Raw genomic sequence first — 275,198 nt, 5'->3', positions numbered from 1 at the left:
TGCTCGAAAATGGACGAATGGTTAGAAAAAGTAAGGCCCGCGTCCATAGAGACAGATACCAGCTCTACTACCAGCAGTACTACACCTGCACCTGTTGACGACACAAGTTGTTCTGCTTCCACGAGCACATCCAATGCTAGCATCAGTAAATCTACATTTGTTGTTAGCTTAGCTAGCATGGACACTGACAGTTGTGAATCTGATGCAGCCGAAGAGCTACTGCCGCACTGCTCAAAAAAATAAAGGGAACACTTAAACAACACAATGTAACTCCAAGTCAATCACACTTCTGTGAAATCAAACTGTCCACTTAGGAAGCAACACTGATTGACAATACATTTCACATGCTGTTGTGCAAATGGAATAGAGAACAGGTGGAAATTATAGGCAATTATAGCAAGACACCCCCAATAAAGGAGTGGTTCTGCAGGTGATGTCTACAGACCACTTCTCAGTTCCTATGCTTCCTGGCTGATGTTTTGGTCACTTTTGAATGCTGGCGGTGCTTTCACTCTAGTGGTAGCATGAGACAGAGACTTACAACCCACACAAGTGGCTCAGGTAGTGCAGCTCATCCAGGATGGCACATCAATGCGAGCTGTGGCAAGAAGGTTTGCTGTGTCTGTCAGCGTAGTGTCCAGAACATGAAGGCGCTACCAGGAGACAGGCCAGTACATCAGGAGACGTGGAGGAGGCCGTAGGAGGGCAACAACCCAGCAGCAGGACCGCTACCTCCGCCTTTGTGCAAGGAGGAGCAGGAGGATCACTGCCAGGGCCCTGCAAAATGACCTCCAGCAGGCCACAAATGTGCATGTGTCTGCTCAAACGGTCAGAAACAGACTCCATGAGGGTGGTATGAGGGCCCGACATCCACAGGTGGGGGTTGTGCTTACAGCCCAACACCGTGCAGGACGTTTGGCATTTGCCAGAGAACACCAAGATTGGCAAATTCGCCCCTGGCGCCCTGTGCTCTTCACTGATGAAAGCAGGTTCACACTGAGCACATGTGACAGACGTGACATGTCTGGAGACGCCGTGGAGAACGTTCTGCTGCCTGCAACATCCTCCAGCATGGCCGGTTTGGCGGTGGGTCAGTCATGGTGTGGGGTGGCATTTCTTTGGGGGAGGCGCACAGCCCTCCATGTGCTCGCCAGAGGTAGCCTGACTGCCATTAGGTACCGAGATGAGATCCTCAGACCCCTTGTGAGACCATATGCTGGTGCGGTTGGCCGTGGGTTCCTCCTAATGCAAGACAATGCTAGACCTCATTTGGCTGGAGTGTGTCAGCAGTTCCTGCAAGAGGAAGGCATTGATGCTATGGACTGGCCCGTTCTCCAGACCTGAATCATATTGAGCACATCTGGGACATCATGTCTCGCTCCATCCACCAACGTTGCACCACAGACTGTCCAGGAGTTGGCGGATGCTTTAGTCCAGGTCTGGGAGGAGATCCCTCAGGAGACCATCCGCCACCTCATCAGGAGCATGGCCAGGTGTTGTAGGGAGGTCATACAGGCACGTGGAGGCCACACACACTACTGAGCCTCATTTGACTTGTTTTAAGGACATTACATCAAAGTTGGATCAGCCTGTAGTGTGGTTTTCCACTTTAATTTTGAGTGTGACTCCAAATCCAGACCTCCATGGGATGATACATTTGATTTCCATTGATAATTTTTGTGTGATTTTGTTGTCAGCATATTCAACTATGTAAAGAAAAAAGTTTAAAAAAATATTTCATTCATTCAGATCTAGGATGTGTTATTTTAGTGTTCCCTTAATTGTTTTGAGCAGTGTATATTGAGAGTAGTGCCTTTCCTCAGCCACAGTTATATGTGCAAAATGACTATCTCACAACTTGATGAAACCTTCACTCTTGCGCAGACATTTTAAAACAAAACAGGCCAATTTGGAAAATAAGCAAGAATTAAGACAACTTTCGTGTAGTAAAACATGCATAATAGCAACAGATACCATTAATAAGAAGGGGCTAGAAGAGTCTTATATGGTGAACTACTGAGTGGCTAGGACAGACAAGCACAATACTATTGTGGAGGACTTAATCCTTCCTGCTGCCGTGGATATGGCCGGGACAATTCTGGGGGAAAAGGCCCAAAAAACTATACAGACAATGAAGAAGTAGGTCTTATATGCAAGTCGGTTAGTGAGTATGCCTCCCCTTTAGTCATGGTATGGAAGAAAGACTGGAGTTTGAGGTTATGCACTGACTTCAGGCGGATGAATGCATGAACGGTGAAGGACGCTCTTCCCCTTCCTCATCAAGCAGATTGCCTCGCAGCCCTTGGTGGCAGTGCATTTTTCAGCACCATGGACTTGACCGCAGGATTTTATAGCATTCCAGTTCATGAAGAGGACAAGAAGTACACAGCCTTTACCACACCGATGGGACTTTATGAGTACAATTGCATGCCACAAGGTCTGTGTAACAGCCCGGCCTCTTTCATGAGAATGATGTTAAGTATATTTGGGGACCTAAACTTCTCAAATCTCCTTTGTTACCTAGATGACTTGTTGGTCTTTGCACCCACCGAGGAAAAGGCTCTACAGCGACTTGAAGTTGTGTTTAGCCGTCTAAGAGCCAACAATCTCAAACTAGCACCCAAAAAATGCCACTTCCTACGAAGAACAGTGAAATTCCTCGGACATATCATTAAAGAGGACGGTGTGTCAGTGGATCCTGAGAAGGTGGAGGCCATTGCCAAGATGAGCCAAGCTCAGCTGATGGAGGCAGACGGATGCACTCCCTCTGTTCGGAGGCTGAAATCCTTCTTGGGTTTGGTATTATATTACCAGCACTTCATTCTTGACTGTTCTGCTATAGCCAGACCTTTGTTTGCACTCACTGGGGGTCAAAAGAGAAGAGGAAGAGATGGGAAGAAGGGCAACAGTGGGATTTTCCGGAAGCTGACGCTATCGGATTGGACTGAGGAGTGTGTCGTTGCATTCCAGAAGCTGAAGGATGCTCTTTTGAATTGTGTCGTGCTAGCTCACCCTGATTTCGAGAGGCCGTTCATTCTCTTCACTGACGCTTCCTTGGATGGTCTTGGGGCTGTGCTTTGCCAAGTACCTGAAGGTGAAGATAAGGCAAGGCCCGTAGCATTTGCGAGCAAGACCCTGAGTAAGTCGCAGAGAAGGTATCCGGCACACAGACTTGAATTTCTAGCACTGAAATGGAGTGTGTGTGAGAAATTCAGTCACTGGCTTAATTAAGGGGCACGAGTTCACTGTCTGGACAGATGGTAACCCGTTAACGTACATCATGACAAAACCCAAGCTGGACGCTTGCGAGCAAAGATGGGTTGCCAAGCTGGCACCGTACAACTTTGATTTGAAGCGTATATCACGCAGCAAGAATACAGTAGCAGATGCACTGAGCCGCGACCCCAGACGAGATCGATACAATGTTTCATCTAAAGTGTTGTTGCTGATGAAACAGTGGGATCGCTTGATCCTAAGAGAGGGAGTTCTGTCATTAAGGAGAGTCACACAAACCGGAGAAAGTTCCAGTATGTCTTGCCAGAGGTGTTGAGACTCAAAGCGATGACTGGCATTCACGACCTTGCAGGACAGCTCGGGCCAGACAGAGATTTTTCTGACCTGCAATGGAGAGAGACATCAAGGAGTATGTGCGCTGCTGCCAGAGATGCGTTCTAGCAAAGACTCCAGAGCCAGTGGCTAGAGCCCTGTTAGAGAGCATCAAAACTTGCTCTCCCATGGAGTTGGTGTGTTTGGATTTTTGGACAGCGGAAGACAGTAAGAAGAACTCAGTTGATGTTCTGGTGGGAACTGACCACTTCTCTAAACTTGCCTATGCATGGCCATGCAGAAACCAGACAGCCAAGCAAGTAGCTTGTAAACCGTGGGATCATGTCTTCTGTGTCTACGGATTTGCATCAAGGATCCATACTGATCAGGGCGCAAATTTTGAAGGTGAGCTAATAGCAGAACTGCTTAAGCTCTCCGGTGTCCAAAAGTCAAGAACCACAGCATATCACCCAATGGGGAATGGAGAAACTGAACGCTTCAACAGGACTTTAGGTAGCATGCTCAGGAGTCTGCCCTTGAAAACCAAAGAACATTGGCCTGAACAAATCCAGTCATTAATATTTGCCTACAATGCCACTGTTCACGAGACTATGGGCTATGCTCCATTCTTTCTCATGTTTGGTAGAGTCCCTCGGCTACCAGTGGATGTTATGTTCCGCAATGTTTTGGACGACTCCAGTGTTGTGGATTGCAACAAGTATGTCGAGAATCTGATCACTGGGCTGAAGGAAGCTATGAGTGTTGCCCAAAGGCACACTGACAAGCAACAGAGACGACAAGGTCGGGAGTATGACAAGCGGGTTAAAGGCATCAGTTTGTCCATGGGGGATCGTGTCCTCATCGCCAACAAGGGTGAAAGGGGCCGGCGCAAGTTGACTGACAAGTGGAACCCCGAGATTTTCACAGTGACTTCAGTCAATCCACAAACTCACACGTACATAATCCAATACCGTTACGGCAGAGAGAAAGTGGTTCACAGGAATCTACTGCTGCAGGTGAATTTCCTGCCATTTGAAATTGATGATTCAGTGCACTTCAATGACAGTGATGCTGCAGGGCCTTCAATCAATGTAGATGCAGGAGAGGTCACCCACTCCGGCGATGGACTGGACAGGGAAGACATGGAGGACTCTGGGGAGGAAAGTGCATCCTGGCTGGCGGAGGATTCAAGCGATTACTCCGAGCTCTGAACATCGGATGGGAAGTCAGAGCCAGAAGAACCTTGTTGGCTTGAGGAAAATGACCTGGGAAGCACCTCTGAGATTCTGGAGCTGATTCCTTCAAACCCACCTCTGATCAATGATCTAAGGCCAGAGCCACTGTTAGTCACCATGGCCCCTAGCCCAGTGGCAGGTCGCACAAGGGCGGGGAGGGTACTTAAACCAGTCAAGAGACTAATAGAGTCAATCCACCAGAAGGTGTAAGTTAACATAGTACAGAGAGATGATTTAGTACAGAATTACTTTTTTAAGGCTAAGAAGGTAGGTATAGTGTAAGAGGCACTATGCATCTAGGGGCAGTTGAAGGCCTGACCAACTTTCACTTGCCCTGAACCCTATGGGTAGCTTTGAGCTGAATTCAGAATTAAGCCTTGAGCTTGGTAGGTTATTTTGTTGTTTTACAAGGTTGGTGAAATTCGGGAGGGGTGAATGTAACAGTTGTTAAAGTACTATGTGAATTTCACCAGGTTCATATATTAATATGTCGTGTTGATTTGTTATTATGCATGCCTGGATCCTGGGAGAAGGGGAGTGTGTACTTACGTTTTGCCCTGCGTGCTCGTGCTAAAATCATTTTGATGCACTGAGAGAGGTAGGCACGCTTTTTCTGTCTTCAGAAAAGTTTGATTATTTTAAGTGCAGTCATACACACCGTGTTTTGTTCATAGAGGTTACTCATAAGTGGATGGTATTGTTAAGATGCACTTGTAATTGTACTTTTTAGGATGATATCAACATTCTGAATTCAACATGTTGTTAATAGCTAGCTAAGGTATTAGCAAGTTATTGTATGTGTGAACGATGGCTAGCTCCTCGAATGATCCCAGTCCTTCCTATTGTGCATCTGTTGTAGAAAGAGGTGACGATTCTCGGAACATATGTGCTCTACAAATGTTTTATTTCCTTTTGGATGCAGGTACTGTATGTGGTTTTATCTATGTAAAATATGTCATGTATAATAAGGTGAGAGTGTATTCATTTTTGTATTCGAAAATCATTTTGATGCACTGAGAGAGAAAGAGGCGACGATTCTCAGAACATATGTGCTCTACAAATGTTTTATTTCCTTTTGGATGCAGATGCAGGATGCAGAGAGTGAGTTCTGCTTGATTTAAAACTACCTGATCTCCAAAGTCCATGTCTAGTCTTAATCAACCACACACAACGCAGAGTTACAGCGGTGCAGTATAGCACCGGTTACACCTTCATCAAACAACACTGTTTCACGACACATCAGTGACATGGCAAGAGATGTTTGAAACAATTACTGCTTCGCATACAAGCCAGTGAATTCTATGCGTTACGGTTGGATGAGTCAACAGACGTGGCGGGCCTGGCACAGCTCCTGGTATATGTCTGTTATGTTTATGGGGCGTCAATTAAGGAAGACATCCTCTTCTGCAAACCACTGGAAACCAGGACTACAGTACTGGACAGCTTTGTGACATCAAGTGGACTTAGGTGGTCAAGATGTGTTGGTATCTGTACTGATGGCGCAAAAGCCATGACAGGGAGACATAGTGAAGTGGTAACGTGTGTGCAAGTGTAACAGTATAACTTTAGTCCGTCCCCTAGCCCCTACCCGGTCTCGAACCAGGGACCCTCTGCACACATCAACAACAGTCACCCAAGAAGCATCATTACCCATCGCTCCACAAAAGCCACGGCCCTTGCAGAGCAAGGGGAAACACTACTTCAAGGTCTCAAAGTGAGCGACATCACCGATTGAAATGCTATTAGCGCGCACCACCGTTAACCATTTCACATCGGTTACACTCACCCCCCTTTTGACCTCCTCCTTTTCCGCAGCAACCAGTGATCCGGGTCAACAAGATCAATGTAACAGTATAACTTTAGTCCATCCCCTCACCGGGCTCAAACCAGGGACCCTCTGCACACATCAACAACAGTCACCCACGAAGCATCGTTACCCATCGCTCCACAAAAGCCGCGGCCCTTACAGAGCAAGGGGAACCACTACTTCAAGGTCTCAAAGCGAGCGACTTCACCGATTGAAACGCTATTAGCGCACACCACCGCTAACTAGCTAGCCATTTCACATCGGTTACACAAGCAGTTGCTCCCGACGCCACTTGAGTACACTGCAGCATCCACCGAGAGGCTCTTACTGCCAAGGGAATGCCTGATAGCTTGAAAGACGTTTTGGACTCTACAGTAAAAATGGTTAACTTTGTTAAAGCAAGGCCTTGTGTATTTTCTGCACAATGCAATGATATGGGCAGCGACCATGTGATGCCTTTACAAGGGGCAAAGTATTGACATGTTTTTTTTTTTTGCTTGCATGATGACAAGTTTCTCACACGACTGGCTGATCTGGGTGATGTTTTTTCTCACCTGAATGATCTTAATCTAGGAATTCAGGGACTCCGCAACTATATTCAATGTGCGGGACAAAATTGAGGCTATGATTAAGAAGTTGGAGCTCTTCTCTGTCTGCATTAACAAGGACAACACACAGGTCTTTCCATCATTGTATGATTTTTTTGTGTGCAAATGAATTTAAGCTTACAATGTTAAATGTGATATAGCGAAGCACATGAGTGAGTTGGGTGCGCAATTACGAAGGTACTTTCCCGAAACGGATGACACAAACAACTGGATTCGTTATTCCTTTCATGCCCTGCCTCCAGTCCACTTACCGATATCTGAACAAGAGAGCCTCATCAAAATTGCAACAAGCGGTTCTGTGAAAATTACATTTAATCAAAAGCCACTGCCAGATTTCTGGATTGGGCTGCAGTCAGAGTATCCTGCCTTTGCAAATCGTGCTGTTAAGACACTGATGCCCTTTGCAACCACGTACCTATGTGAGAGTGGATTCTCAGCTCTCACTAGCAGGAACACTAAATACAGGCACAGACTGTGTGTGGAAAATTATTTAAGACTGGGACTCTCCCATACAACCCAACATTGCAGTTATGTGCATCCTTTCAAGCACACCCTTCTCATTAACATGTGGTGAGTTATTCACCATTTTTGATGAACAAATAAGGTTTTATATGAAATATGGCTAAATAAAGAGCAAAATGATTGATTATTATTATATTGTTATTTGTGCCCTGGTCCTATAAGAGCTCTTTGTCACTTCCCACGAGCCGGGTTGTGACAAAAATGTCTCATTTAGTGTGTGTGTGGCAGGCTTACAATGATGGCAAAAAACAACATTTGAGAGTTCGCTGACCCTGGTGTTATAGGGGGTACGCAGCTGGAGGTTGAATGTTTGAAGGGTTACGGGACTATAAAAAGTTTGGGAACCACTGTTAGAGTGTTCAAATTTAAATCTGGACCATGAAGCCAGTTCTGCCTTTTTTCATGCTTTTTCAGGGATTGATTTGTACACAGTAGTCTACTGATAAAGTTCTGATGCCATCATGGCATCAAAGATCCACATTGTAATACCCCATTTACTCTAGTTTATTTTCACTTGATCTACCAGACATTGGTTGCAACATATACAATTTTACTTCTTTACAATACAGTGTGTTCTTTTGGTCATTGTAGGTTGGTGATCTACTGTAAGTTTCCTCTCCTGATACAAGTCACATGTCTCAAATGTTTGGACAGTGAGGAAGAAACTCTTCTTCTTCGTCTTCTTTTTCTTCTATGGTATTATGCCAGTCTGCAATAAAACTAGGAAGAAACTCTGAAGTGCCTAGCAACTAGGACCACAGAAGCCATGTGTGTTGTTGTGATGGTAGCAACACTGTGTCAATGGCGGATAGAAATTCCCACAGAGCAAAGTAAAGGCCTGTTCCCTGTGAACTAAGGAAATTGCAAGTTTCACTGTTTCACAGCAGTCTTGTGTCAAAGAAAGCCACCACTTTTAGAAGAAACATTTATCTGCCACTTCACTACAGTTCTAATAGTTTACATTTATGCAACAAATTGGTGCTGTAGCGTAGCATTTCCCATGTTGTCTGTTTCATGGTAGGCTAAGACGCTATGCAGTGATCATATTCTATGACAATATTTCAGTCACCAAAATTGAGTAAAGCATCATCAGTGTTTCTGCAAAGTAAGCCTGCTCCACAACTTCATCAGCAGGGTCGGGCAGCGCATATTTTTAAATGTTTTATGCCAGATGGAGTATGATGGCATTTAGTCACATTACAATTATAATTACCTCCAGCTGCCCACTTCAAACCTATTTACAATTTCTTTGTCCCACATCAAATCAACCCCTCCCAACTGTGAAATTCTGCATCGACTTAATATTAAGACCCCTTCTCCTTTCCAACTGCGGTCTGGGATTCCAAATGTACTATTAGTTCACCCAGTACCAGATGTCTCAGAGGGAACAGAGGGAATATTAGGCAGCTACATGGACTCAGATTGTTCACTGATTGTTCACTGATTTCCATATGACATGCTTGGGCCAGTCAGGAATGAACGCAGTGTACGAGAGGAGAAATTCAATTTCCTCAATGTGCAACGTCAACTATAAATAGTCTTTATAGCGTAAAAGTAAAATTTGTTTTTACTACTAGCTAAAAAAAAAGGTACTAGCTCAGGTCAACGTGCATGAGTTGGATCTGCAATATGAGGCATGTGCCTGGACAAAAGGCAGTCTGGCCGTAAAAAGTTGTTTATTTCCTATTTTGGAGAAATTACACCCTGCTCCTACCGAGAAGAGAAATTCAGCACCCTTGAAACATATTTACAGACTCTACACTGATTTCCATATGACATGCTTGGGCCAGTCAGGAATGAACGCAGTATACGAAAGAAGAAATTCAATTTCCTCAATGTGCAACATCAACTATAAATAGTCTGCTGAATGTAAAAGAGTAAATATGCTTTTGTGAATATTCTGTTTAAAGTGCTTAGTAATGAGGCAGACATAACTTTAACAAAAATATGTATTTATTTTAAAACCATATAAAGATTGAGAATTCCAGAGAATACTCTTGGTTGGAGAAACTCCAAAGGCACAACCTCCATCCTCCATGCATTTTATCAAGTATGGGCCTCCTCAATCCACTCCAGGGGGAACAATCAAGGTCTACTGTTAAGGAATGCAGTTGGGAGCATGTAGCATTCCTGTAGTATATGGCCCCTGTGTTTGTATCGGTGTGTGTGTGTCTAAAGGGGAGGAGTGGTAGGGGGTTGAGCACTGGAGGGGAATACTTCCTTACATCTCAGCAGGCAGAGATATGGTCCCTGTTGAACCCTTCTCCCTTCCTCAACACTCCCTGTCACTCAAAAGGCGGCAGCACTGACAGAAAAGCCCCTTGGAGCCTACAGCTCCTATAGTAAGTACATTTCACTCCTCACCCTCATAGACTAGGTGTGAAAGCTAGCATGCACTCTCTGACCTACATACAGACAAATCTTTTGTCTGGTTGGTAGGCAGCTAGACACCCAGGATTTGAGGTCAGAGACTCGGTACTAAAGCAGATGCATTCCCACTTTCCAATCATCTGGTTTACAGACCATGACTAATGCATGATGCCACTGAATGGGAGTTAGAAGACTAAACAGGTTTGACTCATATCCATTCCATTAGCTACAAGGAGATGAGCAATAGAGAACACACCAAATGTCATCAAGCCCCTCAGTGGGAGAGACGACGACCTCATCTCCTTTGATTTCCTGAACTGACTGAGCATGAATGGGAAACAGTTACAATAACCCTTTTCCTCTGAATAACAGCACTGCTCTTAAATACATTCTTAAGGTGTGAGATGGTTCCAGAAATATTATTCTAAAACTAAATATTCTGATAAAGATCAGTGCTGTGCTAATGAGATCAGTCCGTGTGAAGAGTATCCTGACAGATTCAGTGCATCACTTTTCAAAAGGATGCATTATACGGTTTTTCCCCCCAAACAAACTGACACCGGAGGCAAACAGCCTAGCAGAGTTAACTGAAACCAGCCCAGTGTGTGAGGGTAGAGGCCTCTCTCTCTCTCTGCTCCAGCAGGGACTGACTGGGGAGTTGGAGCAAGAGGCCGCTCTGCCTTTGGGGCTGATTGCCAAATGCCCCCTCCACACCCACCACCCCCTTCCCAAAACCAACTCAGCCCCCCTGCCATTCCAGCCCCCTCCAGCAGTATCTGTGCTCCTTATTCCCTTGGGCCTGAAGCTCCAATCACAGATGCAGGCTGCTCCTTGGTTGCCTTCCCCTCCCCCAGCCGCTAGCACTCTCTCATGCCCTCTCTCATTCCCTCCCTCTCTCGCTCTGCCTGCGTGGTGCGCGCGGCTCCATTGTGGAGACTGGCTCTTGTACTCCAAGCGGTCCCAGCAGCTGCTTTCTCTCTTCTCACTCCTCAGGATTGGGGCTACAGCGTCTCTGGAACTCCTGGCCATACTCATGGATCCATTTGTTAGCCACTGGAACAGGGCATGGACAACAGAGAGTGTGTGTTAGTGGTGTATGTCACACAGTAGTCAAACAAACATAAAATATAATATACAGGTCTGTAAAAAGGAGTCGTTAAATACTCACTGATCCCCTAAAAGTGTTGACAAACATTTGTATAGTCAAATGGGTCCCTTGTATATAGAGCCATCAATAATGGCAAATGGGGCCCGATTTCCTTGTTATAATCTTAGTTCAAATACATAAACATACAGTAAAAAGGTATATACTGTACTTGCTCCTGTAAATGTCTCTTAGATGCAGCCTCTCACAGTAATGACTAATACCCCTCTCTGTGCGTTTCCTTTAGCCTTGTCACTGACTGTGGGATCCAGGATGGAGTTAAATTACGTGGAATGGAGGCCCACATGTTTAGCATCCCAGAGCAGTGCTCAGTACCTGACCTCCTCTCTATATCATCCCTAACTATCTGTCTAATGCAGTGCAGATGTGGCCCCGGGCTCCTGCTGTGACTTCAGTATGACAGACAGGGGCTACTGGAATAGACGTAGGGTTCTTAACTTTCCACATCTGACACTGCTCACTGTGCCTGTATGCTTTTCTATAGGAACTATGTGGTGTTCCCGGTTGTCTCATTAAAGCCTCTTACCCCATTTGTCCCCAACAAGGACAGGGCAGCCAGCATGCAGAGTGTCCCCATCTCCTTGACCGTTCCGATGGAGGTTCCACCAGAAAAGGGCAGCATTCTGGAACACGAGAGACAATGGAACAATGTTTCACTAAAAAACATAGGAAAGAAACATTTTAAATCGTGCCTGGATTTTGTGTGGGCCACTATCATGCCTGGATTTTGTGTGGGCCACTATCATGCCTGGAATTGGTTTGGTCTTCTCCTCTACTTGACAATCCTAAGACATTATTCCTCCATAAAAATATATATTTTGTATACTTGTAAGTTAAAATCCCATGTGCATAGCTGTGCTCCAAGTACAACATCTTTGACATGGATATGGGGCAGGAAGTGAAACCTTAATAAAATCCAGGTTGAGAGGTTAAAACCTGGTGAGGTCCTGTGTCTTTTCAACAGCAGCTCATTTATTAAACCAAACACTACACTGTCGTGCGTCCCAAATGGCATCAGATTCCCTATATAATGTACTACTTTTGACCAGGGCCCTGATCAAAAGTAGTACACTATAAAGGGAATTGGGTGCCATTTGGCTCCTCTTTTCTCAACAGGCCTACTGTCATAAGAACAGTACTACTTAACAGTACTACTCAAAACATCTTAAGAAATGATGTGACCTTTCTGAGGAAGGAATTTCTTATTATTCTTGATGCCATTTTAACAGAGTGAAGGCTTATGAGCGTACGTGTTCTGGCTTGAAGCAATTTCAATGGGTAAACAGAAGAAGATTAAGTATATGTCCCAAATAGCACCCTATTCCCTATATAGTGCATTACTTTTGACAAACAGCCTGGTAAAAACGAAAGAAAGAGTAGTGCACTATGTAGGGAATAGGGTGCCATTTGGGACACATCCTAAGTTTAGCCAGCAGCTGACGTGTGCAGTTCATTTACCTCCAGAACAGGAACGCTGAAGTTAGCATGGATGAAGGCTGTGGACCCACCTGCGTCCACCGAGCTGAGCTGTGGAGGATGACAACATTCTCACTGAGTTGTGTCTAGTCTAGCCACTGTGTGCACATGTCATAAAAAAGCCATCCGTGCCAGAATACGGAGTGTGGAGTTTGTCCAAAACTCACAAGCAGACAGTCTTTTCCATACCGCCTTAACTGGAAGTTTGACATTGGACTAAAATATCATTGCAATTTTCAACAAGATAATACTGAATTCTTATGCTGATAAATGCAATCTAGCAGACACTATCTCCAAAGATGCTTTTACTGGATTTCCACAAATGAGACAATCATGCACATATAATAAGATAACAAGATAAAACAAATGATTAACTTACGTATATCATGAACGTTGCCACTCGATTCCCAGTGTTGAGCCTAAAAAGGGGGCTTGATGCTGACTGGTTATATGTAGGAAATAGTCATCATAAATATATCATGTCCTTCCTTACTTTCCCGCCATAGACTATGGCTATGTCTCAAAAAAAAGCAATAATTTCGACCAGAGAACTATGGGCCCTGGTCAAAAGTAGTGTACTAGGGCAGTGGTTCCCAAACTGTGGGGCGTGCTCGGCAGGGGGGGCGGGTACCCCTCCCTCAAATAAGTTGTAATAGTAGAATGCACAAGGTGCAATTTCAAAATTGGGTAGTGCATCATCAGTTTTCCTCTTGTCTTGTCAGTGTGTTTGAGTGAAAAAGTTTAGGAACCCTTGTACTAGCGAATAGGATGACGTTTGGGACACCACCCATCACTCAACACTAACACACAAAATGAGGGTACACTATTGCATCAAGTGTTGATTAATGTAGTAAATGTTAGGTTTATTCAAGATCTACTGTTCTAAATATAGAGAAACCCACTCACCGTTGCATGGTCAAAATGGGGTTCATAGTGTCCTCCAATCCCATAGTTTACCACTTGGAGGTACTCTGCATACGGAGGCTGCACATTGAGACTTGTGAGCAAGGTGATTCTCTGGTCCAGCCTCCCAATGATAGGGTGGGCTGTCTCCTTTAACCATGCACTGAAAAACAAACCACAAACTCTCATAGTACAGATCATGTTACTGTCTTGGTTTGAGCTCGACCAGATGCTCTTCTGACAGGTGACGTCATTCCTACGTGATGTGCAGTCCTAAACCGATCAGTGCAGATACTCGTCTTGCTACCTGACGTAAGACAACGACGTACACTTCCTCTTCCACTGACACTGTAGGTTCCAGAGGTGTTCAGCCAATTTCCATTCAAAGGTTAAAGTTTATCCCACATTTAACTATCATACATTACATATAGCTAATAGGCCTGCAAATCCTGTGTGCACCATAAAATTAGCCCAAACATTTTATAGTGTTATACAGTATATTCACTGGTTGTTGTTCGGGTGCATTGTTCTGCTTGGTGCTTTATTACTGCTGTAAGTGTTATGAGGAGGAACAGTAAACTGTACATTTAATAGTGGCATGTTTCTGATAGTAGTACCTCTTGCTGATGCGATACTCTGCAGTAGCCTGTTCCTCTCCAGATGCCACCACAGATCTCCTTAACTTATGGCACAAAAATAAAGAAAACTATCAATACTCAATTTTATACAGCAGTAACATTTTAAGATCAAACTGCAGGGATCTGTCTGACAAGAGACAAATTAATGATGTGAGGATAGAGAACAGAACATCCAAAAGAGCTCAGTAAATAAACATAATTTTTTGAATATGTTAAAACTGGCAACCGCAGTAATTTTCCAATGAAGCCATGCCTGACGAAAATACTTGACTGGCATTTCTATCTACGCTCTCTCTAAATACTTTGGACTAGACAGCTAATACTAAACCATTGGAGCCAAGCATGAACACACAAATGCCATGCTCAGACAATGATGTATGTGCCTATGTGCTCAGGGCAAGGAGTGCTGCATGTGCTCCAGGCTCCAAATGACTAATACTCCAGATGTGACTCCCAAATGGCAGCCTATTCCCTATATAGTGCACTACTTTTGTAGTGCACTATATAGGGAATAAGGTACTATTTGAGATGCAGGCCAGGCCTGGTTTTAATCACCCCACCAGAGTGCCATCAAATGTTGACATAATAATGAAATAAGTAGAGGGATTTCCATTTGAAGAAGGGGTGGAAAACCTGTTGAACAGTGCCAAAACCTCACACAATCTAGGAGATCATTTGGGTTACAGCATCTCGCCAGAAAAACTGAGTTAGCATAAACACTATTAGGACGATAGATCTTTCTATGCTGCTGGCACAGGACAGACACAGTATTATTTTCCATTAGCTATTGAGATGAGAAGTCAGTTTTTACCCATAGCCCTCAACAATTTGGACCGTCTGAGGCACTCCGCCAAGGATCGGAAGTAATGTATCCTTTATTACTTTAACCTTTGCTTAATGGTTGGAACAATATCAACTATTCCTCCAATGGGTTTTTGAGAGATCCCTAAACCTCTCACTATTGTTCAACTTTTCCTAGATTGGGATCCTTACAAAGTAAAGTCAATTGAGTCAGACGTTCTTCTTGCAAACCAGCTTGATGGACATATTTGCGCTCTTTTTGGCATGTATGATCAGATTGTAAATATTTGTTAATATTCTCAAAATTGCAACCAGGTCACAGAACTGAGACTGAGATCACAAACATGCAAGAATAGAAAGATTACTATATGATAAAAATCGTATCATAGCCTGCCAATGTAATCTAAGGTGTAACTATTACTCGAGTCAAAAACTAGCACCTCAGTTCAGTGGCAGTCTAAGCGGCCAGACCACAAGGAAAAAAAGATGGCCGATGGGAAATTTCCAGAAATAACCGCTATCCCAGCAGAGCCAAAAGGAACACTGTTCGGTGTGTAGAGTCACTCTCCTGCACAATCTTTAATGGAGTCATAAAATAGGCCATTGACATGTAATGCATTTAATAATCCTTCAGATGTGCAAAAACGAATCATGACACAGGGGGTCTCTTTTATCAGTTATGTGATTTAAAAGACATTCCTCATTTTCAATTGACTTGGAATGTGGTAATCTCAATCAATGTTATGACAATGAGATCTGAGGCCATATGTATCAAGGGTCTCAGAGTTGGATGGCTGATTTAGGATCAGTTTTGCCTTATAGATCACAATCAACAAGACTGGATCGGGAGGACTGGATCTTAGATCAGCATTTCTTATCCGAGGCGTTTGATACATACTGCACATGATAGGCCTTTTCTGAGTAAAAGGGTTGATACCATGGCAGTAGATAGACACTCACCCCTGTCTGGGCGAGTTCCCTGATGCTCTCTGCCTCTGAGTCAGTGATGAAGCTGTGGTAGAGGACCACGTAAGGCTGCAGGCTCAGCACCTCACGTCTGATTGGCTGCAGTAGCAACCCAGGACTGTCATTGTTGAAATAGTCACAGAAGAGCCGGGGGTTTTCATAATGCGTTGGCTGTGAGGAGAGAATGGAATCTGAAGTCCATTATTGGAGCCGAAACATGGAAAGAAAGCGGCAGTATTTTCTTTTCATCCTCAAAACTTGTATTTTAAAACTCTTTTCTCTCTCTGTGAGCTCCAGACTGTAGCCAAGTCTCTGCACATTATTTGAAAACCACAACTGTTTTCCTCATATGGTGGCTCATATGGTGTCATACATTTAAAAGGACAGTATGATTTCTGTTGCTGTTTGGAACATTTCTAAAAGTTAGCAAATGTATCACTCAATTGCTACCCCATATAGCCAGGTGGGTGGACAATATTATAATATCATAGATGAGTATACCTGGGTGCCCTGTGTCCGACATAGTCTCTCATAGGTGTTCCTTGTCCGTAGATAGGTGGTGTTGGGCCTCTTCAACCCAGTGTCAGTGCTCAGTAAGGGTGGACTGTCAACTAGCAGTCGCTCATACTTCTGTACATTCTTTAAAACTCTCCCGTTCATGGGATCTTCAGGAAGGGAATCATGTAAATACCATCAATGTGATACCATGAGTTTGGAGAAACAAATCACAGCGTACAGTTGGTCAAATATGAACAAGCAAGCATGTTTCCTGGTCATTTTACAGGAAATGTATGTACTTTTATTAAAAGAGGCCTGAATTGTTAGGTCCAGGCACACGTCTGCATTATGCACAGTAAGTATACAGTACTTCAGGGCTCAGCTACCATATGGGGAAGTAGGCTGACATACAAAGCAGGCTACCTCTATATAGTGTGGGAGAGTAGTGGGATGTTTTTATATGGAGTGGGGCAGTCCCACTCATTTAATATTTTTATGTTTATTGAACAGAATAAAGAGAAAGGAAGGAGTAGTGGATCGGAGTAAAACCCATGCTCGCATAGTATGTGTGATCCAGAGACAGCTGTTTAGACCGCTGGACCACCCCAGGCCACAGTATAGTGGAATGTTTTAATTGAACAGGCTTACCATGGTTCAACAACTCCTGAGAGAGACTCAGTGCATAGGAAATGTTTCCTGTCTGAAACAAAACAAAAAAGTAAAATTTGGTCAACAAAATGCTAAAAGAATCACATCTTCTCTAATTCTTTAAATTTTTCAACCAATTTCTATGTGAAAAATAGACACCTTGAAGTGCGAGAAGGCCAGGTGATCCAGAGCATCTTCCAGAGTTCCCTCATTCTCTGGACTCCATTCCCTCCCTGCCCCTCGGAACAGACGCACTGACTCCTCCAGCCACTGCACTGAGTGGTAGTAGTCCTCCAGCTCATAGGCAACCTGCAATACAACAACAGGATGTTAGCATTAGAAAACAACAAAAAGATTTTATAATGACAAATTGAGACACATTATTTTCCTGAACTTGGAAATGTTTATCTGTAATCAAAACCTCTGTTGGAAGGAAAGAGTAAACACCTTTTAAAGCATTGTATATATCATTCTCTCGCATCTAGAGCTGAAGAAAAGAGAGCCACATAAAGTACATGTAGCACTATGATTGTTGATGGTGGCTGCGGCTTTGTACACGCCCCAGAAATGTGAGAAATAAAGCTAACCCTTAGCTTACCCTGCTGGTTTTAATGACTGGGCTTTAGCTACCATAAAAGCGCAGTTGTAGAACTGTTACTGTATGCTGACTCACAACACCCCAAACGGAGCATCTGTTTACACATGATCACAGTCAGATAATCTTGGTGTTAACAAAAGTGAAGCAAATGCCAATACTCCACATTCTTATACTTCCATAAACAGAGATTATGATTTTCCACACTGTCTCTCCCACACAGTGCCCCTTGTGCACTGCCACTGTACATAAACAATAGGATCCATTGTGAAGTGACTCATCATGAGGAAGACTTTTCCGTGTCCCAAATGCTACCCTATTCTCTTTATTTGCACTACTCTTGACCAGGACATATAGAAATCTGGTCAAATGTCGTGCAGTAAATAGGGAATAGGCTGCCATATTGGATGCACATCATGCACCCTTTTCAAATTTGTCTGAGAGGGCACTCCGGTCTTGTCATTCTATATGAACCCCCCTGACACACAGGAAGAGGACTTTACTCCATCTCTAACCACAGAGTATGACAGGCTCAGAACAAAACTGTGTTTTATGGTCTTCTGCTAATGTTAATTAGGGAAGCCAGATCTCACAGCACCATCTGCCCAGCAGGCTAGCACTCCTCCTGTTACATGCTCTCCTCCTCTCCATGACTCCAACAGCACATCTCCAGTTGACACTTTACAGAGTGCAATGTGAGCAGAGATGACCTTTTGGTCACATCCCATAGTGAGCGGATGCCAAAAGGAAATGAAGTAAAATGAACCCATAAAGCCTACGTCCCTTTTCTTCACCCTTTTCCAGAAGTGTGTACTTGCGCAATACCCATTATGGATTTAAAAACATGGTATAGGATGAACTTTATTGTCCCCAACAGGAAAATGGTCTTGAACACACAATACTGCTGTATACAAAATACACTGTACATGACACAATAACATAATACATACATTGTACATTACCCTTATCATACACACTTCTCATATAGCCACATACTGTACATAATACATATAGAACATTCCCTTATTCAGTCAGTGGAGTACTATTGCCGTTCAGGTATGATGGACATGGGAATGAATGAGCGCTTATACCAGTTCATTTTACAAGTGGGATTTGTGTAATCTTTGGCTGGAGGGAGATTCCATCATTGTTAGATCCACGTGAGACAGTGTGCAAGTGCACACTTCAGGAGAAGAGTGGTGAATCAGGCACCACCAGTGATTAAATGGGTGAGTTATTGGTGGCTTACCTTCCCAACCAGGAAGCAATCATCCCCAGAAAGAGGGACAGATACTGTGGGACTGTAGATGTCAATTGGGTTGCCGTCAGTGATCCTCTGGAAGTGACCTCTCACAAGTCCCCCCACTTGAAGGGCATACACATCCTGCAGCCTCATCAGCCCCTTGGCAGCCCCCTGAAGGTCCTCCAGTTTGGGCAAGCTGCCCTCCTTCTCCACCTCCTCGTAACCAGACCTGAAGTCTGAAACATAACAAGGGGGAATGAGTGGGAGTGAGGTAATGACAGGACACAAGATGCGGGGGATGGAGCTTTGACAAACTTAGGTCCCAGGTGATGTCAGTTGTAAGGACCAGATGTGTTTTTAAAGAGAGTCGTAAAGGGAAACAACCTTGGGTGTTCTCTTGTGCTTCATCACTGTAGATCAGATTCAGCCACTCAGACTGCAAGCGCTTGATAAGAGTGAACGCCACCAAGGGGTTTGCCATAGCAGCTGATGGTCCACTGTACACCTCACTGTGCAAGTCTGACACCTTTGCATAAAACCTGCAGAAAGAGTCTACAAGTATTATACATTTAGAGAGAATATATCCCCTTAAGGTGATATCATGATAGGGGAGACAACCATGCAATGATATATGTATGAGGCTTTCCATGGACATTCTTCTCCTAAACTAGTATAGAACTCATCTTGAGTTTATGATAGGCTTTAGAACGAACTTAACATTAGTAAATGAGTCATTATAAATGTTAAGTTTCTTCTAAAGTTACCTACACGGATGGAGGCGATTCATCGATGGCATATGTTCCGCAAGGAATACAACGCCTTAAGTAAGACGGTAACAGTAGCCTATCATGAAATTGTATGGAATATAATAAAGGACACATAGCCCAAACTTAGAAACAATTATTTACCTCTATTTGTTCTCTGTCTCCCTCTAAAACCACCCACTCCGAAGCCTTAATAATTAAGCCTACAATATAAATGGTAGTCTATCAAGCGTGCATCATGACAACATTCCCTGTCTGTTACTCACCTTTTTATGTCTTCAAGTCTCTCCGATTCGTGTTCGATGTAAGTTTCTAAATGATCAATAAGTTGTCTTTCAACATTGATGGCTTGTTTTACGTTCAATAATGACGTATACATCTCACCAAAAGATAACGGCATCAAAATTACACGGATTATAACACAGGCTGAGTAAATGGATTTGAAATCATATAGCATTTTGCGCGCGTATGATCCCCTCGATTATGTTTAAAATGGTGTCTATGCTTGTGCTAGATTTTTTGTAAACTCTAATCTACAATGGTTCTTGCTGTCAATGTATAAAGTGTAGCGCAGTTTCTTGTTTGAAACCACTCAAGCCTGCCCTACGGGAAAGCTGCGCTCGGTCCTGCGGTTCTGTGTAAATCTCTGCAATGTTCTTTCTCAACAGCGCGCGCCGGTCACACCTAAAACATCAGCTTTCACCGCTTCACATGGTCTGTCATCGGGAGGAATAGTTCAACAATACCTATCTCATATATGAAGTTGCATGATTAATGAACAATAATATTACATTAGGTAGTTTAGGAAAACTGTATTTGCTTAAATGTATTGCAACAGTTTGCACTTTGGAATTGTGATGCATGAATGTGCCCAGTCCCTTTCTTCCACTTATATAATAGTCTCGTTAAATTGCTTTATAATAACTCTGAATATCAAATAATCGAACCCTTATTGCTTTACCTATCAATGTTTTAATTTCGCCAAAGGAACTGAACGTCTTCCTGTGGGCGCACATTGATCCAGTGCGGTGACCCAAATTGGACCACTTGATAAATATGGAATTATAGTGACATCTAGCGTAGCGTATATCTCAAAGTATTTTAAAGCCATCTTTTCTATTCCAAACAAGCCTCTGTGTTTGAAGAAAAATGTACAGTTTTGTTAGATAGTAACCAACAAATCTAAGTTTTTAAAAGACACCAGCTTAATAATGACATAATGGCTGTCATCCAGCCAAGGTTATACTCTTTTAATTAACTAACATATACAGGCTACTAGTCTGTACATTGATTTGACAAGTGGCTCCGCTTCAGGACCAGTTTATTTGACCCTGGGCTTGGTGGCCAGGGCTCTGGGGCTGATCCTGTGTCTGTGTGAGCAGCACAAGACAGCTCTCCTCATGTAGCCCTTTAGGGACTCATCTCTCAGGCCGTAGATGAGCGGGCTGAGGAAGCGCGGCAGTAGGATGAAGCAGAAGTAGTTGAAGAAGGAGATGTGCTCTTGCAGCCAGCCGGCCTGCATACTGATGCGGCTCTCTGTGACCGGGTGGGTGAAGGCAATCATGCACAGCAGCAGCTGAAAACCGTGGAGCAGCACTGTGTGCATGGCCTTGCCCACCGATGCCCGGTCCTGACGCATCTTCCTGGTCTCCAGCAGGATCCTCATGTAGGTGAACATGATGATGGCTGCCACCACAGCGAAGAACAGACCGTTGAGCGACACCTTGAACAGTGTCTGGACGGGGGATGAGTTAAGGACCACGGTTTTGCATAGCACCGGGGTGGAGAGGATGTTCATGCCAGGCTGAGGCTCTCCCAGAGAGAAGTCCACAATGGGCAGGATGCAGCTGACCAGCCACAGGCTCAGGATGATGATCCAGATACGGTCAGCGCGCCAGGCAGCCGGGCGCTGCAGAGGGTAGAAGATGGCCACATAGCGCTCCAGGGACATAGCTGCCAGGATCAGAGGGGTGTTCTGGAAGGTGGAGGTGGAGAAGAAGAGTAGAGGTGCACAGTAGACGATGGCAAACTTCACATTGCCCATGACGAAGAGGAAGAGCAGGACAGAGGAGAGGAGCTGGAGAGTGTCGTTGATCAGCATGTAGGCAAACAGGATGTAGCGGGAGTTGTCCAGGAAATGTCTGTGGGAGGCGAACGTGTGCAGCATGACCACGATGCAGTAGAGGAAGATGCAGAAGAAGGGGATCACCACACACACCTTGATTATCACAGATAGGCTCTTCTGTGGGTTGGTGGCATTGCCTGGAAGGTCGGTCAGATTCTGCATTTTTCAATGTAGCCTGCTTGAGGAATGGTCGATGTCTGCAAATCTGAAATGTTGTGGGAAAACAAAGACCTGATATGCACACAGAAACATTTATGACAAGATACATGATCCCAAAGATGAATAAGATACCATGGACTAACCTCAACTTGTCCTCTGATGGAGAAAGTAAAGGCTTGGGAGGGATGGATTGTGGATTTTTATACATTTTTGTCCATTAACATCACCATGATACAAAACATCTCTGGGAAGAGGCATTTCCTTATTCTAAATGTTTTGACAGTATCTTGATTTCTCAAGGGATAAATTAATTTCATTCCATTCTCAAAGTGCATTATGTTCATAATTATTGCTCAAGTTCCTCAACAGGGAAAAGGTCTAATAGGTGCTTAACTTTTACTTAAGGAACTCTTCAAAATACCTAATTAGAACAACTAATTAGAAGTAATGATAGTATGGTCTGACGATTTGAGCCATTATGTGGACCATACAAGAATCAAACCTACAACACTTGCAAGCACCTTGTCCAACCATTAGCTATTAGAGCCATCTTTACTCAGATTAACTGATAAAAAAAACAGCTTTCACAATAGTGCAAAATCATATAGGCCATTTTGTCACTTTAAAATGGTGATCACATTTGATGAACTATGGGCTCTATTTAATCAACACCAGTTCAAATTTTCCTGGATAAGTCAAGCACATGATCTCTGTGCAGGGACAAAAGGATGTCTGAATTCACAGGCAGACCAGTTTCTTTTTATTTGAATTTGGAAAATGGTTACATTTTGAAACAGCCCTATGTTTTGAAATTAAGGCTCAACAGGAGGCCTGCTATTTATGAAATGTAACTTAGACCAGTCAATGTTTCTTCAAATGTGTTTATTTACCTCAGTACTGTTATGCCAGTATTCGTAATACAGTATAAAATATTTGAGCGATCCTTGCTTTATGAGCATGTTACAATTCACACCAAGTGGGTTAACCCTATTGGTGCAATGCATCGGGTGTTTGCCTTTCACACCAGCCACCCGGGTTCTCCTCCCTGTCCCGTCATTCACTAAATTGGTGTCAGAAGTGGGATGGTGGCCATGAGGCCAAAGGAACGCACAGATGTGTAAGGGGGCTGAGAAGTCAAAGCACTGGGACGTGCCTTTCCGTTCTGTGTGGGCCGTGTAGCGATCCTCTCTATATGAGCCACATTACAATTCCCACCAAGTGGATTTACCATATTGGTGCGATGTGTAGGGTGTTTACTTTTCACGCCAGTGACTCGGTTTTGCTACTCTGGTCCGCTGTTCGCTACAATATCTATAAAACCTTGTTCTATTTTTAAATGCTGTTCTATCAACCTTTGGTGAAATGCATGCAGACCAGGGCAAAGAGTAAAAGGCATGTCTGTCTAACAGCGTTTGTTATTCTTTTCAGAGAGAATGGTGAAACCGTAAACATTGGCATAAGTTGTTTGTGAGGGGACTGCATTTGATGAACAGGGAGGCCTGTTTACTGTGTTGCCGGATGGATATCTCCAGAGTACAGTTAGAGAGAGAGCGTGTCCCCTGTTCCCTGATTAGTAATTAACAGACTGGTTGATTATTAACGGAGTTGAGCCTAATTGTGCAACCTTATGTTTTCTTTTGTTTGGCAAACAAGATGACTCTGTTGAGAGCAGCACACCAGGGCTTGGTCTGCTCTTGACGTAAGTCATGCGTCAGTAGTGAAGACAGCTGGAGCCAGGTCCAAACAGTGTGTTCTCCCTGGGACTCTGGGCCCCAGACAAACCTGATGTTCATTGGACTCCTGTACTGTAAACGCCAGCTCAGCATGCCCCCAAAATGAAAACTACATGTATTGTTCCAGTCAAACTATCATAGAAAAATGGCCACTAACATCAACTTCTGAAACAACAGAGATAGGGTTTAAAACATTATAGATTTAATAGATTTAGTTTCTGTCCGTCCTGTCTCCCTATAGTGCTGTCTTAGGCATCTCACAGTACGGACACATCTGCAGTCCTCATGCTTCCTTGCAGCATGCCTAAGGCACGTTCACGCAGATGAGCAGGTACCCTGGGCATCTTTCTTTTGGTGTTTTTCAGAGTCAGTAGAAAGGCCTCTTAGTGTCCTAAGTTTTCATAACTGTGACATTAATTGCCTACCGTCTTTAAGCTGTTAGTGTCTTAACGACCGTTCCACAGGTGCATGTTCATTAATTGTTTGTGGTTCATTGAACAAGCATGGAAAACAGTGTTTAAACACTTTACAATTAAGATCTGTGAATTTGTTTGGATTTTTACCAATTATCTTTGAAAGACAGGGTCCAGAAAAAGGGCTGTTTCTTTTTTTTAATGCGTTTAGTAGTTTGTCAGTACCAACATTGACCATCATAAAACACACATCTTTTTACTACTACATAAAGAATGTCAGCAGAATCTGAAATAAATGTGAGAAGGTGGTCTGTAATCCTTTAATAACAATAACTATTGTAAAATAACTATAACCTATTATGGTATCAATATGTTTGTCTCTAAAAGGTTCATTGATGTCAAACACAACCCTTGCCCAGTCTCTGTCCCTAGCTAGGACAACATAGTGCCAAAACTTTATAGTAAAAATCAATCCTGGCCCGAGTTCTCCAGCGATGTGGGTTGAAGTTAAGTCATCTGGCAACTATTGTGTTGATAAACAAGAGCTATGGTGACAGATTTTTCTGGTAGTTGTAAACAGTCTTATATCAAGTGTCATGAGGGATAAAGACTGCTTTTTTCAGAGCAAATCTTGTCATATTGTCTAGAATACAAAGACGGATGGACTGCAATATGATGTTTATTAAAATCATTTTATGGTATCTATTGTATTCTGAAAGGCATCTCACCTTCACCTGTCTTATGATCATTTCACACATAGTATTGCTTGAATGACACACGATTTCTGTGTGAATCAACAGGATTTAGAATCGGTTTGTCTCCCTGTTAACCTGTAGCAAGTGTAGTTCTAGACTGTTGATTTGACCTTTCTCCATCAGCAGAGGGCCCAGTGTCATGAAAATTTAGATGTAGTGTGTACTACTACACAGGTGTGTGCTTGAATTACTAATGACCTAGGTGTATCTACTGACAAAAAAATACATGTCAAATTTGCAGTTTAAAAATTGTATTTTCACATGTGAAATAGCTGTTTTCACACGTTGAACTTAAATTTTACACATGGAACCATATTACATTTTTCACATGTATTACATTTAGAGTTCACATGTTAAACACCACCTTTTCACATGTGAGGAGAATAACATGTTTTCACCTCACATGTGAATTGTAGTTTATGCAGTGAAAATCGGATACACAATTTCACATGTGAAAAACATTCATGTGAATATCACATTTGCTGTTTCATATGTGAAAATGTGATTGTTTTTCACTGCGAATAAGTTTTTTACATGTTATTGTTTTTTTTAAATATGTGAACTTGTAGTTCTACATGTGAAAGTAAATATCTAATTTGAAGTATCACATGTAAGAAAACTCCAACTGTGAAAATCTCAGTCTGGAACATGTGGGGATGATATAATGTTATTCTTCTGTGACGACCTTCCTACTCTCTGCCGAATTCTTTCTCTTTGCTTTTATTACTCTTTTTATTCACTTAGCAGCTTACTTTACCCATTTTTGTTGCATTGTTGAGAGATTAACTGGAAAGTAAGCATTTTATTGCACTGTGTACTCCATGTATATCATATGTACTCCATGTACATTATGTCTATATCACAAATAAACCATCTGGAACTTAGAAGGGAAGGGGGAGGGCAGCCAGAAAAGGGGGGCAGCTTTGTGGTTAGATTATGAAAATTATTGAACATGTAGAGGCCCTTAAATTTTGTGTCCTCAAATGTTATGTAATCTAAAACTCAAATATTAGCTGGTAGGACTGATGAAATGAATCATAGAGGTTTTATAACTTATTCTATTCCACAGTTTTTTTGGGGGGGCTGTCTCTTTATGTTCATATAGCCTAGGGGGTATGTAGCTTTTTATCTGTCATGTTTGGAGTTGTGTTGCTCTGTAATGCGAACACTTACATTTTTCTTTACATTTCAAATGCAAGAAAATGCAAGAAAATACTAATCCAGAGGCGGCGCTCCTAGTGGCCGGGGACTTTAATGCACTTTAATTTCATCAGTTCTACCAGCTAAGTCTATTTTACCTAATTTCTACCAGCATGTCACATGTGCAACCAGAGGGGGAAAAAAACTCAAGACCACCTTTACTCCACACACAGAAATGTGTTCAAAGCTCTCCCTCGCCCTCCATTTGGCAAATCTGACCATAATTATATCCTCCTGATTCCTACTTACAAGCCAAAACTAAAGCAGGAAGTACCAGTGACTTGCACGACACGGAAGTTGTCAGATGACGCAGATGCTTAGCTACAGGACTGTTTTGCTAGCACAGACTGGAATATGTTCCGGGATTCATCCGATGGCAATGAGGAGTATACCACATCAATCACCAGCTTCATCAATAAGTGCATCGGTGGCGTTGTCCCCACAGTGACAGTACGTACAGTACATACCCCAACCAGAAGCCATGGATTACAGGCAACATCTGCACTGAGCTAAAGACTAGAGCTGCCGTTTTCAAGGAGCGGGACTCGAACCCAGACGCTTGGCAGTGTGGTGCCATGGCAACAACCTCTTTCTCAACGTGAGCAAGACAAGTAGCTGATTGTGGACTACAGGAAAAGGAGGGCTGAACACATCCCCATTCACATCGACGGGGCTGTAGTGGAGAAGGTCGAAAGCTTCAAGTTCCTTGCTGTCCACATCACAAACAAACTATCATGGTCCAAACACACCAAGACAGTTGTGAAGAGGGCATGACAACACCTATTCCCCTCTCAGGAGACTGAAAATATTTGGCATAGCCATCAGATACTCAAAAAGTTCTACTGCTGCACCATTGAAAGCGTCCTGACTGGTTGCATCACTGCCTGAAATAGCAACTGCTTGACAACCGACCGTAAGGCGCTACAGAGGGTTGTGCGTACGGCCCAGTACATCACCGGGGTCAAGCTTCCTGCCATCTAGGACCTCTATACTAGACTGTGTCAGAGGAAGGCCCCAAAAATTGTCAAGGACTCCAGCCAAGACATAGACTGTTTTCTCTGCTACAGCACGGCAAGTGGTACCGTAGCACAAAGTCTAGGTCCAAAAGGCTCCTTAACAGCTTCTACCCCCAAGCCATAAGACTATTGAAAAAGTAATCAATAGGCTACACAGACTATTTGAATTATCCCTCCCACCCTGCTTTTTTTTACACTGCTGCTACTCCCTGTTTATTAACTATGCATAGTAATTTTACCCCTACCTACATGTACATATTACCTCAATTACCTCGACTAACCTGTAACCCCACACATTGACTCGGTACCGGTAACCCCTGTATATGGCCTCGTTATTTTATTGTGTTACTTTTTTAACCTAAATGTTTTTGGGGAATATTGTCTTAACTCTTATATTCTTAAAACTGTGTTATTTGTTAAGGGCTTGTAAGTAAGCATTTCACTGTAAGGTCTACAACTGTTGTATTCGGTACATGTGACAAATAAAATTGTGTTTGATTTGACATTTAAGTCTGTGTTAAGTCAACTTGTTTCAAGTCTGAATAGGAATTCTACCTTTTCCTGTGTGGAATTCCACCTTTATTTTTTCAATGCTTTGTTCAGACAGATAGAGAAACTGAAGGATACAGTGAAGGAGTGAAAGTGGGACAGGAATTGAACCCCTGACTTGTAGGGCAGTAACATGTCAATCTTCTTTGGCATGTGACCCACTCAACCACATCTGGACCCTTTCTTTCTAAAAAATGACCTGCCGAAATTGTTGCCACCCCTATTACTAGCCTGTTCAACCTTTCTTTCGTGTCGTCTGAGATTCCCAAAGATTGGAAAGCAGCTGCCGTCATCCCCCTCTTCAAAGGGGGGGACACTCTTGACCCAAACTGCTACAGACCTATATCTATCCTACCCTGCCTTTCTAAGGTCTTCGAAAGCCAAGTCAACAAACAGATTACGACCATTTCAAATCTCACCATACCTTCTCTGCTATGCAATCTGGTTTCAGAGCTGGTCATGGGTGCACTTCAGCCACGCTCAAGGTCCTAAACGATATCTTAACCGCCATCGATAAGAAACATTACTGTGCAGCCATATTCATTGATCTGGCCAAAGCCTTCGACTCTGTCAATCACCACATCCTCATCGGCAGACTCGACAGCCTTGGTTTCTCAAATGATTGCCTCGCCTGGTTCACCAACTACTTCTCTGATAGAGTTCAGTGTGTCAAATCGGAGGGTCTGCTGTCCGGACCTCTGGCAGTCTCTATGGGGGTGCCACAGGGTTCAATTCTTGGACCGACTCTCTTCTCTGCATACATCAATGATGTCGCTCTTGCTGCTGCTGAGTCTCTGATCCACCTGTACGCAGACGACACCATTCTGTATACTTCTGGTCCTTCTTTGGACACTGTGGTAACAACCCTCCAGGCAAGTTTCAATGCCGTACAACTCTCCTTCCGTGGCCTCCAATTGCTCTTAAATACAAGTAAAACTAAATGCATGCTCTTCAACCGATCGCTGCCTGCACTTGCCCACCTGTCCAACATCACTACTCTGGACGGCTCTGACTTAGAATACGTGGACAACTACAAATACCTAGGTGTCTGGTAAGACTGTAAACTCTCCTTCCAGACCCACATCAAACATCTCCAATCCAAAATTAAATCTAGAATTGGCTTCCTATTTCGCAACAAAGCATCCTTCACTCATGCTGCCAAACATACCCTTGTAAAACTGACCATCCTACCAATCCTCGACTTCAGCGATGTCATTTACAAAATAGCCTCCAATAACCTACTCAACAAATTGGATGCAGTCTATCACAGTGCAATCCGTTTTGTCACCAAAGCCCCATATACTACCCACCATTGCCACCTGTACGCTCTCGTTGGCTGGCCCTCGTTTCATACTCGTTGCCAAACCCACTGGCTCCATGTCATCTACAAGACCCTGCTAGGTAAAGTCCCCCCTTATCTCAGCTCGCTGGTCACCATAGCATCACCCACCTGTAGCACGCGCTCCAGCAGGTATATCTCTCGGGTCACCCCCAAAACCAATTCTTTCTTTGGCCGCCTGTCCTTCCAGTTCTCTGCTGCCAATGACTGGAACGAACAACAAAAATCTCTGAAACTGGAAACACTTATCTTCCTCACCAGCTTTAAGCACCAGCTGTCAGAGCAGCTCACAGATTACTGCACCTGTTCATAGCCCACCTATAATTTAGCCCAAACAACTACCTCTTTCCCTACTCTATTTATTTTATTTATTTATTTATTTTGCTCCTTTGCACCCCATTATTTTTATTTCTACTTTGCACTTTCTTCCACTACAAATCTACCATTCCAGTGTTTTACTTGCTATATTGTATTTACTTTGCCACCATGGCCTTTTTTTGCCTTTACCTCCCTTATCTCACCTCATTTGCTCACATCGTATATAGACTTGTTTATACTGTATTATTGACTGTGTGTTTGTTTTACTCCATGTGTAACTCTGTGTCGTTGTATGTGTCAAACTACTTTGCTTTATCTTGGCCAGGTCGCAATTGTAAATGAGAACTTGTTCTCAACTTGCCTACCTGGTTAAATAAAGGTGAAATAAAATAAATAAATAAATCTCCATGTGCCATGTGAGAAGTTTGTAAATCCCATTGAGTTCAAGCCTGGGCCCCCATGTCAGAAGACAAATGTTTAGATTAAAGGCAAAATGTGAACTTCAAACATTGTGCTGCTGCACTGTTCAGAAGGTGGTGGAGAGAGGGCATTCATGTTAGGAGTGCCCTCTAGATTACTCTATGGTCAAATGTAAACACCAACCTGGTTCCAGAGAAAAATGTATTATATCTTACAAAATTCTGTACCACTCCATTTAGTATAATATGTTAATTTACATGTCGTACTAAATGTAATAGCGGTCATGCAATTTAATAATAATTACAGGACGTATAGTATCCTATGATCGCATTTGACCCATTTAGCACGATATATTACGTTGACATGCTACGTTAGGTTAAGGGTTAAGGTTAGGGTTAGGAGTTTAGGTTAAAGGGTTAGCGAACATGCTAAGTAGTAAGTAGTTGCAAATTAGCTAAAGTTGTCCATGGTGAGATTTGAACACGCGACTTTTGGGTTGTTAGACGTTCGTGTTATACACCCTACTGTTTGAATAAATGTGGTTATTAGGCCTAGTGACGGTTGATACTGATAGCAGCTAATATTTAGCATGATAGAAATAGGAAAGAGAGAATGTTGGGGTAACTTATACTTATTCGAGAGTGCCTATCCCTGCAATTTAAAGGACTGTTCAATAAAAATGTGGCTTAATGGCACAGCATTTCATAAACTTTACTGTATGAAAGTTGATATGTTTCAGTTTGCTGCCACTGGTTTCACATTTGTCTCCAGCAATTATAAGGTAAAATAGATCTAAAACAAGTGTAATTTGTACTTATCATTTCCTTTTCCAATCGGATTACTCATCTCAAACTATTATCAATAGCTCTTATAAAATTGTAAATTACAGTGCATGGAGAATGGTGTTATTTCTATCCGAAAAAAACGAAGTAGATGCTTTTCCCACTTTATTCATGATTTCCTTGCGCGTAAAGGTGGTGGAATTATTAGGGAATTAAGTCAAGGTCAGAATATTGCGTATCAGACACACTTGGCCACACCTTTATTTATTCAATCTCTATCCCAAACTAATAGCAGGTGAATAGCTTGCTATTCTCATGCTTAAGTTCAAGGTCAGAATACACATATAGGGAAACGTGCATAAAAACTGAATTACATTCCATTTAAGTGTGTTTACATCGGGTCAGAATTGGGCCCAAAGTGATTTAATTCCTCTGTGACCAAGAGAAATTGGTCTTGTTTAAATTCTATGAAATTGTTTAGTACTTCTTTCCTGTTGAGAGTTCTAAATCCGGCTGAGAATATCTCAGCGAGATGAAACTACAACAGTTGGATTCGCTAAACGTTTGCCTTTCATATGCCATCTACCAGGATGGTGTCCATCACTCAAAGGGAGAGCAAGTCGATTATTTGTCTGGATAGGCCAGAAAATATGACACGTCATTCCCTATACAAATGTGAGATCTGAACCATGACACTTTAAGTCAGCTCCACTGAGAGAGTGGTAGTGGAGAGCTGACAAATGGGTCTTTATGACACTATAATTCACTGAACACTATGACTTTCACAGAACACTTTGTACACCAGAATGTCAGTCGGAAACAGTCCAGAACCGCTCAAAGTCGGCCATAAAGGAGACTTAACATCTAAGAATTAAAAGACACGCTTTAAACTGGCATAATGGCTGTCATCCAGCCAGGGTTTTACTCTTTTGATATATTTTAATTGATTAACATACAAAATGTTGAAGTTGTGCATTAGATAGCTTATCTAGGCTACTAGTCTGTACAGACTCAAATAAAGTAATTGATTTGACCAGTGGCTCTGCTTGAGGAACAATTAATTTGACCTTGGGCTTGGTGGTCGGGGCTTTAGGGCTGATCATGACCCTGTGTCTGTGTGAGCAGTGCAGGACAGCTCCCCTCATTTAGCCCCTCCGACATCAAGTGGGAATGTCAGCTATAAGGATCAGATGTGTTTTTAAAGAGAGTCGTAAAAGGACATTACCTTGGGTGTTCACTTGTGCTTCATCACTGTAGACTAGAAGCCGCAATTCGTCGGGGCATGGACAAGGTGTCAAAAACGTTCCACAGGGATGCTGGCCCATGTTGACTCTAATGCTTCCCACAGTTGTGTCAAGTTGGCTGGATGTCCTTTGGGTGGTGAACCATTCTTGATACACACAGGGAACTGCTGAGCATGAAAAACCCAGCAGTGTTTCAGTACTTGACACAAACCGGTGTGCCTGGCACTTAAATCTTTTGTCTTGCCTATTCACCCTCTGAATGGCACTCAGACACAAGTCATGTCTCAATTGTCTCAAGGCTTAAAACTACTTCTTTAACCTGTCTCCTCCTCTTCATCTACACTGATTGAAGTGGATTTAACAAGTGACATCAATAAGGGATCATAGCTTTCACCTGGATTCACATGGTCAGTCTATGTCATGGAATATTTTGTACACTTGGTGTACACTGAAGTTGCTTACCAAAATGACATTGAATGTTCCAGAGGGGCCTAGTTACAGTTTTGACATACATCGTCTTGAAAAAATATGGCAAGACTTGAAAATGGCTGTCTAGTAATGATCAACAACCAACATGAGAGAGCTTGAAGAATTTTGAAAAGAATAATGTGCAAATATTGTACAATCCAGGTGTGCAAAGCTCTTAGACTTACTCAGGAAGACTCACAGCTGTAATCACTGCCAAAGGTGATTCTAACATGTATTGAGTCAGGGGTGTGAATACTTATGTAAATGAGATATTGCTGTATTTCATTTTCAATACATTTGCAAATATTTCTAACAACATGTTTTCACTTTGTCATTATGGGTTATTGTGTATATATGGGTGAGAAAAACAATCAATTGAATCCATGTTAAATTCAGGCTGTAACACAACAAAATAGGAATACATTCTGAAGGTAATGTAGACCATTTTGTGATATTTAATCACTATAAAATGATAATCACATCAGAGAAACTATGCTCTCTATTCAATCAACACCCGTTCTAAGTTTTCCTGAATAAGTCAACAGAATTATTCCTGGGCAGGGATAAAGCATACTGAATCCTCATGCAGTTTATTTTCATTTGGATTTGGAAAATGGTTACCTATGTTTTGAAAGGGCCCTACACATGTTTAGGTTCCACCTCCGAAGAATGACAGAGGCTAATTAAAAGATATCACAAATTGGGTGTGGGAATATCCACGTGGATAGTTTAGTTTAGTTTATTAATTCGACCATTTTAAAAAACAAGCACACATAAAACTTAAAAGTCATACATGCATATGAATAAAACCATTGAGTATAACACATAATAATGGCTGGGACTTATTTCCATTGTGGTCCTCTTGAGACAAGATGGCTAGACAAGATCAAACACAGTATGGCAGTGATAAACATCAACAAATAGGGCACTAACCTTAGCTAGGGCTCCTGAGTGGTGCCACACTGCCTCTCATTGCCAAAGGTGTCCTTGCAGTCCCTGGTTTGAATCCAGGCTGCATTGCATCTGGCTGTGATTGGGCAGTGCACAATTGGCCCAGTGTTGTCTGGGTTTGGCAGGGGTAGGCCGTCATAGTAAATAAGAATTTGTTCTTAACTGACTTGCCTGGTTATAAAAATGATCTAACTAGCGAGTGTTTTTGTTATATAAATAATAATATCAAGCATTACTAGCAGACCAAAGCTCTGGTTAAACCGGATGCCCTCAGATAACTCTGGGCCCAGTGTCCTCAGTCAAGTTTAGAGCCTACATGCAATAACATGATTATCCGAAGGACACACAGCTGCCATCACGCAAATATACTTCCCTGTAACTACAAAGAACAGCCTGCAACACTAACGAGCTTAGAGTGCCAAGCTATCTCACTGTCATTGAACCTTGCATGCACTCCTGCAAAGACAGGAAACACCTGAGCCTAAAGCAGACATTACCAATATCCACGCTTCCTTGACACACATACATTTCATGAGCACTGTACACTCACACTCTACCCCCCTTACTGGTCGGGTGCCAAGAGCAAAGGACTTTGCTGTGCACCAATGGGGCTCCTGCTCTGGCTAAGAGCAGGCCCGCCTCCAACTCTTCAGGACCAGTCAGAAGATCAACACGACGAGACTCCACCTACATTATTCTGTGTATACATTCTGCTGTAAACTCTGGCTGGGCAGCCTAATTATTCTGACTCCTCACAGATTCATATTGCTTAGGTCCGTGCATGATAAACGGCAGGACAAGATATCTTTGACTCAATAAATTGCCTTTTTGATACATCTGATTCCACTCTGTCCAGCGTTGTTGTTTTGCATTCCCTCTCCAGTATGTTAAACACTAACATTATCTGTTGTTAAAGGTTTTTTATTTACACCTTATTCAAAAGATTAGCCACGGATATACGATCCGGGCCATTCTGGACTCAAGACGCCGGGTGAGGGTCCTGCAGTACCTCGTGGACTGGGAGGGGTACGGTCCGGAGGAGAGGTGCTGGGTACCGGTGGGGGACATCTTGGATCCATCCATGTTGAGGGATTTCCATCGCCTCCATCCGGATCGCCCTGCACCTCGTCCTCCGGGGCGACCTCGAGGCCGAAGTCGGTGCGCGCGGAAGCCGCGCGTCAGGAGGGGGTACTGTCACGAGTCCGGCCGAGGGTGGCTTCCCTTCCCGGTCGGGTGGCTCGGCGGTCGTCGTCACCGGCCTATTAGCTGCCACTGATTGTCTTTCCTCCCCCTCTTTGTATGTTTATTGGTAGCACCTGTTTGTGATGATTAGTTGGGCTTCTTTAGACAGCCGGCCCGCCTGTTTGTTGTGCGGAATTAATCATTGTAACCTTCGGCTCTGTAGTAGAGGAACGTGTTAGTTCCTGGTCGTGCATTTTTCAGTTGTACATTTTTCATTTCCCGTGTTTGGGGCCGTTATTATTGTGAGCACCCTGTGGTGCGTTGGTGCAATTAAAGAGCACAGCATTGCGCTCTCTGTCTCATGCGTTTGACTCCACACCCACGACACCCGGAGCATTACAGTAACGGTGTACTTTAGGACCTTGCGGACGCCTACGAGCAGTTGGGTAGGCTGTTTGGAGTGTTTATCTGACAGATAAAAAATATATAATAATAATAATAAAGTATGTCCCCCCCCACTTCTAAAAACAAAGTTGCGCCCCCGGTCAAAACCATCAATCTTGGAGCAACAGGTTTGCTAAATGTTATCATATCACACAATTATACCATTTATAAAATGGTCATTTAAAAACTGGGTGGTTCGAGCCCTGAATGCTGTTTGGCTGACAGATGAGGTATATCAGAACGTATACCACGGGTATGACAAAACATTCATTTTTACTGCTCTAATTACATTGGTAATCAGTTTATAGTAGCAATAAGGCACCTCGGGGGTTTGTGTTATATGGACAATATACCATGGCTAAGCGCTGTATCCAGGCACTCTGCGTTGCGTCATGCTTAAGAACAGCCCTTAGCCGTGGTGTATTGGCCATATACCCTACCCCCTCATGCCTTATTGCTTAATAAATGTTGTATATAGACTAACTGAGAAGATGGTATCACTGCTCTTTAATAAGCTTCACGTATCGGCCTTGAGGCCTTTGTCAGAGCTTTTGTGAGTTTTAGACTAGCTAAAAAATAAGTGAAAATTGACAAATTATCCAATAGATTATGATAATAACCCCCCTCCCCCAGCCCCAAAAAAGTGGAGGTGAAAAACACCAGTTTGCACCCCCTATTTTAATTTACTCAGGTGGCCAACTGGACATAAGGCTGTTTGGCTCATCCCAGTCGCTAAGAGGAATAACTGTTTCTAATTGATTAACAAAGTCATGCTGGTATAATATGTTGTACAGTTAAAATAAAACCCAGCCCATGAAACAAAATGTTGGCTGAAAATTAATTGTATGTCATATCGCATTCACATGGATTTGCATGATGTGGGCAGTTCTGATTTGTCACTTCATGGCCAAATATACAGCTGAAGTCGGAAGTTTACGTACACTTAGGTTGGAGTCATTAAAACTGTTTTTTTCAACCACTCCACAAATTTCTTCTTAGGAAACTGTTGTTTGGTCAAGTCAGTTAGGACATCGTCTTTGTGCATGACACAAGTCATTTTTATTTCAGATTATTTCACTTATAATTCACTGTATCACAATTCCAGTGGGTCAGAAGTTTACATACATTAAGTTGACTGTGCCTTTAAACAGCTTGGAAAATTCCAGAAAATTATGTAATGGCTTTAGAAGCTTCTGATAGGCTAATTGACATCATTTTAGTTCATTGTAGGTGTACCTGTGAATGTATTTCAAGGCCTACCTTCAAACTCAGTGCCTCTTTGCTTGACATCATGGGAAAATCAAAATAAATCAGCCAAGACCTCAGAAAAATAATTGTAGACCTCCACAAACCTGGTTCATCCTTGGAAGCAATTTCCAAACGCCTGAAGGTACCACATTCACATGTACAAACAATAGTACGCAAGTATGAACCCCATTGGACCACACAGCCGTCATACCGCTCAGGAAGTAGATGCGTTCTGTCTCCAAGAGATGAACGCTCTTTGGTGCGAAAAGTGCAAATCAATCCCAGAACAACAGCAAAGGACCTTGTGAAGGTGCTGGAGGAAACAGGTACAAACGTATCTGTATCCACAGTAAAACAAGTTCTATATCAACATAACCTGAAAGACCGCTCAGCAAGGAAGAAGCCAGTGCTCCTAAACCTCCATAAAAAAAGCCATGGTTTGCAACTGCACATGGGGACAAAGATTATACTTTTTGGAGAAAAAAGGTCTGGTCTGATGAAACAAAAATAGAACTGTTTGGCCATTATGAACATCATTATGTTTGGAGGAAAAAGGGGGAGGCTTTCAAGATGAAGAACACCATCCCAACCGTAAAGCACGGGGGTGGCAGCATCATGTTGTGGGGGTGCTTTGCTGCAGGAGGGACTGGTGCACTTCACAAAATAGATGGCTTCATGAGGGAGGAAAATTATGTGGATATATCGAAGCAACATCTCAAGACATCAGTCAGGAAGTTAAAGCTTGGTCACAAATGGGTCTTCCAAATGGACAATGACCTTAACTTCCAAAGGACAACAAAGTCTAGGTATTGGAATGGCCATCACAAAGCCCTGACCACAATCCTATAGAATTGTTTTGGCAGAACTGAAAAAGCATGTGCGAGCAAGGAGGCCGACAAACCTGACTCAGTTACACCAGCTCTGTCAAGAGGAATGGGCCAAAATTCACCCAACTTATTGAGGGAAGCTTCTGGAAGGCTACCCAAAACTTTTGACCCAAGTTAAACAATTTAAAGGCAATGCTACCAAATACTAATTGAGTAAATGTAAACGTCTGACCCATTGGGAATGTGATGAAAGAAATAAAAGCTGAAATAAATCATTCTCTCTACTATTATTCTGACATTTGACATTCTTAAAATGAAGTGGTGATCCTAACTGACTTAAAAAAGGGATTTTTTACTCTGATTAAATGTCAGGGATTCTGAAAAACTAAGTTTAAATGTATTTGGTTAAGGTGTATGTAAACTTCCGACTTCAACTGTATCATACTTTGACTAAAATTATGACTTAAATCGATGTGCAACATCATGGGTAAGCTCTGGCCATCTTCTTTCATCTCGAAAAGTGGATTTCTACTGATGTGGGTGTTTAAAACTGAACAGGAGGCCTGTTATTTATGAATTTGAATAAATATTTCTTCAAATGTGTTTATTGTCCTCAGTACTGTGATGTCAGAATTTGTAATAAAGTATCAACTAGATGTTTAAAACCTTGTTCTATTTTTAAACAGTGTTCTATCAACCTTGGGTGAAATGCATGCAGACCAGGGCCTAGAGAAAAAGAGATGTCCGTCTACCAGCGTTGTTTTTGTTTTCAGAGAGAATGATGAAACCGTAAAGGAAACATAGTTTGGGGTTGTTTGTGAGGGGACTTGCATGGACTGCATTTGATGAACAGGGAGGCGTGTTTACTGTGTTGCCAGATGGATATCTCCAGAGTACAGTTAGAGAGAGAGCGTGTCCCCTGTTCCCTGATTAGTAATTAACAGATTGGTTTATTATTAACGGAGTCGAGCCTAATTGTGCAACCTTATGTTTTCTTTTGTTTGGCAAACAAGATGACTCTGTTGAGAGCAGCACACCAGGGCTTGGTCTGCTCTTGACGTAAGTCATGCATCAGTAATGAAGATAGCTGGAGCCAAGTTCAAACTGTGTCTTCTCCCTGGGTCTCAATCATTAAAAAATGGCCACTAACATCAACTTCATAGAAAACATATATGGTTTGAAACATTATTCATTTTATTGACATTTTACAGTTTATATTTTATAGAATCAAAGAACATTGACAAATGTAGTACAGAAATTACTGAAGTTTAATAGAAATGTCTAACTGTCACTCAGCAAAGGGGCGTCAAATAGAGGTGCCAAATACCATTTCTGTTACTGCAGAGATCAGGACGGCCAAAAATCAGTTAAAAAAAACTAAATTAACACAAAGTTACTTTGATTTTACACGTGTGAAATCAATCTGCAGGCCGTAAATGTTTGACACCCCTAAAATAACATAAGATAACCATAACAAAACTGGGTCATAAACACCTGAAATATATGATACCTTTTGATCCTCTCATTTACATCCTCTCATTTGCAGATGACAGAAAATTGATTCAATAAACCAAATTCAGTATTACACATGGCCCGCATTTACCTTACAAGTGTGCATGGGAGTTTTTTTCCCCTTTACATCATTAGACTTGTCCATATTAAATATAAATACTTTTTTAGAATATCCAAACAGGGCATAATATTTCATAACCACCACAAAATCCTTATCCCTTAATCCATACACAAGTGGAATCAGACATCGAGGGGTAAGAATAAAAAGAATATAGTCAATATACCTAACCTCAATAAACACATTCAAATTGATCTTCATTATAGCCGATTCTATCACAGGACACCAGAACTGAATCAAACTAAGGAGTAACTGGAAGCCATGGAGAATAACTGTCCTCAGGCCCTTATTGGTGGACTTCCTACTGTCTGATGAGGCACCTCGGGCAGCCACCATGATCTTCACATAGGTGAAAGTTATGACTACGGACATGACCAGGAAGTAGAACTGACACAGAGCCGAGTTGAGGTAGCCCTGCCAGGAGAACACAATCATCTGCTCAAAACTGCAGACTAGAAGAGAGGTGTAGAAGCTCAGAGGTACAGCCGAGAAAAGGATGGAGATCACAATGATCCATTTAACAGAGCTGAGAGCCTGGATGAGTAGGATGCAGCGCATGGCCCTCACCGGGGTGGAGAGTTCACTGTGGTGCAGGGGCATGCAGATTGCTATATAGCGCTCCAGGCTCATGGCTGTCAGTGTCAGCGGTGTGGCAATGGTCAGCGTTTCTAAGATCACAATCAGAAATATACATAGCCCACCTGGCATTGGTACCCTGGAGTAGCTCATCAGCAGCAATACATCAGTCAGAGCCAGAAACATACTGTCACAAATCAGTGAGTGAGCAAAGAATATGTATCGTGTGTTGGTGAAGAAGGCCTCTTTTTTAAAGAAGGTCACTATCATGAGGGAGTTGATGCAGAGGAAGATGCCAATAAACACTTGGACTATCACCACTTTGTCATTCAGAGGTCTTTGGTATTGCACAGTCGGTAGAACAAGACTGCCCTCACTGCCCTGGCTTGTATTCGGCATTGTATTTCCTGTTTAGAAAGAGGATAAAAATGTAAACAATGTCAATAACAATGTAACCATGTCAGCAAAGTTGTCAACACAAACATTTAAAAAAGCCATATAGTAATTTGTCAGTACCAACATTGACCATCATAAGACACAAATCTTTTTACTAGAACATAAAGAACGTCAGCAGAATCTGAAATAAACGTGAGAAGGTGGTTTTACTGTAATCCTTTAATAACAATTACTCAGCAATAACTATTGTAAAATAACTATAACCTATTATGGTATCAATATGTCTGTCTCCAAAAGGTTCATTGATGTCGAACACGATCCTTTCCCAGTCTCCTCCTCCTGTTCCTAGCTAGGACAACAGCACTGAGTGCCAAACCTTTATTGTAAAAATCCACACTGGCCCGAGTTCTCCAGGGATGTGGGTTGAAGTTAAGTCATCTAGCAACTATTGTGTTGATAAACAAGAGCTATGGTAACAGATTTTTCTGGTAGTTGTAAACAGTCATATATCAAGTGTGAAGGATGAATGGACTGCTTTTGTGAAGAATAAAGACTGCTTTTGTCAGAGAAAATGTTGTCATGTTGTCTGGAATACAAAAACAAAATCTAAGATGGACTGTAATATGATGTTTATTAAAATAATGATATGCTATTCACTGTGTTTTAAAGGCAGTTCACCTTCAACTGTTTTATGATTATTTTACACACAGTATTGCTTGATTGTGTCACACTCGTGATTAAAGACAGACCAAGGCGCAGCGTGATTGAAGTTCCACATCTTTATTACGGTGAAACTTTAAACAAAACCAATAAAGAACCGTGAAAGTAATGGTGCACATGCAGAAACACAAAACAATATCCCACAAACACAGGTGGAAATAGCTGTTTTCACATTGTGATCTTAAATTTCACACAGAAACCATATTTTCACATGTAATACATTGAGTCCACCTGTTAACACCACATCTTCACATGAGGAGAATAACATATTTTCACCTCACATGTGAATTGCTACATCCATTTTTGGAAGCATAAATTAATGATATGTACCCATTGATTTTTAAGAATATAACGTATAAAAGCCTCATGAGCTTAGTTCAACTGTCGTACCCCATCAAAACCCAAAATATAAGCTTGTTTTACGCCAAAGTAAATGTAGACAACCACTGTATAGCCTAAAAACATTGTAAAACAAAAATGTTTTAATCAAGGATGATCAGTCCTTGCATCCATATTGTAGTCTATGGATTTGAAAGCATTTCTCCAGCCCCATCCCTCAGCTTTTTACTGAAACTGTTGTAGGAAAAACACTTTGTTAATGTTTAAATTAAGGGTTGCTGCTTTAAACACCTTTAATGGAGTAATAGTGTTATTATATGGTGCAATCCTTCAGTGAGTGAGTTACTTTTGTGCCATTAATATAAAGCAACATTTCTGAAGTCAAGAATAACATTCTTAATATTGTTAACAAGAATAGTTAAATTTAAAACAAAACATAAATCCGATTGCAAGGAAATAGTTTTTTAAATGTGAGAATAAATGAATGACGTCCGTGATTTTTCCGTGATTTTTTTTAACGCAATTAAATAAAACGTGTCCCTCTTTCCTGCAGTTTTCCCTATCTTTGGTTATGTTACCCTGGCCTTTGCTTTTGCAGCCTTTTTCTCAGTTGCAGGTCTTGGCACATTCATTCCAGCCACATAACAACCTGCATCCATCCCACTGCTGGTTTTCCTCTGAAGCTAAGCAGGGTCAGTTCTGGACAGTCCCTGGATGGGATAGCAGATGTAGCTGGACATGGAGAAAAATAAACATGTCAAATATCTATATCTATATATAATCTAACATTTTCCCTGATGTGATTATATACATTTTGATATTGATAATTTTTATATGTATACAGTGCCTTGCGAAAGTATTCGGCCCCCTTGAACTTTGCGACCTTTTGCCACATTTCAGGCTTCAAACATAAAGATATAACATAAAGATACTGTATTTTTTTGTGAAGAATCAACAACAAGTGGGACACAATCATGAAGTGGAACGACATTTATTGGATATTTCAAACTTTTTTAACAAATCAAAAACTGAAAAATTGGGCGTGCAAAATTATTCAGCCCCTTTACTTTCAGTGCAGCAAACTCTCTCCAGAAGTTCAGTGAGGATCTCTGAATGATCCAATGTTGACCTAAATGACTAATGATGATAAATACAATCCACCTGTGTGTAATCAAGTCTCCGTATAAATGCACCTGCACTGTGATAGTCTCAGAGGTCCGTTAAAAGCGCAGAGAGCATCATGAAGAACAAGGAACACACCAGGCAGGTCCGAGATACTGTTGTGAAGAAGTTTAAAGCCGGATTTGGATACAAAAAGATTTCCCAAGCTTTAAACATCCCAAGGAGCACTGTGCAAGCGATAATATTGAAATGGAAGGAGTATCAGACCACTGCAAATCTACCAAGACCTGGCCGTCCCTCTAAACTTTCAGCTCATACAAGGAGAAGACTGATCAGAGATGCAGCCAAGAGGCCCATGATCACTCTGGATGAACTGCAGAGATCTACAGCTGAGGTGGGAGACTCTGTCCATAGGACAACAATCAGTCGTATATTGCACAAATCTGGCCTTTATGGAAGTGTGGCAAGAAGAAAGCCATTTCTTAAAGATATCCATAAAAAGTGTTGTTTAAAGTTTGCCACAAGCCACCTGGGAGACACACCAAACATGTGGAAGAAGGTGCTCTGGTCAGATGAAACCAAAATTGAACTTTTTGGCAACAATGCAAAACGTTATGTTTGGCGTAAAAGCAACACAGCTCATCACCCTGAACACACCATCCCCACTGTCAAACATGGTGGAGGCAGCATCATGGTTTGGGCCTGCTTTTCTTCAGCAGGGACAGGGAAGAGGGTTCAAATTGATGGGAAGATGGATGGAGCCAAATTACAGGACCATTCTGGAAGAAAACCTGATGGAGTCTGCAAAAGACCTGAGACTGGGACGGAGATTTGTCTTCCAACAAGACAATGATCCAAAACATAAAGCAAAATCTACAATGGAATGGTTCAAAAATAAACATATCCAGGTGTTAGAATGGCCAAGTCAAAGTCCAGACCTGAATCCAATCGAGAATCTGTGGAAAGAACTGATAACTGCTGTTCACAAATGCTCTCCATCCAACCTCACTGAGCTCGAGCTGTTTTGCAAGGAGGAATGGGAAAAAATTTCAGTCTCTCGATGTGCAAAACTGATAGAGACATACCCCAAGCGAGTTACAACTGTAATCGCAGCAAAAGGTGGCGCTACAAAGTATGAACTTCAGGGGGCTGAATAATTTTGCACACCCAATTTTTCAGTTTTTGATTTGTTAAAAAAGTTTGAAATATCCAATAAATGTCGTTCCACTTCATGATTGTGTCCCACTTGTTGTTGATTCTTCACAAAAAAATACAGTTTTATATCTTTATGTTTGAAGCCTGTAAATAGCCTAAGCCTATAAATATATATATATGTGAAAAATTTGAAAATTTGAATATTACAAAAATTCACATATGCTTTTTGGTGAAGAACCATATCTGAAAAATGTTGGGCCTGCCTTGTTAATCAATAAAAAAGTATCAATATCAAAATAAACACACCTCAAGTGATTAAAGAATGAGGAAATGATATGCTTCGTAACATTGTAGTACAATAGACATGAAAACATTCCAATAACAGTTACACCACTGGTTCATGTTTGTGTGATACTCTTCACTTATTACACAGTTGTGCCGCATTGGGCCACTAACCGGGAAGCAGGTTAATAAAGACATGTTAGTGTAACCCCTTCCACTGTAGAGGCCTGTTGGGGTTACTGGCCTAAAGATCAAATCAAGTGCACTTTATCAGACGCCACTACAGTAAATAATTGATTTCCTTGCTAGTTTTCTTTATGAGGACCTGGGCTGCTTTATTATTCTCCTGATCAATTTCAATCTTTGAAATTACATACGTGGTTTATGTTATGACATTTTGTTTCTGAAATTAGAAGACAATGCACACAATGATTGATGCTGTAGGCCTAAACACATACATGAGCACATGTAACAGAGTTGTGCAAATATACCAAGACATTAACACAGTACATAATTGTCTGAGGTCTTGGCAAAGAAAAGTGCATTCCAATACCACAAGATCACGTGATAATGATAAATAATACCCTGTTACATGCTGTAGTAAACCTTGTTTTATATATCTAAATATGAAACAGTAAAGCCACTATTTGTGAGTGCATGATGCAATTTAAAGTTATTTCTCTGTAATCAGCAATTTAAATATCAACACATTTTGGGAAATTCTCTTATTCAACCCACAAAGTGCATAATATCTCAATGCAAAAAAAAAAAATTCATCCCTTAGGCCATAGACAAGTGGCTTTTATTTTGGTCCCGTGATGTCTATGTAATCAAAGTACCTCACATCAATAAATAATCTCAAATGAATCTGCAAGACAGCAGCCTCTATCAACTGGATCCTGGACTTCCTGACTGGCTGACCCCATGTGGTGAGGGTAGGCAACATCACCTCTGCCACAATGACCCTCAACACAGGGGCGTGTGCTTAGTCCTCTCCTGTACGCACTACTCCAACACCATCATCAAGTTTGCTGATGACAGGACGGTGGTAGGCCTGATCACTGGCGGGGGGACAGCAAGAAACAAGTAACAAAGTGAAAACAGGTTAGATTTGTTGTGCAAATGTATTACAAATAAAAAACTGAAATACCTTATTTAGATAAGTATTCAGACCCTTTGCAATGAGACTCGAAATTGAGCTCATGTGCCTCCTGTTTCCATTGATCAACCTTGAGATGTTTCTACAACTTGTTTGGAGTCCACCTGTGGTAAATTCAATTGATTGGACATGATTTGGAAAGGCACACACCTGTGGGTCCCACAGTCGACAGTGCATGTCAGAGCAAAAACCAAGCCATGAGGTCGAATGGAATTGACCGTAGAGCTCCGAGACAGGATTGTGTCGAGGCACAGATCTGGGTAAGGGTAGCAAAACATTTCTGCAGCATTGAAGGTCCCCAAGAACACAGTGGCCTCCATCATTCTTAAGGTGTGATTTATGGTTAATGAGAAAAGTTCTAACTATAGCTATTATTCTATCAAATGTTTTATAGGTTATTCAAACATGCTGTTATGTTTCTCGCTGTGGAAGACGACCCAGTGAGTAAGAGAACCCCAAGAATTTGTCACAATAATTGCTGAGTGAATTTGAGAATCAGCAGAGTTGAGAATCAACTCATACTTTGTTACTGTACTCTTTCAAGTCGGTCTATAGCTCCTCACTGCTGGTTTTCACAGGTCTGTTTAGATGTATCTACTGGCACACAGCAGTCATGTAACGGCTGTTGGAAGGAGAGGACCAAGGTGCAGCGTGGTATGTGTCCATAATTATTTAATGAACACTGAAATAACAAAGAGAATGACCGAAACAGTTCTGGCTGGTGCAGACACACAACAGAAAACAACTACCCACAAATCATAGTGGGAAAACAGGCTGCCTAAGTATGGTTCTCAATCAGAGACAACGATAAACAGCTGCCTCTGATTGGGAACCATACCAGGCCAAACACAGAAATACAAAAACATAGAACAACACATAGAATGCCCACCCCAACTCACGCCCTGACCAAACTAAAATAGAGACATAAAAAAGGAACTAAGGTCAGGACGTGACAAGTCAAGATTTATGTTATTGATACAGTTAATCTAATACATTCACATTGCTTGGGAGGAGGAAGTCAAGTTTTATTTCTCTCAATCAAGTCATTTTTGAAATTACACACATGGTTAATGTTGTTTAAGACATTTGCATTTTTTTCTAATTAGAAGACACTTTGCAATGCATATAATTAATCAAAATACATTCAAGCAAATGTAACATAGCTGTTCATTCAAATATGGTATACCTTAAGATTAACACAATATATAATTGTCTGAGGTCTTTGAAAACCAGAGGTCATTTCAATACCGCAAAATCATGTGATAAATAATAGCAATACCAATGGCCTTGTCTGTTAAGCAAGTGATATGTTTTCATATGACCAGCAATTCAGTTATAAACAAGTATTGGGGAAATGTTCTTATTCAACCCAAAAAATACAATGCAAGGAAAAACGTTTAATCTCTTATGCCATAGACAAGTGGACTCGCGGGGCCAGAATGAAAACAATGTAATCAAAGAATCTCACATTATTGTACAATTTCAAATGAATTGACAGGATGGGAGCCTCCATGAACAGGCACCATCGCTGGATAAGACACAGGAACAACTGGATAGCGTGGAGAATCACCATTTTATGAAGATTTTACTGTCTGATGATGCATCTTTGGCCACTGCAATTATTCTAACATGAGTGAACACAATGGTAATGGATATGACCAGAAAGTAGAACTGAACAGCTTATGCTACGTGTAGAAGTCCAGAGAGGCTGAGGCAAAGAAGATGGAGACAATTATGATGGGCTGCATGGCGCTGATGCTGTGGATTAAGAAGATGCAGTGAATGGCTCTGTGTACAGAGCTCTCCATGGCGCAGAGGCATGCAGATGGAAACATAGCTCTCCAGGCTCATGGCTGTCAGTGTTAGCGAGGTGGCAAAGGTCAACTCACTCAGCAACACACAAAAGACAACACACACAGCAGCTGGAATGGTGACTCTAAAGTAAGTCAGGAGGAGCAAGTTATTAGTCATGATTAGGTACAGACAGTTAGACAGCAGTGTGTGAGCAAAGAAAATGTAACGTGTGTTTGAACGAAAGGTGTCCTTTTTGAAGAAGGTGAAGATGAGCAGGCAGATGATGTAAATGAAGATTGCATTCATCAGCTGGACTATTACAATCCTGTCAATAACATGTTGCAGAGAGAAGCTGCTACCACCATCTGCAGCTGTTGTATTGTTGTCAGCCATATCACGGAAACATGGCTCACTGGAGAGACGCTATCGGAGGCGGTGCAGCCAGCGGGTTTCTCCACGCATCGCGCCGACAGAAACAAACATCTTTCTGGTAAGAAGAGGGGCGGGGGCGTATGCCTTATGGCTAACGAGACATGGTGTGATGAAAGAAACATACAGGAACTCAAATCCTTCTGTTCACCTGATTTAGAATTCCTCACAATCAAATGTAGACCGCATTATCTACCAAGAGAATTCTCTTCGATTATAATCACAGCCGTATATATCCCCCCCAAGCAGACACATCGATGGCTCTGAACGAACTTTATTTGACTCTTTGCAAACTGGAATCCATTTATCCGGAGGCTGCATTCATTGTAGCTGGGGATTTTAACAAGGCTAATCTGAAAACAAGACTCCCTAAATTTTATCAGCATATCGATTGCGCAACCAGGGGTGGAAAAACCTTGGATCATTGTTACTCTAACTTCCGCGATGCATATAAGGCCCTGCCCCGCCCTCCTTTCGGAAAAGCTGACCACGACTCCATTTTGTTGATCCCTGCCTACAGACAGAAACTAAAACAAGAGGCTCCCACGCTGAGGTCTGTCCAACGCTGGTCCGACCAAGCTGACTCCACACTCCAAGACTGCTTCCATCACGTGGACTGGGATATGTTTCGTATTGCATCAGATAACAATATTGACGAATACGCTGATTCGGTGTGTGAGTTCATTAGAACGTGCGTTGAAGATGTCGTTCCCATAGCAACAATTAAAACATTCCCTAACCAGAAACCGTGGATTGATGGCAGCATTCGCGTGAAACTGAAAGTGCGAACCACTGCTTTTAATCAGGGCAAGGTGACTGGTAACATGACCGAATACAAACAGTGCAGCTATTCCCTCCGCAAGGCTATCAAACAAGCTAAGCGTCAGTACAGAGACAAAGTAGAATCTCAATTCAACGGCTCAGACACAAGAGGCATGTGGCAGGGTCTACAGTCAATCACGGACTACAAGAAGAAATCCAGCCCAGTCACGGACCAGGATGTCTTGCTCCCAGGCAGACTAAATAACTTTTTGCCCGCTTTGAGGACAATACAGTGCCACTGACACGGCCTGCAACGAAAACATGCGGACTCTCCTTCACTGCAGCCGAGGTGAGTAACACATTTAAACGTGTTAACCCTCGCAAGGCTGCAGGCCCAGACGGCATCCCCAGCCGCGCCCTCAGAGCATGCGCAGACCAGCTGGCCGGTGTGTTTACGGACATATTCAATCAATCCCTATACCAGTCTGCTGTTCCCACATGCTTCAAGAGGGCCACCATTGTTCCTGTTCCCAAGAAAGCTAAGGTAACTGAGCTAAACGACTACCGCCCGTAGCACTCACTTCCGTCATCATGAAGTGCTTTGAGAGACTAGTCAAGGACCATATCACCTCCACCCTACCTGACACCCTAGACCCACTCCAATTTGCTTACCGCCCAAATAGGTCCACAGACGATGCAATCTCAACCACACTGCACACTGCCCTAACCCATCTGGACAAGAGGAATACCTATGTGAGAATGCTGTTCATCGACTACAGCTCGGCATTCAACATCATAGTACCCTCCAAGCTCGTCATCAAGCTCGAGACCCTGGGTCTCGACCCCGCCCTGTGCAACTGGGTACTGGACTTCCTGACGGGCCGCCCCCAGGTGGTGAGGGTAGGCAACAACATCTCCACCCCGCTGATCCTCAACACTGGGGCCCCACAAGGGTGCGTTCTGAGCCCTCTCCTGTACTCCCTGTTCAACCATGACTGCGTGGCCATGCACGCCTCCAACTCAATCATCAAGTTTGCGTACGACACAACAGTGGTAGGCTTGATTACCAACAACGACGAGACGGCCTACAGGGAGGAGGTGAGGGCCCTCGGAGTGTGGTGTCAGGAAAATAACCTCACACTCAACGTCAACAAAACTAAGGAGATGATTGTGGACTTCAGGAAACAGCAGAGGGAACACCCCCCTATCCACATCGATGGAACAGTAGTGGAGAGGGTAGCAAGTTTTAAGTTCCTCGGCATACACATCACAGACAAACTGAATTGGCCCACTCACACAGACAGCATCGTGAAGAAGGCGCAGCAGCGCCTCTTCAACCTCAGGAGGCTGAAGAAATTCGGCTTGTCACCAAAAGCACTCACAAACTTCTACAGATGCACAATCGAGAGCATCCTTGCGGGCTGTATCACCGCCTGGTACGGCAACTGCTCCGCCCACAACCGTAAGGCTCTCCAGAGGGTAGTGAGGTCTGCACAACGCATCACCGGGGGCAAACTACCTGCCCTCCAGGACACCTACACCACCCGATGTTACAGGAAGGCCATAAAGATCATCAAGGACATCAACCACCCGAGCCACTGCCTGTTCACCCCGCTATCATCCAGAAGGCGAGGTCAGTACAGGTGCATCAAAGCTGGGACCGAGAGACTGAAAAACAGCTTCTATCTCAAGGCCATCAGACTGTTAAACAGCCACCACTAACATTGAGTGGCTGCTGCCAACACACTGACACTGACTCAACTCCAGCCACTTTAATAATGGGAATTGATGGGAAATGATGTAAATATATCACTAGCCACTTTAAACAATGCTACCTTATATAATGTTACTTACCCTACATTATTCATCTCATATGCATACGTATATACTGTACTCTATATCATCGACTGCATCCTTATGTAATACATGTATCACTAGCCACTTTAACTATGCCACTTTGTTTACATACTCATCTCATATGTATATACTGTACTCGATACCATCTACTGTATCTTGCCTATGCTGCTCTGAACCATCACTCATTCATATATCCTTATGTACATATACTTTATCCCCTTACACTGTGTATAAGACAGTAGTTTTGGAATTGTTAGTTAGATTACTTGTTGGTTATTACTGCATTGTCGGAACTAGAAGCACAAGCATTTCGCTACACTCGCATTAACATCTGCTAACCATGTGTATGTGACAAATAAAATTTGATTTGATTTGATTTGAAATAGCCAATAACAAGAAGTTATGTACAGTAGGCCTTATGTATTTCATAAACATGTTACAAAGGATGACATTGAAACATGAAATCATGTTAACTTTCTTGCATTAGATAACATATTTAAATATATTTAAATGCTTAGATACAATCAAAAACCTTTGTTCCAGTAGAAAAAAAGCATAAGCACATTTCCAATCAGGATATAGGTTCAAATATGGCAGAAAGGAAACATATCATAGCAGCAGCACAGTACAAAGTGATATTCTCTCAGTCTCCTCTTGAGCCCTCAGGCAAAGATCAACTGAGTGCTCTGCATTTTTCAAAGGAATGTTGTCATGAATCTTCAGATGCACCTCATTCCTATGTTTAGACTAACCATAGAGGGAAAGGGAAGGGAAAGGGGGATACCTAGTCAGTTGTACAACTGAATGCCTTCAACTGAAATGTGTCTTCCACATTTTACCCAACCCCTTTGAATCAGAGAGGTGCAGGGGTCTGCCTTAATCGACATCCACGTCTTTGGCACCCAGGGAACAGGGGCAGAATGACATATGTTTACCTTGTCAGCTTGGGGACTCGATCCAGCAACCTTTCGGTTCCTGGCCCAACACTCTAACCACTAGGCTACCTGCCCCTCCATAGTTACATATAACTATGTAATGCACAGTAATCTCATTGGATTATAACATTTCAACATGTTTTCAGGATACATGGCATTCACTAGGAGTAACACACAGATTACAGTAAATATTCTATAAATGTTCCATCAAATATAGTGATATTTCTGACTGAGATGTGTAAATAGGCCTACATGTGAGTGTGAGCATTGTTTGTTGTGTAGCAGTACGAGTGCAGTTGTATTGTAGATAGTAGTGATAGTAGTGATAGTAGTGATGCGTGCAGTCCCCGCAATTATATCCACAGGTCAGGCCGGTTTAGGGTCATGAAATATTGTGTGGATGAAGGGCAGGTGGCTGGCTTGTTGAATAAAGAGAAAGCAATGCATTAAAATTCCATAAATGTATCATTCTTGCGCAATTCATATCTATAGGCTACATTGAGGCTTTTTTTCCATAATTTTTTATTTCGTATTAGTGTGTAGCCTAAATCAAAACTTTAGGCACTAACTGTAGGTAAACTACGCTCGCCAAATACACGCCAACTGCCAAATGCTTTTGGGATCTTGGGCAGAAAAAGTTAACGTTGATTCACTGAGGATCCAAAAATGACAATGTCGGAGTTTAATTCAATCAGAGAAAATATGAGAGGGTTGAAAATAAATATAAGGCAGGCCCAGAACAGTAGCCTAATGTTTGCTAAATATTTGGTGAAATGGTAAAACAGGATGATATTAGTGCAGAGGCTATGTTATATGTGATGAGTGTGAGGCGCTACACAAATTTGTCAGTCACAAGATAGCGACTTCAAAATGGCACATCAAGAGAACTGTAGGCTACTGTTGCTACTGTTCAGATGGGTTAAATGGAATAGTAGCCTGAAATCTGTACACTGACTGTAGGTCTATAACCGCTCACATAGCCTAATATAACGTTAACTCCTGCAGAATTAAGCATTTCTTGCAGTAATATGACCAAATGTAAATTTGTTCTTTTTTTTAGCATCTTGAGAGAATGAATGCACGGTTAGTGACATCTGTAAAGGTGCTATCTTTATCAGCATCATAAAAGCTGACAATATTTCAACCACATAAAATATGCATACAAGCTGAACTGAAATATTATCAGAAACATGTTGAGTCGTTTTAACAGGTTTTAATTTCCTTAAAACCGGTCAAACTGATGTCATTTGGAGTTATTTCATTTTCTACCCAGTCCCTAAATGTCTTTGCTGCATGAGAGATGAAAAATAACTTTACTGATGTCAACTAGATTAAAGCCTTAATTCTATCGATTCATAAGATTATTCTGGTGAGCAAGAGTTTATTTAGTATTTTAGGGCAACAAGTAATGACAGAAGACAAGCTGCATTTATATAATTATAGACAGAGAGGAAGAGGCAAAGCGGGAGGTTTTACTCGTTGTATGTTGTATGAGAGTGCCGATTTTGGTTAACAAAAATATGTGGACTGATATAGACTGAGTATACCAAACATTAGGAACAACTTCCTAATATTGAGTTTGCACCCTTTTTACCACATATAACTGGGCAGTTGCGGATAGGTTATTAAAAATTGCAGGCGGGTGCGGGTGAACAAACAGCTGACCCGGGCATCACTAGTAGATAGCCCTTTGGGCCTATAGCCCTTTGAGGTTCTTATTCCTCAAACACATACAAACACAGAGGCAAGTTCTCTTCACTCACATGCAGTATGTTCTGGATTTATGGTGCCAGTGGGAGAAAAAGTACCCAATTGTCATACTTGAGTAAAAGTAAATATACCTTATTAAAAACTGACCTATTAGTAAAAGTGAATGTCACCCAGTAAAAAATGTTGTGGAAATTCAGTACTGAGAGAGACTTTGACATTTCTTCAAACAATCATCTTTATGATTGTTGATTAATTATTGCAATAATAAGGCGGGTCGAACCCGCACCCTTGAGTGTTGGACCAAGAAACCTAATCTTTATACAAATGCAGAGTACTATATATAGCTGACACTAAAAATGCTTACCGGTAGTCATGATTGGTTCCACCCATCCCATGCAGATTGAGGCATCATAAGCCACTCTGGGTTCATCCTGTCATTATCTGCACGGGGTTGTTGTGTAAACCCTGCCCTGGATAAGTTTGCCAGACGCAAGGATGATTTTGAGACAATGAGGGATTGTTCTTCTCCTAAGCTATCCCTAGTAAAACACATTCTTGTCTATGTAATGCAGTCTTTAACTCATTTGTCAGCTCAAGCCATCCCTGGCGACCATACGCCCAGATTAGCTGCAGGGAACTAGAGTGGAGACCATAAAAACACAGACACTAGTAGGACAGAAATGTCTTACTATTAGTTTAATTAATTGTTAACCATTAATATTAAATAAATCAGGTAAATATGTAATTTTTCTCTCACAAATACTGCTTGAGTTCAAACCTAAAAGTATTTGGTTTTAAATATACTTAAGTATCAAAAGTAAAAGTATAAATAATTTCAAATTCCTTATATTAAATCAATCCAGACGGTACCATTTTCTTGTTTTTTAAATTTATGGATAGCCATGGGACACACCCCAACACTCAGAAATAATTTACAAATGGAGCATTTGTGTTTAGTGAGTCCGCCAGATCAGATGCAATAGGGATGACCCTCTTGATAAGGGCGTGAATAGGACAATTTTCCTGTTCTGCTAAGCATTCAAAATATAACAAGTACTTTTGGGTGTCAGGGACAATGTATGGAGTAATAACTACATTATTTTCTTTAGGAATGTAGTGGAGTAATAGTAAAAGTTGTAAAAAAAAACATAAATAGTAAAGTAAAGTACAGATACCGAAAAAAAAACAACTTAGGTAATATTTTAAAGTATTTTTTACTTAAATACTTTACACCACTGCATGGTGCAAACTATCATGCTATGTAATAGTCAAACATATGAAAATAAACACTACATTCTGAATGCTACTCAAACTTAGTTTTGTTTTTTGCTGTGAGGCCTACTCTACTTTTCAATGGACTGCTATATGACAGCCTTGAGGGAATGCTATTTGGAGGTGTATGATGTCATCCTCAGGAACTGAACCTGCACAGTTTGTTGAGGTCAAAACGAGTATAGCTGTGTGATGACCTGCAGTACAGATTCAAAAGGCAGAGGACTCTTGACTTGTGTTCACTTCCCCAGAAAAACTGTTTCAATTGTACACAACAGAAGTCACCAAACCTAGTCCTGGATAGCAACAGGGTGTGCATGTTTTTTTCCAACCCAGCAATAAAACACCTTAGGCTGGTCATATAGCTTTGACCATGGGTTTATTATTTGTTTTGGTCTTTGGCTGCTGCAACACAATGTCTGTACCATGCTGCTCTGCGGGACCAAGTTTGGTGACCACTACTATGCATATGCTGTAGAGGATCATTTCTAATACACAACTAGAAGGCTTCCCATCCATCTACCTATCAGCCAGCTGAGAAGAATACCGTCAAAACTACAGTACCAGTCAAAAGTTTGGACACACCTACTCATTCAAGAGTTTCTTTATTTTTTCCTATTTTCTACGTTGTAGAATAATAGTGAAGACATCAAAACTATGAAATAACACATATAGAATCATGTAGTAACCAAAAAAGTGTTAAACAAATGTTTGAGATTCTTCAAAGTAGCCACCCTTTGCCTTAATGACAGCTTTGTACACTATTGGCATTCTCTCAACCAGCTTCACGAGGAAGGCTTTTCCAACAGTCTTGAAGGAGTTCCCACACATGCTGAGCACTTGTTGGCTGCTTTTCCTTCACTCTGCGGTCCAACTCATCCCAAACCATCTCAATTGGGTTGAGGTTGGGTGATCGTGGAGGCCAGGTCATCTGATGCAGCACTCCATCCTTTCCTTTGTCAATTAGCCCTTACACAGCATGGAGGTGTGTTTTGAGTCATTGTCCCGGTTGAAAAACAAATGATAGTTCCACTAAGCATAAACCGGATGGGATTGCGTATCGCTGCACAATACTGTGGTAGCCATGCTAGTTAAGTGCGCCTTGCATTTTAAATAAATCCCCGACCTTGTCACAAGCAAAGCATCCCCACACCATCACACCTCCTCCTCCATGCTTCACGGTTGGAATCACACATGCGGAGATCATCTGTTCACCTACTCTGTGTCTCACAAAGACACGGCGGTTGGAACCAAAAATCTCAAATTTGGACTCATCAGACCAAAGGACAGATTTCCACCTATCTAATGGCCATTGCTCGTGTTTATTGGCACAAGAAATTCTCTTCTTATTATTGGTGTTTAGTAAGGTTTCTTTGCAGCAATTCGACCATGAAGGCCAGATTCACGCAGTCTCCTCTGAACAGTTGATTTTGAGATATGTCTGTTACTTGAACCTTTCCTGTGGTGGTCCTCATGAGAGCCAGTTTCATCATCGCGCTTGATGGTTTTTGCAACTGCACTTGAAGAAACTTTCAAAGTTCTTGAAATGTTCCTTATTGACTGACCTTCATGTCTTAAAGTAATGATGGACTGTCATTTCTCTTTGCTTATTTGAGCTGTTCTTGCCATAATATGGACTTGGTCTTTTACCAAATAGGGCTATGTTCTGTATACCACCCCTACCTTGTCACAACACAACTGATTGGCTCAAACGCATTAAGAAGGAAAGAAATTCTCATACTCCAAAGAGAAAACAAGACACTCACGGCCAAGGTAAAAATCCACGATTCCAACATGGATTGTCTACTCAAGGAAAACAGGGGGATGAAGGAGTCGCTACTAGACATACAAAGTCATAGCATGCGTGAAAATCTCATTTTTTTTCTGGGATTCCTGAGGACACATCCAATAATCCAGAGGGTGCGATCAGAGAATTCATGCAATCCGCCTTGAAACTTCCTATAGAGACTGTAAACAAGGTGGCTTTCCACCGAGTACACAGACTTGGAGTTTGGGGCGAAAAAACCAAGGGTCCCTAACCGATCATCGCAAAATTTGTACACTACCAACAAAAGGAGCTGATCAAAAGCAGGGGAAGGGAGCTTAAAGGGACCAAATTCGGTCTCAATGACCAATTTCCAAGGGAGATAAACGAATGCCGTAAGAGACTGTATATGGTTCAAAGACAACAAAGGCAGAATGGTAAGTGTGTCTTTATCATTGTGGACAAACTCTTTATAGATGGACAGCTATTCCGAGACAGCTCCATAACACTGTGGCTGTACTAAATTCTACGGGGACTTCGGGTTACAAAAAAAAGAAGGTATGGGAACTGTAAAAATATCTGAACATTACGAAGTGGATATGAACACACACTTACTCAATTACACACTTACTCAATTACACACACACACACACACACACACACACACACATACCTGACCTCCCTCTCCTCTCACTCTCTTTTCTCCCTCTCTCTCTATTGTCGAGAACTGTTTTATAATTGAAAGTGTTTATTGTTTGTCTATATTTTTTATGTATTCGTCTACAAGTTTATATATGTTTACAACAAGCAATATATCAGAATAGAGGCATTGGGGAATAATAACATATTGTCCGGAATATATTTGTACTGTAGTAAAGCCGTCTCTAGAGTAATGCAAGGTCTCTTTCAGGATCATGTGAAACGTCAATTGCTGTGGAAATGCTGGGATGTGATTTCAATTATGTTAAAGGTAATTGTGATGCACCTATGATGGTGATATGATATGGTTTACAATTATCATCATGAATATTACAGTTTTTTTTCGATTGCTAAACGACAGTGGACACAACTGCAGTCACATGTGCAAAACTCTAACTACAGTCTGCACAGCAGCAGTTTATGTGGACCAAACTCTAGTTCGTTTTTCATTGCTTGAACACAGTTTTCAAAACTCTACATACTTATCCCATGACTTTAACCACAACCTGCACAACACTGTGGATTTACAGCACTTTGTTCAAATGCTAACACACTGCTGTCAAAACTGTGAACCACACATTCAAAACGGAATAGATTTCAGCCTTGTGCCTTTCAAACACTGCTGATTGCAATTTCAGCTGAAAGGCTAAGCAAGTGTCTTGATTTAGACTTGTTAGTGAACACACACACATATTACAGTATATATAGGTAGAGCTCAGAAAGATTCATTTTGGAAATGGAACAAGGAAGATGGGTTCGTGGAGGGAGAAGGGTGGCATGTTCTAAAATGTTTAATAAATCATGTGAAAGAATGTCACTCTTTTCTTTGAAGAAAATATTACTTTGTATGAAGTCACTGAAATTGTTCAAACTGTAAAGATGAAAAGTTTGTATTTTCTGTATTGGTGTTTGATGCTAGTGTTTTTAAGTGTGTTCTGAGTGACAGTGTGTGTTATCTCAGTGAGGGTTGTGCATAGTGTTTGGCTGCACTGAGCGTGTTTTGAGCCATGTGTTAAGAGTTGTGCTGCCTGGAATGAGTTTTGCAGGTGATGTGAACTGTTTAGCTCAGGTGACTGTTGGTAGTGCAGACTGTAGTTAGAGTTTTGCACATGTGACTCCAGTTGTGCCCACTGTCGTTTAGCAATCGAAAAAAACTGTAAGGCTATACGCACTACATGTTACACACATAGAGTTATTATTTATTTGGACATCACACATTATAGTCCTACTCTTATACAGACATTGTACACACTCTCACTATATCACATCCAATATCATACACATCAACCTACTCAGATTTGCTACACACATAATATCTTGTCTCAATTTTCTAACATCTGTGGCATTGGCCCACAGGCAAACACGCAAGGGAATAAAACTAATATTTCTAGAACGTATTTCTTGAATTCTAAATATCAGACATTTGACCATCATAATACCTCTGATGGCAGTAACTTACAAACACTAATTATGGTCAAAGGGATGAAATAAGTATAGCCAGTTATAATTGTAACGGTTTAGCAGATTATAAAAAAAGAGGATCAGTCTTTACATGACTAAAGGAAAAGGAATATAACATATACTTTTTACAGGAAACTCAGTCTACATACTGAGATGAAGTTGGGTGGAAACGGGAATGGGGTGGTGAAATAATGTTCTGTCAAGGACAAAGGAACTCAAAGGGTGTGATGATATTAATTAACAAAAATGTCGATCTGAATGTGCAAATAGTCAGGAATGATTCGTAAGGAAGGTGGATCCTTTTGAATATGAAAGTGGACGAAAAAGAGATTTGGCTCATTAATCTATATGGTCCAAATCAGGATGATCCACACTTCTTCAAAAACATGTATACCTATTTATTGAACTTACAGGCAACAAATGATCTACTCATTATGGTAGGAGACTATAACACAGTGTTAAGTACCTCAATGGACAGTAAAGGTAATCACTCTACAAACTATCATCACCGTGCCCTTAAGGAAATCAAATAAAAAAATCGAATCAAATTTTATTTGTCACATACACATGGTTAGCAGATGTTAATGCGAGTGTAGCGAGTTTTGAATTGTCAAGAGGACTATAAGAACATCCAATAGCCAAAGGTATATGAAATACAAATGGTATGGAGAGAAATGGTCCTATAATAACTACAACCTAAAACTTCTTACCTGGTAATATTGAAGACTCATATGAAAACTGGTGGTCCCTTTTAACATGTTCTGAGCAAGGAACTTAAACGTTAGCACATATTGCACTTTTACTTCTCCAACACTTTGTTTTTGCATTATTTAAACCAAATTGAACATGTTTCATTATGTATTTGAGGCTAAATTGATATTGTTGATGTATTATATTAAGTTAAAATAAAAGTGTTCATTCACTATTGTTGTAATTGTCATTATTACAAATAAATACATAAAAATAAATTGTATTAATTAATTAATTAATCAATTAAATTAATCGGAATCGGCTTTTTTTGGTCCTCCAATAATCGTTATCGGTGTTAAATCCTAATCGGTCGACCTCTAGTTTGTACACATGCATATACACACTCTCATTCAAATAAACACATACATGAACGCACACATGTAATAGTGCCAGACATGCACACAAACATATACAGTTGGCATTGCTGTTATGATTTTAGTTGTCCTTGATGTCCTTTGTTTTAAATTTATTTTGTTTCATTATTTTTTTGCATTGTTTGCTGTTTTCTTCTGTCTTTTCCTTTTCTCTTTAGTTCATTCTCTTGGTTGTTGGTGCATTGGGGGGTGGGGGTTCTTGGGGTTGGGGAATGGAATTATTTTTTATTCCTGGGGGGGACTGTTGGAGGGGTCTCTAATGGTTGAGGGACAGCTATTGGGGAACTGTGGGGGATCTTGGAGGGTTCGGGTTCATGTTTTTTGGCCTGGTGGTAGATCGGTCAACATGCCCTTGAGCCGGACATTGACCCTGGATGCTTCAGTGTGCCACTCTGAATGGGAATCTGTTGGATGACTGGTATGATGTAGTTGTTGAGCGGCTTCACTGCAAGTATATTGTATGTTTAGAATATTCAATAATTAAAAAATGAAATGTAGAAAGAAGTAAAGAAATTCCACTAATTAACTTTTAATAAGGCACACCTGTTAATTGAAATGCATTCCAGGTGACTACCTCATGAAGCTGGTTGAGAAAATGCCAAGAGTGTGCAAAGTTGTCATCAAGGCAAAGGATGGCTACATTGAAGAATCTCAAATATAAAATATCTGTTAATTTGTTTAACACTTTTTTGGTTACTACATGATTCCATGTGTTATTTCATAGTTTTGATGTCTTCACTATTATTCTACAATGTAGAAAATAGTAAAAATAAAGAGAAACCCTTGAATGATTAGCTGTGTCCAAACTTTTGACTGGTACTGTACGTCTGACCAAAACAGCCTGCTGTACCTGACTGTTAGTAGCCAATGGGCAGACATCATACTGTGGGTGGAAGTAGTAGCCAGACATCATACTGCGACTGACCAAAACATATCCTCTCTGGGCCTGACTTAGTTCTCTTCAATGTTCATCTGTTTTTCTCCGTGTTGGTCCCTCATGATGAGAATGGTGATGAAAGACTTGCTAGAACTCCTGTGTGGCTTATTAAGGCTTTTTGAACGTCATAAACGTTTGTCATTAATTATTCATAATTTTGCAGTGCCTAATGTGCATTGTTTGTTTTGAAAAGCAACAACAATTTGTTGCTGTACAGAGAGAGCCCGGTCTCAGTATTTACTCTCTAATATCAAGCTTAATTAGGCTAAAGTAAAAGATCTGAGTTGTCCTAATCAGCCCATCAGCCACCAGCAGCTGGTAGTGATGCTGCTCAATGGCAAAACGTCTGACACTCATTCTCAGACAACCAGTCTCATAATGATATACTGTATATCTCTACAAAACAATGTATCAACAACTACACTAATGTAAGTCCCATAATATGACCTCATACCATAAGAGGTCAAGTTCTTCAATGTTCCCAAAAGACTACATCATCAGAAGATAGACAAGGTAAGAGTAAATATGAACAAACAAGGTGATACCATCATGAAATACTCAATTAAAAACAAATTAATATTTTAATTTCATAACAGGGAACATGCGGCTGAACTTAATTGTCAGTCACCTAAAAATAATGCACCTTTCTGTCATCTAAAGGCTAGTGCTATTTGTTGCCTGATCAAAATGCTAAGAATATTTTTTTGTTGTTATACTAAACAATAAGGTTGTTATAGTCATACCTGGTAATGAATATTGCATTGTTCTTTTATATATCACCCATGTATGGTAAGCAACATGATGTTGAAAAGACGTCTTCTCCAAACATTTAAGTTAGGTTCATTTTAGGTTCTGAATGAGAGGTGAAAAGAAGTCATTTACAGACGTTCAAAATACACTTTTTTTGTAATTTCTTCTGGTCATATGGCCAATTTTCCGGATGTTTAAAATACGTATTTTTTGGACCTTGAAAATACATATTTTCCAAGCATTGAAAATAAATATTTTCCAGACATTAAAATCAGGATCATTTTTGTTTCTGAATGAAAGGTGACAAGACGTCATTCACAGACGTTCAAAATACATATTTCTTTGGTCATTTTTTTTGTCATATAGCCAATTTTAAACTGCATATACATTCTCAATGAAGTAAGCACCATATCACAATAATTATTTTTAAATGGATTTTATATACGAAAGAGGAGCCAACTGAAGATTGCAACAAAGAAAATGGTCAGATTCTCCGTCACCCAAGTTATAGACGGTTTTCTCTGCTACTGCACGGCAAGCAGTACCGGAGCACCAAGTCTAGGACCAAGAGGCTCCTCAACAGCTTCTACCCCCAAACCATTAGACTGCTGAATATTTTTTTTTAAATGCCACCGGACAATTTAAATGGACCCCCCCCCCCCTCTTGTACACTACTACTACTCGCTGTTTGTTTGTTACCTATGCATAGTCACTTCGCCCCCACCTATATGTAGATATTACCTCAACTAGATTGTACCCCTGCACACTGACCCGGTGCCCCCTGTATATAGCCTTGTAATTGTTATTCTTATTGTGTTACTATTTACTATTACTTTTTATTTTAGCCTACTTGCTTTTAGCCTACTTACTTCTTCTTGAACTGCACTGTTGGTTAAGTGCTTGTAAGTAAGCATTTCACGGTAAAGTCTACACTTGTTGTATTTGGCGCATGTGGCCAAATAAATTAATTTGATTTGATTTAGAATATTTACTAGTGTACCCAATGACACAGGCACTTATGTTAGATTTTTCAAAAGCTTTAAAGGGGCAATCTGCATGTTTGAACTATAATAAAGCATTTCCCTGCCACTGATTTGGTAAACAGCTGAGGGATGGGGCTGGAAATGTAACCACTCTCAAACTCACAGACAGAGCTATCGATACAAGGACTAACCATCCGTATAAAAATGAACAAAAGTTGAACCAAGCTCATGGAAATCTATAAGTTATATTCTTCTAGAAAAACCACCTAATATGTATCACTAATTTAAAAGTCTTCAAATGGATGAAGAAACTGAAGATTGTCCCCTTTTAAAACTGACAGTGATGATGTTCAAAACAGTACAATTTACAGAATAAACCAACAGATCAACTACAATAACATTCTCAGTAACAGTTACAGAAATGTTTTTTTCTTGCTGTGACTGTGATATGTTGTTGCTTATCTACCCTAGACTATTAGTTGTTCTGAATAAGAGTGTATGCTACATGACCAAAATGTAAATGTAAAAACAAATACATGCAACGCATGCTGGGTATTATTCTAATGAGATCCGCCCCCAAATAAGTACACATTTGGTCGGTCCAGAACAGACCAAATCTGAACGAGTCATAGATGTCTAGGCTGTTTTACAAGATTGAACAGCACAGTACAGTATGGCACAGTTCAGTACAGTAGAGCACAGTAAAATGTTATTCTGTAGAGTACAGTAGAGTACAATATGTTGAATCTGTTTGAAATTCACTGCTCACCTGAGGGACCTTACAGATAATTGTATGTGTTTGGTACAGAGATGGCGTAGTCATTCCAAAATCATATTTAACACTATTATCGCACACAGAGGGAGACCATGCAACTTATTATGTGACTTGTTAAACAAATGTTTACTCCTGAACTTATTTAGGCTTGCCATAACAAAGAGGTTGAATACTTATTGACTCAAGGCATTTCAGCTTTTCAGTTTTAATTAATTTGTTTAAAAAACTATTTTTTTATGAGGTATTGTGTGTAGGCCAGTGACAGAACATCTCAATTGAATCAATTATAAATTCCGGCTGTAACACAACAACATGTGGAAAAAGTAAAGGGGTGTGAATACTATCTGAATCCACAACATGGCAGATGCTGAAAAGCCATAACACATATGTTTGTTCAACAACAGGTTATGGTAAATAATATCAAAGGCTGCACTGACATCTAAAATAATGTATTTCAACCAATCATAAGTAATTTGTCTCAGTGCAATACATGTTCATTGCCCTTCTCCATAAGCATGCTGAAAGTCAGTTGTTAATTTGTTTACAAAGAAATAGAATTGTATTTGCTCAAACAATTTTTTTTCTAGTTTTGTAAGAGCTAGCAGCAAAGCAAGGTTGGCTGTTAGAACCATTAAAGGCTTCTTTACTAGAATGACTTTAGCTTCCCTCCAGACCTGAGGACAGATACTTTTCTCTATGCTCAGATTAAAGATATGACAGATAGGAGTGGCTATAGAGTCAGATACCATCCTCAGTAGCATTTCATTTAAAGTTGTCAATACCAAGAGGTTTGTCATTATTGATTGATTAAAATAATTGGCAACATCAAATGGTTTTGTGATGAATAGGTCATCTGATTCGATGAAAGATAGAGTTAAGTTTGTCTTTCTGCCCATAACTTCATTTAAAGTACTCCAAAGTTTTTTCCCATCATTCTTTATATCATTGATCTTGGCATCATAATACAATTTCTTACTATTATTGTTGAGTTTAGTCACATCATTTCTCAATAGTTTGGTCTACACACATCATAGATCAAACTATTGGCCAGAATAAGACCAAAGAGGAACTCCGATTTAATTGACCAAATAAGAAAATATCACAAACACAAACAAGATCACTCTCCTTATAGTATTCCAGCCTCTAAGGTTTTCCGTTGTCTCTGGCTTTTGAAAACCAGTATAATATTCATTGTCACTACATACCAAATCCTTTGGCCACACATAATGGTTGAAGTCAAGATCAGCCTGTAGTTGGAAGCACCATCTTGTGGATATGTGTAGCTCAAACTACCATTCAATTATATGGTGCCTATAACTTTACCATTTATTTGGGTCTGACATACTGTATAGCTAAATCTACATGACAGATGTAGTGGGGGAACATGGACTCTTCTCAACATTAGATCACTTTTGATGTGAATGTCTGACTAATTTTGGGGTGAACTGTCTGTCATTAAGTTTAATTGGAGGGACACTGATTCATCAGTAAATTAATCAATAAAGTGACTATTGAAGCTGATATTGAAATATCTGTTTGCCAGAAAAAAAAAACTCTAAGGGGACCGATGAGTTCAATTTACATAACCTTATGCTTACGTAGTATGTGCGTAATAGGTCCCCTCCTGGACCTTCAGGCAATGTCTAGTTGGCACATTTCAGGAATCAATACATCTGTGTGGTGGGAGGCTGCTTGTTCTGTGGCCGTATAAATACCCCTGGGAGTCTACAGGATTCAGAAAGCACAGTTGTGCAAAAGAATACAAGACTACAGCAGGAATACAGCATACGCGGTTGACTATTTTTTTTACCACTAGGTGGCGACATATACCTATTTCTAACGTAAATCATTCTGGTAAAGGAATTTTGGTTGAAAAATAATTTGAGACATTAATACATCACAAAAGTAACCTTATATATCTTATATTTAAGTTGAATAGTAATCAACCACACTACAAGTAAAATGCAAGCTATTAGACAATGCTCTGCTTGTGCTACTGGGGCACTTCTACAAAGTCGGACGGACTTCCTTTTGCTCCGGACCAATATGACGGCGCTCAGAAGAAGCGTTGCTTGTCTCAATTTCTTCAGGTAAATAACTTTATAATAGCAACTGCATCATTCCACCCTAATGAATTATATTCGTATGAAAACAGCAACAGTATCGTCTAAGATAAATATCGATTTGCATTAACTAATGTAGCTTGTTAATGTCAGCGCTGTTGTTTTCTTTCATTACCTTGCAGGAGCACAGCAGCGAGTGTCCTCAACAGTAGGAAGCCCTCGCGTCAGAGGCTTGTGCGTTTCACGGATGTTACCAGAACGAGCTTGGCCTCTTTGAGTGTTGGGAGTGGGCTGAGAGCTGTCCCCTTCATGCTGGTACAGGACCTTTTCTCTTTCTCTGTGCTGAACAACTTGAATAAGGCTGACATCATATACATGCAATCATATGCATGAAACATAAAAATCCCCCCTTTCAGCTCTTGTATTAAACTTTTCTGTTTCTCTCTATCCAGCAAGTGGAGAACCTCTCTCATGAATCCCTGATCCGAAGAGCATCCTCTATGGTTACAGACAGTGCAAACACTTACCTCTCCCAGACCACTCAGGCTCTCGTAGACTCCATCACACAATATGCCAAAGTAAGTACCTGAAGCAATCATAGTGGATTTTTGTTATCATTCATGCTAAGTTGTACAGTGTGATAATTTTAGCCATTTGAAATATCAAATACTAATTTAACCAGTAAGCCAATGGCATCATGTTACCTAAATGACCCTTCATGTTTTTGACCATGTGTTTGCGTTGTCCTCAGGCTCTCCATACCCTCATCGCCCTCCAGAGGAGATATCTGGCTTCACTGGGGAAACTCTCCTCTGTTGAGCAGGATGCCATTTGGCAAGTGATCGTTGGTCAGCGTGTTGAGGTAGGTGAATGAAATGTGTAATCAAATACACCAAAAATACACTGTTGTCTTGCAAAGTACTCTTTCAGAAAATATGAATATTTGTATCCATTCATCTGGAAAAGCTGTCTTTAGGGTGTCTTGTTTATTTCCAAATAAATGTTGATATACCTTCTCACAATCTCACATAGTAAATGCTTTAGTCACTCTTGTTTGCCTTTCATCAAAGTTGATCATTTATGTTCTAAAAGTAAATACGGTTTGAGCTCTATAAAACTCTCAAGAAAGTAATAAAATGTTCTGATGGGGTTCTCTCTCTCTCTGTGTCTGTTCTGGCAGGTTGGTGGCAGACTAGATGAATGCAACCGCTTTGAGTCAAACTGGATTAATGCTGTCAACCTGTGTGAAATGGCAGCTGAGGAAGCGTACAACACTGGTATGTGAAAAGGTTGTGTTAAAAATGTGTGCGACTGTTGTCTGTCAGTGTTTTGTTACTTGTCGTGTTTTTGTGTGGACCCCAGGAAGAATAGCTGCTGCTTTGGCAAAAGCTAATGGGATCCGAATAAACCAATACAACCTGTTTCACTAAAAAGAACTGAACCACAACCTTGAATTTCACAACAATGATACATGCATACACAAGCTAGTGTTAGTGTAGTACCTGATGCTCCCCATGACTTTCCTCAGTCAGCACTGTGATTCTCATACAGACATTAACCTGTCAGTGCTGTAATAAACCTGCTAGCTCTGAGAAAGGCCCCCATTGTTTGTTTTGTGTATCTCTGTTTCACTACTTTGTAGTTTGCTGTTTGTGCACCCTCTTTCAAGAGCTGTCAGTCTCACACTTTGGTGAATGTATGGATCAGTAGCTGTTAGTCAATAGGGCTTTGATGGTAAAGAACTAGGTCCAGGTCACCATGTACTCTAATTCCCATGATGCAGCACAATTGAGATGATGGACAGGGGTACCTGCTCAATGTCACCCAGTATTACCATGGATTGAAGGTTTCATCTTTGGCCCATTTTCTCTGTAATGGTGAAATGACTAAAATACCACCATCTTGTTTTTTCCCCCAGGAGCTGAGCATGCATCCGTCACAGCCAAGACCAATTTGCAGGTGGCCAAGGTTCAGGTGGAGGAGGTCCGGCAGATATCTGTGGATGCTGAGAGAAAGCTGGCTGAGACCCAGGCCGAGGATATCCAGAGGATGGCGGAGTATGCCTCTTTCATAGAGAGGGGTGGTGATGACGTGCATGAGGCGTACCTTAGAGAAGACTAAGAATAATCCTGAGAGTAAAACAAGTTTGAGTAGTTTATTGTGGTTTAAATCCTCAAGTCCACCATTTGGGAAGTTCAGGAGTTGTTTTATATTAAATTATGATAAACAAAAAAACATGTAGAGAATTTAGTGGTGAATTGAATGACAAGTGATTCTTTTTGTGGATGGAATGTCATGACTTTGACTTACATTTGATTCGATTAGTTTCATGCACTTACTATAATCCACTCTCTAACACAAAAAAAGTAATATTTATTTGGATACAGCTTTGAATGTCAACTTCAAGTCTTTAAACTGAAAATAATAATTGACAATCAGGGTGTCCTAAGTTAAATGTATGGACTATGGTCAACATAGCAGTACAGGTATGGTTGCATTTGTTTATTTGTATTTTATGATATGTAAATGAACTAACTTTATAATAAAAAAGTATATTTTTCATAGCTGTTTGGATTGTATTCTGTTTCTTTTGGGTAATAGGAAATGTTCAGAATTAATATACTTGTCATTATAGATTTGAATAGGTTGTGAAACAATTTAGCTGAAGAATAAAAAATACATTTGTCTAACTTTTAATGAGAAGGCAGTTTATATTTGTGTGCTATGGGGTTGATTGAGTCAGTGTGAGATCTGTAAAAATGTGGTCTTTGGCAGTAAGGATTTTTCTTCTTTACTGTTAATTGTGGGTGAGACTAGATGTCATAGTTGAACTGTGTCTGTGCCAACCTGGAGAGAGAAATACCACTGTGGTCCTCTTGGGGATATTCTGTTTACAAAAAGTGGTCTGTTTGTCCCTCTGTAAACTCTGCATAAAACCAGTGACGCCAGTCTATTACGTCTTGAGACATTCATTGACCAATCTAAATGAGGTGCCAAATGTTTTCAGAGTTTCAAGTACTTTTTAGGCCAAGAAGTTCATTTTGTGTGTTGTAAAAGTTTTTTTTTATATACACATCTAGTAGTTGATGACAAAGTGCAGTTCTTCCTCCCTAATCTCTCAGGTTTACTAAAAGAGAAAATCTAAATTTGTCTTAGAGGGGCAGATCCAAGTACCATGTCTTTGTTATTTATATCTGCCCTTTCACTCTATACTTTCTTTGCTAATAATCTGCACACATTTCCTCCTCACAGCTTTTAGTCTATTTTGTTAACTCCTGTCATCACCCAATCCACCATGTCACCTAAACCAGAGGCTCTGACAACACAAAACAACATTAAGCTACGAGGTCAATGGGTTTAGAAAACAAGTTGATACTTATATTGGCTTCTCTTTTAGGTCCATTTGTTAAGTTGACATGTTAATTTAGTTTTTAATATTACCTTGAAAATAAGGCAAACCGGTGATCATGTGTCTGGTGCTGGTTTTTTTTGGTGAAAGAACAGAAGAGAAAAGAAATGTCTCAATCTATGAGAGGAATTTGTTGTCCATTAGACTCAGAAGGTTTGGGGGGACATGTGAATGAGCTGAAGACAAATGTCATCTGTCAAAGTTCAAGATGTGGGAAGGAGTTCAAAGCAAAACTCACTGGACTTTGAAAGAACTCTTCGGACTTCGTGAAACATTTGAACAGCTTTACGGATTGCTTTGTGAATTTTTATTACATATATTTGTATAGACTGTGTTTTTGTCTCATTGTATGGATTTTTTAATCTGTATGAGGTTTTATGGAATCAAATGGAACTGAAACAGAAAATCCCCAACAATAGATAATTGTACAACATGCTCTGTGTGTTCATTACTGTTTGACCTCCATGTGTAATATTGTGTTGTAAATGTAGATGGCGGTCTAAATCCATTATAAAATACAATAAAAGGCCCAATTCAATCAAACCTGGAATTCCAGTATCACAGTTTTGCTCAATCGGGTAAGAGCATTTTTCAATTTTCAAAACAGAGTCCACAAGACACAGAACTCTGTGGCCTTTTGCAAAACACTAAATATGTTCATCAAAACTATATTATACTGTCAAAATGGCAAATACTTTCATCAAATGAACATGACTGCCTGCAAAAATATTAACGCAACTACAGTATACTTATCTCGAGTCCAAGTAGACAAGACAGAAACTTAGTTTGTCTTTTAAAAATCCTAGTAAGTCAATATATTTTCTTTGCAGCAACTTCACACCAACAGCAAGGTAAAGAAGGTGCAACAGGTGCAAGACCCCTACGACCTCAGATGCACCATCGAGAGCATCCTGTCCGGCTGTATTGCCGCAATGTATGGCAACTGCACCGTCCACAACCTCAGGACTCTCCAGAGGGTAGTACTGTGTCGTGTCTCTGACTGATTAAGTTATATGACATGCTATTTTATCAAATCGATTACCTATAAAGGCACAGGGCGAGACCCAGATGCAGACACGGGAGGTAGATGGTTCGAGTCTCTGATATTTATTATAATCCAAGGGGCAGGCAAGAGAAAGGTCGTGGACAGGCAAAAGATCATAAACCAGGTCAGAGTCAAGGAGGTACAGCGTGGCAGGCAAGTTCAGAGTAAATGCAGTCAAGGGTAAAAAACAGGAGGACTAGAAAAGAGATAAGAATAAACAGGAGCATGGAAAAGCACGCTGGTTGACTTGACAAGACAAGACGAACTGGCAACAGACAAACAGGGAACACAGGAATAAGTACCAAGGGACTAATGGGGAAAGCAGGTGATACCTGGAGGTGTGTGTAGACAATCACAAACACAGGTGAAACAGATCAGGCTGTGACATTATCTAATGTTTAATTGATTACGTGATTGAATTAAACCATGCAATAATTAAACCATTAATAACCTGGGGCACCACGGAAGCATTCATTTATATAGAGCGGTTATCTCCCGAATCCACTCTTAAGGATCTGAAGATCTTTTATATCAATAGCAATCAATTATTAATCGCCACCTCGACCGGTCTCATTCGGATTGTCATAAGTACTTTGTTATCTGCACAAACCCTAGCTCAGCAATACACGAATTGGCTTCATTATTTATTTACTAAATAATCACACAGAATGACATATATATATATACACAGAATAGATCACACATGGATTACTAATCATGTCACGTAAAGCCCCTAGTGGGCTAACCTGATATGACGGCTGGTTACACAAAGGAAGAGGGTTGGGTTTGAATGAAAGAGCGGGAAGACTGAGGGACAAAGGAATTGAATCTCTATCGGACCTTGAGAAGCTATGCTACAGGAAATACAGAATCTTATGCATTCTAATAACCGCATATTCAGGAGAGGAAAATGCAAGATATCTATATTTACTCTGAGCTGCGCTTCGATAGATGGGTCGAAGATGGAAGACTGGTTTACCCAGCAGAGATCGCCATTGTCCTTTGAAAAATCTTTCTGGTCGTAGTGTTGTAGAACGGATATGTTAAAGTACCCTGTCGTTCTTCTGAGATTGTCTGTCCTTTCCTAGGTCATGTACGTTTACAGCTGCAGCTAATAACTCAATGTCTAGGTGGTATCACTTCTTCTTAAGTGAATAATCGTTCAAAGTTCATAGCAATTTGCCATAATCAGCTTGCGCTGTATTCTGTCTGGTCTAGTCCAAATTCACCATTCCAGCATGGTGATCTTCACCTCCACTTTGAAATTTGCCCTTTTAAACGTTAGGACAGCAGTCCTGACATTTCTGGAACTAAATGTTAATTTTGTTAGGTTGTAGTTGAAATTAGCGCTTTTAATGTAACGGTTGTCTTCCTCCTCGTAGTAGGAAGGATCGGAGGACCAATGCACAGCATGGTAAGTGTTCATGATATTTATTATAACTCAGAACACTAAAGAATAAACCAACAAAGAGAACGAAATGAAACAGTTCTGCCTGGTGCAGACACAAAACAGAAAACAATCACCCACAACTCATAGGTGAAACCAGGCTACCTAAGTATGGTTCTCAATCAGGGACAATGATTGACAGCTTCCTCTGATTGAGAACCATACCAGGCCAAACACAGAAATCCCAAATCATAGAAAATCAAGCATAGACAACCCACCCAACTCACACCCTGACCATACTAAAACAAAGACATAACAAAATAACTAAGGTCAGAACGTGCCATTTAAACGTATGGACACCAGTCTTCACGTCATCGGGAACTGAGTTTGACTTCCGTCAACGGGCTTTTGTACTGGGAGAGAAGGGTGTGTTTCATAGTTCTCAACCAATGTCTGTTCACTTGGGTGTGGCCACTGAGTGGGCTGATGTTTTACTATTAAACAATTCTCTTATTTAGGAGGCAAAAATTACATTTAATCTTTTCACAAATAGTTCCATATTTAAACATTTAAATTGCACAACAATTCCATGTGAATCTGATAACCAGAATGTGTAGACTTTCCAAGATACAATTTGTCATCCTATCATCAGATATAATGTCCCAGACAACAACTGATCTGACATCATATTCTTTAAGTACACTTTCAACTGGTTGAGAAAGGAAAATATTGTTTCATTCCCCAACCTTTTGATGTTACCATACTCTCTCTATGTTAACAAAGGGCTTTCCAAGAGTCCATTCTGTAGAGTGGAGAGAAAAGGGTGAAAGGTATTTATGGGGGTCATAAACCTCATCCAACAGGGCAACATCATGACAGTCCCTCTTTGTTGGTTTCAATCCTGCGATTATCCTGCAAGTTGCATACCAACATAAAAATGACAGTGGGTTGTCCTGGTTGTGGACCATCATTGTGGTCCCCCTCTGGTGGTTGACACGGGTAGGGTTTATGCGAATGAAGCAGGCCGCTCCAAGGATGGGAAGAGGATGTCCAGTTACTGATCGCTGTTGCGGTCCCCCTGTGGTGGTCCCCCTTGGTAGGTTTTCTGGAAGCTGCAAAGCATCATAGGAATGGACCTGTTGTCTGGTCATCCAGACTGGAAGATCTGGGCAGTAACTTAGGCAGATGTTAACAACACACACATGCTCATGAAATATATAATTACATTTCCTCCCAAATGAGCGGCTTGTTGAACTAACTGATGGTTGAAAATGTTGAAAATTAATAAAAAAGCATAAACAAAAGATAAATACAAAATATAGTTATCACACCTTAATCATCTAATTGGACTGTATTCTATATACGTCCAAGGTCTTGGAAACATGGCTATTATGGCATTTCTCTAATGTCATGTCTAGGGCGTTCCTAATTTGCAGTGTTTTGCTTAGTGCACTATCCTAAATTGATAACTACAGTACATGATAAGTCTACAGCTGTAAGGCATTCGTTTTGAGCAGTCTACAGGAATGACCTATGAACTTCTGGGGATAAATTGGTGAGTTTAGTGTCAGAGGCCTCAGGGTACATTTAAAATTTTACCCAGGCTGGCGTTTTGCTCGGCTCCTTAAGTGATGCTGGCATAAATCCTAATTGGATATTCAGTTGTACATGTGCGTTTAAGCTTACACAAAGGAAGAAAACCAAGTATCCTGGTAGACTACAACTTGTTCAGAATGAGTCTGACGTAATCAGGAAATTTTCAGGTCAATGCCTGGAAGTCTGTCAGAATTGGTGTCGAGGGAGTCTGCGTCTTCACTGCGTCTTCCACTATTGTAGTGGCGATAGGTATGAAGAAGTCTACTTCATAGCTATGTTATCCACGGAGGAGCTAACCTCACGACGGAAGTGCTCTCTAAGCACTGAACCAGTCGTACGCGGTGTGATCATGGTTCATGACTTCTAATAACGTTCCTCCTGAATGGAGGGTTCTATTTATTAGTGCCATGCGTGTTGACCATCAGAAGAGTGTTCTGGAGATTCCCTTACACGTGTTGCAATCTGAGTGACTACTAACTCCTCTGTCACTATTATCAATAGCAATTTGACTTGTGAGGTCTCTAATCCTCTTACTGATTGTTGCTGGACTGACTGTGGTATTGGTACTGGTACTCAAGGGGACCAGTTGTCCTACCAATTTATTATGAAATGATATCCTACAGGAACATATGATTAGAGCACTTTACTAGTTGCATTGTAGTGGCTACTACATATGGCAAGGAATGATTATTGTTGCCATTTGTTTTGGAGGTGGAAAAGTCCACTGGACTTCCGTTACGACAAGTGTGGTACACCTCAGTGATATCTCAGATGCAGTGCTTGTAGAAGTGTCCGAAGGGCAAGATAAGTTCATCACAGCTACAGTATTGCACAACTTCAAGGAGGGGGGAAGTTGCTCATTCACAGAGACTGCTGGCTCGAAATCATGAAAAGAATGGCCAATCAGGTTTGCTGATGGACTGTGTTGAGATATCGTAATATAGTTTTGGGGCTGCAGGTAGCCCAGTGGTTAGAGTGTTGGGCCTGTAACCAAAAGGTTGCTAGATCAAATCCCCAAACCGACAAGGTAAAAATCTGTTGTTCTGTCCCTGAACAAGGCAGTTAACCCACTGTTCCTAGGCCATCATTGTAAGTAAGAATTTGTTCTTAACGGACTTGCCTAGTTAAATAAAGGTTATATTTAAAAAATATATGTATATATATCTCCTTGGATCAGATTCTGCACCAAGAGGTTTCGAAATATCTTTTTCCCAGGGGGTGCTTTCGACAGATACCCCTCGTGGATGACTGCGTTGCTGCTAGCGTTAGGGGAAGACAGTATAGTCAGTGGAGAAGGCAACGTGACCTGTGACCATACATGGTTGGTTTTCCAATCCATCAGTGGGAGTAACCGATCCATCAAGTCTGCTCCGAGTGGCAGGGGTTCAGATTCGAGGCTGGTAACATACACAGGGTGAACGAGCGATACGTCCTGGAAGTGTAGTTTCAGCATTACTCTCAATGTGAGAGTGAAACCTTCCTCTTTTAACCAATTTTTAGTTGGCTTCACAGACCTTTTGAGATCATCAAACAATGTTTGAGAGATGAGCAATATTGTCACGCCTGAATCAATTAGCACAAGACAAGTTAAGCAGTCCTCCAGGACTGTTTCCAGGTATGGCCGTTTAGATTCGCGTTTAGTGGACATATTCCCCACAAGGTGGAGTGGTCATTTACAGCAACGTGATGTGCCATTTCTGTTCAAGGTGAAAGCAGATCGACTTTTCGGATTTTCTTGGCTTTAACAAAGCTTTTGACCTTTTTCTTTGCAACCTTTGTATCAGAGTCTATAGACAAAGACTGTGGGCTTGTTTTTTGATCAAGCGGGCCCTGGATAGGGTCTCGAGTGAGAAATTAGATTTTTAACGGGTGTTAATTCTTGTGGACCTGGTGGCCGGCAATTCCCCGTCTAAGCCTTGTGACTTATCTTTTACCCTTTTCTCAAAATATTCTCGCTTTAGTTCTTCACGTAGTGGAACTTCTAGAGAACATTGGTCTACATTTTGATCGTCCTTTAACCCTTTGTTACTCTTGTGCTCTGACACTTTGTTTGGGTTGGGTGCAGGAACGAAGCGAACAGGTCGATTGTAGCGGTAGTCGTTTTGATGGCGACGTACAGTTATTTCGACCTCGGTGGTTGTTGGATTCGTGGTTTCATGGTAGAAACCATTGTTGTGCATCATCTTTCAATGCTCCAATACCTAATAATGCACCCTCTAACTGGAGTGAGTGCTCCTGGTCAAACTTCAAAACCGAGTGGTCAGGGCTCTTAGCGTTGCGAGCTTTTGATGCCTCAAAAGCTGTGCTTGCAAGCTCTCTGAGTTGTAAAATAGGCAAGCCAATGTGGGCTGTAGGTAATGAAGGTGGGATACATGTTTGACAGAAACATTTGTTTGAATGGTAACAGCCCTTCCATTCCTGTTTCAGTGAGTAGGCCAAAGTAAGCTGAACGAAGCCTATGACAGTAAGCTTGTGAGTGTTCATTCTAAGCTTGTTTGACAGTGTTAGCCAGTGAGCTATCGTATTTGCAAGTCGCAGAACCACTGAATTCAAAGCTGTGGCAAGTTTAGCGTAGTTGTTTAGCACGTGTTGATGTTGAAGACGAATGAACCTCGTCACGTGTCTATTTGACTTTCGCTTCAACAGGTAAACCCTGTCAGAACCCGTAGCGTTCGGGTAGCCATTCAATGCGGGTAGCCATTCAAGCCATTTGTCAGCTAGGAACGTCTCAGTATCGTTTGGCTGACCTGGAACGGGGTCAAAGGTGGTGAAATTCTTGATGAGTTTGTCAAGGCATTCCGCGCCAAGCGAGTGGAGAGGGTTGGCTTCATACTGTGGGGAAATTGGGGCCGAAAGGCCAAGAGGAGAAGCCAAGCTTTGGCTTTGTTGGCGAACAGGAGCCATATTACTCAGTGCTGAATGGCCAAGAGGAGAAGACTGAGGGACACATGAGGAAGGCAAAGTCTGGAACCTTCTATGTCTTCATTCCTTTGAGTACCGGACTTGGTTGGGTAGTCACTCATTCCACCAGATTGTACCTAAGGGTGGTATTCTGCTGCATTGCAGAGTCCAACTGAGTGCTTAGAGTATTGATTTTGGACACGTGAGTTTCGCACTTACTCCTTTTGGTCTCAAACTTATTTGTTATTGTTTGCAGATACATGTCTTGAGTACAGAGCAAGAGATTCAGTGATGAGATTTTCTCCGCTTGCTTAGAAATCAATATTTCCATCTTCATCACCTGAGTTCTCTCATCATTCATTTGGTCAGCGACTTCAATGAGTTCTGCTGATTTGTCATCCAACTTAGACATTGTGTTCATTAACTGATCGTCTTTGGTCTGCAGCATTTGTAGTAGAACATTGTTACTTTGAGTAACGTTCAACAAAACTGCCTGCATGTTATCAAATTGTGCGCTCCTGTTTGTAGATTTATCTAGTTTGGAATGGACTACATCGTATTTAGTTTTGGTTAAATTGAGTTGTTTCTGGAGACAATGATTTCGTTGAAGAGTTTGCGTTCATTCATCATCATAAGTATTTGCCATTACTTTTAATTGTTCAAATTTCAAATGCAGTTCTTCGGCTAGCAGAATCTTTTCATTTCCTGCTTTTGTCAATAGTTGCTTGGTTCTCTCCACCTGTCCCTTCATGTCAGGCATGTCTTGCATGTGCTTCAGCTGTGCACTGCGGTATTGGACTGATGCCAATCTTTGATGGCAATACATAAGGGCTACAGTGGAGAGAACAGATACAAAACCGTTATACCGTTTTTCCGCTAATGGTTGGTATCGCTGCTGAGGTCAGAGATCAATCCTTTTATAGGTGGAGATTCACTAACTAGCGTAGGAGTAGTGACCACCTCCTCTGATAGCTTGCACATTATTTGAAAAATGTACGAAAAAAACATTTTTCCATTTTTTTTATTTTTTAAAGTTTGGGTTTGGAATTGGTTGGAAGCTGCAAAGACGATTTTTATGTATTTATAGACGTTAAAGAACCATCAGCACTGTATCAGTAATGTGGGAGACTGACGTGGATGAATTTTGCAAAAGCAAATTGATTAATCAATGATAATGATTAATCCTGCCTGCATAGGCTATTTGGGAATTACACTTTAATTAACCTGAGAGTGTTTCTTCATATAGTTTAATACAGAAAAGTTGAAAATAAAATAAAAGCACCATTCTATTTTAGATTCCTCACACAGGGCATCATTATGTCGTGTCTCTCTGACTGATTAAGTTATATGACATGCTATTTTATCAATTTCATTACCTAACATTTAATCGATTACATGATTGAATTAAACCATGCAACAATTAAACCATGAATAACCTGGGGCACCACGGAAGCATTCATTTATATAGAGCGGTTATCTTCCGAATCCACTCTCTTAAAGATCTGAAGATCTTTTATATCAATAGCAGTAAATTATGAATAGTCACCTCGACCGGTCTCATTCTGATTGTCGCAAGAACTTGTGGTTATTTGCACGAACCCTAGCTAATCATTTGAATCGGCACAGGAGAAGATGGCAGACATTTTACGTTCCTCCAGCCAATTGTGTTTTTGTTTGGTTATTTGCGCTGATTGTAACTTGTTTTCTTACTTATTTTGTACATGATGTTGCCGCTACCGTCTTTTATGACCGAAAATAACTTCAAGACATCAGAACTGTGATTACTCACCACGGACTAGTAGAATCCTGTTTTTTCCATTTCACTACTCTGACGAGCCCAGAGGATACACTGTTTCCTCGAGAACAGGCCCCGATCCAGGTGATCTGCGTGAAGAGGAGGCGGAGAAAGAGGGGCCGAAGGTCGAGATGCCTTCTGAGAAGTCGTAGGCGATCGAATAAACCCCCCACTTCCCTCCATTCTGCTAGCAAACGTGCAATCTTTGGACAATAAAATCGACAATCACGAAAGATTAAATTACCAACGGGACATTAAAAACTGTAACATCTTATGCTTCGCGGAGTATTGGCTGAACGACGACAACATCAACATACAGCTGGCTGGTTAAACGATGTACCGGCAGAATAGAGCAGCGGTGTCTGGTAAGACAAGGGGCGGCGGGCAATGTATTTTTGTAAACAACAGCTGGTGCACAATATCTAGGGAAGTCTTGAGCTATTGTTCGCCTGAGGAAGAGTATCTAATGAAAAGCTGTAGACACACTACCCACCAAGAGAGTTTTCATCTGTATTGTTTGTAGCTGTTTACATACCACCACAGTCAGAGGCTGGCACTAAGACAGCATTGAATGAGCTGTATTCCACCATAAGCAAACAAGAAAACGCTCACCCAGAGGTGGCACTCCAAGTAGTCAGGGACTTAAATGCAGGCAAACTTAAATACGTTTTACCAGATTTCTATCAGCATGTTAAACGTGCAACCAGAGGAAAAAGAACTCTGGACCACCTATACTCAACACAGAGAGACACATTCAAATCTCTCCCTCACCCTCCATTAAGCAAATCTGACAATAATTATATCCTCCTGATTCCTGCTTACAAGACAAAATTAAAGAAGGACGCACCAGTGACTAGATCAATAAAAAAGTGGTCAGAGGAAGCAGATGCTAAGCTACAGGACTGTTTTGCTAGCACAGACTGGAATATGTTCCGGGATTCCTCCGATGGCATTGAGGAGTACACCACATCAGTCATTGGCTTCATCAATAAGTGCATCGATGACGTCATCCCCACAATGACCGTACGTACATACCTCAACCAGAAGTCATGGATTTACAGCCAGCATGAGCTAAAGGCTAGAACTGCTGCTTTCAAGGAGCGGGACTCTAACCCGGAAGCTTATAAGAAATCCCGCTATGCCCTCCGACGAACCATCAAACAGGCGAAGCATCAATACAGGACTAAGATCGAATCGTACTACACCGGCTCTAACGCTCGTCGGATGTGGCAGGACTTGCAAACCATTACAGACTACAAAGGGAAGCACAGCCGAGAACTGCCCAGTGACACGAGCCTACCAGACAAGCTAAACTACTTCTATGCTTGCTTCGAGGCAAATAACACTGAAACATGCATGAGAGCACCAGCTGTTCCGGAAAGACTGTGTGATCACACTCTCCGCAGCCGATGTGAGTAAGGTCAATATTCACAAGCCGCAGGGCCAGACGGATTACGAGGACACAATTTAAGTCCCAAAAACCCTAGACCCACTCCAATTTGCATACCACCTCAACAGATCCACAGATGATGCAATCTCTATTGCACTCCACACTGCCCTTTCCCACCTGGACAAAAGGAACACCTATGTGAGAATGCTATTCATTGACTACAGCTCAGCGTTCAACACCATAGTGCCCTCAAAGCTCATCAATAAGTCCACCTGGTTTTGCTGCTGCTCCAGTTTCAACTGTTCTTCCTATGGAAGATGGAACCCTGACCTGTTCACCGGGCTGCTACCTAGTCATAGACTGGTGGTGTAGGTGTCCTGGAGGGCAGGTCCCAGACCTGCTGTTTTCAACTCTCTAGAGACAGCAGGAGCGGTATACTCTGAATGATCGGCTATGAAAAGCCAACTGACATTTACTCCTGAGGTGCTGACCTAATGCACCCTCTACAACCACTGTGATTATTATTATTTGACCCTGCTGGTCATCTATGAACATTTTAACATCTTGGCCATGTTCTGTTATAATCTCCACCCGGCACAGCCAGAAGAAGACTAGCCACCCCTCAGCCTGGTTCCTCTCTCGGTTTCTTCTTAGGTTCTGGCCTTTCTAGGGAGTTTTTCCTAGCCACCGTGCTTCTACACCTGCATTGCTTGCTGTATGGGGTTTTAGGCTGGGTTTCTGTACAGCACTTTGTGACATCAGCTGATGTAAGAAGGGCTTTATAAATACATTTGATTGATTGATCGTGAAGAAGGCACGATAAAACTTATTCCCCCTCAGGAAACTGAAAAGATTTGGCATGGGTCCTCAGATCCTCAAAAGGTTCTACAACTGCACCATCGAGTGCATCCTGACGGGTTGCATCACTGCCTGGTATGGCAACTGCTTGGCCTCCGACTGCAAGGCACTTTAGAGGGTAATTTGAACGGCCCAGTACATCACTGGGGCCAAGCTTCCTGCCATCCAGGACCTCTGTACCAGGCGGTATCAGAGGAAGGCCCTAAAAATTGTCAAAGACTCCAGCCACCCCAGTCATAGTCTGTTCTCTCTGTTATGGCATGGCAAGCGGTACCGGAGCGCCAAGTCTAGGTCCAAGAGGCTTCTAAACAACTTCTACCCCCAAGCCATAAGACTCCTGAACATCTAGTCAAATGGCTACCCAGACTATTTGCAGTGCCCCCCCCCACCCCTTCTTTACACCACTGCTACTCTGTTGTCATCTATGCATAGTGTCGTGTCTTTACTATCATTAACTGAAGACTGATAGTTTTTATCGAAGATTCTCTGTAATTAGTTACTAGCGCAATCAACTGATTAATCATGTAACTAATTAACTAGGAAGTTGGGGCACCAAGGAAAAATATTCAGATTACAAAGTTATAATTTCCTAAAATAACTTTCCAGATATTTTATCTGATCAATTAGTCTTCGAATTAATGACTTATTTACTGTACCTCACGTTAGTCTCATTCCAAACGTCATAAATTGTTGGTTATCTGCACGAACCCAGTCTTCACTATGAGTCATCCATACATCAATTGTCTTAAATAATTTATTTATTACTAACTAAGTAATTCACAGAAATGCATAAACAAACAAACAAACATGGTAAATGTGGTTACATGAAATGATAGGAGAATGTGCCCTAGTGGGCTGAACCGGCATTGCGGCTTGTTATACAAAAAGGGGGAGTGGGGGTCGACTAAGAAGTCACTACAGAGTGATAAATATAACAATTAAAATGCGAATCCTTTACACATGAACGCTCACTCACTCGGGAACAATTGCAATTAATATATATATTTACGCTCAGTGTGTCGTCTTGATCGCTGGTGAAAAGTTAGTGTCTTTCGTAGAATTGTCCATCTCTCTCCCTCTCTCTCTCTCTGTCTTGGTTAGAGGGGATAGTTCAAAGTGACATTCGTTATAGAATGGACGGTTCGGCGGTTGTCGTTCTTCGCATTCAATGATAACGAATTCCTAGCTGCAGACTAGTAATTAATATCAAAGACTTGTTCTCATTCTGTCGGCATCGATAGTCTAAGAGTTTAACCACGTGGTATGGTTAAACTATTTTGCAACCTTTAGCCATCTCGTAATTGAGGTAAGCTCGGTCTGGTGATAATTTCTCAAAGTTGGGTTTTATCCGGAATGGCAGAAAAGGGCTGTCCCAGGATGTCTGACCCTAACTGGGCTCAGGGGCGGTCCTCTGATTTAGTTCAAATCCAATTCCCTTTTTGAGTTTTCCTTCATTAAACAGTCCAAAATCACATTGTAAAATTGTGTAAACAGTATCATACTCACTCATTCATCTTATACAACAATTAGATGTAAACCTTATATCTGGAGCTATTATATAAACAGCGTTATGGTAATGTGGCCACACGGTCTCCCATGAGCTTCCCAAGTTGTGACAAACGGACCAGTTCGTAGCTGGATTCTTCACCGATCTTTTACACTTTCTCCGGAACATGAAATTTGTTCGTACCTCAAGTTCTGTGAGGTGGAAGGATTTATTTTGTCTCCATGAAAAACTACTCTCTATAACTGTGTGTCCATGAGGTCTTCTCAGGAATTTCGACCTCTGACCACAGCAGTCTAGTTGAAGGAGGCAAGGGGGAGGCAGGGAGAGGGGGATGGGCTTGCTATACCCAAAGAGGCCAACGTCATGACAATAGCCACTTGTCACTAATGACTCTACCTACATGTACATACTACCTCAACTAACCGGCACATTGACCCCCGTATATAGTCTCGCTATTGTTATTTTACTGCTTTAAATACTTGATACGTGATACTTTTCTCTTATTCTTATCCATATTTTTTAAAAACTGCATTGTTGGTTAGGGGCTCGTAAGTAATCATTTCACTGTTAGGTCTACACCAGTTGTATTCAGCGCATGTGACTAATACAATTTTGTTTGATTTGAACCAGCAATACCCAAATTAATTCAATTATTTATTTACTAAATACCTAAATAATCACACAGAATTACATATACATACACAGGATAGATCACACATCGAATACTAATCATGTCATGAAAAGCCCTTAGTGGGCTAACCCGATATGACGGCTGGTTACACAAAGAAAGGGGGTTAGGTTTGAATGAAAGAGCGGGAAGACTGAGGGACAAAGGGATAGAATCTCTATTGGACCTTGAGAAGCTATGCTACAGTAAATACAGAATCTTGGTATTCTAAAAAACACCCATTCAGAAGAGGAAAATGCAAGATATAGATATTTACTCTGAGCTGCGCTTCGATAGATGGGTCGAAGATGGAAGACTGGTTTACCCAGCAGAGATCGCCATTGTCCTTTGAAGAATCTTTCTGGTCGTAGTGTTGTAGAGCAGATATGTTAAAGTACCCTGTCGTTCTTCTGAGATTGTCTGTCCTTTCCTAGGCCACGTGCGTTTACAGCTGCAACTGATAACTCGACGTCTAGGTGGTATCACATCTACTTTAGTGAATAATCATTCAAAGTTCCCACCAAGTTGTCATAATCAGCTCATGCTGTATTCTGGCTGGTCTAGTCGGAATTTCACCATTCCAGCGTGGTGATCATTACCTTCACGTTGAAATTCACCCTTTTAAACGTTAGGACAGCAGTCCTGACATTTCTGGAACTAAATGTTAATTTCGTTAGGTTGTAGTTGAAATTAGCCCTTTTAAACATATGGACACCAGTCCTCACGTCATCGGGTACTGAGTTTTCCTTCCGTCAACAGGCTTTTGTACTGTGAGAGAGAAGGGCGTTTCACAGTTCTCAACCAATGTCTGTTCACTTGGACGTGGCCAAGTGAACAAGAATTCCATGTGAATCTGATAACTACAATGTGTAAACTTTCAAAGATACAATTTATGTCATTCTATCATCAGATATAATGTCCCAGACAACAACTGATCTAACAAAATATTATTTAAGTACCAATGAACACTTTCAACTGGCTGAAAAGGGAAGTATTGCTTCATTACCCATCCTTTTGATGTTACCATACTCTCTCTATGTTAACAAAGGGCTTTCCAAGCGTCCATTCTGTAGAGTGGTGTCACGACTTCTGCCGAAGTCGTTGCCTCTCCTTGTTCGGGCGGTGCTCGGCGTTCGACGTCACCGGTCTTCTAGCCATCATTGATCCATTTTTCATTTTCCATTGGTTTTGTCTTGTCTTCCCACACACCTGTTTTCAAACCCATTCATTACTTGTTGTGTATTTAACCCTCTGTTTCCCCTCATGTCTTTGTCAGAGATTGTTTATTGTCAGTGTAGTGTTTTTTGTATAGGTGCGCGACGGGTCTTCGAACCCATATTTGTTATTATTCATTTTTCTATTTAGTGTTATGGAGCATGTTACTTGGACATATATTAAAAGACTCCATTTTACACTCCGTTTGACTCTCCTGCGCCTGACTTCCCTGCCACCTATACACATATCTCTGACAGAATCTCTGACCAATATATATGAAGTCAGCAGGAGAGGACACTACGCTCATGGAGGTGGAGGAACGCGTTCGGGAACAAGCGGAGGAGATTGACTGTTTATGCTCCGTCATGGATCGCATTGTCCAGAATATGGATCGCTGGGAGAGACAGGGAGTTTCTCCAGCGCCACTACCAGCGCCACTACCACCACCACAACCAGAATCTCCCTTGAACGTTTTTTCCCCTCCGGAACCGAAGATCCATTTATCCCTACCCACGGGATACAACGGAGATACTGCCGGCTGCCAGGGTTTCCTCCTTAAGCTGAACTTGTATCCGGCCACGGTCTCCCCAGTACCATCTGACCGTGAGAAGAGTTACGCCCTCGTCTCATGCCTCACCGGGAAAGCCCTGGAATGGGCCAGCGCTGTGTGTAGTAGGGAGGATGCGGCGTTGGACTATTTTGAGGAGTTCACCCGCCAATTCCGGATAGTATTCGACCATACACCCGAAGGAAAAGCAGCGGGTGAGCTCCTCTATCATCTGAGGCAGGAGACGAGGAGTGCTCAGGAGTTTGCTTTGGAGTTTAGGACCTTGGCTGCCGGCGCTGGATGGAGCGACAGGGCCCTGATCGACCATTACCGTTGTAGTCTACGCGAGGACGTCCGTCGGGAGCTGGCCTGTAGAGACACCACCCTCACCTTCGACCAGCTGGTGGACATATCCATCAGGCTGGACAACATGCTGGCTACTCGTGGACGTCTAGATCGGGGTCTGGTTGTTCCATCCTCCCGCACCCTCTCTCCCTAACCTATGGAATTGGGAGGGATGGTGCGCAGGGAGACCGGAGGGGGTTCCCGCTCGAGCACCATTCATGGTCACAGAGGGCACACTGCTGGTCACAGAGGGCACACTGCTGGTCGGTGCCGGGTTGGTTCCTCTGGGAATAGAGAAGGCAGGCAGGGCATTCTGGCATCACCCCAGGTGAGTAGGCACCATTCTCATCCAGAGCCCTCTGTTGTACTAATGTTTGTCTCGGTCTCTTTTCCTGATTTTTTTCCCTGCATTCCCAGTATAAGGCGCTAGTAGATTCAGGTGCGGCTGGGAATTTCAGTAATAAAAGTTTAGCTCATAGTTTAGGGATCCCTATTGTTCCTGTGGATATGCCTTTCCCTATTCATGCCTTAGATAGTCGACCATTAGGGTCAGGGTTTATCAGGGAGGTAACCGCACCTTTATGTATGATAACGCAGGAGGGTCACAAGGAGAAGATTAGTCTTTTCCTTATTGATTCTCCTGCGTATTCTGTGGTGCTAGGCCTACCCTGGTTAGCTTGCCATAACCCCACTGTTTCTTGGCCACAGAGAGCTCTCACAGGGTGGTCGCGAGAGTGCTCAGGTAGGTGTTTAGGGGTTTCCGTTGGTGCTACTACGGTGGAAAGTCCGCACTAGGTCTCCACCGTGCGCATTCCCCCCGAATATGCCGATTTGGCTCTCGCCTTCTGTAAAAAGAAGGCGACTCAATTACCACCCCATCGACGGGGGGATTGTGCGATAGATCTCCTGGTAGACGCTGCATATCCCAAGAGTCACGTGTATCCCCTGTCGCAAGCGGAGATGGAGGCTATGGAGACATATGTCTCTGAATCCCTGCATCAGGGGTTCATTCAGCCATCCATTTCACCCGTCTCTTCGAGTTTCTTTTTTGTGGAAAAAAAAGGATGTCGGTTTACGCCCGTGCATTGATTATCGAGGTCTTAATAAAATCACAGTGAAATATAGTTACCCGCTACCTCTGATCAATACGGTTTAAGTTAATGCACGGGGCACATTTTTTCACAAAATTGGATCTCAGGAGTGCGTACAATCTGGTGCGTATTAGGAAGGGTGATGAGTGGAAGACGGCATTTAGCACCACCTCAGGTCATTATGAGTAGCTTGTCATGCCATATGGGTTGATGAATGCTCCATCAGTTTTCCAATCATTTGTAGATGAGATCTTCAGGGACCTGCACGGGCAGGGTGTAGTGGTGTATATCGATGATATTCTGATATACTCCGCTACACGCGCCGAGCATGTGTCCCTGGTGCGCAGGGTGCTTGGTCGCCTGTTGGAGCATGATCTATATGTCAAGGCTGAGAAATGCTTGTTCTTCCAACAATCCATCTCCTTCCTAGGGCATCGGATTTCCACTTCAGGAGTGGAGATGGAGAGCGACCGCATTACAGCCGTGCGTAATTGGCCGACTCCAACCACGGTAAAGGAGGTGCAGCGTTTTTTGGAGTTTGCCAATTACTACCGGAGGTTTATCCGGGGTTTTGGTCAGGTGGCTGCTCCCATTACCTCACTGCTAAAGGGGGCCCCGGTGCGCTTGCAGTGGTCGGCTGAGGCGAACAGGGCTTTTGGGCACCTGAAGACTCTGTTTACCTCGGTGCCTGTGTTGGCTCATCCGGATCCCTCTTTGCCATTCATAGTGGAGGTATCCGAAGCTGGGATAGGAGCAGTGCTCTCTCAGCGTTCGGGTACGCCACTGAAGCTTCGCCCCTGTGCTTTCTTTTCGAAGAAGCTCAGCCCGGCGGAGCGAAACTATGATGTGGGGAACCGAGAGCTGTTAGCTGTCATAGAAGCCTTGAAGGTGTGGAGGCATTGGCTTGAGGGGGCTAAACACCCTTTTCTCATCTGGACTGACCACCGCAATCTGGAGTACATCCGGCAGGCGAAGAGACTGAATCCTCGCCAGGCAAGGTGGGCCATGTTTTTCACTCGTTTTGTGTTTACTCTTTCTTACAGACCAGGCTCCCAGAACGTTAAGGCAGACGCATTGTCTCGGCTGTATGACACAGAGGAGCGATCCATGGATCCCACTCCCATACTCCCAGCTTCGTGTCTGGTGGCGCCTGTAGTGTGGGAGCTGGACGCGGACATTGAGCGGGCGTCACGTGCAGAGCCCTCTCCCCCTGAGTGTCCAGCTGGTCGTCTGTACGTTCCGTCTGCTGTCCGCGACCGATTGATCTATTGGGCTCACACGTCACCCTCCTCTGGTCATCCTGGGATAGGTCGGACGATGCGCTGTCTTGATGGGAGGTGCTGGTGGCCCACTTCAGCTAAGGACGTGAGGAATTATGCTTCTTCCTGCTCGGTGTGCGCCCAGTGCAAGGCTCCTAGACACCTGCCCAGAGGTAAGCTACAACCTCTACCCGTTCCTCAACGGCCGTGGTTGCACCTGTCGGTGGATTTTTTGACTGATCTTCCACCTTCACAGGGTTACACCACGATCCTGGTCGTTGTGGATCGGTTTTCGAAGTCCTGTCGTCTCCTCCCTTTGCCCGGTCTCCCTACGGCCTTACAAACTGCAGAGGCCCTGTTTACACACATTTTCCGGCACTATGGGGTGCCTAAGGATACAGTGTCTGATCGGGGTCCCCAGTTCACATCAAGGGTCTGGAAGGCGTTCATGGAGCATCTGGGGATCTCGGTTAGTCTTACCTCAGGTTTTCACCCCGAGAGTAATGGGCAGGTGGAGAGAGTTAACCAGGATGTGGGTAGGTTTCTGCGGTCTTATTGCCAGGATCGGCCGGGGGAGTGGGCGAAGTTCGTGCCCTGGGCAGAGATGGCTCAGAACTCGTTACGTCACTCCTCCACTAACCTTACTCCTTTTCAATGTGTATTAGGGTATCAGCCGGTTATGGCTCCTTGGCATCAGAGCCAGACCGAGGCTCCTGCGGTGGACAATTGGTTTCGGCACGCTGAGGAAACCTGGGAGGCAGCCCACGTCCACCTTCAGCGTGCCATAAGGCGCCAGAAAATGGGCGCAGACCGTCACCGCAGTGAGGCCCCAGTGTTCGCACCAGGGGACAGGGTCTGGCTCTCGACCCGAAACCTGCCCCTCCGCCTGCTCTGCCGGAAGCTGGGTCCGCGGTTTGTGGAGCCGTTTAAAGTCCTGAGGAGTGTGAACGAGGTATGTTATAGGTTACAACTCCCCACTAATTACCGTATTAACCCCTCGTTCCATGTGTCTCTCCTCAGGCCGGTGGTGGCTGGCCTGCTCCAGGAGGCTGAAGTGCGTGATGTTCCTCCGCCTCCTCTAGACATCGAGGGGGTCCCGGCGTACTCTGTTCGATCCATTTTGGATTCGAGACGTCGGGCGAGGGGCCTTCAGTACCTCGCGGACTGGGAGGGTTACGGGCCGGAGGAGAGATGCTGGGTTCCGGTGGAGGACGTGTTAGATCCTTCCATGTTATCAGAATTCCACCGTCTCCATCCGGATCGCCCTGCACCTCGCCCTCCGGGTCGTCCCCGAGGCCGGTGTCGACGCGCGGCTGGAGCCGCACGTCAGGGGGGGGGGTACTGTCACGACTTCTGCCAAAGTCGTTGCCTCTCCTTGTTCGGGCGGTGCTCGGCGTTCGACGTCACCGGTCTTCTAGCCATCATTGATCCATTTTTCATTTTCCATTGGTTTTGTCTTGTCTTCCCACACACCTGTTTTCAAACCCATTCATTACCTGTTGTGTATTTAACCCTCTGTTTCCCCTCATGTCTTTGTCAGAGATTGTTTATTGTCAGTGTAGTGTTTTTTGTATAGGTGCGCGACGGGTCTTCGAACCCATATTTGTTATTATTCATTTTTCTATTTAGTGTTATGGAGCATGTTACTTGGACATATATTAAAAGACTCCATTTTACACTCCGTTTGACTCTCCTGCGCCTGACTTCCCTGCCACCTATACACATATCTCTGACAAGTGGAGAGAAAAGGGGGAAAGGTATTTAAGGGGGGGTCATAAACCTCACCCAACAGGGTAACGACATGACAGCTGTCAGCCCAATGCATCATCGGGGGCACACTGCTTGCCAACCAGGACATCTACAGCATCTGATGTTGCAGGAAGGCCAAAAATATCATCAAGGGCATTAGGCACATCCTGTTCACCCCGCTACCATCTAGAACCCTCAAACTCAACTCTGGACATTGAAGCCAGTTTCACTGCTTTTTTTATTCCCATTGTTCCCATCTAATCAGGGACTGATTTTGACCTGGGAAACCAGGTGTGCACAACTAATCATCAGGTAGAACAGAAAACCAGCAGGCTCCTGACCTTGTAGAGTAAGAGTTGAGTACCCCTGATCTAGGAAGTGGAGATGTGACAGGTTAAAGGAAATATTCATAGCCTGTTATACATTAAAAAGTATTAGTAAGTTCATAGTATGTGAGGATCTTAAAACATCTAAGGTTAAAAAGATCATGCATTCAGTATTAGTTGATAGAGATTGATAACATTCATATAATTGTGTTAAAAAGTTCAAATCCGTCAAGCGTACAAAGGGTACGAATTGTGAGAGGAATGTGTAAACCTTATATTGATTACTTTATTTTGTGGTGCCTAATGGAAGGGTAAAAATGTTCATCTGTGATCTACTAAATGCTCTTAATCTATGAGCCTAAGATCGATTGCTCTGGTCTCCACCCAAGTTCCCGGGGAAATCGCAGCCTTCCCTCATTGCACTAAAAGTTCTCATTGAGGAAACAGTACCGTATCACTCTCGTGATTATTTCTCCCCTTTTTCAGGTACGTTAATGATGATAAAAAAAGAGTAATTTAAATATAATAACTCACTAACATGTCAAGAATGTTTAAGGTGTGTCTTAGTAACATCTTGAGGAAGTTAGAGTTAAGTTTGCCTAGAGTAATATGAGCCCTGCTCGGTTGCAGCTATTCTTCGTACTGAGAGTAGCTGCCATTTTATGTCGATTGTGAATGAACATGTGCGTTGTTAATAAGATATTTTGCGGGGTTTATTTGTATAAATGGTTTTTCAAACACTTTATTGCCTGTTGATAAATTGAGTTATGGTTTACTGAGTTAAAGCTTTGTGCTTGACAGTTATATTGAAATTAGTATCTGTTTCAGTGAATTACAGTGTATACTGTTGTGACTTCAATAAGCCTTGTACCCTAAAAACTATCTATTTCCTGTAGATCTGTTGTTCTGTAAAATGTGTTACTTTTGTAAAATGACTGCACTAAAAGTTCTCATTGAGGAAACAATACCGTATCACTCTCGTGATTATTTCTCCCCTTTTTCAGGGGCGTAACAGAGACAGTACAGGTTGTGGCGAAATCTGCTCGGAGCCTTCACCGTGCGCTGCCACTTTAAGAGCGCATGAGCAGTAAGGAAGGAGGAAATAAAGAGAGCTCGTTCAGATCTTTGGGGAGGGGCTTTTGGGTGGCGCAACAGTTTGATTGTGTGTGCTGTGCTGCAGAAGTTTTGTTTGTTTTCAGCGTGTGTAGTTTATAAAGTATTTAACTCAATCATCGGTGTAATCGCTCTAGGTCATGGTTGTTTTAGTTTGGGACCGCGCCCGTTATGGATCGCATGGATTAGTAGCAACATTGTTGCGAAGCTTTAACATACAAACCAACAAACCATCGGACAGTCAGACAGAGATGGCCGCCTCGCTTCGCGTTCCTAGGAAACTATGCAGTTTTTTTTTTTTTTTTACGTGTTATTTCTTACATTAGTACCAGGTCATCTTAGGTTTCATTACATACAATCGAGAAGAACTACTGAATATAAGAGCAGCATCAACTCACCATCAGTACGACCAAGAATATGACTTTCGCGAAGCGGATCCTGTGTTCTGCCTTTCACCCAGGACAACGGAATGGATCCCAGCCAGCGACCCAAAAAAACGACTTCGTAAAAGAGGGAAACGTAGCGGTCTTCTGGTCAGACTCCGGAGACGGGCACATCGTGCACCACTCCCCAGTATACTTCTCGCCAATGTCCAGTGTCTTGACAACAAGGTTGATGAAATCCGAGCAAGGGTAGCATTCCAGAGGGACATCAGAGACTGTAACGTTCTTTGCTTCACGGAAACATGGCTCACTGGAGAGACGCTATCGGAGTCGGTGCAGCCAGCTGGTTTCTCCACGCATCGCGCCGGCAGAAACAAACATCTTTCTGGTAAGAAGAGGGGCGGGGGTGTATGCCTTATGGCTAACGAGATGTGGTGTGGTCACAAAAGCATACAGGAACTCAAGTCCTTCTGTTCACCTGATTTAGAATTCCTCACAATCAAATGTCGACCGCATTATCTACCAAGGGAATTCTCTTCGATTATAATCACAGCCGTATATATTCCCCCCCAAGCAGACACATCGATGGCTCTGAACAAACTTTATTTGACTCTTTGCAAACTGGAATCCATACATCCTGAGGCTGCATTCATTGTAGCTGGGGATTTTAACAAGGCTAATCTGAAAACAAGACTCCCTAAATTATATCAGCATATCGATTGCGCAACCAGGGCTGGCAAAACCTTGGATCACTGCTATTCTAACTTCCGCGATGCATATAAGGCCCTGTCCCGCCCTCCTTTCGGAAAAGCTGACCACGACTCCATTTTGTTGATCCCTGCCTACAGACAGAAACTAAAACAAGAAGCTCCCACGCTGAGGTCTGTTCAACGCTGGTCCGACCAATCTGATTCCACACTCCAAGACTGCTTCCATCACGTGGACTGGGATATGTTTCGTATTGCGTCAGACAACAACATTGACGAATACGCTGATTCGGTGTGCGAGTTCACTAGAACGTGCGTTGAAGATGTCGTTCCCATAGCAACGATTAAAACATTCCCAAACCAGAAACCGTGGATTGATGGCAGCCTTCGCGTGAAACTGAAAGCGCGAACCACTGCTTTTAATCAGGGCAAGGTGACCGGAAACATGACCGAATACAAACAGTGTAGCTATTCCCTCCGCAAGGCAATCAAACAAGTTAAGCGTCAGTATTGAAACAAAGTAGAATCTCAATTCAACGGCTTAGACACAAGAGGTATGTGGCAGGGTCTACAGTCAATCACGGATTACAAAAAGAAAACCAGCCCCGTCAGAGACCAGGATGTCTTGCTCCCAGGCAGACTAAATAACTTTTTTGCCCGCTTTGAGGACAATACAGTGCCACTGACACGGCCTGCAACCAAAACATGCGGCCTCTCCTTCACTGCAGCTGAGGTGAGTAAAACATTTAAACGTGTTAACCCTCGCAAGGCTGCAGGCCCAGACGGCATCCCCAGCCGCGCCCTCAGAGCATGCGCAGACCAGCTGGCTGGTGTGTTTACGGACATATTCAATCAATCCCTATCCCAGTCTGCTGTTCCCACATGCTTCAAGAGGGCCACCATTGTTCCTGTTCCCAAGAAAGCTAAGGTAACTGAGCTAAATGACTACCGCCCCGTAGCACTCACTTCCGTCATCATGAAGTGCTTTGAGAGACTAGTCAAGGACCATATCACCTCCACCCTATCTGACACCCTAGACCCACTGCCCTAACCCATCTGGACAAGAGGAATAACTATGTGAGAATGCTGTTCATCGACTACAGCTCGGCATTTAACACCATAGTACCCTCCAAGCTCGTCATCAAGCTCGAGACCCTGGGTCTCGACCCCGCCCTGTGCAACTGGGTACTGGACTTCCTGACGGGCCGCCCCCAGGTGGTGAGGGTAGGCAACAACATCTCCACCCCGCTGATCCTCAACACTGGGGCCCCATAAGGGTGCGTTCTGAGCCCTCTCCTGTACTCCCTGTTCACCCACGACTGCGTGGCCATGCACGCCTCCAACTCAATCATCAAGTTTGCGGACGACACAACAGTGGTAGGCTTGATTACCAACAATGACGAGACGGCCTACAGGGAGGAGGTGAGGGCCCTCGGAGTGTGGTGTCAGGAAAATAACCTCACACTCAACAAAACTAAGGAGATGATTGTGGACTTCAGGAAACAGCAGAGGGAACACCCCCCTATCCACATCGATGGAACAGTAGTGGAGAGGGTAGCAAGTTTTAAGTTCCTCGGCATACACATCACAGACAAACTGAATTGGTCCACCCACACAGACAGCATCGTGAAGAAGGCGCAGCAGCGCCTCTTCAACCTCAGGAGGCTGAAGAAATTTGTCTTGTCACCCAAAGCACTCACAAACTTCTACAGATGCACAATCGAGAGCATCCTGGCGGGCTGTATCACCGCCTGGTACGGCAACTGCTCCGCCCACAACCGTAAGGCTCTCCAGAGGGTAGTGAGGTCTGCACAACGCATCACCGGGGGCAAACTACCTGCCCTCCAGGACACCTACACCACCCGATGTTACAGGAAGGCCATAAAGATCATCAAGGACAACAACCACCCGAGCCACTGCCTGTTCACCCCGTTATCATCCAGAAGGCGAGGTCAGTACAGGTGCATCAAAGCTGGGACCGAGAGACTGAAAAACAGCTTCTATCTCAAGGCCATCAGACTGTTAAACAGCCACCACTAACATTGAGTGGCTGCTGCCAACACACTGACTCAACTCCAGCCACTATAATAATGGGAATTGATGGGAAATGATGTAAAATATATCACTAGCCACTTTAAACAATGCTACCTAATATAATGTTTACATACCCTACATTATTCATCTCATATGTATACGTATATACTGTACTCTATATCATCTACTGCATCTTTATGTAATACATGTATCACTAGCCACTTTAACTATGCCACTTTGTTTACATACTCATCTCATCTCATACTGTACTCGATACCATCTACTGTATCTTGCCTATGCCGCTCTGTACCATCACTCATTCATATATCTTTATGTACATATTCTTTATCCCCTTACACTTGAGTGTATAAGACAGTAGTTTTGGAATTGTTAGTTAGATTACTTGTTGGTTATTACTGCATTGTCGGAACTAGAAGCACAAGCATTTCGCTTCACTCGCATCAACATCTACTAACCATGTGTATGTGACAAATACATTTTGATTTGATTTGATTTACACCTGCACGCCTGAAGACCACAGCTAAGATTTCTCTTTTTCTCTCTCTCATTCCAGTGCTTTACCCTGAAACAGACTATTTTTCAAATGCATTTCCCATTGAAGTTCATTAGAGCTGGACTATTATTTCCCTGCCAGAAGTATTTGGATGGACATTTTAGTTGAAAGGGAGGTTGCTTGCAAGTTGTGTATTATTATGTGAACTGTATTGAGGTGTACTAATGACATGTGGCCGAGAAGATTGTGGACATTTTTAAGGCCTTTGTTGTGTCTATGAACACCCCCCACATTCATACCCTCTGCACTCCTCCACTGGACGATAATACATATTATTGCAAATCCTGTTGATGACTGGGTTCTTTCTTGTATGAAGTTGCTGTTAAATTGCTCTGCCATTATTAGTATTATTATTATTGTATGAGGTATTCTTGTTGGGGTTACCCCTGTGCTGTGATGTGGGTTTTATATGGTGTGTATTCTTTTTTCTCTCCACTGGCTTTCTGGTAAACAGGCTACACTCTAGGCAGTCTCTTCTGCTGATGTGTGTGGGTCTGGTAGTGGTACTCTCTCTATTCTACTCTTTTCCTTTCGGCATGGTTAATACCTGCCTGGCGCCCGAACAAAATCCTTCTTTACCCCCCTCTAATAAATACCGCTACAAGGTGCATCCACGTTTGCTATCCAAGATAGCTTCTATCTCCAGGCCATTAGACTGTTAAACAGTCACCACTAGCCCAGCATGTACACCCTGGCCCAACTACTTTTGCTAGCCCCAGCTCTGATATCTGCCTCACTGATTTCTGCTCTCGTAAAAGCCTGGGTTTTCTGCACATTAACACGAGAAGCCTATTACCTAAAATGGATTAATTGAAAGTGTGGGTTCACAGCGCCAATCCAAATGTGTTGGTCATTACTGAGACGTGGTTAAGGAAGAGTGTTTTGAATACTGATGTTAACTTTTCTGGTTATAACCTTTTCGGCAAGACAGATCTTCCAAAGGTGGGGGAGTGGCAATCTTTACCAAGGATCACCTTCAATGCTCATTTTTCTCCACCAAGTTTGTCTCCAAACAATTTGATTTTCTGGTTTTAAGCATGACACTTCCAAATAGCTCTTTGTTGACTGTTGCTGGGTGCTATCGTCCTCCATCTGCACCAGCCTGTACCCTACCTGCCCTAAGCTCCCTCCTGGCCCCTTACACTAAGTCTGAATTTGTCCTGCTATGTGACCTAAACTGGGACATGCTTAAACCACCTGACCAAGTCCTAAAGCAATGGGACTCCTTAAATCTTCCTCAAATTATTAACAATCCCACAAGGTATGACTGCAAACACCAAGAAAAGGCTACTCTCCTCGATGTTATTGTCACGTTCTGACCTTAGTTCTTTTGTTATGTCTTTGTTTTAGTATGGTCAGGGCGTGAGTTGGGTGGATTGTCTATGTTTGTTTTTCTATGAGTTGGTATTTCTGTGTTTGGCCTGGTATGGTTCTCAATCCGAGGCAGCTGTCAATCGTTGTCTCTGATTGAGAACCATACTTAGGCAGCCTGTTTTCACGCTTGATTCACGACCATCAAAAGTCGTGCTATAAATTCACAGACAACACAAAGATTCCTTGATGTCCTTCCAGATTCCCTCTGTCTACCCAAGGATGCCAGAGGACAAAAATCAGTTAACCACCTAACTGAGGAACTCAATTTAACCTTGCGCAATACCCTAGATGCAGTTGCACCCCTAAAAACTAAAAACATTTCTCATAAGAAACTAGCTCCCTGGTACACAGAAAATACCCGAGCTCTGAAGCAAGCTTCCAGAAAATTGTAACGGAAATGGCACCACACCAAACTGGAAGTCTTCCGACTAGCTTGGAAAGACAGTACCGTGCAGTACCGAAGAGCCCTTACTGCTGCTCGATCATCCTATTTTTCTAACATAATTGAGGAAAATAAGAACAATCCGAAATTCCTTTTTGATACTGTCGCAAAGCTAACTAAAAAGCAGCATTCCCCAAGAGAGGATGGCTTTCACTTCAGCAGTGATAAATTCATGAACTTCTTTGAGGAAAAGATCATGATTATTAGAAAGCAAATTACGGACGACTCTTTAAATCTGCGTATTCCTTCAAAGCTCAATTGTCCTGAGTCTGCACAACTCTGCCAGGACCTAGGATCAAGAGATACGCTCAAGTGTTTTAGTACTATATCTCTTGACACAATGATGAAAATAATCATGGCCTCTAAACCTTCAAGCTGCATACTGGACCCTATTCCAACTAAACTACTGAAAGAGCTGCTTCCTGTGCTTGGCCCTCCTATGTTGAACATAATAAACAGCTCTCTATCCACCGGATGTGTACCAAACTCACTAAAAGTGGCAGTAATAAAGCCTCTCTTGAAAAAGCCAAACCTTGACCCAGAAAATATTTTAAAAACTATCGGCCTATATCGAATCTTCCATTCCTCTCAAATTTTAGAAAAGGCTGTTGCGCAGCAACTCACTGCCTTCCTGAAAACAAACAATGTATACGAAATGCTTCAGTCTGGTTTTAGACCCCATCATAGCACTGAGACTGCACTTGTGAAGGTGGAAAATGACCTTTTAATGGCATCAGACCGAGGCTCTGCATCTGTCCTCGTGCTCCTAGACCTTAGTGCTGCTTTTGATACCATCGATCACCACATTCTTTTGGAGAAATTGGAAACCCAAATTGGTCTACATGGACAAGTTCTGGCCTGGTTTAGATCTTATCTGTCGGAAAGATATCAGTTTGTCTCTGTGAATGGTTTGTCCTCTGACAAATCAACTGTAAATTTCGATGTTCCTCAAGGTTCCGTTTTAGGACCACTATTGTTTTCACTATATATTTTACCTCTTGGGGATGTCTTTCGAAAACATAATGTTAACTTTCACTGCTATGCGGATGACACACAGCTGTACATTTCAATGAAACATGGTGAAGCCCCAAATTGCCCTCGCTAGAAGCATGTGTTTCAGACATAAGGAAGTGGATGGCTGCAAACGTTCTACTTTTGAACTCGGACAAAACAGAGATGCTTGTTCTAGGTCCCAAGAAACAAAGAGATCTTCTGTTGAATCTGACAATTAATCTTAGTGGTTGTACGGTCGTCTCAAATAAAATTGTGAAGGACCTCGGCGTTACTCTGGACCCTGATCTGTCTTTTGAAGAACATATCAAGACCATTTCAAGGACAGCTTTTTTCCATCTACGTGACATTGCAAAAATCAGAAACTTTCTGTCCAAAAATGATGCAGAAAAATGTATCCATGCTTTTGTCACTTCTAGGTTAGACTACTGCAATGCTCTACTTTCCGGCTACCCGGATAAAGCACTAAATAAACTTCAGTTAGTGCTAAATACGGCTGCTAGAATCCTGACTAGAACCAAAAAATGTGATCATATTACTCCAGTGCTAGCCTCCCTACACTGGCTTCCTGTCAAAGCAAGGGCTGATTTCAAGGTTTTACTGCTAACCTACAAAGCATTACATGGGCTTGCTCCTACCTATCTCTCTGATTTGGTCCTGTCGTACATACCTACACGTACGCTACGGTCACAAGACGCAGACCTCCTAATTGTCCCTAGAATTTCTAAGCAAACAGCTGGAGGCAAGGCTTTCTCCTATAGAGCTCCATTTTTATGGAATGGTCTGCCTACTGATGTAAGAGATGCAAACTCGGTCTCAACCTTTAAGTCTTTACTGAAGATTCATCTCTTCAGTGGGTCATATGATTGAGTGTAGTCTGGCCCAGGAGTGGGAGGGTGAACGGAAAGGCTCTGGAGCAACGAACCGCCCTTGCTGTCTCTGCCTGGCCGGTTCCCCTCTTTCCACTGGGATTCTCTGCCTCTAACCCTATTACAGGGGCTGAGTCACTGGCTTACTGGGGCTCTTTCATACCGTCCCTGGGAGGGGTGCGTCACTTGAGTGGGATGAGTCACTGATGTGATCTTCCTGTCTGGGTTGGCGCCCCCCTTTGGGTTGTGCCGTGGCGTAGATCTTTGTGGACTATACTCGGCCTTGTCTCAGGATGGTAAGTTGGTGGTTGAAGATATCCCTCTAGTGGTGTGGGGGCTGTGCTTTGGCAAAGTGGGTGGGGTTATATCCTTCCTGTTTGGCCCTGTCCGGGGGTGTCCTCGGATGGGGCCACAGTGTCTCCTGACCCCTCCTGTCTCAGCCTCCAGTATTTATGTGTCAGGGGGCTAGGGTCAGTTTGTTATATCTGGAGTACTTCTCCTGTCCTATTCGGTGTCCTGTGTGAATTTAAGTGTGCGCTCTCTAATTATCTCTTTCTCTCTTTCTTTCTCTCTCGGAGGACCTGAGCCCTAGGACCATGCCTCAGGACTACCTGACATGATGACTCCTTGCTGTACCCAGTCCACCTGGCCGTGCTGCTGCTCCAGTTTCAACTGTTCTGCCTTATTATTATTGGACCATGCTGGTCATTTATGAACATTTGAACATCTTGGCCATGTTCTGTTATCTCCACCCGGCACAGCCAGAAGAGGACTGGCCACTCCACATAGCCTGGTTCCTCCCTAGGTTTCTTCCTAGGTTTTGGCCTTTCTAGGGAGTTTTTCCTAGCCACCGTGCTTCTACACCCGCATTGCTTGCTGTTTGGGGTTTTAGGCTGGGTTTCTGTACAGCACTTTGAGATATCAGCTGATGTACGAAGGGCTATATAAATAAATTTGATTTGATTTGTGGGTGATTGTTTTCTGTTGAGTGTTTGTATTCTGCACCAGACAGAACTGTTTTGGTTTCGTTCGTTCACTTTGTTGTTTTTGTTCAGTGTTCATTTACTTTATTAAAAATATGGACACTTACCACGCTGTGCATTGGTCATCCGATCCTTCCTACTACTCCTCGTCAGAGGAGGAAGAAGACCATTACAGTTATCCTCACAAATAATCCTGATAGGTATCAGTCTGGTGTTTTCTGTAATGACCTCAGTGATCACTGTTTTACGGCCTGTGTTCGTAATGGCTGCTCAGTGAAAAGACCTGTCCTGATTTGTCTTAGACGCTTGCTAAAACATTTTTAATCATCAAGCCTTCCTTCATGAACTGGCCTCTGTAAAATGGTATAGAATCAGCTTGATCCCCTCTGTTGGAGATGCTTGGACCTTTCAAGAATTGCAGGCTCATGTCATGACGTTGGCCTGGGGGTAGGTTTATGACAGTCATAAATACCTCTTTCCCCCCTTTTTCCTCTCTCTACCCTACTGATGTGACATTAGAAAACCCCTTGGTTAACATAGAGATTCTGGGAACGTCAGAAGGTGGGGGGAAATTAACTATAGTCTGGTAATCCGATCAATTGAACTTATGCGGTGGTACTTAATGAATATGCTGTCAGTTCGGTTGTCATCTGATACATTCTCATCAATGATAGGATGACAAACTCTACAGCGGAAAGTCTATACATTAGAGTTATCGGATTCACATGGAATTGTTGTTCAATTTAAATGTTTGAATATGAAATTATTCGTGATGGGATGAAATGTGATTTTAGCTTCTAAAATGTGAGAATTGGGTTTTCTTAAGGTTAGGGCTCTGCTCAATCAGTGGCCCGCCCCTGTGAAGAGACATGGGTTATAAAACTTTTCAGACACACCCTTCTCGCTCCACTATATAAAGCCTTGACGAAAATGTAACCTCCTGTTCCGAGGATGTGAGGACGACGGTCCGATGTCAGAATGGTTCAGATAATAACTACAGAACGAAGTAAATATTTATTGCATTTTCCTTTTCCAAATGAGCAGTAATTTAGAATGCATAAAATAATGTATTTACGATAGCACAGCTTCTTCCTTTGGTCCTCAGTCTTCCCGCTCTTTCACTCAAACCCAGCCCTTTTCTTTTGTGTAACCAGCTGTCATATCTGTTCCGCACGCTAGGGACATTTTCCTTCATGACGTAATTTGTAATCAAGGTATAATTCATTCTGTGTATATGTAATTCTGTGTGATTAGTTAGTTAGGTATTTAGTAAATAAATAATTAAACCCAATTTTGTATTGCTGATTCAACTTGTTAGCCAGGGTTCATGAAGATTACCAAGAATTTACAACTTTCAGACTAAATTAAGGTGACGATTAATATTGACTGCTGTTGATGTAAAAATATGACCAGGTCTTTAAGAGTTTATTCGGAAGATAACAGCGCTATAAATATTATTTTGTGGTGCTCCGACTCTCTAGTTAATTACATTTACATGATTAGCTCTATCAGGTAATATTAATTACGGAGAAAGGATTTTATAGAATAGCATGTCATATCATTTAATCTGGCATAGCCAAAGACACGACACTCGGCACACGCATACTCAGGCTGACTGGCTCTCGTTCAAGCAAATGAGAAATAAGTGCACTCAGGCTATCCGGAAGACCAAAGTTAGTTACTTTAAGGAGCAGTTCTCTCTCTGTGGGTCTAACCCCAAGAAGTTCTGTAAAACGGTTAAAGACCTGGAGAATAAACCCTCCTCCTCACAGTTGCCCATGTCCCTTAATGTTGATGATGTGGTTGTTACTGACAAGAAGCACATGGCTGAGCTCTTTATTCACCACTTAAGTCAGGATTCCTATTTGACTCAGCCATGCCTCCTTGTCCGTCCAACATTTCCTCATCTCCCACCCCTCCTAATGCGACTATCCCTGATGCTTCTCCCTCTTTTTCCCCAGCTACAAAGGTTCTCCCTGCAGGCAGTCACTGAGTCCGAGTTGCTAAAGGAGCTCCTTAAACTTGACCTCCCAAAAATATATGGGTCAGATGGTTTAGACCCTTTCTTCTTTAAGGTTGCTAACCCTATCATCGCCAAGCCTATCTCCAACCCTTTAAACCTGTCTCTCCTTTCTGTGTTGGAAAAACTTGTCAATAATCAACTGATTGGATTTCTTGATGTCTATAGTATTCTCTCGGGTATGCAGTCTGGTTTCCGCTCAGGTCATGGATGTGTCACTGCAACCTTAAATGTCCTCAATGATGTCACCATTGCCTTTGATTCTAAACAATATTGTGCTGCTATTTTTATTGACTTGGCCAAAGCTTTTGATACGGTAGACCATTCCATTCTTGTGGGCCAGCTAAGGAGTATTGGTGTCACTGAGGAGTCTTTGGCCTGGTTAGCTAACTACCTCTCTCAAAAGAGTGCAGTGAATAAAGTCAGAAAGTCTGCTGTCTCACTGCCTGTCACCAAGGGAGTACCCCAAGGCTTGATCCTAGGCACCACACTCTTCTCAATTTACATCAACAACATAGCTCAGGCAGTAGGAAGCTCTCTGATCCATTCATATGCAGATAATACGGTCTTATAATCAGCTGGCCCCTCCCCAGATTTTGTGTTAAATGCTCTACAACAAAGATTTCTTAGTGTCCAACAAGCTTTCTCTACCCTTAACCTTGTTCTGAACACCTCCAAAACAAACATCATGTTCTGCCAGTCACATTCTGTTTAAGGTCCCCAAAGCATACACTTCCCAAATCAAATCAAATCAAATTTTATTTGTCACATACACATGGTTAGCAGATGTTATGCGAGTGTAGCGAAATGCTTGTGCTTCTAGTTCCAACAATGCAGTAATAACCAACAAGTAATCTAACTAACAATTTCAAAACTACTGTCTTATACACAGTGTAAGGGGATAAAGAATATGTACATAAAGATATATGAATGAGTGATGGTACAGAGCAGCATAGGCAAGATACAGTAGATGGTATCGAGTACAGTATATACATATGAGATGACTATGTAAACAAAGTGGCATAGTTAAAGTGGCTAGTGATACATGTATTACATAAGGATGCAGTAGATGATATAGAGTACAGTATATACGTATGCATATGAGATGAATAATGTAGGGTATGTAACATTATATTAGGTAGCATTGTTTAAAGTGGCTAGTGATATATTTTACATAATTTCCCATCAATCCCATTATTAAAGTGGCTGGAGTTGAGTCATTGTCAGTGTCAGTGTCAGTGTGTTGGCAGCAGCCACTCAATGTTAGTGGTGGCTGTTTAACAGTCTGATGGCCTTGAGATAGAAACTGTTTTTCAGTCTCTCGGTCCCAGCTTTGATGCACCTGTACTGACCTCGCCTTCTGGATGATAGCGGGGTGAACAGGCAGTGGCTCGGGTGGTTGTTTTCCTTGATGATCTTTATGGCCTTCCTGTAACATCGGGTGGTGTAGGTGTCCTGGAGGGCAGGTAGTTTGCCCCGGTGATGCGTTGTGCAGACCTCACTACCCTCTGGAGAGCCTTACGGTTGTGGGCGGAGCAGTTGCCGTACCAGGCGGTGATGCAGCCCGCCAGGATGCTCTCGATTGTGCATCTGTAGAAGTTTGTGAGTGCTTTTGGTGACAAGCCAAACTTCTTCAGCCTCCTGAGGTTGAAGAGGCGCTGCTGCGCCTTCTTCACGATGCTGTCTGTGTGAGTGGACCAATTCAGTTTGTCTGTGATGTGTATGCCGAGGAACTTAAAACTTGCTACCCTCTCCACTACTGTTCCATCGATGTGGATAGGGGGGTGTTCCCTCTGCTGTTTCCTGAAGTCCACAATCATCTCCTTAGTTTTGTTGACGTTGAGTGTGAGGTTATGTTCCTGACACCACACTCTGAGGGCCCTCACCTCCTCCCTGTAGGCCGTCTCCTCTTTTCAGTTCGCCGCAGCTAGCGACTGGAACGAGCTGCAACAAACACTCAAACTGGACAGTTTTATCTCAATCTCTTCATTCAAATACTCAGTCATGGACACTCTTACTGACAGTTGTGGCTGCTTTGTGTGATGTATTGGTGTCTCTACCTTTTTGTCCTTTGTGCTGTTGTCTGTGTGGGCAAATGTTACCAAACATGATAATAACAGGCCTGCATTGCGGTCGGCAGCTAATAGTTAAATTACACTTAAATTTGGAAGATAGTAGAGCGTAGTAGAACGCCGGGGGCGTGGTTTTGGCTTAACTGCGTTGGGGAAAAGAAACGCGAGTCACAAGCCGGCTACTGTAGCATGATGTACTACAGTACCCATAATGCTCTGTAACGATATCCGGTGTTAACTTACTTAACAGTTTTCTAAAGCTAACACTATGATTCTGTATTCTTTTCTGGTGTCAGAAGTGGAAAGAATTTGATGTTGATCATACTGTGTCTGCTAAAACTAGCTACCGAATGTCATTCTCGGTCATGAAAGTAAACCAGACACATTGTGCAAATGAATGACGTTGTGACGCTGGCTAGCTAAGGTCGGGGAAGCCCAGCAGCAGCGTCTGTCCATCAGCCTACCGTGTGTGTGGAGCAAGGTGTGGGTTCTTAGTTGCTAGGCAACGCAGGGCCCTCACGGAGCAGCACAGAGGGACAGACAGAAATGAAAAAACCTCAAGGAGGAAAAGTTTTTTTGCAAACAATAATACATTTAAAAAAAAAGTAATAAAGCAAAATAATAAAAAAATAAAGCTGTACATATAACTCATCCAAAGCCCTTTGACTTCTCAAACAAAGCAGATTGGACAAGTTTCCTCTGGCATCAGGGCTGAATACAAAACCAGAGGAATGTCAGGTGAAATCTTTTATATGCTATGGGGGATGCTGCTGATTATATTTTGGAAGTATTGCCATTGACTGATGCAGAAAAAAAGGAATAATGCTGTAACAGGAGCATTTGAGCAGCACTGTGTAGGAAAAGATCATGTTATTTTTGAGACAGCACAATTCAACATGAGATGTCAATATGAGGGAGAGAGTGCAGAGGCATTCATCACAGATGTACACAAGCAGCTGAGCATTGTAACTTTGGAGTGCTCAAAGAATAACTTATAAGAGACAAAATTGTGGTTGGAATAAAAGACAGGAGGCTGTCAGAACAGCTTCAGTTGGACTCAGACTTGACACTGGCAAAAGCTACTCAAAGAGTCAGACAAAGTGAAACTGTAAAGAAGTTACAAACATTACTGCACAGCAATGCAATAGGAGGAGAAACCACTAGAAATGTGGACGCCATCAAAGCAAAATGGAATAAAGGGAGAAAATTCCAACAAAGTGCACAAACAACATACAAAAGGTAAATAATGAAACATATGACAATCCAAGTGAAAAGGGATGCAAAAGATGTGGAGGAGGACGAGAACATGGATGGAAGGACTGGTGTACATTGTAGCAGGACTGACAATCATTCTTAGGCCTACCAGCCATAGAGGCCCTACAGTTAGTGCACAGAATCGAAGAATTGACACAGCCAGAGACAGACTTCACAATCGTCTATCCGTCCATCTTTCATGGACTGGGAAAACTCCAAGAGTCATATAAGATAAAGCTCAAAGATGGAACCACACCATGTGCTCTTTCAACACCACAACGTGCTCCGCTCCCCATAAGAGAAAAAGTACAGTCGCGGCCAATTGTTTTGAGAATGACACAAATATTAATTTTCACAAAGTCTGCTGCCTCAGTTTGTATGATGGCAATTTGCGTACACTCCAGAATGTTATGAAGAGTGATCAGATGAATTGCAATTCATTGCAAAGTCCCTCTTTGCCATGCAAATGAACTGAATCCCCAAAAAAACATTTCCACTGCATTTCAGCCCTGCCACAAAAGGACCAGCTGACATCATGTCAATGATTCTCTCGTTAACACAGGTGTGAGTGTTGACGAGGACAGAGCTGGAGATCACCCTGTCATGCAGGGTTAGGGTTAGAATAAGCATAGCTTATCTCTCGTGTGCATTTCTCTCGTGTACTTTCTCTTTTTATCTCTCTTTTAAATCCCCATTTTGGGTAACACGCGCTATAGTGTGTTGGCCCGTTATACTAAGTTCTATTCAATAGCCTAGAATGTGTTTTTGTGTATGTATATCTTTTATCATCATTTTAGCTTTCTAGTAAATAAATACTCAACTAAGATTGGTGTGGTACGAACTCATTGGTGAGACCCGGGTCTGTGCAGATTCCCGGATTATGCAACGTTCAGAACGGGACTGTAGAGGTAACTGATTAATTAGCGGATGTTGTAAAATCAATATTCTGATATTCTTTGAGTTAATTTGGGAAATAGAAACTCAATAAAACTAATTTTCCCATGGTGCCCCAAGTTAATGAGTTAATAATTGCTTGATTAATTTAATCACGCAACTAGAAACCTTAATCATTTGATGAGCAACAGTCGTCACATTAACTAATACAACGTTACGACATTCCTCTGTCAACCATGGTTACCTGCAAGGAAACACATGCCGTCATCATTGCTTTGCACAAAAATGGCTTCACAGGCAAGGATATTGCTATCAGTAAGATTGCACCTAAATCAACCATTTATCGGCTCATCAAGAACTTCAAGGAGAGCGGTTCAATTGCTGTGAAGAAGGCTTCAGGGCGCCAAAGAAAGTCCAGCAAGTGCCAGGACTGTCTCCTAAAGTTGATTCAGCTGCAGGATCGGGGCACCACCAGTACAGAGCCTGCTCAAGAATGGCAGCAGGCAGGTGTGAGTGCATCTGCAGGCACTGTGAGGCAAAGACTTTTGGAGGATGGCCTGGTGTCAAGAATGGCAGGAAAGAAGCCACCTATCTCCAGGAAAAACATCAGGGACAGACTGATATTATGCAAAAGATACAGGGATTGGACTGCTGGGGACTGGGGTAAAGTCATTTTCTCTGATGAATCCCCTTTCAGATTGTTTGGGGCATCTGGATAAAAAGCTTGTCTGGAGAAGACGAGATGAGCGCTAACATCAGTCCTGTGTCATGCCAACAGTAAAACATCCTGAGACCATTCATGTGTGGGGTTGCTTCTCAGCCAAGGGAGTGGGCTCACTTACAATTTTGCCTAAGAAGACAGCCATCAATTAAGAATGGTACCAACACATCCTCCGAAAGCAACTTCTCCCAACCATCCAGGAACAGTTTGGTGACAAACAATGCCTTTTCCAGCATGATGTAGCACCTTGCCATAAGGCAAAAGTGATAACTAAGTGGCTCGGGGAACAAAACATCAATATTTTGGGTCCATGGCCAGGAAACTCCTAAGTCCTTAATCCCATTGAGAACTTGTGGTAAATCCTCAAGAGGCAGGTGGAAAAACAAAAACCCACAAATTCTGACAAACTCCAAGCATTGATTATGAAAGAATGGGCTGACATCAGTCAGGATGTGGCTCAGAAGTTAATTGACAGCATGCCAGGGCGGATTGCAGAGGTCTTGGAAAAAGAAGGGTAAACACAGTAAATATTGACTCTTTGCATCAACTTCATGTAATTGTCAATAAAAGCCTTTGACACTTATGAAATGCTTGTAATTATACTTCAGTATTCAATAGTAACTTCTGACAAAAATATCTAAAGACACTGAAGCAGCAAACTTTGTGGAAATTAATATTTGTGTCATTCTCAAAACTTTTGGCCACGGCTGTATATGGAGAGCTAGTCAGGATGGAGAACATGGATGTCATCAGCAAAGTGACAGAGCCCAAAGAATGGTGCTCAGAATGGTGGTCTTCCCAAAAGCGAATGGAGACAGAGTGTGTGTTGACCTCACACCACTGAATGAAATCAGTGATAAAAGAGTGTCTCATTCTTCCAGCGGTAGACGAGACACTCACTATGTTGACAAATGCAAAAGTCTTCACGAAGCTGGATGCTCATTCTGGATTTTGGCAAATCTCGCTCGCACCAGAGTCTCACCCACTCATTACCTTCATCACACAGTTTGGGAGGTACCACTTCAACAGATTGCTATTTGGCATTTCAAATGTTTGATAACTTCAAGGGTGTTGGGTGCCACGCTGACGACATTCAGGTGTTTGAATGTGACAGACAAGAACACGACAAGAATCTTCACAAAGTACTTCTGGTCTCACACTCAATGAAAAGTGTAAGTTTGGATTGCAGGGTTTCTGCCTCAGGACTGGAGCCAGATCCCAACAAAGTCAAGGCAATCAGGGAAATGCAGGAGCCTACGTGTGCAGCGGATGTTCGCCGACTAATGGGCATGGCAAACTACCTTGCTAATTTTCTGGTTACATACAGCATGCCATTGAATGAGCTGAGGCGAGAGAAGATCGAGCGGTGCTGGGGGCATCCCCAAAAGATTGCTTTTCAAAAGCTCAATGAGGAACTGAGTTCTCCAAAAGCGCTTGCTCAGTACTCGTGCACGGTGTAGACAATGGTTGCAGCAGACTCATCGCCATACGGCATAGGTGCGGTGCTGACTCAGAAACAGACTGACAACACTTGGAGACCTGTTACATACATCTCAAGAGGAATGACTGACACACAGAAACGCTATGCACAGATTGAGAAAGAGGCCTTAGCAGCCACATGAGCGTGTGAAAGACTGACCACTTAACTTCATGGCCTGCAGTTCAAACGAGAAACAGACCACAAACCCCTGGTACTGTTGCTAGGTTCCAGAGCCCTAGATCAACTGCTTCCCAGGGTCCTACGATTTCGACTGCGACTTCTGAGACTCACATACAACATCGTCCATGTACCAGGGAAGAATCTCATCACTGCAGATGTGCTGTCGAGGGCACCGCTGCGTGATGCACCATATACAGAAAAAGAACTGGAAAAAGAAGTCCAAGTGTACGTGGATACCATTGTTTTCTCACTAGCTGCTACAGAGGCTCAAGTGAAACACATCACAGAAGCACAACAAGTCAACAAAACCTGCAAAAAAGTTCAACAATACTGCCTTACCGAATGGCCGGACAAACCCAAGCTGCAAACAGACGTGGCCCATTTCTGGCATGTCAGTGCGGAGCTTCACATGGCAGGTGACCTTTTTCTGAAAGGAAAAAGACTCGTAATACCTCAGAGGTGAAATACTTCAAAAGATCCATGAAGGACATCAAGGAATCTTAAAGTGCCAAGCAAGGGCCAAGCAATCAGTGTGGTGGCCAGATACAGTATATCAGCCCAGATCCGACAAGTGTGAAACCTGTCAAAAACACAGAACACAGTACAGCCGCTCATACTTATCTCAGCTGCTGAACGACCGTGGCAAAAGGAGTGTACCAATTGGTACACTCTGATTTACCACCCCAAGATATTCCTGAACAACGTCTATTTGCGCCCCTACTGGATGGAAATTACAAATGTAATGGCTGTGCTCAATGCAATGGCACTTATAAATGTAGATCCTTCAAACACCCACAAACAGGGAAATCGATCCCAATCAAAGGTGTTATTACGTGCTCCACTAAGGCAGTTATTTATCTTATAACTTGTCCTTGTGGTAAAAATTATGTAGGTAAAACAAAGTGCAAATTAAAAGTACGTATCTCAGAGCATCGTAGCATCATCAGGTGTAAAAACTTTACTTACCCAGTTGCGGCCCACTTCTTGGAGGCAGGCCACTCAATTTCGTCTCTGCGTTATATTGGCATCGAACATGTCACCCTCCCTAAGACACGGGGTGACCTTGATAATTTATTGTTAAAACGAGAGGTTGCCTGGATCTTTAACTTAAAGACCCTTGTGCCCTTCGGTCTCAACATAGACTTTGATCTGAAGCCATTCTTGTGATTATTGTAACTTTGGAATTGGAATTGTTTGTAAGCTTGTGTAGTCGAAATTGAATTTATGATTGTATGCTATCCATTTGTTGTTTGTATGCTGTTCTTTGTATGACATTTTAATATTTGATAATTAACCAATGATATTAGGCCCTTCTTAGCCATGATTACAGACACCTGTGTCTTTTGACACTACATAAACGAGTCATCCCGTAGTGTTTGTGATTATACCCTGATGAAGACAGCTTGGTTGTCAAAACGTTGGACATTACAATTTTGCATCTGAGCTCCTAGAGTGTGCGGCTCTCTTTTATTTTCAAGTTTTCTATTCCGCTAGCCAGCACCTCGTCTTAATAGGTGTGCATTTCTTTTTCTTCTAAAAGGTGGGAATTGACCTGTTTGAGTGGAACAAGAAAATGTACCTGCAGATGGTTGACTACTTTTCCAAATACATTGAGTTAGCTGAAATGAGAGTGACTTCGGTGGAGGCCACCATCAGAGCTGTAAAAGAGGCCTTTGCCCGCAACGGAGTCGCGGAGGCGGTAGTTTGATGGACCGCAGTTCTTAGCAGAGATCTTCCAAGTGTCAAATCAAATCAAATTTTACTGGTCACATACACGTGTTTAGCAGATGTTATTGCTGGTGTAGCGAAATGCTTGTGGTTCTAGCTCCGACAGTGCAGTAATATCTAACAAGTCATCTCTAACAGTTTCACAACATATACCCAAAATACACATACATCTAAGTAAGGAATAGATTGAGAATATATATGTCAGAGCGGCATTAGACAAAGATAGTGGCATAGTATAGAGTACAGTATATAAATATGTTGTGAGATGTGTGATGCAATATTTACACCCAATTAAAGTGACTAAGATACCGTAGAGTACAGTTTACACATACAGTTGAAGTCGGAAGTTTACATACACTTAGGTTGGAGTCATTGAAACTCGTTTTTCAACCACTCCACAAATTTCTTGTTAACAAACTATAGTTTTGGCAAGTCGGTTAGGACATCATCTTTGTGCATGACACAAGTAATTTTTCCAACAATTGTTTACAGACAGATTATTTCACTTATAATTCACTGTATCACAATTCCAGTGGGTCAGAAGTTTAAATACACTAAGTTGACTGTGCCTTTAAACAGCTTGTAAAATTCCAGAAAATGATGTCATGGCTTTAGAAGATTCCGATAAGCTAATTGACATAATTTGAGTCAATTGGAGTTGGACCTGTGGATGTATTTCAAGGCCTACCTTCAAATTCAGTGCCTCTTTGCTTGACATCATGGGAAAATCTAAATAAATCAGCCAAGACCTCAGGAAAGAAATGGTAGACCTCCACAAGTCTGGTTCATCCTTGGGAGCAATTTCCAAACGCCTGAAGGTACCACGTTCATCTGTACAAACAATAGTACGCAAGTATAAACAGCATGGGACCACGCAGCCGTCATACCGCTCAGGAAGGAGACGTGCTCTGTCTCCTAAAGATGAACATACTTTGGTGCAAAAATTGCAAATCAATCCCAGAACAACAGCAAAGGTCCTTGTGAAGATGCTGGAGGAAACAAGTTCAAAAGTATCTGTATCCACAGTAAAACGAGTCCTATATCGACAAAACCTGAAAGTCCGCTCAGCAAGGAAGAAGCCACTGCTCCAAAACCGCCATAAAAAAAGCCTGACTACGGTTTGCAACTACACATGGAGACAAAGATCGTACTTTTTGGAGAAATGTCCTCTGGTCTGATGAAACAAAAATAGAACTGTTTGGCCATAATGACCATCGTTATGTTTGGAGGAAAAAGGGGGAGGCTTGCAAGCCAAAGAACACCATCCCAACTGTGAAGTACGGGGGTGGAAGCATCATGTTGTGGGGGTGCTTTGCCGCAGGGGGGACTGGTGCACTTCACAAAATAGATGGCATCATGAGGAGGAAAATTATGTGGATATATTGAAGCAACATCTCAATACATTAGTCAGGAAGTTAAAGCTTGGTCGCAAATGGGTCTTCCAAATGGACAATGGCAAATGACAATGCCATCACAAAGCTCTGACCTCAATCCCATAGACAATTTGTGGCCAGACCTGAAAAAGTGTGTGCGAGCAAGGAGGCCTACAAACCTGACTCAATTACACCAGTTCTGTCAGGAGGAGTGGGCCAAAATTCACCCAACTTATTGTTGGAAGCTTGTGGAAGGCTACCCGAAATGTTTGACCCAAGTTAAACAATTTAAAGGCAATGCTACCAAATACTAATTGAATTTTTCTCTTCGATTATAATCACAGCCGTATATATCCCCCCCAAGCAGACACATCGATGGCTCTGAACGAACTTTATTTAACTCTCTGCAAACTGGAAACGATTTATCCGGAGGCTGCATTCATTGTAGCTGGGGATTTTAACAAGGCTAATCTGAAAACAAGACTCCCTAAATTTTATCAGCATATCGATTGCGCAACCAGGGGTGGAAAGACCCTGGATCATTGTTACTCTAACTTCCGCGACGCATATAAGGCCCTGCCCCGCCCCCTTTCGGAAAAGCTGACCACGACTCCATTTTGTTGATCCCTGCCTACAGACAGAAACTAAAACAAGAAGCTCCCACGCTGAGGTCTGTCCAACGCTGGTCCGACCAAGCTGACTCCACACTCCAAGACTGCTTCCATCACGTGGACTGGGAGATGTTTCGTATTGCGTCAGACAACAACATTGACGAATACGCTGATTCGGTGTGCGAGTTCATTAGAACGTGCGTTGAAGATGTCGTTCCCATAGCAACGATTAAAACATTCCCTAACCAGAAACCGTGGATTGATGGCAGCATTCGTGTGGAACTGAAGGCGCGAACCACTGCTTTTAATCAGGGCAAGGTGACTGGTAACATGACTGAATACAAACACTGCAGCTATTCCCTCCGCAAGGCTATCAAACAAGCTAAGCGCCAGTACAGAGACAAAGTAGAATCTCAATTCAACGGCTCAGACACAAGAGGCATGTGGCAGGGTCTACAGTCAATCACGGACTACAGGAAGAAACCCAGCCCAGTCACGGACCAGGATGTCTTGCTCCCAGGCAGACTAAATAACTTTTTTGCCCGCTTTGAGGACAATACAGTGCCACTGACACGGCCTGCAACGAAAACATGCGGTCTCTCCTTCACTGCAGCCAAAGTGAGTAAGACATTTAAACGTGTTAACCCTCGCAAGGCTGCAGGCCCAGACGGCATCCCCAGCCGCGCCCTCAGAGCATGCGCAGACCAGCTGGCCGGTGTGTTTACGGACATATTCAACCAATCCCTATACCAGTCTGCTGTTCCCACATGCTTCAAGAGGGCCACCATTGTTCCTGTTCCCAAGAAAGCTAAGGTAACTGAGCTAAACGACTACCGCCCCGTAGCACTCACATCCGTCATCATGAAGTGCTTTGAGAGACTAGTCAAGGACCATATCACCTCCACCCTACCTGACACCCTTGACCCACTCCAATTTGCTTACCGCCCAAATAGGTCCACAGACGATGCAATCTCAACCACACTGCACACTGCCCTAACCCATCTGGACAAGAGGAATACCTATGTGAGAATGCTGTTCATCGACTACAGCTCGGCATTCAACACCATAGTACCCTCCAAGCTCGTCATCAAGCTCGAGACCCTGGGTCTCGACCCCGCCCTGTGCAACTGGGTACTGGACTTCCTGACGGGCCGCCCCCAGGTGGTGAGGGTAGGCAACAACATCTCCTCCCCGCTGATCCTCAACACTGGGGCCCCACAAGGGTGCGTTCTGAGCCCTCTCCTGTACTCCCTGTTCACCCACGACTGCGTGGCCACACACGCCTCCAACTCAATCATCAAGTTTGCGGACGACACAACAGTGGTATGCTTGATTACCAACAACAACGAGACGGCCTACAGGGAGGAGGTGAGGGCCCTCGGAGTGTGGTGTCAGGAAAATAACCTTACACTCAACGTCAACAAAACTAAGGAGATGATTGTGGACTTCAGGAAACAGCAGAGGGAACACCCCCCCATCCACATCGATGGAACAGTAGTGGAGAGGGTAGCAAGTTTTAAGTTCCTCGGCATACACATCACAGACAAACTGAATTGGTCCACTCACACAGACAGCATCGTGAGGAAGGCGCAGCAGCGCCTCTTCAACCTCAGGAGGCTGAAGAAATTCGGCTTGTCACCAAAAGCACTCACAAACTTCTACAGATGCACAATCGAGAGCATCCTGGCGGGCTGTATCACCGCCTGGTATGGCAACTGCACCGCCCTCAACCGGAAGGCTCTCCAGAGGGTAGTGAGGTCTGCACAACGCATCACCGGGGGCAAACTACCTGCCCTCCAGGACACCTACACCACCCGATGCTACAGGAAGGCCATAAAGATCATCAAGGACATCAACCACCCGAGCAACTGCCTGTTCACCCCACTGTCATCCAGAAGGCGAGGTCAGTACAGGTGCATCAAAGCTGGGACCGAGAGACTGAAAAACAGCTTCTATCTCAAGGCCATCAGACTGTTAAACAGCCACCACTAACATTGAGTGGCTACTGCCAACACACTGTCAATGACACTGACTCTACTCCAGCCACTTTAATCATGGGAATTGATGGGAAATGATGTAAATATATCACTAGCCACTTTAAACAATGCTACCTTATATAATGTTACTTACCCTACATTATTCATCTCATATGCATACGTAGATACTGTACTCTATATCATCGACTGCATCCTTATGTAATACATGTATCACTAGCCACTTTAACTATGCCACTTGGTTTACATACTCATCTCATATGTATATACTGTACTCGATATCATCTACTGTATCTTGCCTATGCTGCTCTGTACCATCACTCATTCATATATCCTTATGTACATATTCTTTATCCCCTTACACTGTGTATGACAGTAGTTTTTTTTGGAATTGTTAGTTAGATTACTTGTTCGTTATTACTGCATGGTCGGAACTAGAAGCACAAGCATTTCGCTACACTCGCATTAACATCTGTTAACCATGTGTATGTGACAAATAAAATTTGATTTGATTTGATTTTATGTAAACGTCTGACCCACTGGGAACTTGAAAGGAATAAAAGCTGAAATAAATCCTTCTCTCTGCTATTATTCTGCCATTTCACATTCATAAAATAAAGTGGTGATCCTAACTGACCTAAGACAGGGAATTTTTACTAGGATTAAATGTCAGGAATTGTTAAAAACTGAGTTTAAATGTATTTGGCTAAGGTGTATGTAAACTTCCGACTTCAACTGTACATTAAGAGATGCTTTTAGTGATAATCTGTGAGAATGCACATCCGTAAGTGACTGAGGTATATTAGTCTAATTGTGTTCCCTCACGTCCCCTAAGGTCAAGTTAAGCCGCAGAGAGAGTTCATTATAGGGGAGGCCCCACTCAAGCTGTAAACAGGATTGTGTCACGTCAGCACTGGGATGACCTCCATCCTCCCCAGGCTGCTCTTAGATGGCCAAACCTTGGCAGGAGAAGGGACAACGTGGGGCTGGCTCTCTAGCAGTCTCTAGTGTGACTGACTGGGGAGGAATGTCAAGTTTAACAAAGGCTGTTTTCACAGACTGTAAAACCAAATGCCCCAGACAACAGCCTGTGGATGTGCACCTACTGGTCACAGGGGGAGGTGGTGCCAATACAGCCCTGTCTGCCAGGGAGGAATTGTAATAACACAATCAGACTAAATGTTTAGAGGGTTCTAAAGGTCTCTCAGTGAGTCACCACTGTTACCAAGGTCACACACCATAAAGGCTCAATAAATCTTTTGATTCTAGCACAGGAATTCCTTATTATTATGGTAAGTACTATGCTACCAATGGTCCCATATTCTGACCAGATCTGTGCTAAACCACTACCAGATCCTATAGCCTTAGTATAAAATGAAACAGAAATAAATTATTTGATTAATAATCCCATCAACAAGCTTATTTTTAAGTCTTTCCATTGCACTGAGCAACATTAACACAAGATACAATTCATTTCTGAAGTGGTCTGGCGAGGTGATTGATTAGGGTAAATAGCACCACTTTCACCTGGGGATGTATCACTCTTTGAAGATATAAATAACACAGCCAAGGGTGCATAGAGGGGAGAGACACAGACTTCGTCCCACACAAGCTGCGTCCCCTACATAGTGCACTACTTTTGACCAGGGCCTATAGGGCTCTGGTCAAAGTAGTGCACTGTATCGGGAATAGGTTGCCATTCAAGACGCAGACACAGTGTGGGTCAGGCTTTAATCACAGCTTGGATGGGTTGTGGTGGCACTATGGTGGAGAGATGCTGTGGGACTGGGTTAAATATTGCAGTAGATGAGGGGAACATGCAGGGTTAGAGTCTGTCTCCCTGAGGGAATTAACGAGGATGTTCCTCCACACTGAAATAGAAAAGGTAAATAAGAAAGGAATGAAGTCACCTATTTCATGACACACATATTGGAAAGTTCTGTGTTTTCTGTTTGTTTATCTGTTTAAATATCATATCTTAAGAGAAAATCTAAGAGAGCAGATATGTTTCAGTTACAGCTGTCTGGCTGTATGTCGGTCTGAAATAATTATGTAATTGTTTATAACTGTAGCCCACAGCTAAGAAGCAATGACTTGCTGATGTTGTTCTCTCAATATAAGTATCCAAACTATTTTGCTTATATGACTAGGAATCATTAGGGTTTGCTTGTTCTTTATTAGCCAAACAACTGGTGTTCACTGACAAACATTTGGATTTGCCACTTTCTAGGTATTGGTCTTTTAACAACATAGGAATGCACACAGGAAAATAGACACGGAAATGCCACAGAAACTTTGTTTGCAGCAACACCTCCTGAAATATGGATGTAGTAAATGTGGGTGGTAGCTCAACATTCATTTTCAGGACAAGGCAGAGGTGCTATGTTATTTGGTTGGAGGGAACGTTAAGTCCAAACCTACTGTTTATTCTTCAAAGGGGCTGTAAACCATCCCAACACCGGTGTTTAGACTTAATTAACACTTTTTAAAGGATATTGACTCAGGTCTTGACATCTATTCATGTCTGTCAGACAAGGAATCATTCTCAAAGTGATCACGGACATAGGATCGACTCCATTACACAACTGATAGAAATTAAATGCCCTAGGAATGTATCAACACAGAAATATGCCTAATTGTGAAATAATATGAGGGATATTCCTGAATGGAAAACTGATATAACATAATTTGCAGTGCACCATTTCAATTTAATGTACTCATTGGTCGATAATAGGGGGTTTAAGTCTAATAAGGCCATATAAAGTCTTAACACATGAACTACTTAGCTATACACTGTACAATTAATGCATGTATTTACAAGTTGCATAAAAAAAGGAATTCGTTTACCGATTAAGGTGTGTGAGAGCCCCTGTCAGTCCCAAAAGTGGTACAGCTCATCTGCCGGGGCATTCGCTATAGAGAGGAGTTGCTAGAGAAGCAAGCAAGCAATCTGCGGTAGAACAGACGTAGAAGCGGAGCGAGGCCGAGAGAAAGTACACGGGGAGATCATGGCGAAAAGATTGCTACTCGATTATCACAAGAGTCTGCCGCTCAATGGACTGCAAACTTCTACAGTTTTGCTTCTCATTTATGTGTTTACCTGTAAGTTATCAGTTTCATTTAATTGATCTATTTACGAATGTATTTTAGAATTCTGGATATTGAAGTTGTACTGTAGCTACTGTACGTGGTAAAGTAGCTGGCTATGCTAACGGGAATGCTAATTCTATGGTCCATAGAATGGGAGCGACCTGAGTGCGGTGCTGTGCTGTGCTGTGCATACTCGCGAGTTAGCGGTTTTGTTGGGACGAATAGGTTTTTGGCCTGAATTGTCTCTGGTAAGTTAGCTAATATTCCCTCAGTTAGAGTAACTAACTAAGGCTAGTTAACGTTCTAGTACTCTCTCCATTAGGTACATTATTTCTAGCAAATGCAATGAAGTTCACTTTTCCCCCGGCATCTTTCGAGTCGAGATGTACCATTGAAACTACATAAATGTTGCTTGAGATCTATTATGTGGCTTTGACCGTAACTAACGTTTCTTAGCTTGCTACAACAAAGGGAAACTATCTGATATAGTGTGCTAAAAACTTACTAGGTGTCAGACCATTTATTTTGTTGTGGGCTTTAATGGGTTTTGATGTTTCTATTCTTTCATGAGTGGAATGACAGACCAAGCAGTGATTTGAATAGCAACAAAGTTTTAAGAAAAATGTCAGAGAGAGAGAGGGATATTTCCCACTGAAGATTTAGCCACGGTATCATGTTTCATTGATATCGAGGTTGACAGTGATTTAGCAAATTATTGGAATCATGAAATCCTAAATGACTTTTATCAATTCAACCTCACATTCATCTCCTAATAATACAGACTTTCATTTCCTAAGTCCCATGCCACCTGTCAGTGCATATGCAGCTGCTTGAGGAAAATGAGGTAGTTCCACTACAAAGGTTGCAAAGTTTGAAAAATGTGTAAATAAATGGAATAGAACAGAATGTGTAAGGCAGAAGAGAGGCAAGCAGAGGAGAGGCAAGCAGGGGAGAGAAGGGGAGAGAAGAGGAGCCCCTTAAGGCGGGGTGTGTGTAGTGGCAGGAGAAAGGAAGACATTTCAGTGACAGAGAGGAACGAGGAAAAGCACTGCAGCCGCAGAGTCTGGAAGTATTGACCTGTAGTTGGGCTCCATTCCAGAGCACCTTCCAGTCTCGCTGTCACAAACAGAGCAGCTGGGGAGGGAGGCATACTATACCCCACTCTATGGATATGTCCCAGATTGCACACTATTCAATTTATAGTGCACTTCTTTGACCAGGGCCCATAGAGCTCTGATCAAAGATAATGCACAATATAGGGAATAGGGTGTAATTTGGGACAGAACCTATACTATACCCCATACTCATAGCAGGACACAACACATACTGTACTATTTTATTATAGTAAAAGATGAACCAGGGCAGATCATTAACCAGAGCAAATAACAGTAAATCACTGATCTGTATTATTGTTGTTGTAGTCTGAAGAAATCTGATATGACCCCATTATAGCCGAGATTGGAAATAACTCCCCTTCCCCACACACACACACACACACACACACACACACCTGCATGTATGCCATCTTTCTCACTCTTTACGACCACATTATTTATGGGGTTCATAAATCTTGCCGGTCAGACAGTAGATGCTTAGGAGCTATATTTTTGTTGTAAAACATGATATAGTGTGTAGACTAGTGTTGGACAGTGTGCTAGGGATTCTTCTATGGACTGTGGGGGATTTTAAGAAGGGCAGATTTGATTGAGATGGAGGGTAGGGCGAAATTCCCTGAATGTGTCATTTTCAGTGCACCCAGTGTAGAAAGACTGATGTCGACTGAGGAGGGGAGGGGACAGTCACAGGCGTGGTTCCACCAAACTGTGAGGTCTGTAATTGAAGACCATAGTTTGGTGATTTATTTTTTTCAGGGCTGTGTGGTTCCTTCACAATATAAATAAATAATGTAGTAATGGAGCCACCTAAATTACAGGCTCAAGATGAAAATAGATTTGAAAAAAAGAACAGGTCTAATGTACCATACTACAGCATCAGTTTGGCTTTTAGCTTGTTGTGACTTTGAAGTTGGAGGACATCACACTATCGAGCTCGCCAGTTTGTAGTTCTAAAAACCAGAAATTAGTTAGCATTTTCTAGCTCTGGTTCGTTGGCCATTAATGGGGAAAGAATGAGGTTCTGGGATATATTAAAATAAGGTCTGAGGTTAACACAGGCTTAGGAGATCTTATATGTTTTTGTTCTATGTGATAATATCAGTCAGGTAACATGACCTTTATGAATTATGAAGCCTTTATGTGCTTCATGTGGTTGTTTTGATTACGTAAATGCTTCAAAATTCACAGTGATGTTAGCTGATGAAGATTATTTCATAGAACAACAAGTACTGTATAAGATATCCTAAGCCTGTGTTACCGAATACCTTATTTTAATTTTTTAACCAAAAACCCCACAACAACCCCATTAATTTCCCCATAGGCTTTGGCCAACGAGCCATGGCAGAGTTAGCCTCCGTTAGTGCCTACAAAAAGGCACCATTACTGATGTTCTGTATTAGTCTCTATGGTACTAATAAATGACCATTATTTTTCTTCCTCTTATTGGACAAAGTCTTCAGAGCCACCCAAACTATTTTGAAACAATTTCAATAAGTCTGCACACGACACATCAACTCTGGCCATGCTATATTTTGGAAAAGCAAGACATTATAATTGCTATTGGTAAGCTTAGCTATACAAGGCTTCAAAAGAAGGTGTGTTTGGGGTGCACATCTATGATGAGCAGCTGTTGTATCCCATCTGATCCTCTCTTAATCTCACTTGTGAGGCAGTAGCAAATTCGGTCTGAAATCACCCAGTCACATTAAAAGGCTCTTTTGAAGTAAGGCCCATCAGCAGATGACTGTTGTGCTTTATTGTGGGAAGTGGCGGCTTTCGGCTTGCTGTTTGGAGAGCAGGCTGGCTGTGTGGAGCAGGCTGGCTGTGTGGAGTAGGCTGGCTGTGTGTGGAGTAGGCTGGCTGTGTGGGGAGCAGCAGGCTGGCTGTGGGGGAACAGGCTGGCTGTGGGGGGAGCAGGCTGGCTGTGGGGGAACAGGCTGGCTGTGGGGGGGGAGCAGGCTGGCTGTGTGGGGAGCAGGCTGACTGTGTGGGGAGCAGGCTGGCTGTGTTGGGAGCAGGCTGGCTGTGGCCACTGAGGCTACTGAGCTCCCACCCTCCACCCCTGACAGACTGTCAGAAAAGAGGTAGCCATACTTCCCAAATGGCACCCTATTCCCTATAGTGCACTACCTTAGACCAGCCCTATGAGCACCATTTGGGACACAGTCGTAGCCATGCAGGCTGTACAGCAGCACCCTGGCAAGTACTAGAGTAGTAGTCCATTAGCGAATGTAACAGAGTGACTACCAGCCCTGTCATCATGGGACGTCCGCTCGTGAACATGGCTCTACCGGTAAGCAATGCTGCTGCCTGTTAGGCTGTGACACAGCACTTCTTCCAGAGCTCTATTTTCCTTTTAGAAAGGAATCGGTATCCGTTTCAGTGACATGATGTTTGATTAATTTATTTCATAACATGCTGCTGTTTAATATAGTTTTAGGAAGTAGGCTATACTGTTATACTGTTTCGAAACACTGTTGTTCTGGAATGATCGAAATCAATCTGAATGCTTCAATCACTATAAAGTTGTAAAGATTCCATTAAACTAGTTGACCTACATCTTCATTTTGTGGTGTGCACTAGGCTATTTACATGTAACTACACAGTAACGAGGCTAAGTTTTTAACTTACAATTCAACCATTAGGCTATTTCATGTAGGTCTTATTTACCTGTAGTTTCATGCAAAGTAACTAGGCAACATGATGGCACACGGGCAACCTACGTGTTGACATTTCTTCTTTGAGTCTTCCATAGCTATAAGTGGGTGGCATAAATGGCTTCCAGATATTCGTCACAGTTAATGACCATACTGTGAATGAATAGAGGCAACCTTTAAAAACTATTTTGCCTACCGCTGTCAGGAATTTAGTTTTTCCACCTGGAGAGCAGATCACAGCACGCACCTGATGCAAATGGGGCATTGTGGTATAACAGTGAGGTATTAAAGAGTGGAGCAGGGTAGGCAGGATGTGCACAGTCAGCAGAGTCGTCCCTCTAGGAAAGGAGCTCATGTGTTATGGGAAACTAGTGCGGCTCCTTTTTCACCACTCACTCTACCTTTCACTCACTCAACTACCAGTTGTAATGAACCCACACACATGCAGTTAACTCTGTCACGTATACCTTGGTACCTCCTGCAGACATGATCTGTTGATGTATGTGATTTAAGGAGAAGCTTTTTAAGCTTTTTTTGATTTCCACATGCTAATAACCCTCACACTTATGACAAAGGCTAGCCTAAATGCCAAAAGTAAAAATAATTTTATTCTGGAATAAAAAGCTACACTTTTCAAACATCATAAGCACATCAGCTGGGAGACCGTCAAAGTAAGCTAGCTTCTTCCTGATTTTCGCAAGTAATCAGCTCCTAGAGTGACAGTTAAGCGAATAAATGACAATTTGAATCATACGCTTATTTCCCCTATAGTCCTAGCTAAAACAAATCAAATCACATTTTATTTGTCACATGCGCCAAATACAACATGTAGACGTTACTGTGAATTGCTTAACTACAAGCCCTTTACCAACAATGCAGAATTGAAAAAACAAAGTGAGAAAATATTTTCTAAAATATTCATGAAATAAACTAAAATAAGAAAAATCTAAATAAGTAACACAATAAAATAACAATAACGAGGCTATATACAGGAGGCACTGGTACTGAGTCAATCTGCAGGCATAAAGGTTAGTCGAGGTAAATTGAGGTAATATGTAGATGTAGGTAGGGGTAAAGTGTCTATGTATAGATAATAAACAGTGAATAACAGCATCGTAAAAAAGGGGGTCAATGCAAATAGTCTGGGTAGCCATTAGATGAACTGTTTAGCAGTCTAATGGCTTGAGGTTAGAAGCTGTTAAGGAGCCTTTTGGATCTAGACTTGGTGCTCTGGTACCACTTGCCGTGCGGTAGCAAAGAGAACAGTTTATGACTAGGATGGCTGGAGTCTTTGACAATTTTTAGGGCCTTCCTCTGACATCGCCTGGTATAGAGGTCCTGGATGGCAGGAAGCTTGGCCCCAGTGATGTACTGGGCCATACGCACGACCCTTTGTAGAACCTTACGGTCGGATGCAGAGTAGTTGCCATACCAAGCGGTGATGCAACCAGTCAGGATGCTTTCAGTGGTGCAGCTGTATAACTTTATGAGGATCTGAAGGCCCATAACAAATCATTTCAGTCTCCTGAGGGGGAATAGGTATTGTCGTGCCCTCTTCACGACTGTCTTGGTGTGTTTGGACCATGATATTTGTTAGTGATGTGGACTGCCAAGGAACTTAAAGCTCTCGACCCACTCCACTACAGCCCTGTCGATGTGAATGGGGGTGTGTTCGGACCCCTCTTTCCTGTAGTCCACAATCAGCTCTTTTGAGGGAGAGGTTGTTGTCCTGGCAGTGTCTCTTGCCTCCTCGTGTAGGCTGTCTCATCATTGTCGGTGATCAGGCCTACCACCGTTGTGTCGTTGGCAAACCTAATGATGTTATAGGAGTCGTGCATGGCCACACAGTCGTGGGTGAACAGGGAGTACAGAAGGGGACTAAGCACGTACCCCTGAGGGCCCCCGTGTTGAGAATCAACGTGTGACAGATGTGTTTTTGCCTACCCTTACCACCTGTGGGCGGCCCGCCAGGAAGTCCAGGATCCAGCTGCAGAGGGAGGTGTTTAGTCTCAGGGTCCTTAGCTTAGCAATGCTCTTTGTGGGCACTATGGTTTTGATGTCTGAGCTGCAGTCAATAAACAGCATTCTCACGTAGGTGTTCCTTTTGTCCAGATGGGAAATGGCAGTATGGAGTGCAATGGAGATTGCGTCATCTGTGGTTCTGTTGGGGTGGTATGCAAATTGTAGTGGGTCTAGGGTTTCTGTAAAAGTAATGGGTCAGACTAAGCTCACAAGTAGTCCTAGGATAAAGCACTTAGTAACAGTGCCTCCATGATCAGCCTTAGTCCATGACCAGCCTTTTAAAGCACTTCATGGCTACAGACTTGGGTGCTAGAGGGCGATAATCATTTAGGCAGGTTACCTTGGCGTTCTTGGGCACAGAGACTATGGTGGTCTGCTTGAAACATGTAGTATTGTAAGTATTACAGACTCGGTCAGGGAGAGGTTGAAAATGTCTGAAGCCACTTGCCAGTTGGACTTGCCAGTTGGAGTACGCACCCTGGTAATCCGTCTGGCCCTGCGGCCTTGTGAATGTTGACCTGTTTATAGGTCTTACTCACATCGGCTACGGAGAGCGTGATCACATAGTCGTCAGAGCCAGTGCAGTAGGATTCAATCGTAGCCCCGTATTGACACTTTGCCTGTTTAAGGGTTCGTCGGAGGGCATAGCGGGATTTCTTATAAGCATCCAGATTCGTGTCCTGCTCCTTGAAAGCGGCAGCTCTAGTCTTTAGCTCAGTGCAGATGTTGCATGTAATCATTGGCTTCTGGTTGGGATATGTACATATGGTCACTATGGAGACAAAGTCATCGATACACTTATTGATGAAGCCGGTGACTATGTGGTATACTCCTCAATGCCATTGGATGAATCCCAAAACATATTCCAGTCTGTGCTAGCAAAACAGATCTGTAGCTTAGCATCCGCATCATCAGACCACTTCCATATTGAGCGAGTCACTGGTACTTCCTGTTTTTGCTTGTAAGCAGGAATCAGGAGGATAGAATTATGGTCAGATTTGCCAAATGGTGGGTGAAGGAAAGCTTTGTGTGGAGTGAAGGTGGTCAAAAATGTTTTTGCTTTGGTTGCAAGAGTGACATGCTGATAGAAATGGGGTACAACGGATTTAAGTTTTCCTGCATTAAAATCTCTGGCCACTAGGAGTGCCGCTTCTGGGTGAGTATTCTCTTGTTTGCTTTTGGCCTTATACAGCTCTTTGAGTGCCTGTATCGGTTTGTGGTGGTAAATAGACAGCTACTAAAAATATAGATGAAAACCCTCTTGGTAATGGTGTGGTCTACAGCTTATCACGAGGTACTCTGGTGAGCAAAACCTTAAGACTTCCTTAACCTGTAGTGACGCCCAACCCGTGAACGGGACCGTTATCATCATCTGACACTAATTAGCATAACGCAACGGACATAAATCTTCCTAGAAAATCTTCCTATTCATGAAAATCACAAGTGAAATATATTGGAACACAGCTTAGCCTTTTATTAATCACCCTGTCATCTCAGATTTTCAAAATATGCTTTACAGCCAACGCTAGACAAGCATTTGTGTAAGTTTATCATAGCCTAGCATAGCATTATGCCTTGCTAGCAGCAGGAAAACTTGTCACGGAAATCAGAAAAGCAATCAAATTAAATAGTTTACCTTTGATGAACTTCAGATGTTTTCACTCACGAGACTCCCAGGTAGACAGCCAAAGTTCATTTTTTCCCCAAAATATTATTTTTGTAGGCGAAATAGCTCCATTTGTTCTTCACGTTTGGCTGAGAAATTACCCGGAAATTGCGGACACCACAACGCCGAAAAATATTCCAAATTAGCTCCATAATAAATCGACAGAAACATGGCAAACGTTGTTTAGAATCCATCCTCAAGGTGTTTTTCTAATATCTATTCGATAATATATCAGTCGGGTCAATTCGTTTTTCACTCTGACCGATTGGAGTAATGGCTACCTCTGTATTTTACGCGAGAATCTCTCTCGGAGCCACCATGTGACCACTTACGCAATGTGGCTGCCTACGGCTATTCTTCAACAGAAATGCGTAAAACTACGTCACAATGCTGTAGACACCTTGGGGAATACGTAGAAAGCGTAAGCTCATTGATGGTACATTCACAGCTGAATACGGAGTCATTGGAACGCAGCGCTTTCAAAACCTGGGACACTTCCAGATTGGATTTTTCTCAGGCTTTCGCCTGCAACATCAGTTCTGTTATACTCAGACAATATCTTTACAGTTTTGGAAACAGTAGAGTGTTTTCTATCCAAATCTGTCAATTATATGCATATTCTAGCATCTTTTCCTGTCAAAATATCCCGTTTAAAACAGGAACGTTTTTTTTTCCAAAAAGGAAAATACTGCCCCTAACACCAAGAGGTTAATATTATAGATTGCGCACCAGCTGTTGTTGACAAATAGACACAGACCACCACCCCTCGTCTTACCGGAGGTTGCTGTTCTGTCTTGCCGATGCACGAAACCCCCAGCCACCTGCATATTATCCATGTCCTCGTTCAGCCATGACTTGGTGATACATAAGATATTACAGTTTTGAATGTCCCGTTGGTAGGATAGTCTCGAATGGAGCTCATCCAGTTTATTCTCCAGTGATTGCTCGTTCGCCAGTAGGATGGATGGTATAGGCGGATTATCCACTCACCAATGAATTCTCATCAAGCACCCAAATCTGTGCACCCTGTGTCGGTGTCTCTTCTTCATGCGTATGACGGGGATTTGAGCCTGGTGCGGGAGGAGCTGTAAATATTTCACCTCCGATTCATTAAAGAAAAAACATTTGTCCAGTCCAAGGTTAGTAATCGCTGTTCTGATGCCCAGAAGCTCTATTCGGCCATAGGAGATGGAGGCAGAAACATTATGTACAAAAAAAGTTTCAAACAACGCGAAAAAAACACACAGAGTAGCAGGAGTCCGTACAATGGCAGCCATCCCTTTTGGCGCCATCTTATAGCTCACAGGTAGGTACTGGAGCCTTGGGGGGCTATGTGAATCAAACAGGGAGCTACTGTGTCCTCGTCCCTGTCACCAAGGACATTACACAAAGAGCTTGTTTGTTTGCAGCGTTCCTCTCTCTCTTTGTAGTTACACTGGAATGTTTTAACAAGGGACTGCCACGTGGATGGAGCTATCTGGGGAGCAGAGCTGTCGGAGTAGCAGGGTACAGAGTACAATTTCATTCTCCCCCAAATGGCACCCAATTCCTATCTTATTGGCACCAGAGGAGAGCATCGGCCATATCCCCGGTGAGTGCGCACTGCGCATATTCACTCTTTATCATTGTTGGGTCAGTGCCACTTAAAAGTTTGTTTTTGGACAATCATTTCCTCCTCCAGTTTAGATCGATGTCATATTCTATTTGTCTCCCCTTAACGTAGGCCTATTATATGGACAATGTCGTTTTTATTGATCAGGGTCGGCAGTGTAGGCTTCGCTGTAATTTAGCCTAAATTATGACTATCCAATCTACTCATCACATTACGAATAGTAAGTCTGCAAATGCGATGATGCATGGAATGCTTATTATAAAGGTGCATTTTTATGGTTAAAATTTACTTCCCCAAACTTAAAACTGAAGCGCTGCTTATGCATAGGCTAGTGATTTTGCTGTTCTTTACTCGTCTTGTTAGCTGAGGAAAAGTAAATGTGAACAGTTATTCTAACATTTTCAAAATGTGCGGTAAGGACACACGTCATTGCATCCTCGACTTGCGTGTTCTGTTAAGATGAATTACCATAATCTAAATGTGATTACTGTCATTCTGAGCACCATGGGTGGATGCCCTAATCAGGTTACACACCCAATGCATTGTTACAGGTTTTGGTTTTTCCATATATGTTTTGAGGTTGGACCTTAGCACGTATAGCTTGTTAGCACGTAGGGCGCACATATTTTTGTCAACTCGTTAATCAGTATGTACCACCTGTGCTGGTTGCCATCTCGTTAGTGGGAAGGTGTTTCACCTGTGCTAGCCCAGGAGCTATTTAAGAGTAGCGCTCCCTATTTGATTTCTAGAAAAACATTCCTTTTTCTAATTTCCCTAATTTCATTTTGCGCCATCTTTTTGGTTTGTTTGGTGTGGGTTTTTCTTTTTTGACTCTTGGGCAAATTTAGTGGACACTCATTGTGGGCATCTTTTAGGTTCCAGTTGTTGCTGCTGGTCAACTTTCAGTGGATGTCAAGTGTCTTTCAGAACCCCTCCTAAAATCCATCTGTTTCGTTTTGGTTGTTGTCCAGTGACTTTTTGTTAGTTCTCTCGTTTTTGATCGACATTTTTGTTTTTCTTGCTGGGGAATGTAACAGCATATGGGTCCGGTAAATAAAAAATGCTGCCGGTCAAATGTCCGGCGCCACATTTTCATAACGGAAACCCTGGTGCAGACTGAGTTGCATGGTCATGTTCACTGTTGCTGCACTATCATGGTGAAAAGTATATTGGACTGAGGCTGATCATGGAGGCACTGTTACTAAGTGCTTTATCCTAGGACTACTTGTGAGGTTAGTCTGACCCATTACTTTTACAATCCATCCTTGAGGCTAGGCCTACATGGTGAATGAGGCCTGTCAGAATGTCTTACTTAGGAAATACCTATTCACATGCTATTTACTATTGCCCTTCTCTGACATTCTGAGCTTGGATCACAATTACAAGGAAATCTGGCCTTGTGTGAACCTTTGGATTCTAGTGTACATTTGGTTGTAATTAGTGCAAAATTAGCCAGATGGTCAAGCTATGCTGTGCATGTGATGGACATTCGCTCTTCAAGTCCTGTCACCACTGCTGAATTTGACAAAAAGCATTTTCGCCACCCATCACTACCACTGAGGAATTTCTCAGCTGAATACCTTTCAAGTAGCCTGACTTATAGGACTACTTTCTGCCTGGTCGTTGACCACCAGTGATGAAAAGCGAGGTAGATCATAAGAATGGCACAAGGCTTAAATCCTCCCTCCCGTGCCCCAGATCACAAGCCAGAAGCCTACGTGTCTCAAATGATGTCAGACACCCAAACCCAGGCACTGTGAGGCAGCCAAAAGACCTTGTCCACTAACATGGAGTAATTGATTTGGCTTTCGGAGCGACCCAGCCGCTTGTTTAAGATATACAGCAGCTATGTCTTTAATGGGATTTCAGACCACCATGTCCCAACTGTGGCTCTGCCAACTTTTACTTTCCTAGTTTACTTCTCCAAGCTAGGCAATCCTAGCTAGGCAATCCCAGCTAGGCTAGCTGTCTATTCACTTCCCTCTTTGGCTCTGTAGGTACTTTCAACTCACCACTCACCAGACATCTCTAGACTGCATTGCATCCCAAATGGCACCCCATTCCCTATAAAGTGCACTACTTTTGACCAGCGCAAACCTGGTCTCCTTTTCTGTGTTCATTCCCAGCTCACAGTGAGGCTTATGTGATGAAAAAGCTGTATGGATCTTCGTGCTGCTTTGAGTTTGAATATAATCTGACAGGCTTTGATGGTGACATGGGGTGCAGACTGAGGCTTCTGTGACTGTCATTGTGTTGATGAAATTGGTCCACATGTCAACAACCCAACTAGGCTACTCTTTACAAACAGTTGGGGAGATGGATAATAGATGATTGCTCTGCTTTCTTACGACATGATTGTCAGTTAGCTGTGGTTTTTATTGTGACTTTACTTTGAATTGTGAAAGCAAGGGAACAAAACAACTGGCCAGTTCTATTTAAAGTTTAAAAAGGAATGCTGTTATATTTCTAATTAGGCTTATCCACGAATCACCCTAAACAAAGTCAAGGAGACAAGGAGAACTAAAGGGAAGATAAGACAATAGTACCATCTGTGAATGGGAGGAGTAGTAATCATTTGGCTGGGAAGGATTAGGACAATAAATAGACACTTGTCATTCTGGGCGTGTTTTAGTCCAGACAGTTTTGATTGTTTAATATGTGTGCCGAGCGATGGTGGTTACACATCTCTCCTTAAAAGAAATTGCAGAATAAGCAAATCATAGCAATCCTAACTGTTCTAAGTGGGTGGTTCAGTGTATCAAGACAGATTACTGCACTAATCTGGAGGAGGAAAAGGGTGAGACGAAGAGAGCATGAGGGAGAGAGTTGGAGTGGCTAACAAGTACACGCCTTCTGGTAGGATGCCACGCTGACCAAGCCAGTGCTTTTACGGGGCACTGGAGCACACACAGTTCACTGGATTTGTTTTTGTTGTGTTTGGTTTCCCTTCCTCCTCAATTGTTTGTGCTGATTGCTGACATGGGCAGTGATGTAGACTGTTTGAGAACAGCCAGAGCACCAGGAATGATTGATGCAGAACAAAAAGTAAATCTGTATACTGGTGTAATGCTCCCAACGTGTTTAATTGGACAATATTTCAACCCCAAACTGGGTCTTCGTCAAATTATTGGCACAGTACTGTGCAGTGCAATGGAGCTGGGACGATAAACCGAAAGTTGACACCGACTATATCAATCACTTATTGCAGGCATTCAGCTGATATTGTTCATTACGATGAGTAGCTTATACTAGAGAAATGTGAATTTTGAAATGAAATAGTTTTGCTAATAAGAGTGATTGTTAATGGGACAATTGATGGCTACAACCATCAAACTAGTAGTAGTTTAAAGGATATTTAAACAAATGTGGTGCACATTGTTATAAACTTATTATTCTATGTATCATTATCGCATCAATTCAGGCAATTTATCACAGTATCGAATCTCCTGGTTCCTGGTTGCTAAAATTCGAATAGTTAATCTAATTTCAGTTTGTGACAAAACAAGCAATGTATAGTGTAGAGCCCTTAAACTCAACTCTGGACCTCGAAGCCAGTTCCAAAGTATATTTTTCATTTGCCCTTCTAATCGAGGACTGATTTAGACCTGGGACACCAGGTGGGTGCAATTAATTCAGGTACAACAGAAAACCCGTAGGCTCCAGACCTGTAGGGTAGGAGTTGAATACCCAATGGTTTACAGAATCATTGTACCATCTAAACCGCTGTGAAATGTCTTCTCAATAACCAAACATATTATATTTTCAGCTGTTTGGAGCTGGTGTACAAAACTGAAAGTAAAAGACGCAAAAACAAAACTTAACTTGAAGCATAGAAATAACGCACATTGAACAGATCTACCTCTTCTTAGACTTGCTTTCAATGACAGCTATAACTCATATTTTTATGTGAATTTGGTCAGGTCGCCCAAAAAGTTACATATTGCAGATTTAAGTGTCATAATAAATAGGCACTAAAAATACATTATATACAGTGCCTTCAGGATGTATTCAGACCCTTTGACTTTTTCTGCATTTTGTTAGGTTACAGCCTGTCACGTTCTGACCTTTATTTCCTTTGTTTTGTCTTTATTTAGTATGGTCAGGGCGTGAGTTGGGGTGGGTAGTGTGCTTGTTTTTCTATGTTGGTTTTTGTGTTCAGCCTAGCATGGTTCTCAATCAGAGGCAGGTGTCGTTAGTTGTCTCTGGTTGAGAATCATACTTAGGTAGCCTGGGTTTCACTGTTGGTGGGTGGGTGTTTGTTTCCGTGTTTGTCGCCACACGGTACTGTTTCCGTTTTCGTTTTCATCACATTGTTTATTGTTTTGTATTTCAGTGTTGAGTTTGTTTTTAATAAATCGTTATGAACACTTACCACGCTGCATCTTAGTCCGATCTTTACTCCTCTTCAGACGAAGAGGAGATCTGCCGTTACACAGCCTTATTCTAAAATTGATTGAATCGTTTTTTTCCTCATTAATCTACACACAATACCCAATAATGACAAAGCAAAAACAGGTTATTACAAATAAAACTGATATCACATTTTCATAAGTACTCAGTACTTTGTTGAAGCACCTTTGGCAGCAATTGCAACCTTGAGTCTTATTGGGTATGACGCTACAAGCTTGGCGCACCTATATTTGGGGAGTTTCTCCCATTCTTTTCTGCAGATCCTCTCAAGCTATGTCAGGTTGAATGGGAAGCGTTGTTGCACAGCTATTTTCAGGTCTCTCCAAAGATGTTCGATAAGGTTCAAGTCGGGGCTCTGGCTGGGCCACTGAAGGACATTCAGAGACTTTTCACCGAAGCCACTCCTGCATTGTCTTGGCTGTGTGCTTAGGGTCATTATCCTGTTGGAAGGTGAACCTTGCCCCCAGTCTGAGGTCCTCTGTACTTTGCTCTGTTCATCTTTGCTTTGATCCTGACTAGTCTCCCAGTCCCCGCCGCTGAACAACATTCCCACAGCATGATGCTGCCACCACCATGCTTCACTGTGGGGATGGTGCCAGGTTTCCTCCAGGCATGACGCTTGGTATTCAGGCCAAAGAGTTCAGTCTTGGTTTCATCAGACCAGAGAATCTTGTTTCTCATCGTCTGAGAGTCTTTAGGTGCCTTTTGGCAAACTCCAAGCGGGCTGTCATGTGCCTTTTACTGAGGAGTGGCTTCTGTCTGGTCACTCTACCATAAAGGCCTGCTTGGTGGAGTGCTGCAGAGATGGTTGTCCTTCTGGAAGGTTCTCCCATCTCCACATAGGAACTCTAGAGCTCTGTCAGACTGACCATCGGGTTCTTGGTCACCTCCCTGACCAAGGCCCTTCTCCCCTATTTGCTCAGTTTGGCCTGACTGCCAGCACTAGAAAGAGTCTTGGCCTTCTTCCATTTAAGAATGATGGAGGCCACTGTGTTCTTGGGGACTTTCAACACTGCAGACATGTTTTAGTAGCCTTCCCCAGATCTGTGCCTCGACACAATCCTGTCTCGGAGCTCTACGGACAATTGCTTCGACCTCATGACTTTGTTTTTGCTCTAACATGCACTGTCAACTGTAGGACCTTATATAGACACGTGTACCTTCCAAATCATGTCTAATCAATTGAATTTACCACAGGTGGTCTCCAATCAAATTTTTAGAAACATCGCAAGGATGATCAATGGAAACAGGATGTACCTGAGCTCAATTTCAAGTCTCATAGCAAAGGGTCTGAATACTTATTTCAATAAGGTATCTGTTTTTTATTTTTAATAGATTTACAAAAATTCTTAAGATCAGTTTTCGCTTTGTCATTATGGGGCATTGTGTGTAGATTGCTGATGATTTTTTATTTATTTTATCCATTTTAGAATAAGTATGTAACGTAACAAAATGGGATAAACGTCAAGGGGCCTGAATACTTCCCGAAGGCACTGTAAATCATATAGTTTAAGTGGCTGAATATGGTCTGGTTATTCGACAAATTGGATGGTGAAGCATCTTATCATCCTATCATCGTTACTGGTGATAGCATGGAGATTTACAAGTGATTATTGAAAGGAAGAATAGACAGCCTTGCTCAGCAGTTTTGGTCCAGTTCACTTGGCTAGCTAGTAAAATTCTGATCTATATCAACCATTTACTTTCTAAGTTTAAACAAGTTCATAGCTTCACTAGAAGCATCCCCTTATTAAGAATAATTTCTCTAAAGCAATGGCCTGCATGCAGCCCATCAAGCCTGGTATTATATCCTATATTTCTAGCCTAAATGATCAAGTCATTCTCAAGGAAATATACAGATTAACTATTTTCTTGGACTGTTAGGAAACAATATATTTTGTGATCTGTGTCTCAGTTAGAGGATGCTTGTCAACTACAATGAGGGAAAAGACTGCTCCCTGCCCCCCTTCACACAAGAGGAATGCTCCTGTTGCCCCTTACGATAGTTGTCAAAATAATGGATTTACTGTAGGACCTGAAGAGAAATAAAGTAGCTTATTACCTGATATAATAGGCTACTTTAGGCTCTACACAAGCGTGGACATGGTTTAATTACATCCTTTTTGATATTGAACTAGTACATTTAAACAGATTGTATTTTGGTTATAGACACAAATCAGATGGACTTGTTTTCCTGCTCTTCCTCAAGCTGACTGACCAAAAGAAGACTGGGGCATGGGAACGATTGCAACATTGTGCTCGCTCACTAATCCCTCCCCATTGCCAAGATTCTTAAAGACCATTTTCTAATTATAGCCAGGCACTGCAAAGGCAGACATCGTTAATAGGCCTGTGAATTTAAACGATCATTTAAAAAAAATGTAGCCTATAGCTTGTCACAAATACAGATCCAATCTCTCTGCACCCATTCCTCTGCTGAAATCACCATGCTGAAAGGCTTCAATTAGGAAAGAGCAAAAGCAAATCTTTCTAGCTCCAAACCCTGTATTCTGTTTTTGAATAATTTGGTAATTTCTTGTATAACAAAGTAACCCGTTTGAGGTATAAGCATATGCTATATAAATGCAATACATCCTGTATCTAGCCTACGTACCATTGATTCAAGTAATTGGTGAGGCACTTGTGTAGCCTTGTTGATGTTTGTATTACTTTGAGATGGATAAAACGACTAGAATCTGTCCTTTGTGTTTTTTTTAATATAGATGTCACACAGAGACAGATGACACAGCTCTCAGAGTTCAGTTTAGCATAAAGTTGCTGGGAGAAGGAAGGCACAATGTAGTAAAGATAGAGATGGTGTGTCCCCCAAATGACACCCTGTTCCCTACAGTGCACTACTTTTGACCAGAACCCTCTGGAGGGAGTATAGGGAATGGACTGTATGTTGCCACTTGGAACACACCCATGGAGATGGAGATGAGAAGGAAGGTGGGATCTGAGTATGTACGTAGCATAATGAACATGGGTATCCATTGTCACATGGGTATCCCTCATCCAAATAAAGGAAACCCCCTGGCTCATAAATATTTTAAACAAAATCAGTATTCACAGCATCACAGGAATTGTCTCTCTCAAATACAAAGGCCACGCTCAGTATCCAAAGTGTTTGCATCCCCATAAGATTGAAACATAATGCTTTCATTCTATTTGAGATCTCTTTCCCTTCTGTGTCCCCATCGCATGTCTTCCATCTCTACGAATCTCCCACACCAAACTGCAGCGTGGTTATTTCGACGAACAATAACGAACAATACAAAATGTAACGTGAAAAACCAAACCAGCCCTATCTGGTGCAAACAAACACAGAGACAGGAACAATCACCCACGAAACACTCAAAGAATATGGCTGCCTAAATATGGTTCCCAATCAGAGACAACGATAAACACCTGCCTCTGATTGTGAACCACTCCAGGCAACCATAGACTTTCCTAGACTACTATACTACACCACAATCCCATAACCTACAAAAAAAACCCAAGACAAAACACACCACATAAATAACCCATGTCACACCCTGGCCTGACCAAAATAATAAAGAAAACACAAAATACTAAGACCAGGGCGTGATACACGTGTTTCCGTTCTGATGTTGTCTGAAATATGACTGACTCCATCATCATCATGTAGCAGTTTAGACTGAAGTAATGTCAGGACTGCTAGATCACTGATTTTTGAAGGAGTTTGTTAGCTACTGCTAACTAAAAATACAGTCAAACAGTTTAAGAAGTCTGAAAAGGGCAAGAAAAATCCCTGGGAATCATTTTAAAGCCAGAAGAAAATCAATCCCATTTGCTCCAGGGTCTCTGTGGAATGTAGGAAACTGTGAGAAATTAATGAAACTACAGTAACAGTATTTAGTTGAGGATGTGGATGAGTTTTTGTTTTTTCACATTAACTAAATACTATCTGCTGGGATTTGTATAGGCCTCAGTCTCCCAGACAGTGAGACCCCACCTATCCCCCTACGACTTTGGCTTGATGTATTTCAGTCTATTTCTGTCTGTGTGTAATTGTTAGTGGAGTTGAGGTTGTGATTTTAAATGTAGTTTGTGAACCAGAGAAAGTACCTAGTCCTTCAAAAGAGAATCTTGTGTGTTGTGAGTTTTGGAAGGAAGTCCAGTGCCCAGCCCTCGTTAGCTCAGATAGTATACTGTCGCCTGGAGTGTCATCCGTCTGTATCTGTGTGTGTTTCTAGGCACGGCTCACTGCTGGATTTACACATGAGCATTGAGCATTGTCAGAGAGACTGTATCCAAAACAGTTCACTAACCCTATAGTGATTACTTTCAACCAGGACCATTTTTTTAAATATATATTTTTTTAACCTTTATTTAACTAGGCACGTCAGTTAAGAACAAATTCTTATTTTCAATGACGGCCTAGGAACAGTGGGTTAACTGCCTGTTCAGGGGCAGAACGACAGATTTGTACCTTGTCAGCTCAGGGGTTTGAACTTGCAACCTTCCGGTTACTAGTCCAACGCTCTAACCACTAGGATACCCTGCCGCCCCATGTGGCTCTGGCCAAAAGTAGTGCACTATATAGGAAAAATTGTTTGCCATTTGCGATGCATCCAGAGCGACTGCTGGAATGAACAGCATACGACTCGGCTCTACTCCTTCACCCAACTGTTGACACAGCGGAAGGTGAGGTGGGAGATGCTTGTTTGGTATAGTATTCAGTCTGTGGTATGGAAGCCTACATGATTGGCTGGATTGTAATGAGTTTGACAACATATGTTAATTACAGCCCAAAAATAGCTCAGTTTACCACACCTTTGTCTTGTCATGACTCTGTAAGTGATGTTTGGGAATGATTCAGTAATAGATTCAGTTAAATGTATCAAAAACAAATCATAAAGCACTTGTCTCCAAAGACTGATTGAATAGACGCAATTCAATTTTCTGGTTGTCGCATATGTCGTTACAATGTATTAGCCCAAGAATTTCATGGTTGTCTGACTGAGTCTGGGTGGAGAGAGAATGTTTTCAGGCCTTAGTAATGTCAGCTCCTGAGTTTCTGATTCTGAAAAGGAAAACACAACTTCCACAAATAGTCAGTCTGTGTGTCAGCTAGCTTGGCATATTAGGCTTACAACTCATGCCTTGTGTTGAAACTAGTTGTGCATTTACTGGAAGATGTAGGCCCACCACCAATGTACGAAAGGCCTGTAACGGGGACAGCTCAACACCCTTTGGAGTGATAACATAGCCTGACCCTCTGACACTGCAGCTACCAAATTAGCCCATATTATTCACACAACAGGTTGAGAAACACCGGAGTGTGAACCCCTAGACCATGAGTCGTCCTTCTTCAGTTCTTCCCTTCCTTTCACTCCCCCCAACTGCCATCCCTTTAGTCCTAATTTGGATCTGCCAAGATGCTAAGTGTTTCTTTACTATATATATTATATTTTGTGTTGTGCTAGAGTTTTCTTTGAGGAATTGAATTAGGCTAATACTCATATCCCTGTGACTGCATATTTTCATCATCATGTCCCACATTCTCCCTGCAACCAACCTCAACACACGACCCAGACTGCTGAGTACTGCAGGGATGTATTGGTTTGCTTAAGGACACTGGCAGACATCGTCCTTCACAGATCCTAGAGAGTATAGTTATTGTCCACTGTGTCGAGAGGTTGCAACCCATCCTGACACTATGTACTAACGCTAACACTATTGATTTCTGTTTTCTGTTTAAGAGCTGATCTTTAATTAAATGTGACAGTCTGAGAGGGGTTGCAGTCAGGCGGGGTGCTCTGGGGGAGCAAGGAGAAAAGGACAGTGTCTTAAAATGGCACCCTATTCCCTTAGAGCACTACTTCTGACCAGCACCCTACGGCCCTGGTCAATAGTAGTGAAGGGAATAGGATGACATTTGGGACCCATCCAAGGATCCTGGAGAGGACCAACTGGGAATGTGGTTCTAAAAGAGTCAGCCTGCCCCTCTGAAAGGCTTGCCTGCCAGAGTGTGATATTTCTGCCATGAATGAACCTTTCTGGCGTAGGCGTTCCGCTAGCGACCCACCTCGACAACATCCGGTGAAATTGCAGAGTGCCAAATTCAAAATACAGAAATAGTCATAATAAACATTCATAAAAAATACAAGTGTTATACATCGGCTTGAAGATTACCTTCTTGTTAATCCAGCCGCTTTGTGTGATTTCAAAAAGGCTTTACGGAGAAAGCATACCATGCGATTATCTGAGGACAGCGCCTCGCTTACAAAAGCATACAAACATTTTACTACCAAGTAAAGGAATTACAAAAGTCAGAAATAGCGATAAAATGAATCACTTACCTTTGAAGATCTTCATATGGTTGCAGTCACAAAGAGTCCCAGCTACACAATAAATGTTTGTTTTGTTCGATAAAGTCCCTCTTTATATCCCAAAAACTCTGTTGTGTTGGCGTGTTTTGTTCAGTAATCCACTGGCTCAAAGGCGGTCAAAACATGCAGACGAATACATCCTAATAGTACCGGTAAAGTTAGTTGAAACATGTCAAACGATGTTTATAATTAATCCTCGGGTTGTCAATTGTCTAAATAATCTATAATATTTCTACCGGACAATAGCGTATTCAATAGAAGGAAAAACAACGAAGGGTGCGCAATCGGTCACGCGCGCAAACCAGCACTGCATGATTCTACAGTCCACTGACAGAGAGGTCTCATTCTTCTTAATTCTTCAGAAAACAAGCCTGAAACAATGTCTAAAGACTGTTGGCATCTAGTGGAGCCATAGGAACTGCAATCTGAGTCCTAACCCATTAGATACTCTATAGGCATTCAATTGAAAATACCCACATCAAAAAAATCCCACTTCCTGGATGGATATTTCTTAGATTTTCGCCTGCCATATCAGTTCTGTTATACTCACAGACATTATTTTAACAGTTTTGGAAACTTTAGAGTGTTTTCTATCCAAATCTACTAATTAGGCATATCCTAGCTTCTGGGCCTGAGTAACAGATGGTTTACTTTTGGCACGCTTCTCATCCAGGCGTCGAAATACTGCCCCCAAGCCATAAGAAGTTAACTGGCTGAAAAACTCCCTCTCCAAGTTACAATGCAAGGAAGGAAGCATGCAGATTACAGTTAGTGTTGGGCCGAATGTCTTTTTCACACTGCACAAATATGACCTTGGATAAAGACATCGCCATAAAAGCAGCAATACAACTATCGTGACTTTACTTTCATTAAAGTGATGACTGTTATTTATTTAATCCACTAACTATGTTTAATTGTTACCCAATTTAAATTAATCATGTAACAATTAACTCATTATGAATTTGGGGCACCATGGGAGAGGTTGTTTAAACTTCTTAGGGCTGCAATCCCGTTAATGGGATCGATATGACAACAGCCAGTGAAAGTGCAGGGTGCCAAATTCAAAACAACAGAAATCTCATAATTAAAATTCCTCAAACATATATGTATCTTAAACCGTTGTAAAGGTAATCTTGTTGTTAATCCCACCACAGTGTCCGATTTCAAATAGGCTTTACAGCGAAAGCACCACAAACGATTATGTTAGGTCACCACCAAACCAAAGAAAAACTCAGCCATTTTTCCAGCCAAAGAGAGGAGTCACAAAAAGCACAAATAGAGATAAAATTAATCACTAACCTTTGATGATCTTCATCAGATGACACTCATAGGACTTCATGTTACACAATACATCTATGTTTTGTTTGATAAAGTTCATATTTATATCATAAAATCTGAGTTTACATCGGCTCGTTACGTTCACTAGTTCCAAAAACATCCAGTGAATTGCAGAGCCACATCATTTTACAGAAATACTCATCATAAATGTCGATGAAAATTCAAGTGTTAGACATGGAAATATAGATATACCTCTCCTTAATGCAACCGCTGTGTCAGATTTTTAAAAAACTTTACGGAAAAAGCAAACCATGCAATAATCTGAAACGGCGCTAAGAAAACAAATAAAATTGCCAGGACCTGACTCATTCCCCTCTCATTCAGCCCCACAACACAGTAGAAGCCTCATTCAAGTTCAGAGTAGAAGCCTTCAAGTAGAAGCCTTCAAGTTCACAGTAGAAGCCTCATTCAAGTTCTAAATACGTTTGACATCTAGTGGAAGCCCTAGGAAGTGCAACTTCATCCATATCCCACTGTGAATTCAATAGGGCCTGGGTTGAAAATCGACCAACTTCAGATTTCTCACTTCCTGTTTAGATTTCTTCTCAGGTTTTTGCCTGCCATATGAGTTCTGTTATCATTCAAACAGTTTTAGAAACTTCAGAGTGTTTTCTATCCAATACTAATAATAATATGCATATATTAGCAACTGGGAATGAGGAGCAGGCCGTTTACTCTGGGCACCTCTGGGCACCTTTCATCCAAGCTACTCAATACGGCCCCTGCAGCCATAAGAAGTTAAAGAGTTACCATCTCCCGAATTAAACTCTAAAGATCTTTACCTATCACATCCATAAAACAGTCAATGTATTAATCATGACCTCTTATCATATAATAATTCTGAACAGTTGTAACCTGCAAAAACCCCAGCCTTACTCATGATTCAGTACTACACAAATTTTGTTTAATTATTTATTTACTAGCTGACTAAATAATAACACGGAAAAAACATACACACTTACTACATGAAACAAAGGTCCGTAGCAGACTTTTGCAATATGGCTTTTTACACAACGACATGGAGAGAGAGAGATAGGGAAAGAAACACTTATCATCGATACATTTCAGAAGTATTCTCACATTATTCATATAGCTTGCACACAAACCAACACCCGTTTGTAATAAGAAATCATGAATGTACAGTTGAAGTCGGAAGTTTAAATACACTTAGGTTGGAGTCATTGAAACTCATTTTTCAACCATTCCACAAATTTCTTGTTAACAAACTATAGTTTTGGCAAGTCGGTTAGGACATCATCTTAATTAAGTAATTATTCGAACAATTGTTTACAGACAGATTATTTCACTTATGTTAAATAATTCAAAATATTCAAAGATATCATTTGAATTGTATGAACTTATAATAGATAAAAATACAACAACATCATAAACTGTAGCATGATTAATTCAACTTTCACTTCATATAAAAATACTGTATCACAATTCCAGTGGGTCAGAAGTTTACATACACTAAGTTGACTGTGCCTTTAAACAGCTTGGAAAATTCCAGAAAATGATGTCATGGCTTTAGAAGCTTCTGATAGGCTAATTGACATCATTTGAGTCAATTGGAGGTGTACCTGTGGATGTATTTCAAGGCCTACCTTCAAACTCAGTGCCTCTTTGCTTGACATCATGGGAAAATCAAAATAAATCAGCCAAGACCTCAGAAAAAAATGGTAGACCTCCACAACTCATCCTTGGGAGCAATTTCCAAACGCCTGAAGGTACCACGTTCATCTGTACAAACAATAGTACGCAAGTATAAACACCATGGGACCACGCAGCCGTCATACCGCTCAGGAAGGAGACGCGTTCTGTCTCCTAGAGATGAACATACTGTGGTGCAAAAAGTGCAAATCAATCCCAGAACAACAGCAAAGGACCTTGTGAAGATGTTGGAGAAAACAGGTACAAAGGTGTCTATATCCACAGTATAACGAGTCCTATATTGACATAACCTGAAAGGCCGCTCAACAAGGAAGAAGCCACTGCTCCAAAACCAACATAAAAAAGCCAGACTACGGTTTGCAACTGCACATGGGGACAAAGATCTTAATTTTTGGAGAAATGTCCTCTGGTCTGATGAAACAAAAATAGAACTGTTTGGCCATAATGACCATCGTTATGTTTGGAGGAAAAAGGGGATGCTTGCAAGCCAAAGAACACCATCCCAACCTTGATGCACGGGGGTGGCAACGTCATGTTGTGTGGGTGCTTTCCTACAGGAGGGACTGGTGCACTTCACAAACTAGATGGCAAAATGAGGGAGGTAAATTATGTGGTTATTGAAGAAACATCTCAAGACATCAGTCAGGAAGCTAAAGCTTGGTTCCAAATGGGTCTTCCAAATGGACAATGACCCCAAGCATTCTTCCAAAGTTGTGGCAAAATGGCTTCAGGACAACAAAGTTAATGTATTGGAGTGGCCATCACAAAGCCCTGACCTCAATCCCATAGAACGTGTGTGGGCAGAACTGATAAAAGCATGTGCTTACAAGGAGGTCTACAAACCTGACTCGGTTACACCAGCTCTGTCAGGAGGAATGGGCCAAAATTCACCCAAATTATTGTGGGAAGCTTGTGGAAGGCTACCCAAAACGTTTGACCCAAGTTAATTTAAAGGCAATGCTACCAAATAGTAATTCAGTGTACGTAAACTTCTGACCCACTGGCAATGTGATGAAAGAAATAACATCTGAAATAAATCATTCTCTCTACTATTATTCTGACTTTTCACATTCTTAAAATAAAGTGGTGATCCTAACTGACCTTAGGCAGGGAATTTTTACTCGGATTATATGTCAGGAATTGTGAAAAACTGAGTTTAAATGTATTTGGCTAAGGTGTATGTAAACTTCCAACTTCAACTGTAACTTCATCACCTCATGTGCACCGCACACCAGAGACGCGGATAGATATAGAACGCTATGGACTCACCAGATCCCTTCATCTCCCATTCTGCTATTTACAAAAAAACCCGTGACTGGCTCAATGTGACAGCTGAAATTGAGAACGCAATCTGCTTTATCTCCTCTAACGTATTGCAGAAGTTGATTGAAGGTATTAACTCAAAAAGGATGTATAAATATTCTAATTTATTTGAAAAACTTCAAATTAATAGTTTTGACGGTATTGAAAACCATCGTGTTTTTATTTTCAAATACCCAGGGATACAGGATATACAGTATACCGACCAAGCCTACTCAATAGCCATTTAGTCTCATGAGTGTGCAATATTTTAACAGGCGCGGATTAGAAAGAAAGCCGACGGCAATAAATCACCCTTAGAGATAAGTGATTATCTCCCACTTTTCTACCTCTCATTCCATGGAGAGACTTGAGGGTGGTGGAATCTGGAAACTTAAGGTAAAAGTTTTCCCAAAAGCATGTCAGCCATTTAGGCAGATTCTAAGTTTAAACGTCTTTCCACCTCTTGAGTCGTGTAGATGAGCAGTGGGAACAGTTTGCTTCACACTCATGCCCTGAAAGTTGTCATGACGTTGGCCTGGGGGTAGGTTTATGACAGTCATAACTACCTCTTCCCCCCTTTTTCCTCTCTCTACCCTACTGATGTTACATTTGCAAACCCCTTGGTTAACATAGAGATTCTGGGAACATCAGAAGGCGGGGGGAAATGTACTATATTCTGGTAATCCGACCAATTGAACATATGCAGTGGTAATGTCAGTTCGGTTGTCATCTGAGACATTCTCATCAATGATAAGATGACATAAACTCTACAGTGGAAAGTCTACACATCAGAATTATCGGATTCACATGGAATTGTTGTTCAATTTAAATGTTTGAATATGAAATTATTTGTGAATGGATGAAATGTGATTTTAGCTTCTAAAATGTGAGAATTGGGTTTTCATGAGTGAATTAGGCCCGACTCAGTGGCCCGCCCACGTGAAGAGACAGGTTGTAAACTATGAAACACACCCCGTTTCTCCCTTCCTATATAAAGCCTTGATGACAATATAACCTCCGGTTCCGAGGATGTGAGGATGACGGCCCGATGTCAGAATGGTTCAGATAATAACTACAGAACGAAGCCAACATCAGCGTGAGCTTTGGTTGTGAATGGTATGAACTTTGAACTCCTATTCACTACAGAAGTAGGCTTGATTACCAACAACGACGAGACGGCCTACAGGGAGGAGGTGAGGGCCCTCGGAGTGTGGTGTCAGGAAAATAACCTCACACTCAACGTCAACAAAACTAAGGAAATGATTGTGGACTTCAGGAAACAGCAGAGGGAACACCCCCCTATCCACATTGATGGAACAGTAGTGGAGAGGGTAGTAAGTTTTAAGTTCCTCGGCGTACACATCACAGACAAACTGAATTGGTCCACTCACACAGACAGCATCGTGAAGAAGGAGCAGCAGCGCCTCTTCAACCTCAGGAGGCTGAAGAAATTCGGCTTGTCACCAAAAGCACTCACAAACTTCTACAGATGCACAATCAAGAACATCCTGTCGGGCTGTATCACCGCCTGGTACGGCAACTGCTCCGCCCACAACCGTAAGGCTCTCCAGAGGGTAGTGAGGACTGCACAACGCATCACCGGGGGCAAACTACCTGCCCTCCAGGACACCTACACCACCCGATGTCACAGGAAGGCCATAAAGGTCATCAAGGACAACAACCACCCGAGCCACTGCCTGTTCACCCCGCTATCATCCAGAAGGCGAGGTCAGTACAGGTGCATCAAAGCTGGGACCGAGAGACTGAAAAACAGCTTCTATCTCAAGGCCATCAGACTGTTAAACAGCCACCACTAACATTGAGTGGCTGCTGCCAACACACTGACTCAACTCCAGCCACTTTAATAATGGGAATTGATGGGAAATTATGTAAAATATATCACTAGCCACTTTAAACAATGCTACCTAATATAATGTTTACATACCCTACATTATTCATCTCATATGTATATGTATATACTGTACTCTATATCATCTACTGCATCTTTATGTAATACATGTATCACTAGCCACTTTAACTATGCCACTTTGTTTACATACTCATCTCATATGTATATACTGCACTCGATACCATCTACTGCATCTTGCCTATGCCGCTCTGTACCATCACTCACTCATATATCTTTATGTACATATTCTTTATCCCCTTACACTTGTGTCTATAAGGTAGTAGTTTTGGAATTGTTAGCTAGATTACTTGTTGGTTATTACTGCATTGTCGGAACTAGAAGCACAAGCATTTCGCTACACTCGCATTAACATCTGCTAACCATGTGTATGTGAGAAATAAAATTTGATTTGATTTGAGAAGTGATACCTCCTAGCCGTTGAGTTAGCAACAGCAGCTGCAAACTAGGGTTAGAAAGGAACAAACAGTATCCCGTCTATCACACAACGATGTTACTACAACGTATCCAATTGACCACCAGAGACATTCTTCAAAGGACAAAGGACTCGGTTTGGCAACACGGCCTTCCATCTACCACCAACCTACCGAAGCGCAGCTCAGAGTAAATATTTATTGCATTTTCCTTTTCCAAATGGGCGGTAATTTAGAATGCATAAGATACTATATTTACGATAGCACAGCTTCGCCCTTTGTTCCTCAGTCTTCCCGCTCTTTCACTCAAACCCAGCCCCTTTTATTTTGTGTAACAAGCTGTCATATCTGTTATGCCCGCTAGGGACGTTTTCCTTTATGACGTAATTTGTAATCAAGTTATGATTAATTATGTGTATGTGTAATTCTGTGTGATTAGTTAGGTATTTAGTAAATAAATAATTAAACCCAATTTTGTATTGCTGATTCAACTTGTTAGCCAGGGTTCCATGAAGATAACCAATAATTTACAACTTTCAGATGAGACTGAATTAAGGTGACGATTAAGATGAACTGCTATTTATGTAAAATATTACTAGGTCTTTAAGAGGTTATTCGGAAAATAACAGCTCTATAAATATTATTTAGTGGGGCCCCGACTCTCTAGTTAATTACATTTACATGATTAGCTCAATCAGGTAATATTAATTACGGAGAGATTCTTTTAGATTCTTTTATAGAATAGCATGTTATAATGCTTAATCTGGCATAGCCAAAGACAGTGCATTGATGTCACCATTTTAGAATGTGCATCGTTCATTTACTGCCTTTCCCATGTTTGTGGTACCACATTTTTTACCTTCACAACAATAAATAATCGTGACTGTTTTTGACCACCTGGTGTTCCAGCACTAGGCCTAGTGTAGGGCCTATGTCCGAGGGACATGAAAAATTATAGGAAAATTATAGAATGACGGAAACAAGATAAAGGGTGAATTGGATGATGTTTGAAAAAGCTGTGGTAAATGTTAGACAACTGTCTGCCAATTCTGTACTCTAAGAATTGAGTGAGTATACTGGAAAGCTTCTCAAAGCTAGTGATTAATTGTGAAAGCTCTGTGCCTTGGTTAATAACTCACTGCCAGACAGAGGGTATCCGGTTGTGGAAGTTATTTATTTGCCAGTAGAGCATTCTCAGTTCTCACATTCGTTGTCTGAATTCATTAATTAATCTGTCATTTGAGCTAACCTTGTAACGGTTTTCGTCTGGTGAAGGAGAAGAGGACCAAGGTGCAGCGTGGTAAGTGTTCATTTTAATAAACAAAATAAACTGAACACTGAAATGACAAAAATAATAAAGAGCGAGAACGAAAACGAAACAGTTCTGTAAGGAATACGCACAAAACAGAAAGCAATCACCCACAACCAAAATGGGGAAAACAGGCTACCTAAGTATGATTCTCAATCAGAGACAACGATTGACAGCTGCCTCTGATTGAGAACCATACCAGGCCAAACACAGAAATACAACATAGAAAAAAGAACATAGACTACCCACCCCAACTCACGCCCTGACCAAACTAACACAAAGACATAAAAAAGGAACTAAGGTCAGAACGTGACAAACCTATTGGAAAAAAACCTATTTTTTTTGTTACTACTGGGCCTTCACTAAACTGTCTTGCGTTTCATCATACATGAGGGAAGGAGCACCCAACTTGAGTACTCCCCTACCCTGCTCTCCTTTTCATTCTCTAGTCATCTCTCAGGGTGTGCGTGTGTGTGTGTGTGTGAAATTGTCAGTCTATATTTTCATGGGTTATTCATCAGTAATGTGAGGACACCTCTCACAATGTGGGGGTAGGCATAGAATTAGGAATTAGAATACTAGAATGGACATGAACCTTCTTATGATCGGATAAATGTCAGCCATTTTGGTCAGGGAGTTGGCATGTCTTTGTCCCAGCAGAACTGGCCTACCTTTGTCCCGGCTTGCATGATGCCAACCAGGTTACACTTAAAAGGAGAATCAGGCAGATCACTACCTTCCAGCTTGAATAAAACCTGTTAACGCATCATAAAATGTATGCAGGCCTACAGCATGTTCTAACATCAAACTGTTAACATCTTCCCGTACTGCTGTACTCATCATCACAATGTGTTCTAAATGCAAATCCTATTGGATGATTTAACAACATGAGTTGTAATTCTGACATTGCCGTTTAGCCTAGCCTGTGTGTGTGTGTGTGTGTGTGTGTGTGTGTGTGTGTGTGTGTGTGTGTGTGTGTGTGTGTGTGTGTGTGTGTGTGTGTGTGTGTGTGTGTGTGTGTGTGTGTGTGTGTGTGTGTGTGTGTGTGTGTGTGTGTGTGTGTGTGCACGCGTGTGTGTGTGCGTGTGTCTGAGTGGTTTTATTTGGGGTGACTGTATTTGACCCCAGCTCTAATGCTGACTCAATGATGTGTTGGGCCAAGCCTGTTACTCCATGCACAGCCATGACCTTGTTCACCTCTCCTCCACTCTGACTCACTGCCTGACTGCAGCCATGACCTTGTTCTCCCCTCCTCCACTCTACCTCACTGCCTAACTGCAGCCATGACCTTGTTCTCCTCCACTCTACCTCACTACCTGACTGCAGCCATGACCTTGTTCTCCTCTTCTCCACTCTACCTCACTGCCTGACTGCAGCCATGACCTTGTTCTCCTCCACTCTAACTCACTACCTGACTGCAGCCATGACCTTGTTCTCCTCTCCACCACTCTGACTCACTGCCTGACAACGTCTCTGTTGCCTCTTTGCTTCTCATAATTTCTTCCATAATTTCCTTTGTATAGCCTTTCTTTCTTTCGTTCTGTCTCCTCACATTACACATTAGTTATGTTTAGTTTTTGTACTAAAAACACTCTCTTCTGCACAGACCTCATTTGTCTGCATTCCTCAACTGTAAGGTCTTTAGATCTAGTTTTGTCCTGCGTGAGTGTTAATTGACATGCTAATCGATTCATGGAGTTTGCCCACGTGTACGTGGTGTGTTTATCCCATTGCTCATGTTTGTACTGTAGCTTTTGTGTCTCTATCTCTGTGCAGTCTCTTGCTTCCTCCAGACCAGACTGTGGAGAGGAGAGGACTACAACCCAGGGAATATGCAGGTTCTTTGGGGAAGATCGAGGCCATGTCAACTCTGGGTGGATGGGTGGGGGATTTTGGCTCAAGTGGCCAGTGTGCAATGTTTGAGTTGGTTGCCAAGCAAACTGGAAGGTTTTGATTTACCATTACAGCGTCTTCGTTCAGAGCAGCTTGTCACAATTAATGGCGTCAGGAGGGAGAGAAACAAACAGAAAGCGTGCTTCAAAGGGCCAGCATAGCATATCCTTTTCATGAGTTCATTGCTGCCCTGCCTGATGGGTTCTCAGGGTTTCCATCCATATAGGGACCTAATATCAATTTTAGTTCTGCTTCCTCTGTCTTTGTAATCTCCTGTCTTTAGTAGGCTTAGGCTATTCTCTGAGAGAGTCCTCATAATATGTTAGTTGTCATAACAATCATCAATTGATTGTTTGGGCCTCTTTCCCTTAGTCATATTGTTCATTTGATTCCGGGACTACTACCATGCATGAAGGCTTCAGTGTTTCCCCTAGTCTTTTTCCTTGGTTGGGCAAATTCAGGGCTGTAAACTCCAAAACATTCCATTCAAACCAATAGAAACCACATAATTTAGGAGGGCGGCAACAGAGCTAGGTTTAGTCTCTTCCTACGTTAAGGAACAGAAGATAATCAAAAACTAGAAAAAATTTGGTGAGGTGCAGAATGCAGTAAAATATCAACTGTAAGTAAGGCATAACAACATAGGCCTAGGAATGAAGAGCATGGCTTTCTTTTGAGTGAGATCTGAAATAAAAAGTAGCTTACTTCTCCTAGAATAGAACAGTGAACAGATTGTGTTTTTATAGAGAGGCAGTGGATTGGACTGAGACAATGGATGCGTCCCCAAATCCCTATATAGTGCCCCTATGGGTCCTGGTCAAAAGTAGTGCACTACATAGGGCAGAGGGTGCCATTTGGGATATAGTGTAGCCTACAGTGGCTCCAGTCCGGTCCAGAGGGCTGCTTCATTGTTTTTAAAGGTTCTCTCCCTCCCTGGTGGAACAGCATGTCTTGTTTTGTTTAACGCCCTGTTCCCATTTTCTTACCTCCAGTTTTTTCAGATTCCTTTTCATAGTTGTATTATTTGTTTTGATTGCAGGCCTTCATCTACAGTGCGTTCTGAGCCAGGGACTCCAAGTTGCCTGCCACACTCCCGTTGTGTCCCAAATGGCACCCTATTTCTTATATAGTGCAGGGCCCATAGGGCTCTTGTCAATGAAAGTAGTGCACTATAAATGGGAGACAACCTAGCCGGCCACACTCTCCTGGCTGTAGTATAGGTGTCCCAGGCAGAAGCCATCTGTCTCACTCCTCTCCTGTGGGGCTGGGGTGGAGTAGGGTGGTGGGCACAGCACTAAATGCTAAATGCTGTTCTGTAAAACAAACATGGATGGAGTCTAGTTTCCCCGTGTGCTTTGACAGGCCTAGACCCAGAGGCTGAAAACAACAGACACACTGCCTTGATGTTTGCTTGGACTAGGGGGATGTCCCAAATGTCACCATTTCCCTATATAGGGCTCTGGTCAAAAGTAGTGCACTATATAGAGAATTGAATTGGGTCCTATTTCAGAGGCAGTCCCAGAGGCAGACAGACACACTGACTGTCTTGCTGATTGCTTGTTGTAGTTGCCTAGCTATGTATGTAGGAATGGTGGCACTGTGTGGCAGGTACAGTATGTGGGGCATGCTGCTAGCCTAGCGGAGCGTAGTGGCCCAGTCTCAGTCAGTCTGAGACGTGTGTCATGCCTGTGCCTGGATCAACATGCTTGTCACACATGCCAAGCATGTCAGTGTATTCACTCTCCTACTACTGCTGCACAGAAAAAGCTGTATTTTTGGATGAGTTTCTTTTTATTATTACCCTCCTGTCCTCCTGTCTGTGTTGACTGATGTATTCCCATGTTACAGTAGCTTGTGTTTGCATGGCTATGTATAGCTCCTGCTCGTGTGTGTATATTTTATTTGTGTGTGTGTGTGTGTGTGTGTGTGTGTGTGTGTGTGTGTGTGTGTGTGTGTGTGTGTGTGTGTGTGTGTGTGTGTGTGTGTGTGTGTGTGTGTGTGTGTGTGTGTGTGTGTGTGTGCGCGTGTGTGTGCGCGCGACGTTGTTATGTTAGGTAGGCCAGTAGAAGCACATGGTGTTCCGAGTGCGTTGGTCCCAGGGATAGTCAGAGTGCAGGAGCAGCTGTTGTCCCGGCTCAGTGTTCTGAGTGGAGACTGGCTGCATAGCATACACTGACCCTGACACTCAACCACACCAATACACACAGAGGATACTGTGGCAGCACGGCACGCTGACGCTAAACAAACAAAGCACAACACAACTCAATGCGGTGCAATACACACACAACTATTCGGTGCAATACACACACAACTATACAACCCCTCACCAGCTAGGCTTACAAACCCCTCACCAGCTAGGCTTGCTATATGATTCACATATCTTCTACCTAAAAAAAATCCCTGAATCATACACACATTCTCAGATTGCTCACACACTCACCCCCAGTTTTTATAGTGGAAAGAGTGTGTGTGTGCGTGCGTGTACGTGTACTAGGGCTGACCCCATTTAGTCGACTGGTTGATTGTTTGGTCAATAGGCTGTTGGTCGACTGAGATTTCTTTCATCAAGCAGTAGCAAAGAGATTTCTTTCATCAAGCAGTAGAAAAAAAAAAAAAAATCACGGTGAACAAGGTGGCGGCTACTTTGAAGAATCTAAAATATATTTTGAATTAAAACTTTTTTGGTTAGTACATGATTATAGATGTGTTATTTTATAGTTTTGATGTCTTCACTATTATTTTATAATGTAGAAAATAGTAAAAATAAAGAAAAACCATTGAATGAGTAGGTGTGTCCAAACCTTGACTGGTACAGTATATCTACAGAAACAAGACAGATCCTGCTTCTGTTGCCTGTTTGAGTGTTTGTTTAATAGCCTACTGATTCCGTGAGCACCAAGCCTCACGCAACCACATGTCGGATAAACGATTTCACAAATTCGGCTGTTTTTAATCTTTGCTATGCGGTAATAAAGACTTCACACTTTTTTTTCCGTTAGATGAGCCTCTGGTATTATTTATAATTAATTTAGTGTTTACACTGTTCCAAATGGTCAGAAATTATATTTATAATAATAATAACCCTCCTTTTTCCTTGATCTTCTTCTGGTTATTATTATTATTATGATCATCATTATAATAATTTTTAATGTCATTGTCATTAGTAGCCTTAGTATAGCAGCCTTGCATTACCACCATAGATCTCTAGGCCTAAGACCGCATCTTTTTTAGTCTTAATACGTAACTTACTTAGGCCTATATTTCCATACCTACAGTTGGAAGTCAGAAGTTTACATACACCTTAGCCAAATACATTTAAACTCAGTTTTTAACAGTTCCTGACATTTAATCCTAGTAAAAATTCCCTGTCTTAGGTCAGTTAGGATCACCACTTTATTTTAAGAATGTGAAATGTCAATAATAAGTAGAGAGAATGATTTATTTCAGCTTTTATTCCTTTCATCAAGTTCCCAGTGGGTCAGACGTTTACATACACTCAATAAGTATTTGGTAGCATTGCCTTTAAATTGTTTAACTTGGGTCAAACGTTTTGGGTAGCCTTCCACAAGCTTCCCACAATAAGTTGGGTGAATTTTGGCCCATTCCTCCTGACAGAGCTAGTGTAACTTAGTCAGGTTTTGTAGGCCTCCTGGCTCGAACATGCTTTTTCAGTTCTGCCCAAATTTTCTATAGGATTGAGGTCAGGGCTTTGTGATGGCCACTCCAATACCTTGACTTTGTTGTCCTGAAGCCATTTTGCCACAACTTTGGAAGTATGCTTGGGGTCATTGTCCATTTGGAAGACCCATTTGCGACCAAGCTTTAACTTCCTGACTGATATCTTGAGATGTTGCTTCAATATATTTACATGAATTTACCTCCTCATGATGCCATCTAGTTTGTGAAGTGCACCAGTCCCTCCTGCAGCAAAGCACCCCCTCAATATGATGCTGCCACCCCCGTTCTTCACGGTTGGGATGGTGTTCTTCGGCTTGCAAGCCTCCCCTTTTTCCTCCAAACATAACGATGATTATTATGACCAAACAGTTCTATTTTTGTTTCATCAGACCAGAGGACATTGCTACAAAAAGTACTATCTTTGTGCCCATGTGCAGTGGCAAACCGTAGTCTGGCTTTTTTATGGTGGTTTTGGAGCAGTGGCTTCTTCCTTGCTGAGCTGCCTTTCAGGTTATGTCGATATAGGACTCGTTTTACTGTGGATATAGATACTTTTGTAACTGTTTCCTCCAGCATCTTCACGGGGTCCTTTGCTGTTGTTCTGGGATTGATTTGCACATTTTGCACCACAGTATGTTCATCTCTAGGAGGCAGAACGCGTCTCCTTCCTGAGTGGTATGACGGCTGCGTGGTCCCATGGTGTTTATACTTGCATACTATTGTTTGTACAGATGAATGTGGTACCTTCAGGTGTTTGGACATTTCTGGAGGCCTACAATTTATTTTCTGAGATCTTGGCTGATTTCTTTTGATTTTCCCATGATGTCAAGCAAAGAGGAAAGTGTTTGACGGTAGGCCTTGAAAGACATCCACAAGTACACCTCCAATTGACTCAAATTATGTCATTTAGCCTATCAGAAGCTTCTAAAGCCATGACATCATTTTCGGGAATTTTCTGAATGACATAATTTGAATGAGATGAATACCATTCATAAGATGAATGGTAAAGAAGTATTCAGACCCTTTGTTGTGAAACTCAACAATTGAGCTCAGGTGTATCCTGTTTCCATTCATCAACCTTGAGGTGTTTGACAGTGCATTTCAGGGCAAAAACCAAGCCATGAGATCGAAGGAATTGTCCATATGGCTCTGAGACAGATCTGGGGAAGGGTATCAAAAAATGTCTGCAGCATTGAAGGTCTCCAAGAAGACTTTGGCCTCCATCATTCTTAAATGGAAGCGTTTTGAATCACAAAGACTTTTCCTAGAGCTGGCTGCCTGGCCAAACTGAGCAATCGGGGGAGAAGGGCCTTGGTCAGGGAGGTGACCAAGAACCCGATGGTCGCTCTGACATATCTCCAGAGTTCCTCTGTGGAGTTGGGAGAACCTCTGTGGAGATGGACAACCATCTCTGCAGCACTCCACCAACCAGTCCTTTGTGGTAGAGTGGCCAGACGGAAGCCACTCCTCAGTAAAAAGCACACGACAGCCCGCTTAGAGTTTGCCAAAAGGCACCTAAAAGACTATCAGACTATGTGAAACAAAATTCTATGGTCTGATGAAATCAAGATTGAACTCTGTAGCCTGAATGCCATGCCTCACGTCTGGAGGAAACCTGAAGCATGGTGGTAGCAGCATCATGCTGTGGGAATGTTTTTCAGCGGCATGGACTGGGAGACTAGGCAGGATTGAGGTAAATATGAACCGAGCAAAGTACAGAGAGATCCGTGATGAAAACCTGCTCCAGAGTGCTCAGGACCTCAGTCTAGGGCAAGAGTTCACCTTCCAACAGGACAACGACCCTAAGCACACAGCCAATATAACGCATGAGTGGCTTAGGGACAGGTCTCTGAATGTCCTTGAGTGGCCCAGCCAGAGCCCGGACTTGAACCTGATCGAACATCTCTGGAGAGACCTGAAAATAGCTGTGCAGCGATGCTCCCTGTCTAACCTGACAGAGCTTGAAAGGAAGTGCAGAGAAGAATGGGAGAAACTCCCCAAATTCAGGTGTACCAAAGAAGACTTGATGCTGCAATCTTTGCAAAGGATGCTTCAACAAAGTACTGAGTAAAGGGCCTGAATACTTATGTAAGTGTGATATTTCAATTTGTAAATTGTGTGTAGATTTATGAGAAAAAGAATGTGTGAGATCCATTTTAGAATAAGGCTGTAACCTAACAAAGTGTGGAAAAGAGAAGGGGTCTGATATTTTCTGAATGCACTGTATGTTGCAGCTTCAGCAACACAGTTGGATATCACACTACACTGTTGGTGTTCTGTGGTGGTCATTGCAGAAGGGTGGAGAGAGAGCCAAAGGGTTCTAGTCACAGTCACTCGCTGTATTTCTTTTTTAAAACACAGCGCAGTAGGTCTGAGTCGGGCCCGGCACATTCAAATCAATTGCGGTCTGAGTCCCTCTAGTCATTTGTGTGTCTTAATTATTTCATCAAACAGTTTGCTTAAAGCATCAGACAATCTCAGTGCATTTCATTGATTTGAATAAAACACATAGGATGTGTCTATACATGGAAAAATAAACATTTTACTTTCGACATTGGTCAAACATTGGTCGAACATTGGTTCACTTTCGACATTGGTCGAAAGAACAGACGACTCTTGGTTGACCAAGATTTGTTTTTGTCTGGGACAGCCCTAGTATGGGTGTGTGTGGGTGTGCGCACACGTATACATGTGATCCCTGAAATTACAGGGGAGGCAAGGGAGCAGGGAGAGCCTATATTCCCTCTTAGCCAGGATAGCGTAGCTGTGGTTTCCCTCTCATATTCAAGCACCAGCCAGGAGGCCGCTTTTATTAGCTTACTCCACACACATTGGTAGGTGGAAATTTAGATCTCCCAAATATAACTTTAAATTGCGTTAAGAAAACTCAGACCTTACACTGAATGTTTTGAATTGCATTCATGAAGGCTAGTGCAAGATTTACAATGAGGTGTGCCCCCAACAATTCAATATAGACGACAGGGTTGTAAAAGTTCATATGAACTTAATGTTTAAATGTATACAGTATGTGGGTATCAATTACTCATTTGTGTTATTATGTTTAGAGACATTTGACTCTGGTCTTTCTTGGTTGGAATATATTTTGCCCATGATTCTAGGGATTGGACTAACCTGTAATTTAAGATGTATTGCTCAATTTCTTAAATGGTTAGACTAGCTAGTTATTGCAAACATCCAGCACGAGGTGTTAGGCCTATCTCGTAGGAAGTAGGCCTACTGTATAAGCCTTGTCCGAGCCAGAATAGTCCATAGGGCAGGAGGCGCCTACCGGTATCTCCTGTTTCTGTAGCGGGAGGCAGCTTGATGTATAAGTACAACCCCTAGACAGACTAGCTTCCTATCTACTATAAATCAAATTAGCTTACTAGGCTTGTATCATGCAGCTTCTACTTTCCAAGCAAAGGAAAACAAAAAGTAGAGGAACACAATACTGCTGAATCATGTTCGGCTTCATTGCCTCTTTTCCGTCCATTGAAGCAGCTGATTCCCACTGTTTTAAAAAATAAATATGTATTTAACCTTTATTTGACTAGGCAAGTCAGTTCAGAACAAATTCTTATTAACAATGACGACCTACACCGGCCAAACCCGGACGACGCTGGGCCAATTGTGCACTGCTCTATGGGACTCCCAATCACGGCCAGTTGTGATACAGCCTGCCATAATAATGTGCTCACTGCTCATCCTCTCTCCCCATTGGCTTTCTGCGCCTTTACTCAATCAAGCATCTGAACTAGCCAGCCCCCATGAAAAACCCACATTTTACATGTTACAGCAAGCTGAAAATAACTCCCAACATGCATAGACATGAAAGGGCCTTTTAAAAACAGTAAAAAAAAGCATAAAATTGCTTTTTATTTCATCTCCTTCCAGAAAGTTTTTTTTCCTTTATAATGCTTTGACTTTATATGGCAAGGGGCTCTAACAATTAGCAGCAGTGACAGTGAGGACGTCCTGTGGTGAAAAGCGAGGCTGAATGTCTGTTGCTGTGTGTTGCGGAGTGTGTTGCTCATTAGGAGTGAACACACATTGAGGGGTTCCAGACTCAGACACATTTCCCTGATAAACCCCATCATAAAGCTAAAAGCCCATCCGTTGTTACACTGTTGAAATACCACCTTAATATCACAAACACACGGCATGACTAGTTGTTCCAGAAAGAAGTCCGGTCAGCCCATTCCCATGGGAAGAGTAACATCAGGGTGAAGTGATGTGATATAGTAGGTTTCATAATGTAGGCCTACCTCGTCAAGGCAGTTTGGTTTCTATGGTTTGGAAGGGGCTGTCGTTTCTGAATAAAAGTATGAAAGAGGAATAAAAAAAAAGTTGAATAAAAGTTGAAAAGAAGCCCTTGTTGTTTTCCTTTTTGACTGAGGTTCAGTCCTGATGACAGTTTTTCTTTTTATGACTGTTCTCAACATGGATCTCTCCTGTAACTATGTCTATATCTAAGTAACTTTGTCTCTCCCCTTCCCCCTGTCTATAGGTGTGTGCAGTAACGAGGTGCTGGTCCCAGAGAGGGTGAGTGCTGTGCTGGGGAAGAACATTACTCTGGGCTGCAGGGTGGAGGTGGGCACCAACCTCAGCCTCACCCAGAGCTCCTGGGAGCGTCGCCTGCCCTCAGGCACTATCACCCTGGCCGTCTTCAACCCCCAGTTTGGCATCTCCATCTCCCCAGACTACGCCAGACGCCTGTCCTTCCTGAACCCCTCCGTGCACGATGCCACAATCGTCCTGGAAGGCGTGGGATTTCAGGACATCGGGTCTTACACGTGTAAAGTGGCGACGTTCCCACTGGGCAACACGCAGGCATCCACCACCGTCAATATACTAGGTATGTGGAACTCTTAGACTGCTTCAGACCTGGTCAATTGACCTTATTCCCTTTATAGTGCACTAATATTGACCAGGACCTGCATTGGGCTCTAGTCAAAAGTAGTGCACTATAGATGAAATAGGGTGCCATTTTGGATGCTACACCAATGGGCCCTAGTCAAAAGCAGTGCTCTAAATGGGGAATAGGCTGTCATTTGGGATACAGACACTCGGCATCCGCCATAAAGAAACAGTTACTTTTTGTACTGTAGAAGCATATAGCACCAGCTCCATTTTACCTGGATGTCCTTTCTCAGAAAATGTTCTCATTGTCCCCATGAATTATAGGAGGTCAGTTCAGACTTGATAAATATTCATACAGCTAGCCTTATTACTGTAGGAGCCAAATGCCACATAGATTTTACTGACTTAATATAAACAAATCCACACGTAAAGGTTCCAACTCGTATGGACACATTATAAAGTAGCACCTTACTGAGAGTGAACTTTAAGGATTGTTGTGCGGTCAGCATGTGTTTCCACCTCTATAATGGTTGATTGGATTGTGGACGGTGATGAAAGCTGCAGCCAGCCAGGCTTCATGTGTATCTCTCCTGAGACTTCGTCCCAAATAGCACCCTATGCCCTATGTAGTGCACTACTTTTGACTGGTGAAAGTAGTGCACAATATAGGGAATAGGGTGCCATTTGACACTCAGCCTCAGGCAGGCTCTGATGACTAATGAGGGCTACATTAAGTGCTGCTGTGACAGGATGCTGCCTGCCTCGACTCAGTGTCTGGGCCTCCACAGCCTTCCATTAGCCCACATTTACCTTTAGTCTTTCTGTCTCCCAAATGGCATGGTCTTCTCTAGTGCACTGCTTTTGACCAGGGGCCATGGGGAATAGTGTCATTTGGGACGCAACTTGGCTCCCACCTGCCTTCTTTTACTCTGTGTTGTTTATTGGGGGTGTTTTATTTCTTACCACTGTGAGTGGGTACACTCCTCTTCTGAGAATAATCACTGATATAAAAACAAAAAGCTCATAGCTTCCCTTTCAACAACGGTTGTAAGAATGTAATAGTCTGGGACAGATTTGAATCTTATAAGAGGAGTGCAGTGTACATTCAGGTAATGAACCCCACCCCCATTCTCTCTTTCTCGTTCTGTCTCTCTCTCCCACCCCCTTCCTCCTAACCTTACAAAAGGCAAAGGGTTACATTTTAATGGTAGGAGGAGCTTTGCTACTTGAGCCTCAAGCCCCCACCTGTAAACAATGGCAAAGGAATAATACACCACCACCGAAACTCTGAGAATTAGAATGACCTTTTGTTTGGGATTGTTATTGCTGACAAGGAAGTGAGAAACCTTATGCAGTTTTCTAAGAGACTGAGTTTCTGCTAAGACTTAAAAGAGAAAACAAGACAACACTTAAAAAAGCTGCATTAATGAAGATGTCAAGTGATGATACTAGGCCTGACATTGCGGCAAACTCCACAGTCTGGCCCAGTCCCACTTTAACTTTCTGAGTTATTGTATCATCAAACCATAAGCGGTCTTCTACTTAGGCACAGATCTCTCTGTATGACTCACTGATAGCCATGTTTTACTGTCCATGACATGCATTTGATGTGGAGCAATAACATCTTCTCTTTTCAGCTGAGTCATAAAAACTCAAAAGAACATAACCTCGCAGCAGTGCAGTGCCATGGCAAGACTTGTTCAATTGTTGAGGGTCAAATTAAATTTGTATGTTTTATTGTTAGAAGTTGTTTCATTAGATAATCAAAATATCCATTCTCTATGATTTACTTGATCATCCAATGAGCCCCATAAATGCAGAGATTGGTGATAATTGTAATTATTTTTAAGTGTACTGATTGATATATCAAAACTGTGGAGATACTGCATGGTTTGACCACTGGCCTTACAGTTGAACTGTAGTCCTGGTTGGCTGGCTTTGTCAGCCTTTACTATTCAGTTCAACCAAAAATAATTTGCAGCATTTTCATTTATTTTCTGCATTTCCTGCACTAATTTGACATAATTTCCACACTTCCATGTAGGGCTCCACGATATGGGCAAACAATCTAGTCCTTAATTTTCAGTGAACTGTTGAAATCATGAAAATAGAATGGATTATTCTAATTCTATAGTTATAATATAGTAGTGGGCACTTTGAATAGTGTTGTTTGACATGATAATGAATGAAAATGCCAGGGAGGAGTTATTGTGACAGGGTAGAAACCTACATTTAATGTTTTCTCTTAGCTTCTCCATGCAGCCCAAAGTGGGTGGTAAACTCAATGTAAAGAAAATGTTATTGCACGTCCCCCTGATTTGGTTACAGCAACTTCATGTAGCTAACATATTGTAACGAACCTGTGTTTATAAGCGCGGAAATCGACTCTGCCACACGAGCATGCTTTTGCGGCACAGTCGATCTCGGGCTCGAAGGTCAAGGGTTCAAGACCAGCTCCCTGCTGTTTCATTACAATATTCATGCTTTGCGTATTCCTCTTTGATTTATAAAATCAAATCAAATATTATTGGTCACATACACATGGTTACACATGGTTAGCAGGTGGTGAAGAAGGAGCCTTCTTTACCAAACTGTGTTGGTGGACCATTTGCTGCACAAACAACAAGCTGATTTAGGTCTACACCATCACCGGTATTATCAGCCTGTATCACTACTTATGTTTGCTCTGACTCATTACATTTATTAGCTAGCTAAACAACTAACTAGCGATTAGCATTAGTGGCTAACAAGATTTCTGCCCAACTTGCATAGAAAATACAATCTAGCTGTTTGCATATGTAAGAAACACAAACGAATAGTGTAATTATATAACGCTAGTGGATTTATATTAAGAAGCAAAGTGAAAACTGCATTGTTTTCTTCAACTTTGTTGCATGTGCTGCATTGACCATTCAGACTGAATGCAAGTATCTGTCTCGTGTTCCAGGAACAACAAATGCGCTCCTTGAGTGACGGGGCGGGGCTAAGTCTGTGTGAAAAGCGGCATGGAGAGAGTGGAGAGAGATGACTCAAGAAGCGAAGTAAACTATAAAAATCGATGTTATACACTGTATCACATTTAACAAACCAAAACATTCAAATACCGTTATAGAAGGTAAAGTAAAAACCCAAACTGGATCGTGCATCAATACCAGTTGTCAGGCTGGTAGGTGTAACTGGTGTAGAAAGTCAGGCGCAGGAGAGCAGAGATGAGTGAAACAACGCACTTTACTCGACAGCACAAAGTAAACCATTTACAAAGTGCTAAAAGAACGGTTACCACAAAAATATGGGTGATAAACAGCACCCGGTACAAACCAGCAAGAACATACCGACCTGAACAAAATACAGTGCCTTGCGAAAGTATTCGGCCCCCTTGAACTTTGCGACCTTTTGCCACATTTCAGGCTTCAAACATAAAGATATAAAACTGTATTTTTTTGTGAAGAATCAACAACAAGTGGGACACAATCATGAAGTGGAACGACATTTATTGGATATTTCAAACTTTTTTAACAAATCAAAAACTGAAAAATTGGGCGTGCAAAATTATTCAGCCCCCTTAAGTTAATACTTTGTAGCGCCACCTTTTGCTGCGATTACAGCTATAAGTCGCTTGGGGTATGTCTCTATCAGTTTTGCACATCGAGAGACTGAAATTTTTTCCCATTCCTCCTTGCAAAACAGCTCGAGCTCAGTGAGGTTGGATGGAGAGCATTTGTGAACAGCAGTTTTCAGTTCTTTCCACAGATTCTCGATTGGATTCAGGTCTGGACTTTGACTTGGCCATTCTAACACCTGGATATGTTTATTTTTGAACCATTCCATTGTAGATTTTGCTTTATGTTTTGGATCATTGTCTTGTTGGAAGACAAATCTCCATCCTAGTCTCAGGTATTTTGCAGACTCCATCAGGTTTTCTTCCAGAATGGTCCTGTATTTGGCTCCATCCATCTTCCCATCAATTTTAACCATCTTCCCTGTCCCTGCTGAAGAAAAGCAGGCCCAAACCATGATGCTGCCACCACCATGTTTGACAGTGGGGATGGTGTGTTCAGGGTGATGAGCTGTGTTGCTTTTACGCCAAACATAACGTTTTGCATTGTTGCCAAAAAGTTCAATTTTGGTTTCATCTGACCAGAGCACCTTCTTCCACATGTTTGGTGTGTCTCCCAGGTGGCTTGTGGCAAACTTTAAACAACACTTTTTATGGATATCTTTAAGAAATGGCTTTCTTCTTGCCACTCTTCCATAAAGGCCAGATTTGTGCAATATACGACTGATTGTTGTCCTATGGACAGAGTCTCCCACCTCAGCTGTAGATCTCTGCAGTTCATCCAGAGTGATCATGGGCCTCTTGGCTGCATCTCTGATCAGTCTTCTCCTTGTATGAGCTGAAAGTTTAGAGGGACGGCCAGGTCTTGGTAAATTTGCAGTGGTCTGATACTCCTTCCATTTCAATATTATCGCTTGCACAGTGCTCCTTGGGATGTTTAAAGCTTGGGAAATCTTTTTGTATCCAAATCCGGCTTTAAACTTCTTCACAACAGTATCTCGGACCTGCCTGGTGTGTTCCTTGTTCTTCATGATGCTCTCTGCACTTTTAATGGACCTCTGAGACTATCACAGTGCAGGTGCATTTATACGGAGACTTGATTACACACAAGTGGATTGTATTTATCATCATTAGTCATTTAGGTCAACTCACTGAACTTCTGGAGAGAGTTTGCTGCACTGAAAGTAAAGGGGCTGAATAATTTTGCACGCCCAATTTTTCAGTTTTTGATTTGTTAAAAAAGTTTGAAATATCCAATAAATGTCGTTCCACTTCATGATTGTGTCCCACTTGTTGTTGATTCTTCACAAAAAAATACAGTTTTATATCTTTATGTTTGAAGCCTGAAATGTGGCAAAAGGTCGCAAAGTTCAAGGGGGCCGAATACTTTCGCAAGGCACTGTAACAATCACACACAAAGACATGGGGGAAACAGAGGGTTAAATACATGACCAGTAATTGGGAAATGAAAACCAGGTGTGTGGAAAAACGAGACAAAACAAATGGAAAAATGACAAATGGATCGGCAATGGCTAGAAGACCGGTGACGTCGACCGCCGAACACCACCCGAACAAGGAGAGGCATCAACTTCGGCCGAAGTCGTGACGCCAGTATATCGTAAAATAAGGTATACCGCCCAGCCCTACACGTTCATGGGAGCATAGCGGTACTGGGCAGTGCGTGGGTGAGACAGGGCCAACACGGCTCCTAATGCCCACTCTCTGCCTGTCTGACGGAAAATCATTACCCTCTGCACTCAACAAGATAGATCTGAACCACCCCCTCCTGACAGCCTCTCCAAATTAGCACGTACCTCTGATTTGGTTACACTGGCGGGAAGGGGATAAGGGGGTGGGCTATGGGGTGCCATGATGCCCCCTTAACACAACAGAGCTACTGTGCACGGTCAGTCAGTGGGGTGGGGAGGGGGGAGTGTTAATTAGATGAGGGTGTGGGGCACAATATGAGCAGGTTGATTGAGATGGCTGCATGATGCTTGGGCGTAGGAAACAGGTATATTTTTAGAAGAGGGAGTCTCTGGGGTGTCGTTCCACTGTGAGGAGGGGTACGGCAGATGTCTGGGGGCGATGGCCTTGTCTGGAGGATCTGTATGTGTGCCCCACATGCCACACTGTCACTGTGAAATGAAGTCCAGCAGCTGTTAGTGCCGTGCCCTCTGCAAGGAGAGAAGGAGACCATGGACAGAGAGAAAGAGAGGGGGAAGGAGAAATGGACATGGCAAAGAGAGAGAGAGCAGAGTAGGGGAGATTCAGTAGCCTGACAACTGACACTAAATGTTTCTGCTGCTCTGTCATTCACTACAAACTTTAGTCTGAGACTACCGTCATTGAAGTTGTTTGTGGTGACAAGGGGCAGGAGGGGCGTTGTACAAAATAAAGTTGTCTCTAACCAATCGGAGTATCAAAGCCAATGCCAAATTTTCAAACCACTGCTTTACCCACGTGTGTTCTGGCTCTGGCCCAACCCATTGGTTTCTGGACCAATCAGACTGTCCCAAACGTGTTTGCGTTCGGTGAAAGGTCGGGGAGGTGCTCAGATCCAGACTCCTTGCAAAGAACAAACTAACATCATTGGGTGTGGCTTAGCGGTTGGCCGGAGCAAGGAATCTGGGTAGCCAGGCAAGAGATTCAGATGAGTAATGATGGAAAAGAAAGGCAGCCTAACAGCTCCTTGAATCATAGATCTAAACACTAGAGCCAATTTGTGAAGTGGAGTAGTGCTTTCTAGCCTCTCTCCTGAACCTGTGGAATTGTGCTAATGAAATTCCACAAAATACACAACATGCACAGCATCAGATTAGCAAAAAAATTGAATTGCACATTATCCAAACAGGTTGACGCATGAAAGCCTTTAGCCTAGCGTATTTACTTCACACAAAGTTGCCATAAATTCAAAGCACACGCATAATTGGCATTGCTGGACTGCAGACGCGAACGCAGTTAATAAACCCTATAGGAAACGCCTACAGTATATCCTATAAAATAATTTGTGTCTCTTTGAGCAGTGATTGTGACTCTTCAGACAGTCACAAATTTAGTAGGCCTAGGCACATTTCACTACATAGGCATCTCTGTCACAGACATGAAGCCTGTTAACAATTCAGAGGCATGAGGGAAATTTCTATCTTCTCCTGTCCTAGAGCCTAGGCTATTTTCCTATCTAGTCCCAATCCTACGGAGAAATCCTGACTCCTGTCTCGCATGAAAATTCATAACTTTATTCTGTAGGTTGCATTATCAAAGCACTTCTTTCTCCTATGCATGTCAAAATACCGCTATAATGTTTCCCCCTCTTCTCTGCGCAGTCTCGTACTTGCTAGCCAAGTGAGCGCTTCGGTAGAGAATGTGTTATCAACAAACGATATGAGAGTAGATATCGATATTTTAGAACAAGAGTTGGTCCCTGTTAAGATACGTACCTTGATATTGAACATATTTCCACTCTTCATCTCCCCGTTATTCATGAGCTGATCTGCTATCTGTATAATCATCAACTAGATTTTGCCAAATATAGGAGATATTCCGTCATTCGTTAAAAGGAGGTTATCTAGCAAGTTTAGCAACTTCGGTCATTTTACTTTTTTTTGACTACTGTCACAAAGTTTGTATGATTCAACAACGCTATACTCTGGGTGTGCTCTGTGAAATGCGCTGAATTAATTGAGGAACATGAAAACGCTCTGAATTTATGGACGGCCTGTTTTGCAATTCACAACAATGTCATTGCTGATCAAAGACAGTTACTAAATTTGCTCTTATTTGAGGAGAACCTGGGCGTACTGACCATATCTTGGTTTTAAACCTTTTAAATGGGCACTTCTGATTTTTGCGGTATTTCTTTGCGGTATTTCCTTGGACTCTCGGGATAAATATGAATTATTCTTATCTTTAGTATTATGTCTGTCGGTGCACTAGAACAGTGAGAGTAGTGGTCTGTGAAACAGGTAGAGTGTTATGTTACAGCGGTCACTGTCCGTTCACATGGATCTGTTTATGCTTCTCTATTGAGAGAAATCTGTGTCACGACTGATGTCTCAACCCACAGTAACTCAGCATCCTCACAGGAAGCCGGTGTAACATAACCCTAGCTCTAAAGCACTGAATAGCAGCACACATTAACAGCAACCCAACTCCCCAGTTCAGGACTGGACACCACACAATGAAACACAGACACACACAACAGCACAGAGTATTATGTCTGACATTGCTCTGTGTTAAACTGTTTTTCTAAGTCATTATGAACCGTATTAGCAAGCCATGAGTAGTAGGAGCAGTTTGAAAGTACAGCATTTACAACACAAAATCCATTGTTTTGGTTTAGGAGGAAGGGAATATAATTCAAACAGCTTCATGGAGATGCTCCAAAAGTCACTAATATAAATGTCTTGGTCGATGCTGCACAGTAATTTTCCTTTCATAAACACAGAAACATGTCTCACAGACGTCTCCATCTCCAGCAAAATAACAATAAAAAGAGTTGAGTTCCCTCCAAAGTGCTCCTATAGTATCAGATTGCTTGGCTCATCAATTTTTAATAGATATCTGTGAAATGCAGGAAATCAATCTACTGTGTCTGGCAGCAGAGTGTATGAGTGTCCCGTGGCCACTTCCTCCTCTCTGTCCATATCCCCGTCCCTGTTTTATGATGCACATTATTTATTCATCTTCCATATACAAAATATCAATACTCATTTTGTAATCTATTCTGTTTTGTCATCTCTCCGCGAGCCCCTTTTCCTCTCTCTCCCACTCCATCTCTCTCTCTTTCTCTCTCTCTCAATGTTTTTTGTCTGTATGTACAGTATATTTTCTATGCCGCTAAATGAATTGCCTCATTGGGAACATTATAGTTTTATAATCTTATCTCTCTCTCCCCTAGTGGAGCCCAAGGTCTACGTCTCCGCCGGCTCTACGGCCCTGGTGGATGGTGGTAATGAATCAGTGGCAGCGACCTGCATAGCAGAGCGTGGCCGGCCTGCAGCCGAGGTGTCCTGGGAGACTGAGCTCTTTGGCCGCTCTGAGGTCCAGACGCAGGATGAGCCCAACGGCACCTCCACCACGCAGGTACAAACAGAACAGAGCTACTGCTTTGACATTACACCACAGTACCGTGTTTCAAACTGCAACTTATTCCCTACATAGTGCACTACTTTTGACGAAGGCCAGTTTTTGTCAGTTTTGCCCTGGTCAAAAGTAGTGCAAAATATAAAGGGAATAGGGTGCCATTTGGGACACAGGCATGGTCTCACACACAATCAACCTCCTCATGGGGTGTATGTACAGTACCAGTCAAAGGTTTGGACAAACCTACTCTTTCCAGAGTTTTTGCTACATTTTAGAATAATAGTGAAGACATCATAACTATGAAATAACACTTAAAATAACACGCTCAAATAAGCAAAGCAAAACAACAGTCTATCATTACTTTAACATTGTATAGTCTTAACAATCTGTATACTCCCCTACAACCAAAGAAAAACAGCTTCATTGAATTTTAAACCCCAAATCTATTTTGCATGAAGAAACAACCTGTCATTCATCACAAACTTTGTGAATATCTGGGTTTTCCCTCTTCACAATGCAGAAAGACTGCATTTAATCAGTGGACACCACTCGTTTTTATTACAACACACCTGTCATAATTGTTTTCTTTACTAAAGTAGAGGTTTATTATTATTATTGCTAAAGGTACTGCGTAGGTGTAAACACACTTTTTTTAGCAAGAGATAGCACTTGTATAGCCTAAGAAAGTAGCAGAAATGTGCAGAAAGTAGTTTTGAATGCATTTTATTGAAGGGAAATAATAACAGTCTTGAACTTTTTTTGTCAATATAGTGATATATTCTTATATACTGTACAATGAGGAATTCAACTACAAAATACTAGTCTTCTCCCATTTTTTACCCATTACCCCCACCCACAAAGTGTATAAACAACAACAATAAATACAAATAAGATAATAGATACAAAACAAAAACGTGAAGAACATAAATCAATAAACTCTAATTAGCACTTGTAGGTCAGTATGCAAGTGTGTGTGCATGGACTTTGCAGGTGTATTTCTCACATGTGCAGGACATAGTATTTGTTTTACAGTTGTCGTGTCTTTGGCGTCATTAAACTGAAGATGAATCTTTATCAAATGACTCTCTGTAATTATTATTACGCGATTAAACTGATTAATCATGTAACTGTAATTGACTCAAGGAAAATATTCAGATTACAAAGTTATAATTTTCCTAATATAACTTTTCATATATTTTCATATCTGATCAATAGTCTTCTGATTAATTAATTCTTCTTTACCTCATGTTAGTCTCATTCCAAACGTCGTAAAACGAACCCAGTCTTCACTATGAGTCATCCATACATCAATTGTCTTAAATCATTTATTTATTAACTAACTAAACAATCACAGAAGTGCACACACAAACAAACAAAGTAAATATGGTTACAAGAAATGATGTTGAAAAGTTTGTTTCTGTTGGAGAGTTTGTCCGCCCTCTCTGTCGTGGTTAGAATGGAGTGACAGTCATTCATGTCGTTATGGATAGATGTTTCGGTGGTTGTCGGTCTTCGCGTTCAATGATACCGAATTCCTAGCTGCAGACTAGTAATTAACATCAAAGACTTGATCTTATTCTGTCGGTATCGATAGTCTAAGAGTTTAACCACGTGGTATGGTTAAAAGATTCAGCCATCTACTCAAACATTGGCCCTCTCGTTATCGAGGTAAGCTGGTCTGCAACCTTTGTCCTCTTGTAATTGAGGGAAACATGGTCTGTTGAGAAATTCTCAAAGTCGGGGATTTATTCGGGAGAACAGAAAAGGGCTGTCTCATGACGCCAGGTCCGAACTGGGCTCATGGGCGGTCCTCTGATTTAGTTAAACTCAAAAGGGAATTGGAGTTTCCTTCATTTAACAGTCCAAAATCACATTACACAATTTTACAAACAGTATCATCTTCACTCATTCATCTTATACAACAATTAGATATAAACCTCATATCTGAGGCTATTATATAAACAGCGTTATGGTAATGTGGCCGTATTGTCTCCCATGAGTGTCACAAAATTGTACCAAACGGACCAGTTCATAGCTGGATTCTTCACTGATCTTTTATACCTTCTCCAGAACACAAATGTTGTTCGGACCTCAAGTTCTGTGACTTGGAAGAAATTCCTTTGTTCTCTTTGAAAATTCACTCTGTCTCTATACTGTGGCCATGAGGAGATATCATCTCCTCCAGGAATTTACGACCTCTCTCTGACCACAGCAGCCTGGGTATAGGAGACAGGGAGAGGGGGATGGGGCGTGCTGTACCCAAAGAGGGCAACATCATGACACCGTCATTCTTTGGGGGGGAAGAATTGGCATCTCCTCCTCTTGCCTGCCCCAGCTGCAGCCTCAGGTGGATCAGGACAAGAGTCAGCCCCCTGAACAGCTTTCACAAGCACTGCAGAGGCTGCTGTGCGGGGGAGGCGCTCCCTTTGAATGTGTGGGGTTTCAAGTGACTTTCCCAGCTGCTCCAGGAACACCCTCCTCTTGTTCCGCTTATCAGGCATCCAGGTAGGGTTAATCTTGTTCAATATCACAAAGGTATTTACACATCAATGATGTTATGGAAGATGACCAGGGGCCAGCGGGCAGTCATCCTCCTGCAGCTGTAAGTTCCAATCACCTTGTCCAGGTTGTCCACGCCTCCTTTGTTGTGGTTGTAGTCCAGGATGATGGCTGGCTTCCTTTCCTCACGATCACTGATCTCAGCCGTTTTGTGCAGTGTGCTCAGGAGGACCACATTGGGAGGTAAGAAACTAGAGTGGTGGTGGGGTTGAAGGCAATCTTTGATGAGAAGGCCTCTCTCCCCCTTGTTGCTAGGAGTGCAGGGGGGAGCTCAGGATTGTTCTTTCTAACCATGGTGATCTTCCCCTTCAGGAGCTGCTGGCTGAGCTCATAAGAGGTGAAGAAATTGTTACACGTGACATTGTGCCCCCTCAGTTCATCTGTCACATCAAGCACAACCCGCATTCCCTGGTTCTTCTCCAGGCCTCCACTGGTCAGCTTCCCTGTGTAGACTTGCATCTTCCAAGGGTAGCTGGATTGTGCATCACAGGCCACCCATATCTTGATGCCATACTTTGCTGGCTTTCTGGGCATATACTGCCGGAAAAGACAGCGACCTTTTGACAAAAGAGATTACTATCAGTAATTAGTGTCAGTGTCACAGAAAACAATCACATAAATAAATGATATTACAGCAATACATAATACAATTAACAGTGAAAACCACTTACATAGCAGATATGAAAAAATGTTTTACCTCTGAATGGAACCAGTTGCTCATCCACTGTTACTTCAGGCCCAGGGTTGTAGAGGTATGGCCGATGCTCCACCCACTTCTCCCAGACCTCTCTTATGGCCACCAGTTTGCCTCTCACATGTCTTGCAGGTCTTGACTCACGGGTATCAAATCATAGCATTCTTGAGAAAGTGTGGTAGACTTTCAGTGGCATCGTGGAATAGAAAATTCCCCTTCCACTCTCTGCATCCCAGAGACTACATGTAGCCTCGGGACCTATGCACACCCGCCAAGATTAGCAGCCCTATGTAGGCACGCAGGTCAATCTCATTCATCCTTTTCCAGTTGTCTCCAGGATGAATTTTTCAATGGCTGGTGTGATGAACATGTAGAATGTTGAGGCGATGTCCTGGGCATGGGCAACTGCATGTCTTGTGGGCCTTGGGGTCATTCTTATGACATGTTGTGCCGCCATCCTGCCCTGGTTGTCATATGGTGACAAGGACCATGTTATTTTGCTGTTCTTTGACAAAAATGTCTCTCTTTCAGCTTGGGGGATTTTTCTTCTTCTGAAGATGATGCATCGTGCTCTGGGTTGTATTCTTCCCCATCGTCTTCTTTAGATACCTCCTCCTCTTCTAAATCATTGTTCTCTTGTTCCACCTGGACAAAAAAAATTAACACTCTAGGAAACATCATCAACTTTTAAGTTGAAAAATTATCATTTAAGGGGTTTTCTCTTAAGACCCTTAAGACAACACAAGGGTTAAGACATGAAGGTCAGTCAATGCGGAACATTTCAAGAACTTTAAAAGTTTCAAGTGCCGTCGCAAAAATCATCAAGCTCTATGATGAAATTGGCTCTCATGAGGACCGCCACAGGAAAGGAAGATCCAGAGTTACCTCTGCTGCAGAGGATAAGTTCATGAGTTACCAGCCTCAGAAATTGCAGTCAAAATAAATGCTTCACAGAGTTCAAGTAAAATACACATCTCAACATCTCAGAGGAGACTGTATAAGTCCGGCCTTCATGGTCAAATTGCTACAAAGAAACCACTAATAAAGGACACCAATATGAAGAGGAGACTTGCTTGGGCCAAGAAACACAAACAATGGACATTAGACCAGTGGAAATATGTCCATTGGTCTGAAGAGTCCAAATTTTAGATTTTTGGTCCCAATCGCCATGTCTTTCTGAGACGCAGAGTAGGTGAACGGATGATCTCCCCTTGTGTGATTCCCACCATGGAACATGGAGGAGGAGGTGTGATGGTGCTTCCCTGGTGACAGGGTGGCTACTTTGAAGAATCTAAAATATATTTTGATTTGTTTAACACCTTTTTGGTTACTACATGATTCCATATGTATTGTTTCATAGTTTTGACGTCTTCACTATTATTATACAATGTAGAAAATAGTGAAAATAAAGAAAAACCCTTGAATGAGTAAGTGTGTCCAAACTTTTGACTGGTACTGTATATAGATCATGAAGCAGGCATGCAAAGCTCACACAAACACTCTTTAAACATGCTTAAATATTTACACGTCTAACAACATGTCGCCTCCACCACCCAGGTGCGCTACGTGTTGGAGCCACGGAGACACTCCCAGGGCCACACGCTTACCTGCGTGGTGCGCCACCCGGCCCTGCAGACTGAGTTCAGGATACCCTACGTGCTCAATGTGCAGTGTGAGTGTTTTACATTTCTTTTATTTAACCTTTATTTAACTAGGCAAGTCAGTTGAGAACAAATGTGTATTTACAATGACGGTGTTTGGGGGGACCAGGCGGACAGGGCAGCAGAGCAGTAGGGTCATTGAAATGGAACAATTAGATCATCTTTTACGTGATTAGTACAGTGCATTCGGAAAGTATTCAGACCCCTTGACTTTTTCCACATTTTGTTACCGTTACAGCCTTATTCTAAAATTGATTAAAAAATGTTCCTCATCAATCTACACACAATACCCCATAATGACAAAGTGAAAAAATGTTTTTAGAAATTTTAGCAAATGTATTAAAAATCAAAAACAGAACTACCTTATTTACATAAGTATTATCAGACCCTTTGCAATGAGACTCGAAAGTGAGCTCAGGTGCATCTTGTTTCCGTTGATCATCCTTGATATGTTTCTACAACTTAATTGGAGTTCACCTGTGGTAAGTTCAATTGACTGGACATGATTTGGAAAGGCACACACCTGTCTATATAAGGTCCCACAGTTCATAGTGCATGTCAGAGCAAAAACCAAGCCATGAGGTCGAAGGAATTGTCTGTAGATCCGAGACAAGATTGTGTCGAGGCACAGATCTGGGGTAGTATGCCAAAACATTTCTGCAGTGTTGAAGGTCCCAAAGAAGACAGTGGCCTGCATCATTCTTAAATGGATGACGTTTGGAACCACCAAGACTCTTCTTAGAGCTGGCTGCTTGGCCAAACTGAGCAATCGGGGGGAGAAGGGCCTTGGTCAGGGATGTGACCAAGAACCCGATGGTCACTCTGACAGATCGCCAGAGTTCCTCTGTGGAGGCACATGACAGCCAGCTTGCAGTTTGCCAAAAGGCGCCTAAAGGACTCAGACCATGAGAAACAAGATTCTCTGGTCTGTTGAAACCAGGATTGAACTCTTTGGCCTGAATACCAAGCGTCATGTCTGGAGGAAACCTGGCACCATCCCTAATGTGAAGGATGGTGGTGGCAGCATCATGCTGTAGGGATGTTTTTCAGTGGCAGGGACTGGGAGATTGGTCAGGATTGAGGAAAAGATGAACAGAGTAAAGTACAGAGAGATCTTTGATGAAAACCTGCTCCAGGAACTCAAAGGCTGTGGCGAAGGTTCACCTTCCAACAGGACAACAAACCTAAACACACAGCCAAGACAATGCATGAGTGGCTTCGGGAAAAGCCTCTGAATGTCCTTGAGTGGCCCAGCCAGAGCCCGGACTTGAACCCGATCTCATATCTCTGGAGAGACCTGAAAATAACTGTGCAGCGACACTCTTGAGAGGATCTGCAGAGAAGAAAGGGAGAAACTCCCCAAATACAGGTGTGCCAAGCTTGTAGCGTCATACCCAAGAAGACTCGAGTCTGTAATCGCCGCCAAAGGTGCTTAAGTAAATGTGTTATTTTATTATTTATTTTTTTATATACATTTACAAAAATGTCTGAACATGTTTTTCCCTTGTCATTATGGGGTATTGTGTGTCGATGAGGGTTTAAAAAAAAAAAAAAAACATTTTTAGAACAAGGCTGTAACGTATCAAAATGTGGAAAAAGTCAAGGGGTGTGAATTCTTTCTGAATGCACTGTATATAGAGCTGTGTGCCACTATGACAAGGAGAGGGGAAGCTCGCTATCTTTGTGTTCTGTTTGAGAGGGGTTGCTGTGCTAATAGGTAGGCTTTATGGTAGATGGTTTGTCTTGTCTCAGATACAGCTGCTGCTCATATTTCAGCATGCGCTCTCTGACTACATAAAGATTTAGACAACTGCCACATGTATCAGTGAAGGGCTGCTGTCTGTATCTGATCTATAATCTATAAGTCATGTCAATAGCCTGTTTTACAGTGCAGTATGCTCAGAGACCAGACCGACTCCCCATCTTCCCTCGTTTCCTCATAAAAGGGCCATTAAAGAGTAATCTTAATTTTATAGTCATTGATGCATGCTTCCTTGGCAACCTGAACTGATGAATAGTGTATAGTATCTGTTTGGACTATGTGAGTGCAGGTTAATGAAGGTGTTTTATGAAATATTGATCAAGCCTCAGCAGCAGCAGGGGGAAGAGAGGTGGTGGGAGGTGGGTGCAGAAGGGGGGAGATGCAGAAAGGCGAGGTTAATACAGGAAGAGAAAGGCTTTGGAACTCAATAAATCATGTCAAATGCAGAGGCAGGGGATTTTAAGTGCCAAAGAAGCACAATTTCTCCACAAACAAAGTGCAAAGGTCAACATGACGCATTCATAACGTCTTGTTCCCTGCCCGGCTTTGTACTGTAATACATTCTGCCTGCTCACTCTTCAAAAGTCAAAAGGGGAAAATTGGATACCAGAGTCATTGTTTACTACATGTATTACAGTACAGTCAGTGGCATCTGTAATACCTCTGGTAGGCTTCTCTCTGTTCTGTTTGTTTCTGGTGGTGAGCTGCTGGAGAGAGTGGATTTATTACCCCTACATCTCCTCACTCTGACCTGTCTGATGTAGCCCTACATCTCCTCACTCTGACCTGTCTGATGTAGCCCTACATCTCCCTCTCTCTCTCTCTCTCTCTCTCTCTCTCTCTCTCTCTCTCTCTCTCTCTCTCTCTCTCTCTCTCTCTCTCTCTCTCTCTCTCTCTCTCTCTCTCTCTCTCTCAACCCCTGTGCTGTAGAATCCTTTGCCTCTGCTTTTTCATTTTGATTATCAGTTTTTTTGTTCTTATATTGCTTGCTTTTTCCCCCTGGGGCAAAAGCTAATTTGTCATCGCTGTACTACAAGGGAGCACATTGGCCATTGTGTACAATGCTTTATTATTATTTTTTATTTTTTATGAATCTCTTGTTTTGTATAGAACAAATATTCTTGGTCAGTTGTGTTATTAAAGGATCCTGATCATAGTGTATCATACAATAGGCCTACATGGTATGTACCCTAGTCTACTTTATTACAAAGTAGCTAAGTAACAAATAATAATTATAATAAGATTGTGCTTCTTTTCCAGTTGCTCCTGAGGTGACGGTGGTAGGATATGACCAGAACTGGTTTGTTGGTCAGGACAATGTGAAGCTGGACTGTGGAGCCAAAGCCAACCCACCTGCCCACCACTTCTCCTGGACCAGGTCAGGGTCCTCTAGCTAGCAGCTTACCCACCCACTACACCCCACAACATGCCATACACTGGCCGCGTCACAAATAGCACCCCATTCCCTATGTAGTTTGCTACTTTTGACCAGGGCACATAGTAGTGCACTATAATGAGAATAGGGTGTCATTTCGGACGTACCACTACTGTGATCATTGCTGGCTAGTAATATCCAGCAATGTTTGTGTATCCCTGTGTTTATATATGATCTCCTTTCTTAACAGGTTGGATGGGCCGATGCCTGACGGGGTGGATATAGTGAACAACACTTTTACTTTCACTCGTCCTCTGGAGAGAAATGACTCTGGACTGTACAGGTGTGAGGTGTCCAATGACATCGGTCCACGCGGTCAGGACGTTCATGTCTGGATACAAGGTGAGAAAGTACGGCCTTGGTTAAACCCTTCAGGCCCACTATGAGATAAAACAGGGCCTGTCTCCATTTGCACACATTCCAGACACCAGAGGAGAAAAGAGTAACATAAACACACAGTATTGGCACCAAAGGTTAAAATTGTTGTGGTTTTGGCAACATTAGATATCTGTGATATCATTAGAGAGTGGGTGTTTCACCCTGTTTGTTTTTAGGAACACAGTGTGCACTAATATGCAACTATATGCCTACTTGTCAATGGGAGCACAGTGTGCAGCAATTTGCCCTTTTTTGTTTCTCTTGTTTGTTGTCAACGGTAATTTTTCAGGGATGGACACGATGAATAACACACAGATACAGTAACAGACGCTCCCCGTAAAAGGGGATGTGTGCTCCATGCTCTGCTGTAAGAGCTGCATGTTGTTTCCGTTCACTCATCAAGAGATGACTAATGATATTTACTTTAATTGAATACACATTAATTCATGACTGACTTGCAAAACAGACAGAGGACACCCCCCCAAAAAAGCTCTATAAACATTGTTTTTCTAAATTTGTCCTCACAACAATACCAGGCTGTTCTGATGCAAGCGAGCACTGCTTGTAGAACACACAGCCAGCAGCTTCCCCATCCCCGCTCCCTGTCCTCTTGTCTCCCTCCTCCACCTCTCAGCACATATGAAAGCTGCAGGCTAAGGTTAAATCTAGACTTGGTTTCCTCTATCGTAATCGCTCCTCTTTCACCCCAGCTGCCAAACTAACCCTGATTCAGATTACCATCCTACCCATGCTAGATTACAGAGACATAATTTATAGATTGGCATGTAAGGGTGCACTCGAGCGGCTAGTTGTTCTTCACCATTCGGCCATCAGATTTGCCACCAATGATCCTTATAGGAAACATCACTGCACTCTATACTCCTCTGTAAACTGGTCATCTCTGTATACCTGTCGCAAGACCCACTGGTTGATGCTTATTTATAAAACCTTCTTAGGCCTCACTTCCCCCTATCTGAGATATCTACTGCAGCCCACATCCTCCACATATAACACCTGTTCTGCCAGTCACATTCTGTTATAGATCCCCAAAGCACACACATCCATGGGTCGCTCCTCTTTTCAGTTCGCTGCAGCTAGCGACTGGAACGAGCTGCAACAAACACTCAAACTGTAGGGCCCTATGATTTCCTCGATTAGGATAATGCGAACGAAATCACGGAATTTGGTTATAAAAATGCAATCAACTGTAAAACTTGGTATATTGCAGAATTTTCCATAATTTGGCTGATTATTGTAGTAACTTAAATTATTTCATAATTGTAAAATTACAGACGAGTAGGCCTAGAGAAATAATTCCGTTTTCGATTGGGGTGTTTTGGGGGAGAGGGGGTTGGTCGATCATGCGTAGGAACCTTACGTCACCTCACAACTTGGCTGTCACATGTCGAAGAGGCGCCAATTCGTCAAAAAAACAAAAAAATTCGACCCTAACCCCTAAATTCAGAGCAGAGCAATACCCAATGGACTATTATGAGTCAGGCGATAAGCTGTTTTGCGAATTCTGTCAACATACTATTGATTGGACCCGTACAAATACGTGTGACAGCCTTTTAAAGTCTGAAGCCCATGTGAAGAACAGGGAAAAGCACCGTGTTACACGGAACCAAACCAGCTACGCGCGTGCGCCATCGTGCATATATTTATTTTGTCAACCCACACCAGGTCGAAAAGCATTGAACATTTATGGCAATTTTAGCTAGCTAGCTTGCTGTTGCTAGCTAATTTGTCCTGGGATATAAACATTGAGTTGGTTATTTTACCTGAAATGCACAAGGTCCTTTACTCCACCAATTAATCCACACATAAAACAGTCAACCGAATCATTTCTAGTCATCTCTCCTCCTTCCAGGCCTTTTCTTCTCTTGACTTTATATTGCGATTGGCAACTTTCATAAATTAGGTGCATTACCGCCACTGACCTCATTTGTCTTTCAGTCACCCATGTGGGTATAACCAATGAGGAGATGGCACCTGCTTCTATAAACCAATGAGGAGATGGGAGAGGCAGGACTTGCAGCGCGATCTGTGTCAGAAATAGAACTGACTTGGAAACGCAGACGCTCGTTGGCGCGCACGAGTAGTGTGGGTGCAATAAATGAATAATATAGATTTCTACATTTATTTTGCAACTCTGTAACACTGTTGTTTTGAAAGAGCATATGAATTAAATAAGAATTAAATGAATTAAATAAGTAAAGTGTCTCGACAAATAGCAAAGGCTCTGTAAAGGAGTGAGAGGCTCTGGTAGAAAGTCAAGAGAAAAAGGAGATTTAAGAGGGTCAGACCAGTGTGTGTGTGTGTGCATGTATATGTGTGTATGTGTGTGTGAGATGAGTTATTCTCCCCCTCTGGGAAGTCATGTGAGAAGATGAAACATGCGAGCAGTGTGGGTGCAATAATTGAATAACATAGGTTTCTACATTTATTTTGCAACGCATGTGATGCAAGCGGTGTGGTCAGCCTGTTAGCCAGAGCATGCCTTTTCAAACGAGAATTACTTGTGCAAGCGCATCAGCAGATTCAATACGATAATTTATTCAGGACTTTGTGGCTGTGTGCGCCGAGTCTGACATCCCCTTAGAAAAGCTAAGAAAGCTATGGCCGTTTCTAGTGAAGCATTGCAAACAGGGAGGGGAGTTACCAGAAAATGAGAGCAGCCTCCGTCAAACTCACCTGCCCCGTGTGTTCAACCAACATATGACTGCCGTTCTACTGAAGATCCGTGGGAAGAGGTTTACGGTGGTTGTTGACGAAACAACAGATGCAAGGGATTGCAGTGTTCTAACATTGTCATTGGTGAGTTAACTTAACTTGACAGTCTATTAATATACCGTTGCAATAGACTACATTTACATTCTGCAATGTTAATTGTCCACATGCAAATTGTGATATTCCAAACCACAAGCTATCGTGGTGAAATATAGCGATGCATAATGTCAGCAGCCGTCTGCCTCTCCATCTAGCTAACTATCGCAGTATCTATATTGTGCTTACACTTAATTTAAATAACACTTATTTTGTCACAATATTATTTTAGGTTAAAACATAATTAAAGTTGTTCCTTATATTTCATTGCAGGTGTTGAAAACCAGTACTTTCTGGTGGATGTCATTTTCATGGACAGATGCAACTACTCAATGTTTTCCCAAGCTATACAGTGACTTGCGAAAGTATTCACCCCCCTTGGAATTTTTCCTATTTTGTTACAACCTGGAATTAAAATTTTGTGGGGGTTTGTATCATTTGATTTAAACAACATGCCTACCACTTTGAAGATGCAAAATATTTTTTGGTGTGAAACAAACAACAAATAAGACAAAAAAAACAGAACTTGAGTGTGCATAACTATTCACCCCTCCCTAAGTCAATACTTTGTAGAGCCACTTTATGCAGCAATTACAGCTGCAAGTCTCTTGGGGTATGTCTCTATAAGCTTGGCACATCTAGCCACTGGGATTTCTGCCCATTCTTCAAGGCAAAACTGCTCCGGCTCCTTCAAGTTGGATGGGTTCCGCTGGTGTACAGCAATCTTTAAGTCATATCACAGATTCTCAATTGGATTTTGGTCTGGGCTTCCAAGACATTTAAATGTTTCCCCTTAAACCACTCGAGTGTTGCTATAGCAGTATGCTTAGGGTTGTCCTGCTGGAAGGTGAACCTCCGTCCCAGTCTCATATCTCTGGAAGACTGAAACAGGTTTCTCTCAAGAATTTCCCTGTATTTAGCACCATCCATCATTCCTTCAATTGTGACCAGTTTACCAGTCCCTGCCGATGAAAAACATCCCCACAGCATGATGCTGCCACAACCATGTTTCACAGTGGCGATGGTGTTTTTGGAGGTGATGAGAGGTGTTGGGTTTGCGCCCGACATAGCATTTTCCTTGATGGCCAAAAAGCTCAATTTTAGTTTCATCTGACCAGAGGACCTTCTTCCATATGTTTGGGGTGTAGCCCACATGCCTTTTGGCGAACACCAAATGTTTGCTTATTTTTTTCTTTTAGCAATGGCTTTTTTCTGGACACTCTTCTGTAAAACCCAGCTCTGTGGAGTGTATGGCTTAAAGTGGTTCTATGGACATATAATCCAATCTCTGCTGTGGAGCTTTGTAGCTCCTTCAGGGTTATCTTTGGTCTCTTTGTTGCCTCTCTGATGAATGCCCTCATTGCCTGGACCAGGCCCTCTCTTGGCAGGTTTATTGTATTCTTTCCATGTTTTAATAATGGATTTAACGGTACTCCGTGGGATGTTCAAGGTTTCAGATATTTTTTTATAACCCAACCCTGATCTGTACTTCTCCACAACTTTGTCCCTGACCTGTTTGGAGAACTCCTTGGTCTTCATGGTGCCGCTTGCTTGGTGGTGCCTCTTGCTTAGTGGTGTTGCAGACTCTGGGGCCTTTCAGAACAGGTGTATATATATATACTGAGATCATGTGGCAGATCATGTGACACTTAGAATCCAAATCAAATCCATTTAAATTAAAGGTTGTAATGCAACAAAATAGGAAAAGCGCCAAGGGGGATGAATACTTTTGCAAGGCACTAGCCTCCCTCCACAGCAACAATCTGATCCTGAATGATGCCTGGGCAGTGGTCACAGATAATGCCTCCTACTGCCTGAAGGCATACAAGGAGGTTCTGAAAGGAGTGTTGCCCAACAGTGTCCATGTAACCTGTCTCTGCCATGTTATCAAGCTAGTGGATGAGACCTGGCAGCGCTACAAATATTTCTCTGAAGTTGCATCACTTGTGACATGGATGAGATCTGTCTTCTTCAAGAAGCCTGTCAGAAAATAGGCAAGCTTCCTCATTGTGAAGGAGTTTGTGCAGGTCAAGGCTCCTCCTGAAGCAGTGAGCTCCAGATGGAATAGCTGGTTTGAGGCAGTGAAGTACCATGCAGAGCATGTTGATCTGTACAGAGTTTTTGTTGGCAGAAAAGTCATCATCCCAGGCAGTCACAAACATCCTCAGCCAGCTGGAAATGGAGGAGCAGGTTGCTGCATTGTTGCCTAGATTCTTGCATTACTCTTTTCATTTATAATGAAACACTAAATTGAAGCATTTTTCTTGATAAAAAAATATTGCAATTTTGTGTTGCATCATTAAAAATGTACTGTTAAATCTTATTAAATTGTTGACGTTTTATTCATTCACATTATTAGACATAACATTAGCGTAAATCGTAAAACACAGAATTCAGGGAAATGGAAAAAACAGAATTTGGGATAAATAAAACGGAATTTGGAGGGGGGGGGGGGAATGATTTCATATGGCCCTAAAACTGAACAGTTTTATCTCAATCTCTTCATTCAAAGACTCAGTCATGGACACTCTTACTGACAGTTGTGGCTGCTTTGTGTGATGTATTGTTGTCTCTACCTTCTTGTCCTTTGTGCTGTTGTCTGTGCCCAATAATGTTTGTACCGTGTTTTGTGCTACTAGCATGTTGTGTTGCTACCATGTTGTGTTATCATGTGTTGCTGCCTTGCTGTGTTGTCTTAGGTCTCTCTTTATGTAGTGTTGTGTTGTCTCGTCTGTTACGCACGCCTCTATGAAGAGGGAACGCAACACCCTGCTACAACTAAACTCTCCGTGAAGCGAAAAAGGTATGGACTGTAGGTGCAAGTAAGAATGACAACAGGCAGAATGTGGTACCGTTTACAAGGACTTTATTCCTTTACACGGTAATATGGGGAAAAGGGGCTGGACGGAACCAAAGCAAAGAAAGTAAATCTCAAAGCCCCCCCTCTCCTATTTTACCTGCCTACCCACTACTTACCTAATTTAGCACCACCTGGTGCCCTAACCAAAATACAAGGGGTGGTCCGCCCAGGTCTTACCTAGTGTGTCTAGACAGCGAACATGCTACGGGTATATGTATGCCCGCGGGCCTCTTGCCTAAACACTCCCAAGGTGCCTTCCCCTTTCCCCCTGGGAACAAATGAAACAGAATATTAAACAATTTCAAACAAACTAAGAAACAAAGGATGTCAAATAAGCTCTATCTGAGCAACAAACTCACAGAACATACCACTTTCCAGCAATGTACTCCCAGCAAAATCAACCTCTATCACAATCAATCTCAGCAATCCCTACCTCCAGCAAAATCTCTACCTCCAAAAAAAGAGATCTCCCCCCTGAACAGAACACTGGCTTTTATATAGTGTCAGAAGGAATGGGTAATTGGAGACAGCTGCGTCTTGACGAGGGGGCGGGGTCAGCTCTCCAATTAGCCCTGGAGTCGACCAATCAGCTGCTTGAGGGATTTCAGGAAGCCATTTCCTGAAATAAACACATGTAAATACACAAACTACAACACATAATCTGGGGAACGTAACACGCCCACCACAAAAATTGCAAACCTAGTTTTGCAATAATAAATGCCAACGTATCCCCAGTTAGTAAACCCGTGATAGAGCGTCAGCAACCACATTCACCGAGCCCTTCACATAAGCTATCTGTACATTATATCTTTGCACAATCAGAGCCCACCGCATAAGGCGGCGGTTCTGGTTGTACATTTATTTCAAGAACACCAACGGATTATGGTCTGTGAAGACCACTACAGGCAAGGCACTGGAGCCCACATATACCTCAAAGAACTGTAAGGCAAGCAATAAAGCCAGCGTCTCTTGTTCGATTGTAGAGTACCTTGACTGACACGAGTTGAATTTACGGGAGAAGAAACTGACGGGCCGATCCACTCCGTCTTCATCTTCCTGTAAGAGAACCGCACCCACCCCCATAATACTAGCATCTACCTCCAACTTAAAAGGTTTGTCAAAGTTGGGGGCGGCAAGCACTGGGGCACTACAAAGTAGCGCTTTAGCGGACTCAAAAGCGTAGTTACAGTCCTTGGACCACTTGAATGGTACCTTGGGACTAAGCAGAGATGAAAGGGGAGCTACTACTGTCGAGAAATTCTTACAGAATGTACGATAGTACCCTACCATCCCTAGGAATCTGCGCAACTGGCGGCGAGTAGTGGGAGCAGGAAAGGCAACAATTGCTTCCACTTTGCCAGTTACTGGGCGCACTTGACCTCGTCCCACTTGTTTGCCTAAGTAAGTCACTGTAGCCTTCCCAAACTCACACTTGGCCAAATTGAGGGTTAAAGAAGCCTTCTCCAACCGCTGAAACACACTTTTCAAAGTGGAGAGATGATCAGACCAAGTAGACGAATGAATCACCACATCGTCAAGGTACGCAGTACAATTTGGCACATCTTCAAACACAATGTTAACTAGCCGCTGAAAAGTAGCAGGTGCATTACACATGCCAATGATGTGTTTTGTCCTATATTTATATTTTATTTATTGTAAATGTTTAATCCCAGCCCCCATGTCACGCCCTGACCTTAGAGATCCTTTTTATTCTCTATTTTGGTAGGTCAAGGTGTGACTAGGGTGGGTACTCTAGTTTTTGCATTTCTATGTTGGCCTGGTATGGTTCCCAATCAGAGGCAGCTGTCTATCGTTGTCTCTGATTGGGGATCATATTTAGGCAGCCTTTTTCCACCTGTTTTGTGTGGGATCTTGTTTTTGATCCCTACAAGGCTGTATGTTTCGTTGGTTTTCTCTTTCTTGTTTTGTTGCTGGTTATCATTAATAAATATGATTAACCTACCCCACACTGCATCTTGGTCCGACCATTCTTACAACGACGAGCGTGACACCCCATCCCCGCAGGATGCCTTCTGCCTTTTGGTAGGCTGTCATTGTAAATTAGAATGTGTTCTAAACTGACTTGCCTAGTTAAATAAAGGTTAAATATTTTTTTTAATCCTCCTCTCATCTCCCTCCTTTCTTTTCATGTTTGGCTTCTCTATTATTCTTTATGTATGGAGCATGACAACTGTGCTCCTCTTGTATTTTAATTTCCCCTTTCCTTCTAATCTATATCCAAACATAAGGACTCCTACTCTTGGACACATTCTCCCCTGGCACACAATCTCTCTGATTTCTCACTGAGAGGGAGAACAGACTAGAGGAGTCTCAAACTAAAGCAGGTGGTCAGTCTTCATCTGTGAGTAGGCCGGGTTTAGACGGGTTTCACTCGTTCGAAAACTATGTGTGCGCCCCAAATTATACCCTGTTCCCTATATAGTGCACTACTTTTGACCAAGGCCCATAGGGGCGCACACATAGTTTTCCAGCAAGCAGGACTCCAGGGAATAGGGTGCCATTTGGGACAAAGTCTAAAGCTTGGTTGACACCCTGTCCAGGAAGGACTTGCATTGAGCAATTTGGCCTCTTCAAGCCAACAACATGGAGTCCGGCATATGCCGCCGCTTCTCTCACTCTGAGCCCATGTGGACCTGGATGTATCCAGACCTAAGCCACAGTAGCAGGCAGGCAGAGCATGTTTCATCCCCACCCTTCTCCTTCGTGGCTGTCTCAGATACACAGTGGTGTTTCCACAGTGTCCTACATGGTGCGCTGCAGGATATGTGTCCCAAATGGCACCCTATCCCCTATACAGTGCATTACCTTCAACCATGGAGGGTGTATATTGTGCCTATATTGTCCCTGTAACGGCGTTCGTCTGTTGAAGGAGAGTCGGACCAAAATGCAGCGTGGTGGTTACTCATGTTCTTTAATGAAAAAATAGCGATACATGAAATAACTAAATAAATACAAAAACAACAAACGAAACATGAAAACCTAATTACAGCCTATCTGGTGAACACTACACAGAGACAGGAACAATCACCCACAAAATACACAGTAAAACCCAGGCTACCTAAATATGGTTCCCAATCAGAGACAACGAGAATCACCTGACTCTGATTGAGAACCGCCTCAGGCAGCCAAGCCTATGCTAGACACACCCCTAATCAGCCACAATCCCAATGCCTACAAAAACCCCAATACGACAACACAATAAACCCATGTCACACCCTGGCCTGAACAAATAATTAAAGAAAACACAAAATACTAAGACCAAGGCGTGACAGTCCCCTGGTGCTCAGTGCTCCCCATCATACACCATGTCCCTCTCTAGCTACCAGGATGAAATGGCTTAGCCATTTTTTGTACATAATATTTCCGCCATCATTTCCTATAACTTCGTACCCCTGCACATTGACTCTGTACTCGTTACTCATTGTGTATTTATTCCTTGTGTTTCTATTTTTTTATTTGGATTGTTGGGAAGAACCCGTAAGTAGGCATTTCACAGTTAGTCTACATCTGTTGTTTATGAAGCATGTGACAAATAAAATGTGATTTTATATGAGGAGATCTAGCTGGGGAGCTTGGAGGTGGTTGTCTTAAGGCTAAGGAGGAGGTGTTATAGATCAGCTCACTGACCTTGAGCTGCCTCTCCCCTCCCCCTTCTCCCCCTTTACATTATCACTGGTCTCTTAGTCAATGCTTTACAATTGCAGGTTAGTCAGGTAAATTGCAGCCAATATGTAATTAACTGAAGGCTATGCTTGCTGCCATCCTGGTTGCATTTGATCAGTTGTAGCTTAGACTCTAGTGTTAGGTGGAGATACAAAGCAGTCCTAGTGCAGCTTAGACTCTAGTTTATTTATTTTTTATTTCACCTTTATTTAACCAGGTAGGCTAGTTGAGAACAAGTTCTCATTTGCAACTGCGACCTGGCCAAGATAAAGCAAAGCAGTTCGACACATACAACAACACAGAGTTACACATGGAATAAACAAACATACAATAATACAGTAGAAATATCTATATACAGCATGTGCAAATGAGGTAGGATAAGAGAGGTAAGGCAATAAATAGCCCATGGTGGCAAAGTAATTACAATATAGCAATTAAACACTGGAATGGTAGGATGTTCAGAAGATGAATGTGCATGTTGAGATCCTGGGGTGCAAGGAGCAAGATAAGTAAATAAATACAGTATGGGGATGAGGTAGATTGGATGGGCTATTTACAGATGAGCTATGTGCAGGTGCAGTGATCTGTGAGCTGCTATGACAGCTGGTGCTTAAAGCTAGTGAGGGAAGTAAGAGTCTCCAGCTTCAGAGATTTTTGCAGTTCGTTCCAGTCATTGGCAGCAGAGAACTGGAAGGAGAGTGTAAGTGGAGATACAAAGCAGTCCTAGTGCAGCTTAGACTCCAGTGTTAAGTGGATTTACAAAGCAGTCCTAGTGCAGCTTAGACTCCAGTGTTAAGTGGATTTACAAAGCAGTCCTAGTGCAGCTTAGACTTATTTTCAATGACGGCCTAGGAACAGTAGGTTAACTGCCTGTTCAGGGGCAGAACGACAGATTTGTACCTTGTCAGCTCGGGGATTTGAACTTGCAACCTTTCGGTTACTAGTCCAATGCTCTAATCACTAGGCTACGCTGCCACCCCAATATTCAGATATCCCCTCTCTCTATCTCTGTCTCTCATTTCGATTCAAGGGGGTTTATTAGCATGGGAAACATATGTTTACATTGCCAAAGCAAGTGAAATAGATAATAAACAAAAATGAAATAAACAATGACAAATTAATAGTAAACTTTACACTCACAAAAGTTCCAAAACAATTAAGGCATTTCAAATGTCATTATGTCTATATACAGTGTTGTAATGATGTCTCTGTCTCTGTCCTTGTTTCTCTCTCTCTGTCTCTGTCTCTGTCTGTCCTGTCTAGCTCTGGGTGTCATCACAGTAACTAACCACTGAAGGACAAATCAGAGGCCGAACCTCACATCGATCACACACTGTTTCATCTTCTCACATGACTTCCCAGAGAGAGGGGAATAACTAATCACACACACACGCACACACACACACGCACACACACAACCATGGTCTGACCCTCTTAAATCTCCTTTTTCTCTTCACTTTCTACCAGAGCCTCTCACTCCTTTACAAAGCCTTTGGTATTTGTCCAGACACTTTACTTTTTAATTTAATATGCTCTTTCAAAACAACAGTGTTACAGAGTTGCAAAATAAATGTAGAAATCTATATTATTGAATTATTGCACCCACACTGCTCACGCGCGCCAATGAAAGTTGCCAATCGCAATATAAAGTCAAGACAGGAAAAGGCCTGGAAGGAGGAGAGATGACTAGAAACGACTCGGTTTACCGTTTTATGTGTGGATTAATTGGTGGAGTAAAGGACCTTGTGCATTTCAGGTAAACTAACAACTCAATGTTTATATTCCTGGACAAATTAGCTAGCAACAGCAAGCTAACTAGCTAAATTGCCATAAATGTTTCATGCTTTTCGACCTGTCCCCAAATTAATATAATTGGTTCAGAGTTTGTTTTGATATTTTAACCTGCATGTCGTGATCGCGTTTGGTGTGGGGGGACAAAATACATTTATGCATGATGGCAAACAATGGCACACGCGCGCAGCCAGTTTGGGTTCCGTATTAGAATTTCAATTAAGACTAAAGCTTTTTTGTGAACTGTAATTTTCTAAATGTTATTTTCACAGGATATAAACATTTGTGTATTCTACTTGTTCTGTATTCAATGATTATACTGTGTCACCAGTCAGATTCATACTAAAGACATTATTAACTGACAATTGTTTTTTTCTTCTCTGTCATACCATTCCCTCCCTCCATAAACCCTCATCTCTGCCCCCCCCCTCACACACCCATCCTCTATCCATCCATCAGATCCTCCCCCCACCACGGCACCAGTCTCCACAACCTCTACTCCCCTCTTCCTGGACACTAGTGACACCAGCACGGCCCCCAACAAGCGTCGAGGAGTGAGCGGCCACTCCACCTCACCCACTCTGGCCTCCCTGTCAGACAGCAGCCTGGGTACCATAGTGGGCGGGGCTGTGGGTGGGGTTCTGTTCCTGGTGCTGCTGCTGATCCTGGGCGGAGCCTGCTTCATGCGCCAGCGGAGGACCTTCAGGGGGGACTACTACACCAAGCAGTACCTGGGCCCCTCCGACATGCAGAAGGAGTCCCAGCTGGACGTGCTCCAGCCCCACGAGCTGCAGGAGGTCTACGGGGACGGGCCGAACTCTACCTACAAGGGCAGCCAGGAGCTGAAACCCAAGCCGGGACTGGGAGGGGACATAATTTACCCCAACGACATCCAGGACAGGGATGATTGGGGCGACGGCCACAGGGGCCTCCGGGAGGGCAGCTACTTCCCTGCTGAGAACCAAAACACCATCCACCACCCCAGAGGGCTGCCCGTTCACACCCCAACAGTGACCAACGGCTCTCCCTACCTGCCGGAGGACTGCTTTGACAACGGCACAGACAGCGAATATGTGTCCCACATGGATGGGTCTGTGATCTCACGCAGGGAGTGGTATGTCTGAGAGCTCCAGGGGAGCTGGAAAATACCTTTTGGCTCAAAATGACTTGGTGAGACAATAATTTAACAAGCATTGAAATAGATATATTATAGAGAATTTATATCAGTTCAATAAACAGACTCTTCTTGACAAGAATGAACATTCCCGGCTCATTTGTGTGCTCTGACCCCAAGGACTTCCATATGACTTCCATATGGAGTGTGTTATAACGTCGTGGCATCTCAACAGATGATCGCAGGCTGGGAATGGCAGTAATCTGCTGTCATTATCGGCTTAACTTTAGAACTAGGGTTCATTTGGCAAGGGTTTCTCTGTACTAGGTTGTTTCAACAGATGTGAGCGGTTCACATTGTGTCTTTCTGCTTTTATGTATGTAAACATGACTCATGAGTCTGGCATTTTAGCCCTCATTAGTGAAATATTTCTGTCCCTTTTAAACATTCTGAACTATGTTGCATCAATTCAAACCCCTCATATTCAATGACATTTCCCCCAAAATGTACACTTTATTGCTTGCCTGTAATCATATGACTTTTTCATAAAGGTACAATTCTGGTTGCTTCTTGCTGTTGAGAACACCTAAATCAGATTGTTATATTTGAGTGCTGAAACTGTTATGTGAAAGGGAAAAAGGATTCAACAATATGACAATTTGACAAGTTTATGGTTCTAGATGACGATAGAACATATCCACATATCCATTGATGTGAGCAGGATTGTACAGTGATGTTGTCAGGACTATGAGTCGTGATAGGACTCCATGAGGCACATCGGAGGAACAAATCTCAAGCTTAGCATCTATTTAGGACAGTTTATTGGACATGTTCTTTAGCATTTGTGTCCCAACTGGCACCCTATTCCCTATACACTCAGTGGCCAGTTTATTAGGTACACCCATCTAGTCCTGACTCCGCTATCAGCATGGCGCAATAGGAACCTGGGATTCATCGGCCCAGACAATGTTTTTCTACTCCTCAATTGTCCAGATGTTGGTGACCACTTCTTCTTGTTTTTAGCTGATAGGACTGGAACCTGGTACAGTATGTGTCAGTGTGATCTGTGATGGAGTTTTTCCAGTACACAACCAGGCACCATGACATGGTCTGTGTCCCACATGGCACCCTATTCCTTACGTAGTGCAGTACTTTTGAACAGAGCCCTATGAGCTCTGGTCATAAGTAGTGCACTATATAGGGAATATGGTGCTATTTGGGAAACTGACCAGGATGTTAATGCTACTAAAGGGTTGACATCACCAGTGGTCTCATCTCCATTAGCTTGTATTGACCTAGCATTTCCTGTTCCTTCTTAGCCGGCTGCTTCATTCTACCTGAGAAACTAAAGGATCAAAGTGGCCTCTCTAAAGCCTTGCCATTAAAGGAAAGCGATCTCTTCAGTCAACGGGTCGGGGGGAGGGGAGCGTGACTGTTGGAGGAGGGGGTTAAAGAGGTGGTAATCTCCCTGTGGTATTTCCAGATGGGGCTTGGTGGGGCTTGGTTTTTGCCTGAGGCTGCTTTGTTTCTCCTTGTGGGAGTTTGCAGATTGAGGACACACTCTTTTTAATTTGATCCTTATTATTTTTTTGCTCCCAACCCTTTGGTGGTTTATAAAACACTTGGATATCACACACACACACACTCCACATGCTGCCTACTGCCTAGAACACTCCAACCCTGCCATGTTCAAAGCCCAGCCCTCACCTCAAAGTTTTAGCTTTTTAATTAACTTCTCTTGCCTGGATGGACATCGCAAATGTTTGACCTCAGTGATGTGTAGAGCATCTGTGTATGCAAAGCACACTCATGTTTTTTATCTGTTTGATTCAAGGCTTCCAGCGTGTGCCTGACTAAAATGGACAGAGCCCCTCTGAAAACTTTTCTTAGCTTAGCTACTGCTCAGACATCCACCCAGGGGTTGTGGGCACGTAGGCTAAATACAATGCAGGGATACATTCTCATGTCTTTTACTGTCTGCCTGTACACACAATATGAGGTTAGCTTGGTCTTACTCCCTGTTTTGAACATTTGTTCAAATACAGGCTGGTCTTTGACATGTCATTTCATTTGTAGTAGAAGAAAGTGATTGAATGTTTACTGAAATTCTTTTTTTCACTTTTTTTTTTCTTTGGCAAAGCTTTTGTTTTCAAGTTGACCATGTTTGGAATGGAAAGAGATTAAGTTATTGTTGTGCCTATACTACCTTCCTTTTGTTTGAATCATTTATTGTTTATTCTTCTGCTTATGTACATACGTGTGTATATATGTTCATGGTTTTTATGTGTGATGATATCAGCCTGATTGTCGGGAAGACATTTGATTCATGTGTTGATTTTAAGTACTGAATGCCTTGGGAGAGAAAGGTTGGTGCCTTATGTCTTTCTTTGTAATATTTATGATTTTGTTGCTTGTTTTTAAACCAGCGTAGTTGACTTAAGGTGAATTGTTTAGCCTTATACACACAGACTCTTGTAGCAGCTCTTGGAGCAGCTCAAGTTGCAATGTACCTAAAAATTGTATTTCACTGGAAAATTACATGGGTAGTACTTTGTTAGTACTAAGCAGGCCAGAATCATAGTCAATATTATTGTTTTGTAAATATGCTGGCTGTTTTTTTTATTATTATTATTTTTTTTTTAATGTATTTTTTGTCTGAAATTGTCACCGAGCATTTCGATTATTTGAAGGTAATTTAAAATACGAGCACTAGTCTGTTAGTACTGGGGAGTTTTCCTCTTTCACTTCATTTTACAAGATATTAGTTCTCAAAGGTTTGACTAATTATTTTGTTGCCATTGTGCTATTAATTGGTTTGTCAAAAATCACATTGGAAACAAGGGATAGATAATTGTTCTCTGTTTGTAATAAAAGAGCATCTTATCTGAATCATACTGAACTGTGTGGTCCCATAGGGTTATATCCATAACTCTTTTGCAGTGATAGTCTGCAATATCTCCTTTAACCTCAAATCACATATCAGGAACAAATAAGCTTTATGGGTATAAGAACAGGTGTTTTGTTTTCCTACTAATCTTTTTGTTTCTTGGCCCATAACGTGTCATCTGATTGCATTGGAAGAGGCTGAATTTTGTGTCCCAAATGGCACCCTAATCCCTATATAGTCCACTACTTTTGACCAGTGCCTTATGGGACAGAAGAGAAGGGTGGGGGGCCCAATGGGCTCGGGTCAAAAGTAATGCACTATATAGGGAATAGGGTGCCATTTGGGGGACACAGTTCAGCCTCTTCCAATGCAATCAGATTACACTTTATGGGCCAAGAAAAAAACTAGGGACAAAGGTGTTCCCCTCACTCAGACCTTAACCCATCTATCTCTGTCACCCTCAGCAGCCTCCACACCTGTGGTGATCAGTTACTGACCCATCGCCTCTCTCCTGTCCCAGTCAGCACCCTCTCCATCACTGACATTGAGAATAGACCCACCCGCTGCCTTTGTGATGGACAAATGGATCACACCTGTACTGGGATAGGTGGTTGTGTTTGTTTGCTGACCACCCACAGTCCTAGCAGGTTTTCCTCTTGTATCTATTGACATTAACCTGTCTCCAAGCCCATTTGTCACCAATGAGGTCTTGAGTGATTGCTGCAAGACGAGTCACATTCTTTTGTTGGCCTTGATTTGGTGTAAAAATAAAGTCTTATTGCATGATGTTTCAGGGCGGGCTTTTCCTCTGCACCAATAGGAAATTGTATAATGTGTTTATATCCCACTTTTATTTACCATATTAAATGACTGGTTAGACTTGAGTTGAAAAAATAAATGTATCCTATCAAACTGCGTGATGTTCACAAAAGGGCCCCTTTGTTACTTAATCGCCCATAAGTTTCTATACTCCCCAGTTTGACCTCTTCTTCCTCTAAGTGTTGGTATCTAATACTCTGTGTTAACCTGCTTCTGGAGGTGGCATGAAGAGTATCATTGTCTGTTATTCAATGAAGCCAGAGTGACACTCACTTCCCTCCATCCCAGATAAAGAGAGAGAGAGGCGAGAAACCAGATCCCTAATCTTCTCTGGCATGTCAGGCTGAAATCTTCCCTCTTACAGTCTTGGTGTGTCCCCCAAATGGCACCCTATTCCCTATATAGTACACTGCTTTTTACCAGGGCCCACTACATAAGGAGCCATTTGGTCCACAGCCTTTCTCTGCTTTCATCACTTGACTGGCAACAGTGGCCCAAACACACCCGGTACCACTCTCTATTACCGTCACATTGCCTAACTGGGATAACCTCGGCCTAATTCATCACTGTTACTATCTGCGTGTTTGTGCAGGCTGCAGGAGTAAATAGCTCTGTTGGTGGGCTTCAGTTGCTCTTTGTCTCTCTCTCTCTCTTGCATCTCCGCAGCTGTCTTGGTTTGTGTTTTTTTTACACTTAATGAATCTGTCGGCAAATGTGTTTTGCTTTTGTTACCTTGTAAAACAGCAGTCAACACTTTCAACATTCTTGGTAGACCCCACCCAATGTTTGAGTCTTGCCATGCGGTGGTATCTAATAGTCCATTGCAACTATGCTGGTAGAAAAAAAGGCTGTTTGTTTGCTTAGATGTGCTGTGTGTTATTTTGTCATGCTGCAGAATATCTTGAAATTTACCAGTAGCCAGTAATGAAAGCAGATCAAAGGCCAGGTTTCCAGGTTTTTTTGACTGGATTTGGCTCCCAATCATTTAGATAACAGTAGAGAGAAGGCCACTTCCAGTCTCTGAGTCTATCCCTCCCCTGCCTTCAAATAAACAACCCAACAATTATTAGCTAATGAACACGACCCGAGCACAAAGGAGAGAACATCAAAGGCGAAAGCTGACAAATAACAAAATAACAAAATGCTGCAGACGGTGGGAGAGTGCGGAGCAGTTACAACAAACATTTTGTCACGTGGCCATCGCCGGCCGGGCCAGCTCTCATTGGTGTGCTGTAATGTGAACTGCGGACTGCAGAACACCAACAGCAGAGATGCTATGTCATGGCAGACTAAGAAACAACTCTGCTGTCTGTCAGATGGGTGTCGTGATCTGATCATACTGCCCAGTTTGGAAAGAGGAGCCTCACAGTCCCAGATTAACACACTCCACCTCTGAGAGAAGCGGGGCGACAGACGGGGTTCTCCTTACATCAGCAATGGAGTGCTGTCTCCACGGCGACTCGGTTCAGTGCATTCCATAAGGCAGGCCAGCCCATGAAGATGGTTTAGGGCATACTTCTGAAGCCCTTGTTTTTCACCATTTTCCTCTATAAAACTGACATCTCTCCTTTACGTGTTTGGCAGACATTATGTCAACCTGGAAACATGCAGTCTACTGTATGACTCCTTGCCCATACGTTTCTATCCTCCCTTAGTTCCTTTTTACCTTTTGAAATCAGACGTGGCTAGATGTGGAGTACATTAAGTAATTTGCATGAGTGAAACTCATTGCGTTCATTTGACAATTACCGCGAAATGAACAGGGCAATTTAGGAAAGAAGGAAGTAGCCTTTTTTGTTTAAATGAATTGGTGGATATGAATTGTTTTTGGATAAAGGCTTGTATTTTGGAAAAGACTGAGTAAGGACAGCAAAACAAAAGCCCCTTTGTACTGAGCACCTCCTCTGAGACTGGGAGCAAGGACAATGAAGGTTTCATTGATGAACTACATTGTTCCTTGAGATCAGTTCAGACTGAGGGCCTTTTACAGATTATACGCTACCATAGCTGTGCAGTTCCCAGCCTGCTCTCGCTCTCTGCTCGATCAGAAGCTGTGTTTGTCTCTTTCCCACTGAGTCACAAAGTTGTAAAGAGACGGTGGAGAGTGATTGGAGCTTACAGTATCTCTCAGAGGACAGTACTACAATAATTTACCTCAGGCATATTGTGTCTACTCTATTCTCAGAGTCCAGAGGACGTGCAGTATGGTCAGAACTGTCTTTGGAAACCATAGGTCTGTAGATTAGGGTCCTATGACAGCCATGGGCCAAATGCCCCTTTGATAAAATCCACCACTATGCATCTCTACATCCCATGCCTGCAATAGCTAGCCTGAATACCAGTTTGTTTGTGCTATCATGCCAACTCATTGCCATGCCAATGACAACAATGGAGTTGGCAAGAGAACAAAATATCTGGGACCAGGCTATGAAAAATCTACTTCAACACAAAAACATTGACATGCTACAATGAAGGCAGGCAGGGGCAGAGAGCTGCATGCTTTCACATAGGAGGGATTAAGCAACTTCTAATTGGGCTCATGGCATGCAAGGGGCTGTGATCAGAATGGGTGGGCAGCCATCGCACTGGGACGTGACAACAAGACCCCCACATCCCCAGGCATTGTTCTCCAATGCTGGAGCACATATAATCCTCAATGGATTTTAATGCAATGGTCCAAACAATGCAATGGTCCCTGGGAAATATTCATGGAGTAGCCTACAAAAAAACAACAGAATGAGGGAAAGCACGTGGAGGTGGAGGCTTAGGTACTACTATGGTAGTAGGACTGGCCTGGAGTAAGTTGATTATAGTTATACCATCTAATGTCCATACATGACTTGGTAATGTGTTGGACAAAAAAGGACATAATGCATTCGGATATCATAAGACATAATTGTCCTGACTGACGTAACAAACTAGCCAAAATAGTCAGAGATAGAGTCTGCATCCCATACGACACTCTACTTTTGACCAGGACCCATCTCTGGTCAAAATTAGTGCACTACATAGGTAATAGGGTACCAGAGAGCACCACCTGTCCAGGGATTTCCCCTGGCTGCCTGAAAGGTTGTCTGTCGGCCATGTTGTTGTTCTTTAAAGATCTGCTGCTGTTATCCTTAGCATTATAGCGGTGTTTATTCCACCTGTCCTCTGGCTGTCCGTCGTTCAAGGACAGGCCCTCCTCCTGACATAGACAGCTGAGGAGCAACAGTGACCACAGTAGTAGACACCACACCACCCACTTTATGTCTCATCCCTCCGACTCTCAAACGTTGTGCTCTGCTGTCTGTTTGCTCACAGACTGACAGTATTGTCTTCTTATAGAACACTTGTCATATTGTCTATGATTGTCTCCTTGCTCTTCTCTAGTACCAGCTGTGCCTTTGTACATGTGACACCACACATCCTATGACTCCTGCTTTGATGATGAAGCTCACAGCCAAGAGAGTTGTAGGTTTTGTTTGAGCATCACTTGAGATTGCTGTCTCAGATATTAGTTCAAAGCCCTAATGCAATAACAGTGCTCTATGCCTGCTTTCACTACTCAAGGACTTGCTCTCCAGAACTACTTTTAGATTTTCTGATAGTTTGCCTTACAGATAAGTTAAATCCATTGTAATAGTTTTAAGGTCTGTCCGTTGTAAGAAAGACAGAGGCACTTTTTCAAATCAAATCAAATGTATTTATATAGCCCTTCGTACATCAGCTGATATCTCAAAGTGCTGTACAGAAACCCAGTCTAAAAGCCCCCAAACAGCAAGCGGTGCAGGTGTAGAAGCACGTTTTGACTTATTTACACAACCAGTACCGTATACAGGTAGATGATTGAAAAAATCACACAAAGGGAGCAAAGAAATACCATTGTTCCGCAACTAAACACAGACGTGTTTTACAGCAGAGGGGAAGATGAGGTGAAAACAACTGATGTCAAAGCTAATAAAATGCATGAAATATAAAGGAAGGGGATGTGAGAGGCCCCATCTAGAGGCCTTTAAAGGCGAGCAGCGTGAAGTCCTAATTACAAGGACTTAACACTGGCCTGTGCTGCACTCACGCTGCGCTGGTCTGGAGTTTAGACCTGCTGCTCCCGCTGCTAGGAGGAAGGAGAGGAGACTGACCATTTTTCTGCAGGCAGTGGATGTTTCCCCAATGGAACCCTATTCCCTATATAGTGCACTACTGAGCCCTATGGGCACTGGTCAAAAGTAGTGCACTGTAAAGGAAATTCGGTGTAATTTGGGATGCAGACATACGGAGCCTCTCAGGTCGGAGACTTGGGGCATAACAAGACGTTTCCACTTTCTTCTGCCAATGGAGGGGGAAAATATAGTTCCATTGTCTGGAAGGTTAGGTATAATCAGGTTAGGCAATATTCTACCTTGACTGGACCAGTCTGAAAGAAAGAGGAGGGGAGGACTGGAGAGGAATATTCCATCATCAAATCAGGCACTTTCACAACATTACTCCTGTCAGGTTGAACCTTCATGCTCACTGAGTTTACCTGCAATAATGATCACAATTGACTTCCCGCTGTCCAATCACATGGGACCACCTGCTGATCACAATGAGTGAGGAAAATTTACTTGGAAAAGGACCAGAGATTGAGAGAAAGGAGCTGGTCAAGACTTAAGGTGTCCCAAATAGCAGGCACCCCATTCCCTATATAGTGCACAACTTTTGACCAGGGCCCATAGGGAGCCATTTGGGGCATAGCCTTGCAATACATAACACAGTACCTTATAGATGGCATCATGAACGTGGGATGTTTTTTATTTTTGCCTTTTTCATGCTATCTAATTGGTAGTTACAGTCTTGTCTCATCGCTGCAACTCCGTACAGACTCGGGAGAGGCGAAGGTCAAGAGCCGTGCATCCTCCGAAACACAACCCAACCAAGCCACACTGCCCACTTAACCCGAAAGCCAGCCGCACCAATGTGCCAGAGGAAACACCATACAGCTGGCGACCGTGTCAGCGTGCACTGTGCCCGGCCTGCCACAGGAGTCGCTAGTGTACGATGGGACAAGACATCCCTGCTGGCCAAACCCTCCGCTAACTCGGACGACGCTGGGCCAATTGTGCATTGCTCCATGGGTTTCCCGGTCGCAGCCGGCTGCAACAGAGCCTGGACTCGAACCCAGAATCTCTAGTGGCACAGCTACCACTGCGATGCAGTGTCTTAGACTACTGCGCCACTCAGGAGGCCTGAGGGTGGGATGTTTACCATGTGAATCAGATTGCCCATTGTTAACCTTGGCCCCTGGCCACCCTTCCTGTGCTGTCAGGGTTGAAACCCTCTTTTAGACCAGTTAGTGTTTGTTTTTATCACACAGCTTCAAAAGGCAATTGTGGAGTATATTCACATGATCCAAGAAGATCAAAGGAGACAGATTCATATGGTGTAATAATGCCTATTGAGAGATTACTTAGGTGACTGTTACCGTTAGTTACTGTGCATAGAGTAAAAAAACCAAATCCTTTTAGGTTATGCCTCAACTTAAACTGACTCGCAGACTCAGACGGTTTTGGATGCCTTCAAGGGTGACAAACATCATAAAGTTATTGAGCTCTTTCAATTAGCTCAATCTCCAAGTGACTCTCGTGGTGACGTCAGAACAAATGCTATGTGGCAGCTCCATGCTGCCGTTTGGACCCATGGCTCTGTTATTCAATTCACCCATGGCTGTGCTACCTGGAGAGGAGGGGTCATGAATTTGTGTCACTCCGGCAATGAGGAAAAGAGGACTGGTAACTAGCTGGTAACCGTGACGATACACTTTCATTTTTCAGCCTGGCTTGTATATCCCAGAATGCAATAAAACCGTCTGGCTGCCATGTCTGGCTCCAGACCTTTTTTATTGACTGAAAATGTTGAGCCCCTAAGATTATTAGGTGGAATATGTGGCTAAAATGTGACTTTTTAGTGCCAATTTTTTTCTCTTTTTACTTGAGATGTTGGACGTCATTAAGCAGACATTGGACAGGAGTGAGTCACTAATTATAGAGGAGAGAAAGTCCTATTGTGTGTCCCAAATGGCACCCTATTCCCTAAAAAGTGCACTACTTTTGAACAGAGCCTTATGGGCCCTGGTCAGTAGTGTACTACCTAAGGAAATAGGGAGCCATTTCGGATGCAGACTATGTGTTTTAATGAGTTTCTGCATGTCTACTGTACCAAACCAAGACTCCAGTAACTCTGTTGCTAGGGACACAGGTCATCCCAGTCTTTCTTTATATTTATGTTGGCCAATAGAGGAGGGTTTCCAAAACTTGGTCCTTTGCACAAGCACTACACAGCTGATTCAAATAACCAGCTCATCATCAAGCTATGATTATTTGAATCAGCTGTGTAGTGCTAGGGAAGAAAAAAAAGTGCACCCAGGGGGGCCCCAGGACCAAGTTTGGGAAACACTGCAATAGAGAACAGGCTTTGTGCATATGGGTGTCTGAGTGCAGTCTTATTGTTATCTCTTAAAAGTTTGTGGAGTCATTTTTTATGTGTTGTTAGTGGGAGAGAGAGGTGTGTGGAAGTGTGGACACAGCGGTCAAGTAAAGCCAGATTAGCCAGAGGAGGTTGGGGTGCCAGGCCAGGCAGGGCCACCCAACTGTGAGAAGGTCTCCTGTTTGTTCAGAGCTGGGGGAGGGGTGGGGATTCCTCCTCAACATGATTCTTTTGAGTGCCTTGTCATTTTACCTCCATATGAATAAAGATTTGATATCACAAGGACTTCAGTCTTTAGTTATAACCGAATTAAAGCTAGAATCCTTGATTTAAACAAAACAAAGGGTCTCTAAACCTCTGTTTTGGTAAAAAGCTGAGGGACGGGCCTGGAGAAACTTAACCACTCTCAAATTCATAGACAGAGCTATGGAGGCATGGACTAACCATCCATAATCCATTTGAGTTTAAATAATGTTTAGAGGCCGTACAGTGTCGGTTTACATTTAATATGTTTACAAACATTGGAGTAAAACAATTCTTTGGGTTCTTTATGGGGTAAGCCAGTTGAACTAAGCTCAGGAGGCATTTATAAATGGATGTAGCAACTAAGGATTCTAGCTTTAAAGCCCGCCATCACTTTTTGTCCCTATTTTATAGCTATGAACGTAGCTGTTTTTTGTTTCTAGTGAATTATCCATTTACACCAGTCTTTTACAGTAATTCGTGGTTTGAAATTGTTATGGGAATAATTCAAAGCCTTTAGTTAATAGTCAGCACTAGCACAACAACGTCTTCTGTTGATGTTTTCTTTTATGAGTTTCTCAAGTACAATAAAACATAGCTCTTTTTTATTGGTATCCATTTGTTTGTAAAAAAAAATTGATTAAATACAATTTCCTGTTTCACATTTAAATGGTTTTCAAGTTGTTGGAGAGGATTTAGTTGCAATCCAATGCCACTGGACTGAATCTCATGAACTGTATCATAAAGATCATCTCTCAGTTTATAAAACTGCGGCAGGCATTTCACTATCCAATCTACTGTATACTAAAGAAACCCAAACCGTAAAATTCACTGAAGGTTATTATTTCAGTTTAAACGTTTTTGCCAGGCACTGAGTCACTGAAACATTATTAACCTAATTTCCTACACTGACTTAGTGTGTCTCAAGGACAACATGAGCCCCAAACATTTCTCTCTCATGCAGGAACCTAAATCTAATTAACAGTGACAACAGATGTTCTTAGTAAGAAGAAACTATTGTGACCTTTCTAGGGCTGTTAAGGTTGTTTTGAATGAATTGTTTTGACTTATCTTTGATGGTGTGGTGGGCCTGGGGAATAACAGAGTTTATGTGTGGATTAAGAGGAGTGTGGCGTGGTGTGCTCTGCCTACACAGACCTGCCTCTGATGTAGCGCCAAAGCTCACAGTCTGTGACATTTTGCCTGACATTCAGGTGAGAGACCATCCACAGGGTCCAGGGATGGGCTGACTGACTGACTGCTCTTTTCATTACATGTATATAAAGGGACTTCCCTTGTTGTCCTGTCTCATGCTGAATATGAGAAATCATATCATACATTAGCACTGTATAATATCTAATATATAAACAAAACATACAGTATTACCATAGTTTGGCAACATCTTTCATATTTTACATACCATAGTTATTATTTATTATGTTAGATTTGATGTTAATATGCGTGTGTGCATATATTATATGAAGTATCAGAATATATTTCAATAGGATCAGAGCCTCGGGCATAGATAAGAGTTGACTATAGGCTACTCCCTACAATATACAATAAGTGCAGGACATGACTAATTGCTTTTAATTAACTTTGGCCCGTTAAGAGGATCAATGGCTCCATCAACAATGATCCAGGGTGGATGAGGCTTGTAGGCTCAGGCCTGGAGAGAGGAGGATGGGGAGTGGAGAGGTAGGGCTGGGGTTTGAACTATTGCCTCTCAAACCTTTAGTGGACTATCATCAGCAATCAGCACCATAGATCACACTTGTAGATAGACATCAGGACTGTGTGAACATCGGTGTGAACGCTAACTCAGCACAGGTGAAGTTCAATAAGGCAAAGAAAATAGGGAAAAATAATTCAACAAGAGATATCTCTCCATTTGGATGCCTATGTGAAAGGCATTGTGTGAATGGTTATATATTGATCAGGCCAGGCATGACAGCGGTGATCGGGTCTATTGCTGCTGCGAGTCTAAAGGTTAATTGGACAGAGAGAGTCTGTCTCTACAGATCCAGTTGTGATTATGGCGATTCCTCTATCAACACAGCTAGGCCTCCAACCTACAGTAGAGTGTGTAACAGGAATACGTTGGTCCGACAGTCAGTGAATACATATAGAGGCTCCATGAGTGATTCTGGGGAGCTCTGCTCTCGTCATCCATGCATTTAAAAACTATTTTTTTAACCTTTATTTAACTAGGCAAGTCAGTTAAGAACAAATTCTTATTTTCAATGACAGCCTAGGAACAGTGGGTTAACTGCCTGTTTAGGGGTAGAACAACAGATTTATACTTTGTCAGCTCGGGAATTTGAACTTGCAACCTTTCGGTTACTAGTCCAACACTCTAACCACTAGGCTACCCTGCCACCCCATGTGTATTTTTTGCCCAGACCTTTGGATCCTCCCTGGTCACCCTGCCTGGACCAACACTCTGCATCCATGTATACATTTTATGTGTGGGTGGTCCCAGGAATCAAACCCAATACCCTGGTGTTACAAGCACCATGCTCTAACAACTGAGCTACAAATGGGCCCCTTAGGGCTCTGGTCAGAAGTAGTGAACTACGTATAAAGGGAATAGAGTGCCATTTGCTCTGGTCAAAAGAAGGGCACTATACAGGGGATAGTGTGCCATCGGGGACAGAGCCTTAATGTTCTCCATTACCCCACCAGCCAGCCTGCATGTGGGACCCTCCCCATGCCTCCTCTCAGTCCTCCCCTGGAGAGACTAGATCAAACATGACTGAAAATAGCCCTGCTAAGAGGGAACATTTATGTATGATTCAGGCCTATAAAGCCATATTGATTTGCTGCTTCCCTCACTCCACTCCACAGCCCCCATCCTGGCCAGTGTTGGGATAATTTGTCCCCCAGGTCTAAGGTTGCATGTGAATTTTCTGTTGTGTCAGCTGGACTGGGTGCAGCCAGCAGCACATGCAGTACTGCTGCTTGTTCGCTTCAGAGGAGGTGGAACTCTAATTACACTGCTTTTAATTAAGAGCTCATTGCCTAGGAAAGCAACATCTTTAACTCGTTTATTGCCCATAGTTACCGGACATCTCCAAACTGTAATGGGCACATTTATCAAGATCAGCAAAGAAGTATGTGTGCCCCTCGGTTTTTCACGACAAAACTCTTAAGATAATTTACTCAAGCAGAGAGTAGAGATTTTGTGGCTGAGGGTACAGTAGGAGAATGGGGGCCACAGGATGTACAGCATGCAGCTCTCTTGTGCTATTCAATGGTTTGTTCATGATGTTTTGTTGTTGACTGTCAACATAAAGGACCTTTTCACCCTGAGAGTAACTGTTTAAGGTGTGGCCCTCCTGCTTTGCTGCTTAAAGCGTTGTGGTTCAAAAATGCATTTCCTCTGTACTGTGAGCATTCTAGCTACTGGTAGTGTACCTACAGAAACAACGATCACAGACATTTTTTGTCTATGAAAGACTATAAACCACAAACTGCCTAGGGTCTTGGTTGTGAATAAAGTTCATGTCCATGTATGCCTCCCAAATGGCACTATGCTCTCTTCATTGGGCTCTGCTTTTGACCAGGGCCCATGACATCAGCTCTTGGATGATGGGCTAATATTATGAGTCACCTCCCCCATGCTTGGGACCTGTAGGGTTGGTTGGCACTGGAAGGTGCTCTCTGCCTATACTCTAGAAAGATCCATGCAGCAGGGGATACCAGGAGTGGTGCCAGGCATGGTGGGCTCCACCTTGGATTTCACTGGCCTAGCCAGGACCAGCCAGAACCAACCAGGCGCATACAGTACAGCCGGTACCCAAACCAGAACCATCTGCTGTCCATTTTCACTACTGTGCTCTCTTGATACTCTCCCTGCCAACAGCCCTCATCCCCCACCCACACACCACAGCAGCCACCTGAATCTACTCAGAGTGTCCAGTCCCTATTCCATCAACTGGCAATGCAGCACAGCCCGTTCCCTATGGTAAGATCTCTGCTTTTATATATGGGGGTTGTAAAGTTTTCTGTCAGATAGAATTATGTGATACAAATTGATACTGTGAGTTATTTTTGAAATGCAGACTGCACTTCATTGCACTGTGTTTCAAAATGACACCTGGGTACAGTGCTCCCAGTGAAATGCAGCCTAGCCACCACCAACTGTATTAAATGACTTGATACTGCAGGAGTAGCTCACATACAGTATGTAGGTGGCCATTTACCATAAACAGCCATCCCTATTAGCGCTACCACTACTTAGTCAACACAATCTGCTGCTGTGCACTCCAGTCTAGGAGACATTTCCCTCCACTCAACAGCCATCAAGCACTCAGCCTTTCAGCATGCTCTAAGCATAAGTAAAAAGTAATGTTCAGAGGAGGAGAATTCAATACAATGCATGAATGGTCTGTGCCTTGCTCAGTAAAGAGTGAAATGTTTCTTTCATAAAACATAAAGGAAATAATTTATAACACCACAATCACTTCCCTCCCCCAGCTTTTGTTTTGTAGGCATCAACTCTGAACAGGTGGCTTGAAAATGTCACGCCCTGGCCATAGAGAGGCTTTTATTCTCTATTTTGGTTAGGCCAGGGTGTGACTAGGGTGGGCATTCTAGTTTCTTTATTTCTCTGTTTTGGCTGGGTATGGTTCTCAATCAGGGACAGCTGTCTATCATTGTCTCTGATTGGGAATCATACTTAGGCAGCCTTTTCCCACCTGTGTTTTGTGGGTAGTTGTTTTCTGTATAGTTTATGCACCTTACAGAACTGTTTTGGTTTTCCCTCTTGTTTATTTTGTTCGAGTGTTTTGTGATCAAATAAAATCATGAACACTTACCACACTGTGCCTTGGTCAACTCCTTCCGACGACAGGCGTAACAGAACTACCCACCACCAAAGGACCAAGCAGCATGGCCAGGAGGAGCAGGGATCCTTAGCCCGGGAGAAGAGGGAGTGGAGGACCTCATGGACATGAGAGGAGGTTATGGCAGGGGACAAGACCCTGCCATGGAAACAGGCGGAAACAGCAAGGGAGCAGCGGCGGCGATACCAGGAGTCACGGCAATGAGGCAAGCACGAGCGGCAGCTCCCAATTTTGTGGGGGGGTTGGGGCACACGGTGAGTGTGGCAGAGTCAGGGTTCAGACCTGAGCCAACTCCTCGTGCTTACCGTAGGGAGTGTGGTACTGGTCAGGCACCGTGTTATGTGGTGGAGCGCACAGTGTCTAAAGTGCGTTTTCACAGCCCGGTGCTCTACATTCCAGCTCCCCGCATTCGACGGGCTAGAGTGGGCATCCAGCCAGGACGGATGGCCTCCAGTGATGATTCATGGCACGAAGCCTCCAGTGATGATCCATGGCATGAAGCCTCCAGTGATGATCCATGGCACGAAGCCTCCAGTGATGATCCATGGCACGAAGCCTCCATTGATGATTCATGGCACGAAGCCTCCAGTGATGATCCATGGCCCGGAGTCTGCAGTGAAGATCCATGGCACGAAGCCTCCAGCATTGATCCGCGGTCCGGAGCCTCCAGCGACGGTCCCCGGTCCGGAGCCGTGCATCTGCACAGCCCATCCCAGTGTTGTCATTTTGTGAGGTGTCCATGCTGTGGAGAATGACATCTTAGGACATGCACTATGTGCCCAGGTCAAAAGTAGTGCACTATAAAGGGAATAAAGTGCCATGTGGGATGCAGACGTCTTTCCCCTCTCAGTTTTATGGGCTCCCGAGTGGTGGAGGCGGTCTAAGGCACTGCATCTCAGTGCTAGAGGCGTCACTACAGACCCTGGTTCGTTTCCAGGCTGTATCTCAACCGGCTGTGATTGGGAGTCCCATAGGGCGGCGCACAATTGGCCCAGCATCCTCCGTGTTAGGGTTTGGCCGTCATTGTGAAAATGATTTTGTTCTTAAGTTACTTGCCGAATTAAATAAAGGTTAAATAAAAAATTAAATAATAAAGTTTGGCCTGCTGCACAGAAATCTCATATGCCTTAACTACAGAAGGTTTCAGACAGTACGCAGACCGTAGGTTGTACATGGCAATGAGGAGACGTAAAAATTCCTGATTGTTCCCACTGCTAAACACCTCTCTCCAGATTTCAGGAATACCATTGAAGGTATTTTCATTAGGTAGAAAAACAGCTTGCAGGCGTTATGCTCATGTGATTATTCACATTAAGTCAGGGAAGAGAGAGACGAGCTAACTCCATGTTAAGTGTTTGCTATTAAAAACTAATGCCCCATGTAATTCAATTACGTTTTTGAAATTGGTATCTCATGATGTCGAATATGATTTACTATTGGGTCATAAAATCATCAGTGTTTTATCCTCTGCCTGTAAATCATGGCTGCAGCAGTGACAGTAAATGATAGAATCATCAGATATGGATGTATTACTAGATACAGAGCAGTTATATACAAGTCATAGTATTGATTAAACTGATTTACTGTAGTGTAGAAACATATCATATCAAAATATGCACAATATGGATTATAGTATATTTTCATCATGCCCTGCTGCTGTTGCTAGTCTCTGTCACCCTGATGAACAGGAAACACAGTAAGGTTATTGCTTGACATGAAGTCTTCCTGTTTACTGCAGAATCTGCCAGTGTGTGCGTGTGCGTGTGTGTATTTGAATGATTGAGTGAGAGAGAGCGAGAGAATACTTATCTGACATAATGCAAAGTGCAATGTATTTTCTGATGTCTTCCAGATGAAGTTATACTCCATTGACACAACCAGAGGATGCTTCTGCTACAACCTTACAGTCAGTACCAGCTGTGTGGGGTGAAACTGTTTTCTATCTCTCTGAATGAGTCAAAATGTCGTTACAAACAAACCACACAAACTATCTGATGACTCAACAGATTTTTTACTCAAGTCATTTCATTTTGTGTCATTGCAAATAGATTACTATGATATACTCCAACACTAGCACAGAGGGTGAGTAAAAGTTCAGCAGCTTTGACAGGAAACACATTTACTAAGATGCTGATTGTGTAGTCCACAATTCAAAAAGGAAACATACTACTAAAGACGTGATGGAATGCTAGTGAAATAAACAAAGCCTACAATACTCATCGATCTGTAGCAGCATCTAAGATGTGTCTACTGTATTAGCTTACATTACATAGTGCCCAACAGTTGACCACATGTTTACAATTTCAAAGTAGTCAAGTCTTTGTATATTTTGCTTTTCTGGGCTCATCAAATCTCAGAATGATCCGGGAAAATTGGTGTAACATTAAAGTTAGCAAAAGGAGACACTGAGGAAGGAAGAAGGCTGTTGAATCTGAGGAGGATTCCCAGTTGGCCTATTGTGTAAAGAGGGTCTTACTTCATTCACGTTCTGCTGCATAATTCACATACTCTGGAAGACACTTGTTCCTGAGGTACAGCAGCACAGCTTTTGTAAAACATTCTGTAGCCAGCTGGAGAACTGAAGTCTTTTTTATGTGCATAGTATTCCTCCATATTTGTTTCCAATTGTGATTTTCCTTGCAGAACATTTCTAATGACAAACTATGTTTAGTAAATTCCTAAGTCTGACTAAAAGGAAAACACAACCATGAAGTGAATTAGTGGGAAATATTGTGTTGTAAAACAATGCCTTTGTGAGGGATTTCCAGAGCAGCAGGTGAGAAACAGTGAGTTGACTTCAGTGTAGATATGCTGTGTCTGTCTCTGAGGACTCCTGCAGAGATGAGCTGGGCTGAATGATGCATGGCATCGTCGCGAGCAACGGGGAAACTTTGTTATATGAGGTGACCGAGGAGATGAACAGACACATCCTGCAGTATGACATTCAGCTTCTACTACTAAGAAGTCAAAACGCTGGTTTTCAACTAAGTGAGAAGTGAAATAACTACTACTCCATAGAAGAAGCAGTCCTGTTCAAACAGATGTGTGCTCATAATAACATATAGGGCACTAGGAGAGTAAAGTGGTTCTAAACAACATAGCCCTACACTGTGTATGTGTGGTGTGTGTTTGTTAAAAAACAGCTCTGCTCAGAGGTTTGGAGCACACACCCTCTACAGCTGATTCTGACAGCTTCTCTTGCACTCACTCACTCACAACACACACATTTAAATACCCTCATAGGAAGACTTGCTGTAAATTGAGTCCTCACTCTCAATGATACCACCATGGGATGCTCAGGGCTGTTGATTTTGGGCTTTGTCCTAAGTGTGTCTCACTGCTTGGACATGTTGGGTAAGTCTGAGGAGTTATAATCCATCTGTGAGTGTGCCGTTCTGTTTATGGGTTGAGTTTACTAGCCCTTAAAGACTTGTTTATTAACCTGTGGAATTTTACACTGAACAGAGGTGCAATAGTTTTGCTGCCTGATTAGTCTAATTATAAAGGCTTATAAGCAATAAACCCAAGAGCAAAATCCATTTGAAATATTCTGAATGCATCTTGACTATAGCTTTATTTCTGACATATGTTTGTACTACAATATTGTCTGTTAGTCTGCTATTATTGTCCAATGGTGTCACCTATTAAAACCCTTTTGGTTGCTTTAATGACCTTTTAAATGCAATGTATGACCTTTAATGATACCATTAATAGTATTGCAATGGCTCCACTGAGTGTGAGTGTGGGGAAATCCCTATGTGTTGTTAGTCGACAATATTTTCTGTTAGTCAGAAAGACATCACAGTTTGATCTGTGTGATCTGAACTTAGGAACTTCAGTGTGTATTTTCAAATGGTAGATGAATGAGCGTCTCTGAGGAATAAATAGGTCTGTAGGTTAGAACCACTGCACCAACAGTATGACTTTCCATCCCCAGATCTCTCCACTAGCACATCATCATACAATGCATTAGTTACATCACCACACTGATCTATTTGTTGAATCAAAGGCAGTTCTTTGTCAATATAAGTGACACATTTTCAGTTGTCTTGCTACCCTCTGAACATTGAATCATCTGCAAGCATCCATGTACGTGAATGCCTGCTGTTGGGTAGAAGCCCAGATGAAACCGCAGCAGTTTCATATGACTATGCTACGATATACTGGCCCTATATGGTACATGGGTAGCCTAAACTACATAAAGCACCCCAACCCGTAAACAGAGACAGTTGTCAGTGCCTTAGGGCCACAGAAAAAGTGCTAATGGACATTATTTTGTATTTTAGGTTTAGGTTGCTATGTGATTATTTGCAGTGCATCCTTTAAGTGTGCCTCAGATATGCAATCTTTGTAATGCCTTTTCCATTTTTATGAACCATAAACCCACAAGACAAGATATATTTGTGTGGAGCTGTCCCTCTCTTTCTCACTCTCACGCTCTCTCTCTCCATGTCTCTCTCTCTCTCTCTTTCCCTCTTCCTCTCTCTCACAAACACATGCACACAATCCTTACATGACTTAATAAAGTTTATTTGACAAATGAATAAGTGCCATTTTGGGATGTTGTCAACTCTGTGTTTGTTTCCATATGTTGTTATGTACAATACACCACCACTTGCTGTTCTCTGAATTTATTTGGTCGAAGATGGGGGCCAGAGTATTTATAGTTGGAGACATAAGTGTTGTCCTCATCAAAGTGTCCTAACAGGACAATATTTTACAGGATTGTTGATGTGAGGTATTAGACTGGGTATCCATTGAGTGTTCCCCATTACCCAATGTACTCATCTGTCATCATTCGGCACTTAGGCAGCTCAGGAGTCATACAAGTTCAATTTGCCTCCTGTTTCCACTGACTAATAGATAAAAACGTTGTCCTTAAGTGTTCCATAATAGAGAGACCAGAGAGAGGAGTGAGTTGGTATGCATTGGACTCTGCATGCTGTTATCAACACTAAAACCTGTCAGGCTGCTTTATTAAATGTCCCCTTCACTGAAACATCCCCTAATCGTGACTGATGCCTTAGAGACAGACTGTAGCTACGTCCTAAATGGCACCCTATTCCTTATCAGTGCACTACTTTTGACCAGGGCCCAAAGGTAATATGGTGCCATTTGGTACACAAGTAGCTGCTTGGGATGGACACTCAGAGACAGGGAACCCATTTTATAGAAGTCACACCAATAGACATCCATAATTTCACTGCCCCTCCTTCTCAACAGAAATCACATTTGCTGTTGTTTGTTTTTAGCAACATCTATGGAATTTCTCATCAATTAACCAAAGTGCATCCCACTGAGATATGAGTGGCTAAGGATGCATCCCAAATGGAACCCTATGCCCTATATGGTGCACTACTTTTGAACAGGGCCCATATGGCTTCGGTCAAAAGTAGTGCACTGTATAGAGAATAGGGTGCCCCTTTGGGACACAAAATAACTGAATTACTAGTAATTTATGCCGATCATAATGTTTTTTTCTCACAGATATGGAGGAGGACATGGAGATTGACCGTAACGTCACTGGGATCCTTGGAGAGGATGTCTTCCTCCGCTGTCAGTACCTGGGACTGAATGTCATCACATACGCCTCATGGAAACGCCCAGACTCTAGAATGAAGCGATTGATGAAGAAATTAACAGGCTACAAGAACAACAAGGCTTTCAGCAAAGACCCAGACTTCTCCGCCCCAGCCTCTCCCACCAATCTGACTGTGAAGATGAGGGTGTCTACTCTGGAGGCCCAGGGGGAGTACACATGTGTGTTTGCCACCGATGAAGAGGAGATCACTAACAGCATGTTTCTCACTGTTCTGGGTAAGACTGAAGAACATGGCCCAATTTGAATACTCTTAAAATGCATCCTTCCTTATTCCCTTCTTGAGATTACAAGATTGGTGTAAGCAAGCTTTCCATTGCATTGCTCTGACCAATTATGTCATGTCAGATCATTGATTAATTCAAGGAAGTGAGAAAGGAAGGATGCATTTTAAGAGTATTCGAAGGGCTCTAATGGATGATGGAAAAGAACCTAACACCTAAATGGTAGAGAGGAGAAACAAAATAATACATGACCTCATGATGCCATTAGGGGGGGTTGTGACATTATCGTTGCCTGTTGTATCCTTACCTTACTGTACCTGCAATGTCATCACAGAGACAGAATCATACAAATATCCATTGCATAAATGTTTCTCGTACCAGCATCATCCTCTTCATGTAATTTAATGTTTTTGTTTTGAAGCTCGACCTGATATCTACACAGTGGTGACAGAGGACACAGACAACGCTACCCACTACCAGTCAGTCACATGCTCAGCTACCAATGGTAAACCTGTGGCTCTGATTCGCTGGGAGATCAACGGCAGCTCTCCTACTGACGACTCCTCTGTGGAGATGAGGAACACCAGTTATACCAATGGCACTGCCACTATGACCAGCTTACTCCGCTTCCCCACCCACCTACAGGGCCAGGACAGGGTGACCTGTGTGGTCCAGCACCCAACCCTGCCTGACCCCACCACACATGTCACAGTGAGGGTGGAGACTTTCGGTAAGCCTGCCAGCTCACGTACACTGCATCCTAAATGGTACCCTATTCCCTTTATAGTGCACCACTTTTGACCAGGAAGGGTGACAAGATTTGGGACACATCATTGATGTGTATGTTTGTCTGTACAGTACTTGGCATTCTCACTTTTGTGGGCAAGGATTTGACATGTGATGCTAAGAATCAAGGTCTGAGAATGATCAGGAGATATTGCATCATGCTGGGACTGGCACCACCTTGTGCTCATAGCTTACTGGCACAGATGTTTCCTTTACTTTCTCCCAGCCTGTTGTTCCACGTGTTCACCTCCCCACTCCCCACCATGTACCAGGTGTTGTGTCTCTCGCCAAGGCTGTGTTTCCTGTCCGAGTCAGCCCTCGCAATCAGCTGTGGCATCAGAGACAGATCATACATCATATCACACTGCACAGTAAATTAATTCTCATCACATTTAGATATCCCTCCCCACCACATTAGGAGACACATTTTTGATATACAGCCTGTATCCATATGTCAAAGATTATCATATGACAGAAATGTCCTCCCTTATCCATATGTGGTAGTATCAAAGTGTCTTCGGCATTAGAGTGATGTTTTTCTATATGCGCAGTCAGTCTGTACTGAGATGCGTGTCCCAAATGGCACCCTATTCCCTATATAGTGCACTACTTTTAACCAGAGCCCAAATGGCGCCCTACAGGGTGCCATTTGGGATGCAAACATACAGTAGTCCTCTCAGCTGTGGTCTGCTGAACAGATGGAACAGGTGAGAAGAGTTAGCACTCTCCTCCTAAAACATAATGGCAGCCTTGTGTTTATCTTTCATAAATCTATCCTTTCACTTCAGCCTTCTCAAAAATATAAACCACAGCCCTAGAGGCCCAGACATTTGATTTAGGACTGTTGTTGTACTGATGGATCATTCCCACCTGCTCATGTAAAAGTATAATTTCTCTCTGCCTGCAGTGGCTCCCAATGTGACCATTGAGACATACCTGGTTCTAGAGGAAGGGGAGAAGTTCTGGGTGGTCGCCTGTGGTGCGGCTGGAGGGCGACCCCGAGCTGACATCACCCTGGTGCTGCCCAATCAGGAGGTCAGTTCCATGCTACAGAAGGAGGTTGTCATGGATGCAGCAGACACATGGGTCAGGTCATATCGCTTCCCAGCTGAGCTTCATGAAGGGGAAAACATCACCTGCCTGTTTGACCACCCCAAGTTCCCACACGGAGAGCTTCGGACCGTCACTTTGCCGGCATTCTGTGAGTACTTCAGTTATAATTGAGTTATAAATAATATAATAATATAATAATAAAGTTATAATTGAAGACTTGGAGCCAAAAGTATGGTTTTAGGAGAATGCTTTTCATTTACTCTACTTAATAACAGACTCTGTGTTGGATCTTGTGTTTTAACTTCCTATTGTGTAGCTCTGTCTGCTGTTCGGCTGCAGAACCCAGGGTTGGCCGACGGCAACAACAAGAGCCAGGCTGTAGAGTCAGTGGTTCTGGAGGAAGGACAGAGCAAAACCACCATCGGGCTAGAGGTCGTTGGGGATGTACCACGTTACAGTATAGTATGCACCAAGTAAGAATACCTGTATTACTATCATAATACAGACAAGATGTCTGTTGGTCTCTCTTGATTGTAACTTCTGTTCATCTCATATAAAGGACAACATTACCATGAAGGAACTGCTGTGATAATCTTATTGGTCAGGGTACAGTTACAAAAAACAAAGTTTGCTATTAGGTTTTGCTTTCTAGCAATTTCATTAATTTATGCTATTCTTACTATACTAGTGTTTGCATCACTAACACAGGGGTGAACATTGTGTCTGGCAGCTGTGGTGAGAGGTTCGGTTGAAAGATAGACAGGCACTAGACACACATCCTGCACATTTGTTTAGAAGCATCCAGCTGCAGATTGTGCGGGTTGACACCGCGAGTTGTGCGAACCTCAAAGCGCATGCGTCTCAAATGTTATGCGCAAGTGCAACCTGTAACTAGACGTTTGTTGTAGGAAAACTAGCTCAGGGGCAGCGGTCCAAACACTTAAAAGACACGTTGTATGCCCTTGGGGGAATCCCCATCGTGGCGGGCGGTCCAAATGATTAGCCAAGCAAGGGAAGTTTGCAACGTAAGCCCCTCAGCCCTTGTTTTTAGTTGAGTTTGCGAGTGTACAATTATGTTCACTTCGGGACCTGAAACTCCCCATAATTTAATTCGCCAAGATTGTACATCCGCTAAGAAGTCTGCCAAAAATGAAAGCCTCCACGACAATATGGAGTCAATATACAAGTGTAAAAACAAATGTAAACAAGTTAAACAATTGTGCTACTAATGCACATGACGGCACAAACACGTCTCGTAAAAGTAATGTTGCTTTTGCTGCTAGTTAAGCAGGCTAACGTTATTTGGCTAATTTATTTAGTTGCTATCATACAGTAGGTGTATATTAATAATGATATATTTAATGTAAGTAGACATGCAATAATAATTGACTGTAGCGCATATAAAGCACCCACAAGCTAGCCACCGGTGGCTGAAAACGCAATCATCGAGGGATGAACGAGTGTTACATTTCCGGCCAAGGGCGGTCCATTTAAAAGTCCTTCCTCGCCCTGCAAGTGTGTATTCGTCAGACGTCAAGGTATGTCATCAGAAGTGTCCACTTAATTTGAGGGGATAGGGTGTGTCTTTTAAGTGTTTGGACTATTGTCCTGGTCTTTATGTTGACCACTGTTGCTTATGTAGCTAGCTAGCTAGTACACGTTAGTTAGGTAGTACCTATCTTCTAATTCTAAATGTAATTTCACCACCCGTGATGTTGGTGTAGGTAACGCACCATCCTCTCTGACACCATTCGACATCCTGTCTGAGCTTTTATCTCACAGCGTTTGTGGCGTGAGAAGATACTGTATCTGCTGAAGCCAGACGCTTTGGATTTAAAAAAAAATCAACTTTGAATAGCAACAATCACCAAGTTGGTGACATTATCCCCGGATCTAACTATCTGAGAACCAAAGCTCTTCGAGCTGCTGCTCTTCTGCCTTTGGAGAGTGGCTAACAGTGTATTGTCTTGTGTTGTCTCCTAGAGAAGAGCAGTCTCTCCCTGAGGGTGTGGCAGTATTTGGCAGTGCTCTAACCCTGCAGGGTCCTGTTGAGCTCTACCATGCAGGGCTGTATGAGTGTGAGGCCTCCTACTACAGCCACAGGGCATCTGTACTGCTGGACATTACCGTTAACCCACGTGTCAAGCAGCCTGGTACGAGCAGAGCCTTGTCTACATATCATAGGTTACGTCCCAAATGGCACCCTGTTCCTGATATAGTGCCTATGGGCCCTGGTAAAATGTTTGGGATGTAGACTACATATAATTTGGGATGCAGCCTAAATATCATCTTCATAATTTGACAACTGGTAGCCATATCTGTCAGTCTGTAATTCGTAGCGAGCCAGCATATGTTAATACAAGTGACTTCTATCATAAATATTGTTAGTATAAATCAGTTTTTCTTTTCCTGCAAACTGTAAAGTTAAGTGATTAGCATGTTTTACAGCCCTTTCTCCTCTCTGTGTGCTAGTGACTGTTCCTCCCAGCATAAGGATTGATGTCCAGGACAGACTGGGTGACAGATTCATTGAGTGCCTGGCTGCAGACTCCGTCCCTGTTGCCAATGTGTCCTGGGTTCTACCTGAGGGTGTGTCTGGGCCCTCCTGGTCCAGTCTCACATCCCATAATGGAACCTATTCTGTCAGCAGTGTGTTAGTACTGCCTGCCTGCTCAGCCCAGGAGCTCAATATGGAGTGTGTGATAGATCATACTGTGTTTGTGTTGCCAGAGAGAAGACAGATAACACTCCCTGTGTGTGGTATGTTCAACAAATCATCAAACACCATCAATTAAAGCGCTAGTGGTAAAATAAAATATTTACATTGAGAACATGTATCCTATATCTGTTATTTTATTTACATTGAGAACATGTATCCTATATTGCTGTTATTTTATTTACATTGAGAGCATGTATCCTATATCGCTGTTCTATCTACATGCAGGTCCTCCTAACATCACCATCCAGTCCAGCTCTGAGTGGGAGGAAGATGTAGCATACACACTGGTGCAGTGCACTGTGGACAATGTTGGACCTGCTGCCACCATCTCCTGGAGTCTTGGAGACTGGGACAGTGACAATAGTACCAGTCAGCTCATGGAGGTGCAGGAGCAGGTAAAGGGAGAAAACAAATGAAAGGGTGCTTGGAACCGTGAAATAAATACAGCAAAAAATGTACAATTCCGGCACTCATTTGGATATTATTTGCACGCTCTGTCATATGTTTCGCTAGCAGGTTCACAGGCAGCCTGAGCTCCATGCCAATGGCTCTGTGACGGTCCGTAGTGTGTTGAGGTTCCCCACTTCCATGTTCTCTGGTCAGAATGTCACCTGTGTGGTGGATCACCTGGGTCTTGAGAAGCCAGAGCGAACAGGGATACTGCTGCGTGGACTGGGTAATTTACTTTATGACCATGTATCTCCACCAGTAGAGGCTGCTGAGGGGATGATGGCTCATAATAATGTCTGGAATGGTATCAAACACATCAAGCATGTGGTTGATAACATTCCAGACATTATTATGAGCCGTCATCACCTCCACTGATCTACACAATAAGTTATGCTTCCCCAATGACACCCTATTCCCCCTCTAGGCCCTGGTCAAAGTAATGCACTATAAAGGGAATAGGGTGCCATTTAGGGACGCATCCATTGAATCCAACCTCCACACACTGTCACTCTCTCTCCGTCCCTCCCTCAGAGTCCCCTGTGATGCGTGTTTTTGTTGGGCGGCAGAGGGGATCTTCTCTGTGGCTGGCTGTATGTGAGTACAGAGGGGACAGGCTCGGAGCACACCTCTCTTGGGTTCTACCTGACAACGCCACAGGCCACATCTCCTTCCGCTCTGGGTATGAAGGAGTGAGAGTGCTAACCAACCTCACCTATGAGTTTTCACTGGCCCTCCACGAGGGACAGGACCTGATCTGTCTCATTCAAAATCACCATGGACTAAAGGAGAGGAGGACAGTCCATGTCCCCAAATACTGTAAGTGTAATAGGGAATAGATAGACAGAGATTATATATAAAGCACCCAACACCACAAATGATATACTTGTCATACTACACATACATTCTGTATAGTCTTAGTGAAAAGAGTTCCAAAAGGGTTCTTCAGCTGTCCCCAAAGGAGAAGCCTTTATTTTATTTTATTCCAGGTAGTCTTTTTGGTTTCTCTGGAAAGGTTTGTTCATGGAACCCAAAGTTTATTTTTACCTGGAACCAAAAGGGTTCTTCAAAGGGTTCTCCTATGGGGACAGAAAATAAATATTTTAGGTTCTAGATGGCACCTTTTTTCTACGAGTATACAATTCTGTCATGACATTCTTTGAGGTACAGTACTTACCAGGCATGCCAAGCTCCAACCTCCTGTTCAACATTTAACTGCAACTACCTGTCTATTGACTGTATGTATCTAGGGAGTGATTTGTTTTTTGCCCCCTGTTGACCACTTCTCCTTCCCCTTCTTAGACATCTCATCTGTCAGAGTACTCAATCAAACCACTCCCCTGTACAAACCTTATGGAGACGAGTCCGTTATACATCGAATGTCCCTAAAGGAGAATTTCCACAACCAGAGGATCCTGCTCAAAGTCTATGGCAGTGTGCCAACTTATAGCCTTACCTGTCAGAGGTAGTAGACTCTTTGCTAGACTCTCTTTTACTACTATGTTCCATTCCTACAACTTCTAAACTGTGGAGGTTGAGTGAGAGAGCTACAGAAGGATGGAAGACAGAGTAGGGCAGGGCCCTGTCTGTGATAATATTACCACTACACAGGGGCGGTCATTTGTACGAACATTGTTCTCGTCCAGATGGAAGTTCTCATTTGTATTGTTTTATGAGAGCTTTTAACTAGATAGTCAAATACGTGCAGTGTCGTAAAGCTGCTATTATGTCTTATTAAAATACTCTCAGGACTTCTGTGCTGTGCTGTGGGGCCCGGGGACGGTTGTCCTGACTGGCAGGCCATGCGGTAGGTTCCACTAAAGAACCCTTTTATCAGGGACAATGAGTGACTTATGAAGCAGTATATCTTCAGAGGTCCTGATACTCTCCAGCTCCCCCATGCTCAGACTCGTATAAATTGTGTTAGGAGTTATTCTGTCAAGCTATTCTGGGTAAAGCTGTGTTCATTTCTGCTAAGGTGGATGATAGTTACTTAGGTATACACCTAAGTATATATACGAAATACAATGTCTCATTAGATTTTTATCTCTCAATGTAGCAGTTTTTTTTTTGAATGACCAAAAAGTGTTGTGGTAGCCATTTTACCACCTTCCACGCTTATCTTATTCTCTCTTCATGACTGTCATCTTTGCCACTTAGATGATAAACAGATCAGACAAACGTGTGTACTATGTAATGACTTTCTGTGTCCTGCTGCGTGTTGAAGAAATGACGGCACATTGGTCCAGATGGATGGTCGGGCTCTGTTGTTCCACTCAGAGGTCACGGAGCGGGAGGCGGGCCTCTACACCTGCCAAGCCTCTTTCTACCACCATCAGGCCTCGGTCCTCATTCAAGTGGAGGTCACCAGTGAAGATAAACAGCTCAGTGAGTGTACACTCACCTTATCATGCATCAGTGAAACAACAATATGTAAGATATTTCAATGCTTACTGGTGAACATCCAAAAATGATTGGCATACTATAATTTTGCCATTATTTGAATTTACTTCCATTTACAACAGGTGTTCCATTCCACTTACTTCCATTTTGTGTTACCTGATGTCTTTCTCCTGTGTGTTTGTGCAGTGATTGTCTTCATCGTCTGTTTCTCCTCGGCTGCAGCCATCACGATCCTCCTCATCGTCACTCTATGTGTTTTCTGGTGAGTCGATCAGTACGAAGGCCTCCTGCAGGTGACAGACAGACAAACTGCAACTCAGCAGGTGACATGTTTACAGGTAGCACTCCGGCAACCATCATGTTGGCAGATGACAAACAGGAAACCAGGTCTGTGCGTCTGGTTACTACAGCTTAGCATGACTAAAGTAGCACAGAGCTATTCACAAACAGGATGCTCTGTGGCTGGAGCAGACAGGTACATCTGCCACCACAGCTCTGCCACACAACTCACACAGTCTGATTCTTTCTGTCTCTGTGGTTAAGACAACAGATTTATTTTTGGTTTAACGTTATCATAGGGCTTAACTCTGAGTGACTACTCTGGAAGTAAGAAAAGCTATTCAAAAACTTCACAGCTGGAGAATTTATATTGGAATTCAACCCCAGTCACAATGCTTGGAATGAGAACTGCATAAAGCAGTCATCTCTTGTTTCTGTCATTGGATTGGATCGGATCAGATAATTAGACAGGTGTGTCAATACCACAGTGTTTGGATACACTTTGGGATCCCAAATGTCTCTAAAATCATCTGATAACTCTCCCACAGGGCTCTGGTCAAAAGTAGTGCATTGTGTAGGGATTAGGGTACCATTTGGGATGCAGACTAAGTTCCTTTTTGTCTGGACTCGTGTGAAAAGGGATGGTAAATATATAGACACAGACACACAGACTCCACTTCCGTGTTAGTTCAGAGGCTGATTCATTGTCTTTGGTCAGTACATTTGGTCAAGGTGCCATTGGTGCGATGAGCATCACTATCCTATTATCCATGGTTCCTATGGGAAGGTCCCGTCAGGCTAATTTGGGAAGGTCAGTCAGTCGACAGACGTACACAGAGAACCTGACTCCCCAGGAGAATAGCTATTCCGGGATTTGCATCTTCCCGGTCGCAAACTCTAGGAACACTTTTTGAAAGGAGCAGGTTTTCATTGGCCTGGTTGGTGTCATAGGGATCATGATGGATGAGGAGAGCTACTGCTTCTAACATTAGAGAGATCAAGAATGATGTCACCATCATTCTGCTTATATATTCCTGTCACATAATGCATTCACAGTTCACACACTCAGTGGCTCAGTGGAAGTCTGTTCACTCATACACGGGGTACAGTTTGGCCATACAGGTAAGTTTGGCTGTACAACTTTCTTAGTGAGGATGATACCCAACTATATAAAAACATCAAAATAATTTGACAATTTTAAATGCTGTCTGTCTGCCACTGCAACACAACTGAAAATTAATTGTTAATTTGTTTTGCAGCAAAATAAATGGAGGAGACCGCCTAGCATCTAAGGTTAGTATCAATCTTTCTTACAATTTTTCTCGAGCTCTCAAAAAAACATTATGCATTCTTTGAATTATTGAGAATGGTCCTCTTGCCTTCATTCATCTATTCTTGTAGCTTCTATCCATAGGTCTTTATTCAACATTTGAATGTGCTTTGTACCCCTGTCTACTATCTTCTCTGGTCACTGAACTCCTGTAAGAAGCGGGAGTCGCTGGCACCCTTGACCTCTCTGACCCAGGAACTGTGCTCTCCAGAGCTGAGGAAAGGAAAGACAGCAGTGACAGTACCAGGAGGACGAGGCCAGGAGTACAACCAGCTGCTCAGCTACTCTATTGTCATTGATGCCAGATCCACTGTGTAAATGACAGGGTGTGTCCCTACTGGCACACTATTACCTATATAGAGCACTACTTGTGCACGGTATATGGAATAGGGTGCCATTTGAGACTGAATTGTTTTATTTGGCAGTTAAAAAAAGACGTACTCACAGTACATGCATTTAAAAAACTTGACCGGGATATCAGAGACTTTTGGTCCCTAAATTCCATGGTGCAAAAACATTACAACATTACATAGATGGACTCATGACATGGATCAACTTTTTTTATTTTTTCAATTTCTCGATCATTAGCCAGATTTTGACTTTAGACACAACCATAGTCTTCTACTATATGTTGGAGTCCACGCTACAGTATCCTGCATCGCTCTTACGTGGTGCATGATGCAGCTTCTCCTAATGCCAAGTCATTCAAATGCATTATTTTGTGAATTTTTCATTTTTAGTTTTGTTTATTGGTGTATTTCATGCATTGGTGTTTTAAATAATTGTAATGTGTTGTAAAACTCATAGAAATTATGTTGAGCGTAGCTTCTATTTGTTTGACTGTTTTGTATTATGCTGAACTTGAAAAGGTTATTCATTTTGGTTATCTAATGTTGTAAAATCTGGAGCATTATCAGTAAAAGTAGTGTAAATGTGTATCTTGTTGTTAAACCTGCTTTGTTTTACAGGTTTAAGACTAAATTAATTGACACAAGTGTGTGCACGTACATACACACACATTCTTGTATAACTGAACTTGTGTGGTCACACAATTCAGTCCCACTCAAAGTCCTATTTTCCAGAACCCATAAACTTTAACCTTTACCCCAAAACCTAATCTAGCTCCTGAACCTAACCGTAACCCTAAAACCCCTAGAAATAGCATTTGACCATATGGGGACTAACAAAATGTCCCCTAGTTGGTACATTTTTGGTTGTTTACTATTCTTGTGGGGACTTCTGGTCCGCACAAGTATAGTTAAACACGTCCAGACACACACACACACAGTTAGAATTAATTTCTTCCCACTAACCCTGATTGTGTCATGGAAATAAGACACTACTAATAGAGCTCACCTCATCACTTGCAGAACAGCAGTAAAATGTATTCTCACTCGAGAGAAAAAAGTAAATCAGGTTGGATCAGGTTTTGCAACATTTTAATACAGACTGCACCTTGCTGTAATGAATTTAATATAAATGTGTGATGTGGCAATTTTCTTCATACCGATGCTAGTAAGGAATTTGTGTATTTTTCTTAACCAAAACTGTGGCAATTAACTCAATTGCCCTAGGGTTATACTACTCTTAGTGAATAATGCATTTTAAATTCTGGTACAGGGTTAGTCCATGTTAAATTGTGTAAATTGAAGTTAATTAAAATGTGTACGTTATTATAGTTACTGCCAGGTTATGTATGATATAAAAACCAGTGGGCCCTTTTTGTCCTGTGAGTTCAACATTAGTTATCAAAGTCTGCACAAACTTGGATTATGAAAGCATCACAAATATTTCAGACTCTCGCTCTCTCTCTCTCCAATTCAATTTGCTTTATTGGAATGATGTAACAATGTACACTACCGTTCAAATATTTTGGGTCACTTAGAGCCTGTAATCGAACCCACAAATGCTGATGCTCCAGATACTCAACATGTCTGTCGTCCAGTTTTATTGCTTCTTTAATCAGAAATAGAGTTTTCCGCTATGCAAAAGGGTTTTCTAATGATCAATTAGCCTTTTAAAATGATAAACTTGGATTAGCTAACACAACGTGCCCTTGAAACACAGGAGTGATGGCTGCTGATAATGGGCCTCTGTACAACTATGTAGATATTCCATAGAAATATTCCATCAGCCTTTTCCAGCTACAATAGTCATTTCCAACACTAACACTGTCTACACTGTATTTCTGATCAATTTTACGTTATTTTTATGGACAAAAAATGTGCTTTTCTTTCAAAAACAAGGACCCCAAACTTTTGAAAGGTGGTGTACATATTGCCAAAGCTTACTTTGGAGATTTACAATATTAACATAATTAAAATAATAATCAATATTGTCAATGGGACTACCATATATTGACCAATAACAATAAGTATAGAGGACATGTGCAGGTTGGTTGGTCTGTCAGACACTGTCCCTCATTTTATTGCAGGCAGCAATGTAGTGCGCTGCCAACCCACAGCTCTCTGCATTATCCCCCAACAGGATGGGTAGCATATTCTCATCAGAGAAGTCTTTGAAATTTTGGGGAAATAACACTCTCTAATTGCTTTTTGTGTGTTTTTTCTCATGAAATGCAGCTCTGTCTCAGGTTCTGTTGTGGTGCTGTGGTTACGCAGCCTTTCATCTACAGGGAGCCAGGTTTTCCTGTGTCTATTATGAGCATTTATTAATGTATGGACAAAAACAAAATGTCACACTCCTGGCAGTTTCTCCAATAACTAATGTTGCATCTTCTAGCGCTCCCTTGTGGAACATACGAGATCCCACAATATGGGCCATAAACGTTGACGTTGCGTCCCATGTAACTATGGGAACGAGACCTGCTGATATTTTGCATTGGATCAATTTCACGGTACAGGTGAGAACGTTTGAAAAGTTACATAGTTAATAATGCTAGTAAGCCCTTTTCCTATCTAAATGTACACGTATATATACATGCAAGGTATCTTAGATTGCTAGCTACCTTCCAACTTTTCCCCCCATAAAATCAACTTTTACACGCATTGATTTTTTTGCATTCGAGTCATCATTGCTAACGGTAACGCTTGCTAACTAACAGGTAGCAATGCTGTCAAGAGGTATTTCCTGTTTTTGTATCTTCTCTAATATCTTATCGTGCCCCCCAAAAAGTTCAGCTGTCAAAGATAATGGAGGCCACGACTAAGTTTCTAGCCTTAACTATATTTTATCTGCACAATCTGGCATCCCTTTAAATGAGAGGTTGTGCTCTTTTCCTCATTTATGGCAGGAATTCTTGGGAGTTTTTTCCCCCGAGTTGGGCTCAACATAGGAATATGAAGATGATCTCAGCAAATAGTCGCTAAAGCTTGGAGTTTTGTGGCAGAACTAATGATATAAAACAACCTACAATTATGCCTGCTCCAAAAAGAGATAGTCAACACAGGACCTGTGCAAGAGGCATATCAAGGCCAAGGGATGGTTCCCTGGATCACAGAGAGAGGAAAAATGACTCTATCCCAGCAGCAAATGTGGCCTCTGTTCTCTCACTGCCACCACTGGAGTCTCAGGAGCACCATGCCTCCTCACCAGCCTTCATGTATGAGCCCCAGCCAGGTCGAGCCCTTAGCACTGGAAACCTCTCCCCTGCTCCCACTCCTCTGTCCATGGTGGAGCTCCCTCACCTCGTGGCAGAGGTGGGTCCTGAGCTGGCCATGAGGGAGTCACTGTGGATGGAGGGACCTTGTCTGATCGCTTCAGCGCTGGGGACTGATATCCCTGTCAAAGCTACTCAGGTGTCATTTGAGGAATCTGCTCTGGACAGGTAGGTTAAGCAGTGAGCATGTGTGTTTGCTGCTTCATTTCACTCGTGTTCAAATGTGACATTGGTCTTTCAAAAAAATAAAAAGCACATTCAGATAGCACATTTAGTAGTGTGTCCATTGTTGATTCAGCTTTACAGATCATGGAGACGTGTCCCAGGTAAAGATGGCTGATCAAGACAAGGAGACAGAAGACAGAAAAGATGCCAAGCACAGAGAGCCTCTGACTGGCACAGAGGTGGTGGAAATCTTTGCAAAGAAAAGACATCTGGGAAAGCTTCAGTTTTTCCACTTGCAAGCTGTGAACAATGGCCCATTCAGGTAGTGAACACCATAGCCAAGGTCATAGTGTAATAACAGTGGCTTTGCCAGTCTTCTGTAGCATTCACACTATTTTGCAGATACAATTTGTTCATTGGACGTGTTTTCTTTTTTTTTGTAGACCGTATGACCTTCGTGTGGTCCCCCCCAATAGAGCAGGCACTGAGCACTTCATCTTCTCCCCCTCCTCTGTGCTGCATGTGCAGGATGGATGCAGTGCTGGGCTCCTTTCTCTGGCAGAGTGGCATCGGGAGGCCATACTGTGGAGAGCCTTGCAGGATATCCCATTTTTCAGGGACTATTTACTTCGTAAGGCATTCATCAGGTAGGCTACGATTGCATTCCATATGGCACCCTATTTCCTCCCTTCAGTGCACTACTTTTGACCAAGGCTCATAGGGGACAGACTTTGGAACACATCTTAACTGTCCACATTTATTGTATCATGTCACTTTTTTGGCGAGTTGCAATTCTCTCCCTTCATTAAAACTATTTTCTTTGTCAACTTTATGTTGCTGTTGCGTGTCACAGGTGGCATAGAAGCGTGTGTAAGATCACTCTGCAGAGGAAGGGTGAAGTACTGCAGGGCCTGCTACTCATGGCTGTACCCCAGTTCAGAGACGCTCTCTTTCAATTCTCCAGGTATTCTGCATCACATTATTGTTGCATCCCAAATGACATCCTATTCCCTATTTCGTGCACTACTTTTGACCAGTGCCCATGGCAGAGCCCATGGCTCTGGTCAAAATAAATGCACTATATAGGAATAGGGTGCCATTTGGGATGCAGACAATAGTGTTGTACATCAACTTTACAGTCACATGCACATGGGACCTTATTGTTCATTTTGGTCCATGATTAACATTGAAATAGTTTTTTTATTTATGTTGAAATGCACACCGTGTTAAATACTTTTTTCTTGCTGTTTTCAGACTGATTGAAGAACTGAAAGGGGTTCATTGGTTGCCACAGGATGAATGCAAGACCTACACCCTTCTGGACTTCCAGAATGCCCTCATGAAAAAGAACCAGGAGTGCCGCAGGCTTCTTGAGATATTCTTGCAGTATCGTGCTCTCATCCTCAACATGGTTTGTAACTACTATTCTTACGCAAATGGACTGCTAGGCCTGACACAGCCAAGAGCTTGGCCTGTTGGCCTCCATCCCTCTCTCTAAAGTGTGTTTGTGTGTGGATATCAGAGGGGTTGGGTACAGCAGAAGACACATTTCCATCTGGGTACAGCAGAAGACACATTTCCATCTCATATAGATTAATAAAAGACCTTCTTCCAGGTCCAGGAGGACAGCTATGGGGCTCACCAGGAGCTGCAGTTACGTGTTGAACGCTCCCAGCTTAGCCAGCGCAGCCAGCCCCTGTACCTCCAGCTGGCTCATCTGAGGGACCTGAGGAAGGAGCTGGGCCGGGCAGAGTATGTCCTGCAGCAGCTGGGAAATATGGCCACCCTGGCCGATCATATGATCGTGCAGGGTATCGTCACAATCGCCCACCGAGAGGTCACTTCTTTCCTCAACAACGTCATGAAGGTGAAGAGAAAGAAGAGCATGAAATAACACAATGGTTGCATCCCAAATGGCACCGTTTTCCATATATAGTGCACTACCTTTGACTAGGGCCCATGGTACAAGTAGTGGATCATGTGGGGAATATGGTGACATTTGGGACTCGCATCATCATGTTAATGAAAGTTTTGCTGGTAATGGTATTGATTCCATGTTTCTCGATAGAGAGTGCAGCCACAGCAGGGGAGTCTGTTCCAAGCAGAGCTGATATTCGGAGCAGACGGTCAGCCAACTTTGTTCCCACCCATGCACTTGTTCCAGGAGGTGCTGCGAGGGGCACTGCTGTCAGTCGCAAACTCTGCCCTTCAGGTGAGATCATTCAATTAACCGCACACTGAAGGATGGGCTCTGGTCAAAAGTGGTGCACTATATAGGGAATAGGGTGCCATTTGGGATGCAGACATTCAATTAGGTCAAGGTTGTGATTAACTCGGCACAGAATTCCCAGTTATGTGTCCCGGCGAGTCTTACATACTAATGTGGTTTTGCTCTTGTAGGTATTTGACACTTGTAGTTACTGTCTTGATGCCAAGGAGAGTGTGTCTGCCAGCACCTCCCTCACCAGTGCTGCTCAGGAGTTAAGCCCTGACCTGAGCCTGGCCTGTACCAGTGGAACTAATTGTATCACAGGTAATGCTGAACAGGACAGGAGATTATTTTATCTTCCCAGTTGTGCCACAGTCCATCATTTGATCAAATATGTTGTTCATCCCATAACAGGGCTTACCCAGGAAAAATGTCTAATTCATGGTAAACACAAGTTGAAGCACAAAAACAAAAAACAGGCAGAGATATATATTTTCTTACGCTCATCGCCTGTGTTTGTATGTGCATGGTTCTCAGCTTTTGGGGAGAAGGACAGTGAGCAGACTGGTGTCAGCAGCTTCTCCTCCAAGCGGGAGCCTCATTGTGTTCTATCAGCTCCCAGGCTGGTGCTGCCCAAGCTGACCCCTCTGATGGTCCAGGGCCAGAGGCTGAGAGGGCAGTACTACCCCCTGTCCAGTAAACAGCTGGAATGGCAGCTCAGCCTCAATGCTGGGGCTAAGGAGGTCCAGAAAGAGCAAGCCAGGATCTCACAGGTCATTCACACTTTTTGCCATCCTTCTGAATGGATCCCTGAAAAGCTCTACAACGATGCACTCACTATCCTTTCATCATGTTTGGTTTCTGAATAATGGATTGTTTGTTGATTCTCCCTTGACCCACAGGAGGCTGGGCTTGAGATCCAGCAGCTGTGTGAGGGACTCTCCTGGTTGGTTGACATTCATCTGTTTACCAGCCAATGGAGTCCAGCTTCTCTGGAGACCATGAGGGGCATGCCTGCCTTACGCTACGAGGAGCACATTCAGAAGGTGCGCTTCTGGACTGACAGGGTGCGCACAGTGCCCCCCTCTCTCACTACCTCCAACAAGCTGCTCATCGTCACCTGCTCCCACATCCAGGAGAAGATAGGTATGTGGGTGTGGTTGTTTGTGGGTGTGCTGGTGTTTTTTGGTTGCATGTGCTGTGTGACTTTGGGCCAACTTAGTTACTGCATGTGTGTGATGTGCGTACGAGTGTGTGACAGTATTTTACTGGTATGACTGGGGACCTTTTGTTATGATTGTGCGGCCCTGCACATCGGCCCTAGTCAAAGTAGTGCCCTGAATAGGGTGCCATTTGGGAAGAATCCTGAATGTGTGGTTTTGTTTCTCCACGCAGGGCCTCTGTTGAACTCCATAGAGGAGGATGTGTTGACTCTGTTGAATGAGGAGCTGAAGCTGCGCTCAGAGAACTTGATATTAGAATTGAAGAGAGCTGTGGAAGGTCTTAGGGTCGAACCCACAGATTTCAACGACTTCACCCACTATGCCAGCATGGTATTGCCTACACATGCACCTTTCTGTAGTTATTACTGTGCATAGTCATCTAATAATTATTTTCTTCCTTTAATCAATAGTGTATATTTTATCGACCCCATTGGATTTCTTCCCTCAGGTGAAACGCTGTGCGAAAATGTCTGATGACATGCAACATCAACTAGAGTACCTACACTCTCTCCAGGAAACTGTTCGAACCAACTACAGACAGATGACACCAGATGAGCTGTTATTGGAGGAACAGGTTTTAAACACATAGCTTTTGATATGTCTGAATCATTTCCTTGTACCTATTTTGAGTCATCACAAGAAGAGCTACCTACAGATATTGTTGTTTTTATTGCTTTATTCACATAGATATCGCAGTGCATTTCCAAATGTTGTGTGTTTATCCACCCCTCCCCCTGTATTTAGATGCTGGACCTGTGGGACATTTTTGTTCCTCTCCTGAAGCAGGGAGCAGATACAGTGTGCCAGCGTCTTCCCTCCATGGCTGACACCCTGGACATCACCTTCTCCTCCCTGGCCCACGACCTGGACGAGATGGTGACCAAAGCCACCTCTGGACCATATCTGGACCCCACTCAGAATGCTGCTCAGATGCTCAACAAGCTCAAGATCATGTGCAGACAGGTGTATGCTGTCTCTGCTCGCCTGACAGAGCTCAGCAGGACAAGTAAAAGTCTCAGAGGTGAGATGAGAGGGGGACTGAAGGACGGTGCCTGCCTTGTGTTTACATCGCTCCTTCCTCACTCTCTTATCTGTGCTCCCTCTGTAGGAAACCCTCTGGATTTGACTTTTGTAACCACAGCCAAGCAGAAGATGGAAGCTCGCAAAGGACTGTGGGAGCTGATGACTGTATCCACCTCCCAGATCCAAGAGTGGAGGCTGCTGCTCTTCAGCAAGGTGTCTGTCTGGTTGCTCTATTCTAATAGCCTCTAGGTTGATTAACAACATACTAATAATAAGTGATAGCAGGAACCTAGTATGCTTATTGAAATAGAAAAGGGCAGCTGTGCTTCTAGACCCTAGGCAACTTTGCAGTATTGTTTTTTTGTTATTTGTTATTACATACAGCCGGGAATAGCTTTTGCATATCAGAGTGGCGGTAACTCACCAGTATTACGACCAGGAATACGACTCTCCCGAATCGTATCCTTTGTTCGTACCCCCGAGGGCAATTGAACTGATTCCAGAGGCTGATCCAAACACAGCTGGCGGAGAAGAGGTATTCGGAGAGGACTTATAGTCCGACTCAGGAGGCGTGCACACCACCCACTGCTTCTGAGTATATTACTCGCTAATGTTCAGTCCCTGGATAATAAAGTTGACGAGCTCAGGGCGAAGACTTCCTTCCAGAGAGACATCAGGGATTGTAACATACTGTTTCACGGAAACATGGCTCTCTCGGGATATACTGTCTATGAGTCCTTCCAACCAGTTGGGTTCTCAGTTCATCTCGCAGACAGGAATAAATATCTCTCCATCTCTCCGGGAAGAAGGGCGGAGGTGTGTTTCATGATTAACTACTCATGGTGTGATTGTGATAACATACATGAACTCAAGTCTTTTTGTTCACCCAACCTAGAATACCTCAATCAAATGCCAACCATATTACCTCCCAAGAAAATTCTCTTCGGTTATAGTCACAGTCGTGTATATTCCTCCTCAAGCCATTACCACAACGGCCCTCAAATAATTTCACTGGACTTTATGCAAACTGGAAACCACATATCCTTGGGCCTCATTTAATTGTAGCATGGATTTTAACATAGAACTTTGGTAGCGTTTTCCTCAAATTTGCTATCAACACTGACTGTAGTACTAAAACACTTGACTACTGCTACTCCAACTTCCGGGATGCCTACAAGGCCCTCCCTTCGGCAAATCTGATCACGACTCCATTTTGCTCCTCCCATCCTATAGGCAGAAACTCAAACAGGAAGGACTCATGTTAAGGACTATTCAATGCTGGTCTGACCAATCGGAATCCACGCTTCAAGATTGTTTTGATCACGCGGACTGGGATATGTTCCGGGTAGCCTAAGAGAATAACATTGACGAATACACTGATACGGTGACTAAGTTTAACAGGAAGTGTATAGGAAATGTTGTACCCACTGTTAATATTAAAACCTACCCTAACCAGAAACCGTGGATTGATGATAGCATTTGCGCAAAACTGAAAGTACGAACCACAGCATTTATCCATTGCAAGGTGACTGGGAATATTGCAGAATACAAACAGTGTAGTTATTTCCTTTTGTAAGGCAATCAAACAGGCAAAACATCAGTATAGAGACAAAGGAGTTGCAATTCAACAGCTTAGACACAAGATGTATGTTGCAGGGTATACAGACAATCACGGGCTACAGAGGGAAAACCAGCCACGTCGCAGACACGATGTCTCTCTTTCGGACAAGCTAAACACCTTCTTCACCCGCTTTGAGGATAACACAGTGCCACCGACATGGCCCGCTACCAAGGACTGTGGGCTCTCCTTCTCCGTGACCGACATGAGTAAGACATTTAAGTGTTAACCATGCAAGGCATGCACAGATCAGCTGGCTGGAGTGTTTACGGACATATTCAATCTCTCCCTTTCTCAGTCTGCTGTCCCCACATGCTTCAAGATGGACACAATTTTTCCTGTACCCAAGAAAGCAAAGGTAACTAAACTAAATGACTATTGCCCCATAGCACTCACTTCTGTCATCATGAAGTGCTTTGAGAGACTAGTTAAGGATCAAATCACCTCTATCTTACCTAACACCGTAGACCCACTTCAATTTTCTTACCACCCCAATAGAGCGACAGACGATGCAATTGCCATCGCACTGCACACTGCCCTATCCCATCTGGACAAGAAGAATACCTATGTATACCTATGCAGAGGGAGCACCTCCCTATCCACATCGACAGGACCGCAGTGGAGAAAGTGTGAAGCTTCAAGTTCCTCTGCGTACACATCACTGACAAACTGAAATGGTCCCCCACACTGTGTGGCGAAGAAGGCACAAAACAGCGTCTCTTCAACCTCAGGAGGCTGAAGAAATTTGGCTTGGCAACTAAACCCTCAAACTTTTACAGATGCACAATTAAGAGCATCCTGTCCGACTGTATCACCGCCTGGTAATGGCAACTGCACTGCTCGCAACCGCAGGGCTCTCCAGAGGGTGGTACGGTCTGTCCAAAGTATCACCGGGGGCAAACTACATGCCCTACAGGACACCTACAGCACCCGATGTCACAGGAAGGCCAAAAAGATAATCAAGGACAACAACCACCCAAGGACTTGAGTTCATGTATTATCACAATCCTGGATCTCTGTAACAGACAGTTGGTCAGGTTCTTGAAAGTCTGTCACACAATGTCACATTTTCTAGACTTTCCTGGGTGTTGGCAAAAGCAACATGGCTGTCTCCATCTGGACATTCTACTTCCTCCTCAACACACAGTCAGCCAGAGATTTGTTCATGTCAGAGTCAGTCAATATCATGTCAAGTCCCTCGAGGCGTGATGGTAACTAGGCTGTTCATATCATCTTCTGGACATTCAACTTCCTCTATATCCATACCACACAGATGTCTTGACAGGGCTTCTGTAAGGTTAGTGTCACTCAATAGCATCTCCATGGCAACATGGCTGGTCATGTAATCTGGGTATTGTACTTCCTGCCACGCCTCCTTCTGAAGGGAGATCACCTGCTCCCCCTTGGCTAGCTGCTCCTGTAAGGCGGTGGCCTTCTGTCAGAGGGCCGAGCTGCAGATCTTTTGCTGCTTGGAGGGCCTCCATCTTCAGAGTGGCCTTCTCTCTGCTCTTCTCCTCCTGCTCCCTCAGAGCAGCCTCCAGGCTCTGCCGTAGCGCTGAAGCTCTCTGCTGATTGAAGGTCAGCCCCCCTCTCATCGCATCTACCACCTCCTCCTGGCGGGCTGCAGCCTGGGCCTCCTGCAAGACCTTCTGTAGGGAGCTGTCCTCCTGCTGCTGGACAAGCTGCTCCTTCAGCTCTTTAAAAGGGTCTCCTGCTTCTCGGCTAGATCCTCCCTCATAGCAACCTTCTGCTCTACAGATCTCTGCTGATGGAGGGACACCTCCCCTCTCAGTGCCTCCTAAGCCTCCATCTCCCGGAGGACTGTGGCCTGCACCTCCTGTAGGTAGTTGTCAGCTTCAGAAGAAACCTACTGGGTTTGGGACGAGAGACTGTTACACCTGCCGCTATACTGGCTTGGGCAGCTGTCAGCTGGCTGAGTTCAGCTCATTTTCTGCTGACACTTCTAGCAAGCAGCCTGGTGCTAGGTTTTCCTCCACCATTTGTCTCACCAATTGCCCATTGTGCCTCTGTGTTTGTTTAGTTAGAACTCCATTCTCCACCATATGTAGCAAGATCACTGCATGTCACAGTTCAACAACAAAACAGGCACCAGTCACAAATCGTGTTTAATTTTCTTACCTGGGGAAGAGGGGGAAATGCCTACCTACAGTCCACAAGGGTACTGCACCTCACCTAATCCTACCTACCTACCTAGCTTGCTCATTCATTCAACTTCATCTATATCCATACCACACAGATGTCTTTTCAGGGCTTCTGTAGGGTCAGTGTCACTCAATAGCATCTCCATGGCAACATGGCTGGTCATGTAATCTGGGTATTTAAAAACAAAAAATGTATGGTTTTTTTTTGCCTGCCTTCCCGCCCTTTTGTGCAGGCTGCTTCCTCCTTTATCCCCAAGCAATCCCTGGCTTAACGATTCCCAGTGTTGCCTCGTTGGGACAGGAAGTCCATATAAGGCTTGGGGTGGAGCCAGCTACCTGCAAGATATCTCTCCTCAGTTACTACCCCCCCTCACCTCTCCCTGCCGTCTGCCACAACAGACTTGCAATCACTGGCCACTTTAATAGTGTTTACATATTTTGCATTGCTCATCTCATATGCATCTACTGTATCTTACTCTATGCCACTCTGACATTGTTCGTCCAAATATTTATATATTGTTAATTCCATTCCTTCACTTTAGTTTTGCTTGTAATTGTTGTGAAATTGTTAGATATTACTTGATAGATATTTCTGCACTGTTGGAGCTAGAAACACAAGCATTTCTCTATACCCACAATAACATCTGCTAAACACGTGTATGTGACCAATAACATTTTATTTGAATCTGAAATGGGAAAGACTAATATTTTCACCTACTGTTAATTTGATGTTAATGTGAGTCTACTTGCAAGAATTGTGATATGTGTTAGTGCATTCAGCTAAGTTTAGTAGGAAATAAACTGACTAATTAGATCTGAATAAGAGCATCTGCTAAATGACAAAAATGTAAAAATATAAATGTGTGGTGTCAGTTTGTTGTGTTGAGAGCCCAGGAGAAGGTGGATGAGTGGCTGCAGCAGGCGGTATCCCTGGCCAGGACCATCCCATCCCGAGATGCTGTGCTGCAGGAGACCCTGGGGATCCTTGAGCGTTTCAACCAGCAGCTCCCTGTGCTGGCCAAACTCAGCAGCCCCACACTCAAACACAAACACTGGAGGAACATCTTCAAAGGTTAGACCAGTGCTTCTGCAGTAGTGTGGTGTAGTAACAAATCCCCACCTCGGGACACATGGGACATCCGCAGGTTTTAAAGCTCATTTCCTGCAGTTGTGATTTGAGTGACTCAAACATTACAACAAAATCAATGGACAAAATAATCGAGCTAAACATTGCCAGACATGGGCTAGTTGATCAACTGGACATTGCTGGCAAGTTATAAATAGCTCTAAGGTCTGAAATGACTGACATGACAAGAGGAAAACTACTGATAAACTACCCAATGTCGAAATTGTACTTTCAAGAGTAACTTTTCAAGAGTAACTTTCAAGAGTAAGTTGGAAGCTCAGCAGAGTTCCTGAATTTGAAAAGCCTCACTGAGTCAACATGGGTCAGCATCCCTGTGGAACACCTTCTAGTGTACATTCAGCCTAAAGGCTCTGGTCAAAACTGGTGCTATTTGAGACACAATCATCATGAAAAGCAATCATCTTTACAACATGATTTACATACCATACTTCTGTCTCCTCTTCTAGGTATGGGGTTACTTTATGCACCAGAGTGGAACCTCACTGTAGCTGACCTGATGTCCAAGAAGCTGAGAGAGCACCAGAATAAAATCAGCAAGGTTAAAAACAGAAAATCCATTTAGCACATTCAAAAGAAGGGCACTATATAGGGAATAGGGTGCCATTTGGGATGCAGTCTTACTCAGGGTAACTTAACTCTCTCTGTGGGACTTTGTCAGATTTGCCAGGAGGCTAAGGCAGAGGCGGACATGGAGCAGGCCTTCAGGAAGCTTCAGAGACGCTGGGAGGGGGCACTGTTCCGACTGGCCAAGTTCATTGTTACTGTTTGGCAGGAAGATAAACCACAGCTTGGTGCCACACGGAGAAAGAAGCCCACTAATGGCCTGGTCTCAAACTACCAAACACCCAAACAGCACTCTCGTGACAGTGGCACCTTCACCATCATTGGTGAGATTGAACGGGGAGAAAGGAGTGTTGTTTTGTGTTAATAATAAGTAACATTTCTGAGACCACCTTTTTATATTATATTTTCTCATTTAAATCACCTTTGGTTCAGATATATTGTCATTGTTGCTGTTAAAAGTAGTAAGTAAAGTTGTATTCAAATCAAATTTATTTATATAGCCTGTAGTGCTGTACAGAAACCCAGCCTAAAACCCCAAACAGCAAGCAATGCAGGTGTAGAAGCACGGTGGCTAGGAAAAACTCCCTAGAAAGGCCAAAACCTAGGAAGAAACCTAGGGAGGAACCAGGCTATGAGGAGTGGCCAGTCCTCTTCTGGCTGTGCCAGGTGGGAACAGAACATGGCCAAGATGTTCAAATGTTCATAAATGACCAGCATGGTCAAATAATAATAATCACAGTAGTTGTCGAGCGTACAGCAAGTCAACACCTCAGGAGTAAATGTCAGTTGGCTTTTCATAGCCAATCATTAAGAGTATCTCTACCGCTCCTGCTGTCTCTAGAGAGTTGAAAACAGCAGGTCTGGGACAGGTAGCACATCCGGTGAACAGGTCAGGGTTCTATAGCCGCAGGCAGAACAGTTGAAACTGGAGCAGCAGCACGGCCAGGTGGGCTGGGGACAGCAAGGAGTCATCATGCCAGGTAGTCCTGAGGCATGGTCCTAGGGCTCAGGTCCTCCAAGAGAGAGAGAGCATACTTAAATTCACACTGGACACCAGATAAGACAGGAGAAGTACTCCAGATATAACAAACTGACCCTAGCCCCCTAACACATATACTACTGCAACATAAATACTGGAGGCTGAGACAGGAGGGGTCAGGAGACACTGTGGCCCCATCCGATGATACCCCCAGACAGGGCCAAACAGGAAGGATATAACCCCACCCACTTTGCCAAAGCACAGCCCCCACACCACTAGAGGGATATCTTCAACCACCAACTTACCATCCTGAGACAAGGCCGAGTATAGCCCACAAAGATCTCCGCCACGGCTGAACCCAAGGGGGGGCGCCAACCCAGTCAGGAAGATCACGTCAGTGACTCAACCCACTCAAGTGATGCACCCCTCCTAGGGACGGCATGAAAGAGCACCAGTAAGCCAGTGACTCAGCCCCTGTAATAGGGTTAGAGGCAGAGAATCCAAGTAGAGAGAGGGGAGCCTTTCTGTTCACCTTCACACTGCTGGGCCAGACTACACTCAATCATATGACCCACTGAAGAGATGAGTCTTCAGCAAAGACTTAAAGGTTCAGACCAAGTCTGCGTCTCTCACATGGGTAGGCAGACCATTCCATAAAAATGGAGCTCTATCGGAGAAAGCCTTGCCTCCGGCTGTTTGCTTAGAAATTCTAGAGACAATTAGGAGGCCTGCATCTTGTGACGGTAGCGTACGTTACGTGTAGGTATGTACGGCAGGACCAAATCAGAAAGATAGGTAGGAGCAAGCCCATGTAATGCTTTGTAGGTTAGCAGTAAAACCTTGAAATCAGCCCTTTGCCTTAACAGGAAGTCAGTGTAGGGAGGTTAGCACTGGAGTAATATGATCACATTTTTTGGTTCTAGTCAGGATTCTAGCAGCCGTATTTAGCACTAACTGAAGTTTATTTAGTGCTTTATCCGGGTAGCCGGAAAGTAAAGCATTGCAGTAGTCTAACCTAGAAGTAACAAAAGCATGGATACATTTTTATGCAGCATTTTTGGACAAAGTTTCTGATTTTTGCAATGTTACGTAGATGGAAAAAAGCTGTCCTTAAAACAGTCTTGATATATTCGTCAAAAGAGAGATCAGGGTCCAGAGTAACGCCAAGGTCCTTCACAGTTTTATTTGAGACGACTGTACAACCATTAAGATTAATTGTCAGATTCAACAGAAGATCTCTTTGTTTCTTGGGACCTAAAACAAGCATCTCTGTTTTGTCCGAGTTTAAAAGTAGAAAGTTTGCAGCCATCCACTTCCTTATGTCTGAAACAGGGGCTTCTAGCGAGGGCAATTTTGGGGCTTCACCATGTTTCATTGAAATAAACAGCTGTGTGTCATCCGCATAGCAGTGAAAGTTAACATTATGTTTTTGAATGACATCCCCAAGAGGTAAAATATATAGTGAAAACAATAGTGGTCCTAAAACGCAGCCTTGATGAACACTGAAATTTACAGTTGATTTGTCAGAGGACAAACCATTCACAGAGACAAACTGATATCTTTCCGACAGATAAGATCTAAACCAGGCCAGAACTTGTCCTTGTAGACCAATTTGGGTTTTCAATCTCTCCAAAAGAATGTGGTGATCGATGGTATCAAAAGCAGCACTAAGGTCTAGGAGCACGAGGACAGAGCCTAGGCAGAGCCTTGGTCTGACGCCATTAAAAGGTCATTTACCACCTTCACAAGTGCAGTCTCATTGCTATGATGGGGTCTAAAACCAGACTGAAGCATTTCGTATACATTGTTTGTCTTCAGGAAGGCAGTGAGTTGCTGCGCAACAGCTTTTTCAAAACATTTTGAGAGAAATGGAAGATTCGATTTAGGCCAATAGTTTTTAATATTTTCTGGGTCAAGGTTTAGCTTTTTCAAGAGAGGTTTTATTACTGCCACTTTTAGTGAGTTTGGTACACATCCGGTGGAGCCGTTTATTATGTTCAACATAGGAGGGCCAAGCACAGGAAGCAGCTCTTTCAGTAGTTTAGTTGGAATAGGGTCCAGTATGCAGCTTGACGGTTTAGAGGCCATGATTATTTTCATCATTGTGTCAAGAGATATAGTACTAAAACACTTGAGCGTCTCTCTTGATCCTAGGTCCTGGCAGAGTTGTGCAGACTCAGGACAACTGAGCTTTGAAGGAATACGTAGATTTAAAGAGGAGTCCGTAATTTGCTTTCTAATACTCATGATCTTTTCCTCAAAGAAGTTCATGAATTTATCACTGCTGAAGTGAAAACCATCCTCACTTGGGGAATGCTGCTTTTTAGTTAGCTTTGCGACAGTATCAAAAATACATTTCGAATTGTTCTTATTTTCCTCAATTAAGTTGGAAAAATAGGATGATCGAGCAGCAGTGAGGGCTCTTCGATACTGCACTGTATGGTCTTTTCAAGCTAGTCGGAAGATGTCCAGTTTGGTGTGGCGCCATTTCCGTTCCAATTGTCTGGAAGCTTGCTTCAGAGCTCAGGTATTTTCTGTATACCATGGAGCTAGTTTCTCATGACAAATAATTTTTGTTTTTAGGGGTGCAACTGCATCTAGGGTATTGCGCAAGGTTAAATTGAGTTCCTCAGTTAGGTGATTAACTGATTTTTGTCCTCTGACGTCCTTGTTATGCAGAGGGAGTCTGGAAGGGCATCAAGGAATCTTTGTGTTGTCTGAGAATTTATAGCACGCCTTTTGATGCTCCTCCTGAGCAGATTATTTGTTGCGATTGCAAACGTAATAAAATGGTGGTCCGATAGTCCAGGATTATGAGGAAAAACATTAAGATCCACAACATTTATTCCATGGGACAAAACTAGGTCCAGAGTATGACTGTGACAATGAGTAGGTCCAGAGACATGTTGGACAAAACCCACTGAGTCGATGATGGCTCCGAAAGCCTTTGAGTGGGTCTGTGGACTTTTCCATGTGAATATTAAAATCACCAAGAATTAGAATGCTATCTGCTATGACTACAAGGTCCTATAGGAATGCAGCGAACTCAGTGAGGAACGCTGTATATGGCCCAGGAGGCCTGTAAACAGTAGCTATAAAAAGTGATTGAGTAGGCTGCATAGATTTCATGACTAGAAGCTCAAAAGACGAAAACGTATTTTTTTTTTTTTGTAAATTGAAATTTGCTATCGTAAATGTTAGCAACACAGGTTAGCAACGCCTTTGCGGGATTCACGGGGGATATGGTCACTAGTGTAACCAGGAGGTGAGGCCTCATTTAACACAGTAAATTCATCAGGCTTAAGCCATGTTTCAGTCAGGCCAATCACATCAAGATTATGATCAGTGATTAGTTCATTGGACTATAACTGCCTTTGAAGTAACATTAAGTAGCCCTATTTTGAGATGTGAGGTATCACGATCTCTTTCAATAATGGCAGGAATGGAATAGGTCTTTGTCCTAGTGAGATTGCTAAGGCAAACACCGCCATGTTTAGTTTTGCCCAAACTAGGTCAGGGCACAGACACGGTCTCAATGGGGATAGCTGAGCTGACTACACTGACTGTGCTAGTGGCAGACTCCACTAAGCTGGCAGGCTGGCTAACAGCCTGCTGCCTGGCCTGCACCCTATTTCATTGTGGAGCAAGAGGAGTTAGAGCCCTGTCTATGTTGGTAGATAAGATAAGAGCACCCCTCCAGCTATGATGGAGTCCGTCACTCCTCAGCAGGCCAGGCTTGGTCCTGTTTGTGGGTGAGTCCCAGAAAGAGGGCCAATTATCTACAAATTCTATCTTTTGGGAGGGGTAGAAAACAGTTTTCAACTAGCGATTGAGTTGTGAGACTCTGCTGTAGAGCTCATCACTCCCCCTAACTGGGAGGGGGCCAGAGACAATTATTCAATGCCGACATCTTTCTAGCTGATTAACACGCTGAAGCTATGTTGCGCTTGGTCACCTCTGACTGTTTCATCCTAACATCGTTGGTGCCGACGTGGATAACAATATCTCTATACTCTCTACACTCGCCAGTTTTAGCTTTAGCCAGCACCATCTTCAGATTAACTTAACGTCGGTAGCCCTGCCCCCTGGTAAACAGTGTATGATCGCTGGATGATTCTTTTTAAGTCTAATACTGCGGGTAATGGAGTCGCCAATGACTAGGGTTTTCAATTTGTCAGAGCTAATGGTGGGAAGCTTCGGCGTCTCAGACCCCGTAACAGGAGGAGTAGAGACGAGAAGACCCCGTAACGGGAGGAGTAGAGACAAGAGAAGGCTCAGCCTCAGACTCCAACTCGCTGCTTAATGGGGAAAACCTTTTGAAAGTTTCTGTCGGCTGAATGAGCGACACCGGTTGAGCATTCCTACAGCATTTCCCTCCAGAAGCCATGAGAAAGTTGTCCGGCTGCGGGGACCGTGCGAGGGGATTTATATTAACGTTACTATCTGTACTTACTGGCACAGACGCTGTTTCATCCTGTCCTACACTGAAATTACCCTTGCCTAACGATTGCGTCTGAAGCTGGGCCTGCAGCACAGCTATCCTCGCCGTAAGGTGATCGTTCTCCTGTATATTATGAGTACAGCGACTGCAATTAGAAGGCATCATGTTAATGTTACTACTTAGCTTCGGCTGTTGGAGGTCCTGACGAACCATGTCCAGATAAAGCGTCCGGAGTGAAAAAGTTGAATGAAAAGAAGTTGAGTGAGGGAAAAACTAAAAATATAAACGGTAATTAAAAAGAAAAAAACATAAAGTTGTCAGTTAGCAAAGTAAGGTTTGCAACAAAATGCACAGCAACACGTAAACACGTATTGATTTCTTACTGTAGGTCTGGAGACACTCCTGGCTCAGACACAGGACAGTGTAATGACTCTGTCCAACATGCTGCTCTCTCCTCACGTTGCTGAGTTCAGGCTGGAGGTGGAACACTGGGTGCAGCTGTTGCAAGAACTGGGTAATGTAAACTAGGCTACACCCCCAAAATGTCAAAGTGCACTACTTTTGACCAGACCCCTAGTAATCAAAAAGCTTGGGAAGATAGATCTTTCTTTACATAAATATGACTGTTTTCAAGACCATACTGTTTAACAATGTCCTCCTATTGTGACGTCTTTATACTACTTTTTATCAACTGTGATTTACTTCCATATTTTCCTCTACTTGCAATATGTAGAGGAACTGCTTGATTTCTTTGAAAGGTACCAGCAGAAGTGGGTCTTCCTTAGCAAAATGTTCTACGAGACAACGGTCAGTGTTCAGAAGGCAGAACTGGTGAGTTCAGGGTCTCTTATGCCTCTGCCACAACTGCCACAATTATAGATTGTTTTGGAGGGTGATGCAGGATAACTAAATGATAATGTTGTCTTGGTCTTTGACCACAGTTGAACAGGTTCCTTCCTGTGGATAAGACTTTCAAGGAGATTATCCAAACTACACTAAGGGACCCCCACGTGCTGAACATAGTGCGGCTCAGGAAGACAACAGAGTTGACTTGCTGCTTCCATGGACACAGCCTCCGTGTTCTCCTCATAGAGGGTCTGTCCACCATGGAGGGTATCTCTAACCAGCTGCTGTACCTCCTGGGCTCCCCCCGCAGGGATTTCCCTCGCCTCTGCTTCCTGAGCGATGGGGAGGTGATCAAACTCCTCTCTCTGCACCCCACGCCCTCCGCTCTGCTCCCTCTGGTGCGTAAGTGTTTCCGAGGGGTGCGCTGGCTGGAGGTGGACAGCAAAACTGACATGCCCTCTGATGTGACAGATCTGAGCAGTGGCTTAGATCTCTCTGACACCCAGATGTGTGTACGAGGGGTGTATGGTAGTGTCAGGGAGCACGTGCCCTTCCTCTGCCCCCTGGAGCCAAACCTCAACCCCCTGATGTGGCTATGTCTCCTGGAGCTGCAGCTTCAACAGGCCATGAAGCAGCTCATGAAGCAGTGTGCTGTGGCACGACAACAGTTCGAGCTGTTGGAACCGGACCCGGAATGGGAGAAGAAAGTTGGGGACTCCCTGTCACATGACCCGTTTCGCTACACCAGCCCATCAAGCTCCCTCAGAAAGGAAGAGGGTAAAGAAGCAAAAGGAGTGAACGATTTGCCTTCTATGTGGAGTATACTCTCTGACTACCCACTGCAATGCCTGTTAGTGGCTGAAGAGGCTTTATGGTGCAGTGAAGTTCGGACGGCTTACAAGGCATCAGCTCTGGTCAAGTGGCCCCGCATCAAGGCACAAAATGCTTCCAAACTCCAGAGCTTGTGCCAAGCCATACAAGACGGCATCACGGGTGATATTGACAAATCAATGACCACCCAGCGCATGGTGACAGTGCTGCATGCTCTGGTGTTACTCACCATGAACCACTCGCAACAGTTATCTAGGCTCATGGAGGTAAAGTGTGACCTCGAGTCATCTTTTGAGTGGCAGAGTTTGATGAAGTACCATCTGATTACAGACACTCAGAATGAGTCAACAACACAAGAGGGACACCATGATTTGTGCTATGTTGAAATCTTGGGCACCCAGCTGCCCTATGGTTACGAATACCTTGGCCCAGAGCACTGGATATTAGTAAACACCCCCTCCACAGATAGAGCAATACTGGGTATCCTCTTGGCTCTGACCAGCTACAGGTGTGGCTTTGTAAGTGGACCTTGCATGTCTGGAAAGAGGAAGACTGTGGTTCAGTTAGGAAGAGCACTGGGACGTCAGGTCATCTCCTTACAGTGTTGTGTCAATACGAGTCCCTCTGTCGTCCAGCAGATGCTGTTTGGTGCCCTTCAGACCGGGGCCTGGCTGGTCCTGGACTGTGTAGACCTGATGACCCAGGGAGTGCTTTCCCAACTAGGGCAGCATCTTTCAGACATTCACCAATCCCTGTCCATCCTGCAGAGAAATACTCAGCAGAAAGGCTTTGAGACCCATACCAAGACTTTATCCAGTTTCTCCAACCCAAACGGAGATGGTACAGTTTCACCAAGAGACAGCCATGGCGACATTTGGAAAGAGTGCAGGAAGTCTAATGAGCTTGAGTGCCAGATGTCTTTTTCTGGGGAAAACATATTTGCCAAACTGAGCTATGGCTGTGTAATCATTTCATCACGAGGATACACAACAGAGGTCCCAGAGAATCTGCGAGTGGCGACCAGGCCAATTTCGTTGGCCCACCCTGACTACAGGATCATCACAGAGGTCATGCTAGTCTCCCTGGGCTTCTCAGATGCTGTGTCTATAAGTCGAAGGCTAATCTCCCTTTTTAGCCTGGCCAAAGACTCCCTCTGTCTCCCTGATTCTGTCAGTGGTGAGCAGACATCCTGGATGGTTCTTCTCAGAAACGTCATTGCTGCCTCTGGGACACATCTCCGCAGCAACAGCCGGCTGGATGTGCATATGGAGAAAGTGTTGAGGGAGGAACCTGACGCTCCTAGGCTTCCTCTGAATGGGATCCTCAACCCCCCTGAGATAGATGGAGGAGACAAATGTCCCCAGTCTACCCACTACAAGAGTGCCAACCAGTCTGCTGCCCTCATGCAAGCTGTGTTGGAGGAGCAGGCTGTTGTCAACAGTGTTTTGTCAATCCTACTATCGGCTATCTTTGAGCAGAAGAAAGCCTCACAGTTCCGCACCATATTTGAAGAGATCTTTCCAGTGGCGCGCTCCCACCCTATTCTCCAACAGTACATTGAGGAGGAAGGGGAACAGAACATCCTGAAGACAGCAGTTACAGAGGAGCTGCAACAAACGGGGTTCCATGCTGATACCAAAGTGCTGCGCAATGCACTCACCCTCTATCAGGCTATGAAGCTCTCCAGAGCAGTTCTTCTGGTTGGCCCTGCTGGGAGTGGAAAGACAACCTGCTACCGTGCCCTGGCCGGAGCACTGCGTAGACTGGCAGCTAGGGCAGAGGAGGCCGAATTTGATGAGGATCTCACCTGTGAAGGAGATGGTATGGAAACTGATTACCAGTCCTCTACTTCAAACTGGAGCTCTGTTGACACCGTGGTCTTATTCCCCAATGCTTTGTCCCACGAGGAGCTCTTTGGGGGCTGCTATGAACAGCAGGGGTCCTGGTGGGATGGTGCTTTCACAAAAGTACTGAGAGGCTCAGAGCAGCATGACTTGTCAGCCACCACCACCTCTAAAAAGAAGAAGACGGGGGGTCAGACGAGGAAGGGGAAGTGGCTGGTGATGGATGGAGAGCCGTTGGGGCAGCCTGGTTGGTTGGACTCCTTCAGCACCCTCTGCAATCCTGAGGATCCCTTCCTGTGCCTCTCCTCAGGAGAGAAGGTTCGGCCATCCCACAAGGAGCTGAAACTATTGGCAGAGGTCACAGACCTGGGAGATGCAGCCCCTTCTGCAGTGACCCGCTGCAACCTGGTGTATCTCTCTGGGAAGGACCTGTGGAAGGCTGTGTGGAAGGTCGAAATGGATGCTCTCTACAGAGAGCACAGTCTGGATCAGGGGACCCTGAAGATGTGGAACCGTTTGGCTGAGGACCTTTTCTCCAGCACACTCACTTTCATTAGGCACAAGGCACTCACACCTGTCATGCACAGCGAGGGAGATGGATCCAGTAAATTCAGTAAAGGCATCACTTATGGACTGCAAGAAGTGAATTCATTCATTAGGATTCTACATGCCCTCCTGGAGCAGTTTGGGAAAGGACGGGGGTTAAAAGCTACACCAAGGATGACAGACAAAAGAGGTGTTGTAAATAGCAGCATACTATGTTCATGAATATAAATGATCTGAGTACAAATAACTATAAACTGTACAGTGCATGTTCATATTATGATTTCTTAGTTGAATTTTGTCACATATTAACAGCTAGTTGCCTCTCTCCTAATGCTGTAAGAAATGAACCCAGTTGGAGCTCACCCGACATGCACAGATGCCCTGATCCCTTCAACTCAGCAAGAGATTCAAGCCAGGAACCTCTTTCTAGTGGCTTATATCTGGGGCTTTGGCGGACACCTGCATCCCAGGTCAGACACTGTTATTCTGTTTTATTTTCAGTCAAGTCTTATAATCTCACAACTGTACAGGACTTGATAATACAAAATATGATTTCTATATTTCAGACACTGGCCCCAGTTTGACCTGCTAGCTCGTGAGGCGCTATTTGAGAGCCGGTACAGAGTGGAGGTTCCCTCTGAGGGGACGGTCTTTGAACACTTTTTTAACCTGAGTGAGGGGATGATGGGAGACACTAGCAACCCCATCAACTGTTCCAGGAGCAAGAGCCCACAGATGGTCTACACAACTGTCCCCCAGGTTAGCCCCCCAATCTTCCAACTGTCAAAATGTGTGGTTTTACTGATTTTATTGTATCTAGAGGTTGGAACCAAAATTATTTTGTAATTGTTTCGTTCTGAACAGAAGCATTTTTTTCTCATTATGTTTCACTTTCTTTCTGTTCCTTTTTAAACCTTAAACCACAGAAATATTTTTTTTTTACATTTAACTCAACATTAAATGACTTCACCAATCACATCGGATAGAACAGCTTGCAATGGTGTGGGCAAAAGCTGTAGCTATTTGCATGCATTCATTAGACAAGTATAGGGCGCGAGATGCAATTTAAATTTTGCCGGTGAGGAGAAAGCAAGAGAGGGTGGAGGAAGCTGCTTGCTTTGAACGCTCTGGGCATCTCGTTGCTATAACATGCATTATCTGAATTAGGCCCACAGAATTATGCCTACGGAGGACCAGCTTCTATGAAGGAACTTTTAATGTCTTTGAACTTCAGAGAGTTGGTTTAACGTTGGACCAAAACTAGCTAGCTAGCTAACAAGCTTGTGTGAGCAGAGCACCACCATAATTTAAATAATAACACATCTTACCTTTTTGTAGTTAATAAATCCAATGTGAAACTTGATAACTATAGCGTCCTTTAATAGCATTGAAAAAGTTAATCCATTCTTCTCTAATTAAAAATCTCTCATCCTAATTTCTGTATCAAGCTTGTAATGTCAGTAGTAGGCTAGTAGACTACACTTCGGAAGGGGAGGGGCAGATAGCCTACACGTACACACAGTGGCTAAAATTTTAATCTGGCAGGCAGGCAGACACTGGAATAAGAGTGAAGGCTTTGCACTTTGTGTTTTTTTGTGTGAATGGGAAAAAAATCCCTGGAACGTAAAATAACGTAATTAACCGGTTCCCATGCTTTTAAAATAACGCTTCTGTTCCAGAACAGTATAGATCACTTTCGTTCCCGGTTTTGATTCTGTTCCTCGAAAAATGTCATTATTTTCCAGTTGTTGGTTCTATTCCCTTAACCGGTTCCATTCCCTGATTGTATTCATATCATACTGTCTATTTTCACATACATCCATGCTGTCCTTATTCACTCAGTATGAGAAATATGCCTACCTGCTGGACCTGATGTTGGAGGCCAAACAGCCAGCGATGCTGGTGGGAGAGGCAGGCTCAGGGAAGACCATGCTGTGTCATTCTCTATTAAGTCAGGACAGGGCACACATCCGCCTGCCTGCCAGCCCACGCCTGAGATCCACTGACCTGCGCAACGTGCTGGAGAGCATGGGCTGCCAGAAGACCCGGCTAGGAACCATGGGTACTATGATCAAACAGCCTGGACTGCTCCTGTTTGTGGATGACCTCCATGAAGCTCCCTGTGGTGAGTTAGTAGGAACCCTGCGTTTGTGAATGAGGTTTTTTTATTTTAATTTGTGAATATTTTTCTAAATTAATTGAATTTAAAGATAAATCTAGTTTGTATCCCAAATGGAATCCTACACCCTATACCGTGCTCTACCTTTGCTACTTTTCACCCGGGGCCCATATTTTTTTTAGGATTTTTAAAGATTTGTTTTTGTGGATATTTTTCATTATCAAAGATAAATCTAATGGTAACCCAAATTCTGCTCTTCTCTTTACTGTAGATGCTTTTGGAAAGACGTCCATGGCTCTGGAAACACTGCGGCAGTGCATTTCTCGAGGCGGCGTTCTAACTTCAGATGGTTATCATTTCAAGCTGTTTAGTTCCGGAGCTATCAGCTACTTGGGTACCTGCCGCACATCAGGAGTGGGCAACCAGTCAGATTGCAATCGGATCTCCTCCCGCCTCTCCCGTCACTTCTCCATCTTGGTGCTGCCCAGCTTGTCTGTAGATGTTTTATTCTCCATCCACTCTCCACAGCTACAGAACTGGCTCAAAGAGTTCCCATGCATGCCCAGGTACATGGATATGGCACGATGTATCATCACTGCAACCTTAGACCTGTATTATGCCGTGTGTGAGCAGTTCCAACCCAACGTCCACAGGCCACACTTCCTCTTCTCCATGCATGACCTGCAGAAGGTGTTTCATGGCATATGCTTATGGGCACCGCGCAATTCTAACAGACAATCACTCCAGAAGAAGATTAGCCTCAGGGTTCTTCACTCTTCCTCTGCCCTTCCTTGCTTTGCTCCAGCCACACTGGGCCCTGCAGCCAACATGCTCAACATAGCTCGTCTGTGGATGCATGAGTGTCTGCGCACATTTGGAGACCGGCTGTGCTCAGAGGATGAGGGCCAAGCGTTGGTGTCACTGATGGCCAAGGTGTCAGAGAGACACTACAGCAGCAGGATGACAGTTAAACCCCAGACTGCAAGAGCAGAGGACACCCCATGTGCTGCATCAACTAGGCCTAGCACACATATACCCCCTCCTACACCAACAGACTACCAGAAGTCAAGCCATCAGCGACCATCCACTCCAAATCAGCCTGCCAAGTCCCCATTACCTATTAAGGCTGAAACACACACAGAACAGGAGGAGCAAGCAGAGTTTTCTGACAGGGTGAGCAGCTCAGACTCCAGCTCATGGGGCAGTAGTGAGGATGATTTATTTGGTGAGATCTACCCCCAAAAACAAGAAAATGACAAGAAAAAGCATGTGAAGAAACCCCTCAAGAAAGATGTCTCTCTTTTTCAACCGACACAGCTCATATCAAGCTCACATCAAGCACTGGATCCCTCTCCTCCAAAAGGACCTAAACCAGTCAATCAGTCAGACTGGAAGAGGAGCCATAAGCTGTGTGAACAGACCCCACAGACTGAGCCCAGCCCAGCCAGGCCCCTTGTGCCTTTACAACTCCTGCAGGACATGGAGACTACTATTCAACATGTTGTCTTTAGTGTAGAGCTATTGGAGCCGCTCCCTTCCATGTCTCAGCAGCACAATTTCAAACGCAACTCTGCCTACCTGGAAAGAGACCTGGGGTTACTAGTTCAGCAGCTGGCTTTCACAGTCAAAAGCAAAGAGGAGGAGGAAGAAGAGGAGTTTGATGATAACTACAGGAGCACCTCTAGTTACACTGTGCACAGGCAGAGGGTATGTCAGCTGGTGCACGTCCTCAGGGCTCTGCTCATACCTGGCGGGCATGGGGCTCTGTTTGGGGCTGTGAGAGGCACAGGCCGAAAGACCACAGTGCGTTTAGCTGCCTATCTCACTGGCTATCAGTTGATAGAGGTGCATCCTGGGAATGAGAGTCAGTTGCGTGAGATGCTGCGGGAGGCAGGTGGCCAGGCAGGCGTGCACGGTGGCAATGTGGTGATACTTGTCCACGAGGAGACCAGTCAAGCTGCCAGAGATGAACTGATAGTGGTGATGGCAGACGGGACCTTCCCAGGGCTCTACTCTGACGAGGAGCTGAAGAATCTGGTGCTGAGAATCAACGCTCTCATCAAGAACTCACGCAATCGTCTACGAGATGACCAGGCCCTTGAGAAGTAAGAAAATAGGTGTTTCTACAAATTACTTTCTGTATACACTACTAATAGTGAAGCCATCACAACTATGAAATGGCACATATGGAATCATGTAGTAACCAAAGTGTTAAACAAATCTAAATGTATTTTATATTTGAGATTCTTCAATTAGCCACCCTTTGCCTTGATGACAGCTTTGCACACTCTTGGCATTCTCTCAACCAGCTTCACCTGGAATGCTTTTCCAACAGTCTTGAAGGAGTTCCCACATATGCTAAGCACTTGTTGGCTGCTTTTCCTTCACTCTGCGGTCCGACTCATCCCAAACCATCTCAATTGGGTTGAGGTCAGGGGATTGTGGAGGCCAGGTCATCTGATGCAGCACTCCATCACTCTCCTTCTTGGTCAAAAGCCCTTACACAGCCTGGTGGTGTGTTGGGCCATTGTCCTGTTGGAAAACAAATGATAGTTAGACTCACATGCTGACCAGACCGGACACGTCGCATGCGCGAGTGTCGCAAAATAAAATTAGAAATCCATGTTATTCAATTATTGCGTGCACGCCAACGAGCGTCTGCGATGCCGGGGGCTAAAATAGAACTCCTTTCTATTTCTGACATAGATCGCGCTGAAAGTCCTGCCTCTCCCATCTTCTCATTGGTTTATAGAAGCAGGTACCCACATGCCATCTCCTCATTGGTTATACCCACGTGGGTGATTGAAAGACTGTTTTGCCGGTCGTCGTGGTAATACTATGAAAGTTTAGATGCGATCACCATATAAGTTCACAGATGAAAAAGCCTGGAAGGAGGAGAGATGACTAGAAATGATTCAGTTGGCTGTTTTATGTGTGGATTAATTGTCAGAGTAGAGGACCTTGTGCATTTCAGGTAAAATAACAACTCAATGTTTATATCCCAGGACAAATTAGCTAGCAACAGCAAGCTAGCTAAATAGGACAAATTAGCTAGCAAGCGCAAGCTAACTAGCTAAATTGCCATACATGTTTAATGCTTTTCGACCTGTCCCCAAATTAATGTCATTACTTCAGAGTTTGTTTTGATATTTTAACCTGCGTGTCGTGATCGTGTTTGTTGTAGGGGGACAAAATACATTTATGCACGATGGCACACGCTTAGTGGTTTGGGTTCCGTGTAAGCCCAAACGAGATGGGATGGCGTTTTGCAGCAGAATGTTGTGGTAGCCATGCTGGTTAAGTGCGTCTTGAATTCTAAATAAATCAGTGTCACCAGCAAAGCACCGCCACACCATAACACCTCCTCTATGCTTTACGGTGAGAAATACACATGCATAGATCATCCATTCACCAACATCACGTCTCAAAAATACACAGCGTTTGGAACCAAAAACTCCAGACCAAAGGACACATTTGTACCGGTCTAATGTCCATTGTTCATGTTTCTTGGCACAAGCAAGTCTCTTCTTATTGGTGTCCTTTAGTAGTGGGTTCTTTGCAGAAATTCTGAAGGCCTGATTCACAGTCTCCTCTGAACAGTTGATGTTGAGATGTCTGTTACTTGAACTCTGAAGCATTTATTTTGGCTGCAATTTCTGAGGCTGGAAACTCTAATGAACTTATTCTCTGCAGCAATGGTAACTCTGGGTCTTCCATTCCTGTGGTGGTCCTCATGAGAGCCAGTTTCATCATAGTGCTTGATGGTTTTTGCGACTGCACTTGAAGAAATTTTCCCGAATTGACTGACCTTCATGTCTTAAAGTAGTGATGGACTGTCGTTTGTCTTTGCTTATTTGAGCTGTTCTTGCCATAATATGGACTTGGTCTGTATACCCCCCCCACCCACCCCCACCTCGTCACAACAACTGATTGGCTCAGACGTATTAAGAAGGAAAGAAATTTCACAAAGGAACTTTCAATGAGGCACACCTGTTGAAGCTGGTTGAGAGAATACCAAGCGTGTGCAAAGCTATCTTTGAATATAAAATATATTTTGTTTCACACTTTTTTTGCTTACCACATGATTCCATGTGTTATTTCATAGTTTTGATGTCTTCACTATTATTCTATAATGTAGACAATAGTACAAATAAAGAAAAGCCCTTTAATGAGTAGCCCAAACTGATCCAGATGAAGCATGCATCAGTAAGAAAAAAAGATTAAAACATTGCGAGTTGCCAGTTCACTAATGTTTTTTGTTTTTTTAATATAACTTTTTTACTAATACTATACTAATCTTGTGGGGACACAATTGATTCCCATTCAAAATCCAATTTTCCCTAAACCGAACCTTTTTTCTTTTTTATAAATTGGGGATGTATTTGTGGTCCCCACAAGTATAGTTAAACAAACACACACACACACACAGGGCGCTTTAGCTCAGAGGAGTCAGCTCAGACAGATCCAGCTCAACTCCTGGGGCCGGATTCACAAAACCTTAAGTTTTTTCGTAAGTAATGTTTTGTGAATTCGGCCCCTGAGCTCCATCAGTATCAAATATTAATTTAGAATGGAAAATGAATGTTCATGCATCACTTGTTAGTAATATTGAATAATATCGAACAGAATCGCACCGATTTGTACCACTAATCAAATCGAATCGCACTGAATCATTTCAAACTAAAAGTATTGTATCGGAGCCCATGTATCTAGATGCGTATCGAATCGTACTTGTAAGGAAAGATGCACATATCTACCAAAATGTGACATTTTTTAATGTGTGTAATATGAGATTCCCTTTCTTAAATGTCATTATTTGAAAGACCATTGTGATTTTTGATGCAGGTATTTCAGACAGACCCAGAGGAATGTGCATGTGTTCCTGCTGCTGCCCTTCTCCCCAGACACCAGTGAAATGCCTCCTGAGAACGCCTCAGTAACCCTGGCAGTGGCGCACATGACCAAGGCTCTCAGCCTCTGCTGCTGTGTGGAGGTATACCAGCCTTGGTCCACCCAGTCCCTTGTTGAGGCAGCCTTTTGTCGCCTCAGAGAGAGCCTGCAGATACCCGACACAGAAAGCAAAGGTTGGTTTATCCCAAATGTCATCCTATTCCCTATATAGTGCACTACTTTTGATCAGGGTTCATAGTGCACTATTTTTGACCAGAGCCCAATGGTGGGAATAGGATGCCATTTGAGAATGATCCATGATGTATTTCCAACATAATTTACATCATGTCTCTGTTAACACAAATTAATAAAGAATTTATACATTTATCTAATGTTGCTGTTATGTACCTTCCGTAGTGGACAGAGATGTCTTAGTGGGCAGTATTTCTGAGGCCATGGCAGGGATCCACCAGTCTGCCTGTAAATATGCCTCCATCCTCCACCCGGACCTCCAGCCTTTCAGCCCCCAGACATTTTTGGAGCTGATCGCTCACTTCTTCCACCTCTGCAGCCACCTCTGTGAACAGGGCCGGGGCCAGGCTAACAGGTGAGGAGGACGTATGGCTTGTGTGCCAAATGGCACCCTATTCCCTACATACTACACAACTTTTGACCAGAGCTCACATATTAGTGCACTATATATGGAATAGGGTGCCATTCAGTACACAACCAGGGACTTCCTTTGTATCTGTTAACAATCAGACACAAATACCTGGAAAATTGGTTTGTCTAAGAATGTAAAGCCCGTAACAGTAATGTTTAGTTCTATTTTGTGTTGTAGAAAATGAGCTGTCAAACTTACATGTATCCATCTTGCTACCTCAGAGTGTCAACAATCTTGGCCCGTGTGAAAGACATGACAGACACAGCTGAGCAGAACAGCCAGGAAGTTGTCAGACTGAAGAGGAAGATTGCAGAAACACAAAAGGTAACCAACTGGAAAAACTAACGTACATGTCTGGCTCTAAGGAGAGCACTGAGTTACAGTACCAGTCAAATGTTTGGACAAACCTATTCATTAAAGTTTTTCTTTATTTTTACTATTTTCTACATTTTACAATAATAGTGAAGACATCAAAACTATGAAATAACACATATGGAATCATGTAGTAAGCAAAGAAAAGTGTTAAACAAATCAAATATGTTATATTTGTGATTCTTCAAAGTAGCCACCTTGATGACAGCTTTGCACACTCTTGGCATTCTTTCAACCAGCTTCATGAGGTAGTCACCTGGAATGCATTTCAATTAACAGGTGTGTCTTGTTAAAAAGTAAATTTTTTGAAATTATTTTCTGAATGCGTTTGAGCCAATCGGTTGTGTTGTGACAAGGTAAGGGGGATATATAGAAGATAGTCCTATTTGGTAAAAGACCAAGTCCATATTATGGCAAGAACAGCTCAAATAAGCAAAGAGAAACGACAGTCCATCATTACTTCAAGACATGAAGGTCAAGTTTCTTCAAGTGCAGTCGCAAAAACCATCAAGCACTATGATGAAACTGGCTCTCATGAGGACCGACACAGGAAAGGAAGACCCAGAGTTACCTCTGCTGCAGAGGATAAGTACATTAGAGTTACTAGCCTCAGATTGCAGCCAAAATAAATGTTTCACAGAGTTCAAGTAACAGACACATCTCAACATCAACTGTTCAGAGGAGACTGCGTGAATCAGGCCTTCATGGGCGAATTGCTGCATGAAACCACTACTAAAGGACACCAATAAGAAGAAGAGACTTGCTTTGGCCAAGAAACACGAGCAATGGACATTAGACCGGTGGAAATCTTTCCTTTGGTCTGATGAGTCCAAATTTTATTGGATTGTCTCTGCATGTGTGGTTCCCACTGTGAACCATTGAAGGTGGAGGTGTGACGGTGTGGGGGTGCTTTTCTGTTGACACTCAGATTTATTTAGAATTCAAGGCACACTTAACCAGCATGACTACCACAACATTCTGATATGCCATCCTATCTGGTTTGCGCTTAGTGGGACTATCATTTGTTTTTCACCATCACCCAACACACCTCCAGGCTGTGTAAGGGCTATTTGACTAAGAAGGAGAGTGATGGAGACCCACTGACTTAACTTTTTCCAAATTTTGTTACGTTACAGCCTTATTCTAAAATTGATTTAAAAAATGTAAATCCTCAGCAATCTACACACAATACCCCATAATGACAAAGCATTTTATTTTTTATTTTTGCAAATTTATAAAAAAGAAAAAACATACCTTATTTAAAAGTATTCAGACTCTTTGCTATGAGACGCGAAATTGACCTCAAGTGCATCTTGTTTCCATTGATCATCCTTGAGATGTTTCTACAACTTTATTGGAGTTTACCTGTGGTGAATTCATTTGATTGGACATGATTTGGAAAAGCACAAAGCTGTCTATATAGGGTCCCACAGTTGACAGTGCATGTCAGAGCAGGAGACTGTCATTTGTTTTTCAACAGGACAATGACCCAATATACCTCCAGGCTGTGTAAGGGCTATTTGACCAAGGAGAGTGATGGAGTGCTGCATCAGATGACCTGGCCTCCACAATCACCCGACCTCAACCCAATTGAGATGGTTTGGGATTAGTTGGACCGCAGAGTGAAAGAAAAGCAGCCAAAAGGGCTCAGCATTTATGGGAACTCCTTCAAGACGGTTGGAAATGCATTCCAGGTGAAGCTGGTTGAGCGAATGCCAAGAGTGTGCAAAGCTGTCATCAAGGCAAAGGGTAGCTACTTTGAAACATCTAAAATATATTTTGAATTGTTTAACACTTTAGTTACTACATGATTCCATGTGTTATTTCATAGTTGTGATGTCTAAACTATTATTCTACAATGTAAAATAGTAAAAATAAAGAAAAACCCTTGAATGAGTAGGTGTCCAAACCTTTGACCATTACTGTACAGTCGTGGCCAAAAGTTAAGAATGACAAATAATAATTTTCACAAGGTTTGCTGCTTCAGTATCTTTAGATATTTTTGGCAGATGTTACTATGGAATACTGAAGTATAATCATTTTATAAGTGTCAAAGGCTCTTATTGACAATTACATGAAGTTGATGCAATATTTGCTGTGTTGACCCTTCTTTTTCCAAGACCTCTGCAATCTACCCTGGCATGCTGTCAATTAACTTCTGGGCCACATCCTGACTGATGGCAGCCCATTCTTGCATAATCAATGCTTGAAGTTTGTCAGAATTTGTGGGTTTTTGTTTGTCCACCCGCCTCTTGAGGATTGACCACAAGTTCTCAATGGGATTAAGGTCTGGGGAGTTTCCTGGCCATGGACCCAAAATATCGACGTTTTGTTCCCCGAGCAACTTAGTTATCACTTTTGCCTTATGGCAAAGTGCTCCATCATACTGGAAAAGGCACCAAACTGTTCCTGGATGGTTGGGATAAGTTGCTGTCAGAGGATGTGTTGGTACCATTCTTTATTCATGGCTGTGTTCTTAGGCAAAATTGTGAGTGAGCCTACTCCCTTCGCTGAGAAGCAACCCCACACATGAATGGCCTCAGGATTTTTTTCCTGTTGGCATGACACAGGACTGATGGTAGCACTCACCTTGTCTTCTCCGGACAAGCTTTTTTCCGGATGCCCCAAACAATTGGAAAGGGGATTCATCAGAGAAAATGACTTTACCCCAGTCCTCAGCAGTCCAATCCCTGTACCTTTTGCAGAATATCAGTCTGTCCCTGATGTTTTTCCTGGAGAGAAGTGGCTTCTTTGCTGCCCTTGACACCAGGCCATCCTCCAAGTGTTTGCCTCACTGTGCGTGCAGATGCACTCACACCTGCCTGCTGCCATTCCTGAGCAAGCTCTGTACTGGTGAAGCCCCGATCCCACAGCTGAATCAACTTTAGGAGACGGTCCTGGCGCTTGCTGGACTTTCTTGGGCACCCTGACGCCTTCTTCACAACAATTGAACCGCTCTCCTTGAAATTCTTGATGAACCGATAAATGGTTGATTTAGGTGTAATCTTACTGGCAGCAATATCCTTGCCTGTGAAGCACTTTTTGTGCAAAGCAATGATGACGGCGTGTTTCCTTGCAGGTAACCATGGATGACTGAGGAAGAACAATGATTCTAAGCACCACCCTCCTTTTGAAGCTTCCAGTCTGTTATTCGAACTCAATCAGCATGACAGAGTGATCTCCTGCCTTGTCCTTGTCAACACTCACACCTGTGTTAACGTGAGAATCGCAGACATGATGTCAGCTGGTCCTTTTGTGGCAGGGCTGAAATAGTTTTTTGGGGGATTCAGTTCATTTGCATGGCAAAGAGGGACTTTGCAATTAATTGCAATTCATCTGATCACTCTTCATAACATTCTGGAGTATATGCAAATTGCCATCATACAAACTGAGGCAGCAGACTTAGTGAAAATTAATATTTGTGTCATTCTCAAAACTTTTGGCCACGACTGTATGTGTTGCTTCTCTTCAGTGTTCAACATGATCTGTACTGTACCTTTTGAAAATCAAATACCTGTGTCCCAAATGGCATCCTTATTCCTTCATGGTGCACTACTTTTGACCAGAGCCCTATGGACCGGGTCAAAAGTAGTGCACTACATTAGAAATATGGGAAACCTCCCAAATGGCACCCTATCAATGGGTTTGCCTGTTTGTTTGTGTTCCAGTGCTTGTACCCGCTGCAGCGTGTGACAGACACAGAGCGAACGCTGTGTGAGCGTGCCCGGCAGCACTGTCTACTGGAGGAGAACAGACTATCTCACCTGGAGGAACAGACTCATCAGGCCCAACAGCAGGCAGAGGACGCCTTCAAGGAGGTCCTACTCATAGATAATATCAGCCTCTCTATCTATATGGTCCCAGTCTCCTCTCTGCAATCATCATACTTATCACATTAGCACACTACGCCTGCCTATTCCCTGTATAGTGCACTACTTTTGACCAGGGACCTGATCAAAAATAGTGGACTTTGTAGGGAAAAGGGGGACATTTTGATGTTTGTCTTATGTTCCTAATACTGTATGTTATGTTTCCCTGGACCTACCTAGGTGAGTCCTCTGTACCAAACTGCACTTGATGCTCTTCAGTCTCTGAGCACGTCAGACCTGGTTGAGGTGCGACGCTACAGATTTCCCCCAGACGGAGTGATAATCGTTATGGATGCCATATGCCTGTTATTCAACCGCCCACGCAACTGGGAGAGCAGCAAACAGCTGCTGGGACAGTCCAACTTCTTCCAGGTCAGGGGTCAAACGGGTTGAGGCATCATTTTCTATTGGTAGAATATATAAGAGGAATTAAGAAAGTTACGAACTTACCTATCCTTTTTTTTTTTTTTTAAGGGATACTTTTTGTAACATGCACAGCGAGTTTGCAGTGACCTACATCAAAGTTCAAGGATTATCTCCTATCATAAGATAATAGATGTCTTGTCTGTTTTTTCTTAGGAGTTGGAGTTCTTTGACCGCTCCATGTTGAGCGACGACCTGTTCCGTCAGTTGGGCCAGATAGTGCCGCAACGAGCATTCTTACCGGAGTCTGTGCGAGGTGTGAGCCGGGCGTGTGAGTCCCTGTGCCGCTGGGTGAGGGCAGTGTACCAGTATGCTTGTGTCCAGCGCCACATGGCCCCCCAGGAGGCCCGGAAGAAACAGCTGGAAGTGCGCATGGCGGAGAGCCGTGCCCGGCTGCGTGTGGCCAGGTGTGAAGTCCTGTTGTAATTTGGTTGAAGGACAGTAGTGTGTGTGTGATATACAGTACCAGTCAAAAGTTTGGATACCTTTTTTTATGTCACCTTTATTTAACCAGGTAGGCCAGTTGAGAACAAGTTCTCATTTACAACTGTGACCTGGCCAAGATAAAGCAAAGCAGTGCGACACAAACAGAGTTACACATGGGATGAACAAACATACAGTCAATAACACACTATAAAAATCTTTATACAGTGTGTGCAAATGTAGTAAGATTAGGGAGGTAAGGCAATAAATAGGCCATAGTGGCAAAATAATTACAATTTAGCATTATCACTGGAGTGATAGATGTGGAGAAGATGAATGTGCAAGTAGGGATACTGTGGTGCAAAGGAGCAAAAAAATAAATAGCAATATGGGGATGAGGGAGTTGGGTGGGCTATTTACAGATGGGCTGTGTACAGGTGCAATGATCGGTAAGCTGCTCTGACAGCTGATGCTTAAAGTTAGTGAGGGAGATAAGACTCCAGCTTCAGTGATTTTTGAAATTTGTTCCAGTCATTGGCAGCAGAGAACTGGAAGGAAAGGCAGCCAAAGGAGGAGTTGGCTTCCGGGAGGACCAGTGAAATATACCTGCTGGAGTGCGTGCTACGAGTGGGTGCTGCTATGGTAACCAATGAGCTGAGATAAGGTGGGGCTTTGCCTAGCAAAGACTTTTTGATAACCTGAAGACAGTGCGTTTGGCGACAAATATGTAGCGAGGGCCAGCCAACGGGAGTGGTGGGTAGTATATGGGGCTCTGTTGACAAAACGGATGACACTGTGATAGACTACATCCAGTTTGCTGAGTAGAGTTGGAGGCTATTTTGTAAATGACATCACTGAAGTCACGGATCGGTAGGATAGTCAGTTTTACGAGGGTATGTTTGGCAGCATGAGTGAAGGAGGCTTTGTTGTGAAAATAGGAAGCCGATTCTAGATTTAATTTTGGATTGGAGATGCTTAATGTGTGTCTGGAAGGAGAGTTTAGTCTAACCAGACACCTAGGTATTTGTAGTTGTCCACATATTCTAAGTCAGAACCGTCGAGAGTAGAGATGCTAGTGATACACAGATGCGGTGATACACAAGAGTCGAAAGCCTTGGCCAGGTCGATGAAGACGACTGCCCGGTATTGTCTTTTATTGATGGCGGTTATGATATCGTTTAGGACCTTGAGCGTGGCTGAGGTGCACACATGACCAGCTCGGAAACCAGATTGCATAGCGGAGAAGGTACGGTAGGATTTGAAATGGTCGGTGATCTGTTTGTTAACTTGGTTTACCTACTCATTCAAGGGTTTTTCTTTATTTTTACTATTTTCTACATTGTAGAATAATAGTGTAGACATCACAACTCTGAAATAACACATATGGAATCATGTACTAACCAAAAACAGTGTTAAACAAATCAAAATGTATTTGAGATTCTTCAAAGTAGGCACCCTTTGCCTTGATGACAGCATTGCACATTCTTGGCATTCTCTCAACCAGCTTCATGAGGAAGTCACCTGGAGTGCATTTCAATTCATTTCAAGGTGTGCCTTGTTAAAAGTTAATTTGTGGAATTTCTTTCCTTCTTAATGCGTTTGAGCCAATCAGTTGTGTTGTGACAAGGTAGGGGTGGTGTACAGAAGATAGCCCTATTTGGTAAAAGACCAAGTCCATATTATGACAAGAACAGCTCAAATAAGCACAAAGAGGATCGACAGCCCATCATTACATCAAGACATGAAGGTCAGTTAATCCTGTGCAATCGCAAAAACCATCAAGCGCTATGATGAAACTGGCTCTCATGAGGACCACCACAAGAAAGGAAGACCCAGAGTTACCTCTGCTGCAGACGATAAGTTCATTAGAGTTACCAGCCTCAGAAATTGCAGCCCAAATAAATGCTTCAGAGTTCAAGTAACAGACACATCTCAACATCAACTGCTCAGAGGAGACTGCGTGAATCATGGTCTTCATGGTCAAATTGCTGCAAATAAACCAAATCACACCAATAAGAAGAAGATACTTGCTTTGGCCAAGAAACATGAGCAATGTACATTAGACTTGTGGAAATCTGTCCTTTGGTCTGATGAGTCCAAATGTTTTATTTTTGGTTCCAACCGCCGTGTCTTTGTGAGACGCGCCGTAGGTGAATGGATGATCTCTGGATGTGTGGTGTGGGGGTGCTTTGCTGTTGACACTGTCAGTGATTTATTTGGAATTCAAGGCACACTTAACAAGCATGGGTACCACAACATTCTGCAGCGATACGCCATCCCATCTAGTTTGTGCTTATTGGGACTATCATTTGTTTTTCAACAGGACAGTGATCCAAGGCTGTGTAAGGGCTATTTGACCAAGAAGAGAGTGATGGAGACCCACTGACCTTTTTTTTTATTGTTCCACATTTTGTTACGTTACAGCCTTATTCTAAAATGGATAAAACATTATTAAATCCTACACACAATACCCCATAATGACAAAGCAAAAACAGGTTTTTAGAAATGTTGGCAATTTTATAAAAAATAAAAAACAGAATTACCTTATTTACATAAGTATTCAGACTCTGCTATGAGACTCAATTGAGCTCAGGTGCATCCTGTTTCCATTGATCATCCTTGAGATGTTTCTACAACTTTATTGGAGTCTACCTGTGATAAATTCAATTGATTGGAAAGGCACACAGCTGTCTATATAAAGGTCCCACAGTTGACAGTGCAAGTCAGAGCAAAAACCAAGCCATGAGGTCAAAGGAATTGTTCGTAGAGCTCCGAGACAGGACTGTGTCGGGGCACAGATCTGGGTAACGGTACCAAAAAAATGTCTGCAGCATTGAAGGTCCCCAAGAAGACAGAGGCCTCCATCATTCTTAAATGTAAGAGAGTTTGGAACAACCAAGACTCTTCCTAGAGCTGTCCGCTCGGCCAAACTGAGCAATCGGAGAAGGGCCTGACCAAGAACCCGATGGTCACTCTGACCAAGCTCCAGAATTCTTCTGTGGAGATCGGAGAATCTTCCAGAAGGACAACCATCTCTGCAGCACTCCACCAATCAGGCTTTTATGGTAGAGTGGCCAGACAGAAGCTACCCCTCAGTAATAGGCACATGACAGCCCACTTGGAGTTTGCCAAAAGGCACCTAAAGAATCTCAGACCATGAGAAACAAGATTCTCTGGTCTGATGAAGCAAAGATTGAACTCTTTGGCCTGAATGCCAAGCGTCATGTCTGGAGGAAACCTGGCACCATCCCTACAGTGAAGCATGGTGGTGGCAGTATCATGCTGTGGGGATGTTTTTCCAGCGGCAGGGACTGGAAGACTAGTCAGGATCGAGGGAAAGATTAATGGAGCAAAGTACAGAGAGATCCTTGATGAAAACCTGCTCCAGAGTTCTCATGACCTCAAACTAGGACAAAGGATCACCTTCCAACAGGACAACAACCCTAAACACACAGCCAGACAGGGCAGGAGTGGCTTCAGGACAAGTCTCAATGTCCTTGAGTGGCCTAACAATAGCCTGGACTCTAACCCGATAGAACATCTCTGAAGAGACCTGAAAATAGCTATGCAGCAACCCTCCCCATCTGACCTGACAGAGCTTGAGAGGATCTGCAGAGAAGAATGGGAGAAACTCCCCAAATAAGGCCGTGCCAAGTTTGTAGCCTCATACCCAAGAAGACTCGATGCTTGAATCGCTGCCAAAGGTGCCTCAACAAAGTACTGAGTGAAAGGTCTGATTACTTATGTAAATGTGATTTCAGTGTGTTATTTTTTTTATACATTTGCAAAAATATCTAAACTTGTTTTTGCTTTGTCATTATGGGGTATTGTGTGTAGATTGGGAAAAATAATTTAATCAATTTTAGAATAAGGCTGTAATGTAACAAAATGTGGAAAAGGTCAAGGGGTCTGAATACTTTCCAGATGCACTGTATAAAGGACTAGGTCAAAAATATGCCAGTTAAGACAAGAGCATTCAAATATACCATAACTCTTAGTGCCACTATTCAACAAGGGACTAAACTTCCTCATTCGGAATGACTGGGAGTCAGTGTTAGCAGCACAAAGTTCGCCATCAAAGTGAAAAATAAACACAATCGTAGTGAATTTCAGCAAGGTACTCAACAGACAAATGCCATAACTGCTTTACTGTCATTAGTCATTTAGATGTTTTTAAAAGTATCTGCAGCCACTTAATTACTGGATATCCCTTCCACTGATCATGTTTTCAATGCTAATCCTGTAGAATCCAGCAATGGCGCTGGTCCCATGAATTTGTGTATTTTCTAACACTTCCATATAGAATTATTGCGTTGTCTTTACCTTCCCATCGTCAAACTAGATATAAGAAGTAGGAAAGTTTGAAGATTGTAAGCATGGGAGTATAAATAACAAACATCTAGGTATTGCGATACTACACCAGGCTGCAGGAGGAGGAGGCCCGGGAGCAGCTGGAGGACATGGAGAGACAGCAGCAGTTCCTCAGACTGGACCTGGAAGAGCTGACCACCCAGCTGCGTAAGGCTGAGACCCTGGAAAGAAAGGCTGCTGCTGCAGTACAGCAGGTCCAGTGTCACATCACTGACTGGACTGCTGCAGCAAAGGGAAGTAACACTCATACATACCAATGGATATGTCCCAAATGGAACCCTATTCCCTATATAGTGCACTACTTGGGCCCTGGTCAAAAGTAGTGCACTATATTGGGAATAGTTACATTTACAACTCTTACTGCTATATTTTACCTACAGTAATTTATTTACATTTTAATCATATTTTTTATTTTTGAATTTATTTTTTAACAATAATGCAATTTTGTTTTTATTCTAGAGAATAAAGAACCATAACATGCTCCACTCCTCTTCTGTAGGAGACAGAAATGAATAACCAGACCATATCAGGGGACGCTCTGCTCCTGGCTGCCACAATCACCTACCTGGGTCCATTTTTGCCAGATGTACGGATGGTACTATTGGGGAAGTGGAGAGAGCTGTGTCTGTCTGGACACATTAACATCAACCCTGAGGACCCTAGGACCTCTCTACTCCCTAACCCTGCCTCCGTAGCCCCTGGGCCCCTTGAGGCCCCTCTCCATGTCCCCATCCCTATGGGAGCAGAGCTGCAGATGGCCCTGGCTAGGGCTGTAGGGGTGGACCATCGCCAGGTGCTCGGGGTGCCTCCCAGGCTGGTGCTCAAGCTGCTGCTGTGGGGATACAGAGGCCCCTGGGCTCAACACTGGCCCCTGCTGGCAGACGCTCAGCAACATGAGATGAGTGCCCAGGCCATGCTGCTGACAGGTGAGCAACTAGGAGCTGATCTTAAGTAGGTTTAGTGTTTTCCTCACTAATGGTTAATGTTAGGATTGAGGGAGAGGAAGCTGATCCTAGATCTTTACCTAGGGCAGGTATTCCCAAACTGGAAGAAAAAAAAACTTAAATTCCATTGGGGATACGCAAAATATAAAATTGTGATTCACGTTAAAAAAATACATTTTTTTTTTATTCACATTTTCAAACAGTCCATTTATATTTTCCAACGGGGCTATCTATACATTTGGGTGAGGTTTTTTCCTCGACTGAGTAGCTTCGTTTCACTGCCAAAAAATAAAATGAAACCATTTAGTGTTCAGCGATATAACACAACAATGTCAAATACAGGTAGCCTAATCAAATAATTAACATCCAATAACATTAACCGTTACTCTCTCGCGGCCAGTGTTGCCAACTTCGCGGCTATATTTAGGGAGTATTCAGAACCCTCTAGCGACACATTTTCCAAAAAGCGACTAGCGACAAATCTAGCGACTTTTTCGGCTGTTATTGGAGACTGATGTGAATGCACGTATCGTTCTTACTCTTCTCAACGAGCAGCGGGTGCTACCGTGGGCCCCACTCCCGTCCCAAAGCACTCAGACGGCCCATCCTCGCGCAGCAGTCCCTCCCAGCTGCAGGAGGAGATGTTCACCTCTCCGCGTCCAGACTGCAAATGAATCGCGCATGCGGGAAGCCGCTGCTGGCTGATCCCGCCCTGGCATACATAGGGCGGGATGTGAAAGTATTTTTTTTTTATTTTTTTACTAAGTAACTCCGCGTGTCTCTTTTGGGTCACTTTTGCCGGTCCCAAGCCCGGATAAAGGGTTGGAATTGTGACATAAAAAAAAAAAAAAGAATCGACAGAAGAAAGTTAATTTGTAGTTCTAAACATATATTTAAGGGTGTTTTTACTCACCTTTTGTCTCTCCGAAGAAGTCCTTCCTCTCTCCTACAAGCCCCCGTCACAATTACGTGCACATGGCCAATTATGAAAATTAGGTGATGCAGTCATTTAGCGACTTTTAGGACAGCCAATAGCTACTTTACTTACTGAGGAGTTGGCAACACTGTTTCGCGGGAATTCCATTACTGGCCCGTATGTAGCCGGAAGTAGCTGCTGCTCATTCCGTTTGCTCGAAAATGGATGAATGGTTAGAAAAAGTAAGGCCCGCGTCCATAGAGACAGATACCAGCTCTACTACCAGCAGTACACCTGCATCTGTTGACTACACAAGTTGTTCTGCTTCCACGAGCACATCCAATGCTAGCATCAGTAATTCTACATGTGTTGTTAACTTAGCTAGCATGGACACTGACAGTTGTGAATCTGATGCAGCCGAAGAGCTACTGCCCCCTTACCCGGAAAGCACCGAACAGTTGGACCATCGAAGAGGCGCAAATATGATGAGAACTACATTGATTTGGGGTTCACTTATATTGAGAGTAGTGCCTTTCTTTAGCCACAGTGTGTTATATGTGCAAAAGTACTATCTCACAAGTCGACGAAACATTCACTCTTGCGCAGACATTTAGAAATAAAACATGCCCATTTAAAAATAAGCCACAGGATTTTTTTTGAGCGAGAATTAAGACGACTTTTGAGTAGCAAGACATGTATAAAAGCAACAGATACCATTAATAAGAAGGGGCTAGAAGTGTCTTTGCTACCGAGTGGCTTGGACAAAGCAAGCCCCATACAATTGTGGAGGACTTAATTCTTCCTGCTGCAGCGGTTATGGCTGTGACAATGCTGGGGGAAAAGACCAAAAACACTATACAGACAATGCCTTCATCAAACAACACTGTTTCATGACGCATCAGTGACATGGCAAGAAATGTTTTGAAACAACTGCTTCGCATACAAGCCAGTAAATTCTATGCGTTACAGTTGGATGAGTCAACAGACGTGGTGGGCCTGGCACAGCTCCTGGTATATGTCCATTATGTTTATGGGGGGTCAATTAAGGAAGACCTCCTGCAAACCAGTACAACAGGAGAGGATATTTTTTAAAGTACTGGACATGATGTAAAATATATCACTAGCCACTTTAAACAATGCTACCTAATATGTTTACATACCCTACATTATTCATCTCATATGTATACGTATATACTGTACTCTAAATCATCTACTGCATCTTTATGTAATACATGTATCACTAGCCACTTTAACTATGCCACTTTGTTTACATACTCATCACATATGTATATACTGTACTCGATACCATCTACTGCATCTTGCCTATGCCGCTCTGTACCATCACTCATTCATATATCTTTATGTACATATTCTTTTTCCCCTTACACTTGTGTGTATAAGACAGTAGTTTTGGAATTGTTAGTTAGATTACTTGTTGGTTATTACTGCATTGTCGGAACTAGAAGCACAAGCATTTCGCTACACTCGCATTAACATCTGCTAACCATGTGTATGTGACAAATAAAATTTGATTTGATTTGAGCTTTGTGACATCAAATGGACTTTGGTGGTCAAGATGTGTTGGTATCTGTACTGATGGCGCAAAAACCATGACAGGGAGACATAGTGGAGTGGTAACGCGTGTGCAAGCAGTTGCTCCCAACATCACTTGGGCACACTGCAGCATCCACCGAGAAGCTCTTGCTGCCAAGGGAATGCCTGACAGTTTGAAAGACTTTGGACACTACAGTGAAAATGGTTAACTTTGTTAAAGCAAGGCCCCTGAACTCTCGTATTTCCTACACTATGCAATATGGGCAGCGACCATATAACGCTTTTACAACATACAGAAGTGCGCTGGGCAAAGTGTTGACACGTATTTTTAAATTGAGAGACAAGCTTAAAGTTTTCTTTTACTGACCATAATTTTGACTTGTCTGACCACTTGCATGATGACGAGATTCTCACACAACTGGCCTATCTGGGTTATGTTTTTTTCTCGCCTTAATGATCTGAATCTAGTATTACAGGGACTCTCCACAACTATATTCAATGTGCGTGACAAAATTGTGGCTATGATTAAGAAGTTGGAGCTCTTCTCTGTCTGCATTAACAACACACAGGTCTTTCCATCATTGTAAGATTTTTTTTTGTGTGCAAATTAACAGGCTTATGTACAATGTCAAATGTGATATAGCGAAGCACCTGAGTGAGTTGGGTGCGTAATAACGCAGGTACTTTCCCGAAACGGATGACACAAACAACTGGATTCGTTATCCCTTTGATGCCCTGCCTCCAGTCCACTTACCGATATCTGAACAAGAGAGCCTCATCGAAATTACAACAAGCGGTTGTGTTTAAATAGAATTTAATCAAAGCCACTGCCAGATTTCTGGATTGGGCTGCGCTCAGAGGATCTTGCCTTGGCAGATCATGCTGTTAAGACACTGATGCCCTTTGCAACCACGTACCTATGTGAGAGTGGATTCTTGGCCCTCACAAGCATGAAAACTAAATACAGGCACAGACTATGTGTGGACAATTATTTAAGACTGAGACTCTCCAATACAACCCAACATTGCAGTTATGTGCATCCTTTCAATCACACCATTCTCATTAACCTGTGGTGAGTTATTTACAATTGTTGATGAACAAACAAGGATTTATATGTAAGATGGTTAAATAATGAGCAAAATTATTGATTATATTATTATTTGTGCCCTGGTCCTATAAGATCTTTGTCACTTTCCACGAGCCGGGTTGTGACGACAACTCACACTCATGTTTAATAAATGTATTGTATAGTGTGTGTGGCAGGCTTACAATGATGGCAAAAAACAACATTTGTGAATGCGCTGACCATGGTGCTAGAGGGGGTCCACAGCTGGAGGTTGAATGTTAGAAGGGGTACGGGACTATAAAACGTTTGGGAACCACTGACCTAGGGGAAACGTCACAGTTAAGGTCAAACAAAAACTGATTTGTCCCTTTTGTGTTTGAGAAATGCTGATTGTGTATGTTGCTTCCCCATCAGGGCATCTTCCAGGTGACGACACCACAGCTCAGAGGGAGGGAGAGTATGAGCTTGTGGTCAGTGCTGATGACCCAGACCTACTGGACAAAGTCCGGCAGGGTTCAGAGAAAGGTGAGCTAATGGAGTTAGCACATATTGTGCTGGAGGAACATTTTGATGTTTGTGAGACTGATACTGGTTCCTTTCCTTGAGGGGGTTTACTCTTTGTCCCTCACTCACATCATGTTGTGAGCCTGGTGGTCCCAGATGTGGTCCAGTATGGTTCAGTTGGTAGAGCATGGTGCTTGCACCGCCAAGGTTGTGGGTTCGATTCTTGGGGCCAACCATACGTAAAATATATGCAAGCATAACTGTAATTCGCTTTGGATAAAATGGCATATATTAGCTGTGTGTGCTCTTGCAAACAACATTTGTCACAGTCAACATGACATGAGTGAAATTATGGCACAGACAGACTAAGTTGCAAAAATCGCTGAAGTTGGAGACTTATCTCCCTCACCAACTTCAAACATCTGCTATCTGAGCAGTTAACCGATCACTGCAGCTGTACATAGTCTATCGGTAAATAGCCCACCCATTTTTACCTACCTCATCCCCATACTGTTTTTATTTATTTACTTTTCTGCTCTTTTGCACACCAATATCTCTACCTGTACATGACTTTCTGATCATTTATCACTCCAGTGTTATTAATCTGCAAAATTGTAATTATTCTCCTACCTCCTCATGCCTTTTGCACACAATGTATATAGACTCCCCTTTTTTTTCTACTGTGTTATTGACTTGTTAATTGTTTACTCCATGTGTAACTCTGTGTTGTCTATTCACACTGCTATGCTTTATCTTGGCCAGGTCGCAGTTGCAAATGAGAACTTGTTCTCAACTAGCCTACCTGGTTAAATAAAGGTGAAATATATATTTTTTTAAAAGGCTATCATTTTGTTTCCGCGCAGGATTGAGGGTGTTGGTTACCCACGTGGAGCGAGCAGTCCCCAGCCCAGAGTTCCTGGAGGTGTTGATGCGGCCGGCAGGGAGCCATTCTCCTGGTCTGAGACGACCTGTTCAGACAGCCCATCCAGAGTTTTGCCTGTTCCTCAGCACTCCACTACCAGTCAGACTCATACTCAATGGTAGGAAATATATATACCAGTAAATACTTTTCTTTCTGCTCATGAAAGTAGTAGTCTGAGCCAGAACGGCCTATAGGGCAGGAGCCTATATCCTGTTTCTATAGCGTGAGGCAGCTTGATGTACAAGTACACCACCTCCCTGGACAGGACCCAATGAAAGTACTAGGTTACTACATTAATTCTCCATTGTGTCCCCACAGAGATCCACCCGTCTATCCTGTCTGAGGTGTATGTCATTGACCTCTCTCTGAGCTCCACTGAGGTGCAGGAGCTCATGTTGACAGAGCTGGTGCAGTCCGAGTGTCTGGAGCTGTGGGTTCAGCACTGTCTCGTCAACACCGACAAGAAGGCACTGCAAGACAAACTGTGCCAGGAAGAGGTGACCCAATAAGAATGAGACCTATATTTCTCTGGCTTTAGAATATAGTATATTACTCTGTGCTATACTATATTGTGCATCCCAAATGACACCCTATTCCCTATATAGTGCACTACTTTTAACCAGAGTCCTGTACACTATATAAGGAATAGGGTGCCATTTGGGAATCACGATATGGGTTTATAGCAAAGGATTTATTCCCTCTCCCCAGGTCTCTCTAATGGAGTACATCCTCCAGTCCTTCACCCCTCTGCTGCAGGACCCTGAGTTCCTCCCCCGGGTGTCAGCCTGTCAGACAGCCTCCCACAAGCTGCAGGCTGAGATTATGGAGCTGAGCCTGGAGCTGGAGCGCCACAAGCCCCTCCTGGCTGACTTCCACAGAGTGGCAGGGCTGGCCACAGCCCTCTACCAGGCCCTGCAGGAGGTGGCACGCCTCTCCCCCTTCTACTTGTTCCCCCTGAGGAACTTCCTGTTCGCTGTGAGGGGGACGTTAGTCCTGAAGGGCCGACCTGATGTTACCTTTAGTGGAGAGGTAGTGACAGGGGCGGTCATGGCAGAGATCACACACAGGATGGTATCTCACCTGTTGGCCCAGTACCGGCCCTGCCTGTTCCAGAGCCATGCAACGCTGCTGAGGCTCCTGGTGTCTGTGGCTCTGTTCCTGCACAACGAGGACTGCTCGGAGGTGGAGCGGTTGGCATTCCTCAGGGGCCTAGGAGATATGGACCTCCCAGTAGATGCTTCCACACCAGCCTCACCTCCACCATCTACCTCTCCATCTCAGCATCATGTGCTCCCCAGCTGGGTGCCTCCTCACACCCACACAGAGGTCCTCCGGCTACACAACATCCCAGCCTTCACAGGGCTGCTCTCATCCCTTGCCACCTCTCCCAGCCAGTGGCAGGAGTACCTACGCTTCCCCTCCTCCACAGTGGTGGGGCCTGTCCCCTGTCACTCTCACGCCCACCTGTCCACTCTGCAGAGGGCTCTCCTCTGGAAGACCATGCTGCCCCACTGCCTGGCTGCTGTGGCTGAGGACCTGGCTGCCTGTCATCTGGGCCAGCCCGTGCGGTCAGCGGTAGCTGGGGCCCCTCACACCGGCTCCCCAGAGGCCCTCTCCCGCTTCCTGAACAAACACAATGGGCCAGTCATAGTCACACTCCCAGGCCCAAGCAGAGATGGTTGGGCTAGCATCCAACCCCTTCACTGGCTGAAACAAGTGTCCCAGTACCAAACAGACAAAAGAGGGGTAATGCTTGTCTTACTTACACACAAACATACCTTTTGTGTTCAATTTAAATCAGATTGCCATTATATCCAGCATTCCAGTTTTGTGTAATAATCTTCTAAATGACTGTTGATTTCAGGTGAAAGTCATATCATTTGGAGCTAAATGCCAGAAGGAGGTCATCCTCTCAGCACTGAAGATCGCTGTTCATGATGGCAATTGGCTGGTCTTTAACAACTGTCATCTGTTAGACCAATGGGATGACGAAGTGGTGTGTCAACTCAATCAGTTGATATCCTGTGCAGCCAAAGGTGAGAATCACAATAATAATCACCAATCTTATCCACCCTGTGTAATCTCATATATAATCCTATTATAAATTCCAGGGCACCAAACAGATGTGGAGACAGAGGGCCTCATTCCAGTTGGGCTGTGTGCAGGTAGTCGGGTCCACCCACGCTTCAGACTTTGGTTTATCACACGAGGATACAACCCACTCTCCATCCCAGGTACTCAATAGAACATACTGTCACAGACATCTATTTTTCTATGACTGTTAAGTCTTAGGATACTTCCCAAATGCCACCCTATTCAAAATATATTGTGAACTACTTTTGACCAGAGCTCTATGGGCACCTGGTCAAAGATTAATGGCTCTATTCAATCGGTGTCGCAGAATTTCTGCACATAAGCCCAATTGAAATTTAAAGGGAATGTTCCCACATTGGCGGAGATTGCATTCACGGTAAACGCTGCATGTCGGGTCAATCGGAAATGACCTTTCCATTTCTATCACACTGGGCACCTGTGGGGCAGTTGTTGGGGGGGCTCAAGGTCACAACGGCAGGCAATGGCATCTAGGCTTTAATACCAGCAACACTCTGGATGCCAGCACACTTCACGTCAGATTTTTTTCCATCAGACCCAGGATTCAAACTGGCAAATCTCTGGTTGCTGGCTCGACTCTCTAACCATTACCCCTGGGGGGTGGGGATGCTATTTGGGATGCATGGCCAAGGCATAAATACTATATAGACTGTATAGGGTGCCATTTGAAACTAATTGTCCTCTCCCCCTGGCAGCGTCAATGAGAGTGTGTGCGCTGCGTCTGGTCTGTGACTCTCCTTGGGATGTGAAGGAGGAGCTGTGCTCTTCTCTGCGTCAGGTTGTGTCTGTCACTTCGTCTGCCCCAACCTCTGGTGTCACAGCCTGCACCATGGAACCCATGCTGCGCGCTGCCATCCTGCACTCTGTCCTGCTGCAACGACAGGCATACAAACACCTAGGCCAGGGAAACATCTATCACTGGTGAGATGACTATATATTGGTTATCATGATGACAGATGATACAAAGCCCTGCGACAGGCTAGTGTCCTGTCAAGGGGGTGTACCTGTACATCACAGGAGGCTGCTGAGGCTCATAATAATGGCCGGAACAGATCTAATGGAATGTCATCAAACACCTGGAAACCATGTGTTTTGATACCATTCCACTCCCATCATTACCACGAGCCCGTTCTCCAAAATGAAGGTCCCACCAACCTCCTGTACTGTACATCAAGCTGCCTCACGCTACAGAAACTGGAGAAACAGCTCATGCCCTATGGGCCATTCTGGCTCTGACAAAGCTTACTTACTCTCATGATAGATGATGAATAGGACATATTATTATTACCACAACATTGGTTATATGCATGTTAAGGATGTTTTTATTTTTTTTCTCAAGGACTCAGGAGGACCTGCTGGCGCTGGTGGATGCTCAAGTCCGTATCGCCAAAGTCTGTGGCAACCCAACTGGGGCGCTGGAGTACATAGCAGGTAACGTTGCTTTCTCTACTTAGACCTTATGTAACAGTTGAGGACTCCCTGGTAACTAATTAAATGAAGAACCATTCCATAAATTGAAATGGATTTGTCAATGGTAAACATACTGTTCATATTCTGTGAAAATACGAGTACATCATTTCTTGGGAATGCATCCCAAATAGCACCGTATTCCCTACATAGTGTACTACTTTTGACCAGAGCCCTCATCAAAAGTAGTGCACTAAATAGGGAGCCATTTGGGACAAAGATTTGATTTTGACCTTTGTGCTCTGGTTTGTTGATAGCCAACCTGGTGTATGGAGGCCATGTGGCAGACCTGGCAGACCTGGAGGCAGTGGAGAGTGTGTCTAGGGCCTGTCTCAGAGCAGCACCTCCTCTCTGGGGCAGTGGGCCTCACACTCTCTCTGATATCATCCACATACCTAGCCGCTGTGGTACTGTAACACTTCACTATTAACCAGCTTCAATTCCACAACAGACCCTACTTACATCACTAACAAAATATATGTACTATATTAAAGACTAACTCATATCCTATGAATTTGAAGTACATTACCCTACTTACATGTTCAATCTTCAGCAGTCAGTCATAGGAATCTGTTCTTCTGAGTAAATTAGGAACATTTATTTTGCCATCTCTGCAGACTTATCAGGCCTGCTGCAAAGTCTGGAGCAACGTGTTCAGGCTTTGGCCAACACCAGCGACCCCTTGGTGTTGGGCTTTAGTGCTGGTTTGGCAGAAGAGCTGGTGAAGGTTCACAGCCGCACCCTGAACACCCTGCTTCAAGACTCCCAGAAGCCCTTTGGCAGGGTCTGGAGCACCAACAAGCTGACCCACCCTGCTCTGCTGCCAGACTTCACCCAGGCCAGGGACCGACTACTGGCCCTAAAGGAAAGTCTGGGACGCAAGGATGACATCAGGGTTGTGAGTGTTGGAGCTCCATCCCTGGGACCCCTACGCTACTTCCTCCAAGCAGAGTGGGACGGACTGGTTGATGTGGTTTCCTCCCTGCATTCTGAGCTTAACCAGCCCATGCGAAACAGCAAGCCTACTGTCTCCTCTCTCCTGACCGTCTCAAGCCTGTTCCGCTTAGAAAGGAGAGCAGAGCTGCTCAAGGCGTACCTATGTGATAAGGCCACCAGTGGTCCTTCCAATGCGTACCGCCTGTCTGCCTTCTCCAACGCCAGGGGCTTTCTGGGCGCGTTAATCAGGGAGGCTGCCCATGCTAAGCAGAGGGACATCAGCAACATCTCTCTTCATTTCCAAGTACAATAATCTCTAAACTGCCTCTCAAAGCTACAAGTACCACTCATTTTTATTGGATTAGACCTACTAAAAATGATATTCCATTTATTGCTTTTACTTTGTCTTGCTAGGTGCTCAGTGCTGCAACATCCCCAGCCTCTCTTCCCCTGAGCGGTGTATATCTGTGTGGACTAGAACTGAGAGGGGCACTGTGGGATACGCGGCTAGGAGCCCTGCAGGACACGCTCTCCCCCCAGCCCTGCCTGCTCCCCCTCCTCTGGGTCAGAGCACGGGTGAGGAACACAGACACTGTCCGAGCCCCAGACAGCCCCCCCTGCAACACATCCTCCCTGCCCCTCTACCACTGTCCCCTCTATCTGGACGGAGAGCATGGGGACAGTAGATACTGGGAACTGGCTGAGAATAACATTATCACTCGTGTCCCTCTATTGGCAAAGCTAGATCCTGTGCTATGTACACTAAGAAGAGTGAGGCTTGTGAGTACCCTGTGAGACTAGACTGCAGAATTCAATGCTGCGATTATACTGACGCACTTATTTCTAGACACAGACAAGGTTTTTTACAACAGACTTAAAAATAATTCCTCTTGCTTTTTAAATCTGAAATTGTGCATAAGACTTAATGCAATACATTTATTTTGATTTATTAAAAAATATACCAATGTCAACAACTTTTGAACATGTTTTGTCTTTGAAACAGACATTTGAAAGCCCATAAAAGGTTTGAGAATATCAACAACCCTTGAAACATTGTTTGGGGGTCAAAACTACCAGCTCATCTATGAAAGTTATTTTCATATTTACAGTAACAACCAGCAGAAGAACCCTTTTATGTTACTGTCCATCCTGCTTGCCTCGTCACTGACTTCTCTACCGGGGGTATGTACCAAACGGCACCCTATTCCCTATATAGTGCACTACTTTTGACCAGAGAACTATGGGCACTGGTCAAAAGCAATGCAGTATAAAGGGAATAGAGTGCTATTTGGCATGTACGTTTGGAACTGTTTCTCCAATGTTGCCCTCATCGTTTCTTGTACACGCAAGGCCTCAGCTCCAGTCCTCCTGCCTTCTTTATCCTCTCTGGAGCTTCTGCGATCTTCTCAAACTCAAAGGAGTAAAAGTGGCTACTCTCTGTGTCCTAAGGAGGGAGCAAAATGAATAGGGTAGGGTATTGTAACAATATATCACATAAAACATGCGCCATCGCTGTTTACTATGATTACTGCCTTACCTTTGTGACCAATTTGAATCCCAGGCTGGACAAAGCACCCATGAAGTTCCGCACATTCTCAAATCTGCTTGCCACCTCTGCTATTTTCAGGATACCCCTGCAAAAAAAGACCCAAAGTGTTGATGACTAAAACATACAGTACCAGTCAAAGGTTTTGACACCTACTCATTCCAGGGGTTCTCTTTATTTTTAATATTTTCTACATTGTAGAATAATAGTGAAGACATCAAACTATGAACTAACACATGGAATCATGTAGTAACCAAGTGTTAAACAAATCTAAATATATTTTATATTTGAGATTCTTTAAAGTAGCCACCTTGATGACAGCTTTGCACACTATTGGCATTCTCTCAACCAGCTTCATGAGGTAGTCAGCTGGAATGCATTTCATTTAAAAGGTGTGCCTTCTTAAAATATATTTTGTGGAATTTCTTTCCATCTTAATGCGTTTGAGCCAATCAGTTGTGTTGTGACAAGGGGCTGGGGGGGGTAATACAGAAGATGTCCATATTATGGCAAGAAAAGCATTACTTCAAGACATGGTCAATCCAGAAAACGTCAATAACTTTGAACCAGCAAAAAAACAAGCGCTATGATTAAACTGGCTCTCAGGAAAGGATGATACGTTCATTAGAGTTAACTGCACCTCAGATTGCAGCCCAAATAAATGCTTCAGAGTTCAAGTAACAGACACATCTCAACATCAACTGTTCAGAGGAGACTACGTGAATCAGGCCTTCATGGTCGAATTCCTGCAAAGAAACCTCTACTAAAGGACACCAATAAGAAGAAGAGACTTGCTTGGGCCAAGAAACACAAGCAATTGAAGACAGACCGGTGGAAATCTATCCTTTGGTCTGATGAGTCCAAATTTGAGATTTTGGGTTCCAACCGCCGTGTCTTTCTTTGGGAGACACAGACTAGGTGAACGGATTCTCTGCATGTGTGGTTCCCACCGAGAAACATGGAGGTGGTGTGATGGTGCTTTGCTGGTGACACGGGCAGTGATTTGTTTAGAATTCAAGGCACACTTAACCAGCATGGATACCACAGCATTCTGCAGCGATATACCATCCCATCTGGTTTGCGCTTAGTGGGACTATCATTTGTTTTTCAACAGGACAATGACCCGACACACCCCTCCAGGCTGTCTAAGGGCTATTTGACCAAAAAGGAGAGTAATGGAGTGCTGCATCAGATGACCTGGCCTCCACAATCACCAGACCTCAACCCAATTGAGATGGTTTGGGATGAGTTGGACTGCAGAGTGAAGGAAAAGCAGCCATCAAAGTGTTCAGCATGTGTGGAAACTCCTTCAAGACTTTTGGAAAAGCATTCCTCATGAAGCTGGTTGAGAGAATGCCAACAGTGTGCAAAGATGTTGTCAAGGCAAAGGGTGGCTACTTTGAAGAATCTAAAAATACATTTTGAATTAACTTTTTTTTGTTCTTACTACATGATTCCATGTGTGTTATTTCAGTTTGTCTTCTATTATTCTACAATGTAGAAAATAGTAAAAATAAAGAAAAACCATTGAATGAGTAGGTGTGTCAAGTGTTGACTGGTACTGTATAAATACGGAAAATAAGTGGGAACACCTTCTACCCCGACATAGCTCTGTTTTTCTGCATAATATCGCTTACCCCATCACCAGCACACGGTTAGCCTCAACTAGGAAATCCCCAAGGTTGGTCCCCATAAGAGAGAGACAGAATACAGCTATGTCCACAGTGCCATCCTTGAGAGGTACCTGCAGACAGGTGGGAAAACAAGACATGATTACAGAAAGAACACAGACTGCATAGGAAAACAGGCATGGATGAAAGAACACATTCAGCATCAAGGTAAAGTTGGACTCACATTAGCCATGTCACAGACAGTTACACGGTCACTGATAAGTGCCAAGTCAAAACTGTGCACTTCGTTCTTCACGCTCAGAGCAATTTTGCAGTCGCCGCAGCCAAAATCTGCCACCACCAGAGAGGCAGGCCTAGAATCAACACAAATGGTCTTACAAAGAAAGCCACACACTATTTCAATGTGGATCCCCCACCCCAGAACCAAGACAAGAAAAATACAAAAAGTATGCAAACAGACTTATTGCAAATACTGCAAGTATGTTAGGGTCAGAGGCATAACACAACTCACTTTTGGCGTATGTAGGAGATTATGGCGTCAACAGGATTAGCTGGCCAGCGCTGGACCTGTGCCGTGAAGCCCCTGTGGTAGATGCCGAAGGCCTCGGGATCCTGTCTGAACATGCGTTTAGCCTCCCCACTAGACGTGGTGTACAGAACCTCGTTAATATAACGGAACCGCGCTGACTCCAAACGCTGCTCCATGCGGGACCTCAGAGCAGCCGAGCGGTCTGCAGAAGCCTCTTTCACCTCTATGGTGAGTGTCTCCTCCTGCTCTGCAGGTAGCTTTTTCTTTTCCGGGCTCTGGCCATGGAGCATTCTCCTGAGCTTCTCTCTCCTGCGGTCCTGCTCTTTGCTCTCCTCCTGTTTCCTTCTCTTACTGCCATGCAGCTCTGGGTTCTGCTCCTCCCTAACCATCTGAAGTTTCTCCTCTTCACCTGGGGGTTTAGAGTTACCTAGTGGCACTGCTTTTACTTGACTGCCCCCCTTGCTCTTTTTCTCTGAAAAGTTCTTATTGTTTTGGACTGTTACTGTGCCTGGAGTGGAAGCAGTCTCAGTGAAGGTCATCTCTTTTCCCTCAGGAACCTTTTTACTTTTCTGTGTTTTACGCTCACCCTCTTTCTGCGGTTTGTTTTTCTTTGTCTGGCGTTGCGGTGTCTGGACAACCGCTGTTTCCCTGTTCACACCAGATGCTGCTTTTGGTCCATCTTCTGTGTCCTTTTGCACAGAGGTCTCTGGGTGAGTGGTATTCTCTCCATTTTGAATTTTGAACTTGTTTTTACATTTCTTCTTGTTCTTCATCTTGTTTTTCCATTGCTTTCGGTTTAATCTTTCAATCTCAGCATCTGCTGCAGCTTTTTCTTCATCCTTGATAGATTTTGAATCTTGTTTACTACCGCCCTGAATGGACTCTGTATTCTTTACCTTTTTGAACTCTAGGAAATAGAGAAAGACAACCTCAAAAATCTTTTCAACTTAAGACAATCCTGTTTACTCAATTGACAGTTGTTTGTGAAACAACTCACCTGCTTTTAGTGGTTTCTTTGCTTTTATTAGCTTCTTAACAACAGGCACTGCAGCCTTCTCCTTGGCACCCAGATCTCCAATGACCTCTGCCTCTTCTCCTGAAGCGGCTACTTTATTGCGTCCTCTTTTGCTTCTTTTCTTCTTCCTCTTGGTGTGTGGTGTCAGTATGTCATCTATTTCGCTGTCACTGCCTGCTTCATGAGGGGCACTATTGCTCTTGTTCCAGTTTGGTACTGACCCCAGTGTTTGGAGGGTCCGTAACAAACTCTTTTTCTTCCCAATACTTTTTGGCTGTTCGGAAAAGCATAATGACAGTGTCAAACCGAATACCAGTGTAAACCTAAATGTAACCCTCTATTTGAATATGTGGTCACTGGCAGAGTGAGTTATGCCTGGCTTGGCTTACATAGGTACATTTAATTATAAAGAAGATTGAGATGGCATCTAACCGTGATATTGGTCCTTTCAGACAGTTTGAAACTGCTGATGACCGTCTTGGTCAGAACTTTGGCTTCTGGGTCATCGTTCCACTCATCCTCCTCTGCAAACAACATGCTTCACCAGCACTGTAACTAAAACGGTAATGCACAGAGTGAGCAAGTAAACAAGAACGCACGTGTATTAGAATAAATGGTCTCTAGACTTGTGTGATTTGTTTTTCAGTACTGGCAGTAGATTCCAGAAAAGCTGACAACGCTAACCTGCTTATATTGAACTAGCTAGCCTTCGCTAGCGTTATATCAGACTACCTTATTTGGCAGCAAATACGTCAAAACTGCTAGCAACGTTCATTGCGATGCAGAGAAGACAACTTCACTCACCTGTCAGATTACTTATCAAAACGAGATGTTACTGGACTTAATTGAATCGATCCAATATGTATGTTTAGAAGGTAATCGGTGGATATTGCCAATTTAGTTTAGCCACGTTAGGCTCGCGCGTGGCCGGTCCAAAACAGGCGCATGTGAATGACGCAAGTCTCTCCGCAATGGTTGATGGTATATGAGTCTTATCTGTTTTTTTTTTTTTTATGACTATAAATGGAGCACACAAAAATACGTTAATAATAATAATGAAGCAATGGAAATACGAAATGAACCTTTATTACATAAGAGGCAGAGTTGTACAAAATAAATGGCCCGTGGTTATCCTGTTCTCTAATGTGCTGATTTGACAACACTGTTGGTGACATATTGAAAACTGTATGTGATTCTGTAACGTCCTAAAACCAGTAGAGAACGGTTGCAGAGGCCCTCCACTGGCAATATTACTCAAGACAAAAACGTTGATAAGTATGAAACTAAAAGATAAATATACCACTAAAAGAAAACATAGCATAAAACATCTGCATTAGACATTTGATATGACTACAATAATTCATTATCTGCACCTAGTCCATTATTGATGTATGTTTAAATATAATAATAATAAATGCCATTTAGCAGACACTTCTATCCAAAGTGACTTACAGTCATGCATGCATACATTTTGCATATGGGTGGTCCCAGGAATCAAACCCACTACCCTGGTGTTACAAGCACCATGCTCTACCAGCTGAGCTACCAAGGACCATGTTTGACCCTGAACCCTCAAATTTCTGTGTTGTAAAACATTGTTCAGAACAACACCTGTGCAGTTTATTATAACAGACAGGCTTTTAACCCCTGAGTGGAGATTATTCTATCCTGGTCAGTCCAATAACTGAGTCTTTCTTCCCCTGAGGATAAGTGTCCAATGTCCTCCTCCTCTCTCACGATGCTTTGCCTTGTTGCCGCTCCTGTTTTCTCTGTAGGTAGCGAGCACGGGCATCACTCACAGAGCTTTCATCGTTCCGTTTCTCCAATTTCTTGAACACGGCTTCAGCAGACCCCTCTGGAAATAAACCAAACACACAGAATAACCTCTATTAGATTGTCAAGCAGACACAACAAGCATACGGATCACCTGGGGGTCCTGGAAGGAACAGAAGAGGCACTACAGTAACTTAGCTTGTCCAATAGGAATGCTCATTACATTTTCCATTTAAAAAATCTTTGAATGATAAAAGAGCAGCTACAGAAACATCAAATGTCATACAATTTTTTCTATACCAGTGAATTCATACTCATCACCAGAGTCCATCACCCACCAGTTTGTCTTTTAGCTGTTTCCTTGGTCATCCACTTGGCCACCTCCTCGTCCGTCACCTCCTCTCTGGCCACGCTGCTCAGCTCGTACACATCCACCTCATGGAGCTTGGGAAGCAGGTCCTTCACCCAGTCATAGCGGATGGGGCACACCGTCCGGATGTAAATCCGCGAAGTGACCAGCAAATCATGGAAGATCACCCAGTCCAGCTGGGCCTCCTGGTCAAAGAGCTATGGGGAGGGCGATGGGGACTGATGTGTAATATGCATTTTGGGGATTTTATAGAGTGTTCTGAATTGATCAGAATATAGTCCTGGAAGTCTTTACCGTTGATGATGGATGAATGTGAACCATGGATCCATGCCCATCCATTGTGCAAAACACCTTCCCAACTGACCTGAGAGAACTCAAAAATGTTGTGGTTATCTTTCTTGACTTTTTAACATAACTGGGATTTTGTTTTAAACAAGCCGTACCTTCTTGCCACATTGGTGAAGTAACCAGTGCATAGACATCTCCTGAACAGCTCACTCTTATTTCCATCAAACTTCTCCATAGGGAAATCTCTCTTCTGGAAACGACGCACATACCCTGATTATAAATCTGTACATATAATGGTCAGAGCTTCACATCATAGTTTTAGCCACACCAAAACTAATAAGATATGCAAACAAGCAACAAACTTACCTTTTGTAGTCTTAGGAGGATCTCTCTGAGCTGGGTTTCCACACTGAAGGCTGACTTTAGCGCCCTCCAGTGTATATAGTTGTCTTTACACCATGCTGAAGGGGCATCACTACAGTAGGCAGCAAAACAAGCTCACGTTAGATGGAGACCCATGAACATGAATGCAGTGAACATATAATTGAGCCTATTAAATACATTAAGAGGAGTTAATATTGTATACCTGGCCTTGCACTTCTCAAACACACTGAGCAGCATGGTGAAGTCATTACAGCTGCCCGCCTGCACACCCAACTGCCTGTGCTTCTTATCTGCCTCCTTCTGCTTCTCTGGATGGCCTGCAGAGAGAGCAATGTCAAACATTTAGATTAGAACCATTATGCATACATATGTATTTCTGACATAACCACATCTTGATTGATTAAACCAACGCCTCAGGCCGCTATTGTCCACCTGGCCTGATGAAAATGTTCTCCACAGACAGCATGGCAGCTACAGGCAGCAGGAGGTCCTCACAGCCCAGGGAGGCAGCCTGAAGCAAGGCCCGGGTCAGCCCTGGGGGCAGGGGGAACTCTACCATCAGCTCACCAAGCCGGGTCACTTTACCTCTCCTACAGACAGGGGAGTGGGATATTGATAGAAGATAACAAGTGCTATTAAAGATTGAGTTATGATAGTCATGAAGAACTGCCAGTACTGTATGTGGTAGGTTCCCCTGTTATTTATGGTGAAAACAGCAGAGTTGTATCCCTATGTGGCTGTAGATGTATCTGGTGAAGATTAGTATAAACAATGACAGATGTACACGGATATACAGTATGTCTATATCTCTCACCTGTCGATGGCGTCACATTGGTAAAGCTGTTTCAATGCTTCTAGGATGAACCTCTCCTCTGGACGGTCCAGGTAAGGGAACCTTAGAGAGACACCAAGCAACAATGGCCTCAAATTACTTGTTGGATTGTATTATCAACAGTCTCAAAAACGAACACTGGTTTCTCTGAGCACTTGAGAAAGTGGAACTGTACCTACCTGATGACATCATGAACTCCCAGGCACTTGAGTGTGAGGATGACAGCGGTGAGACTGGTCCTCTGGATCTCTGGAACTGTGTACTCCGGCATGCACTTCTCCCAGAACGCCGGACTGTAGATCCGGAAGCACTTCCCGGCGGAGGTTCTCCCTGCCCGGCCCGCTCTCTGCAGGGCCTCGCTCCTACAACACCACACAACATTACAGTCCTATTCATTAGGCATGAAACAAAAGGAAGCAGACTGAAACAGGGACTTCCTGGGACTTACTTTGAAATCGGAACCACTTCGAGGATGTCCATACCAACCCGCGAGTTGTGGTTGAGTTGCTTCACAAACCCACTGTCAACAATATACCTGCAGTGAACAAATGAGTCATGAAATTTGAGGCCTTGCCATTCTGTGGATAAATATTGCTCTATGCTGCTCTGATAAGCCTTATGGTGACTCACTTTATTCCATTGATGGTGAGGGACGTTGCTGCAATGTTGGTGGCCACCACACATTTCCTTATACCTGGAGGGGGAGGCTGGAAGATCTGCTTCTGCTGATCTGTGAGAAGGACACAAATCATTCATATTATTTAAAAAGGAGTTTAAATGAGTCATGACTTTATACTTTTGATTAAGCAAGCCAATGGCATGCTAAACTGTGTCCACTTGGGTGTGAAAGGGAACTCAATTTGTCTTTCTATGTGTGAATGTCACAGTGAGGGGTACTCGGACAGTGCACCAAACCCTACCAGTGGGCATAGATCCGTACAGGGGCAGGATCAGCAGCCCCTCCACTTTATGGTCCTGCACATCATAACGGTAGTCTATGGATTCAGCCTTCTCATATAGCATGTCACAGGCCTTCTCAATCTCAGACTGTCCTGTTATAAACAGTTGTATTGAACATTTTTAAACCGTAATCAGTACATTCATATTCTGGAGATAATGTGAAGATTATCATTAGGTTACCTGTTAAAAACACAAGGATATCCCCAGCCATCTCACTGGTGTGCACATCCAATGCCACCTTGACAACCTGTCACAGACGAGGTTTGTTCATACTCAAACTTTTCCCCCATATTTGTTTACAGACATTTTAGTAGAGACAATCTACATTGAGCAAAAAAAATATCAAATAAACAACTTTGCCTTTTGTGAACTAACACTCACAGCTTTACTTTTTTATTTTTTCTACAAGCAATGACTTCTCTGATAGCTACTTAATTGAAGAAAAATTTACTTACAACGACTAAGATGTGGTTGTCCAACCTAGCTATCTTAAGATGAATGCACTAACTATATGCTGCTCTGGATAAGAGTGTCTGCTAAATGACTAAAATGTAAATGTAAAGCAAGGAGTATGCAGTATTAAATGGTGTTGATGGCAGAGTTTAAATCAGCTAAATCCTGGGGTGATACAATCACTGAATTTCATTATGATACACTATACTATACACTATACTAATAGTAGGCCTACGTCAGTATAAGCAAGCTCACTCCCTACCTCTTTAATGTAAACAGAGCTCTCTGTATCTTTTGGTCCTATGGCACAGCTAAACTTGGAGGTGACGGGAAAGGTTCTTCCAGGGATGGTGAAGACAGGACAGCCTCCCAGGAACACAGAGAGCTTGTCTGTCTCCAGTGTGGCTGACATTACCACCACCTTCAGGGGGACAGAGCGACCCTTAGAGGCCTTATCTGGACTGGAGAGGGTCTGCTTCAACAGACCCAGCAAAATGTCCTGCAGTAAAGCACATAAGTACACAACTGTTTAATAATTTGGGATTTGTTTTTCAGAAAAAACAGCAGCCCCACCACTTGTTTTGGTATACAACTGAGGGATGGAGCTGGGGATATAATCAGATGACTGTTTTCAAGTAGTTGGCTCTATTACTGACAGTGTTAAGGCTCCTCTCATGGGCTTCATCCAAAATTACCACACTGTACTGAGACAGAACAGGGTCTGCCAGGATCTCTCTCAGCAGACAGCCATCCGTCATGTACTTCACCACCGTGTCCTGACAAAACACAAATCTCCTTTCAGGGACACACATTTGCTTATATACACTACAATCTAATTATCTTTACATTCAAGTGACAATATGTAGACCCCATAGAACACTTTCAGGGTGCCTAAAATATAAGCGTATCTAATAATTTATGTGAAGTATCAATTTAAGCAGACAACTAGGTAGGTGTCATGGAGCTCTCTCACCTGTGTCGTGCAGTCATCGAAGCGCACTTGGTATCCGACCTCCCTACCCAGACTGCAGTGCATCTCCTGTGATACCCTCTGGGCTACAGTGATGGCTGCTACTCTCCGAGGCTGGGTGATGCCAATCTTGCCATTACTCCAAAATCCTACACAAGAAATACAACTTAACACCTACCCAAACCTTTCAGACCTCTCTATAAGGACAGCTCATACACGGAGTCTATAATAAAGGGTATAGAGCTTTCGAGTCAATTTTCTATTCTGTAGACACAGGTCCCATCGTACAAACGTACCTGCTTGATGCAAGTACTGGGGAAGTTGAGTCGTTTTCCCACTGCCAGTCTCGCCAGTGACAACCAAGAATGAATTATCTTTGACAGCCTGCTGAAGTGTGGCCTTGTGTTGATAGATCGGCAGGTTCTTTGACTCGTCTAAATCTCCCTTGGTATCCCACTTCGTCCTTTTCGACATGATGGACTCTATTGTTGTTCAACTACACGAAGGAGAATGATGACAAAAGCTGGTTCAAATAGCGTATATTACACGCATACACTAACAAAGAGTAAACGCATAACTGCTCACTTATATAGAGTTGACTCTCCGACACAATATTCTAACTTTTAGGTCGTAAAGATTCTAAGTTACACACGTTTCCGTCAGCAAAACGACGAAACACAGCAACTTCCGGACGCAATGCATTCTGAGTTTTCATTGGTCCCTGTCGTTGGCAAATTACCCTGACGTTATATTTTAAGCCGCTTCCCCAAATCTGAAAAAGTATTATTCTTCTTCTATGGGTTTTATGGCGGACTACAACCCCAAAAGGTGTATTGCCGCAACCAGCTGGACGGGTTGAAAAAAAGAGGTAAAAATTAACCCAAATAAAAATAGTAAATTGACAAAAACAAAACGTACACTTCTTCCTTCTTTCAAATCTCCATATGTGCCTTATCAGGCTTAGGGTCTGAGAGGGTGGTGCAGCTTGTGAGAATTTTCCAAATAATATTTTCCTGGACCTTTTCTCCACTTTGGCAGTGCCATTAATCAACAAAGCCACAAAATCCACCCTCTTAACCTTTAAAATATCAGGGTCCTGCTGGTGAAAGGCAACCCTTGCAGGGGTATACCCCAAGATTGGTATTGGTATTTCGATCAACTGCTCCTCATTAACAAACCGTACTCCAACAAGATTGGAAAGGACATTCTCAGCACTATACATTACTCAGTTTTCCATACTTTTGGACAATACTCCAATTCTCCTTGATTCAACCACCATTAGATTCACAATCCACTTCAGCGTCCGCTTCCGCTTCCGCCATCTTCCCCACCACCTCGTTCGGGCCACACTTTTCAACTGAAAAGTCACTGCAGAAGTATTGCTTAAATGCCCAGTTTTCAATTATTAAATTTAATAATGTGCAAAAATTCATGAGAAAACGTATAATTTGCATCAACATACAAGGGTTCGATTGCAACAATGAGCCAATTGTTTCAAAATTGACGAGGGCTGCCTTTTCCGAGCTAAATTGACCAAGAGGCACCTCCAACAACAACACATAAAACCTCACATAATTCTGGCCCAAAATTCTGGCCAATTTCTCACAACCTGTGGCATATGAGCTTTTTATGTGAACGCTGATGCCCTCTGATAAGCATTGCCCACTTTGTCAAAGGCAGGGGCGCAAAATATTTTGCTTGTCCATTCATTCACTCAGCACGCCTTTCCAGGTGCTGTTGGAAATAGCCTAACCTAAATACCCCAACCAGAAGCTATGGATTACAGGCAACATCCACACTGAGCTAAAGGGTAGAGCTGCCGCTTTCAAGGAGCGGGACTCTAACCCGGAAGCTTATAAGAAAATCCCGTTATGCCCTCCGACGAACCATCAAACAGGCAAAGCGTCAATACAGGACTAAGATTGAATCCTACTACACTGGCTCCGACGCTTGTCGGATGTGGCAGGGCTTGCAAACTATTACAGACTACAAAGGGGAGCACAGCCACGAGCTGCCCAGTGACACGAACCTACCAGACGAGCTAAATTACTTCTATGCTCTCTGAGGCAAGTAACACTGAAAAATGCATGAGAGCACCAGCTGTTCCGGATGACTGTGTGATCACGCTCTCCGTAGCCGATGTGAGTAAGATCTTTAAACAGGTCAACATTCACAAGCCCTCTCATTCTAACATTATCCACTGTTGTTGCAACCCCTACTACCAGTCTGTTCAATCTCTCTTTCGTATCGTCCGAGATTCCTAAAGATTGGAAAGCTGCCACGGTCATCCCCTGTCTCTTCACTGTTGACATTGAGA

The 275,198-nt window shown here is 43.1% G+C and overlaps 10 protein-coding genes and 1 pseudogene across 15 annotated transcripts; 5 read left to right on the top strand and 6 right to left on the bottom strand.

Annotated features, from left to right (window-relative positions):
- Window positions 1-9,653: 9,653 nt before the first annotated feature.
- On the bottom strand, window positions 9,654-20,545 carry LOC112265497 (prolyl 4-hydroxylase subunit alpha-3). 3 transcript variants are annotated; one of them, XM_024442848.2, is made up of 13 exons: window positions 20,052-20,545; window positions 19,406-19,573; window positions 19,028-19,257; window positions 17,343-17,492; window positions 17,184-17,235; window positions 16,539-16,702; window positions 16,032-16,208; window positions 14,250-14,314; window positions 13,636-13,795; window positions 13,109-13,171; window positions 12,712-12,780; window positions 11,780-11,876; window positions 9,654-11,141 (listed from the first exon to the last, which is right to left on the bottom strand). In XM_024442848.2, exons 2-13 carry the CDS (start codon window positions 19,500-19,502, stop codon window positions 11,071-11,073), a joined length of 1,395 nt encoding a protein of 464 aa, XP_024298616.1. In that variant the 5' UTR covers window positions 19,503-19,573; window positions 20,052-20,545; the 3' UTR covers window positions 9,654-11,070. The 3 variants fall into 3 exon arrangements, 2 of the variants coding, with proteins under 2 accessions (XP_024298616.1, XP_024298615.1); XM_024442847.2 differs by having other exon boundaries at window positions 19,406-19,560; XR_006078678.1 differs by lacking the exons at window positions 9,654-11,141; window positions 11,780-11,876 and having other exon boundaries at window positions 12,715-12,780; window positions 13,109-13,795; window positions 19,406-19,560; window positions 20,052-20,544.
- A 561-nt stretch (window positions 20,546-21,106) lies between these two features.
- Window positions 21,107-22,108, bottom strand: or95a1 (odorant receptor, family 95, subfamily A, member 1). Its single transcript, XM_024443602.1, has one exon. It carries the CDS (start codon window positions 22,070-22,072, stop codon window positions 21,107-21,109), a length of 966 nt encoding a protein of 321 aa, XP_024299370.1. The 5' UTR covers window positions 22,073-22,108.
- Window positions 22,109-38,216: 16,108 nt separating this feature from the next.
- Window positions 38,217-39,896, bottom strand: LOC112265966 (odorant receptor 131-2-like). The gene is made up of 2 exons (XM_024443480.1): window positions 39,825-39,896; window positions 38,217-39,571 (listed from the first exon to the last, which is right to left on the bottom strand). The coding sequence occupies exon 2, from the start codon at window positions 39,561-39,563 to the stop codon at window positions 38,541-38,543; it is 1,023 nt and encodes a 340-aa protein (XP_024299248.1). The 5' UTR covers window positions 39,564-39,571; window positions 39,825-39,896; the 3' UTR covers window positions 38,217-38,540.
- Window positions 39,897-45,742: 5,846 nt separating this feature from the next.
- Window positions 45,743-46,524, bottom strand: LOC112266130 (annotated as a pseudogene).
- Window positions 46,525-63,318: 16,794 nt separating this feature from the next.
- Window positions 63,319-66,217, top strand: diabloa (diablo, IAP-binding mitochondrial protein a). Its single transcript, XM_024442845.2, has 6 exons — window positions 63,319-63,680; window positions 63,836-63,968; window positions 64,106-64,231; window positions 64,405-64,515; window positions 64,834-64,930; window positions 65,572-66,217. The coding sequence occupies exons 1-6, from the start codon at window positions 63,553-63,555 to the stop codon at window positions 65,772-65,774; spliced, it is 798 nt and encodes a 265-aa protein (XP_024298613.1). The 5' UTR covers window positions 63,319-63,552; the 3' UTR covers window positions 65,775-66,217.
- Window positions 66,218-113,506: 47,289 nt separating this feature from the next.
- Window positions 113,507-184,956, top strand: nectin3a (nectin cell adhesion molecule 3a). The gene is made up of 7 exons (XM_024442844.2): window positions 113,507-113,659; window positions 151,524-151,871; window positions 160,333-160,517; window positions 165,328-165,442; window positions 168,454-168,571; window positions 168,819-168,970; window positions 180,627-184,956. Exons 1-7 carry the CDS (start codon window positions 113,566-113,568, stop codon window positions 181,289-181,291), a joined length of 1,677 nt encoding a protein of 558 aa, XP_024298612.1. The 5' UTR covers window positions 113,507-113,565; the 3' UTR covers window positions 181,292-184,956.
- Window positions 184,957-199,660: 14,704 nt separating this feature from the next.
- On the top strand, window positions 199,661-212,865 carry si:ch211-149e23.4. 3 transcript variants are annotated; one of them, XM_024442842.2, is made up of 15 exons: window positions 199,661-199,875; window positions 202,009-202,338; window positions 202,766-203,074; window positions 204,038-204,331; window positions 204,500-204,656; window positions 206,167-206,336; window positions 206,656-206,943; window positions 207,128-207,297; window positions 207,419-207,578; window positions 207,884-208,168; window positions 208,652-208,814; window positions 209,577-209,782; window positions 209,939-210,014; window positions 211,291-211,324; window positions 211,518-212,865. In XM_024442842.2, the coding sequence occupies exons 1-15, from the start codon at window positions 199,809-199,811 to the stop codon at window positions 211,677-211,679; spliced, it is 2,871 nt and encodes a 956-aa protein (XP_024298610.1). In that variant the 5' UTR covers window positions 199,661-199,808; the 3' UTR covers window positions 211,680-212,865. The 3 variants fall into 3 exon arrangements, with proteins under 3 accessions (XP_024298610.1, XP_024298609.1, XP_024298611.1); XM_024442841.2 differs by having other exon boundaries at window positions 199,671-199,875; window positions 207,416-207,578; XM_024442843.2 differs by having other exon boundaries at window positions 199,675-199,875; window positions 207,416-207,578; window positions 209,577-209,737.
- A 1,767-nt stretch (window positions 212,866-214,632) lies between these two features.
- LOC112266129 (dynein heavy chain domain-containing protein 1) lies at window positions 214,633-262,951 on the top strand. Its single transcript, XM_042294945.1, has 42 exons — window positions 214,633-215,148; window positions 215,279-215,467; window positions 215,589-215,792; window positions 215,999-216,109; window positions 216,400-216,556; window positions 216,761-217,012; window positions 217,214-217,357; window positions 217,546-217,678; window positions 217,892-218,127; window positions 218,257-218,500; window positions 218,750-218,907; window positions 219,322-219,598; window positions 219,686-219,813; window positions 224,254-224,452; window positions 224,974-225,065; window positions 225,186-225,414; window positions 230,900-231,025; window positions 231,164-231,342; window positions 231,453-234,768; window positions 234,919-235,048; window positions 235,145-235,337; window positions 236,421-236,703; window positions 236,969-238,802; window positions 241,543-241,781; window positions 242,005-242,194; window positions 242,473-242,575; window positions 246,292-246,441; window positions 246,673-246,864; window positions 247,072-247,322; window positions 251,762-252,026; window positions 252,209-252,635; window positions 256,604-256,714; window positions 257,557-257,733; window positions 257,934-258,112; window positions 258,324-259,361; window positions 259,480-259,651; window positions 259,727-259,849; window positions 260,423-260,648; window positions 261,067-261,158; window positions 261,452-261,601; window positions 261,812-262,434; window positions 262,545-262,951. The coding sequence occupies exons 1-42, from the start codon at window positions 214,739-214,741 to the stop codon at window positions 262,923-262,925; spliced, it is 14,313 nt and encodes a 4,770-aa protein (XP_042150879.1). The 5' UTR covers window positions 214,633-214,738; the 3' UTR covers window positions 262,926-262,951.
- On the top strand, window positions 219,690-231,169 carry LOC121839102 (dynein heavy chain domain-containing protein 1-like). Its single transcript, XM_042296186.1, has 5 exons — window positions 219,690-219,813; window positions 224,254-224,452; window positions 224,974-225,065; window positions 225,186-225,414; window positions 230,900-231,169. The coding sequence occupies exons 1-5, from the start codon at window positions 219,730-219,732 to the stop codon at window positions 231,037-231,039; spliced, it is 744 nt and encodes a 247-aa protein (XP_042152120.1). The 5' UTR covers window positions 219,690-219,729; the 3' UTR covers window positions 231,040-231,169.
- An 83-nt stretch (window positions 262,952-263,034) lies between the features above and the next one.
- LOC112265492 (ribosomal RNA-processing protein 8) lies at window positions 263,035-267,806 on the bottom strand. Its single transcript, XM_024442840.2, has 8 exons — window positions 267,656-267,806; window positions 267,284-267,406; window positions 266,834-267,125; window positions 265,819-266,743; window positions 265,531-265,660; window positions 265,314-265,420; window positions 263,668-263,764; window positions 263,035-263,574 (listed from the first exon to the last, which is right to left on the bottom strand). Exons 2-8 carry the CDS (start codon window positions 267,386-267,388, stop codon window positions 263,458-263,460), a joined length of 1,773 nt encoding a protein of 590 aa, XP_024298608.1. The 5' UTR covers window positions 267,389-267,406; window positions 267,656-267,806; the 3' UTR covers window positions 263,035-263,457.
- A 115-nt stretch (window positions 267,807-267,921) lies between these two features.
- dhx40 (DEAH (Asp-Glu-Ala-His) box polypeptide 40) lies at window positions 267,922-273,589 on the bottom strand. Of its 2 annotated transcripts, none has more exons than XM_024442839.2 (17): window positions 273,178-273,589; window positions 272,885-273,030; window positions 272,607-272,687; window positions 272,174-272,410; window positions 271,639-271,705; window positions 271,419-271,550; window positions 271,129-271,228; window positions 270,947-271,033; window positions 270,678-270,860; window positions 270,481-270,561; window positions 270,099-270,256; window positions 269,869-269,983; window positions 269,649-269,757; window positions 269,438-269,532; window positions 269,289-269,358; window positions 268,963-269,191; window positions 267,922-268,706 (listed from the first exon to the last, which is right to left on the bottom strand). In XM_024442839.2, exons 1-17 carry the CDS (start codon window positions 273,353-273,355, stop codon window positions 268,585-268,587), a joined length of 2,190 nt encoding a protein of 729 aa, XP_024298607.1. In that variant the 5' UTR covers window positions 273,356-273,589; the 3' UTR covers window positions 267,922-268,584. The 2 variants fall into 2 exon arrangements, with proteins under 2 accessions (XP_024298607.1, XP_024298606.1); XM_024442838.2 differs by having other exon boundaries at window positions 272,568-272,687; window positions 273,178-273,588.
- Between the last annotated feature and the right edge of the window lie 1,609 nt (window positions 273,590-275,198).

The sequence above is a fragment of the Oncorhynchus tshawytscha genome, linkage group LG13, assembly GCF_018296145.1.
Source record: "Oncorhynchus tshawytscha isolate Ot180627B linkage group LG13, Otsh_v2.0, whole genome shotgun sequence".
Lineage (NCBI taxonomy): Eukaryota > Metazoa > Chordata > Actinopteri > Salmoniformes > Salmonidae > Oncorhynchus > Oncorhynchus tshawytscha.
The sequence above is the reverse complement of the archived record's forward strand: the minus strand, read 5'-3'. Positions and strand labels throughout refer to the sequence as shown.

Bases quoted from the DNA above. Each gene is read 5' to 3' on its own strand.
- LOC112265497 (XM_024442847.2), bottom strand. From the start codon at position 20,242: ATGCTATATGATTTCAAATCCATTTACTCAGCCTGTGTTATAATCCGT. The intron at 17,236-17,342 runs GTGTCTATTTTT...GTTTTGTTTCAG, and splicing joins TGGCCTTCTCGCACTTCAAG to ACAGGAAACATTTCCTATGC. The intron at 16,209-16,538 runs GTATACTCATCT...CTCTCCTCACAG, and splicing joins GTCGGACACAGGGCACCCAG to CCAACGCATTATGAAAACCC.
- or95a1 (XM_024443602.1), bottom strand. From the start codon at position 22,072: ATGCAGAATCTGACCGACCTTCCAGGCAATGCCACCAACCCACAGAAG.
- LOC112265966 (XM_024443480.1), bottom strand. From the start codon at position 39,563: ATGCCGAATACAAGCCAGGGCAGTGAGGGCAGTCTTGTTCTACCGACT.
- diabloa (XM_024442845.2), top strand. From the start codon at position 63,553: ATGCAAGCTATTAGACAATGCTCTGCTTGTGCTACTGGGGCACTTCTA. The intron at 63,969-64,105 runs GTACAGGACCTT...CTCTCTATCCAG, and splicing joins GAGCTGTCCCCTTCATGCTG to CAAGTGGAGAACCTCTCTCA. The intron at 64,232-64,404 runs GTAAGTACCTGA...CGTTGTCCTCAG, and splicing joins CCATCACACAATATGCCAAA to GCTCTCCATACCCTCATCGC.
- nectin3a (XM_024442844.2), top strand. From the start codon at position 113,566: ATGGCGAAAAGATTGCTACTCGATTATCACAAGAGTCTGCCGCTCAAT. The intron at 113,660-151,523 runs GTAAGTTATCAG...CCCTGTCTATAG, and splicing joins TCTCATTTATGTGTTTACCT to GTGTGTGCAGTAACGAGGTG. The intron at 151,872-160,332 runs GTATGTGGAACT...TCTCTCCCCTAG, and splicing joins CACCACCGTCAATATACTAG to TGGAGCCCAAGGTCTACGTC.
- si:ch211-149e23.4 (XM_024442841.2), top strand. From the start codon at position 199,809: ATGGGATGCTCAGGGCTGTTGATTTTGGGCTTTGTCCTAAGTGTGTCT. The intron at 206,337-206,655 runs GTACGAGCAGAG...TCTGTGTGCTAG, and splicing joins CCCACGTGTCAAGCAGCCTG to TGACTGTTCCTCCCAGCATA. The intron at 208,169-208,651 runs GTAAGTGTAATA...TCCCCTTCTTAG, and splicing joins AGTCCATGTCCCCAAATACT to ACATCTCATCTGTCAGAGTA.
- LOC112266129 (XM_042294945.1), top strand. From the start codon at position 214,739: ATGCCTGCTCCAAAAAGAGATAGTCAACACAGGACCTGTGCAAGAGGC. The intron at 217,013-217,213 runs GTGAAGAGAAAG...GTTTCTCGATAG, and splicing joins TCCTCAACAACGTCATGAAG to AGAGTGCAGCCACAGCAGGG. The intron at 234,769-234,918 runs GTGTTGTAAATA...TAATGCTGTAAG, and splicing joins AAGGATGACAGACAAAAGAG to AAATGAACCCAGTTGGAGCT.
- LOC121839102 (XM_042296186.1), top strand. From the start codon at position 219,730: ATGGAAGCTCGCAAAGGACTGTGGGAGCTGATGACTGTATCCACCTCC. The intron at 224,453-224,973 runs GTTAGACCAGTG...CTCCTCTTCTAG, and splicing joins CTGGAGGAACATCTTCAAAG to GTATGGGGTTACTTTATGCA. The intron at 225,066-225,185 runs GTTAAAAACAGA...GGACTTTGTCAG, and splicing joins ACCAGAATAAAATCAGCAAG to ATTTGCCAGGAGGCTAAGGC.
- LOC112265492 (XM_024442840.2), bottom strand. From the start codon at position 267,388: ATGTTGTTTGCAGAGGAGGATGAGTGGAACGATGACCCAGAAGCCAAA. The intron at 267,126-267,283 runs GTTAGATGCCAT...TTTTCCGAACAG, and splicing joins CTGAAAGGACCAATATCACG to CCAAAAAGTATTGGGAAGAA. The intron at 265,661-265,818 runs GTGAGTTGTGTT...TGTTGATTCTAG, and splicing joins ATCTCCTACATACGCCAAAA to GCCTGCCTCTCTGGTGGTGG.
- dhx40 (XM_024442838.2), bottom strand. From the start codon at position 273,355: ATGTCGAAAAGGACGAAGTGGGATACCAAGGGAGATTTAGACGAGTCA. The intron at 271,034-271,128 runs GTGAGTCACCAT...TGTTCACTGCAG, and splicing joins CTCACCATCAATGGAATAAA to GTATATTGTTGACAGTGGGT. The intron at 269,984-270,098 runs GTGGACAATAGC...CTCTCTCTGCAG, and splicing joins GAACATTTTCATCAGGCCAG to GCCATCCAGAGAAGCAGAAG.